Below are 224,924 nucleotides of genomic sequence, written 5' to 3' on the forward strand. Positions count from 1 at the left end.
GAAACAGTATTCTAAAGTGTTACCCATTTTGTTTCTACCAGTAGCGACTCCTGACCGTAAATTTACGGAAACACAGAACAAAGAAAAAACGGCACATAAACCAAATCTGAAGCGGCATAAAACCACGAAAATGTGCATTTACACATAGCTGATTAATGCTTCTCTGAAGCGGCATACATTTACACAGGAATTAAAATCATGGAAAATAATACTTTGAACGTAACAATTTAGGTATTACAGTTTTAAAAAAGTGTTAAAAAATTAAGAGTTTAATTAAACAATAATGAAATAATAGCCTATAAAACTCGAAATAAATAAAAATATGAAATTAATTTCCCGTGGGTGCTATATTGCACGTGTTTGTCATAATTCTGTGGTACTGATAATTATTTTCTATTTCTTAATAAAATTGTTCCAGCTTTATTACACCAGGTACATCACCGCAGGATTAAAACAGTTAGAAAGTTGTTTCAAAGAACTAGAGAATCATTTTGGAGCAGGCACAACAAACAAACTAGTTCCCACCGGGCTGCAGAGCCACAGTTTGGTTGGGGGTATGCATGGCTCCCGTGTTTTCCATGACAGCATATCAGTGTCTCGTTTAGTCTCCCCATGCCCACACCTTGTTGTTACTATTGGGGGTGTCTCAGTACCCTGCTTGATAGATACTGGTTCCATGGTATCGACCATTACAGAGAGCTGTTTTAGGTCAGGGTTCGAACCATGGGACCAGAAACGTTTGCAGTCATGCCACTGGTTGCAGCTCAGAGCAGCCAATGGACTGGCAATCCCTTACATTGGGTACATAGAATTAGACATCGAACTGTGTGGTTGCATGGTATTAGAGTGTGGAATACTGGTGGTTCGTGATCCTCCAGGTGGCAGCTCTAGCATTCCTGGCATTCTGGAAATGAATGTTCCGTGTTTAGTGATAAGACCGTTTTATTCAAGCCCCTTGAGATCGGGTTGCCTGCTGGCTTATTAGCCTCCCTGTCTCTAGTGCGCATGAGTGGTGGCATAGTTTTGGTACCCATCGTTAATGTCAGTGTTCTCGATGCTGTTTTATATCCCACAATGATCCTTGGGAAGCTAAGGGTTTTTTTTTTTTGGATTCACCTGTTGGGCTGACCGAGGTTTCGATGCTGAATGCTCGGTTAGCAGCCTGCGATAGGATTGTTGCGTCAGGGGCAGAGCGTGTAGAAAATGTAGAACTGCAAGGGTTGTCGGACGAGGAGCAGGAACAGGTAAGGGTAATTCCAGAGTGTGTTTTCCTCTGGTGAGAGAGACCTGGGTTATATTAATCTCCTGTCTCATGAAATTCCCTTAATGGATGAGACTCCAGTCTGACAACGCTATAGATGAATTCCTTCATCCGAATATGAGTTGATTAAGACTCATATCAGCCAGCTTTTAGACACACAAGTGATCCGGGAGAGTTGCAGTCCATATGCTTACCCAGTAGTATTAGTTAAGAAGAAGGACGGCATGTGAAGAAGGCATGTGTGTAGACTCCTGTCAGCTCAACTCTAAGACTCAAAAAGACTCGTTCCTGCTGCCTCGCATTGAGGAGACACTGAATTCTTTAACAGGCTTGCTCGTTTACCACATCTGGCCAGTGGGTACAATCAAGTCCATGTTGCTGAATCTGATCATCATAAAATGACTTTTTGTACACCCTTCGGGCTATACAAATGGAACTGTATGCCCTTGGGCCTGTGCAACACACCAGGCACCTTCCAATGCTTGATGAAGCAACTCTTTGGTGACCAGCAACACCAGTCTGTCTTGTTGTATCTTGACAACAATATTGTGTATTCCTCATCCGTGCAACACCATCTGCAGAGGCTGAGGATGATGCTGGGTTGCCTATGAGCCACTGGCCTCAAGGTTAAGTTTTTTGCATTTTTTAGGGAAGAGGTGCGGTACTTGGGACGCGTAATATCGTCCCAGGGGGTAGCTACAGACCCAGGTAAGGTAGAGGCCATAGCTCAGTGGCCATATCCTAAGACTGTGTCCGAGCTGCGGACCTTTCTCGGTTTTGTTAGCTACTATAGGCAATTTAAAGAAGGGTTTGGCCAGATAGCAGCGCCGGTACTGACCGAGGCAGGTAGAGGGAAAGTGAGCAGTCGGAGACAGGAATTGGTGACGTTGTGGTCTGAACAGTGCGAACAAGCATTTCGGACCTTGAAGCAGAAAATTACTACAGTGCCAGTCCTTGCATATGCTGACTTTAAGCTTCCATTTATCTTGGAGATTGATGCCAGCCACGTAGGGCTAGGCGCAGTGCTTTCCCAAGAGGTTGATGGCAAGGTGAGGCCAGTGGCTTACGCTAGCCGAAGTCTTCGGCCAGTGGACCATTATACTGCCACATACAGTTCCATGCGGCTTGAGTTTTTGGCCTTAAAATGGGCCATGGCCGAAAAATTTTGTGAATACCTGTTGGGACATTGCTGCATTGTACACACAGATAATAACCTGCTCACCTGGCCACTGCAAAATTGGGCGCCACAGAAGGGTCTGTCGTTCCGATGGTGGCGAAGAAGTACTGCAGCTGGTGCTGCCTGCTGTGTTACAGCCTGAGGTACTGACCCAATTACACCAGTGCCATGGGCACCAAGGCACCGAACGCACCCTGGAGTTGGTGTGACAACGGTGCTACTGTCCAGGGATGTCGGCTGATGTAGCCCATTGGGTACAGCAATGTGAACGGTGTCAACAGGCAAAAGAGGCTGCACCAGTTGCTCGGAGTTGTAAGGCACACCTACTGGCCTCCCTCCCAAACAAGATAGTGACCCTTGATTTCACAGTCCTGGAGCCCTCCCATGAAAACGTGCTGGTAATGACGTTTTTGATGTTTTGATGTTTTTAGTAAATTTACAGTGGCAATCCCTACTCTGGATCAACAGACGGAGACTGTGGCCCGTGTTTAGGTGGAAGAGTGGTTCTTTAAGCTTGGGGTTCCGGGGCGGATCCATTCCGATCAGGGCCTCAACTTTGAATCCCGTCTCATTCAGCAGCTGTGTAGCCTCTATCTGGTGGGTAAGTCTCGTACTACTCCGTAGCCTCCAGCCGGTATCGGCCAGTGCGAACAGTTTAACCAGACTTTTCACAATTTGCTGCGGACTTTGCCCATCAGGAGAAAGAGGGACTGGGCATCTCAGTCAGGGACTGCGCATTGTTTCAGATGCTATTCTGCTATAACACCACTCCCCACCAGGCCACTGGAGAAACCCCTTACTACTTAATGTTTTGGCAGGAGCCTAGACTGCCTGTGGATTTTTTGCTCTGCCGGGGGCAGGAGCCAGTGGCCGGAAGAGTCCACCATTGGGTGGATGAGCATCAGGCCCGGCTCCAAGTGGCCTTTGAGGGCGCCCGTGAGCGGCTGCAAGCAGCAGCCCAATATCAGAAGGCCAAGCATGACCGGGTAAGGGAGCAGCCTCTGACTGAGGACCAATTGGTTTATCTGTGAAACCATGGATTCCTGGGACGGCATAAGATCCAGGACCTATGGAGCTCGGCGGTATACCAGGTAGTTTGGGCTCCACAAGATGGTGGGTCAGTGTACACAGTGGCACTAGTACATGACCTCGGTAAGGTCTGTCATGTTCACCGCATGTCCTTAAAACCCTGTATTCAAAGTAATCCGGCACTGACAGAGTCCCTTGGGGGTCAGGCTGAGCTGTCAGCACCCCTGGTGATAGTAGGGGTAAGTGGGGGTGATGCAAGCTTACAGCCAGAGTCAGGATCCGTCATTTCACAGAAGAGAAGATATTGTTGAATAAAGTCATTATTTTTGTTTTGTTTTTGCGCACAAAAAGTATGCTCGTTGCTTCATAAAATTAAGGTTGAACCACTGTAGTCACGTCGGCGGACTTGACTTTAGTACCTTTCTGGACCTTGAAAAATGTTGATTATATTGCTGTCTATGGACGAGTCATATACCTCTCGGATTTCATAAAAAATATCTTAATTTGTGTTCTGAAGATGAACGAAGGTCTTACGGTTGTGGAATGCCGTGAGGGTGAGTAATTAATGACAGAATTTTCATTTTTGGGTGAACTAACCCTTTAAGCCAAGAAAGGGCTATGTGCCCAAGATGCTCTCAACACCATTCATAGCCCAAGTTATAACGCTCTCAGCTTTCACCCCAAGCAAGCCCAAGGCCAGGAAAGACCCCCCCCCCCCCCCCCCCCCTCCCCCTCCCCCCCCCCCTCCAGCCACTCTGCCCTGTGCGCGCTTTGCGTATTTATGTAGAGCATACCAGGCAGTTAAGGCTCTCTGAACAGCTCTTCATGTGTTTTGGTGGTTGCACTAAAGGCCTACCAGTATCGAAACAAAGACTATCCCATTGGATTGTGGATGCAATAGCTTTGACTTATTATTTACAGAATGTGTCATGTCCCATTGGTGTGCAAGCCCACTCTACAAAGATTATGGCTTCCTCATGGGCATGGGCATGGGCAAAGGGTATGTCTATCCAGGACATCTACTCAGCAGCAGGATTGACTTCGCAAAACACTTTTGCCAGGTTCTATAACTTGGATGTTTCCAAGCTTTTCGAGTCCTGTCAGTGCAAGAAGGCTAGCTAGGGTAAGCCGGTTTTTAACTGATTTCATTCTTTATTGCACAGCATATGCGTCTTGGCTTTGCTGTGTGCAATGAACCTAGACCTTTCTTCTGGGTGCGGGGTACCGCTAGGTCCGCTAGAGTCTCGCCGCCTACGCACTCAATGCAACGAGCCACAGTGCTGTTAGTTTCTGTCTATGATCCCCACTCAAAACGCAGAACTTCACATTGTAGCGGGGGCCACTGCCCCCTTTACAATAATGTTCACTGCATTGAGTCTATTTTATTAACTGCTGCAGTGTTAAGGATCATTGAATAATGTTCACCAAACACTGGGTTCGTCCCGAGTTCGTCACCTAGCCAATTTCTAACACAACTGATCTCCATGCCTTTGTGTATATCTGATCCCGGAAAGCTCCACAGCTGTTCGTCTAGCTCCAGTGAGAAGTTGTTGTCAGGTATATGCTGCTTATTCTACTTATGGACACTGGCTGTACCATGTATTGAAGTTACCGCTTATGCGACGCTGCACTATTTCTGTCTCTGTATGCAATGTTGAGAGACTATCTCCAAAGGGAACATCTCTGGTTCCTGAGAGCCTGTATAGCCCTATATAGGGTGCATTCCCGCCTCCTCTTCACATGCTTGAGCACCATTGGCCATTGCAAGACAACAGCGTTAAGTGAATCAGGCTTCAGTAGTTTTAGAAGAAAGGTGGTTTCCCATAGCATCAGCAAGCTGAATGCAACGTTTCATTCCCTTCTCAGACAACCGAGGTTTTGTCAGTGACCGGAGACGATTTCCTATTAATTTAATAGAATGTGAGGGAATTCTAGGGAATACCAATATGGTGAAATCTGTAAACTACTTTGTTAAACTGGTTTGGTTCTTTCTTTCTTCTTCGACATTTTCTCTGCAGCAAGCCATTTACATAAGATTACTGTGAGAAAATGTTCAGTGAAATGGACTTTCTCATGTATAGATTTAACCGGGGCTCACTTTATTTGCTCAACTTCCACCAACACTTTTTTCCAAGGGTGATGTTTTCCACTACCCGTGTATTCGGGCTTGTTTTAGCTGAAGGTTGTCAGAGTTATACTCCGTTATTTATCAGTCATTCCAAATGACTTCCACATTTACAAATACGAGAATAGAGGATTTTGGCAATGATGATTATCAAATGACACTAAATCATTCTATTGCTCAGGTGGTTGTGGGGTTTTTTTTCCTTTCCGTTTTTTTTTTCCAGCAGCAGCATAGCAGATCTATTCCGCCAAGACCAAATACATGCCAATCTCTCTGAGAGTTGTCATGACAGAACTGTATTTTTATTAACATTAACAAATATTAATAAATGTTGTAAAAATATATTGTTCACTGTTAGTTCATGTTAGTTAACACATTAACCCCTTAAGTGCCCCGCTGGCGGGATACCCCCCGCAAAAATATTTTTAATCAAATAACTAAGCAACCGCTGACAGGAATAACACAAAATAGGTATGATTTTAAAGCTCAGAAAGCTTTTTAATGCATCCAACCATTTTGTTCAACTCATAATGAGTACTGAGTCATCACTCTAAAATAAAGTGTACCGCCCGCAGGTGCCAAAAAAAAAAAAAAATTATATTTTTCAAAACTCCTGCCTATATCATCACAAAATATGTCTCATTTGAAAGCCTGAACCTTACAATGAATGTAGCCATTTTGAATAACTTGATTAACATTTTGAGTTATTTGCTGAAAAACAATAAAAAAAAAACATTTTATAATTTAGGATTTTTTTTTTTTTTTTTTTTTTTGTACTATGTACTCCAATGTGTCAAAAGCATCATACAGCTCAGATAATCATGTGTTATATGTCATTTGAAAGGTCTCACAGAATAGAATACAACGAGTATAATTGTTTTGGGCTTTGACTAAACTTGAACGAGTTTTTGTACGTGAAGCCCCACAAGACCCATATGTAAATAATAAACCAATGCAGCATATATGTCACGTTTTGGCTCGGAACTTCAAGAAACTTGTAAATTGTGGATTGTGGAAAATGAAACATCATTATTTACAGCAGATACTCTAAATTAAAGTGAGTCCAACATCAGCATAAAATAATGAGCCGATTACGAAATATTGCTCATGTAATTATGACATAAAACCCTACAGGTGCCCAGATGCTAACTAAAACTAAAATGTAGCTATCATTTCCATTATTGGCATTTCCGCTTATAACTTCATGAAACATGCATAGATTGTAGAAAACGGCACAACATTACTTACAGTGGATTCTCCCGATTGAAATGAGTCCAAGACCAACATAATCCAATAAGCCGATCACGAGTTACTCTACATGAAATAACGGTTTTAAAAATGCCCATCAGGGGTGCCAATGGATAAACAAAAAGGCAACCTTGCTTCCAAATGCTGTAACTTTTGATTTCTTTATGGAATCACCACGAAATTTGATCCAGATACAGCTCACATATAGAAGAACATCACCAAAAAAGAAATCCTCCTATCTTATTATTCTCTGAGTTATATTTCATATTTGACATGCAATATGTAAAATTTCCCTTGAGCTTTATTTTTTGTCTTTATCAGCAGTTTCTCAGCATGACAATGTCCAAATTTATTTTTTTTCTAATTAAAAAATGCTATTGAGCCATTTTGCCACACCTAATTCTGAAACCCATATCAGATGTAAATTTTCACTACTTCTGACGCGTGTGCAAAGTTTTATGAGTTTTTAAGCATGTTTAGGCCTTCAAAAATATGATTCATTTCGGAGAAGAAGAAGAATTGACTGAGCAATTACAGTAGGGTCCTCACACCTAAAAATGCCTACCTTTATTCCAAATGCTGTAACTTTTGATTTCTTCATGCGTTCACCAAAAAAATTGAGCCAGATGCAGCTCACATATAGAGGAACATCACCAAAAAAGAATGAACCCGCTACCTTATTTCTTTCATGAGATATTCCGTTTTAAATCAGAAAGATATGTAAATTTTTCTTTTTTTTCCACTTTTTTTTTTTTCCTGTTTATTTGCAGTTTCTCAGCATGAAAATGTCCAAATTAAAAAAATTAAAAAAAAAAAAAATTATTAAAAAATGTTAAAAATTTCCTTTCAAACTATACCAACCTTTTGACTCTCCTTGCTATAGTTTTGAAGTTAAAAGTCTTTACTTTTTTTGTGTCACTCAGAAAAAAAAATCTCTGAAAATACCCTCAGGGCTTAACTTTTGATTTTAAAAATGTATTAGCAAATGTTGAAATTAATATTACCTAAGATTAATAAATGCTGCAGAAGTCTTGTTCATTCTTAATGTTAATTTCAACATTCGCTAATACATTTTTTAAAATCAAGTTGTATTTGTTAACATTAGTCAATTAACTATATATAACTATATATAGTTATATAACTATATAATAACGTTGAACAATATATTTTTACAACATTTATTAATGTTAGTTAATAAAAATACAGTTGCTCATGTTAGTTAACAGGGCATTAACTAATGTTAACAAATGCTAATAAATGTTGTAAAAATATATTGTTCACTCTTAGTTCATGTTAGTTAATACATTAATATTAACAAATACAACTTTTGATTTTAAAAATGATTTTGATTTTAAAAACGTATTAGCAAATATTAAGATTAATAAATGCTGCAGATGCCTTGTTCATTCTTAGTTAATAATAATTTAACAAGGTGAAAATGAATATGAATACTGTTGTGTATTTTGTTAATGCTGTTAGTGTAACTACATTTTCCATAATGCACTGTAACGTGTTTCCGGAAAAAATTTCCAGTGTTACATCTGTGAATACCAATGTAAGTAAAAGAGCAGTCACGCTATGTCTCTGTGTGTGTCGTTCTTACCTGTATGAGCCATTATATTCTTGCCAAAGATACAATAAAGTGGTGACGGGGATTTTGTTATTCTATGTGTGCTGTGTGGATGTAAAAAAAAATGAAGCGGCTTGTCTGTGAAATTTCTGGAGAAGCAAGAAAATAATGAAGAGCTGGCTGCTAATGAGAGCGGCTGAGTCAACTAAGAACCACCTTGATATATTTTCTGATCTATTCCAGTAGGTTTCAATGAGCAACGTGAGGATGACAGACTCAGGCATTGCTTGAAACAGATCAGAGTTGTAGAGGGAAAAGACCCTCTGCCTCCTCCCCACCTTCTCTGCACTTCATGGTAAAGAACTGTTTGTTATATTGAGTGGCAACCAGGCGGGGAGAGGAGAAGGAGCTCCTCATTTTGCCAAAATGGGAAAACTGATATGGTAATTTCTCTGGCTCACACCCATCCAATGGCTGGCCACCTCACAACAGAAAACACTCTTCAGAGGCTCAGGGACCATTTCCATTGGCCAGGAATCAATGCGGAGGTGTGATGGTTCTGCCAGGCCTGTCCTGTGTGTCAAAGAACTGCCCTTCAGAAGCCAGCCCCGGCCCCCCTGGTACCACTTCCTGTTATTGAGGTGCCATTCAGGTGGATCGGGATGGATCTCATAGGGCCACTGACCAAGTCAGCTCAGGGTCATGAGCATATTCTAGTAATTTTCAGCTATGCCACCCGCTACCCATGCAGAGGCCATCCCCAACAGCAGCAGCCATCACCCATGAACTCTTCCAATTGTGTAGCCAGTTGGGGATACCTACAGAGATCCTAACAGACCAAAGGAATCCCTTTGTCTCCTGGATAATGGCCGACCTCTTCAAACTGCTAAAGGTGAAACATATTCAAACCTCAGTCTACCACCCGCAGACTGGCGAGTCATTGGAGCAGTTTAATAGGACTCTAAAGCAGTTGGGTGGTAACTGAGGATGGGCGCACTGGGACCAGATGCTGCCGTATGTGTTTTTTGGAATAAGGGAAGTACCCCAGGCTTCCACTGGTTTCACCCCCTTTGAATTGCTCTTTGGAAGCAAGCCCTGTCATTGAGCATGTCAACATGAGAGAGAGAATCAAAAAAGTAATGCCTCTGGTAAAGGAACATCTGCTTGAGTCCCAGCGTGTCCAGCAATGCCTGTATGACCAGCCTGCTCAACCCTGTGAGTTTCAACCTGGGGCAAGGTCCTTGTTTTGATCCCTGACACTGCCTGCAAGTTCCTTTCCTCCCAGAAAGGTCCCTAGACTTTCATGGAGCAGATTGGCCCTCTGAACTACCATCTGCTCCCGTCCACCCGGGAGACAAAGGCCAGATCAGATTTATCACATTAACCTCTTAAAGCAGAAGATGCTCCAGCTGGGGGTCATAGAACCTTTCAATAGCCTGTGGTCCAGCCCGATTGTGTTAGTCCCAAAACCTAATGGCACCTTCCGTTTCTGTAATGATTTAATGGTAATGCAGATGGTCTGTCCATCCTCTCACTGACAAGATAAAATGCACACCTGTGGCTGAAATTTTCTACTTCAGTCACATGGAAAGTACTCTGGTAATGGCTGCGCAGGTACGCAAGGGCATGTGCAGTGACCCAGTGCTGTCCAGGGTCAATGATATCGTCATGATAGGCAAAGGTGAGTGATGAACTGGAGGTGAAACCGTACCTCTCTCAATGTTATAAACTTTCAGTGTAATCTGGCTGTTTGCTGTGGGGAAGGAGAGTGATTATTCCACTGACTCTTCCACTGGCACTGTGCAATGGTCCGCATGAAAAAGATTGCCAGGAGTTACTTTTAGTGGCCAGGAGATGATGGCCAAATTGAGGAAAAGGCTAGGACATGTATGTCATGCCAGATCATACGCAATGTACCACAACTGGCACCCCTGGCACCATCTCAATTGTTTCTCCTAGACAAAAATGAGGTTACTTTAACATCAAATGGAGACTTTTGCTTGAGTCTCCTGCTTCTCACACTTTTCTCCTGAGACAAAAACTCTAATAATCTCACAATGGTCTCCTTTAAAGTTTTAGAAAAGATCTCAACAACATCACACACTTTGCTCAGACCACACACACCACACACACCAAGCTCCAGCATGTCCCGTTTTAATGATTGGCAGTCCTATTTCCTGAACCTTACTGTCCTGTAGTTCCACACAAGTCCATTCACAACATGGCTGCCATACCAGAATCCTTGGTCAAGATGGCTGCCATTCCAGAGTCTCGTCCCGTCATGGCTGCCTTTCCAGAGTCTCGTCCCATCATGGCCACCACGCCTGTGTCTTCAGACAAGATGGCCATTGCACCAATATTATAGACTACACTACCCATAACCCACTGCCCGGACTGATCAAACATGATCGTATTCAGCTGTTTCTGATTAGCTTTGTTAACCCTGCCTATATAAACCCTGCCTACGCATTAATTCCCTGTGAAGTATTATACATATAACACTGCATTTCTGAGTGTTTCCCTGGTTTCCTTGTATCTTAGTTTTTGGACTCTCAGCCTGCCTCTGGATTACCCGTTTGCCTTGTCCATAGCCTTGTGTGTTTGTTTGTCTGGACTGCCTGCTTGTTTTGACCTCTGCCTGGCTTTTTGACTATGATTGTGGATTACCCTTTTCAATAAACTGCATTTGGATCCTCTACCATTCGTGTCTCGAAGCAGTACGTTACACAAGCACAATACATGCATTCTCGTATTTGAAGTTTTGTGTAGACATTGTTTTGTTGCACAATGATTTAAAAGAAGAAATCATGACCTATATTTATATGCATGCAAAATGGGTTGTACAAGACAAACTTTGCAATGTTAAACGAAGAAAAAAGGTACATCTGCACTGGCATCTTTACCAACACCCAGTTTGCGCTTGTCCAAATTAATTGCTTACTTTTACAAAATGAACCTGCAATAGCAGATATAAACCTTTTTAATTAAAATAAAGGTCCATATTTAATAAAAATATTCATGAAATTAAAAAAAAAAAAAAAATTTCAAAAGAGATTGTTGTTTAATATAGTTTTATACATATGTTCTCATATCCATAGATATCGTTCTAATGTCACAAATAATAAACTCAAGGTTTACTGGATTTTACACGATTCTTTGGTTCTTTTGTAGTGTGAGTTTGTTGAAGTGTATAATAAAAAACAAACATCGTCACATGTGTACCTTACTTCTCACCTCTGCTTCCTGATGGTTTAGAGAACAATTACTCAGAGTCGCTCCCTGTCAGTTCAAAGAATAGTACAAGTGAAGTATAATAGTGCGTCAAGTATAAACGCCTCGTCCGTTTGGGGAGGAGTGCACCGCGGAGCCAGGCGAAAGTATAAACAAGGCTTAACATTACATTGAAGGTCGAAATGGCCAGTGTGCCCTTCTGTGCCTCTGCTGCACTATTGTGCCGTTTTGTGATTTATGCTGCCTTAACGTTCTCTTGGAATTACTGTATCATATATACAAGTTTCCTAGGTAACAACTGCACATGAACACCCTCCTATTTTGAAACTTGAATGCGATGAGCTACTTCAGATTTGCAGAAGATTTGCAGGAGTAACGTCTCGGTTACAAAGGTAACCCTCGTTCCCTGAAGGAGGGAACGGAGACGTACGTCGGACAGACCGACGAATAGGAATCCCTACCAAAGCGCCACAGGGGCTGCCCCCTTCCAGCTCTCTGTTGTAAGCCACCTGAACCCCCTTGCCTACGGACGGTGGGACAGGGCTAACACAGAGAGTGTCGATCACTGCTGTTCCCCAAAACCCATTCAGTGAGACTATTGGATAACGCTGGGAAAGCGTACCCTTCCCCTGGGAAAGGAACGCTGCGGAAGCCACATCCTTCCCGAAGGAGTTAAGTGGAGAAGTACATATAGACTAACCCGTAGGCTGTACTACATATGGAAGGACTGGGGTGACTCCAACTCGATTAGAGGTGGGTTCTCCCAGAGGGAAAGACACAGGCTTCATTTAGGAGCAACCGTGGAACTAGACATATGGGATCCCCGTAGGGTCACACATATGGTACCCAGCCTAAACCCGGTTCTCAAGGATACAACGGAGTATAGGCCTGGCGCCAGACGCTCCGCCACGTCGGCTGCCGAAGGGAGATCGGAGGACTCAACAGGGTCTGCCTTGTAGGAACTCTCTGGAGAAAAAGCGCATGTAAGCGCAGCAAGCCGACACTAAGCCGGGGCCTCTCCGTGCCTCTGACCTGAGGTGAGAACACCGGAGGAGACTTTGGAGGCTTTGAGTTCTGTCTATGTACAGTCGCAAAGCGCGAACTGGACAGAGCGAAGCCAGGGCTGGGTCTGCCTCCTCCGGGGGCAGCGCTTGCAGGCTCACTACCTGGTCCCTGAAGGGAGTGGTAGGAACCTTGGGCACATAGCCAGGCCGGGGTCTCAGTACCACGTGGCCGTCACCCGGCCCGAACTCTAGGCACGATTCGTCAACCGAAAAAGACTGCAGGTCCCCTACCCTCTTGATGGAGGCCAATGCAACCAGCAGCAAAGTCTTCATAGACAGAATCTTTAAGTCTGCTGATTGCAAGGGCTCAAAGGAAGCAATCTGAAGTGCTCTCAGCACCAGAGCAAGGTCCCAAGAGGGTATGGAGGGAGGACGAGGAGGATTCAACCGCCTCGCCCCCCTAAGGAACCTGACGACCAGGTCATGCTGACCAACAGACTTGCCATCTATGTGGTCATGATACGCGGAGATAGCAGTAGTATGGACTTTGAGGGTGGAGGGGGACAGCCTACGCTCCAACCCCTGCTGCAAGAAGGAAAGCACGACACCGATCGAGCATCTTCGGGGGTCCTCTCGACGAGAAGAACACCACTCGACGAACAGGTTCCACTTCAAGGCGTAAGCCCGTCTCGTAGACGGTGCACGTGCCGAAGTGATGGTGTTAAGTACCTCGGGGAGTAAGTCACCTAGAACCTCCGCGTCCCGTCCAGGGACCAGAGATGGAGTTTCCAGAGGTCTGGACGCGGGTGCCAGAGAGTGCCCCGTCTCTGAGACAGAAGGTCCATCCTCAGAGGAATGGGCCAGGGAGGGGCTATCGCGAGGAGTGAGAGTTCTGGGAACCAGGTCCGGTTGGGCCAATAGGGCGCAACTAGCAGGACCTGCTCCTCGCCCTCCCTGACTTTGCACAGGGTCTGTGCAAGTAGGCTCAGTGGGGGAAACGTACATTTCCGAAGGCCCCGGGGCCAGCTGTGTGCCAGTGCGTCTGTTCCGAGTGTTCCCCCGGACAGGGAGTAAAACAACCGGCAATGGGAGGTTTCTGGTGAGGCAAACAGGTCTACCTGAGCCTCTCCGAACTCTCTCCAAATCAGCTGGACCACCTGGGGGTGGAGTCTCCACTCTCCTGGCCGCGCAGCTCGTGATAGCTCGTCGGCCACACGGTTGAGCACACCGGGAATATGAATGGCACAAAGCGACCTCAGATGCTTCTGACTCCAGAGGAGGAGATGGCGGGCGAGTTGCGACATGCGACGGGAGCGTAGACCACCTTGACGGTTGATGTACGCAACGGTCGCAGTGTTGTCCGTACGGACCAGTACATGCTTGCCCCGTAGCAGCCCTTTGAGGCGGCTCAGGGCAAGGCGTACCGCTAGCAACTCGAGGCAGTTGATGTGCCATTGCAGATGGGGGCCCGTCCAACCCCTGACACTGCATGCCCGTTGTACGTGGCACCCCAGCCTGTGGCAGAGGCATCTGTGAATACCACAGCATGCCGGGACACCTGCTCTAGGGGTACTCCAGCCCGAAGAAACAAGGGGTCCTACCACGGGCTGAAGGTTTAGCGGCACTCCTGAGTGATTGCCACCTGGAACGTGCCGCGTTGCCATGCCCATCTTGGGACCCGGCCGTGGAGCCAGTGTTGAAGCGGTCTCATATGAAGCAGACCGAGCGGGGTTACTGCCGCTGCGGCTGCCATATGCCCCAGGAGCCTCTGAAAAAAATTCAGTGGAACCGCTGTCCTGCCGTTGAATGTATTCAGGCAGTTCAACACAGACTGAGCACGTTCCTCTGTGAGGCGTGCTATCTGTTCGACCGAATCCAACTCCATAACGAGAAAAGAGATCCTCTGCACCGGGGCGAGTTTGCTCTTCCCAGTTGACCTGAAGACCCAACTGGCTGAGGTGTCTGAGCACCAAATCCCTGTGTTCGCACAACTGATCCCGGGACTGTGCCAGAAAGAGCCAAATCGTCGAGATAGTTGAGGATGCGAACACCCTGTTCTCTCATGGGAACAAGGGCTCCCTCCACGACCTTCGTGAAGACGCGGGGAGACAGGGCCAGCCCGAAGGGTAAGACTCTGTACTGATATGCTCGACCTTGGAACGCAAAACGCAGGAATGGCCTGTGTTGCGGAAGAATCGAACATGAAAGTACGATCGCTGCAAACCAATCCTGGGGACGGATGCACTCGAAAATGCATTTCTGCGTGAGCATTTTGAACGGTAGCTTGTGAAGGCTCCGATTCAAAACTCGCAAATCCAGGATCGGTCGTAACCCACTGCTTTTCTTGGGTACAATGAAGTAGGGACTGTAGAACCCTGACCTCATATCGGCTGGAGGGACCGGCTCTATCGCGTCCTTCGCCAGTAGGACCGCGATCTCTGCACGCAAGACACGGGCATCGACAGCCTTCACTGCAGTGAGGTGGACACCCCTGAACTTGGGGGGGGACGCCATGCGAACTGAATCACATAGCCGAGCCCGATGGTCGGAATGAGCCAGCGAGACGGACTGGGGAGCGCTAACCAGGCTCACAGAGACCGTACAAGCGGGATCAAAGGGACCGCAGGCGTACCCGCAGTGAGGCAGCGAGGTGGAACACAGGGACGCAGCTCGGGAGGCTCTCTCCCCTGCAGAAGAAAAAAAAAAAAAAAAAAAACTCTGGCCCAGTCTGCTCTACTGTGTCCGCTGCAGGAAGATGACGCCTCCCGTCTCTGTTTAAGTGGTTAGTGAAAAATCACCCCTGAGACGGGTGACCCAGAGATGGAGGAACTGCTCTCTTTTTGAAAATGTGGGTACCGCTGGCTGTTGGACCAGCGGGAGAACAGAAACAAACCCAACCAACAGGATTTACCACTCGGCCCTCCTCCGGCGGGGGGAGAGCAGCCCCACCCATCTCTGGGTCACCCGTCTCAGGGGTGATTTTTCACTAACCACTTAAACAGAGACGGGAGGCGTCATCTTCCTGCAGCGGACACAGTAGAGCAGACTGGGCCAGAGTTTTTTTTTTTTTCTTCTGCAGGGGACGACACCCTTGGCGACGAGCAGACTAAGGGCCCACGAGGAACTCAATGGTTTGTCGGGGGAGGCTCCCCGGTCTGCCACTAACTGAGGAGAACTGCTGGGCTCAGTCCCCAACAGTGTCACCGAAAAGGCCACCTTGTGAGATGGGAGTGTCGAGAAAGCATTTAGCTTGACGACCTCTTGCACCTCAGCAAGGTAAGCCAGGGGGGTGCTTCTGGACCACTGAGGTGGACATCGTCTGGCCGAAAGCCCGCGCTGTGACTTTGATCACGGTTAGTCAACAAGCGCAGCTCAACCCCAGCTCAGAACTACCCTCATGCATAAAGAGTGCCTTGGCCTTACATGCAGGGTGGGTGTGGTCTGTGAACAGCCACCCCACCCATAAGGCTAGTGAGAGAGTAAAAACTTATGCAGATTTTGGCACTTTTGGCATTCCATGCACCAATATAGCGCCATACTGCCAAGTTTTTCATGCACATCCGGAACACCCGGGAAAGCATGGCTGTAAACTCTGAATCTGAGTCAGCATAAGCACACACCATTACAGTGGGCAGCGTCACCCTCATTTCCAGAGCATAACAGCCCTCTCTCCAATGCTGCAATCGACATCTGACCCTCAGCTGGAGCCCTGAATGAAATGCTAGGTTCCCCTATGAAAAGGACCAACAATCCAATCCAGAAGCTGCACAGCATGTAATGCGCTAGAGAGGGAGGGGCCCTAGGGGGTTGGTTCCCCGAAGGAACCCCTCAACCTCAAGACACCCAAGCCATTTCACCAAAGTAGACCTCTTCTGGTGCACCAGAGAGGGCGCTACAATGGAGATTAGGCAAGGAGACCGCGCATCTAGAGCGCCGAGCGAGCGCTGGGTTGCCGTGACAACCCGCGCTGCAGCCAGACAGCTCGACGGCACACGACACGCAGAGGAGCGAGAGGTTTGCTCTCGCTGATCTCCGCGGTCTCCCAGAGTGTCGGGCAGACCCGCGGCTGTGCTTTTACACACAAGCGGCAGCTGGCCAACAACAGAGGGGACTCAAGCTTCCCGGAGAAAGAAGAGTCACGACCGGCGTGTCGACGTGATCATGTTCTCATACGAAAACATGAACCACCCACGAACATCGTTTCAGCATGCGCCCAGACATGTGAAACAGTGATCGTGGCCGTCAGTGAGGACAGGAAACGACCGCATCCAGAAACACACAAATAGAATGTAATCTTTAAAAAGACGCAAGCTCTATTTGTGTAAGCTCTTTTAGGGACTTTACTCTTTTAGAGCGCTGAAGCACGCAGGGGAACGGCCGCCGCAACACAGACAGGGATTGTGTGCAGCCTGTCGTGTGCTCTTTCTCTCTTTGAAGGCGCTCACTCTTACCAGCCGTAAAAACGGCTTTCAGCGCTCGAAGCGCACCGTACCGGCCGTGAGAACAGCCTTCTGACGCTGTCAAAACAGCTATTTGCTCTATAATGGCAAACGAAACAAAAAACAGAAAATAAAGAGAGGACTTCGACCCCGCTGCTGTGCTGTTCGCCCGCACTCGAGAAAAAAAAAAAGAGAAGTTCAACCAAAAAGCTTGACTCGTCTTCTAGCAGACACTTGCTTGCAGAGAACAGGAACAAACATCGTTCGACTCCGAAGCGAAAAGCTGAAGATACAACGCACCTGCTGCTCGTTATATACCCGCGCTGCGAGGCGAGCAGCTGATGCATATGATTGCATGCCAATGTGCATTGGCTCGTTGTAGTGACACTCGAAGTAGATTGGCCTCTCTAGCGAGATTCCTATTCGTCGGTCTGTCCGACGTACGTCGAACGTGACCGACTGAATGGGAACATCATTTTCCCCACCGTGTCTGATTTAAATTATTGCAAAACACTTTGCAAAAGGCTTGGGCAATATTGATAGGCTTCGAGATATGAAATTAAATTCTTCTGTCCAGCTGTTGTTAAATGTACATGTATATTTTGTTTTTTTCGATTGTTAAATTTACATGTGCATTTTGTTTTCTTTTTTTGCTGGAGCACCACGAGCCTTCTCCTCCCATTTCTACCAGTGATGCTTGATTCAACTTCCCGCGTCTACAACCTGTGCAGACATCAACAGCGCAACTGGGTTGTAGGTTGCCAGGTTGAGGTCACAATTGGGTTGAAATTTGTATCATGTGTTGATTGCATGAGTAGAATGCGTTTCATACAAAATCTGGAAACTGGACAACGTTGGAATAATATATTGATGTGATTATTCATATAACAAGGTTTGGGCCATACAAATTACAGGAGTTTCCCAGGAGAAATAGTAAAACGGCAGGGGGCAGATGAAGGGGGTGAAATACGGGAGACTTCCAGGAAAAACAGGAGTGTTGACAGGTATGCTTCTGACCTGTGACTGTTCTTATGTGGCTAAGAATTGTTTTTTTTTTTTTTTTTTTTTTTTTTTTTTTTTTGTTTCTGACCCTCTGGGACTAATGCTTGCTGAGCTTTGCCCTTTTTTCTAATAAATCTTTACTATTCACCTGCATTTAGGTTCTCTGTCTGCAACTGGCACAGACAGTTGTAGGCGTCTATACATTTAGCTGTGTTGTTCTCTTATGTCGATTTGTCTGTTTATGAAATTATATTTGAAATGAAATTATATCTATTTAATGCTTTAATGAATGCAAATACGTTTTTGCAGATGTATGTTTATTCTTTGGGGGTTTAACTGAAATGTTAATATCTTGGACTTTAGATGCGATTGTTTAATATGTAAATAGGCTGTAAATAATGCAATTCCCTGATGTAACTACACAATGAATTGCTGATAGGGGATTAACATGACATTGTCAAATTTTTAATGCCATATTGAATACACAGAGTCTGTTTATTGTCTCCTTACACAGATGACATCCTTGAGTCCTGCTGCTTTTAAATGAAGTGTTAGGCTGTTTTAAAAAAATCTAATCAACCCAGAGAAAAAATTTATTGCTCAGTGGTTGCATTTCCTATGCTCATGAGACATAGTTGTGATTCTTATATATCTCTCATTTCAGTATCAGCAGTGTCTCAGATATGCCTCCTAAAATTCCTTAGGAGATATAGGAGTAGACACAACTGAGAAATGAGAAATATCTGAGAGAAAATGAGTTAAAACTGAGAATGTGGTGGAAGAAATATAGAACATCTCTTTATTGTCTTGCTGCTATCTCTTTCAAGGCTCCATTAGGAATATTTTATTGCTCAGAGGTTGCTCTTTCTAAGCTCGTGAGACTTAGTTGCGATTCTCATTTATCTCTCATTGTAGTATCAACATTGTCTCAGATCCTTCTCCTAAAATTCCTTAGGAGAAATAAAAGTAGACACAACTGAGACATGAGAAAGAATTCCAAAATGAGAAACGAGTGTGCTTTATTGTCTTGCTGTAATTTCTTTCAAGACTCCATTATAAAAGTATAGATTCGGGGTTTGCTTTATTTTTTTTAATTTATTTTTTTATTTTTTTTGATGACATTGGATTTTTTTCACCTTTACTGGACAGGACAGTAGGATGAGAGACAGGAAACAATGGGAGAGGCAAGAAGGGAACAGGAGCAGGAAAGTACCTTTAGCTGGGACTCGAACTTGTGCTGTCTAAGGTGCTGCTGTGCCTTGATGTCGATGTGCTACTCACATGGCTATGATTCTGACAGAGCTTTCTCTAAGCTCAGGATTCCAAGGGCTGATTATTCTCTCATAAATGTCTCATTCAAGTATCAGCTTTGTCTTTTTGTGCCAGTTGCATAAACTTAAGAACTAGTTTGACTAAGTAGCAGTTAAGCAAAGGACAATCAGTCTTACCTTCATTGATATACCTTTTTATGTAACTGACTTAAAAAAGTTATTACCAGGCTTGAAGAGAAAAAAAAGACTAAGTTTTAAGACTAGTTTAAGATGTTTTTGCAACCAGCCCCAGATGTCTTCAATTTTATTTTAGGAGAAACATGTTAAATTTTTACTATTATTGTAAATACTGAAACTATAATTTAAATAGCATTACACATTTCAGAATATGAAGGGTTACTCATTTAAATTTATCTTCAATGACCAGCATTGTATATGCAGCACATATTCCAAACAAGGGATTAGACAAGTGTAAGATGTTTAGTCTAAGATAAATACTTTCTTTTTAACAAATGTAATATTAGTATATCAGCACTTCGTGGTTGTTGCATACCTTTTTTCTTCATTTAACATTGTAAAGTTTGTCTTGTACAACCCATTTTGCATGCATGTAAATGTAGGTCATGATTTCCTCTGTTAAATCGTTGTGCAACAAAACACTGTCTACACTAAACTTCAAATATGAGAATGCATGTATTGTGCTTGATTAAAATGGTGTGCATGGTGTGTGTCTTACTACTCCCAGTGAGCAAGCTAAAAATAATTGTATTTTTATTTTGTATTTTCTGTATACTATAGAAAGAAATAAAGAAAGAATTTGGGCATATGCTATGCTCAGACTTCCTGCAGTGACTGTAGTTAGCCAACAGATGGGGGTGCACTTCTTCCATCCATTTTAATACACTACCTTGAGCTAAAGCAGAGCTTATGGGTCACAATTTCCATTCTCTTTAAAACAGATGTTTATCTTGCTAGATTTTTAGCAGACTGATGGTGAACTGTCCTTCATGCCAGATGACCTAAAAACAGTAAACTCTTCATCCAGATATAGCCTATTCAAAACAGTCAAATAAAGTAAAATTAGCTGAGTGAAAAAGTTCTTCATAAGAAAATTAGATATTTGCTAGATTGTGTTTTTACTGCTGTTAAGACCACTAAGCATATTTAAACCAAAGTACATTTAAACAAAACTAAACATTTAAACAAAAAAGGCATTTATTGTAGTGAAGTTAAACTTTTACTTGTTTTAGTGAAGCAAGTTGAAATTTATAAATGTGATTAAGTATCTAATTATGAATACTATATTCTGACATGCTGTTTATTGTCACTACATTAAACATACAAATAAACAAAAAATTAAATAAAAAATACTTTTGTGCCAAGAGTTCACACTCAATTTTCATAAATACTGAATTACCTAAAAAATCTGGTGATTGTTGAGATTAAATCCCTGCATTAACAATATAACAGTATAGGTTTACTTAAGAATATTTTCAATACAGTACTGTGCAAACTTCTTAGGTATTAGATGATTCACAAATCATTTGATTTAAGATGGCAATTTATATCTGTTGCTTTAGTGTGCCAGCAAAGACATCAATTTCAATCAAATATCTGCTAATAATCCCCACTATACCATCTGTTCATGTTGATATGTGAATCAAATGATAGTTTGATGAACCTAATGTAGAGCTTGAAAAGCAGAAGTGTAATGCAGAACCTCACGGGAACCTCACGGGAACAGAGAGGGCCAGCAGTGGCCACAATATGGTCTCATCCCCTGAAGGCCCTACATGGCCTGTGTCTGTGCAAAGAGAATAATAAGCCTTTGTGCATAGAGCCTCGTAAAATCCTGCATCCCTACAGAGAGAGAGAGAGAGAGCCAGGCACCTGTATACAGAATGCGTGAAAAGAGCTTCAGACCTTTTCACTTGAAGCAACTGCTTAGTAGGGGGTAATTAAAAATAGATAATTACAATGTAAAATAGAAATAGAAATGCAGATGCAAGAAAAACAGAAACAGAAAACAAATTTTCACTATACCAGTTCAAATTTTCTTACTTCTTTGAGTTGGTTATGTCTGTGTAATGTTGGTTTGTTCTGCTGTAACAACACCCCCCCCCGCTGGGTCTCTATTAATAGGAAATGAAGGTCTTACACTAATGAGTCTTGTAAGATAAGTGCAGAAGTGACTTCTTTTTAGAGGAGGTCACTATAGTAATTTGTGTGTTTGCATAGAAGTTGATTTATTGCAGAAAATTACTTAAATTAGTCTCACAATCTTAAAATTCAATACAGCAGTGCATGTTGTTTACCAAGCCTACATCAAATGTCAGCCCTCATGTTTTTATTTGGAGCTGAAGCATCACAAGGGTTGTCTCAAGCCTTCCAACTCTCAAAATAATGTAGTTTAAGCCCTCTTTAATGTCTGTAATCAAGCAGATATGTGAAGTCACTCGTGTTAAAAGTGTGTCATTGTCCCCAGAAGTGTGGGGTAAGCCCTTTTTTCACGCACAAGGTGAGAGATTTCCCCCCAAGAGGTGAGGAGTGATGATTTGTCATCTCTGACACCTCTTCGAAAGACATATCTTTGCTGAAGAGGGTACCAGGAGGGACACTTAGTTTTGTTTGGTCAACATTGTAGTTAGGTTATTTTCAACTACATTTCATTCTCTAATAGAGATATAGCATTCACACTGGGCTTTGAGTCCAGAAAACTAGAAAATGCCATATAGCCTTCTGTATAACCACAAGCCAGAGCCGGAATGGCAGACAATTCAATCCTAGTATAAGACCCTATAATAATGTTATTAAGCCCGGAACGCATCTGTGGTTGTATATAGGGTGTGTTGTAGTAATGACTTTAGGTATTGTGCGACTAATGACCAGGGGAAGAAAAAGAAAGTTTGAGTGATACCACAACCAGCTTGGTGTTGCCATACGCAATGCAATTTGTTTATGAACGAAACATGAAAAGGCAGGGTTTCTCTGCAAGTACTTAGAAATCACCTTGTAATGTCAATTTGTCTTTACGGGACTGTGCAAGACTGTACAGAATATTCGGATGCTCTGGGAATGCAAACAGACAAAATCACAAAACGGTTACCAGAAACTGAGCACACTTTTCATAAGAAAGAATTGTTTTGTTGTTTAGTCCATATTGTATCATTTCTTACTTAAGGGACCAACACACTGACAAAATTTGTAATGATTTTTTTTTTTTAATTTGTGGTGAATTTGTACTATCACGTTAATAAATTTTTTAATGATCTACACGTGCGATTGTGAGGGTAAGTTTTAGGGGTGACGTTTTACCTAGAAATCGCATGTTTTTGTACATCTTATAAATTCATAAGAAATCGACAACTCGTACAATACTTACAAAATTCTTATATATAATATTATATATAATTGTGTAATTATATATAAATGTGTTATTCAGTTGTTATTACAATGTATTAATCAATCATAAATTGACAAATAATTAAGAATATGAATGTTACAAACATTGTGATTATAATGTGATTAGTCACATTTTTTTTTTAAAAACGTGACCATATGACTTGGATTCTTTGATAAGTGTTTGACCAGGAGATGCATTTATTAAGCCTGTTCTCTTATTGCACAATTGCTGACCTGATCCGTGTGCAGTGGCCATTTCTGGTGAGTACTGCTCATGCAAACCTTCCTTCCTTCCCCCACTGCCCTTCCTCCATGCGGTGTAACAACAAATCTCCTTTTCTGCTCCCTGCCTGAAACTATTGAGTCAACAAACGTCACTCCAGCAAGGCTGTGGCTCACAGGAAAGAGGTGGGGTCTCCCTTTAAAAACTGGTGAGGAGCCAAAGGCAGATTTTTTTTTTTTTTTCAGGCAAGAACCACCTGTTAAAATCCAGACAAAAAAAAGAGGGATGTTTAAAAGCTCTAAATGGAGGGTGGAGGAGGAGAAGGGTTAGTGCTAGCTTTCACATGTACATGACTGCACACAAGGGCCATAGTGTTAACTGAGAAGCTTTGAACTTTCTTTTCTCAGTACAGAAAATATTTATCTGCATTTAGAGCATTAGGTCAAATATCAGATGTCATTCAAATTTCTTTCTCACCAAAGCCTCACTTTCTTGTCTCACAGTGGTAAATTTAACAGTATAAATTCAGGATCATGCTTCCTGCTTGTAAGACAAGAATTTGTTCACTTTTTAAGATCTAAGTGTACAGTCCCCAAACCACTGTGTGCCAAAATAAGACCAAACGTGTAAATAAGGGCAAGGCTTCATAGAAGCTGACACAGTGCTTCACCATCTGAGAGAAAAAGAGAGACAGACTGAGAGTTTTTAGTAATTAGACAGAATAGTAAGAAATTTTGGTTTACGTCTTACAATAATTATTTCTCTTTTCCTGTTTCCAATTGGTATACTTTGTGTCATTGAAACAGATTGTGAGTAGAGGTGTTTTCCCTCCCTCTGTGTCTGTTGGAGTGGGCGGACGGTGCAATCCAGTCCAGTGCTTCAGGGCAGCCAGTAAAGCGTGCACTATTGTGTGCGGCTGAAAAAAAAAGAAAGAGAGTAAAAAGGGAGGGGGAAGAAAAGAAACTCAGTCCCTTTGTGTGTAGAGGACCCAGCAGGAAAGCGATTTTGCAATTACTTCAGCTTTCCGGCAAAGCAAGCTTGGTTCCTCTGATCTGCACACACTTGTACACTGGACTGTCTCACTCTGCTCACTGTCTATACAAGCACATACAAGAGTGAGCGTGTGTTTATGGGCTGCGTCTGGACGCGCTTCGAGAACCAACAGCAACACAGGGTTTCTGCCCCTGATGATGAAAGCAGACGTCAGACTAGCCCATGAATATTGATGCGGAGGTAGTCTGTTTCATAGACGGAACAGAAGGAGGCAAGATGGCTGCCCTTTAGGATTTGTTTAAGAGGAGACCTAGACGGTTTGTTGGAATTCTACAAAGTGGAGGGACTTAAAACAAGGTGAGAGAGTTTTTCTGTTCTTGCCTTTTTTCCTCTGTCCCCCAGGGTCTCTTTAATGGCTTCCAGCTCTTGTTTAGCATTGTACTGTCCTCTTTAAATTCCGTGAGCTGACATAATAATGAAAGGATATTAGATAAAGCTTCACCAACATGGCTGACGTTTTCTCTCTTTCTCCCTCCCTCCCTCTCTGTTTTTTTTTTTTTTTTTTGGCTTGTGCAGACAGAGAGTATTCAAAGCATTTCAATCTCATTTGTTTTCATTATTATTTATTTTTTTAACTAAGATGTTGTGTAGAGGACAGCTTTGGGAATGTGCCTGCTTTGAAAAATGGTGATCTTTGTGAGGCTGTTGGCCAATTCTTCTTCAGGCATTATTTGCCAATGAATCTCCTGTGCTGAGAGCAAGACTAAACAGTCATACTACTAACAAAATTATCTTATCTCTTCAGTGTCCACCAGCATTATTGGACATCTGTATGTAGATACAAGAAAGGGGTGTTTTAGGTGGTGAAAAAAATTTTCTTCAATATTTATTCCAAAAACTTTCATGTAAATGTGCCAAAGATTTTTTTTTTTTTTTTTTTAATCTGACAAAGTTATTTTTGCTACATTTCCTTCATTTGTTGTATGCTTTGAATGTGGGAGTTTGGCCAAGAATAGTGGAGCTCCTTGCTTTCATTGCATTCATCAGTGAATGACAAGCAGACACAAAGACTAGCACAGTCCCGAGGTCTTAAAAAAAAAAAAAAAAAAACAGAAGCGTAGTGGTGGAAGCCCACAAGGTCAGAAGCTTTAAAAGAACTGAAACCCAACCCCATAGAACCATTAGCTGAGGGCCACCGGAGAGCGGAATTTTTTTGCATTGACTGACATTAATAGGATTTCCATTGTTAATCTGTACACAAAATCTTTATTATTTTTATGTCTTTAAATTTTAAGCTTACACATGAATTTTTGCTCCCATTTTCAATAGGAGCAAAAATGTTTTAATTATATTTAGAGAACAGTTTAATGTCCATGCTGAATTTTATTTATATTCCTTTAAGATATCATGCACTGCACAGATGGGCTACATTCACCTGGAACATATCTGCATATGTTTGACTTTAAGCTATAGACTACTGAAATTCCAAAGAAAAAGTCAAATGCTTGAATAACTTTGGCCGTTGTATTAATAAAGTCAACATTCAGCTGAAAATATCCAAGTCTTAATGTTTCAGATGCATTTTGATTTCATAGTTGCTTTTGACACGTAAAAATCAAATGTATTAATTGGAATAAAATGTTACAAAAGGCTACAGCATCTGTACTAATGAATTGCAAATGCCACCTTTGCTTAACTGATTTTAACAGCCCTATTAGGATTTGCATCATAATTGGCTGTTGGAATAATACAGATAAAAGTCCTGCCCCCTTATTTTGTGTATTTAGCTTGTGTATTCCAACATTCTGTTTGGATGAGAAGTGTGGAAGTTAGTCCATGCCTGCAAGGGGATGCTTTATGGAGTGTTGTCATTAAACATGATAGAGAGGTGGTGCAAATGCTAATGTAACTACAATGAAGGGATCTGGAGAGAGTCAAGGGCCATCATGTCTTACTGTTACTGTTGAAGCTTCATCTCCAACTTTAAACTTAGAATTGATAATCCTTGGTAATATAGCGGATATATTGTAGTACATCACTCAATAAGCATAATTCTACTTTAATACAATTGTAACTGTTGCATCTCCATTGCATGACATTATATTTAGTGCTGAGAATACACAACACTAACAACAATAGCAGGAACTAAACTGGAAGTACAGTCAGACACTTTTTCCTTGATAAGAATGTTTGGATCAAGATACAGGATACAATCATGTACTTCTTTTTGTGAAATGGTGGATCTTTGCACGATAAGATTTTTTTTTGTGTGGCGTAGACTCAAATAATTCTTTAGAAAAAAAATGTTTATTTGGTTGAATTCATGAGTAAAAACAAAAACATTTGTGTTCTAGAGAATTTGTGATGGTGTTGTTGAAAACTGCAGGATTGACAATTTTTAAAAGAAACAGTAAGGACAATGAGCATTCAGGCAGAAATCGAGATTTATATTGACCCTATCATAAGCATCATTTTTTTTATTTAATATGGCTTGGTGTTTATAAAATCATAATTCAGGACAGTTTCCTTTCAAATGACACTTTATTGCCTCTACTTGCAATGAAAATTTTGATTTTTATATTAGGCAGTATTTTTATTTGTGGGATTTATTAAAAATGGTATATATACTGTATATCAATTACCATAGTCCTTGGTCCAAAACATTTTCTAGCCTGCATAGTAATTTATTAGTTGTCTTAGTCGACAGCTTATAGCTTGTATTGCACTTTATTTAGCAATACTTTAAGCACTTTTGGTGTAAATTTATACAATAGTTCTGATTGCTGCCATTTATATGACACCATTTACACCTTTGTCTTATTCTTCAGTTATTTGATGTTCAATGTGAGCCAGCAAATTGAGGAAAATTTCAGGGTATTAGAATATGTATTGTTGTGAAAGTTTAATCTTGGACTGAATTTGCAAGGGCACGAATTGAAGAGCACACTCCACGTGCGTAAGCGCACATGGTCGCTCTGTTTACAAACACCAACGTACAACCCAGTCACAGGGCTAGGTAGGGAAGTGTACTAGGCCTAGGCCAGCCAAGGAGGTCACTGGAAAGCAGGTCACTGACTATGCCAATTTAGACCCTTTCCAGAACATCTGTATTCAAAAGGCTTTAGCTAAATTAAACTCATGGCACATGGTTTGCATTTTTTCTGCCATCTTCAGTTCTTTGAAAACTACAAATGTCTTGTGGTTAAAGGAGTTGGATGAATATCTTTGTAAAGCTCAGGGAATCCCTAAAAATGTTTTTTCATTTCCTAATCTTTTAAAATAAAGTAATAGAGATTGGTATTGTACTTCTGAGAAAGCCAATTGTTAATTTCCTCTGAGGTGAATGAAGTGATGATGCATTTATAAATGTGTTTCCAGCTGTGCAGATTCAAAGAAAATCTGATTGGTTTCAGAAAACGGTGGTTCATAACAGAAACGCTTGACGGTTTTCCCCCTTCAAAATCAAAGATTTCGAAAAAATGTATGCCATATGCTAATTTCGAAAGACAGTAATGCCATTTCGAGGATGTAGGGGGATTTTGCCTGAAAATTGCTCAGAAATGCACACTAATCACAACCAGGCTGCTCACGAGCCCAGCAGCCACAGTGCAACAAGGCCACTGAGTCAAGAAATCATTCTCATAAAATACTTCACAAGAGTGTTTTCAATACTCGATAAACTGAAAATGAGTAAAAGGGGTTTATCATTGACATGTACAGTCATTGGTTGGCACGCCAAAAGTCATTGACAGCAGATTTAACAAAGAGACAGCTGGATCTCAAAGTCATTCAAGACCATAAACTACCCATAAGCCTTGCATGTCATTATCCCATTTCTAGAGGTTAAAGATGACTAGGGGGTGATCTGAAACTTGTGTGAAATTTGGATCATACAGAGAGTGTAGCCAATGTAGTCAAATACTTTTTATGTGGTGTGTCATGTGTGTTTTTGTCAGAGACCTTGTCTGTGCATTGCATTTCCATCAGTAGAAAATAATGGCATAGCAGTGGTCTCTGAAGTCAGACTGTTTTGTGAATAATAAATGGGAAGATATTCCAAGCGAACATCAAATATAGAGCACATGCTTTTTCGGGAAATTCAAAGTGTTGTGTAAAATGTGTTTCCTAGAAAATTACATAATTATAATAATTTATTTATTTATTAGAGCTTGTGCAGAACATACTGTTGCACATTTACAAAGAATAGTGCCTTGCAACCCCCAAGCCCTGATCAATCAAAAGGTGACAAAGGCAAGATAAAGTAATACTTAAATTTCTAGGTAAGACAAAGGAGGAACATTGGGATGAAACAAGATATACAAATGGCAAAAATGCAATTACTAATTTACTAATTAAACTGATTAAATATTCCAGTTCAGATGATTATGTGAACACATTGACACAAAACACGGAAGTGTGTTTAACTGCAGTATGTTTTATTTTAAATTGTAATTTTAATAGTATTACTATTATACTTTTATTTAGATAAATCTGAGGCCCTATACATTTGATGAAACCAAAACTCCTCTTGTGAATTTTGTTCATTTTGGTACTATCAGAAGATCAGAGCTTTGTAATCTTAATGGACATGAGGGATAATAAGGTGATAAAATATTTCATAGATATTAAGGAGATATATTTAGTGCTTTGTAAACTTTTATATTTAATTAACAATATAGAAACAGTATATATAATTTTAGAATTGACAGAAGAGGTAACCAGTGTAGAAAATAAGGTAAAAGTTTGAAGTTAGTTATAAACTTATAACCTTTCTACAACATGAATAGAGGGAATGTTTCGTAACTTAGTGATATATCTAAGAAGAATGCTGTTCTAGAGACACTGAAATTTAACTTTCAAATGACAAACATGACACGCTCTTAATTGTAGGGCATGACATAACAGTAAAACCGTTTAGACAAACTGTAGTCAAACAACTTTTACAAATGTTTGGTCTAGCAACAATATAAATACAATATAGATGTAATCACTTATATCATTGTTAAATATCGTCATATATAACAATGATATATGATAAAACTTGCTAAAGCACTAAGGCATTATAAACATAACATTATGACTTTCTGTCAAGCTGCTTAGAAACGATGTGTATTGTGAAGCGCTATATAAATATATGACATCAAGCGTATGTGTATTACGTATTCAGTCTATAGTCATGTAGGGCCCTATTTTAACGATCTAAGAGCATGTTCTAAAGCACACGGTGCAAGTGCCATTTTTGCTAGTTTAATGACGGGAAAAATGGTTGGCGTGCCTGGCACATGGTCTAAAAGGGTTGTCCTTATTCTCTTAATGAGTAATGAGTTTATTTTGGGTTTAACGTGCAATAAACCAATCAGCGTCTCATCTCCCATTCCCTTTAAAAGCCAGTTGTGCTCACGCCATGGTGGATTTGCTATTTACATGGCTGAATTTGCAAGCAGAAAAACTGAATGCTTCTCTAGCAAGGAAAAGGATCTGCTCATGCGCGAGGTTAAAGCGCGCGAGCAGACCATCTACGGGACAAGCAGGATTCCACCAAAGCATTGTTATTTTTATGCACACAATAATAATCTTTTACATTGTAATCCTTTTATTTTTAATATTCAGCATGCTTGTGTGCTGCTGCGCGTCCCTGTGTGTGTTATAAGCAGAGTGTATGTGCGTTGTGCACCTGCCTATAGGCGCATATTACTAACGTGCTCTTTAAATAACAAACAAACAAAAAAACTATTGCGCCATTGACTTTCAGTTGGTCAATGCATGGCGCAGTCTATTTCAGTTGCCTCAAAATAGCAACACACCAACAATGCGCCTGAACACACCTCGTTTTCAGACAAGCATGCCCATGGGCGCACAAATGGGCGCAAATGCATTTGCTATTTAAACAAAGTGACACGGGACGTGAAAATGATAACTGCGTCAGGCTGAAACTAGCAAAAAACACTTGCGTTTGGTGTATGATAGGGCCCGTAGTGTTTCTTCATAAAGTGACATCTGCAACTACTGGCCTGACATGCATAATACAGCATTTTTAGTCGTTTTCGCGGATCTGTGTGAACAGAGATCAATATTATAAGTTGCCATCTGTACGCGAAAAACGCAAAGGAAAAACTTTTCTGTTTTTAGTACATTGTTGTTGTGTAAATGTACTCTTAGTTTACTTTCATCAGTGCTCTATTAATTAAGTCCTAGGTACTTTTTCTTTCCAGTGTAGGTAGCAATATCGACAGTAATAGAAAAGGGTGCATCCTAAACTTTTCGCTGACCAATTAGATAGGGCTCCATCATCCTTCCAAATATAAAGAAAGTGAGGTTTTCAGGTTTGGTCCTATAAATATACCGAATAGTCGGGTCGACTCAGTTTATTTGCTGGGTTCGGGCTTCAATTTTATGCCCATGTAGGCTTTCACATTTTAGGTAGAATCCGTTTTTTCTTCATTGACTGAAAGTTTTGGTTCTATTAATGCTGGGAACAGACACAGTTTCAATCTGATTAAGATCCATCAAGGGTATGAAGCATGAGGATTTTTAATATAAACTGAATTAGATGATCAGTTATCTGATCAGTTATCAAAGTGAAGATATGCTGAGTATACTTACCCTCTCCTGAGTGCCTTGGCAGTTTTCTGCAGACTATGGCTGTTGTCTCTTACCTATTTCAGTTAGTAATGAATCAAAGATTTCATTGCTCACACCAAAAAAAGAACAGGTGAAATGATAATCTTCATCTCCGGAAAAGTACGCTGCATCTTGTTCATGAGACTGCAGAAGTCTCTCTTCAGGATCTCCAGTTGAACTCTGATGTCATTGACTCTGCCAAGATGCTCTTGGTGCTCCTCAAGAATGCAAGCACCTGAAAAGAATTGTGACATCCACCTTTTGCCAAAGTTATAAACATTTGGTATTACACTGAGGTTTAAAAAAGATGAAACCCAACTGCAGCTAGCTGAAGTACTCCCATCCACAGGTTACACTTATGTTAAGGTTTAGTTCTGCATACGTGGTTTGGCTCAGGCAATGTGCATATATAAATCAGTGCTAACTAAAATGTATAGGGTAACCTGTGTCAGGATTTACAATGGGACATTTTATTAACTAAATCTTAAATACAAAAAAAAGCAGACTTAAAAAAATGTCATGCACATGGAAAGCTCAAACATCTATAAGATTCAGAAGCTTATTTTTTATTCTTGACCTTGCCACAAGCATGTGACTTTAGCTGTCTCTCATTTCATTTCGTTTCGAAGGCTGCATCCTCCAGAGGACGTATCCTGTGAAGGATGCGGTATACGGAGTGTCCTTAACCAGAATTAAATGAGACATCCTTAGCAGGACACACGGGCAGAAAAGGAAACAGGAAGTATCACGTTGCTATGCCAACACGTTCACAGCAGTGCTCGTTGCGCTCTCACAACAGTTAAATTAATTAAAATTATTCATAAATTTGGCACAGCATTCGAAATGAGACACAGCATTTGTTTTAACATGTTCGCCAACCAATACGCATATATAGGTCGTTTGTTACTTCCCTGAAATACGACCCATAGGAGCATTTACTAAAGTTGCGCCCCTATCGCCAACTGGACACTTTCATTTTAATTACTGAAATACGACCCATAGGAGCGTTTGCTAAAGTTGTGCCCCTATCGACAACAGGACACTTTCATTTTATTGCACTGTTCTCTTTTATCTGCGTCATATTTCGGGTTTCACGTAGCTCAATTGGCAGAGCATTCCAATATCTAACAATATGCAATCACGTGGGTTCGATCCCAGGGAACGCATGTGCTCATAAAGTGTATGTGCACTATAAATCACTAACGGTATGTTTAGGGGTGGTTGTAGTTGTTAATTAAAAAATGAGTTTTGCTAAATGGAAATAGGACAAATAGTGCAAAAAGTCCACACATTGCATTTAAATGAACGCGCATTTTGATTGGTAACGACGGTCAGACGTCATTTCATGACGACAGACGTAACACGACACTGTCATTATTTTTTACGCCAGCTAGAGGGCGCATGACTTTAAAACGTAAATATAGGTTGTAATAAGGTGCTTGAAAAACAACCTATAGGGTCGTTTTTTTTTTTGTTGTTGTTTTTTGTTTGTTTGTTTTTTGGAGAACAGTCTGCTTTGTTTACCTTTGTTTTGTAACTCTGAGCACATTTTCTTCACAGCAATTGAGGACCCCAGTCCAGATATAAGAGTTACATTGAAAGTAAAGAGATGGCTAGGGCTTCTTAGCTTTCATGCCATAGCAGTAAATAAAACTCTGTCACATACCCATAAAAGAGAGCTGATCCCACCATAATCAATGTGCTTAGCACGTGTTCACTCTTTTGCATTTTCTCTATCTCTGTCTCTATATCTGTGTCAGTCAGTCATGCTTGGTTAATGTTTAGAGCAGATGGCCATGCAGCACCAATATAATGATCACCATGGCTACCACACTCTCTGAAAGAAATTTGCTTTGCACTGGGCACAGTTCATCAAATTAGTCAGATATATTGACTGGTGCAGACACAAAGAAATGGGGTGGGTTGGGGTTGTAGAAAGAAACGGAAAGAAGTTGAGAGGAATGTATATTGGAATTATATTTTGGAAGTTGATTTTGGGCAAGGGAGATTGTTGTATGGCATAACGTGCTTAATTACATAATAATTACACTGTAGTAATATGTGGCTGTATTTACTGTCTGAAGCAAAAGGTCAGTCTGCTAAAACTGGAGTTATACAGCATGTTATACAACCTATGCCGAGTTAATTATCATCCACTCTAACATATCAAACACCACCACAGGGAAGGAAAGAGGCAGTGTAGATTTAAATGAACAACTACAGATTGTCAAACTACTACAGAATGATCATTTTATTATCAACCCCTAGTTAGGGATCAGCAGGGATTGAGGATGGAATGTTTTTTTGTTTTGTTTTTTTAAATCAATGCAGTATAACTTTATTCAGTTATGAAGTTTTTCAAAACAATAAACATTGGGATGGAATTTACTGTATTATCTTTTTTTTTTCTTATCTTAAAATGGAAATAAATGTGTTATAGCAACAACCTAAACACAACTGAACAACGTATTGTTTTGACAATTTAATGTTTAGCATGTTAGTGTTTGTTCTCCACTGTAAAAAATGATTTTATGGTGAAGTAAATACTACAGAAAAAACAAATGTAATTTTTACATGAAAGTTAGTTCAGGCAAGAATTAAAAAAAACTAAGTAAATTCTATATTAGTACTCAATTTAAGCATGTAGAAATTAAAGCGTAAATATCAACATTATAAAATTAACTAAAACTACTCAACTTTTCTGATACTGGTGTTCCCATCTGGACCTTGAATAATTAATTAGGTTGATTTTTCACTGTTTTCCAGCTGTTTTTACACTGTTTTATCATTGCTTTTGTGGTTATGTTTAGTAACTTGCCATTTTATGACATTTGGAGTTCATTTTCTACTCAAAATGCCACATTCACACTCAAAAACGAGCCATCGAATGTTACCGTCATTGTGTATTGTGTACCAAGTATTGAGGTCTCTGTGTTCAGGTGCCGCGTTACTTCTATTATGTAGATATGGTGTCTACACAATATCTATTGTATAATTTACTTAGATGTTTCTAAGTAAAGCATACACTTTAAAAAAACATGGTTTAATTCAGTGTTATATTGTTTGAGTAAAATGTATTGCAAAAGAAACTTCAACTAAGTAGAAATTACTCAACCTTTTACTGGCCAAGTTAAAATTACTTATTTTCTTTGTTAATTTTACTTAACTTAGTTAAGTAGAGTTACTTAATTCCATATTTGAAATGTACTTAAAAAATATGCGTGCAAAAACTTGCAAAAGAAAAATTAAGTAAATTTTACTTATTGTGCAGCTGATGGGGTAGAGTACATACGCTAAACTAGAAGCCGCTCCTTCAAACAAAAATCAGATGCTAATTTCTGAGTTTTTTTTAAAAACAATTTTAAAACTCAGAAAGTGACTTATACAATACTGTAGAATCTCTATAACAAAATTATAATGTAACAGGTGATATAATATATAATCTGTAATACAACAGGAAAGTGAAAGACCACATCGTAAGAAATGTTTCCATCATTATAACATATTTGTTTCAGTACAATTTCTGTGTGAACTTGATTATGTGATATAAGTTTATGGGTTTTCAGATTTTCAACTTGAATTTCTTTGCTATAATCAAAGTGGTTGAAACGTGCAATGAACTTATCACTGCAAGTTGTCAATTTGGCACCACTTGGATACACTTAAGTTTTTAAGTTTAATGGGTTTAAATTTTTTTGTCTAACACAACAGAATCATTGGTTGCATCAATGCAGATCATACAAAGATGGTTTGGCATGAACGAGGCACAAAAACTTGATTGCAAATTGTTTCAGCAGAGCCACATCTGCCTTCTATTAGTAACAAAGGACAATGGCAGGTCCAACACAGACCTGACTCTTCAGAGGGGACATAGTTGTGGGTGAAATTACAAACAGAAGAGTATATCTGCCTAGCATTTGAAGTAATCTACCTCTCCTCAAATCCTCTCCCACAAAGAGGATTTAAAATGTCATTGAGGATGAACAATGAGTTCACAGACGAGGAAAAATGAAGCAACTTTAAAGACATACAACTTCTGTTTTATCTGTTTTGTTTACTATTCCATTGTTCAAAAGAAATCTGATTAAAATCAGAATGTGATACACATGATCAATACATTGCAAAACAAATATATCAGAGCTCTCCCAAACAGACTCTGAGGCATGTCTCATACCTTCCCCCGTACACATGCTGACTCTATAAATAACCGTTTATTTCAAAGGGTTTCTTTCCTCTTTGTTTCCATTCTTATGCTTATGTCTTCTGGCTTCTTATAGAAAATGACGAAATGCCATGGATGTTGGTGGAACCATTAAAGCAGGCTGTGGTGTTTAGAGCCCAAGTTTAAAAAAAAAAAAAAAAAGTTTGTTAGGTTTAATGATTTTGTTTCATGACTAATAGTGCTGATGTGTTGAATGGAGTTAGAGTGCAGTTTTTTTTTTTTTTTTCTGGACACACACACACACACACACACACACACACACACTCCAATGGCAGTGTGACACTTGAAAAGGAAAGAAACACTGATCCTGATTATGTTAACTGGCTTACGGTTTCTTTTGTTACTCTTTATAGCAATTTGGAAAATGTTTTCAAGTCAAAGTTGTAAATAAATGCCAACAAAAGTTGACGGTGAAACCTGTCATTCTTGTTGAGCTTGTTTCCTTGTCTGTGTGTCAGGGAAAAATAAGGCATGGTTAACGCTCAGAGGAGAAGAGTGAGAAAGACACTTTTACAACCCTGCATGCGTGACATTTAAAGCACACTTGCACATGAGCTGTATGATCAAATTACAGTGGGAGGAACCAAGGAATGAAGTTTCACTCAAGAGCACTACAGCCAAACAGCCAACAGCAGTATGTTTACTAATGCTCAGATGCACAACATGTTACATGACGTTATCCATTTCAATACTAGAATATCCAAGCAAGTTACATTTTAAAATATAAAAAATGGGTTTTGTTTTCTTTAGCTATTTATCCATTATTATTTGGAACTTCAAAAAAAAAAGTCCTCATTCCTGTCTGAACTGTGCAAGAGCAATTGCCACCTAATGTTTGATTCTTGACCAAAAAAAAAAAAAAAAAAATCCAACTGAATTGTCACTTTATTCTCCAAACTTTATTCAAATACATATTGGTTATGATCTATGAAGGAGACCAATATGGTACATCTTGTAGACCTGCTAAAAAAATGCTATTCATTTATTTGATTAGTTTTCAGTGTGAAACAGCCGATGTAAAAATAAAGTAAGCACCTTGTCAAGCCTCTGACTGTTTATCTGGGACCATGTCTGAAACATGAACAGCACAACTTCTGTCTCTTGTCATAACACAGACACACACTGACACAAAGTAGTGCACCACATATTTTCATAATACTTAACCCTAGCACTAACCCAAATCATAATCTCAAAGTCTCTTGTGCCTCAAAAGAGACTCTTGAATCTCAAATCATATAAAGCATAATAATAATAATAATAATAATAATAATAATAATAATTCACTTGTTTGTCCATATACCACTGTTGAAAGACAGAAACTCACTCCCCACTGACCGTATATTTCAACCACAACCCTTAGGCTAAGGAACTGTTAAATTACTTAATAATAAATACCATTGCTGTTGTACCTCTGTGTATTGTTTTTTTTTTTTTTTTTGCATTGGTTCTGCAACCAAAGCACTGATCAGTTGTATACACTAATTTATTACAGTCAGAGATCAAAACAGTTCGAGCTCTTGTGAGACAAAGAGAGAGAATGAGGATTTGAAAAGAAGGAAACTGAAAAAAAAACAGGATAGACAACAAACTGAATTCAAAGCCACTCCTGTTGTCTAGAGACAACATAAAAAAGGATTTTTGTTCAATTGTTTTTGTGTTTTTATGTTATATAAAAGCATGAGACTCACTGAGGCACTAAGGCACTGGACTGTCCACAGTTCTTATAAAATATATCATTTAAATTTAAGTAAGGTATTATTCTTCCTGTTTTACTTATATGTATGGATACAGCCAATGCAAAACCATTGTCTGAAAGTTTAGTGCATATACAGACAGCTTTCAGCTGGGATCTCGTGCTTTGTCAGTCTTGCTCAGAGAGATTTTTTGTGTTATTTTCAGTGTGGGCTTATCCAACTGTGGCAAGCTGTTTGGGCTGTTCTCAGCTGTTGGGAAACTCTGAAATGGCTCTGGAATGGAGCCATATTCAAGCTTCATTGAGCATGGCAATCACAATCTCCCCCTTTCCAGAGATGATAATAGATACCATTTTAAATCATGTGATCAAACTTTTATTGTTGGACTGCAGCCAGTAATATATCATAGGCCAAGTCACAGAAGAGTATTTTCCATAAACAACAAAAAGCCACTTTCCAGTTGTGATCGGAAATAACAAAGACCAGTTGTCATTCAACAACTCTTCCCTTGAGTTTTTCCAGTAGGGTGGCACAATATTGGAAAAAAACTTTGTGATGTTTTGTTTTTCTTATATATTATTATATATTAGGCTGTCACTTTAAGACCTAATGCACAGAAACAATACAATGAAATGCATCCATGTTCTTTCTCAATTGTTTACATTCACTTAAGACACAAGTGGCTGTGTTTATGAGGATATTCGCCAAGATGGGCATTTTGCATGTATGTGTCCATTCAAGCACAAAAAGACGAGAAAGACAACTGACTTTGCACATGCAAGCTAACGCAATCATCAAACATTCAACAGCATATAATTCTCTATGTTTTGATTATCATTCTGAATCCAGTCCAGATAAAGTCTTTGACAATTTTTTCTAAGCTTTTTGTACAAAATGTTGCTTTTTTTAATGAAACTTACCCACATTCAAGAGTTGATAATAAAAAAAAAATGCATGAAGAGATAATAAAATGCTTTATTTGTTTATTTGTTTGTTTTAAAACAGAGGCTCTGTTCTTTATATATATATATATATATATATGTGTGTGTATGTATATATATATATATATATATATATATATATATATATATATATATATATATATATATATATATACACATATTGTAAATTCAGATTCTGGGGGCCATGAAAGTGATCAAAAATGCTGGCGCTGAAAAAAAAACTATGGTGGGGAAAGAGTTAAATTCTGAATATAAACATTGTAAATAAAACTAATCCAAGTTATATGAATATGTGTGTACAGTTCATGATGAAGTAGTTCGTGATCAACTTTTCTTAAATAAAAAAAACGCTCTACATGCTGACTCCAATTTAAAGGTCCAGCAGACCAGCATTTTTTTTTTTTTTTCACATTCTGGACTCAAACAGATGGAAAACATTCCATGAAGAATCTGTTACATATTAGATATCCTTTAGACCAGTTCTTTCTGTATGGCTCTTAATGTGGTGGTTTTCTAGGATAGTGCATAGTAAAAAATAAATACAAATGTATAGTGAAAATAGATAATGATTTTTGGAAACTAATGCAAGGGTCTCAGGAAATAAAGGCTGGTGCAATATATTAATAATGGCCAGAACATGGGTACAGAGAAAGTTAGGGCAATGTTTATGACTGAAGCTGAGATCCAGGACTTTGTTTTTTAATATATCTTAACAAAATGTTGTCACTGGTATATGCATTACACAGCCCTTTCCTGTAAGCTTCTCAGATTTGAATGTACAAGAAAATGCTAAGCATGCAAGGAATGACATTTCTTTTTTTAAAGACCTTCTCTGGTGGGCATTTCTATTTTGAGATATGGGCTAATATTTCACAACAGTAGAGTTTGACTTGAGAGAGAAAAAACAACATTCAGACTTTTGTTATTTCTTACGGCATTTATTAGCATCTCTCAACTGAATTCCAGCTCCCTGCACACACATATACATTAGCTGCTTTTCCACCGTTGGGTCGAAAGATTCTAAAGGACAGAACGATTATGGTTCCCTTTCAGTCAGTCACATTCGATGTCACATCAGTGACAGACGAATTGGGAAACTCACCAGAGAGACCAATCTACTTTGAGTGTTAACTAAACAAGCCAATGCACATTGGCATGCGATATTTGCATCTGACTGCCACGCCCTGCACCGTGGGTATAAATAGGCAGCAGGTGCAACACATTTTCAGCTTTTCACTTCAGACCTGAGCGGTCCGTTTGTTCTGCTCTTTCTGATCTAAAAGAGTGTAACTAAACAGAGCCAGTTCTTCAGGGAAAAAGCCTCTGTCTCTGTGTTGGCGTGACGGCCCTGCAGCAAAAGAGAGCCTTCAACAAAGAGTGTGTCTTCAATGAGAGGGCATCCAGTTCACCTCAGGGAAGGCTGGCAATGCTCATGTCTTGCGCGCGGTGATCGTAGACCTACTGGCGAAGGACGCGATAGAGCTGGTCTTTCCAGCCGATATGAAGACAGGATTTTACAGCTCCTACTTCATTGTACCCAAGAAAGTTTTCAAGTTTTGAACCGAGCCCTTCACAAGCTAACATTCAAAATGTTAATGCAGAAACACATTTTCGAATGCATCCGTCCCCGAGATTGGTTTGCAGCGATCGACCTGAAGGATGTGCACTTTCATGTCTCGATTCTCCCTCGACACAGGACGTTCCGTGCACTTTATGTTAGAGAGTAGAGCATATCGGTACAAAGTCCTGCCCTTCAGACTGTCTCTGTCTCCCTGCATCTTCACGAAAGTCGTGGAGGCGGCCATTGTTCCCATGAAAGAACACGGCACTCGCATTCTCAACTATCTCGATGACTGGCTCATACTGGCACAGGCACAAGATCAGTTGTGCGAACACAGGGACCTGGTGCTCAGTCACCTCAGCCAGTTGGGACTCACTGGTCAACTGGGAAAAGAGAAAATTCTCCCCCGTGCAGAGGAGCTATTTTCTCGGGATGGAGCTGGACTTGGTCAACCAGACAGCACGCCTCATAGAGAAACTCAGTCAGTGTTGAACTGCTTGAATTTGTTCACAGTCAGGACAGTGGAACTGAAATTATTTCAAAGGCTCCTGGGGCATATGGCAGCCTCAGCGGCAGTAAAACCACTCAGTTTGCTTCATATAAGACTGCTTCAGCACTAGCTTCACGGTGGAGTCCTGAGATGAACGTGGCAACGCGGCACTCACCAAGTGAAAATCACACCAGCCTGTCGCCAAACTTTCAGCCCATGGGCGGGCCCTTAATTGCTTTGGGCAGGAGTGCCCCTAGAACAGGTGTCCAGGCATGCTGTTGCATCCAGAGATGCCTCTGCCACCGGCTGGAGGGCCACGCACAATGGGCATGCAGTATCAGGGGTTTGGATGGGTCCCCAACTGCATTGGCACATCAACTGATACATAGGCTCAGTTTCTAGTCGCCTAATAAGGCTGCTACAGGGCAAACACGTATTGGTCCGTACGGGCAACACTGTGACCAATGCGTACATCAACCAGCAAGGTGGTCTGCGCTCCCGCCGTATGTTGCAACTCGCCCGCCATCTGCTCCTCTGGAGTCTGAAGCATCTGAGGTTGCTTCAAGCCATTCACATCCCCGGTGTGCTCAATCATGCAGCCGACGACCTCTCATGAGCTGCGCTTCTGGGAGAATGGAGACTCCATCCCCAGGCGGTCCAGCTGATTTGGAGACATTTCAGAGCCGCTCAGGTAGACCTGTTTGCCTTTCCAGAAACCTCTCACTGCCAGCTGTTTTACTCCCTGACCGAGGGAACATTTGGCATGGATGCACAGGCACTCAGCTGGCCCCGGGGCCTGCGTAAATATGCGTTCCACCAGTGAGCCTACTTGCACAGACGTTGTGCAAAGTCAGGGAGGACGAGGAAAAGGTCTTGCTAGTTGCGCCCTACTGGCCCAACTGGACCTGGTTCCCAGAAGGTTCCTACCACTCCCTTCAGGGACCAGGTGGTGAACCTGCAAGCACTGCCCCTGAAGGAGGCAGACCCAGCCCTGGCTGTGCTCTGTTCCGTCCCGTCCATGCTCTGTGACTGTACATGAATCAAACACAAAGCTTCAGGACCTCAGAGCAGCTCTTTGTGGTTTGAAGTGTTGTATCCTCCTGGGCGCTGGCACATGGCACCTCGCTGACAGATATTTGTAGAGCTGCGGGCTGGGCGACACCAAACATGTTCATTAGATTCTATAGCCTTCGTGCTGAGCCGGTATCCTCCTGTGCTCTCACCTCAAATGGGTAGAAGCACTGAGAGCCCCTGGCTTAGTGTCGGATTGCTGCGCCATAGTATGTGGCTTCCACAGCGTTCCTTTTCCAGTAGAAAGGGCACGCTTTCCCAGTGTTATCCAAGTCTTATTGGGTGGGTTGTGCAGAAACAGGAATGATCGACCTTCTCTGCGTAAGCCCTGTCCCATCTTCTGCCCTAATAGGTATGGAGGGATCAGGAGGCTTACACAGGGCACTGGAAGGGGCAGCATCAGTGGCACTTTAATAGGGATTCCCAATTCGTTGGTCACCGAAGTGAAGTTGAACATGACCGACTGAAAGGGAATTCCGGGGTGAGAAAGGTTTGTAATCGTGTCGTGGGGAAACAAGCTTAATTGAAAAAATAACATCTCGGAAGGAGGGAACGGAGATATCCCGTCGCCACAGTTGCTGTACCACCACTGAGCGGCCGGGTCACCGGCTCAGCTCCTTAGCGAAAACCTGAATATGTGTTACACCTGCTGCCTATTTATACCCATGCTGCAGGGCGTGGCAGTCAGATGCAAATATCGCATGCCAATGTGCATTGGCTCATTCAGTTAACACTCAAAGTAGATTGGTCTCTCTGGCGAGATTCCTAATTCATTGGTAACCAACGTGACGTCTCTGTTCCCTCCTTCAGGGAAAGAGGGTTACACGAGTAACCGAGGCAATATATTTCCACTTGAGATTGTTTTAGCACGGCATGATTACAAACCGTTCTCGGCCTGGAATTCTCAGCACGGTTAGCTATGCGCTGGTAGAATGCATGTAGCGATGTCACCACTCAGGACTGGTCACTTATCTGTTGCCTGGCTACCAGTTTCTCTCTATCTGGTCAAGAGAAGAAATTTGAGTGAAGTAAACAGATACAAGTTAATAAATTAAAACAAATATCTGATCATCCTCCAAAGCGTTCGCTATTTTCATCTCATACCATCTGTAAACTCTTGCGCTACCAAGGCAACAACTGACGCATTTGTAATACATTCCAAAGAGCTCTTTTGTCAGCCCCACAGTGGAAAATGAAAACTGCTTGGACGAATCAGCACGGAATGGAACGGTAAAGCCAGTTTGGAATGCAAAATTTTCAAATGTGTTTTTTCTATTCGTTATCCTAAAAATTCGTCACAGAGACTGTGCACACTGAGTCCGATGCGTATTAATGAATCTGTTGCGAAAAAAAAAAAAATTGCAAAACAATACAAAATGAAGTCTTCAAGCAGTGAGCATGATTTAGTTGTCTTCTCTCTTCTTAACAAGACAAAAAGAAAGAGGAAATATCGGGTCCATCCAATCCCGAGATTGCGTAGAGAGGAAGGAGAGTTCTCATCAAGGAGCTGCGTGATTACCCAAGCATTTCAAAGTTTACTTCAGGATGTCAGTGGCTCAGTTTGATGCTTTGCTAGCGATACCGGCACAATCTGTCTTTATATTCTGTCTCTTTCTGCACTTTATCATACAATGCTACTGCTTTGTGCTGTAGACGACGTGAATCAACTTGTCAGATGGCATTAGGGATTTTGGCGTTCGCTTGTATGGTAGCTCTGAATTGTCATAACACCTCTCAAAATGCGTGCCACAGATGCGAAAAATGCAGAAAATCGAACCTGATCCGATTTTTTTTTTATGACGGACGAAAGTTTTGGAGGCAGTGTGTAAACGTGATTGACACAACATGAGGTTGTATTTATTTTTTAACGTGTGAAAATTTTGGACGCGAATTTCAGACTCAGTGTGCAAAGACCTTTACACTGTGTCTATACCAGACATGAGCGGCACGATGTGATGCGACAAAAGTGAATAGAACCCATTTTAAACAGTTACATTGCCTACACTGGATGCAGCGCGATGACAAATTTCTATTTTTATTCTATTTCTATTTTCCCCATTCTATTGATGTATTTCAAGTGCACATGCAACTTTTATCACAAAGGACAAATGGAACAGTTGCTTTATCATGTCCAGTGTGGACAGCTTCTAACTGTTGCGGTGCACCGTGACACAACAACGGTCGTGTCCGATGTAGACACTGTGTTGGTAGTTATGAGATCTTGGTAAAATCTAGGCCATTTTTACTTTGGTTAACTTTTTTTCAATTTTTTTAAATCAAATTTTGACAGTCTAGATCATTAGCTAGTACCCCACACTACCCCGGAACATAATAACTAAATTATGTTTTTACAATTATGGTAATTTTCCTTCTCTTCCATGTAGGACGCAGAGAGGGCAGCCTTGTGAATGGACCCAGAGCAGACCAGATGGAAACAGAAAAGACCAGCCATGAGACGGAAAAAAGTCTGATACTTGCACAAATCAGTGCCACTCAGCAGACAGATCCTCTTCTCCCCAAGAGACAGAATGGAGATCAGTCACCTGAAGTCTTGTCTCAGCAATTCAATGGGGACACAAACTGGAGCCATTTCAAGCCCAGCACAGTGGTCTACCCGATGAAACGACAACAGGATAATTGTTCTAGCCTGGCTAACATGCAGGGCATATATGATCAAAACATGTATGAGATGAATGGACAGAGGAAACATGCTCTAAGTGAACAGACATATTTGGACTTTCACCAGCCTAAAAAACTCTGCACTGATTCAGAGGTGAATGGAAATGAGGACCTGAGGCTTTGGGATAAAAAAGAAACAAGAACGGAGAACCGATTAGAAGGATTCCCTAAGCACAGCAAGACAGGAGATTTTGAGATAAAACATAGTAAAAGAAACTGTAACTTTCCCAATGGGGATTTATTCTCACGGTCACAGAACAAGCAGATTCCAATGCCCAATGGTGCTACAACAAGCCCACCTTCAGTAAAGGGTATAACTGGTGACCTTTTAGAGAAAACTTTGTCTCAGTATTACCCAGAGCATGTGTCTATAGCACCTCAAACCAACTCATCTCAAGTAGATCAGGTCACCAGCAACCTGCCTGAGCAGGCAACTTCTTCACCTTCATTTACCTCAGGTTTTCCTATTTCACCCCACACATCTGCCTCCGAGCCACTTGCCAAGGCACCCCCAGAAGTACAAGGCAGCAATGGCTACAACCCTGAATTTACAGTGAATGGATACTCTAGCTTTGCAGCTGAGCAAAAGAAGCCTGCTTATACTCTCTCTGACCTCCCAGAGCTGGGAACACAATCGCTGAGTCAGGAAGCTTCAGAGTCAAATGTGCCATCACAGACAGGCATCAATGGTTGCTCACAGATTCAAAAAGATAGAGAGGGCCTTCTGAGCGACTCTGAGCATTTAAGCATGTTCTCTAAGTCCAACCAGGATTTTAGCCATGAATCTTACAAATTGCCCCCAGTGATGGCAGGTGCCCCATCACAAAACACTCAGACAGGTCAGAACCTACAGATTAAGGTGCCACAGAAACAACCACCTGATGAAAGCCTCCACGACAATAGAGACTTTTCTTTGCCACAGCAACAGAATCTTGAGCCACCAACAATAGACCGCAGGTTGATATCCCAGGCCTGTACACCAACATCTCAGAATCAATACAGTGAGCAAGATAATAAGCCTAACCCAGATCAGGAAAAGACGTCAAAGAGTACAGATCACCCACCTCAGATGGAATGGATAGATTTAAACTCAGCTTCAGCTCTACAGCCATCTACTGACCACTCTCAGATGTGGGATTTTTTCCTTCCACAGACCCAAATGCAGCAACATACAGTCTCGCTGAGTCAAAGTCAATGTACAAATTCCATGCCCTCAAACAACTTTCAGTCTCAGAATTTCAGTAATCCCAGTTTTCCCTCACATGAAAGTCAGGCACAAGACTCCCTACCTCCTACACAATTTCCCCACAATTCTGCCCCTGAATGTCAACAAAGAAATTCCGGTATGCACAATCATACTTGCATGCAATTTGACAAAACCCAACACATGTCCCAGGAATTATGCAAAAATGATCAAGACCAGATACAATCCCAGAGCTTCCTCTCTCAGCCACCACCTCGTCAGCATGCCACCAGCACATTTCCCCATCAGCTCCCTCAGGATAGACAGAATATGCAAGCAGCTCCACAACAAGATGTTTCCCACATCCAGGTAAATGCACCACTCTTGAAAAAGCTTAAAACAGAGGGTTGTCTTCATTCAGAATCCCAGACAATATCTCTAGGTATTGAACCCCCAGCACAACCACTGTCTAGTACAACTATAAGAGAATACTCAACATTTCCAGACTCATCTAAGTCAAATGTACAATCCTTGTCTAAAGAAACAGAAGCTCTAACAGAGAGGAAACTCCAGCAGAACATGCAGTACTCTCAGAACACCAGTAAACAACAACCAAACTACCAGCAACCTCTCCAACGCAGGGTACAAAATCATTTGGAATTCCCCCAGTCTCCAGTGTCTCAATCTCAACTGTCACAAGTTTCTAACGGTCTTCAGGTTCCTGCTCAAACATTTACCAAAGCTGAATTCCAAGAGTTCTTTGCCCAAATCCAGAGAGAGTCTCTCTCAAGCCAAGGTGCTCAAGGAGATTTGCAGAGGCACACAGCCTTGCGAATGCACCTTCTGAAGAGGCAGGAGCGGCAAGGGCCCAACAACATCAGAGCAAGTATGCCAGCCATAAAAAGTGAAAGCTGCTCAGATTTAGAAACCTCAGCTCAACTGCCACCCACGGAAGTGCTACAGCAAGATCAAGACAAAACCAAAGTCATGCCAGTGGTTGTAAAGCAGGAGCATCCTTCTTCATCCTGCGAACAAAGCCAGCAAAGGAGTATTCTAGCTACCATGGAACAGCGGTTAAAACAGTATCAACTATCACCTGTGTTTGAAAGAAAGAAGTCTTTGGTCATCAAGTCACCCAATAAGGTGAAGGTGGAGATGGCTGGGGCTGTGACTGTGCTCTCAACTAGTGCTGAGGGAAATGTCAAAGAACAGTGCAAACCACAAAACTTCACCCCACCTAAAAAGATTGAACCTGGGTTGCAAAGCTTTCTGGAGTCACCCATGAAGATGCTTGATACACCAATAAAAAACTTGCTAGATACACCTATGAAGACACAGTACGATATTCCTTCATGTCACTGTGTTGGTAAGAGATTCTTACAGCTTTTTTTAGTTTGTACACATTTTGTGTTGCTTATACATTAGAACTGCACACTTAACGTTAAAGGGATAGTTCACCCAAAAATGAAAATTTTGTCATCATTTACTCACCCTCAGGTTGTTCCAAACCAAATAAATTTCTTTGATCTGCTGTATACAAAGGAAGATATCTTAAAAGAATATTTGTAACCAAGCAGATCTCACCCCCCATTGACTGCCATAATAGTTTTTTTTTTCCTACTATGGTAGTCAATGGGGGCTGAGATCTTCGTTACATTCTTCCAAATATCTTCCTTTGTGTACAGCAGAACAAAATAAATGTATACAGGCTAGGAACAACTTGAGGAGTAAATGATGACAGAATTTAATAGTTTAATATCTTACTGATATTTTGTGTTATTTTTAATGACATTAATTTATTTTGATATTTTGATTAGTTTTTTTTTTTCTTCTGACAATCTACACTGAAATCCACAGAGCAAATCAGTGAAAGAGACGAAGGCCCATATTATACTCACTTGGGATCAGCACCGACTGTTTCAGGCATCCGCAAAATTATGGAGGAAAGGTATGATACTATGAACTCCACAAAATAAATGAGTGTAACTTACTCTCTCAGTACAGATGTATTTTTTAGCTATTACACTATATTTTCCCTTGACAGATCTGGACTGACTGGAAGCGCCATTAGGATTGAAAAAGTTGTGTATACTGGCAAGGAAGGCAAGAGTGGGCAGGGCTGCCCCATTGCTAAATGGGTAAAGGCAATTTATTTTTGTCTTGTGTGTTTTATGTTTTGTGTAAATATATGGCCTCTCTTTGTCTGTTTCAGTAATTAAATATTAATACACGCTTAGTTTTCTTATCTACAGCGCCCTCTATGGAAACTCAATTGCATGACAGATGTCTCAAACTGCTTCCTGTATATTTTCTGAATATATCTGTACATGTGCACTATGTTGTGTAGGTAATACGGAGGGCAAATGTAGATGAGAAACTCCTGGTCTTGGTACGAGAACGGGCTGGTCACTCATGTGAAACATCCTGTATAGTAGTGGTCATCTTAATTTGGGAAGGCATACCAACAAACCTTGCTGACCGTCTCTACACTGAACTCAGTGACACACTAACAAAACATGGTGCCCTAACCAACCGAAGATGTGCTCTAAATGAGGAGTAAGGACAAATGCTTGTTATTGCTTTTTCACAAATACAGTAAACATTCACTGACCAAAAGACCAAACACGTTATTATCAACTCAGAATGCATCCAAATTGAGTCAGTGGTCTTGGTATTGCTACATATCTAACCACTTTCTACTTAACAGAAAGAGCATAGTATTGTACAGTTATGCTGGTTATGTTGTCTTCCAGACAAGATATTTAATGGCTTCAACAAAATATAAAATTCTAGATATTGTAAGGTATGTTTACAATATGTTATTTGTCTTCAAACTTAACATTCTGTCATTTTCCTTAGGAGAACATGTGCATGTCAGGGTTTGGAACCTGATGCCTGTGGAGCTTCTTTCTCCTTTGGCTGCTCCTGGAGCATGTACTATAATGGCTGCAAATTCGCTAGAAGTAAAATCCCACGAAAGTTCAAACTGCTTGGGGATGATCCCAAGGAGGTGAGATGCTCACACGCAAACACAAAATGGAGTAAACAAAGATCATACAAAATTAGAAATAACAGGAGTATTTTTGATTCCCTTACAGGAAGAGAAACTGGAACAAAATCTCCAGGGTCTTGCAACTTCCGTGGCCCCAGTGTATAAAAAAATGGCACCGGATGCTTACAGCAATCAGGTATACATTTAAGCCCTTTGCTTCAGGTCTCATAATACTATCAAGAAAATATAGCATTTTTCTTAAACCCTTAAAACATTTAGTTTCATGACATCTTTCAAGTGGTATAATAAGCGGCAACAGTAGTGTTGTAATATATAAAAATAAGTAAAGTGACTGCAATAGTGCATGAATTTCATAAGGGGCATATACCAAAGTAGGCAAATTTTAAGTTAAATTTTACATTTCTATGTCTATCGACATTTGACAGGTGGACCATGAACACAGAGCTCCCGATTGCCGTCTGGGCCTAAAAGAAGGACGGCCATTTTCTGGAGTGACAGCCTGTCTAGACTTCTGTGCTCATGCCCACAGAGACCTGCACAACATGCAAGGGGGCAGTACTGTGGTAAGAATTAAAAGTCAGCATGAAATGGATGTTGCGATAGACTTTTCTTCCCTATTGTGACGTATATCCAAGTGAAATGGCTTCTGGAATGAGAAATAAATGTAGGACGGGACTGGATTTGTCCTCGGGAATTGATGGATTGTAGTCGGATTGTAGATGGATTGAGTTTGGGAGTTGCTAACTAAATGGAGGCAGATCAGAATGCCAGTTAGCACAGTCAGTTGTGAAGGATATTTAGTCTCACCCTCCACCGAAACATATGCATTAAGGCATTAAGAGAGCAAATGCAGTTTGAAGGGGAGGGGATGTTAATTTTTTATTATTATTATTAAAGATTACGAGTGCACATGAAGTCTAAAAAAATAAAGATGTGCAAGGAAAAATCATTTATAATAAACCAGGGCTTAAAAACAGAAAAAAAAAAAAAAAAAAAAAAAAAAAAAAAAATGTTCTGTAGGTTCAGAATCAGTATTTTAACGTTTCTGTGTATGTGTTCCTTCTGTAACATTATCGTTCCAAAAACAGTTTGATTAGAATTATATAACAAATAATATAATACTGGATAATAATGTTATTTTTATTTAATTTTTTTGCCTATACTTTATACCACAGCTTGAATTGAACTTTATACTAAGAGCAAGTGACTAAACCTCATAACTCCAGTGGATCCTCAAACTATCTGCAAAACCTCATACAGCAGCTCCACTCAACTCAATCGTGAATAAAGTCCTGCATGCATTTTGGAAACTGTCTCTACTTGTTTGAAATGCAAGGGTAAATAAAAAACTGGTTCTTTTAATAAGTACAATGTTTTCTTTATTCAAAACACAAATACAAAGGCTAATGTTTTATGTATTTGAGGAGCAGAGAAGAGTCTGGTATTTGCCATCTAGTCATAGCCAATATAGCCTGTGCGTAACACTTTGTCTTTTATAACACAAGCTTAAATGACATTAAAAACTGAGGGCCTACATAGCCACAATAACCTATATAACCTTTAAGCTGAAAAAAGTAAAACGTGTAATTACTGCCTCAGATGCGACCATCCTAATGACGGACAAAACACAAATCTCCGACATTTGCTGGTGAAAAATCTTGTAACTTCATTTGAGCTTGATTTTGGGAAAATGTTAATAATGTAATGACGCACGCAAATGTCTGACCATGCATAAAGCAACAATACAAACTTTGGCAACAAGGTGTTTAATCATTTAAAAAAATAAAAATGTTTCTACTATTCCTGAATAGTAGCGGTTTTACACTAACCTGCGATTTTCGCTGGTTTCAAAACACACCACACTGGATATAACCCTGCTGGATAAACTCCTGAGATCCAACAGCTAATGCCAGAACATTGCCTTGTGACAATGGCAACTGAGCACAGGCATTTCACTCACGTTTGATGCGTCATTGTCACATTTTCATAGGCCGAACTATTTGAATTCATGATTGGTTGACTGCCAAATTAAAATCTTAAACAGAACGATAAAATAACGTTATTAACCGATTAATGGTAATTTCAAATAAGCATTTCTGTTCAGGACATTTAAACTTGATTTAGTTTTCATTTTTGTTTATGTTCCTGTTAAAATTTTGTTCGTTTCTGGTTTTTGTTTTCATTCCTTGAACTGGTTCAGAGCCCTGTAACAAACACGGCAACATTCTGTAAAAACAAATAAAAAAATAATAATAATTATCAATTTTGATTTTATGGTGATTTTTAATACTTACAGTACGGTGTACCCTAATAAGACTAATAAAAAGCATTTACCAAAGCCATCAGTTACGCTTATTACACAATACAAGTAATATATATTTTTATACTCTGGAGGTGGAGAACAAAACATGGCTAAAACACAGTAGTGGCTGCAAAATTACAAATTAAACAGGCCAAACCTCCCTCTCTCTACTCCTATTGTAGGTCTGCACACTAACACGAGAGGACAATCGTGATATTGGAAAAATTCCTGAGGATGAGCAGCTGCATGTGCTTCCCTTATATAAGGCCTCATCCACTGACGAGTTTGGCAGTGCTGAGGCTCAGCTGGAGAAGACCAAGACTGGTGCCATTCAGGTGCTCAGTGCCTTTCGTAGACAGGTGCGTATGCTACCAGAGCCTGCCAAGTCTTGTCGACAGAAGAAGCTGGATGCCAAGAGAGCCGCAGCTAACAAACCAAACAACCCCAACACACCTAACTCCAAAATAGACGGCACCCATCAAGCAAAGCAGAAACAGACCGCTTATGAGAACCCAGGCCAGAACACAACTGTAACAGGTACAAAAGCAAGGATAAAACCAATATTCAAGTTTTCTAAATTTATTCAGTTATAAATCTTTTATTTAGGGATGATAAAATAAATGATATAAAAAATGGAACAGATTCCAAATGTTTATCAATGTTTCAACACCAAAAGTTTACTTTTTGGTCTAATCCCATTATTTCTTCTAGGCCCAGGTAACATGAGAACAAATCTGGAATCTGGGCATCTCCCACAAGTCCATGCTGCCCATCAGCCGCAGCAGCACCGGCAGCAAACACAACCTAATCATAATCCCTCTTACACTGTCCCACAGTTCCCTAGATTCTCAAATTCATCAGGAACCTTCTCAAATGTTTCTAAACCAATGACCCCGCATCCTCAAACACCTTCTTCTGCAGGTCCTTATCCCTCTCCTTTACATGCACCCAACTCTTACATTAATATGTCTAATGCACCCACCCCATACCCCAGGTCTCTTACACCCAACCCTCTCTATACTGGTTACCAATGTAACGGGGGGCTTCCCATGGACAACTACCACCCTTACTACTCTTCCAATCTAAAGCATCCAGATATGTATCATCCCCAAAGAAATTCACTGTACTCTGAGCAGCGGTATAGTGCACCTCAACATTATGGGGTCAACTACCCACCACACTATGGAGAGCCTAGCTTGCCAGCCAATGGTTATGGCACCTGTAACATGAAACCTGGCATGCACTCTATGGGACATTACCCAGGTTATGGTCCTAATATGCCACCTGATGCCTTCTCTAGGCCTCCTTCAGCCCATCTACATTTGGACTATGCAGCTATTGGCAAAAGCAGCCAGTTTGAAGCTTACCCCAAGCCTCATATGTCCCAGAATCCTCAGATGTTTCCCCCAAATCTAAATACCTTAAGTATGCAAAGTAATAAAGATTTAGAGATAAACATGCATGGAGCAAATGGCATCCCTCAGGTGTTTCCTCCTTTGGGTAATGAATGCTTCAACCCGAACCAGCATCCAGGCTTGAGGCTTTCCAATGAAAATGCTCTTAACCCTGTAGTCAACCAGACACCACTTACCCAGAGTTCAGAACAAAAAGAAAAGGAGGATGTGTGGTCCGACAGCGAGCACAACTTCCTTGACCCTGAAATTGGAGGGGTGGCAGTGGCACCTAGTCATGGTTCGATCATTATCGAGTGTGCTAAGCGGGAGCTCCATGCGACTACACCAGTCAAGAAGCCTGACCGCAACCATCCCACCCGTATCTCACTGGTGTTTTACCAGCACAAGAACTTGAATGAGGCAAAACATGGACTGGCTCTGTGGGAAGCAAAAATGGCAGAGAAGGCCCGGGAGAAAGAGGAAGATGCTGAGAAGCATGGTGCTGAAAATACAACGAGCAAGAGCAGTGGAAAGAAAGTGAAACGAGAACATTCAGAGCCTTCTGAACCCTCAGAACCGCCATATAAGCAGTTTCTTCTCATGCTTAAAGAACGGTCAATGTCCTGCACTACCAATTCATACGTAAGCACATCTCCCTATGCCTTTACCAAGGTGACCGGGCCTTACAATCATTTCCTGTAAAAAACCTCTGTAGGTTCAGAGCATTCATAAATGCAAGAATAAGAGTGGCATCAGAAAAATGACATGGTGCATGAAATGGTGCTACAATATCCATAAACACAAGAATAAGAGTGACATCAGAAAAAAGACATGGTGCATAAAATGGTGCTACAAATGGTGCAGACCTCAGTGCCACTGGCCATATGACCCATAATTCTTGTTCAGTTTGTGTGAGGTTATTGATAATAGTAAGATTCAGTATCATTACTATACGTAGAGCATCAGTTTTTCACGCTCTTAAAAAGTCGATCTTTACTGTTTGAAATGTTTATTTATTTAATTACTCACGTATGATAACACACTGTTCTTTATCCATGGTGCTTAGAGTCCAACAAATCTGGACATATTACTGGAAAGAAATTCAACTTTGGTGACTTTTGTGGCTAATCACTTTTTTATGGTGCTAGTGAGTGTTTTAAATGCAAATGTGTTTTTAAAAGCCTTTCTTTAACAACATGCAACAAAACACCTTGTATCATTTTAAAGTAATACGCAATTATTTTAAGCAATTAAGAAATTATCTATCTTAAATAGTGTTTTAGGAGCACTTTTTAGTAATAATGAGGGTATTACTTTTTGATGAACTCCATAGTGGATAGCTGAACATCATTTAAAAGACTTTTAAAGATTTTCTCTGGTGCTTTTACAATTTCACAATTTCTTTACACTTACTGTATAGTGAGGCACTGAGGGTCAATTTTGTAACAGTACTGTTCTGATAGAGAAATCAAAAAAAAAAACAAAAAAAAAAAAAAAAGGTAAAATTTCAGAACACTGAATACTGATATTGGAGTCAAGAAAAACAATGGTCAATATTAGGTCCTCAAAGCATTTATCAAGGAAAACATAACAGGGTTACATTTACATCAATGTCACTGTTTCAGAGGCAGCTGGCTTGGCTTGCTGTGGGGGGGTTTACATAATGCAACTTTAGCTGTATAAAAAAAAGTTGAGACATGTACAGTAAATTAATTTTTTTTTTTTTTTTTTTTGAATGTATGCTTAGACAATAGTTTAGTAAAGAAGAGTACTATTTCTTTGGGTTTGAACTGATCTTGTTTCAAATGGTGCTACTTGACCTGCTATAAATATAATGTGAGACTCTCTAAGGGCGTTGAGAAGGCTTATGAATGATGTAGAAAAACTTACTTATCATATACCTCAGAACTAGTTTGGCAATAGAATTATAATACCAAGGTGTTTCTGTTCTTTTACTTCCAAACACTTTGTAGCAAATATAACACAGACCTTAAGGCCATCATTGATGCAAAGTTCATTTCTTACTTTCTTCACACTTGATCTACTAGAAAGTATTACTTGAACTTCAAGTGTCAATGGAATTGCAAAATCAGGGATATATCAGCTCATTTCTGTGCATAAACATCACTTGTATTCATGTTGTCTTCTCTAATTCAGGTTTGAGCCTTTGCTTTTTAAATCCTTATAAATTACCTGTACATACCACACACATATCTAACTTTATCAGAAAATTAAAACAATCTGAATTTGTGTACTATTGAAGCAAAATGCTGATAAACCTTTTAAGAAGTAATCTGAACATTTTAACATGCACTGGTTTAATTAAAGGGAAAGTGTCATGACATATAAAGCAATGCATTTGATCTTTACTGAAGGGTTAGATAAAGTCAGTTAAAATACTATGTGCACATTTAGTTGCATATGTATAGTTTGAGGCTAAATGTATTTACAACCACTAAACATTTGTTAATACCTCTTACACTACTCCTGTCCCAGAAATAAATTATATATTTGACGAGTTATTGGTAATGAATGAAATACAACTCATTCCACTCTGACATAAAAAATTAAGCACTTCAATTTGTTTTTCAAAAGAAAAAAAAAAAAAAAAAAAAAAAAGATGTAAATTCAAAATAGGTAGAATATTGTAAATTTGTTAAAAAAGATTATGCCAAGTTGTATATACCATATAATTGCATTGCAGAAGTCTAAGTCCATTCTTCTTAAGTCCATGTTATGTACGAAGGTTAATTTCCATGTTTGTTTAAAGTACCATCACCCCACACAATAATAATAATCATAGATATTGCTCCAAAAAGTTTTTTTGTTGGTATTCGGATTACCTGAGTTTTTTTTTTTTTTTTTCTGTTTGTTTCTTCGGCATACAACAGAAATGTTTACATTTTTTTTCTATTAGAAATCAATTTGATGTACTGACTAGTTATGGAAGAAGCTTCCAGTTCTGTAGTTTAAATTAGATGTTACATTTCAGTGTACAGGGCCCAGCTTAAGTAGCAGGTTGTGTATGAAGCAAGTGAAATGAGTGGTTAAAATTTAGTGAGTGACAAGAATAGCCATACTTGAAGATGCTTTGGAGTGTTTCTGAGTGGAGTCAACTTTACTTGAATGAATTTCTGACTTCAACTAACGAACTGGGGTGCACAACTTTTACATTAAGCTAGCAGTTTATGTACACGTTGGTATTTTGCCATTAGACACTAAAGTTTTAAATGTGATATTTTCTGCCTTTTGTATTGCTCCTTGTTTGTAATGCTTAAAACATTGAATTAAGAATGGCTTTGAATACTGTAAGTATTGTATTGTACTGAAGAACTGAATGCAGTTTATTTGAAAACTATTTGTTATTATTTGTTATCATTCCTAATATTGCTGAAATGTGGGGTTTTTAATAAAATGTATATTTATTTCAAGCATTTACAGTAAATTGTACACTGTTTAATAATTTTGACTTATTTTGTAATTAGTAAACATATAAAATGATTTATTTATAATTTGCAAATAGTACAAATACAAACAATCCCTAGAAAAGTATTCAACCCTTAGAAGTTTTCATGTTTTATTCCTATAACATTTGGATTTTATAACTATTCATTGCTTTTTATTATTATTTTATATCACTAACAAATCCAAACAAAGTCTAAAGAGGTGAAAACCTGGGGCCTGTACCATGATGGTAGTTGAACAAACTCAGGGTTATAGGATTAGTTTCAAGTTGACAAAACCAAACCACTCCAATCCGGCTTTGTTGGTACCATGATGCTGATCATCAACTTTCTCTGTCAACTCAGGCTTTGATCCTGAGTTTGTGGAGCGCGTGCACATGAATGCGTGACATCAGTGGCAAACAGCCAATCACATGCCTTGCAACAGAAAGAAACTGCGATTTACTTCAAAACTCTTTTGCTGAAGAAAATGAAGAATTTAAACACATTTACACTAAAGAAGAAACTTGTCCATGAAAAAGGACAAATAAAAGAAATTATCTTGCTCTATCAGAGCAAGTGAAAATTGTCAAGTGTTTATATAGTTTAGCAATAGAGCAATAGAGACTCAAACATGTAAGGTTATGTAGTCATTTTTAAAGAGTTATCTGTTGATTCTACAGCTTACATATGATCTGTATATATTAATATTTATTTAAAATAAATGCTTAACTGTTAAACTAAAATTGCTTGTGTGAAATGGATTAATAATAAAGATCATATAATAATTATTTAAATCATATATAAATCATAAAATAATTCTATAAATCATTAAAGCAAGACAATTTCATCGTTAAATATTTGTTTTTACTATATAGTGACCTTTAATTTGGAGGAAGATAAATTGGGGGAGGGACTTTATTGCATTGGATGTGTCAGTGTCACACTGCTCACATCTGATTGGTCCAATTTTGGTTTGAGATCTCTTACCCAGAACATAACCTGCCCCGGAGCAGGTTAGCTGTGGAGCGTAAGTTACTATGGCGATGAACACCGCTAAAAGCCAAGTCACTTTCATGGTACCTAAAACCCAGGATTGGCACAAACTAATCTGAAATTTAACTGTTGTATTTTATAAATATATTTTAATGGGGGGAAAAAAAAGACTAAGACAAACTCTTCTAATTTGAAGTGGTTTCCTAATTTCGGAACACTTTACAATAAGGTTCCTTTTCTTAACATTAGTCAACATGAAATAATAATGAACAATATTTCAGCTGCACCTCATTTTTATACTACATGCACTTGCGTCTACTTACAGTGTAAAGTACTGGGTAATATAATAAGGTAATAACTACATGGGTTAAGGTCAGGTTTAGGGGTAGGTGCAGGTTTAGTACCTAGTTATATCCCAATTATTGTAATACCTATAATAAGTAAGAGACCTTACTGTGAAATGTTACCCAAATTTTATTTCTCTGTTAAAAAAAAGGAAGCTGCTGTGCTCCAACCGTATAGGCTATACTTTTATATGAATTGGCAAAATCCTAGTAAGACAATTATTACCTAAATATAAATCCAATACAATTGTAACAATTGTAAGGGTTTTCTTAAAGTTGGCATGAAATCAAAATTGACCATATTTGCTTTGTTAGCGCACATTACTAGTGTTGAAAACAAATTCAAACAATTCATCAAACAATAAACAATTCATCCAAGTATATCCACAAAAAAAAAAAAAGGGATTTAAAAAAAAAAATTGTCTTTGTAATATTTAATCAAAATCTGAAGATGTACTTTCCCTCTGGAATGGCCTTCCTTCTATGATGACATCAGTTTGATGGCTTGGGTATAACATCGCCTCCAACTGTCATTCTGCTGTGAGCTTTGACAATGAGCTGAATGGACTGCCTGCTTTTCTAGGTCCAACCAATTCCCAGAGGGAAAAAAAAACAAAAAAACAAGCCACGTTTCACTCAGAAAATTTTAGGGGTGTAATGGTCCACATTACTCATGGTTTGGTTTGTATCGCGGTTTTAATTTCATGGTTTTGGAACAGTTTTGTATGTGCTATGTTCAGGAAAAAAGGACTACTGTCAAATAAAAAATAAAGAAAATAAGAAAAAAAATAATCAAACTACAAGAAATAGCACAAATGAATACAATAGAGCAAAAACACAAAATAAAAAACAGTGCTTTTCAGGTTTTTCAGGTAGGTCTAACAGTAGTTTTCAGGTACAGATACTGAATAAAGCAATCAAATGTAAAATAACACTGCATATACTCTTCACTGTATAAATTAAAGATTGATTCTTTATTAAAGTTAAAAAAGTGATTCAGTAAAGAGCAGTGAGTGATTTATTTGCCTTTTGTTGTTTGATTAGCAAAAAGAAGCAAAAGAAGACTTCAAAGCAATTTAGCATTCACACGCTGTCTGAGACATTTGCGCCCATCGGATGAGTGCGCGCACAAAACTTCTCATACAGCGTGCGCGAGTTCTTTTTCTCTTGCGCTTGAATGGTTAAAGTGGCAAGGCTTAAAAACATGCAAATGATAAACTTTTGTGACGATGCAGCACTGGCACAATCGGGACAGTGACAGTTCTGTCAACTGAGCGCCTTTCATGCTACGCTGCCTCAGAAGTGCAAAATCAGTTTCGTGAGGTACCTTCATAAGCAAACCCTGCCTACAAAGTCATTGCCTGATAAGGCAGCGAGGCGACAAGTCAGCTGCCTAAGTTTTCGGATACAGCCTAAGTCATAAAGAGTGGTGCAGGTATGACATAACCCAGAAGACTAATTCGCTGCTGGTTCCTTCGAGTTTTTTCGGGGTTTTTTTGGAAAACCTCTGGTAAACAACCTCTGCTGTTCTGCAATATACAATGCACACACTCACACCCCAAACTGCCTTATCTAGTAACAAAAACATACATTTTCAAAAATGAACATAACGCCTTCAAAATTCACTTTTTCGCTATGGGTGTGTGTAATTTTTATACGTGATGAAGTACGGTACTGTACGATTTTTTTTTTTTTAAACAGAACCATTACACCCCTCGAAAATGTCACAATACTGAAGTTCGCAACTTCCTGTTTACACGGATATTAAACCAGAGGGTTTGTTGCAACCGACACACTAAACACTTACAAAAATAAAATGCTGTCCTTGATAAACATCTGTTCCTAAGTCAGTCCAAGTAAGTAAACAAATTCAAGGGGAAAAAAAAAAAAAAAAAAAAAAATGATAAAATGAGAGTAAAACCTCACGTTGAAGAGATTGTTAACTATTTAACCTTTAAAGTATGAAAGATAACATGAGCTTTGGCACTGAAACACATATATTTTCAAATATGTAAATTAACAATAATTATCAACAGAAACATGTCAAACAATGTTACTGCAAAAAATTACTTGCTCATTTCACCCCATATATGACAAGTAAGTGTTTGTGCCTTGTGCTAATAAATAAAGCCATGTTTTAAAAATAAAACATTAATGAAACATAAAAATCTTTGTACCATGGATATTACTGGACCCATGTAATAGCATCTTCGGCCCTTTTCTACCTTCTTGTGAGATCACTCTGCAAAGTGTGAATGATCTTTTACTTTGCAAAGAAGTGCCATTTGTCCACTGCAAAACAGAAACAATGAGTTAACAGCTATACAATTTGTTTAAAAAAAAAAAAAAAAAAAAAGTTCTAAAATACAATTTTACCTTCAGAAGGTACTGGGAGAGGTTCCCCATATTCTGCAGCCTACAAAAGCAAATGTGCATTTGTCTTGTGTGGTCTCAAGTATGGCAAAAATAAGTAAAAAATTAAAGGACATAAACACTAACAGCTTGAACCACAGCACTGGCCTCTGCATCACTGCATTTGAATGGAGTATCACACAAGGAGGAGTTTTGACTAAAAAGAAAGGTCAAAGTAAACAACAAAATCATAAATACGGTCATCAAAATGACTACAAAATCTTTAACAAAGAGAAACTCTGTTGTCGTTTAATAAATGATATAAAAATCAAATCTCACACTCACCAAACAATTTCATCACCTTTCATCTTTTTCCTCATCACTAAAGCATTCCAGTAGCCATGTGTTGATTTTATGACTTCTATAGCAAAGTCCTAACATTATATTAACAACATCAACATTAGATGATTTATCATTAAATGGATTAACATTTCTCCTTCATCAGCAATCTACCATGATACGCTACCTTATCCTTAAACTGTCCACTGAATGCAAACTGGTTCTCAGGCTTTCCATCTGGCACTTTATATTTTTTAAACCAATCCACCGTAGCCTCAAGATGACCAGGCTTAACCTTTCTCACATCCTCAATACCTGTTAATGATACACAAATTGAGATTACTTGGTCATAAAAGTAGACAATACAATAACTACATAAATGTGTAAAATAAATAAATAAATAAATAAATACTCACTATTAAGGCTCGATGCATCTGGGTCTTTTATATTGATGGCTATTACCTTCCAGTCAGTCTCTCCTTCATCTATCAAAGCCAGAATTCCAAGAACTTTAACCTGAATCACCTGCCCCGTTACACACACCTGTGACACAGAGATTTACAGTGGGTTACAAAGTAATCAGACCCATAACCAATTTGTGGTGGAAAAGAAATATCAACTGTGCTAAATAATAAAACACCGAAATACATGGAACAATGGGTCAAAAATACCACCTACACAGTGTCACAAGCTACAACAATAATAAATGAGTTAAATTGTCAAAGAAGTATACAAAATATTATAATATTAATTGATTGATTGATTGAAAAGTCATTCAAAAACAAAAAAGAAAAAAAAACAGAAATATTGATTTTAAGGTTTCAGTGTTTTGAACTAAAAGCAAAATTTGTGGGTAATCAGAGTGAAAGAGAGTGCTGTTCATTCACTCCTCCCAGCTACATTTCCTGCCGGTAATAAGACTCGAGCCCACAACCTTCAACCTTCCGACTCTCTAACCATTAAGACACAACTGCCCATAGTTATTATTATTAACGATGCAGTTCCACCCACCTTGGAGCCGATCTCACACACGTCTATAGGGTCATTGTCTCCACAGCACATGGTTTCCTTGTCAGTGTGGTTGGGATCTTCCCATGTCTTAATTTATTGGTAAAAGAGGTATTATATTTATATTAAAATTTGATAGAGGATTAGTAATACAAAAATAAAACAACAGTAGAAACAAAGAAACAAAACACTGACTTTTCAAATCAGACTGCAGACAGATCTTTTGGAAATTCATAGCCATAATCAAAACCAGGACATCACCTGTGGAAGTGCACCATAGTTCCAAATGTAACCTTTGTGTGGAAAAATGTTAGCTACATATCGTAGCTTGCCTTTCTTCACATCTTGCTTGATCGGGTTTAATGGTTCCTTTGTTGCTATCTGTGGATAAAGGAAATTATGTAGTGTGTTTTAAAAATTATGTGCTCAAAATAACATACTACTGTATTGCACATAAGCACAATATCAGAACATACAATATTTCAATGATTATTTTTTTTCTACTAATATGTTCAATTAATCTTATTTAAGTAATACATTCAATGCATCTAGTCAATAAATTAAATTAGCTTTCCTATTCTTTTGCCAAATCAGGCAACTGATTAATTTCCAATCAAATTAAGAAATATAGAGATGCTGAAAACAACAACAACACAACACCTTTTTACAGTTTTTAATATTGTAAAATATACTTGCCTCCATCTTGGCATTTGACCAACGAGGAACTTCTACGACCATATTAAACAGGATCTATTAAAGACAAAACAACATTATTATCATCTTTTTTACGACAATAAGATCCCAAAATGCAGATTGATGAATGGTTACCTCATTCGTTTTCATTTTCTTTGGTGGAACACCACATTCCTGATAAGTAAAAAAAACATAATGTCATCAGAAAATAGACTAAGAATTGTGTCAGTTATCTTGATGTCAATTGGGTTATTGGATTAATTCATAATTTATTTATTATCACCTGACCTAATAGCACTGATTTGAAGTAGACATCTACATTATACCAACCTGATCGTCAGCAACATACAGAGGAATGTCATGGAAAGGGGATATGTATTTTCCATCTGAAGTTTCTGCAAAGCAAATGTTACAGTAACTGTATCAGTGATCCAAATTCAAATTATCTCAAGATATCAGACTGTGTTTAAATGAGGTTCTTATATTTCTTTCTCATAATGCTTAATAAAGAGATAGACCATGGGCGTTGCTAGACGAGATGTAGGAAGCATAAAGTGCACAAAAAGGAAATTGAATAGTTTAATAGTTTAGTTTTCAATTCAGTGAGTGTAACCGGGAATGCATGAATGTTACGTCTCTGACTTATGACGTTTTACAGTCTCCCGCCGTTAGCGCGAATACATTCGCAGCGAGGTAAAGTTGTCAGCAACAATCATTTTATTTGAGAGGTGTGAGGGGCTTATAATCCTCATTTTTATGAATGATCTCATTTTAATGGATGAGAAGGGCAAACTTACTTAAATAAATCCTGTAGTCAGTTGAATTAGGTCGTCCTCTCTGCTCTGTTAGGTAATGCACCATTTTTCTCAAATGAATGGAAGCAGCTGAAATGAAAGACTTGCTTTTCCGAGAGGACTGTGAACAGAGAAAGGCAGCAGAAAACTTCGCAGCAGTATAAATAACCGAATGCATAATTTTCGTTGACTTCTATTATATTAGTTCCTGATTGCGTGACAACGTCCCACACGTTTACGCGTCACACAATCTCTTTTAGTTATTTCATACTGCCACCTATCGTCAGATGACCGTAATTTACACAAAGGGGTAGCCAAAGTATTCAAGCAAGTATGGGGAACAGTGCCAATAATAGCTATAAGAGGGAAGTTGACCTGTGTAATTTAGGTTCATTGGTCGTATGTTTTTGTTTAACTTATTGATATTCTTTTCTGATTTTGTAATTAAAATATTAATTTTGTTATAAAAGTGCAAAATAGAAGGCAATGATGTTTTGGTCTTCTGTTGAGGCTGCAGGTGGTGAGAGTTCAGTAGGGGGCGCTCTTCGTATTATAGCTGTTAGAAAATGAATGGTTAAAAACTTGGCTTTAATAACGTGGGTAACTGCATTGCTACGGTTTAACCTTTATTTTATTTTATTTTATTTTATAGTAACCTATATAAGAATCAAAAGAGTAGAATGTTGACTCTTCAATATTTTAAAGTGAGCTGTCAAAAATTGCTAAAAATAAATCATACATTATACCTCAAGAATTCTGCGATCATATTGTGTCAGTAGCAGACTCAAATTAAACTTGTTATTCACTGATAGTGTGTTCCTCAGCTGCACAATCTGATTTGTTCACGTGTCTATTTTAACCCATTCAAATGATGTTTGAGTTTTCAGTAAATAATTAAGTCTTAAAACTCTGAATACCAAATCTCTGCCTGTTTCTTAGCTATCGTGTATCAAGCACAACAGAATTGCAGGAGGTTATGCAACCTCAAATGTAGAGGAAAACAATAAACTGGCAAACAGCTCAAATGGTGCCGGTGTTATCTGGACTGATCTCACTAAAAGCACATTAGTCATGTATTAAACTTTGATACTGACCGAAGATAAGGATCTTTTTTTATGTTTTCATATTTTATCAAATGATTTTTTTTTTTCTCCTTTTTTTTCCCTATTCAATAAAGTCAATTGGGTCCAGTATAGCTGCATAGTGTGTATAAGGACGGGTATTAGAGCATGTGCTGTCTGTAAACAGAAAATTGAATACAAGTGTTTAGATGTAGGTCAAATGACTAGGTGTCAAATATTTTGCAAACCACATTTAATAATTTCATTACATTTGTGAAATTCATGAATGCAAATTTTTCTGTTACTCTTATACCCTTATTAAAATTAAATTTAAATTAAACCAATTTTTACTAGCTCTGGTAAGAATGAAAAATAAAAGGCAAAGTTAAGTGATTTATTTGCGAAATATAATTATCTGTAAAGGTATTTATATATTGAAGATATCTCTTGTTCTTGCACTTGAAGTTGTGTTCCTGTTTTCTGTTCTTCTTCTTTTGGATGTAATGGCGGTTGGCAAACCAGCTTTGGTGCATTTCTGCCACCTACTGGGGTGGAGTGTGAAGCATTGCTGTAGAAGGAAATTCTTAAAGGGAACCCCCTGGTATTAAGACTTGTATGGCTTAATATAACGTAAATGATGTCTCTTATTGAAATATGTAGTAGAAAACCCATGAAAGATTTACGTTATTTAAAAAATCCATGACATATTTGGACCGATTTGGACAATGGGGGGTGCCATTTTGTTTCAGCCTTTTCAATTTGAGCCAGAGAACAGAATTAGTGAGGATGAAAACATCGAAGACGTACAATGTCTCTGTGGCTATTCCAACAACTGTTGTATGATTGACGTGTAAAAATTGTCTAATATGTCACCTGAATGCATTACACACAGTTAAACGTGCTGAGAAGATGCTGTTTTACACTATCACAGATATCCCGAGCATCACAGCACACACAAGCTTTGAGGCAGTCTGGCTCTGAGATGTTATGGGCTGCCCTCGTCAGTTTCCACGACAGGTAACGTTACGGCATTTGGTTAAAGCATACGCTTATATCCATCGGCAAATGTTAGCTCTTTCAGTAGCTCTGGTTTACTAAAAGCCTCAAAGGCATCAGGGCTAAAGTGAAGAGAACAAAGACGCGGTTCTTTAGGAAGTTTTATTCGTCCACATTCTTCACAACTTCCCATTCTTTTCTCCTCTTCTTATCGCTGGTAAAGCAGTAAAGAATTGCATCGCTTCTCTTGTTGCCCTTCGACTGGGAAATACAACCAAAAGCTGCACAATGTGGCATCATATATTATATTCCGAGTTGTGTTGCGGTAAAAATAGCAATAGGACAGTGTCAGTAGCTGACAGAGTGCAACCATTTGACGTCATCGACATAGAGCGCACTGTGCACCTAAACAAAATGGTGCCCCCCATTGTCCAAATCGGTCCAAATATGTCATGGGTTTTTTAAATAACGTAAATCTTTCATGGGGTTTTTACTACATAATTCAGTAAGAGACATCATTTACGTTATATTAAGCCATACAAGTCTTAATACCAGGGGTTCCCTTTAAAATTCTTAATTCTCTAAATTCTTCCATTCAAACATGTTTTCTTGAGATATTCTAATAAAGCTGTGGTCACTTTTGAATTATTGTTCAGTAAGTTCTTTAATATTAACCTTTATTCTTACAGATACAGCCCTAACCTCTTCATTGAGCTAAGATCGTTCTTTATTATATCCAACACAATTTAGAAGTTCGACTGTTTCTTCACATTTGCTGCACAATCCTGTATGTTTACCAATTTTAAAAAAAAGAGATTGATTCAAAGCTGAGTGTCCAATACGGAGTCGTGAAATTCAGAGACGCGATTTCAACTGAGGGGGCCCGGTAAAAAATTTTTTGCAAGGCTGACTTGCTTGATATCGTCCCTTTCCTTCCTGTGTCCACAACTCCTGCCATCTATTCTTAATTATTTTTTTAATTAACCCCTCATGTCAGCTTACCCCAGAGAAACATTAACATTTATTCTTGAATACTTTAAAGCTTTTTTGCCAACTCATCCGCTAAATCATTTCCCAAAATCCCCACGTGAGCAGGAATCACAAAAAAAAACTGAACAGGGTCTGAAGGGTTTCTATGAGAATATCCTGTCTTGAGTCAGATTTTTCCTTTTTTAAGCTTATAAGGCTTGATAAATAATCAGAGCAAATAACTTGAAACAAATGAACCTCTTCCACCCATTGAAGGGCCAACTGAACTGCAATCAATTCTGAGAAGTAAACAGATTAGATTTTCTTTTACATATTTTATAGTCCAGCTGTGGAATGACAACCACTGCAGATAAGATCAGATTCAGGATCTTTTGAGTTATCACTATATTTGAGTAAAATTTGTTTCTCCTGTTTCCTGTGCGATGTTTGTAGTCCTTTGTAGTTTTCCCTGTTGATTAGTCTTGATTGTTCCCAGGTGTGTCTTGTCATTATTCATGCCCTCTATGTATGTGTTTCTTTTTTTCATTGTTGGTTGTTGCCCATGGATGTATGTGTTCAGAGTTAAGTTACGTCAGTTCATCGTGTTCTCTTGTTTTGTTTTTAGCATTGTTTTCATTAAACTATCACTCCTGCATTTAGGGTATGTTTACACGACAACGATGTACTAAAAACTTAAAAGTTTTTCCTTTGCCTTTTTCATGTACAGGTAACAACATTGTCAAAATGATCCCTGTTACATGGAAATTACTAAAAACACTTATGCATGCCAGGCCAGTAGTTAGTGATGTCACAAACTCGACACCAGTCATAGGCATGGCATACTGTGATGTCACAGTAGGGGGAAATCTGGAACAGAGTATTTTCAGACACTGCTTCTGATTTATGGGGATTATAAAAAAAAAAATAGGAGTGGGTGGATTTTTACCATTATAGGCTGGTTGTTTACACACACTGTGGACACCCATCAGTTTTCAAACACCATGTAAAATTGAATTTTTCATAATAGGTTCCATTTAACCCTGCCCTATGTATGTTCTTACATAAACATACAGTAGATCAGACATTGGGCATGTGTTACTTTGTTCCCATAGTTACCCTAGTTAGTTTCTATAGTTACCCTTATTTGTTACCTAAGGCTGGCCACACACTTGAAGATTTTAAGCCCGGTTTTAAGCCCGATTTGCACCCTGAACGTCCGGGGGTGTAAGGCTCCAGCTTGTAATGACTCTCCCAGCCTCTAGTTGGCGCTGACTTGTAATGACTCTCCCAACCACTAGCTGGCACTGACACTTATGCCATGTAATGACTCTCCCAGCCACTAGGTGGCCCCAGCTTTTGTAGAATTCATTGTATTGCTACTCATTAGGACTTGATTTCTCCCACCTGTGGATCATTATCTTGTTTGTGTTTGCCTATTTAAGCACGCCTCTTTCTTTCAGTTGTGTTCAGTCTTGAGCCTACTATGCATGTGTATCCTTGCCAAGAAAGCTAAGTCTGTTGAGTTTTTGGATTTGTCTTTTATTCATCTTTTGTTTCTTGTATTTTTTCTGCGGAAGCACGGCTTCCTTTTTGTTGTACTATTGAACTTGGACTCTTCAGTAAAACACTTTTTGTTCAGTCATCTAAGCCTGCATGTTATTCTTCTGCCCTTGGGTCCATCTGTTATTTGTCATCCACCATAGTTCAGTGGTAAAGAGGCAGTTCAGTTGACTAGAAGACCCAAGTTCGATTCTAGCCTCAGACACCCATCACAGCAAGACTGAACCATGGAAGTGGGCCCAGTAGAAGATCCCACACCTGCCTCCAATGTTGATCGTATCCTAGCTGCTCTGTCTGGCCAAGCTTCCACCATTCACAGACATGAGCAGATCCTAACTGATATCCTACAACGCTTAAGTGAGCAGACTATGTCTCAAGCCTCTCCAGGTTTAACCACCTCATCTGTTCCAGCTGAAAGGTCCACACCTCCATTTCCTGGGCTTTTACCTGAGCCAAGACTGCCTGCACCAGAGAGGTATGATGGGAATCCTGAGAGATGTCGAGGCTTTATCACTCAGTGTACTCTGGTATTTGGATTACAACCTAACAGCTTTCCAACAGAGAACAGCAAGGTTGCATACATCATCACTCTGCTCACTGGAAAAGCGCTGGACTGGGCTACGGCTTTGTGGGAACAACACTCCCCACTTACTGACAGTTGTGACCTATTTGTTGCAGAGATGAGGAGGGTCTTTCATCACCCTACCAGTGGGGGAGAAGTTGACCACAGACTGCTTCAGATTTCTCAAGGGACAAGGAGTGTGGCAGAGTTCGCAATTGAATTCCGCACTTTAGCCTCAGAGAGCGGTTGGGACCAGCGAGCCCTGAGAGCGACATTTCACCGTGCCCTGTCCCCTGAACTCAAAGATGAACTGGCCTTCCGAGATCCGGCTCCGGACCTAGAGTCCCTTATTGATATTGCCATCAGGGTGGACAACCGCATTCGAGAGCGCAGACGGGAACGCCGTGGGGAGGTCCGGCTGCCTGAGCCCCAAGCTTCTAGCAGTGCCCTTGATTCACCTCCACTTCCCATGAATTTCGAGGAACCCATGCAGTTGGGAAGGGCCAGACTGTCTCAAGCTGAGAGGGAACGACGCATGAGGGAGAAATGCTGCTTGTACTGTGGTAAGCCAGACCACTTCAGATCCAACTGTCCAGAGTTGATGGGAAAAGACAACTCTCGTCCAAGAAGAGGGGGGCTGGGACGAGAGTAATCACCTTCCCCCAACCTGCAGCTTCTGGGGTTTCACTCAATGTATCACTGGATTGGGGTAACCAACATCACAAGCTTCTGGCCTTCATAGATTCAGGGGCTGCTGGAAATTTTATGGACTTTACGTTGGCCAGACACCTGAGAATTCAGCCCATCTCTCTTCAAGAACCCCTGACCATTACTGCATTGGATGGGAGACCCCTGGGCTCTGGTCAGGTAAGACAGTGCACTACACCCCTCCATCTCCAAATTGGTTGTCATAGGGAGAAGATACAGTTTTTCTTGATCCATTCACCAGAGTTCCCTTTAATTTTTGGTTTCCCATGGTTATCCCTTCACAATCCACATATAGATTGGTCAGCTAGGGTAGTGATTGGTTGGGGTACTAATTGTGGTATTTCGGCTCTCTCTCTCTGTTATTTTTCCGAGTTGCTGGTGACATCTCCTGACTCACGACCAACCACTTCCAAGCTGCTGCCCATTCCTCTCAAGCCACCAGCCCAATCCACAGAGATGTTAACTATCCCCAAGCTTAAACCTGTATCCTCTGGGGTCCCAGTGCTTTCTCCTGAGCTGTCTCGAGTCCCCTCAGAATATGCTGACCTCTGTGAAGTTTTCAGCAAGACACGCGCAGCCTCTCTGCCACCCCACAGACCATATGACTGTGCAACTGATCTTCTACCGGGTACTTGCCCTCCTCGAGGGAGGCTTTATTCCCTCTCTGCCCCAGAAAGAGCTGCCATGGAGGAATATATCAATGACGCTCTTAACAGTGGGTTCATCCGCCCATCTACATCACCAGCAGGGGCTGGCTTCTTCTTTGTGGGGAAGAAGGATGGCGGTCTTCGGCCGTGCATCGACTACCGGGGCCTTAATTGCATCACGGTAAAGAACCGCTACCCACTTCCTCTAATGACCACGGCCTTCGAACTCCTTCAAGGGGCAACCATTTTCACAAAATTAGACCTTCGGAACACCTACCACCTTGTTAGGATACGAGAAGGAGATGAGTGAAAGACGGCTTTTAACACTCCTAAGGGACACTATGAGTATCAGGTAATGCCCTTTGGGCTAGTCAATGCTCCAGCCATTTTTCAGGCACTTATTAATGATGTGCTACGAGATATGCTAGACAAGTTTGTATATGTATATCTTGATGATATTCTCATCTTCTCTCGTTGCTATCAAGAGCATGTCCAACATGTCCGAATCGTCCTATCTCAACTGCTGAGAAATGGACTCTTTGTCAAACTGGAGAAAAGCGAATTTCATGTCCCCACTGTCTCTTTTCTTGGATTCATTGTCTCTAGTGGCAACGTCCAGATGGATCCCAGCAAGATTCAGGCGGTTCTAAATTGGCCCCAACCATGCTCTGTCAAAGAGGTTCAACGCTTTCTGGGATTTGCCAACTTTTATCGGAGGTTCATCAGGAACTTCAGTGCTATAGCAGAACTCCTGACCGCTCTTACTAAGAAGGCATCAAGCCCATTTAAGTGGACTGAGAGGGCTAATCAAGCTTTCGACCGACTCAAGCAGCTCTTCACTCCGCACCCATTCTGACTCTTCCAGATCCCGAGTTGCCTTTTGTAGTCGAGGTGGATGCTTCGGACGTTGGGGTAGGAGCAGTCTTGTCGCAGAGAGCAAGAGGTGACCACAAACTTCATCCTTGTGCTTACTTCTCACGTCGACTTTCCCCAGCCGAGAAGAATTATGACATTGGTAACCGGGAGCTGTTGGCAGTGAAGTTGGCACTTGAGGAGTGGAGACAGTGGCTGGAAGGTGCCAAACATCCATTCCTTATCTGGACAGACCACAGGAACCTCACCTACATCCGTGAGGCCAAGAGATTGAACTCACGTCAGGCTCGTTGGGCCCTCTTCTTTAACCGCTTTGACTTTACCCTCTCATATCATCCAGGTTCTAAGAATTCAAAGCCTGACGCCCTCTCAAGGCAGTTTGATCCACCAGAAGTGGAGGGCAAACCCGAACCAATCCTACCCAGCTCCAGAGTGGTGGCATCAATCCAGTGGGGAATTGAAACAGCGGTGAAGAGGGCCCAGCAGCAACATCCCGACCCAGGTAACTGCCCTCCGGGTCGCCTTTTTGTGCCTAACTCCATGCGTTCTGATGTGTTACAGTGGGGCCATGGTTCCCTTTCTTCGGGCCATCCTGGGAGCACAAGAACCTTGAAACTCATCCAGAGAAGGTTTTGGTGGCCCAAAATGCAACGAGACGTCCGGGCTTTTGTTGCTGCCTGTGCTGTGTGTGCCCAGAACAAGGAACCCAGAACCCACCCTCACGGTCTACTGCATTCACTACCCATCCCTGCACGCCCCTGGTCCCACATATCATTGGACTTCGTAACAGGTCTACCAAGATCCCAAGGTAACACTGTAATTCTGGTGGTGGTAGACCGATTTTCTAAAGCTTGTCATCTTATACCATTACCCAAGATTCCCACAGCAGGTCAGACAGCGGACTTGTTGATGCAACATGTCTTCAGAATCCATGGCTTCCCCCAAGATATGGTGTCCGACCAGGGATCACAGTTCACCTCCCGGTTCTGGAAGTCTTTCGGACGCCTAATTGGGGCATCCATTAGCCTGTCCTCTGGATTTCACCCCCAATCAAATGGACAGATGGAGAGAGTCAACCAGGAGATTGAAAAGACTCTCAGATGCCTGGTCTCTAACAATCAGACTGCTTGGAGCTCTCAGTTGATCTGGGCTGAATTTGCACACAACACTTTACACCACTCTTCTTTAGGCATGTCCCCCTTTGAATGCCAGTTTGGTTTTCCTCCCCCTCTGTTTCCTGAACAGGATCCCGAGGTCCGTGTACCAGCTGCTGCTCAACTTGTCCAGAGGTGTCGACGGGCCTGGCGGAGAGCACAAGTAGCCCTATTAAGAGCCACTCAACATCAGCAGAGGCATGCAAACCAACACCGTAGAGTTGGACCATCACTTAGACCAGGGCAGAGAGTGTGGTTGTCTACTAGGGATCTCCCTCTGCACGTTGAGTCACGGAAACTAGCACCTCGCTTCATCGGGCCCTTCAAGGTCCTCAGAAGGATTAACCCAGTGTCCTACTGACTACTTCTACCCAGGTCCATGCGCATTCATCCCACCTTTCACATCTCCCGTTTGAAACCTGTTGTCTATTCTCCTTTATCCCCAGCCAGGAAACCCCCTCCAGTTCCTCGCATCATTGGCGGTCAGCCAGCCTACACCGTGCGCCGACTGCTGGACTCTCGCCAGGTCCGTGGGAGAACTCAGTATCTTGTGGATTGGGAGGGTTATGGCCCAGAGGAGCGGTCTTGGGTGCCCGCTCGAGATATTCTAGACCCAGATCTCATCAGGGAGTTCCACCGCCGTGGACAACAACACAGCTAGGGGAACGTCAGGAGCCGTTCCTGGAGGAGGGGCTCCTGTAAGGCTCCAGCTTGTAATGACTCTCCCAGCCTCTAGTTGGCGCTGACTTGTAATGACTCTCCCAACCACTAGCTGGCACTGACACTTATGCCATGTAATGACTCTCCCAGCCACTAGGTGGCCCCAGCTTTTGTAGAATTCATTGTATTGCTACTCATTAGGACTTGATTTCTCCCACCTGTGGATCATTATCTTGTTTGTGTTTGCCTATTTAAGCATGCCTCTTTCTTTCAGTTGTGTTCAGTCTTGAGCCTACTATGCATGTGTATCCTTGCCAAGAAAGCTAAGTCTGTTGAGTTTTTGGATTTGTCTTTTATTCATCTTTTGTTTCTTGTATTTTTTCTGCGGAAGCACGGCTTCCTTTTTGTTGTACTATTGAACTTGGACTCTTCAGTAAAACACTTTTTGTTCAGTCATCTAAGCCTGCATGTTATTCTTCTGCCCTTGGGTCCATCTGTTATTTGTCATCCACCATAGTTCAGTGGTAAAGAGGCAGTTCAGTTGACTAGAAGACCCAAGTTCGATTTTAGCCTCAGACACCCATCACAGGGGGTCGCAAACATGGCAAAGGGACGCAGCGTTTCATTCCCTATTCTCAGGAAACCATGGTTACATGCGTAACCTGAGACATTTCCTTTCGAAAGGGAACTTCCCTAGGGGTTGCTATGGGGAACAGAATACCCACGCTGCATGCTGAAGGGATGAATGCCTTATTGGCTGAGCTAAGTCAGAGACTCAAAGAGTCTTCATCCCTAGGTGCACCAGTGAAAACCATAGGCCGGAGCTTCTCAAGAACAAAGGTTTCAAGGAAGACTCTAAGAGAGGAAGCCTAGTTATGTTTATACTCAGACCAGCTTCCAAAAAGGCTCACAGAAAGCCTAGAATACTAAAAATGTCTAAAAGCAGCCCTGGAGGCCTTAAAAGACTCTAACCCAAGGGCAGTTCCAGGTTGAGTCCAGCTGGTCCACGAAGCTCCGCAGAGTGGAGGCCTAATTCATACTGACCAGATTGAGAGGGGGCCTAACACACTTGAACTGAGGTAAGCAGCCAAGGAGGCTCAAAGAGAGCCTAACTACCAAGCACACTATCCTACTGCCTAGCCGAGCTCCAGGAGCGGAGCCCTCAGCTTAATGACTCTCTCATTGAGAGGAGGCCTAACAACGTTCCACACTCAGGACATTTCACGAGGAGACTCAAAGAGAGCCTGCAACCCATCCAGGGGAGCTCTAGAGAGTGGAGGCCTCAGAGAGGGCAACTCTCTAAAATGAGAGGAGGCTTAACAATGCTCATATTAGTCAAGGAGGCTCACAGAGACTTATTTGACAATAGCCAAGCTCTAGGAGTGGAGGCCTCAGCATAACGACTCTCCTATCGAGAGGAGGCCTAACAATGCTCCACACTCAGGAAAAGCTTGCAAGGAGGCTCAAAGAGAGCCTGCAACCTGCAACTGATATCCAGGTGGAGCTCTAGAGAGCAGGGGCCTCAAACAAAATGTTAACTCTCAAACGAGAGGAAGCCTGATGACGCTCATATTAGCCAAGGAGATTCACAAAAAGCCTGAAAACTTAGCTAATTATAGCCAAGCTCTTGGATCGGAGGCCTCAGCATAACGACTCTCCTATCGAGAGGAGGCCTAACAACATTCCACACACAAGATATCCTACGAGGAGGCTCACAGAGAGCCTACAGCTCATAATTGTTAACCTGGCAGAGCTCAGAGAGCGGAGGCCTCAATCAATAATAACTCTCTTAAACGAAGGGAGGCCTACCAACGCTCATATTAGCCAAGGAGGCTCACAGAGACTTAGTTGACAATAGCCAAGCTCTAGGAGCGGAGGCCTCAGCATAACAACTCTCCTATTGAGAGGAGGCCTAACAATGCTCCACACTCAGGAAAAGCTTGCAAGGAGGCTCAAAGAGAGCCTGCAACCTGCAACTGATATCCAGGTGGAGCTCTAGAGAGCAGAGGCCTCAATAAAGGTGTCTCGCAAAAACAAAAGGGGAGGCCTGACAACTCTCATATTAGCTAAGGAGGCTCAAAGAGAGCCTGACGGCTTAGCAAATAATAGACTTAGCAATAAAAGCTGAGCGGAGTCCTCATCATAACGACTCTCTTATCAAGAGGAGGTCTTAACAATGTTCCACACTCAAGATATCCCACAAGGAGGCTCACAGAGAGCCTGTGACCCGCAAATGCTAACCTGGTGGAGCTCTAGAGAGTGGAGGCCTCGATAAAAAAATTTTCTCAAAGGAGAGGAGGCCTGACGACGCTCACGTTAGCCAAGGAGGCTCACAAGAGCCTGACGACTTAGCCAAAAAATAACCAAGCTCTAGGAGCTGAGGCCTCAGGATAATGACTCTCCTATCGAGAAGAGGCCTAGCAATGCTAAAAAAAATAAAAACACTGCTATCATTACAGCATGATGCTGCTGTTAGCAGATTCTATAAATGCAGTAGCCAAGGAGGCTCAAAGAGAGCCTAACGACTTGACAACACTGCTAGAAAAAACAGAGGCCTTATAGGCATAATGTGCTTCTTATAATAATGGCTAAGGAGGCTAAAAAGCCTAACAACTCAGCATCGCCAGTAGGTGGAGCTCTACAGACGGAGGCCTCGAATATTGGCCTAGCAACGTCCAAAACATAGAAAGCTTAGTAAAACACACCCTGTTAAAACAAAGTAGTCACCAATGGGCCTCACAGAGAGCCTACTACTCAGTAAACTATCTGCCGTCAGATAGCGCATTCACAGCTAGCTGAACCATCAGTAACACAGATGTAAAAGTAAAAACAAACTGCCAAAAACAACATAGGTCCAGTTTCAGGACCAGATGTAAAAACATGTGAGACCCCCTTCTGGCATAGCCAGGTCCTTCAGCAGATCAGCCTGGTAGGCTTGCAACACTGCCAAAGTGTGCATCGCTGCGCCAGCCTGACCTGCTGCCACATATGCTCTGCCATTAAGACATGAGATGACGTGCAAAGGTCTAGTAGGCAGAGACAGAGCCTTCAATGCGGATGCCACGCCCATCGCGAAATAGTTGGCCAGTGTTTCTTTGATCGGAGACATCAACACATTCTCATGCTCCTGCATCCCCTCAACAATAGCATAAATAACCTGAATGCGATGGATGTGGGCAGAATATGCACCTCAGTGTGAAGATCTGGGAGAAAAGGAAGGCACGAACGAGATGGACAGTTATGTCCCGGCAGGAAACATTCATCGAGGCGACTGCAAAGGGGCTCGAGTTTCTCGCTTTTCCACGGCATATCTAATCTCGCCGTTCATCCGTGAGATCCACCTGTGAACCCCACAGGGATGCAGCACAAGTTCCCTTTAGAAAGGAAACTCTCTTTTCTGGTACCTTATTCATGGATGTTGAGTCAGGCAGAATGTTTTTGGAAAGGATAAATTTACTCATGAATTTGTGAAAAGTTTCATGAATGAAGCCATTGTTCCCTGTTGTTTTTGGTTCAAGTCAGCATATGTGTTACCATTGGTCATGAATAACTGAATCTGATTGGCTGGAATATATATTTTACATATACACTGAACATTGTAAAGTGTTACCGAAAGCTTTTACGAGCAATGGCAAACTGAGGGCAGAGTTTTGTTTATCATAGGGGCGAGTACTGGTAAAGTGGGACACTTTCTGATAATTTACATCCTGCATGTTTTTTTATTATGATCAAAATGTCTTAGACCCTCATATGATACTATCCTAAATAGCTTAAGAGCTCTACTATCCTATTCAGAATAAAAAAGAAAGAAACATTAAACACAGGATGGATGACTCTTCCTCAAACACACATTGACCCCAAATCACATTTTTACAGGCGCTACTGTCAAACTGGGACATTTCAAACACATTCATTTGTTATTAAAGGGCACCTATTATGCCCCTTTTTACAAGATTGTAATATTGGTTTTGGGTGTCCCCAAAATGTGAAGTTTCAGCTCAAAATACCCAACAGATCATTTATTATAACATGTGGAAAATGTAATTTTTTGGGTGTGTCTAAAAAAGATCTGTTTTGATGTTTATCACTTTAAATTAAAACGAGCTGCCGTCTTCAGAAGAGGGCATAGCGCATACATCTCTGCTTTGCATATATTGCAATAAACAGTCAATAGAAGCAACATGACTGAGAGTGAGAGAACTGGTGTTCAGCCGTGTGGTTATACAGTATATAAACAAGGTTTAAAATAGACGACAGTCATCTGGTCTCTAAGACAATAATAGCTTTATTCTCATTTGTTGTGGAACTGGCTAACAGGCACATCAGCTGAAATGGTGTTTTGCTCAAAAATCATAAAAAATAAACAGTGAGACACTTACTTCTTCTGGAGGTGAAGCTGGATCACAAACAGTTGGTGCAGATCCATTCTTGAGTAACAACTTTTTAGCAACTTTTTGTGTTCCCCCTTGTTCACAAAGCAGTCTGGAGTGAAATTATTTGCGCAGACATAAGTATATTTTGGGCCGTATTATCTTCAAAAGTAAAACGAATCCACTGAAACACTTCTGATTGGCCATTGTGTTCATGCGCTCAACAGATATGTCTATGATGCGTTGGGGGTAACGTTATAAAGCCACTCTGCTTTTAGTCTCTTGGCTTTAAAAATGACCTAAAGGGGTCGTAGTCCCCTGCACCTGTTGTCGTCTCCCCATTTTTGCCTGACATGACCTCGTAACAGGCACTCTTCACCTCTAAAATCACAGTGGCTGACAGAAAATGGTCCTGCACTCCTGTCTCATCGCAATTCCAGATGTGGGAAGGAACATCCTTGATTCCCAGCTCAATAAGGAGATCTTGATACTGCTGGAACCATTTCTCAGTTGCTGTGGGGTTAATCCCTGCTGTTCTTGCTTCCGGTTTCCTTTAGCTGAGTTCAGGATTTTGGCGCATAACATCTTTGAACCAGTACTGCTCAGCCCTCTTTTTTTTTTTTTTTTTTTTTCTGAAAATCCAGGAAAGTTGTTTGCCTGTGTGTACTGCTAGGCAAGCGACTGTATCTCCTTTCAGCTTAGCCAACTCTGCCTCACTCTCTTTAGGCAAGACTGGTTTGCGACCCGAAGTATGCTTGTAGCCTTGACCCTCTGCTGGAGGGTGCTTTTTGGCACGTTCCATGCACATGCAATCATGCGAAGTTGAGGAGCCTGTCCTGCTTCCACCTGCTCCCTATACTCCATTATCGCACCCATCATACTCACTCCATTGGTTCAGCTTTTGCCCTGGCTTCTGGCCTGGCCTATTCTTCTTTGCTTTCCTTATTTCATGCCCTATTTCAGAATCCAATGGCAGAAAAGAGGACAAAGAAGGAAGGAGATAAGGAAGGAGTCCTTATCTCCTTCCTTCTTGTCTTCTTTTCTGCCACTGGATACTGAAATAGGGCCTACATGATTATTATCATCATTAATATTATTCTGTCAATCTGAAGTTGGTAAATTAATTAACAGTGTTCGAATTGGGCCAGTAAGTGCCAGTACACAGTACCAGCACTTCTCTAACCGGGCAGAAACACCATTAACTGTAGGGGAATTTTACAGTTAAAGACCCAAAAGACCAGATATGTTGAATAAAGACCCATAGTCAGAGTTTAAAAAAATAATAAATTGAAGAAAATTTTACTGAAGAATAGTTTGCAGTTTCATCAGCAGAAGCCAGCTTCAAGTCTCACACGGAGTTCGTAGGCCGCCCCAGAAATTACGGACAATCACCTCATGGTCTCAGTCGGCTCTTGAAAGTTCATTCCCATCAGCTCTTTATCAATAATCTTCTTTTCCTCAGGGTCTTGTCCCCTGGCATAGTTGCATCAAGTTGTGGACTTGTCACAATGAAAAACAAGCCATCCTAGGAATGTGGTTTCTGGTGAGTGGTATGGAGGAACATTTTTACTTTGACACATTTAACAAATTGCCCTCTTCATGGCAATCATTTCTTTAACATCTCTGTGTTTATTATTTTCAACTGAAACACTGTGCGTCACTAGAAATAGCTTGTTATCACTTATGGCACAGGCTCAGATAGCAGCATTTAGCTGACTTTGAATGAGAGAGAGAGACTCTTGAGGCATTCAGGACTGGTACCCTGCATTTTTATAAACTTTTAACATCAGACTTTATCTACTATCTTTTGACTCTGGCCCAACTTAAGACTTTGCCAGAATTGACATGCATTTTTGAATAAACATAATTTTTATATTTGTCTTTTACCCACATATCATAAAATTTTAGAAATTACAAACTTCCTCTCAAGTCGAGTCTCTATTACTGGAGGTTTCAGCAACAGCACATCAAGTAATTGTGGGGGCCAGTTTCAGATAACTGAATTGTTTTATTACAGCCAAGTACTTTTGAAAACAAAACATCAGCTTCTAGGATTTTCAAAATATCCACACCAATTGTCATACATTTTTGTCATTTAAACCCTCTATATACCTAACAATACATGAATGAAAGGGCGAGGATCAGTGTTATCACAAGAACCGGAGGCCGCTGACCCCTAATCCTCACCTGACAGAGTAGAAGACTTGGAAGACTCATTTTTGTTTCCCTTGTTCCCTTTCTTTCCCTGATTTTTCTGCTTATTACGACAGAATCTTTTTATATGGCCAGTTCTATCACACTGTCTACACCTTTTAGGTGGGCATTTAGAATTACGGGCGAGATGGCCCTGCTGACCACAATTAAAACTCTTTGACATCTTTATCACATTGGGTAATCAAATTGAACCATCCCTCAGTTACTTCTGGGATTTTTCCATCAGGGGTTAATGGCACTCCGCCCATTTTACAAATCCATGAATAAGCACAAACAGCTAAAAATTTGAATTTTTCTGGTTCTTTCTTTGTTTGTATCCAGTCAAGTTGTTGTTTAACTTTCCAATCAGAATCAAAACCCTGACTAACCATTTTCTTATTTAGTTCAACAAATGTCTTTGAAGTGAGGGCTTCAGAACAGAGCTGCTTACAGCGTTTGCTCTCTTTTGTCTCAATATCTGTATCAGGACTGATCAAGTTACTGATCAAGTTACTCAATTTGTCAGCCATAATCTTAATCACGGTTAATACTTACCTGAAATAGATGGAGGCGGCAATCTTTGAAAAACACAGCTTTGGCTTCTGCGTGATGAAACTGCAAAGTACACTCTAAACTCACAGTTACATATACTGGTCCAATCCAATTAGGGTCACAAAATTTTACTTTTCTCGGAATCGTTCTAGATGCATTCCAGGCAAACAAGAAACCATATATCTATTTATTTTCTTGTAATTAACTAATAGCTTAATCCCTAACTGTCTGAATCACTAAGTTTGGGGTACCCCTATCTGATGTGGAAGAGACAGAGTCAGGTTCACGGTGTCACCGGATCTACTTTATCCAGTGCTTTACACTCCCTTTAGGGGTATCTCTGTATAGATACACCACTCCGTGTCCTAGTCACTTTTGTGTCCCTGTATTGGAGTGCGTTCGATGCGCTGCCTGCCGTTTAGTGGCTTCAGCGACTTCTTATACTATCAAAAACTTAAATGATCATCAATATCATAAAGCTAGTATAATTAATGTACCTCCTTGGCCTCAGAATCCAGTTCGACGGTACTCCTCACTCACGTCTGAGTGAAGTTATCCGCTCTCCTTCCCCAATCTCTCCCACTCAGACAGCCCGAACAAAATAATAAAACAGCTTCCTACCTTGTATGTTGTTTAGCCAGGGATGTCACCGAGGAATGACTGCCCGCATTCTCCACCATTAACTGTAGGTGAATTTTACAGTTAAAGACCCAAAAGACCAGATATGTTGAATAAAGACCCAGAGTCAGAGTTTAAAAAAAATAATAAATTGAAGAAAATTTTACTGAAGAATAGTTCGCAGTTTCAGCAGCAGAAGCCAGCTTCAAGTCTCACACGGAGTTCGTAGGCCGCTCTGCGTACATTCACATTTCCACAACAATTATACTCTAACAGAGTCAACTAACTACGTCATTACTTCAGGTTGAATGAAGTGCCAGTTGTCCACCAGTACAAAGGACCTGCGCAGAGCACTTAGCACATATACATAGATGCACATGATTCACAGCTTCTTCAAGGTTGAAATTGATCTGAGCTCTGCTCTGAGCAGGAAACTTTCCCAAAACATACTGATAACATGTTCTTTTTTCTCAGTGAGCGGTACAGACAATATTCAAAATTATTTTCTAGTGTTTGAAAAGGAAAATAAATGCTTTAACATACGTTGAAGAAGTCATTTAAATAATTTAACAGAAAGATAAATGTTGATTAATAACTTAAAGATATATATTGAAGCGGCAGTGGTTTCCAGAATCCACCCCCCTTCAACCTTTATCATAAATGTAAAAACATTATGTTGCATATACAGAAGCCCACCGTGCCCTCCTTTCTCAAGGAATACGTTTTGAACCGAGCATCAGGAGTACCAGCACTTTTATTTTTCCTCTTCAAGCACTAGCTAACTAGCTTTTTTATTTTTATTTTTTAATGCTAACTAGCTAGCTAGTGATTAGCATCGCGATTAGCATTAGCACTGCAAGCTAGCTCAATATAGACAGTTTTCAACAAAGTTTTTACAAAAGTAAATCTTTGTTGAAAACTCTAGCTACATTTTTGAGGGACATAAACAGAGAACTCAATTCACCCATTTGAATGACTTGAATGGCTGTCCCAGTTTGCCAGTAATACTCTGTCCCAGTTTAACAATACGCTATTGACAGTGTCAAAATCGCATAAAAAAACAAGAAGATTAATATGAATGTGATTTTTAAAAATTCTGATTTACCATTACATCCTAAAACAATATATATAACAATTACTAACGATCCATGATTTTTTTTATTACCTTAACATTATTCATCTCAGAATGCTATGTCATTTTACTTATCATCACGGTTCACTGCAAGGTTGTTGAATAAGGTGTGCCATACCCTCAGAAGTGATGCCATAGCCGCAGAACTTATATTTTTTTTATCAGATACTTGCTTATGATGAGCTTTTTATGATGAGATTTTTAGTAATGGAAGCATATACATGTAAATATAGAAATTATGAAGCTTAACTGTCCCACTTTACCCGTTGTCCCACTTTACCAGTATTCACCCCTATATCTGAGTCATTTTTGTTTGTTAGACATGTTACTTTTTTTATTTTTTGAATCTTTATTTGTAAATCATCTAATATTATTTGTGAATTAATTTTAGATTTCTGAATCTTCTTCCATTATTTGTAAATATGATCCACACCTATGATATAATGTATTTTAATCTCAAATAATGGTAGGCAATAAACACGAGAAAGACTTGCAATTGCTTAAAGATTAAAGGCAACCAATCTGTGCAAATATAGTATGTCAATTTAAGCCTCTATAAAGCTGGGTCCTGAAAAAAAAAGAGGTCCTGTCACTGTCAGACTACAGGTAGAACCAGGGAAAATGTGATCATTAGCTGTAACCAGCTCCAGTGATGCAGTAATGTAGAAAGATAACATACCTCACAACATGTTTCAATATAAAAAGAATCCTAAAGACTCAATTGTGTTCATCCTTATATTGAAACTGCTATGTTTAAACATAGCCAAAATATAAACAACCCAATGGCAGCATGGATTTCCAAATAGCACCAATACATATTCAATGCATGATTTATTACATAGGCACACTCTCTGGGAATAGAATATGTCCCCCATGTTAACATGAATTTGTTAATCATAATCATACAACTTTAGACAGATTTGTTACCAAGTACTCACTGTAGCTATGAAAGAGTTTTGCTTTATCTCTTTTTCAAGTTCAGCTGTAGCACAAATTGTAAGAAGACCCTTGACTTTTGTAATTTGTTCTAGTAAAACATATAAAACATACTGGGCATAATGAAGTAAGAAAGAAGTTCATTATAATGAAATGAAGACACATGGTGAGTGAGTCATATTGACAGGAAAGAAACAAAAAACATAAAAGTGTATACAAGTAAAAAAGGAAGGAGAAAGAGGCCAGAAGTATGGCACATAATGCATATAATCTTTACTAATACAAGGAAGTTCAAACAAATGAAATCAAATCATATTAACAGTAACAGGAGAGTTCAGTTACCACAAATGACAGGAAAAAGCAAAGTTTATAACTTCTCCAATATTCTGTGAAATAAAGATTTATCTTTATTTATCGTGTCATCAGTACAAAAAAAGTCAATTTTCCTTCAGAAAAAAATAAAATTAGTGGTTAATAGTGCCTTTAGACTCAAAGACTCAACAACAAATAAATAATAAAAAAAAATAGTTTAATTAACTTCTTACAAAAACCTCATTAAACAATGCTGCTTTAACTTGTCTACTCTCAGGACTCAGATTCAAATCTTGTCCTAAAATATTTTTTTAATAATAAAAAAAAATAAGTTTTGGCTTAAGCAACTAAAGAGTGAGTATATGGTGACAGAATTTTTTGTTTAAAGAAAATGCACTGTGGAAAACATGATTTGATTGAACTGACCAAATTTAGACATTTATGCCATAGCATTTTAGTTTTTCTTTAGTGTAGAACCCTGTATGACTTGAATGAGAGAGCTGTGCAAAATCATTTCACCTATCAGTCACCCACAGCCCTTGAAAATGTAAAGCTCTGCAGAAAAGTTTCCACCATAACAAAAACTCATTAATTTCCAACACAGGCTTCTTTTCTTATGAGTGAATGTTCTAAAATGCAAATTGTACCTTTAGAGGTACGTTGTACTACTATGAACCTCTAAGGGTAAATAAGGTTCAAAGTTGTCCCTTTAAGGGTAATGCCCTGTAGTGACTGCCACTAATTTTTGCACAATTTTTCTGAGAGTGCAAATTTTTACATCTTTCTTTCATTGTTGGAGACTGTGAGACCCTTGCAGAAAGAACTGCTAATTCAATAATGCTTTCAAGGATTTTCAACCTGATGTTTATGAGTTATAAGTTAATTTCCCTGACATTTGTTTGCTTTTCTACACAAGCCATGACCACAGGTTATGGAGGAAATATCACACAATTTTGATAATTACATTTTCTCCCACCCTTATGGTTCTTAAACCAGGATTGACTAGTTTCTAATTTCAAACCATTTGATGAGTCAGGTTCAGTCTGCCTCAATCGCAAATATTGTTCTCTATCTATCTATCTATCTATCTATCTATCTATCTATCTATCTATCTATCTATCTATCTATCTATCTATCTATCTATCTATCTATCTATCTATCTATCTATCTATCTATCTATCTATCTATCTATCTATCTATCTATCTATCTATCTATCTATCTATCTATCTATCTATCTATCTATCTATCTATCTATCTATCTATCTATCTATCTATCTATCTATCTATCTATCTATCTATCTATCTATCTATCTATCTATCTATCTATCTATCTATCTATCTATCTATCTATCTATCTATCTATCTATCTATCTATCTATCTATCTATCTATCTATCTATCTATCTATCTATCTATCTATCTATCTATCTATCTATCTATCTATCTATCTATCTATCTATCTATCTATCTATCTATCTATCTATCTATCTATCTATCTATCTATCTATCTATCTATCTATCTATCTATCTATCTATCTATCTATCTAATCTATCTATCTATCTATCTATCTATCTATCTACCCTCTTATTTGGATGTACAGTAAATGATTTCCTCATTATGTATATGGTGGAAAAGTCATTTCCATCACTAGCACTAGCATATACCAGATGCCCACCTTTTTTTCTGAGGATTTAAGTATTTGTTTAAAAATAATTTGGTTCATCCATACCAGTAGTCTACCCAACAAAACTGTTCAGTTGTACAAAATAATCTCATTATGATCCTATTTCTCTCTGTAATGGGCAGATAAATACATCCACTCATTCTTTATCTACACCAGAAACACATTGTCATGTAGCTCATATAGTTCCAGATTAACCAGATTTCACCTGAATGAAGGGTAAATTATACATTCACATCCCTGTATATGGGAAACTTTTGACTATTTCTACACAAATACACAGCTGACCCCGAATGTAGTCATTCATGTTAGTCAGAGTTAAAATGACTTGACAATCATCTCTGATTAAGGAACATTTGAGTTTTGAGAGCATAATCTGTTCAAATCTAAGAAAAGGCTGATCTATTAAAATAATATTCTGAATAAAACAAAAGTCTTATTTAAAAGCCCACAGATTCTCTGTCACGTGACATGTCATGGGGTTTACGCATTTGGTCTTAATGTTGATATATAAACCAGCACTGTCGTAATGCTTTGTAAATGTTGACACAAATCGAAAACTTTACAGGCTTGTTTGATATGTCGACCTTTGTCATGCCCTTTAAAGTTAAGTCATCAGACCCTCCTTCTTGTTTAATATTAACTCTATCTGCACCCATCCGAAACAATATTTCCAATAGTCTAAATGGATTGTTAAGCTTCTCACATACTTCTGACATGCAAAAAATTTTTTTAAAGGTATGCTTATTAACTATATTTAAAAATTGCATAGATTTTGTAAATTGTGTAAAGAGATAGATACTTATTAGACTTATTGCTTGTGTCTTGGATTGCTGCCGGTCTGCTGCTCTCGTTATTTTTCATAATCCACATGTCCAACAGGTATGCAAATGCTGTCTTGCAAATTCAAGTCACTCTGCAAGATATTACACTGTGTGAAACACATTTTATGCCATCTATCGTCGCTTTAAGGGAGACCAGACTCCAAAAAGACCAGAATCCTTCATCTCTAGCTTCATGTTGGTCTTTTTTGTAAAGAGAGAAGTGAAGGAGGTGTGGCTACAGCTCTCCTGAGGCAGGTATGGCGGAAACAGTAGAGGGGGAGGGTTTACCTGCATGGAGTTAGTGTACACAGCAATAGAAGCAACACTGCACCTGTTCCTCTTCCCAGACTCTCCCCTTCTCTCTCTGTCTCTCTCTTTCACCTCTACTCCAGACAGCCAAACAAGAGGGAGCAGAAAGGGGTCAACATGGATCCCAACCAGGCCAGTGGGAATGACAGAGAGAATGAAAAGGTGGAGAGAAAAGAGAAGGACAAAGGAATTAAAAGGAGAAATAGACTTTTCACAAGATACCTGGAAAGGAGGAAGACAGATACTATTGTGGATGATGACGCTTCCAAAGGTGACATCAGCATCGCAACCTTGGTGAGAAGGAGCTATTCTGACAAGACAGAGTATAATGCTAAACTTAAAGGTAATTTTTCCTCACAAACTGGATAGAATTCTTCAGCTAATTTGTGAAGTTGTGTTTTTATAGTGGTTAAACATCAGATAATTCTGTAGTAAAGCCTTGATAACCTCAGAAGGACCTTTGTTTTGCTAACAGAAACACGTTTTTAACTTGTCACCAATTTTTTTCTGACATCCTGCAGAGCAGCAGGTTAGCACAGACTTAATTTTATACCAATTATACTCTTTTTAAGCCTCCCATCTCAAATTCCATTAGATCTTTGTATGGAGTGAAGTAAAAAAAAAAAAAAAAAATACAAAAAATAAAAAGAGGGCATGTGAGTGCTGATGCTTAGCACCTGTTGCGTTGTTACATTACAGAGAGGGATCTATTCCCACTGGACTGATGTCACATATGCAAACTGAACCTCGGCCACAATGCTGAACATGGTTGTGGAACAGTCGTAAACAAGCTCAGCCACAGTGCCTACGCTGTTTACTTTATCAGGAAGTTGCTATCTACTAATATTTAACTGGTTTATTCCGCATTGCACTCTTTTTGCATTATTAGAGCATTTAACTCAATAAGTAGGAAATATTATAAGAAATATTAAGTTATTCATTCATTCATTCATTCATTTTCTTGTGAATGCCATGTCACATTCTGGTCGTGATGATATGTCAATGTCATCAGAATCATAACATGAGAATGACATCAGCTGAGAGAAAAACTAGTTTAACAGCCTCCACTGAACAGGGAATGAAGCTTTTCAGGGCTGCCAAGTCATGATGAGGACATCTCAGCTATGAGGACAGTCTTGTCATACGAGCTTCTTAGTTTTCAGACAATAGCCCTTATATATACAAAATGTGTTGTCATATATTCAAATCATGTCAAGGAGAATTCTGAGACTTCACAATTAATCTTTAAAAAGCAAACAAACCATTTTATCTTTTGAATTTCACTTAACAAACAGCATGTGTCTGAAACGCTGACAACAAGGAATATGTCAGCAGTTTTAGTTGCTTACTGTATGTGTAGAAGCATTAGCAATGAGATTTTAAAATCATTGTCAAAACCTTTCAATTCTAGACAAATTAGCTGTTAAATGAACTTCTTTTAGTTATTAATATACCTGGTTCCAACATAGTGATGTAGTCCATTTTTATAATTTGATTCTTAATTTTGAGACATTTAATGTATGCCATTGATGGCCAGCTGTATGTCATATGGCTCATTTGAAGTCAAATATGATGACATCATTGAGGAAATGTTGATCCCTGAACAGGAAATGCTCATAAAACTGAGTGTTCTGGATCACTTGGACATCATGCTGTATAATGAAACAACAGATTGACTAAAACAAGAATAGTGTGTTAGCAAGTTAGTATGACTGTATAAATGTGTTTGAAATAAGATATTTTCATGTCTTTCCCAAAAGAAAAAAAAAAAAGTCCAAAGCAAACACTTGATCATATGAGATACATGCTCTTAATGGGCACTTGCAGGGCAGGTTCCACTTGTGTGTGTATAAACTATGTGTTTGGATTCTGTATGTTTACTTTGTGTTACTGAGTCAAACCAACAGAGAAGGTAGTATGGGAGTCTTGCTTAGGCTTTCAAATTTGAAAATAATTTAAAGGAAATAGGCAAATAATTATTGATGCAATACAAAGGTTCTGGAGCTAAATCAACATTCACACTGAGCTCAAGGCACATCTCCAAGCTTGAGTTCAGTCAGGTTACATTTTCCTGTAGAAATGTGATCTGTTCAGTGTGGCACAGGTTTCCATTAGCCGGCCTTCAGTGAAAAGTCTTGTGAAAGGCTTTGTGTTTTCTTTTCATGAGAACCTTTTGCCAGTCTAAATTGCTCAGCCAGTCAAAATGCAGGTTCACTAGAGAATACTGATGAAACATTTGCTATGAGGAATCTTGAATTCACTGTATTATCTTAAGATTGGTGACATGTTTCAATTTATTCTGCATCAAGATGTACAGTACATGTTTTGGTGATTTATAGGGCAGAGATTTGTCATAAGATTCTGTGAGAGTGGAATGAGTGAAACACAACTCCTCTATTGTCATAACAGAACTCTTTGTCTAAGGCTTGCTCCTCTAATAATATCTGTGCACTGCATATTTTGTTTCACACATAATAAGCTACAGTTTTGTTTCCTGGGTAATTAAAGCTGCTGAATTTATAAACGTGAAGTGTATGATTAGATCATTTTAGACATGTTATTATGGGAATTCCTCACATTATTGTAGTAATTTCCTTATTTACATCTAAAAATATAAAAATGTGGTCTAATTATTAGTCTGTTCAAACACCAAATCTGTATGTTTGAGATGTGCAGGCACTAAAAAAAAAAAAAAGGCCTAGACAGGTTTATTCAGCATTGCATCACTGTGCCAAAAAGTAATATGACACCTGGCCCCACCTTTGCCTGTAGCGTCTCTCTGTCTCTTTCTGTAAGGAGGAAGTGTCATATGGAGGTGATCAGGAAACAAAGAATCATCTCACTTCCCATGAGTACATACTTGCTTTGTTTAACTTTCATATTGCTAGCAGCAATACCTAATTTTTAATCTTATTTAGATAGCTAATATATTCTAATTTGATGATTCATAAGTCAATATAAGAATTACACTGCTGAAAAGACTTAATTGCATGTAATTATTCAATTATAATTAACAATAATAATTCAATTATTGTTATAGAATAACAGTCTGGGTCAGTTTTGTTTTTTCAAATCCTGGATAGAGCAAAATATGAGAAATAGTTTGAGGGCTTAATTATGTGTTTGCATATTTTTTATTTTAATAACAATCTACTGCACTGTTAAAAAGAACAAAAAACTATAAAAATGTGACAGTAAAAACTATTAATCAGTTAACAGTTATATACCCTTCCATATACGGTGAAAAATTGCAAATTGTTTGTAATTTTACTCTAAAATAATAAAATAATGTAAAATTTATGTTTTTTGGAAAACAGTAAAATGACATATAGTTGTATATTTGATAGTTTGATAAAAATATGCAGGCAACAATACGCTATTCCATAATACGCAAAACAATGTCACTGTGTTTTTTACAGTGACTTTCCGGCAACCACAGATGCTTTTTTTTTTTTTTTTTACTGAAAATTTAACAGGACATTTTTTTTTACAATGTATGTAAAATCTGAACTCCATAAAATCTGAACTCCATTCTTCTCCTCCCCCCCCCCCACCCCCACCCCCCCCCCCCTCCCCTTTTTTTTTTTTTTTTTTTTTTTTTTGTCCTCGCATCAGAGAAAATGTCCCCACATGATCTCTCTTCACCCACATCCCCAGCCATGGATCCAGAAGAGATCCGCCACAGGAAGATGATAAAAAGGTCAAAGGTCATTGAGGAGCTGGTTAGGACAGAGGCAGATTATCAGAAGGACTTGGAGCTCTGCATAAGTGAGGTTCTGCTTCCTCTGAGAGCTGGCCAGGCATGTTCACAGTTACAGATATATTCTCTCAAATCTGTACATGAAAATTCTGTCTTTATTAAACATTATATCAAGTGCAACCTAAAGCACAAGTCGGCTGGGCCATTACAAACACACTATCTTTTAAATGCAGAAGTAGAACACTTTTAGATTTGTAATCTCATCACATAATCACCATAGAGGTATACATACAGAAGTTTTATGTTATCACTAAATACTACAAAAACAAATAACTTGATATACTTATTTTAATGCTTATTTTCCCATTATGATGTGTAGTGCATTTCTGTTAAGTATCTACTAAACTTGCTATTTCTATATTAATGTTTTGTTTGATGCATTGATTTTGGGGTCTGATGGGTTTGTTATAGGTGGTGGATGTGGATCGACTGTTCACCAACATTGAGTCTGTGTGTGATCTCTCTGCTGATCTGCTCCAAAGGCTACAAGATGCCATAGCTGACCCTGACCCTGAAACACAACTCATAGGTAATTTTGAAATATATTTAAAATAGGCATATTCGACATGCAAGCATTAAATTAACAAACACCAATGTTGGCTATAATTAAGTGTTATGGAACAACTGACATTACAAATTAGGATTAATTTATTAGTGTTTATTGTTAAACTAATTATTAATGAACTTAATAAACCCAATAAAAATAATGTTAATATGCAGTTTTAAAATAAAAGACAAAGTTAAATTATTATTAAAGTATTTTAAAGTATATGAAGATTTTTCAAACTTTTCCATGAATGTAAAAAATTATTCCATATATTGTGACTTCATTACACTTTATAGATTTCTTCACTTTATAGATCGCTTTGTCTTTTTTTAGGTGAAGTGTTTATCCAAGCCAAGGCTGTCATAGAGGAGGTATACAAAATTTACTGCTATCATCACGACGAGGCTAATGCTTCACTGAAGTCTTATGAAGCACAAGAGGACATTCAGCAGCATTTTAGAAGATGTATATCAGCACTCAAGTAAAGACGTTAACTGCATTTATCTCTTAGATATAAGCCCTTTGGCTCTGAAGTGTACAATAATGATTTGTTGTCTCTTCTCTCACAGGAAAATATATGACCAGGAGTGAGTATGCAATTTCTGATTTAAACATTATTATAAATATTATAGAGTAGTGAAAATTCAGGCATTTTATAATTATAAACATGAATGTTAGGTTACACTTTATTTTACAGTGCCGTAGTCATATTGTAATTACTCAAATAAGTACTGAGTACTATTAATTAACTACATGTACTTACTATAGAGTTACAGTTAGGGTTAAGGTTTGGTTTAAGGTTAGTTACTTGTAATTATGCATAATTTACTGTTATTACTATAGTACATGTAGTAATGTGTAACTACGGCACTGTAAAATACTGAATGTTACTGAATGTTACTTTATAGACATGTTAGTTCTCAATGCAAATTATAGTGTATTCAATCTATGCGTTAATCGAACCTGTGACTTAGTTAGCTAGCAACTATGTTCTACCAGTTTAGCTACAGAAACATCATAAAAGTATTTTACACAGACTGTATATAGTGAACAAAGTGGAGTGCACCAAATCTGAATAGCTGTTCTTTATTCAATGTTATTTTTTAGAGGGAAGCCCAATTTACTTGACATGGGCTCTCTGCTCATTAAACCAGTGCAGCGTGTGATGAAATACCCGCTGCTATTGGCTGAACTGTGGAGTGCCACACCCACGGACCACCCTGACAACAGGCCCTTACAGGAAGCTCTGACCACTGTGAAGATCATTAACATTAACATTAATGAGTTTAAGAGGAGGAAAGATATAGGTGAGACATACACAGGACCTTGTAATAACTATGTCAAATACACATTTTCAGGTTGCAAGTTGTCCAATAGTGTAAACATACAGTAGTTCAGAAAGTATTTTGGGTTAAAGCAACCATGCATGTCTATAAAACTCACCTATAAAACTCACCTATTTTGCTTTGGAAGTTTTCAAGTATGCAAATATATGACACTTGTGTTGTTTTAGTGCTGAAGTACAAGAGGAGTGACGATGAAACCTCATTGAGGGTTAAACTCAACAAGTTCAACATTCATTCCATCAGAAAGAAATCTGACCGCCTAACAAGCTATTTTAAGATTCTTACTGGCGTTGAGCCACAGGTACTTTAACAAAAGATGCAAAAAATAACCATGTTTTTACTTAGGCCTCTGTAAAGGCAGTGTGTATATTGTTGTGGCTTTTCTCTTCTCCACAGGTGAGAGATGAAGCATTTGACAAGGAAGAAAAACTTTTTCGTAGCCTTGAGAAAGCTGTGAGACAGCTAGTGAAAAACATCAGCTGCTACTTGCTTTATACTCAGGTATATAGAGACATGACATATTTTTATGTATACAAAAATAGACGCAATTAAGGAAAGACACTATAGGCAATACATTTAAAGGCTTTTTTATTATTATTTATTTATGAGTTTTTTCTCATGCACTGAGCCAGAAATCTCCTCTTCAGTAGCCCTTACATATATCCAAAACCTCCACTGTAAAAACCTTTAACTCTATGGCCAACAAAATGAAACCAGAATTTTGAACCTGGCTTCATCCAATGTTCAGATTAATTCTTCTAAAAATGTATGCAAATTAGTGCATATTTAATTTAAAAGATAATGCCTAATTTGAATTTTTAAACATAACATTTTAAGAAAACTTGTAATACCATCTTAACGTACTGTGATTAATCAGCTGGAGAAATATGGAGATTTTTTAGCCTATTCACCTGGGGTGTCTTGCCTTAAACATCTTTTATAACATTTCAAGTATTGTTGTATTATTTTGCTTTTAGAACAGTTCAGTGCACATTTGGAATGTCACTGATAGTACAGACATATTTCACAAATGAATATCCATTGTGATTGGAGCGGTCAGTGTCAGCACATCCTTCACAAATATGTTTCCTTTAATTTATAGAAAAATCTGTTGCACTAGGTATTGTCCATCTTCCTCCTGTGCCAAACTAACATTTTGGGTAGTGTTTTTTTGTTTGTTTTGTTGTTTTGCCTCTGTAGGTCTTTTATAGGGGGCATTTTGTACCTCAAATACTATCCTTGCATTTATTCATCAGTTCCTAAAAACTGTTGATTTAATCGCCTTGACAAAAAAAAAAAAAAAAAGTACTGAGATAGTACTGAGTTAGCCAGTGAGGGTTTATTTAGTGTTTTGGGAGGGGAAAAAAAACATCCAAAAGGCCTAGCCCCATTCTACTGTAAAATTAGTTGCATTTCTATTCATTGAAAGCACTTTAACTTTTAAATAATGTGTTCTACATATTTTATATTTATATTTCTAAATATTTCCTTGCTCAAGGGCACCTCAGTCATTTACTGCCGGTATTGAGACTTGAAACTGCAACCTTTGGGTTACCCGTCTGACTCTCTAACCATTAGGGCAAGACCTGAATTATCCTGAATTATATAAATGTCGAACAGTACTATGCCCTGTTTTCATATTTCTTTTTATACTGTAGGAGATGATATCAATTGCTGTTCAAAATGCACAAGACCTAGAAACTATAATGAAGGATCCAGACAAAATTGACACAAATGGCTTTCAGCAAAAGAGGAATGGCAATGACCCATACAAACAATTTGTAAGTGTTTCCCCTCTTGCATGTGTACTTGCATAAGCTATGGAGTAATATTTCACCTCAGTTCTTGTCAACAACTGCACTGTGAAACATTCGCAAACAGTCATGGATGATAATTTTTATCTTCAGCTAAGTTCTTTATCTAAGCAACTGGAAGTACAGTAATGCACAATATGAGCATCTGCAAATAGCAGCTTTCCCACCTTACATCCTGTTTAAAAATTTGTTCTTTGGTTTGTGTTCCTCAGAAAGATCATATGGAGCATTTGGTTCTGGCTCCTCTCTCTACCCTGCTGGGAATGTTCGCATCACCACAGAAGCTGATACAGAAGCGCTACGATAAACTGTTGGACTACTGCAGCCAGTTGGATTCCCGATCCTCCAAAGAGGAACAGGGCCAGGCCAAACGAGATTACCAGGCCCTCAATGCCCAGCTGCTTGATGAGCTGCAATGCTTCAACCGAGCTGTCAGGACAATCCTTACCAACTGCTTGATTTGTATAGTGAAATTAATTAGAAAGCTGATGGATGCAGCCCAACCGCCTGTCCACCAGCTACCGGTGAGTTAAAGAAGGTAGAAAAAAAATGATGCCAAAAATATTCTTTTATGTAGAAATGAGGGAAAGTGACAGAGCCCTTTTTTAACTTTGGAAAACCCAGTTTTAAGTGTCTTGCTTAAGGGCAAAATGGTGATTTTACAACTTATCAGGTTACTTCTGTGGTCCATGCTTGGATTCAAACCTACAACCTTTGTGTTATCCAAAACCATTAGCCTATTATATTGTAAGCATAAAGGATCTTTAGGCATACAAGTTTAGCTTCCCACAGAACATGAAATGTAAAAATTCATGTTCAGTAGGCTACATGATAATACAGATACTCTCTGTAAAACAGTAATAATGCAGATAAATTTAAAGCATATTCAAAAGACTATATGTAGTATAACATTTTAACCATTGCAGTTGTTGTTTAATCTACAACGTTGGTTCTCAAATTCTTTGACTCCAAGATAATATTCAAAGGCTCACATATCTGATATGTACCTCTGGGACTTCTGTTTTAATGATAAAAAATGATGTCAGTTTGTGTTATTTAGCATTTTAATTAGGATTATGTTAATATAACTACATTTATTTGACTTATTGGGGCCCCCTGGTTAAGAATCACTGATCTACAGTATGTCCAAAATTCTGTTATTTATCTGTATATTAAAATGTGACATTTTAACCATTGAATTGTTCATTCCATCCAGGTTCCTTTGTCGAACTTTAGTGAAGTCCAAAATTCTATCATGGAGGAGCTGAGCAACCTTGGATTCTTCAAAGAAAATTCCCAAAAGTTGATGGAGCGCAAAGTGAGCTTTGAGAAACGGGACAAGAAAATGGTATGATTACAAATGATAAATATGGGTAAACCCACATTGCCATTAAGGTCTCAGCTGACTGTAAAATTTTCTTCAGGCCCCAGAGATCACCAGACAGACCGAGGAGCACAGGGCCTGGCTCCTGGAAGAGTATGCAGTGGATCGGCTCTATCAGCTCAAGCGTAACTGCAATGCCTGTCAGGAAAAAGACATCAGCCTGCTGGAGGGGGAGCTGGTGGCCCTGCTGGAAGACAAAGACCCAATGGGCAGCAGCAGCCGCTGGCTAGTACACACGGGGAGTAAGTCTGTTTACGTGTGTTCACATACCCTTTCATTTATTTTAAGAAGAAAAATATATATAATAATGGCCAGTGTATAAGAGGAAGTTTTAAATATTTATAGTCTGGATGTACACTGTTGTGCTCGCAAAAAGCTGCGTTTATTTGATCAGATATGTAAAATGTGTAATATTGTGAAAATATGATTTAAAAAATCTGTTATCTATTTTAATATATTTTAAATTTTAATTTATTCCTGTGATGGTTAAGCTGAATTTTCAGCAGCCATTAGCAGTAACACAATCCTTCAGAAATCATTCTAATATGCTGATTTGGTGCTCAAGAAACATTTTTTATTATTATCACAGTTGAGCTATACTTGATATTTTTGTGAAAATCATTTTTTCCCAGGTTCTTTAAGAAAGAGAATGTTTGAAACAACAATATTTATCTGAATAGAAATCTTTTGTAACATCATAAATGTCTTTACTGTCACTTTTTAAATTAACATTAACTAATGTATTATGGAAGAATATGAATTAACAATAAGCAATATTATATTTATAAATAATAACATTAACCTAGATTAATAAATGTTGTAACAAACTCTTGTTCATTATTTAATGAAATCTAATGCATTAACAAACGTTAACAAACTGAAATTTATTATAGTGTTAGTTTTTTTTTGTTTTGTTTTTTTCTTTCCACATGAGAGTTTATCATGTAAACAAAATGATATTTACAGTAGACACCATTAACTAAAGCATTAATAAGGCTGGTGGAAATTTTGTATGCATCCTATCTGCTGTAGAGCTTCATAACTTTACGGCAGAGAGTAATGAAATCCCGTAAGGATTTTCTTTCGTCACGTCTATAAACTAGCCTCTCATTAACTCCACAGAGACTGTTGCTTCACAACAGGACCAGTGTTCTGGTTGTTATGTCAGGTGACTTTATGTCTGTTATCAACTATTGTAAGTAGTTTCTGGTCAGTGGGGGATAAAATGACTGAAGTAGAAAAAAGAGTTTAGCCAATAAAGCCCTTGAAATCTTTACTTGAAATACTCACAATATGGAGAAAAAAAAAATGTTATCATCAACACTCTACCTTTATCATGAAAGTGATATTTTAATTGTATCATTTAAGACAAATGTGAAAAGTGGAATCCATGATCCTTCAGACAATTAGTTTGAGGCCTGAAACTGATCACATTCTGAGATCACATTCACTCTGATGGTCTTACAAAGCTGCCATTCTTTTGCTCCTATTAGGTTAGCCAGACTCCTGCTGTTGATAATGACATTTCTTTTTGTGTGTGTGTGTGTTTAGGTACGCAGGGATACGTGTACTCCTCATTCCTGAAATCCTACAACCCCCAGAGGGAGGTGACTGAGAGGCCAGATGACTTTGACAATCTGAGTCTGTTTGTCTCGGGCAGCAGGAGCAGTAGTATGCGGAGCTTCAGTCCAAACAGCACTTCAGACAGTATGTCCCCTCAGTCTGCACCACAGGACGAGGCGGACCACTCTGAGGACCAATATGTAAGACGCATGGAAAGTGTGTGTGTGTGTAGCCTCAAAGGATATGTAGTCAATTTCACACAAGCAAGAGTGCTGTTTTTCCAAATATCAGCACTAGTGATGCACTGAAATTTTGCTAACTGAAAATATTCACCCGAAACAGCAAAAAATAAATAAATAAGCAAGCAAGCTGTTTTGGCCAAAATTATTTTGGAGGGCCAAAATCATTGACCAAAACATTGATGTCTGACCTGTTAAATGTCACTCCCATTTTTTAGCATATCTGAACTCAGATGGTTGTAATTAATGAATACTTTGGAATACAAACCTAAGGTTGCACTTTTTGTAAAGAAGACAAATTATTGCAGAAGTGAAAGCATCTTCAAAAAATTAAAGTGTAAAAAAGTTATAATAGCTTAAGTTTACTGCAAAGCAAATGTACTAAACTATTTTTATTTTATTCAAACTATATATTTTACAATATAATTTGAACTCTAAAATTGCTAGAAAATCAAAGCCATATATCTAACCAAGTTGTTGATGTTTATATCATACAAACTGAGCCTGCTAAAAGGTTTTAAGTACATGTTTCCGTGGTAACACAATGTCTTTGAGTGTTTCAACTTTCAGATGATACCTAATTTATGATGATTACTAAAATATGTGATAGGAAAAAAAGGCAATTAAAAAAGTGTGGCAAATGTCCTGCAACCGGGACATTGACAGTTAACATGCTATTTAGTGATTCTCTGATGACACGTTTTCATGTGTCTATTTCAAGCACACAACGTGGATAAACTACAACAGTTAAACATGTCAGCAGTGTGGACACACTTTACCGTGACAAAAAATTAAGATAGTCACAATAAGTAATTTGTTTGGCTGAAATAGTGACAGGCACCTTGTTGCCTGGCTTAATGTATCACCTAAGAACACAACGCCTTGAAACAGCATAAAGAGTTCAATTACCCAAATTTAATTACTTTAATTTTACTTTTGGTTTTAAAATTGAATTTTGATTTCCACACTTTGGTCAATCGGATCACAAGTGGACGACGCTAAATACAGGTGTAAACGAGGTCTAAAACGTTTTGAGATTGACCACTTTCAACCACATCCAGAGGTAGTCGAAAACATGTTCGACTGGATTGCTTACTTATAGACTCTCATGTTGTTAAATGTGTTCAAACAGCCACAAAAGACTATCTAATCTCCGCCTACTGACTTCATGCATAAACATTATGGGAAGAGCGCTAACCAGATGGGATTTAAAGGATTAGTTCACTTTAAAAGCGAAGCCATGCATTTGTGTACGAAAAATATCCATATTTAACAAGTTATGAAGTAAAATATCTAGCTTCTGCCAGACCGCCTTCTGTATTCAGCTTACAAAGAAAGTGTAAAACTCTCAGACTTCAAAATGCTTATGCTACGTCCTACGCCTTCAGTATTCAAATTACGGAAAAAGCATAACTGACGCAACGTCAGTTATGATTTTTTTGTAAGTTGAATACGGAAGGATATTTATTAATATAACTCCAATTGTGTTCATCAGAATGAAGAAAGTCATATACACTTAGGATCGCTTGAGTGTGAGTAAAGCCTGGGGTAATTTTCAATTTAAAGTGAACTAATCCTTTAAGCTTTGTCAGCTGGAGACCCAAGTTTGGTTTGAAGACGAAAAACATACCAAGCACAATGTTCTCCCACCATTCCTGATTTGCTAACACATATTCAGCATGTTTGGTGTGGTTTTGTGGCTATCAGAGCAGAAATCAAAGCTGCTGCTGCTCTCCATGTGTTTTTCCGTTGTTTCCGGGTGCGTTCATATGTAAATTGTGTGAGCTTATTTTGTCAAACCATGCATTTACCCGCCCATAGACACTCCCCTCGAAGAAATCAGGACAGAAGTGGTTGAAAGTGGACAAAAGAGATGGATTAAAACACCTGGGACCATATTCATGAAAAATGTTACTGCAAAGAGTTGCTTCTAGTGACAAAATTCTAAGAAAATTCTTAGAAAGGTGGGCGTTTCCTCTTAAAAGTAAAGAAAAGATCCTAGTAAAGAAAACAGTAATTCAGAAAGCATCTTAACCCTTAAAAGAGGTCTTAAGGTCCAAAATTGTTAGGAGTACAGACAAGGACTTTTAAGAGGTTTAAGAGTTTCTTTAGTAGCGGAGAAAATGGACAAAACGCAAAGAGGGAGAAGAAATGTGTTGCACACAATGTATGACCGTGAATTAATAAGATGATACACATTAGATCGTGCAGGGATCATGTTTGTGACCGATCTTATTAGAGACACGCGAACATCTCAGACACAGCGCAGAAATGCCAGAGCACCAGAAATGGAAGTAATCACTACATTAACATATTTGGCAACTAGAAAAATCCAACTATGCAGCAGTGATGATTTGGGTCTGTCACAACCTTCTATAAGCAAAGTGGTCACACAATCACAGCACTTTCAGAACCTCTTATTGTGTCACTGTTCATTTCCTATCAAATACATTAAGTACGACATTAACAGCATGGTAAATAAAAAATAAAGAATATATATACATATATCTAATATGTGTGTGTGTGTGAGTACGGTAAAACAGGAAAAAATACGCCTGTAATTTCAAAGTGAAGGCTTATAATAAACCCTACTTAAAAGTACTAAAAACAGTCTTCAAAAGACTGTGATATATATATTATTAATGCTACCTGAAAGACTTCAATGGATTTTGCTTTATGTTAAGCATTAAAAAACAACATGAAATGGCATTCCGACTACTTTACTGTAATTTATGTTAAGTGTAAAAGAATATTTATCACCTAAATAATGTATACATGAGGATTTGAATTGTGATGGGGTGAAGTATGTTAGGCTATGATACTACTTAATCATCACTTAATATCATACTAATATTTTGTTTGCCAACATGACCTTGGCTACATTAGAAGAAAAAAAAATTGTTTCAGAGGCAGAAAAGTTAGTCATTTCGATTAAAGATTATGAAAACATTTTTTCTTTAGAATATGATATATATAGAGGACTCAAAGAGTGAATGGGGTCAATTGAGTTTAAAATGTTGTATTGTGAATAGACAGCGCCATCTATTGGTGTAAAGTGCTTTTTGCGGTTTAAAACTAAAATGACATCTAATCTTTAAAGTTCAGTTTTTCTGATTTGTGTTGTTGTCAAGTTGAATGATTTCAAGAGAATAACAGTAAGACACTAATTTTACTTCTTTTTTTTTCACAGTTCTATGCAGTTTATGCATTCCAGGCGCGCTGTGAACAAGAGCTCACGCTTCAGGAGTACCAGCATGTTCGTATCCTTCAGTTTTCAGACCTCGGTGGTAACAAAGACTGGTGGCTCGCTGAATCTAATGGACAACGAGGCTATGTTCCAGCAAACTACCTTGGAAAGATGTCATATGCCTAAAACTATTTTTTTAATGTCTCTAATAATATTTTTATTTAAAGGAAGAAAAATATGAATTATAAATTAATTGCTTAATGAAGGCCAATCCTGCACAAATATTTTTGCACTACATGATGCTACCAACAGTGTTTTCTTGAACTATATAAAAAATTTATGGACAACATGTTGCTAATTACAAAAAAATGTATTTTAACTAATTGTATATAGTAATATTAATATATAAAATCTTATGTGATTAATAAAATATTTATAATCATGCAAATTACCTTGTCTGTTTGTGGGGTGTCATTCATTGATCTTCTACAAGTATTCACATAATTTAAAAAAAAAAAAAAAAAAAAGGTTAAAAATGGCAAGAATCAAATTTGCTTTAAAAAAAAAAAGAAAAAAAAAAAGTGTTATTTATTGAACACATTAAAATGAGCAGCTTGATTTCAATAATGTGGCTGGTTTAGAAAGAATAAGTCACATCTTTAAACCAAACCGCTTCAGAAAGACCAGTAACATTCAAGTATATGATTTGAAAAACTGGATTTAACTTGCTCTTTAACATAATAGTCTGTCTTCTTCCTACTCATTTCTTCAGTTTCTTCTGTGCTGCTTTCTTTTTCACCATCTGCAGGCGTTTCATAGCATTGAGCTGAGACTCCTGGGAAGTGGGTGTCTTGCCATCAGCTGAGGCTTTTGCTCCATTGCTGTTGTTGTTGTTGTTGCTGCTGCTACTGCCACCACTATTGCCCCCGTTGCCCCCTCCATTGCCTCCAGACCCACCGCTGCCTCCCAGGCTGCTAGAGGGTGCCGCCCCAGGTGACAAAGATCCAGTCACAGTCATTTTTCCCAAGCTATCTCCACTGGCTGAGCGGCTCAACACTTGCTTGCCAAGTGTAAGTGGAGGGGGTGGTTTCATAGGTACCGTGCTGGAGCCATTGTTTCCATTACCACTTCCACCATTGCTGCCTCCTGAAGGTTTATTAGCCAGACCTGGCTTAACATTGGCCAGCGCAGAGAGTCCCACAGGTTTAGAGCCTGAGGGAGGTGGGGTTGATTTACTGCTACCTGGCTGACTGGTGCTCAACTTGGTACTGGAAGGTCCTACATTTGAGGTCTTAGTAAAGGCAGCCCATCCTGTAAGGCCTTGAGGCAAAGATGAGCTACTGCTAGAGGAGTTTCCTGATGCCGCAGACGCCTGGACATAAGAAAAACAAAACAAACAAACAAACCAAAAAAAAAAAGAATTAAATTAAATTATTTAAAATATTTATTTAAATGAGGAATATTGTGATGTTTATGTTCCCATAAGGAAACTGAAGACTACAATCGAGGAGTTCAGAAACAGTGCTTACTGATATAGACAATAACTCCCTTTGTAATGACTTTGTGCTTTGTAACTTTGGAGACCTTTTTCATGCTCAAACAGAAACATTACACACCAAAGGAAGTTTAAAAAACAAAAAAAAAAACACACACACACACACACACACACACACACACACACACACACACACACACACACACAGTGAACACACCCAGAGTAGTGGGTAGCCATTTTTGCTGTGGCACCTGGGGAGCGACTGGGGGTTCGGTGCCTTGCTTCATTTACTCCCCCTACCTACATTTCCTGCCGGTACCGAGACTCGAACCCACAACCTTCAGGTTACAAGTCCGACTCTCTAACCATTATGCCAAAACTGATAAATGTTTTCACACAGAAAATTCCAAAAAGAAAAAGTGTGCATCAAAAACCCTAATGATAAACTTAATTAACCAAGAAAAAAACTAATATAAAAGCATTTAAAGCGATCAAGTCTCTTTAGAAAATTTGGACCAAGCAGCTCGATTTATATGGATTAGTTTTATGTGAACTTTTTGAAGCAACAAATTGGTAGTTGTGTGGTCTGTCAATGGAGGGACAGAAATCTCTCAGATTTTATTTAAAATATCTTTATTTGTGTTTTGAAGATGAACGAAAGTCTTACAGGTTGGAATGACATGAGGGTGATTAACTGATGAGATTTTCTTCATTTTTGGGTGAACTAACCCTTTAACTTTTCAATTGACGCAAGTACTTTGAATTTGAGACCCCTGGTCTATCATTTCTACTGGTGTGAATACACTCACCTTCACCTCTGTTCTCTTAAAGGCCTGGAATGAACCAGTTGTTTCAGGTTTAGGCTTTAGTTCAGCTTTCTTCACTAGTGGATCTTTCAACATGGGTACAGCTGTTGCCAAAGCAGGAGCTGGTTTCTGTGGAGGTTTCTGAGTCTTCTGGGCCTGAGACATAAAAAAAAAAAAAAAACATCACACTGAGTGTTGCTACTACATGGTAAAAAAAAATATATTTTTCAAAGTTGTACATAAAACAAATATTATTGGAGCACGTTTTACAAGAAAATACTACAATCTTTCTACTAACGCTAATTCAATGTTACTTGCTGTTTCTTTGTGAAATTTACTAGCAATTTCTTTTTCAGTGTATTATATCAAATTTATGAAGTGATATGCATCTAACTTATTGTCATAAAATTCTTACCATTCGTTTCATTTGCCTGGTGCATCGAGCACAGTACCACACTAGCCGTGGGTCATTGACATCCTTGTCAGTAACTTGAGGTTTGTGACACTCCTGATGATACAGATTATGACATTCTTGACACTCCACTAGTTGATTGCCAGAAGTGACAGTCATTTGCCTGAGAGAAAAGAAAGCTGGATTAATTTTCACACATACATGGCTCATCAACAGTGACACGAGACAAATACGGTTCTTAAAAAAAGTTGATCAAATATACTAACAAACCAATGTCAAAACCATAATAATAATAATAATAATTATAATATTAGGACTGCACGATTAATCAAAATGAAACCGCACGCCACGCGATTTTTTATGCGCAGCTTCTCACTGAAGCACGGCTCTGTGATCAGTAGTAAATGCTGCTCCATCATGTTAATTGCGATTTATTGTGCAGCCCTAAATAATATTTATATACTTTTCTATAAATTATATTTTATATACTATTCTAGTATTTAATAATATTTTGAATTAGCTTTTATTTTTATATTTAGTTTAAGTTTTAGTCATGTTGTACAATTATTATTTTTTTTCATTTATATGTCTAGCTTTGATTTATTTTTAATTTCAGTTTTAGCTCATTTTTTGTACTTATTTTGTAATGCATTTATTTAGGGTGAGAAAGAATGTTAAGTGGCAATTTAACAGTTTTTATCCTAAATGAATCAAAGTTTAAATGTAACAATGGTGATAAATCATAGTCATTGTGGGATCCAAACCAGTAAAGTTCTGGTTACCAGGCCTTAGTTTAGGCCGGTGTGATATGGTACATCACTCACCGACAAACCACACAAGCAAGACCCATTTCCATGGCAAAGTCATCAGCGTTGGTTTCATCAATGTCTGTGAAATCTGGGATGGGAATGTCCTTGGTTTGAAAAGCAATCGGAGAGGGATGACTGTCCTGCTTTTCCACACGAGGCTTTTTAGGTGGCTCCGCTCCTTCACCAGGATCAACCCTAATCTACACATCATATGATCTTTTATTAGTGGTTTAGGTTGAGCTTTTCAAGTTATATCATATTTACAATAATAAATAATACATTTTTTTTTTACAATAATAAATAAAAAAAACCTTTTCCAAAGATCTTTTCTCTGCCTCTTTCTTGGTCTTCTCTGAGCTACTTGATTTACTGCTGCTGCTGCTGGTGATGGATGATGATGATGATGAACTGGAGGAGGATTTGGAGTCTTGTTTGGTCATTTTTGGTAATGACACTTTGCTCACTTCGGCTTCCTAATGAATGGAAAATAAGATACACATTAAAACATCTAACAATTAAATTCCAAACATAAAAATACCTTTGTGATTTGATCACCTTCAGTGATGTCCTAAAGATGGAGTCACTGCCCCTGGCTAAAGACTCATCCAGCAGGGCCTTGAGTTTCTCTGCTGAGTCTTTGCTCTTGGAGTGAAGGTACCCCAGTCCCTTCAGAAAGATGGGGTCCAGTTCTAGACTTACTGTTCCAGCCATTGCTTAACAGTTATTATATGACTTTACATAAGACAACGAATCAGCCCTCTTCCTATGGAGTTTAATGTGTTGTATACACGAATAACACTAGATAACCCGCATTTCTGTCTCGTACAAGCTCTAGTATTTTAAAGATAACTAAGCAACCTGAACCGATTGACTCGAGATAAACGTCTTCAAGCTTTTGTGTAAAACAAGTTTTAGAAACAGCAGAAAACCACAATATTATCCTTAGCACTTACTACCTAAGTTAACAGTAAGTATTTTGCTGCTTGAAATGGTCTGACTGACTACTTAATAGAAATAGAGCGAGTAGAAAGCGCATGATTTTACTGAAATGGGAGGGGCTTAGCAGCAAGGCTATTGTCTCTAATTGGTCAGATGGATCGATCTTCTGTTTTTCAATTCTTCTATCTTCCAATAAATATATTTTATCTGTTTTTTAATTCGAAGACAATATTTACAAAATTATAATTGACAAAATTATTGTCCACATAAATGCTGAAGCAACGCGGTCAGGGTTTTGTCACGTGATAGTTGTTACTTTTCTAACTGCTGGTCAGAATGGATCAATCACGGTCGTTTCTGATTACTAGATTGGGATTATTTTAAAAAGAGAAGTACGTGGGCAGAACTCATTAGTGAGTTAGACAATATCCCTTGGAATAAATTTAGTTAAATTATTATATTTTAGTGTACAAATTTCTCTAATAAGACAAACAACGCCCTAAGATTTGAATGTGTCTCACTGGAATATCCTGCTTTTTGAGCCGTCAAGTGCCCCCTATAGGACGCCACATTTTGTAGTGATATTTGCCGTCTAGTCTCTTATTTCTCTCTGATGACGCTTTGTGTTTCTTTTAAATCATACCGATATAAGCGATGCGTTTCAGCTATCATATTCAGCCACAACACCCCACACAAGAGATATTACCTTCCAAATGATTTATTCATAGCACTGTATATACAGTTATTAAGAAATAAAAACAACAGCAAAAATAGGAGCGTGTCAGCGAATTTAAAAATCAAATGAGTCGGACAATAATAATTGTAACACAAGGAAATGCTACGTAGTGCGTAAAATTGTAATATCCTCGATGAAATGGGTCAGTAAAGGCTGTGTGGTGAACTCTTAAAACCCTGTTCTCATATAGCTATCTAAGACTATTTATTTCGCGAATTTAACAGCAAATCTTGTCGATTCTAGTGTTGTTGACAGGGGTCGGAGGAATGCGTTGTAGGAACGTCATAATTGTGTTGTCGAGTGTAAGAAGCTGATTGGCTGTTGCCAGTGTGACGGGGGTTCTTGTCCCAGATCGCAGGGGTTAGACAATAAGGATCCAAACAGCAACATTTCCATTAATAACACAGCATAGATGGGATTTTTCTCTCTGTAATTTCAAGCAGCTGGCGCTAATACACATACAACTGTTATAATTATATGAGACGACTTAATAATTATTCTTATTTATTTAATAACTTAGATCAAATCAAATAAATCCCAGAAAAAAGGTAAGTGTCTCAAATATATAAATCCTAAAGCATTTCAGTTCATTTCGACCTGCTTCATTTCTCTCTGGGCTAACAGAATTCGATCAGATGTCAAATATATATATTTTATTATTGCGCATAGATAATGTTGATTGTGACGTTACTGACAGATATCAGAGAGTAAAGTTGAAAGATTTCTGTCTTCTTTTTTTTTTTAATGAATTTCATACAGCCCTCATGTAAGCACCATTATAATAAATTACATGAAGATATATTTAAAGCGTTCTTGGAACGTTAATGATAATACAAATAATATATATATATATATATATATATATATATATATATATATATATATATATATATATATATAAAAAATAAAAAAAAAAATAATGTTTTTAGGGTTTTATTTTTTTCTTTATTGTTATTATTATTCGTTTTTTTTTTGTATCTATTGTCTTATTTTTTATTTTTTTTTGATGATGATTGATGATGATGATTATCATTAACAATATTTTTCCCCCTTTAGATTCTGACTTTTTTAGCAAAGAAATGGTGATGGAGAAGCCCAGTCCCCTGCTGGTAGGGCGGGAGTTTGTGAGACAGTATTACACACTTCTCAACAAAGCGCCAGACTTTCTGCACAGGTATGCTCCATAAATTCATGATTTCATCACATTATATTTCATGGCATTTTCATTTGAAAAATAAAAATTGTTCAAAACTTGCATAATTCAGATTTTATGGACGAAACTCATCCTATGTCCATGGTGGACTGGATTCGAATGGAAAGCTTTCAGAAGCAGTCTATGGGCAAGCTGTAAGTCTTGTTAGTCATTTGTTCATGTATAATCTGTGATAATATTGGAATTATAAAGATATTCAGCAGCATCTTTTTTCCTCATCTATAGGAGATACATAAGAAGGTAATGTCCCTGCAATTCAGTGAGTGCCACACAAAAATCCGGCATGTGGATGCCCATGCCACTCTGAGTGATGGTGTGGTTGTCCAGGTCATGGGAGAACTTTCCAATAATGGACAGCCCATGAGGAAGTTCCTACAGACATTTGTGCTGGCCCCAGAGGTGTGTATAATAATAACATGCCATATGTAGTCATCGTTCAGCCAAATGCATTATACAATACCTATAAAAGGTATTGACCGCCTTAAAAGATTTGCAGCGTTAAAGCCCATAGAATTTATTTAGGATTTTTTTAAATTGATTGCTGCGAATAAATTTCTACAGATTTGTCAAAATGTATTGCTGTAAACACCAAATAAACATTTGTATAGGTATTCATCCCCAAGTTAATATTTTGTAGGTGTGCAATTATAGCATTTGTGTAGATAGATGCAGATTTGCACATCTGGCCACTGGAATTTTTCTTCACAGAACTGCTAAAGCTCAATCAGGTTGATTGGAGATCATGAGTGGAATAGCCTTTATTCAAATACACCCATATATTCTCAATTGGATTGAGATCTGGAGATCTGACTTGGCCACACCAGGATATTAAATGTGCAGTAAGCGATTTCTGAGAAACATTGTGACATGTTGTTTCTTTGGCTTTCCACTTTGGTGGGCTCATTGTCTTCCTTGAAAACAAATCTTGAAAAAGTCTAAGGTGGTGGTAAATACATTTTTTAAAGGTATTCTATGCCTTATAGCCGCCTGTAACAAATACAATATGGAAAGCACTTTTGTAAGATAATTGTGTTTGAAAATTTACTCAAGTTTGCTAATGTAAAGAAAAGTGGTCACATATTCAATTAGTTAAGAAGCACAATATTTATACACACCACCACATTTATACATTGTTATTTATGAGAGACCCTGAATTTGTTATAAAATGGCAAGTAAGTTTGTTTACACTGATAAGTTACAGACACCGGATTCAATCTGTTTACATTTATTTAAAGATGTCATGAAACGGACGTTGTGATTGTCTTTTCTTCCCTATTGTGATGTATATCTGAGTGAAACAGCTTCTCGAATGATACAAAATGTAGGGCGGAACTTGATTTTGTCTATCTGGAATTGATTGGATCGTTGTCATTTGCTACTGTCTTGATGTCATGTGAGTGACAGGTTGTCAGAGGGGAGAGGTTATTGTCCTGCCCTCAATCCAGTTCACATGTCATCAGAGAAGAGAAAAGATGTTGCAAAGGGGAGGGAATGTGAATTACAAAAAAAAGATGTGCATGCAGAATAAATCATTTATAATATATACTGTATGCTATAAAATATATACTGCAATATATAAAATAATGCCATAAAAAATATGGATTGTCAGTTTTTCATGGTGATTTAATGGAAATGACAAATATAAGCTTGATATAATAATGTGAAAACAACATGTGTTAAAAAGGAACAAGAACCCTTCAGTATATCATATGACATTAAACTAATAGACATATAATGTGACATATAAAAGTGACAAATAGTGGATTTGCCAAGAAAAAAACACAAGCTTCAAATCATATACTTTTCATCAATGTTTATTGTTAAGTATCTACTGTTAATTTTACCCCATGATGCTAAGAACAAACTTGTCCTTCTGTTTGCTAGTATGTTCAGAATATTTGACATTAATTATATTTACTTCACCTGTATAGCCAGTAGGTGAGCTAATCTGAAAGTTTTTTTTGTTTTTTTTTTTAATTGGTGTCTAGGGTTCTGTGGCAAATAAGTTTTATGTTCACAACGACATCTTCCGATATGAAGATGAGGTCTTTGGGGACTCGGAGGCTGAGCTTGATGAAGGTTAGTTGAGAACAAAAGATTGGTACATGTGTACCATTCATACATTACAGAATCTATAAAAAGACTATCGCCCCTCATATCTGAAAGTATTAGCGGTACATGTCGTGACATTGGTATTTCTGCCCAGTTGTTTTTGGCTAAGCTGCTCTAGCTTTGTTATGCTTGGAGTCGTTTTCTCCACTTTTACAATCAGCTTGGACCCCAATGATTTCCATTTGCAGCTACATTTATTATTCTATGAACTTTTTATGCATTTAGTGAAAATTCATCTTACTGTGTGTGCATAAATGATCTGTGGTTATTAATATTTTGTGTAGTTTTGAGATGGATGTGATATGCAGTTGCCTAGCAACTAGCGATTAAATTTGCAATATTCCAAACATCAGCCCTGCTACCCTATTTGAGCTAGAAACTTAAAATTTTAAATGAAAATCTCCACATCAGGAACAAATTAGCTTAAATTTAGCTCAAATAAGTACCCATAAGACCACACTTGAAAATGTTTTCATTATTTTATGAATTATACACACATTTTAGGTCAAACCTTTACAAATCTTTTGATGAATCTGAGATATTTTTTGTCTGTCTGGACATGATTTTTATGTGTTTTGCAAAACCACAATACTTTTGTTAGATACGCTTTAAAGTTTTTTTTGTCCCCATGAGGAAAACCACTTACAAATCATATTAAATGATGATTTTTGAAAATGTGAAACTGCAGAAAGTTTTCTGTGATAGGTAGGGTTAGGGGATAGAATAAATGGTTTATCCAGTATAAAATTCATTATGGCTATGGAAAGCCCCCATAAAACATGGAAACCCAGTGTGTGTGTGTGTGTTTCAAAAGTTGACTCTTAATTATTTAAAACTGACATTTATTACAAGCCATAGCAATGCAAAAATTGTTGCAGCATTTTTCACTGCCCTCATGCACAAAACGTCAGTTTAAACAGATTAGACAAATTACACTACATCTAAAAAAGCCACTTTAACAAGGATATTCCTTAACTCATCTCAAATTGTTTTTAACTATATACCATTTGGGATAGAGCTTTGTTTTTTGAAAGGATGCCAAGGATATACTGTAAACAGTCAAGCTCATTATAAACAAAAGTCAACCACACAAAACACTTGAGTTCTGTCGGGCATAAAAGACTCAATCACTATTGCAGAAGTCACCTATGAGCATTTCATTGGTAAATTCCTATCTCTTGCAGCTATATTTTATGAATTGGCTTTAGAGCTAGAGTAATTAAGATGTTGTAAAGCAAGGGGATGGTACTTGCTCATTCAGTTCTTTTTTCAATGATTTACCTTTTTTAAACATACATTTTGCTGCGACAGAGTCAGAAGAAGAGACAGATGAGCCAGAAGACAGGCAGCCATCACCCGAACCCCTCCAGGACAGCCCCAGTAATGCAAACTGTTATGAACCCCATCCTGTGAGGTAACCCACATTTCACTTTGAGCTCAAAAAATAAGCCTCCTTGGACTATAACTAGAGAATTCTTAGTTCAGTATGCTACTGCAGAGTAAATATCTTAAATTGTGAATCGCAGCTCTGTTTGAATTTTAAGAGTTGTCTAATGGTCTTTATCCTTCTCTTTTCACCTCTTTTAGCTGTAACAATGGTGTAGAAGAAGCTCATGAAGAAGCAGTTCTGGAGCTAGAATCGGAAGTTGCCCCAGAACCCAAGATTGAGGAGCCAAAGCTCAAGGCAGAAGAGAAGGTTGTAGAGGAGTTTGAGGAGAAGGCGCCGTCTCCTGTTCCTATGGAATCACCACCTAACATACAAGAACCACCTAAAGTAAATTTTGATGTTTAGTACCATTTCTAAAATGTAGGTCATTTAGGTTAAAAGGGTACTTTGATAATTTGATAAATAAATAACTTTAAGTATGCACTTATTTCAGTAAAAAAAATCTTGTAGTATTTTTTTTTTTTATTATTATTCCTGATAAGTTATTCTGGGGCACAATGCTCATGTCTCTGGCAGACTTCTTCTTGGGCCTCTGTGACCAGCAAAAATTTGCCTCTCAGTGGGACTGTTCCATCCTCTGGAGGTCAACCACATGTTGTTAAAGCATCAAACTCACAGGTAAACTACTTATGAATGCATTAATATCTTTTTTTTTTTTTTTTTTTCCTCATTTTAATATAATGCTGTTGACCCAGTAATACTTGAACCTTGTTTCATTTGCATGCTTTCTTGATTTTTACTGTTGTCAGCCCAGAGTTGAGACCAAGCCAGAGGTGTCATCCGCTACAATCCGTCCACGTGACCAGCGCATCCGTGACAGACCTTCAGTAACCTCAAGAGGGCCTAGATCTGGTATGATTTTTTTTGGTCTGGACCAAAAGAACCAGGAGTACTGAATTACAAGTGTGAACCCACCCTCATTAGTCACACTAATTACACAATTTTGATTGTTTTTTTTATTATGTATCATTAGATGGAATCTCATCTTCCGAATCTCAAACTGGGAAACCACATTTCAGCTTTGTAAATAAAGGTAAATATGCCTTTCTATTGTGAATATATTGTAGCTGTTTTGTTTGGGCAATGCTGCTGTTAATAGATAAAGAAAGATTGGGGTTGTTGGTGCCTGCATAGTCATAGCAGATGAAATCTTGGATGTTGCTTAGGAAGGGGTGATGAGTCAAGTGAAATGGACAGCAGAAGGGTTGTCAGGTATCCAGACAGTCATCAGCTGTTTGTTGGAAATCTCCCTCATGACATTGATGAGAGTGAACTTAAAGACTTCTTCATGAGTAAGTTGTTTTTGTTTGTTGTTTAAATAATCATGGTAACCATTGCATTGATCCTTGTTCTCTCATATTTATTAATCAATCATCTTCACATTTGATTGTTATTTGTCTCTCCCAACAAGCATTTGGAAATGTTGTTGAGTTACGGATCAACACCAAAAGCACTGGAGGAAAGATTCCCAACTTTGGCTTTGTTGTCTTTGATGATTCTGAGCCGGTGCAAAGAATTTTAGGAGTCAAAGTAAGAAAAGCCATTTTTGTTTTGGTAAATGTAGTTTTAAAAGTTTTTTTTTTGGGTGGGATGCATTGAATTTACATTTCTGGCCGTCACAACAAGACACATTTTATAATAATAAGACATCACAATTGTGTTTTGCCTGGTGACCTATAAAAGGTCAATATTTAAAAAAAATAAAATACTAAAAACTAAAATAAATAATTTTAAATGTTAGTGAATATAGACAATGATATCCAAGATTAAAATGCACAGTATAAGATATTTTTAATGATTTTAAGTGGATTTTAAGTGAGTAAATAGGATAAATGAGCTGGTATAAATGTATGTCCGGTCTGTCCTCTGCAGTCAAGGAGGATATTATCAAAATCGTTCAATCTTGTCAATTGAATTCTTGCAAAACACTGTGAGACAGGTACTGTCCAGAATGTACACTGGTCAAAGAAGACTAGTGAGCGTTTTGACATGAGGTTGAACATCACCTCAATATGACTGTTTCAAAATAACTTCCAAAGTCTTGGATGATACGTACACTTGTAAGGAACCTCCAGTTTCATTTTGCACTGCAAGGCGAGTATGGAGGATCTGTCTGGATATTGTCTGTCTGGTTTCCAAACAGCACACGCAACAAAAGCTTGCAGCAAAGGCATTACTTAACAGTTAAATTGAAGTATAACTTAAAAAAAACTCTCAAAAATTACACATGACACATTGTGCAAAACTTATTGAGCAATGCCCAGACTGGCTGCTGTAAAAAAAAAAAAAAAAGCAGAAGATATTTTAGTCGACATCAGGGTTATTATTGTTAACGAAAACATACTTGAAATGAAATAAATGTTAACTAAAATAAAATTAATATATATACATACTTATTTTATTTCAGCTAGTTTCCAAGGCAACATTTCTTATTTTCATTTAGTTTTTGTAGTAAAATAAATAAAAAAAAATATATATATATATATATATATATATATATATATATATATATAAATATATGACATTTAAAAAAAATACAAAAAACAACACAATTACTAAAACCTTTAACTAAAATTAAAATGAAAGCTATAATATAAAAATCAAATTCAAAATATTAACAAAAACAATAATAGTATGTCAATGATAACAAATAACACTGGTCAATGTATGCTTTATTTCCTGTGAGCTTTTAGTTTTTCTGTGCATTTTTTTTTTTTTTTTTTTTGCATGGTAAAATAAAAAATGTTCCATGATAAGCCGTAATTTGCCTTTTTTGCCAAATAATTTTGTCAGTTAAATACCTTAAACAAGTTTAGTGTTTTCTTCTCCACATATATTCATGGTTTAATCAAACTTGTAGGGTCATTAAAAGCAAATATTGTGCAAATATCCCTTCTGGACATCACTTTTGGCCACTACTGTGTATATATATCCATGATCAGTTCATTTGTTAAATGAAAAAAAAAAATGCTGAATGGTACTGATATATCGTGCATCCCTACTTTTCTTTGTAATACATTTCTTCAGGTGTAAAGATGTGTTATTGAGAGAATATTTTATAACTGTCTCCACATGTCATTTTGTGGTTAGCCGATCATGTTCCGTGGTGAGGTACGTCTGAACGTGGAGGAGAAAAAGACGAGGGCAATGCGTGAGCGGGAAACCCGTAGTGGAGGTGGAGAAGATCGTCGGGATGCAAGACGTAGTGATCGTGGTCCAGGAGGGCCGCGTGGCATTGCTGGAAGCAGCATGATGCGAGACCGTGATGGCAGAGGCCCACCTTCACGTGTTGCTACCATACCTAAACCAAGCGTCGCTTCTGGGAGGGGCATGGCTTCAAGTGAGGGCCGTTTTACTGCTCAGAGGCGTTGAGAGGATCTCCCCTTGTAGTTCGGAAGTAGTACAATGTTCATTTATTATGATATTGAGAAGTCTATGTAAAAACATATACATACTTCAGTTTTTGTTTTTTATTTCCTTACTCCTTATGTTGTACACTTGCATTTTTGCCTTCGGAATGTCAGCTGTTTCATGTGAAACAGATCAACAACTTGAACAACCTAATGACTCAAAACACACGATTCACTTTAAATTGGAATTGTGCTGCAGATCCTCTGGTTTGTCATTTATAAATGGTAACAATTACAAACTTTCTGGGGAAACAAGTCAGGTGTTTTCAGTGCCACTAGTATTTCTGACATTTCGTACTAGATTACCTTCCAGTTGCTAATGGTGTAAAATTTGCAGATTGAAAGATGGCCTATTCAATTTTTTTCAGGCTACATATTATTTAGGAAATTACACTAATCAGCTCATTGATAAGATAAAGGCTACCTGTAGGCGTAATTGCGAATTAACAGTATTTCATTTAACTGTATTGAACTGTCATGAAAGAAGAAAAAGAAAGGCTTTAATTCTGTGATCTGAAAGACAGTGAGAGTGGAGACAAGATTGTGTCCTCTCCTGTTCTGTTTATGTTTATGTATTTTTTTTTTTTAATGTACAGATTTGACAGCATTTTATGTTCTGGTTTTGCCTGAATAAGTGAATGGAGCAGCAATAGAAGAAATTGTAAAGTGGAAAGGTACCAGGATTTTTGTGTAAATGTGTTTTGGATTTATGCTGAATGTTTTTCTTAAGGCAGAGTCACTTTATCAAATTTCATTTTTCCCCCAGTTTTCATAACTTTAATCAAATTTTGTGACACGAGTTTCAGTTTACATCCTAGCCATTGTTCTTTTTTAAAATTAAAACATGACAGTATTTATACAGGGTACAGAGAAACCTTGCTGGTGTATTTCTGACTTTCCCAAACTGACTAGTTTTGCATTCATTTTTTAAATTGAAATATAATTATTAATAGCATTTTAAATAGCACTGATTAGAAAAATAGTTTGTCAAAATGCTTATTGTAAATCTGTTTTTCCAAACACACATGAGTTGTAAGAGACTTCATTAATGTACATTTTGTACTTTTTTTATGCCTTTTTGGGGGGAAGCATTTTCTGCTGTGGGTTTTTTTTATATATATATATAGATCTATTTGATTGATATCCATACCCATTTTCGCCTTGGTCATAATGAGGAACATGTGAATCCCATTCTTCATGAATTGGAGGAACCATAAGTACAGTAGGCACTGTTTTCATTTTGCAGTGTTACTCAGTCTAAAATTTGCACTGATTTTGTAAGTACAGTTTGATGTAGCGCTATTTTTGATGTTTAACGTCTTCCGTGTCAGGTAGATTGCACTATTTGCAGTATTTCTAGGACAATCCTCATCAGGGACATTGCATTACTTCTTTTTTTTCTTTCTTTTTTCTCTTCCATTTTTTTGGGGACGACTTGGTTCTCTATAAAAAGAGATTTTGGTTGCAGATTCATTTACTTTTGGAAGATTTTGGAAGAAAGTATGCCAATAAGTCCTGCCTAGAGCCTTCTTTGCCCATCCGCTCTACCTAGTTCTTACGTGTTCTGAGTTTGGGACCTGGAACGTTTTAATTACTGTGTAAATAAATGCCACAATGGCCTTTCTATTTAGACTTCAAGCACTTCGATCAGCCAAATACTTTGAACGTTTGGATTACAAGAGAGAAAAAGAAGACATTACACCATAGGGCTTGGTCAAATAACTGTGCTTTTCAACCCAAAATATGCATCAGACTTTGATTTGTTTCATTTGTTCATATCATTTAATCAGGTTCTTTTAACCGTCTAATCTTAATGTGAAATATTTTCTTTGGCTTCTTGCAGTTATTGTGACATTTATAGATGCTCTGTTTATAGATGTAGTTTATTTTGGTGGAACAAGAACATGGTTTTGTATTAGCAGGTGGTTGCCAAATTATTTTCTTTGGACTGCATATTTGTATGAGTAAAACATGTTGCAACTGGGTGTTTATTTATTACTGTTTTTTTTTTTTTTTTTTTTTTTTTTATATTTTTATTTCATTTTCATTAAATTTCATTGTGTTAGACTTGACATACAATAAACAGAAATCTGTGCTGTTCAGTGCAAGATCTTGCAACCCTTGCAGTCTGTTTATATACTCATAAAAGAAAGATGAATAAGCATGGTGTTTTTAATGCTTTTTGCAACAAATAGCAGATTTGGCAAATTTAGAAACATTAAGACAATAAAATATTCTAAGTGGGTTACAATACATGAAATTCTGAAATGAATTAAAGTGTATTATATTAATTTTGAAGTAGGTATTACACCATGGCATTATACAAGCCATTTTTAGTTTTTTTTTTTTTAAGTAGTTCAAATATATATCAACAGCTTTCTTGATAATAATATAATAATGTGTTTTCTTTGAAAAATTAAATTTATGAATGCAAAATTGTGCAAGGAGTAGTAATAATAAAATAATTATAAATGTAATAATTTAAATTGGTCTATTTTCAAAGGGTCACCAAAGTTTTTTTTTTTTGTTTTTTTTTTTTGGGGCTAATACAGAAGTTTGAGGCGAAATGTGTTTTTTCCCTCTTTTTCTATTTTACAAGATTAGAAGTCAATCCAAAACACTTTGTGATGAATACAATTCCAAAATAAGAGGATAATTGTTTCTTCAATGTGATAACAAAAGGAGCAATTGGATGAAATACTATCTTTAAACTTTGCACTTTTATAATTTTATGGGTAACAAATATGAGTAAAGAAACTTTAACGACTTTGTTGAGCAGAAATTTTGTAGAGAAGCCACTCTATCACTAAATGTATTATTCTTAAAACTTATACAGTCAGGTAAAGCGAGCTGTGTTCAGAACTTTCAGTAGTCCTTTTTTATTATTTGAAAAACTACTACACATGAAAGAATAGATTAATCAGAATAGTGTTTATGTGTAACTGTCCCTTTAAGAGGCCGTCATTGACGCTGTGGTCAGCCACGTATCGCCACGTCTCTACGCATGCGCGTCCGTGTCAGTTCCGGGCTGGGTGCTGGTGTGTTGAGAGATCAACATCAGGCAGCTGCTGCTTTTAATGACATTTACTCTGCCTTTCCTGGGGAATGTCTTTAGTTTAACCGACATTTAATCTGTCAGGACATCAACGTTTAAAATATTACTAAAGCGGACACATAGAAAGATGAATTTCCTCAGGGGAGTAATGGGGGGGCAACCAACAGGCCCACAGCCGACTGGAGCAGAAACAGTGAGTTTATTTACTGCATAAACAAATCAATATATTTGTGAAGAAATAAAATGAATACGGTTCATAAACAGCTGAAAACAACTGCTTATCAAGTCAATGACAAACATTAGATTATGCTTACAGATCAGTAGTTGATATACTGCACATAGAAATATGAATATAAATAGATATATATATGAACCAGGTAGTGTTTCGAAACATTTCTAAATGACACTTCCATATCAGACAGTGTTTATGATTGAACCCTGATGTAAAATGAGACTAGGTTAAATGGCATATGCTCAGTTACACTGTATGATGTTTGGTTTGTTACCAATGTAGTCTTTGAATAGTGTTATTTTCACCATAGTGATGTTTCCAACAAATGTTTCTGTAGGGCTAATTTAACTTAGCTTTGACTAGGCATTTACCAACCATTCTTGTGTGTCTTTCTGTTCAGATTCAGAAGTTGTGTGACCGTGTGGCTTCATCTACCCTGTTGGAGGATCGAAGAGATGCTGTCCGTGCCCTCAAATCTCTGTCCAAGGTGACCGGCTATTAATACTTGTCATGTTGATGTTTGTAATTGAGGTGTTGTGGATGTTGTAATTATACACTGCCATTTAAAAGTTTGGGGTCAGTAAGTTAATGCTTTTATTTAGCAAGGATACATAATAATGACATTAAAAGATTTCTATGTCAAATAAATTATGCTCTGCTGAACTTTCTATTCATCAAAGAATCATGACTTTTAAAAAAAAAACCCACGTTTAATAATAAGAAATGTTACTTGAGCATCAAATCAGAATGATTTCTGAAGGATCATGTGACACAGTAATGGCTGCTAAAAATTTAGCTTTGCCATCACAGGAATAAATTACTTTTTAAACCATATTCAAATAGAAAACAGTTATTTTAAATTATAATAATATTTCATAATATTGCTGTTTTTACTGTACAGTATCTCACAGAAGTGAGTACACCCCTCACATTTTTGTAAATATTTTATTATATCTTTTCATGTGACAGCACTGAAGAAATGACACTTTGCTACAATTAAAAGTAGTGAGTGTACAGCTTGTATAACAGTGTACATTTGCTGTCCCCTCAAAATAACTCAACATACAGCCATTAATGTCTAAACTGCTGGCCACAAAAGTGAGTACACCCCTAAGTGAAAATGTCCAAATTGGGCCCAAAGTGTCAATATTTTTTGTGGCCACCATTGTTTTCCAGCACTGCCTTAACCCTCTTGGGCATGGAGTTCACCAGAGCTTCACAGGTTGCCAATGGAGTCCTCTTCCACTCCTCCATGACAACATCACGGAGCTGGTGGGTGTTAGAGACCTTGCGCTCCTCCACCTTCTGTTTGAGGATGCCCCACAGATGCTCAATAGGGTTTAGGTCTGGAGACATGCTTGGCCAGTCCTTCACTTTTACCCTCAGCTTCTTTAGCAACGCAGTGTTCGTCGTGGAGGTGTGTTTGGGGTCGTTATCATGTTAGAATACTGTCCTGCGGCCCAGTCTCCGAAGGGAGGGGATCGTGCTCTGCTCATTCACGGTTCCCTCAATGAACTGTAGTTCCCCAGTGCCGGCAGTGCTCATGCAGCCCCAGACCATGACACTCCCACCACCATGCTTGACTGTAGGCAAGACACACTTGTCTTTGTATTCCTCACCTGGTTGCCGCCACACAGGCTTGACACCATCTGAACCAATTAAGTTTATCTTTGTCTCATCAGACAACAGGACATGGTTCCAGTAATCCATGTCCTTAGTCTGCTTGTCTTCAGCAAACTGTTTGCAGGCTTTCTTGTGCATCTTCTTTAGAAGAGGCTTCCTTCTGGGACAAAAGCCATGCAGACCAATTTGATGCAGTGTGCAGCATATGGTCTGAGCACTGACAGGCTGACCCCCCCCCCATCCCTTCAACCTCTGCAGCAATGCTGGCAGCACTCATATGTCTATTTCCCAAACACAACCTCTGGATGTGACGCTGAGCACGTGCACTCAACTTCTTTGGTCGACCATGGCGAGGCCTGTTCTGAGTGGAACCTCTGTTAAACCGCTGTATGGTCTTGGCCACCGTGCTGCAGCTCAGTTTCAGGGTCTTGGCAATCTTCTTATAGCCTACGCCATCATTATGTAGAGCAACAATTCTTTTTTTCAGATCCTCAGATAGTTCTTTGCCATGAGGTGCCATGTTGAACTTCCAGTGACCAGTATTAAAGAGTGAGAGTGATAACACCAAATTTAACACAACTGCTCCCCATTCACACCTGAGACCTTGTAACACTAACGAGTCACATGACACCAGGGAGAGAAAATGGCTAATTGGGCCCAATTTGGACATTTTCACTTGGGGATGTACTCACTTTTGTGGCCAGCGGTTTAGACATTAATGGCTGTGTGTTGAGTTATTTTGAGGGGACAGCAAATTTACACTGTAATACAAGCTGTACACTCACTACAGTGTAAAGCAGTGAAAGTGTAATTTCTTCAGTGTTGTCACATGAAAAGATATAAGAAAATATTTACAAAAATGTGAGGGGTGTACTCACTTCTGTGAGATGCTTTATTTAAAAATGCAGCCTTGGTGAGCATAAGAAACCTCTTTTGCAATCATTCTTACAGACTCCATATTTTTGAATGACAGTATATATGCTCAATAATATTGAAGCTTGGTGTAATTGAGCAATAAGGTACAAGAGGTCATGCTATATAGTGATTAGAACCACAGTTAAAGGCCATTGTTTGCCACGATGCACAACAACCTCTTTATCCATGCCTATATTCAGTATAGTACATGTGTTGAGCATCTTACTGCTTTTAATATGTTTGTACACAGTTTTTTTTTTTAAGCAAATGCATGGTGAAATGATGAAGTGGTGTCATTCTGCTAGAAGATATAGTCCCTATAGAATGTTGCTATGCAACTAAAATAACAATCCACTATGGGAGTTGCACAGTGATATGGTGAACAGGTGTTATTTTGTGGATTATTGCATGTTTTATAATAAGCCTGTACACATTGGGCACTGCTCATAATGCATAGGTGATATTAGAGTAAATAGAATATCAAAAAAGATGGAATACAGTCCATGCTGTGTTTGTTTCACTGTTAAAAACATGCCTTAAAGGTGATGTGAGTAGTTTTGGTGAAAATACTTCCCGATAAGCCATCATTAGCTGATTTGAAATAACAAATTGGAGAGAGTGTTCGGAAACAAAATATTTCACATCTGTCCCAGAAGGTAAATTTAAGAGAAATTTCATATATTTTTTTTTTGTATGTTTTGACAAAGTATATACATTACTCATTTGTTTGTGGAACATGTGTCAAGTAGATTTTTAATTACAGAAATATCGTATGGAGGTTGGAACAATGGCGATGGACCATTTGGTTCGTATACTGCAGACTGACCGGTACGTTACAAATTTTGGTCAAAAAAAAAATATGGCATTAATAGTAAAGATCTTGTTGTGTTTTGTTGATATGATGTGAAAGGGCTTTGGGTCATTTACCACATATTGTGACTTGTCTTTGGTGATTTTTTTTTTTTTTTTTTTTTTTTGAAACAGGTCAGACACTGAAATCCTTGGTTATGCTTTGGACACTTTGTACAATATTGTTTGCAATGATGAAGAGGAAGAACCAGGTATGTTTATATTCTTAATTTAGTCTGGTTCAGATATTATCACGTTGGGACTTTATTTGAATTGTTTCAATGTCCATGAGTGTCTTGGGCTAATTCAGGTCTTATTCTTTGACTCCAAATGAGTAGTTTTCTTTAAATTGTTCTTACAGTCTGTAAACTTTATTTCAGCCTTTTCCTAGTCTCCCTCTTGCAGTTTATGTTTGATGAGCTGGGAAATATTGTATATCTGATCCTCCTCCTTTTTCTTTCCATGTTTAATCCACCAGATGAATCTGAAGGTAAAGCACTTTTTTGTGCATGATGCTGTCTAACCTTTAGCCCACCCATGCTTTGAAATCCCCATTGAATACATCCACTGCATTTGACACAGCAACTGACACAGAGAATTACACAGTGATCTGAACCTAAATCATTTTGCTAATTTCATAAAGCAGCAAATTTTAAATGCCTATATTACAGCGTAATGACACTAGCAGTTTTGTTCTTCTAACAGGAGTTCAGTTAAATTGAGAAGTCTGTTTTTGAACAATCTCAAGTGTTAAAATCTTGTTTAGATGTCCAAATGAAAAGATTGAGTTCAGTGTATAACAACTCCAGATGTTGTATGCTGATTGTGCTGCTGGTCAGTAGATAAGAAATTATCTCCCCCCCCCCCCAATGATCAATTTGATCAATGCCTAATTTAGATTTGTTAAATTAGTTGCTTCAGATCTGGTAACAGACTGTTGATCATTATGTTTGCATGGTAGGTCAATCAACGTTTGAGCGACTGCATATTTTGCATATGTGCTACTGCATATTTTAGTTGTTGTTCATGGACTTCCAAGTTAATGGTAATATTAATTTTCATGTACAAGAATTAATAATGTCTACTAATAAACAATAATAATTTAACAGTGATTAACAATTATTTAAAAAATAATTGGATTTAGTGTATGTTTTAGTTTCTTTTTTAAGTTAATAGTTTTTTTTAGGTAATGTTTGAGTTATTTATTTTTTAAAAAAGCCCCATGAAATAAAAATAAAATTTCACTTTTAAACACAGGAAAGAAACTGCCCTCATCAAACTATTTTTTTTTTTTTTTTTTTTTTTTTTGTGTCTGTTAAGGCTTAATATGAAGTTTTGTCAAGAATTGTCCTAATATTAATAACATTTAGTGTAAAAAAAAAAAAAAGAAAAAAAAAAAGTTTGCTCTGTGTGGGGGAGGTTAAGCTATAACTGGTTTTGTGGTTTCTTATTTTGCTTTATGTATTTATTTGTATGTATTTTTTGCTTTTCACCCTTTCCACTGTCCAATTTCCAAACCTATGGGTTGATGTGCTTTTTTCTGTCCCTCTTTGTATTAATACAGTTCTTGTCAGCAGACACATTCCACTGCTCTTCTGTCTGGAGGCTTAATAACATATGTACTGAAAATAGTTCATTTTCTGGCTCTTTGCAATTTTAGTGTAATACGATTTGGCACAAAGTATCTCCTCCTTCCTAGTATTAGTTTCCATATCTTTCTATCTATCTCCCTGTTTTCCCTGCATTATCTGTGTTAAAAAAATCAAATAGAAGTAAAGACAACAAAAAATATCTTTCTCTGCATCTCATTTTCTCTTTCAGAGGAGAACCAGCAAAAGCAGGAGGATGATTTGGGAGCTTTGTTCACTGACAAGTTTGTCCAGGAACCAGAAAATGTCACTCTGCTCCTCACACTGTTGGAGGTAAGCTTGAACTGTCAACTATACTGATAGATTTTTTTGTCATCTTGTTGCTTTCCATATTTCCTTAACATATTCCTGATGTTGTGTGACTGTTTTCCATGTTGTAGGAGTTTGACTTCCATGTCCGCTGGCCAGGTGTTAAGCTCCTAACTGCTCTTTTGAAAAACCAGTGTGCTCAGGTCCAAGGCATCATCCTGGTCAGCCCAATGGGTGAGTCAAAAAAATCTCTTTTTCTCTTGTAATTATCTGATTGTTTAGAACTACACAGACAGTACAGACTATTTGGTAGTCTGATTTTTTTTTTTTTTTTTTTTTTTTCTTCTACCTTGTTATATATCATCATATTTTACACATCAGTGTGCTTTTTAGTTTTCAATATGAAATTAAAGACCAGCTGAGATATCTAAAAAAAAATAAAAATAAAATAAGACTCATTTCTGTTTCTGTTAACTCATATGAGACAAATGTGAACAAGTGGACTAATACAATTAAGAATGATGACCTACACATTCTCCTTAAATTTACACTGGTCTCAGTTATAAATAGAAATACTGAAACAAAAAGCACCATATTTTAGGGCACCACATAAATTCACTTATCTTCAAGTTAGGGATAGCTCACTTAAAAATTATAATTCTGTGATCATTTACTCGCCCTCACAGTATTCTAAACCTATATGACTTTCTTTATTTTGTTAAACACATAAGTGTGAGAATTTTCATTTTTGAGTGAACTATCACTTTAAAAGGTGATCTCCTGATAAAGAAGTTTTAGAACCAAAGAATTTTACATTTACATTTAGCATACACTTTTATCTAAAGCGATTTACAAATGAGAACAATAGAAGCAATCAAACCAACAATAGGGCAACAAAGTAAATAAATAAATAAATAAGTAGTCCCAGTTTGTCCAGCACATTACACGTAGCAAGTTTTTTTATATATATATATATAATATAATATAAATTATTATATGAATAGAATAGAATAGTAAGTGTTGACAATTGAAAGTGAGTAGCATAACAAAACTCCAGCACGCTTTTAGTTAATATGTGGCTTGCAGGGTAGGTTTTTTTTTTTTTCCATTTGCACTGATTGGAGTATGTCCAGAGTGACAGCCGTGTCATATGAGTGCTATACTTGTATAGTGGGTATAGAAAAGAATCACCCCCCTTTAAAATAATCACATTTTGTTGCTTTGCAGCCTGAAATGAAGACGGACACAGTTTTTGTTTTATCCAGCTGTATTTACTCAGTGCAACTTATAACATCCAAGTAAAAGCTATAACACCAACATGTCAGAAAAAATTAAAAATATTAAAAAACAGAATCACCAAGTTGGAAAAAGGATCCCCCCCCCCCCCCCCCCCCCTTCTAAAAATGACTTGTAAACTCAATCAGGTGCAGCTAATCACCTTCTCAATGGCACACAAAGCCATTTGACTTTCAGCTATGATCAGCTGTGGTCATTTTGATTAGCTCAGCATGAAAAGAGCTTTCCTGCATGGAGCATTTCAGTCCTTGGTAGTACAGCTGATGCAAACAATCAACTATGGGTGGCAACGCACTGTCAAAAGATCTTCGGGATAAAGTTGTGGACAGGCACAAGTCAAGAGATGGATACAAAAAAATTTCAAAGGTTTTATCAATGCCTAGAAGCACAGTAAAGTCTATCATAAAGAAGTGGAAGGTATTTGGTACAACACAGACCCTCCCTGGATCAGGACGTCACTCCAAACTGGATGAAAGAGCCAGGAGGAAACTGGTCAGAGAGGCTACCAAGAGGCCTACAGCAACTCTGAAGCAGTTGCAGGAATTTGACAAAGAGTGGTCATTGTGTGCATGTGACAACAATATCACAAATTTTCCACAAATGTGGCTTGTATGGGAGGGTTGCAAGAAAAAAGCCACTCCTCAAGAAAGGCCACATGCACTCACATCTGAGCTTTGCCAAAATGCACCTTGAAGATTCTGAGGCCACGTGGAAAAAGGTGTTATGGTCAGATGAGACTAAAATTGAATTATTTGGCCTCAACTCCAAATGGTATGTCTGGCGGAAATCCAATACAGCTCACCATCCAAATAACACCATTCCTACAGTAAAGCACGGAGGTGGTAATGTCCTGTTATGGGGGTGATTCTTTGCAGCAGGGACTGGAGCACTTGTCAGGATAAAAGGAAAAATGGATGGGGCAAAATACCGTCAAATTCTTGAGGAAAATCTGCTGCCCTCTTCCAGAAAGTTGTCAATGGGAAGAAGGTTTACCTTCCAAAAAACAATGACCCAAAGCACACAGCAAAACTGACCACACAGTGTTTGAAGGACAAAAAGTTGAATGTCCTTGCATGGCCTAGTCAGAGCCCAAACTTAAACCCCATTGAAAATCTGTGGAATGACTGCAGTCCACAAACAGTCACCATCAAATTTAACTGAACTTGAGCAGTTCTGCAAAGAAGAGTGGGCAAATATTGCAAAGTCTAGATGTGCAAAGTTAGTAGAGACATATCCCAACAGACTAAAGGCTGTAATTAAAGCAAAAGATGGTTCAACAAAATACTGACACAAGGGGGTGATCCTTTTTCCAACTCAGTGATTCTGTTTTTTTTTATTTTTTCTGACATGTTGGTGTTATATCTTTTACTTGGATGTTATAAGTTGCACTGAGTAAATACAGCTGGATAAAACAAAAACTGTGTCCGTCTTCATTTCAGGCTGCAAAGCAACAAAATGTGATTATTTTAAAGGGGGGTGATTCTTTTCTATACCCACTGTATATTCTGGATTCTTTGTGGAGCAGATTCAGCAAGTTTCTGGAAACATTCCTCAGAGATTTTGGTCCATATTGATAGCAGCACGCAGTTGCTGCAGATTTATCGGCTGCACATCCATGATGCGAATCTCCTGTTCCACTACATCCCAAAAGTGCTCTATTGGATTGAGATCTGGTGACTGTGGAGGCCATTTGAGTATAGTGAACTCATTGTCATTTTTAAGATGATTTGAATTTTGCACGTTATCCTGCTGAAAGTAGTTTGATGTGGTCATAAAGGGCAGGCAGGCTATTGTGTTTAAACAATGCTCAATTGGTACTACAGAGCCAAAAGTGTGCCAAGAAAATATTCCCCACACCATTACACCACCAGCAGAAGCCTAAACCGTTGATACAAGGTAGGATTGATCCATGCTTTCATGTTCTGAGACTACCATCTGAATGTTGCAGCCGAAATCGAGACTCATCTGATCAGACAACATCTTTCCAATCTTCTCTTGTCCAATTTTGGGTGAGCCCATGCAAATTGTAGCCTCAGTTTCCTGGTTGTATCTGACAGGAGTGACCGATGTGATTTTCTGCTGCTGTAGCCCATCTGCTTCAAGTTTGATGTGCTGTGCATTCAGAGATGCTCTTCTGTATACCTCGGTTGTAATGAGTGGTTATTTGAGTTACTGTTGCCTTTCTATCAGCTCGAACCAGTCTTGCCATTCTCTTCTGACCTCTTGCATCAACAAGGCATTTTCGTGCACAGAAGTGCCACCAACTGGATTTTTTTTCTCTTTTCCGGGCCATTCTTTGAAAATCCCAGTAGGTCAGCAGTTTCTCAGAACATCCATGCCATGTTCAAAAAACAACATTCTGATGCTCAGTTTGAACTTCAGCAGATCTTCTTGACCAACAATTTCCACAAAATATTAAGCAGAACAATTGTTTTAACATTGATAATAAGAAGAAATGTTTCTTGACCACCATATCAGCATATTAGAATGGTTTCTGAAGGATCATATGACACTGAGTAATGACTGCTGAAAATTCTGTTTTGCCATTACAGGAATAAATTACATTTTAAAACATTTTAGAAAACCGTTCTTTTAAATAGTTAACCTGTTAGCGTTCCACTGGTACGCATACCTTTCAAAAGAGACCTTAGGAATGCTAAGGAGTTAAAGTGTTATGAGAACTTACTGTATTTCTATTCCTTACTCCCTTTTTTCATTTGTGTCAAATTAAATATGGTGTCTACTGTCACTTAGGTCAAAATCTGTGCTGCCTGGTGACTTCAGCTCCACGTTCAGAGCTATCATTCTTTAAAGCTGTTAAATATCTAGTTTCTAATATTGATATGTTTTCTCACTCGGCAGGAGTGTCTAGGTTAATGGATCTCCTTGCTGACTCCAGAGAAGTTATTCGTAATGATGTAAGTGTTATTGCTCTACATTAACGTGAGTGCTCATACAGGAAGTCTCTGTTGAAATTAAATTAATCCATTTTACTTTTTTCCATTAAGGGTCTCCTACTACTGCAGCAGCTAACCAAAGGCAACGCAGCAATTCAGAAAATTGTGGCTTTTGAAAATGCATTTGAGAGACTTCTTGACATCATCACAGAGGAGGGTTCTAGTGATGGAGGTATGCAGTTAATAAACCCATTTTAATTTTTAATGTACAAAAGGACACCCTTGAATTTCCAAAGATGGAAGGATTGTGCATTAACCTCCCTATTCACCTCACAGGTATTGTGGTAGAGGACTGTCTCCTATTGTTGCTCAACCTCCTAAAGAACAATAGCTCCAACCAGAATTTCTTTAAAGAAGGCTCCTATATACAAAAAATGAAGCCGTGGTTTGAGGTTGGGGATGACAACTCTGGCTGGTCAGCACAGAAGGTCACCAACCTCCATCTAATGCTGCAGGTCTGATATGAATAATCCATTTAATGTTTTGCTTAGTGTCACAATACACACAAAAACATCAGTAAGATTGGAATGAAAACATTTACAGTAAATTGTATGTTATACAGATAAAATGAATAGTTTTAGTTCATTATTATTATTATTATTATTATTATTATTATTATTATTATTGGTAAGACTTTACAATAAGATTTATTTATTAACATTATTTATTTATTACCTATATTAGTTTACATGAACTAACAATGAACAATACTTCTACAGCATTTATTAATCTTAGTCAATGGTAATTTCACCATTTACACTATTAAAATCCAAAGTTGTATTTGTTAACATTTGTTAATGCACAATGAACTAACATGAACAAACAATGAAAAATAGATTTTTACTAACTAAAATTAAAAAAAGATTAATAAATGCTTAAAAAAAAATCACTCATTCTTAGTTCATTTTAACTAATATTAATAAATGAGGCCTTCCTATAACAATCTTCTTCTTGTTCTTGTTCTTCTTCTTGTTCTTCTTCTTGTTCTTCTTCTTCTTCTTGTTCTTGTTCTTCTTCTTCTTCTTGTTCTTCTTGTTCTTCTTCTTCTTCTTGTTCTTCTTCTTCTTCTTCTTCTTCTTCTTCTTGTTCTTCTTCTTCTTCTTGTTCTTCTTGTTCTTGTTCTTCTTCTTCTTCTTCTTGTTCTTCTTCTTCTTCTTCTTCTTCTTCTTCTTCTTCTTGTTGTTCTTCTTCTTCTTGTTCTTCTTCTTCTTCTTCTTCTTCTTCTTCTTCTTCTTCTTCAGCTGGTGCGAGTGATGGTTTGTCCAGTGAACTCTCCAGGGGCTACAGCCAGCTGTCAAAAGGCCATGTTCCAGTGTGGTCTCCTGCAGCAGTTGTGCACCATCCTCATGGCCACAGGTGTTCCTGCAGACATCCTCACAGAGGTCAGATTACTCTCAGAATCTTATTCTCATTGACCTTGTTGGCTTGTTCACACTAAAGGCCTGTGTTCCGCTCCATATAGCACACAGTTGAGCACACAAGCCATTCAAAGTATATTACACTGACCATGAGCACAGATGGGTGCGTGTGATGATGGACTTTGTTTCTGAGCACTCAAATCACCTGCTAATGCGCACAAGTTTAGGCTAACACAAAAATCCATCAGCGGACTGTGTTAATGAGGAAAATTACATCACACGGACTGTCCAAGAGACAAATCGCGTCACATGCATCAGAAACACTTTTATTTTGAAAGCACTGAGAACAGCAGCGTCTGAGCTCCCATTCTCCGTCTTCATTAGCTTACTGTCTCTGTTTAACAGTTCTGTCTAATAAATTATCAGATAGAGCTGTTAAACAATGAAAGTAAAAGGTATACAAAAAAATATTAAAGCATTTGCTTTTCTAATATTATTAGTAAGGCAAACGCTATAATACTTTCTCATCTACCGTCAGCATGCAGCAAATATGCTCGCCAAGATGGATATTTTGAAATAATTGTGTATATCTGAGCGTTCAAGAGCATTATGCTGCTAAAGAGAACTGAATTCAGGATCGCATGCTGTCTTAGAGAGGTGGCTTTCTGTGCGTGAGCTTCAGGTGTGTCTGTCGGAGTAATGCATTGAGATCTTTTCCGTGGCTTATTGTGCTTAATAACTCTGTTTAAAATCAAGAACGTCCCGCACTTTATTTTCTCATTCATGCATGTTTTTTTTGTGAAAACCGAAACATCAGACACAAATGCTTTGCTTATGAAGGACATATGCAACATTTTTATTAATATAGCCTATAATAAGAGTACTTTGTTTACAAATAAAACAGTATATTTTGTGTATGATAGGCCTATTTTAAAAAAAATCGATTCTGTTGTTTTTATGCATCGATGCTGAATCATTCACATCAGTATCGCAATGCACATAAAATTGATTATATTCCACAGCTCTATATAATTGACAAGAACAGAGGCAAAATTTCCAGTTTTCTCTCTACTGTTATCATTCTTGCTGCTCTCAATTGTTCAAGCCACTTGACACGATGCCTGTGTCATTACTATAGCAACCAGTGTAGATCACTAAATATCGAGACCACTGCTCAAAGAAGTGGATCCCTATCGAGCCATTGCAAAGTGGTCATTCACACAGAACACGTTTTTGCATTGAAAAAGGTAAGACACGAGCAGTGGAATGGAAAAATTGCTAGGTTAACTTGAATGTGTGTTTTTAGAATGCCGTGTCATGGACACAATAGTTAAAGAACACCATCTAGCGCCTATACTGGTGCATCATTCAGTTGATAAATTTCGCGGAATTGCATCATGTACGCAAACCTGATGATTCTTTACTTATGCATAGCAATGATGTACCACTGAAATGTTTAAATTTTTTCCTATTTGTCTTTCTTGTACAGACCATCAATACTGTGTCAGAGGTCATACGTGGATCTGAAGTGAATCAGGACTACTTCGCATCTGTTAACGCACCTTCCAATCCACCAAGGTCTGGTTTGTCCTTTGTACTGTTTTTGAAACAATAATCAAAAAATTATTTTCTGGTAAAGAGTTGAAAATATAAACATGTTGGCTGTTTTCTCCAGGCCTGCAATTGTAGTTCTTCTCATGTCAATGGTGAACGAGAGACAGCCATTTGTTCTCCGCTGTGCTGTACTTTACTGCTTCCAATGCTTCCTGTACAAGAACCATAAAGGACAAGGGGAGATTGTAGCCACACTGCTGCCCTCCACTATAGATGGTAAGGATTTCCCCGACTAGTCGCTTAGTTCTGCCATTAGTTGATGCCGACTATTCATGGCTTATATGACTGCAGTTGCACTTATTTTATATATGGCGACAGCAAGAGCACAATTTTTCTGTCCAAAAATTGTGTCCCAATGTAGCTGTGTCATTTTCTTTGTATAGTCACCTGTAATAACCAAATATATTTAGAATTGCATGAAAAATAAAACTAAAACACTTTGTTACCTTTTTTTGTATTGTTATATTTTAAAATATTTGTGGCCATATATTTACGCGCAAGCACTGTGGACATCTGAGATGGTTATTTTGCTATTTTTGTTTGAATTCACTTTCATTCAACTTAAATGTTGTTGTTTTGTTTTGTTTGTTTGTTTGTTTGTTTTTTGTCCTTTTGTCATTTGGGTACATTGCAAAACCCTGTCTCTCTGTCCCTCAGCTAACTCTATCTCAGCGGGACAGCTGTTATGTGGAGGTCTGTTCTCAGCAGACTCTCTGTCAAACTGGTGTGCCGCTGTGGCTCTAGCTCATGCGCTACAGGATAACCTCACCCAGAAAGAGCAGCTACTGCGAGTCCAGTTGGCCACCAGTCTGGGCAAGCCACCCGTTTCCCTTCTGCAGCAGTGCACCAACATACTGTCCCAGGTACCCTTTCTCAAACTTATAATGTGTGTTTAGTCAACATTTTGGGTTTAAGACTCTGGGCTCATTGACATTAGTCAGGGGTATTGAACCTTTTGGGGTTTTTAATGTTTTGCCTCAGTAATTCTACCGTATCTGCCTTTTTTGCACACTGTCTGTTGAAAAGACAAGAATATGTTGCGTTTTGGTTGCTGGTAGGGGTGTGCGATAGGTATGATATAGTTAAGCAATATCATGCAAGCAAGATTACTATTTTTCCCGAACATCAGCATAATTGCATGTTTATTAAAATTTTGTATGAAATCATTATCACAATATGTTTAAATTATAAGCTACGTTTTAGACACCACATTGTCAATATTTTCTGTTTTTGCTCTGTTTTTTGCAAAATGTTTTTTTTTTTTTCCCAAATCGGATAAACGAATGACTTAATATTAATATATATTATATTTAAAAAAAAAAAAAATAATAATAATAATTATTTATATATATATATATATATAATATAATTTAAAGTTTCTTTTAATTAAAAAGAAATAATATTTCAATATTCAAAATATTATTTAAAAAATTTCAAGAAAGTAATGAGGAAAGTTAGTTATTTTAAAAGAAATAAAAGCATAATAACCATAAGTGGACACAAATTGATACAAGACATTAATCTCAAAGCATTATTTATGTAGTTGTATTTGCGGTGTAAAGCATCTAAATGCTACTTTTGATGCAGCTTCTGTGCCAAATATTGTATAACTTTCATTATCAACAAAATGGCAGAAAATGTTGAGAATGAGGTGTGTGTGTGTGTATATATATATATATATATATATAATATAATATTATTTTTTTTTTTTTATTTTTTTTTTTTTGGTCAATATCGCACACTCCTAGTTGCTGATCTACTGCATGGGTGTTGATTTGCTAGTTTGTTCTCAGGCTAAACATCAAGACCACCTTTTTCAACCAGCAGCATGGCTATCCACCATTTAGACCAGCACCAAACCAGCATAAACCAGCCTTGACCATCATAAAAGTTCATGCTGGTCTAAGATGTTTTTTTGGCAGTTCTGGGCTAGGTTTCCCCAGATTTGGGGACATTCTGAACTCGTATGGGAATGGTAGCTTGTGGTTGTCACTGAATTTCAAAGTGAACTGTGCTGTGGTTTTTGCAGGGTGATAAGCTCAACCGGAGGGTGAGTATCTGAGTGTGGGCAGTTTAATGCGATGGTGTGGCTTGGCCTCATTTCCACAATGGGGGTTCATTAGGTGTTTTGTGTTCCTTCTGTTTGCTGTTTCTGCCCTGTTTGTTGTGTTCCCTTACTGACCCTGGCAGCCCTGGCTTTGACCGTTTGGTTTTCAGCTGCTGGCCGCATGCTCTGGTCTTTCGGGCTTATTCAGTAAGATACAGATGTATAGGACTCTGAAATCTGTACTGTTATTCACCACTTTCAGGTGGCTGCTAAGTCCAATAAGTTTGACTAAATATTCACTTAAAACTAGGGATGCACCGATAAGAATTTTATTTTTTTTTGGCCGGCCCGGTGACAATTTTAACGAACAACTATTAGCCAATTCTGAAACCGATATTTGTCACTTGCTCTCTTATTTGAACTTGTCATTAAAATAGATTAGTGTTTTGATCATGTTTTAAATGAGCAAAGTTAAAAAAAAAAAAAAATGCATGCATTAAGGTATACTAGCTAGTTTATTGCTGCATAAAATAATTTCTATTGAACATGGATTGGATCCATTTAACATTTAAACAGGCCAACATAAATAAATACAACAGACCAAAGATGCATATGAAATAAACAGTGCTTTTCAGGGACAGAAATAAAGTAATCACATTTATAATTTATAATATATAAATTAAATGCATACATTGTATAAATTAAATACATTATTCCTTATTAAAGTTACAAAATTTAGTCTAGAGTACTGAGTGAATTATTATTTTTTTTTTTCTTCTTTTTTTTCTTTTGTTGTTTGATTAACATTAACTCTTTCTCCACCATTGACGGAATGTTCTGTTATTTATGAGACGATGCTTCCCCGCCAGTGATAGAATTGTCCGTCTTTATATGTTTTCACTGTTACATGGTGAGGGGCTCTATTATGCAACTTATGAAAGAGGAGAGAATCTCCAGATCAAAACACAGGCAAAAAAGGAGCAGAAACAAGCGATAAAAGCATAGTTTATGCACGTTGTAGTCTTTGAAAAAAACTTGATTTTCTTTCTTCAAAATGTTGCTTTTTTATGAAACTTACACACATTCAAGTGTTGCTAAAAAAAAAAAAAAAAGAATGCATGGAGCTAGATAAAAAAAAAAAAAAAAACTTTTTAAAGGTGAAAAAAAAGTAGAGGTCGTTCTAACAACAAAACTTATAAATATTCTGGGGCCATGGAAGTTTTGTGAAAATTATCAAAAATGCTGGCGTGGCCAGTGCTTATTTTAAGACAGAGAGAGTGTGCGCACACGAGGGAGGAACTCTTTGCTCGTTCTCTCCGTCAGTTAACATGCGACTTAACACAATCACTATAACTGATCAAATAAGGCTCTGGCGGGACAAAAAGTTTGTTTTGGCAGCCGCCAAAAATTTTCAATGTAAGAAAAACCCTGACAACTCAGTGCCTTCACACAGTTAATTAATCAACCATAGGTTTGTTGTATCGGCCTTTTTCGTTCTATTCATAGTTTTCAGTCATGTGATGCCACAGAGACCTGGAGGGCAAAACATGCACAGAACTGAATTACAGACCTGTCAATTTTCAAAAACATGTGAACAAAATGCAAGTTTTGGGCGCTTGTGATCCATATCCAGCACCTGCTGCAGTATTTCAATCACTAAAACAGTGGGACATAATATTAAAAGATCTAATTGAGTATAAACCTTATTGAATATGCATATTAATATATAGGTAAGCCCAGAATATGAACACAACATGCTAAATGGTTAAGCGTTTTCTTTATAATAGTTTTCTTTGGGAAAACCCTTAATGAGAAACTGCGTGTTATTTATATTCTGGGTTCATCTGCTTGCGTGTACATAGTATGCATCATCAATAAGGTGTATACTGAACTTGGTCTTTTAATATCACTCTTACTACATTAGTACTTAGCACAAACCTAGTAAAAATGACAGGTGGGCAATGGAGGGAAGACTTGTTTTGCCCTCCTGGTGGTCATACCTATAAGGGTATGACGTCACTTGAAAACTCTGAATAGCCGATATGCTGATGGTTTTAAAATTGAACAAAAATCGGCCGATATACCGGTGCATCTCTACTCAAAACTACTATTCCTGACTGCTTTTTCTGCTGCTCATTGCTTTCCTGTTTTGCTTTTTGCAAATTGTTTTTATGAACATCTTAGTTATCTTATTTTTTTTATAACTAAAAAAGTTAAAATTACTTTAAATTTCAGTTTCAGTTATGCCTTTTTTTTTTTTTCTTTTTTTTTTATCCCCTAAAACTAACAGTTCATATAAGCTAGCCCTTACAGATGCTGTTGCTTTGACATTGTTGGAAGTTAGGTGTTTTGAATAGTAAAACCCTCTTAATATTGTTTGAATGTAAACTTTCATGGTCCCTTTTAAACACCATATTATTGCCATTTTGTAATACACATTAATACTTTCATTAGACATGGATGCATTAAATTGATCAACAATGGCAGTAAAGACATTTTTAATGTTACAGAAGATTTCTGTCAAATAAATGTTGTTCTTTAAAAAAAATGCATCATGGTTCAGACAAAAATATTAAGCAAAACAGCTGTTTTCAACATTGATGATAATAATAAATGTTTCTTGAGCACTAAATCAGCATATTAGAATGATTTCTGAAGGATCATGGGACTGGAGACTGAAGTAATTCAAAATTCAGCTTAGCCATCACAGGAATAAATTCCATATTAAAATAAAAAATAACAAAAAAAACAGTTCTTTTAAATTGTAATATTTTACAATATTACTGTTTTTACTGTATTTTTGATCAAATAAATGCAGCCTTGGTGAGTATAAGACTTCATACAACCTTTTGAAGGTAGTGTAAGTAACGCAAGTGTTCACACTGAAAAACAGTGACATGTAGTGTGCTACGTGTACTTGGATATTGTAGTTCTTCAAAAATACAAAGTGCAGAATTTTAAACACTCTATGCGCTCAGTGGTCACAACTTTCTTTAAGAAGTGGAGAGGCCAGTACAGTACTAATAGCAACACATCACGTGCATTTGAAATTTTTTTAGATTGAAAAATGGTGAATGCTTCTGTGTAGTAAAAATGTTAAATGTTCCATTTGACATGACACTACTCTTTTAAAATTCATACATTACCATTTGGGATGCAACTCTTGTCATCCTTTTAAGGTTTGCATTTAGAACACATTTTTCATTGAGAGGCTTCAGATTTTGTGTTCGTGTTGTGATTATCCTTGATGCCATTTTATCCTCAAAAGCTAATTAACATAAAGAGTGTGTTTGTTTGTGTGTGTGTCAGCATATACTGCATATACAGCTACTCACTAACAGATTCTTTTTATCCAGTTTACTAATTGCAGGTATGCCGTGATAGAATTTGGATTAAGGTCTTCGTAGTTGTCTATTTTTTAGGCCGCTCGAGATTTGAAATTGAACCACACTTTGTAGCACACTATTTGTGCCTGTTTTTCTTTAGCTCATAGATATTGAATAGAATTTGCCAACAAACATTTTTGAAATTTATTGTTTTCATTATTTTTATTATCTGTAGACTAATTAGTGGAAAATCCTTGCCAAAAACATCAGGCTTTGACATTAACACCCACCAACCCGGCCAAATGAGGGTGGATTTCAGCTGTGGCGGGTTGAATTTTATATATAATACATTTTTCATGTAAACAGTCAGTTATGTTTTAAGTGAACGTAAACAGTTGAGAAAGAAAACGTGTAACAGTATAATGGATCTGTGCATCAGGTCTTAAAATGACAGCATATAATATACCTGCTGCCAAATTATGAGATAATATTAAAAATATCTATATGGCAGTTTTTCCCCATGGTATCGATGTCAAAATTGTGGCCAGTGAAAATGCTTAGTGGCTAGTAACCACTAAAAAACACTAGTCACAGTGGCTGGTGAGCAAAAAAGTTAATGTCAAGCCCTGATCTTATGTAGGATCAAATTGTAATTGCAATCAAAACAGGTCAAAGACAAGTTCTGACTCAAAAAAGCAACTATCTGCAATCTTGCTATTTATTGTATTTCTGCAGAAATTAGCAAATATGATTTGGAAAACCTTGGAAATTCTGTCTAAAATGACTTAAAATTAAAATTACAATTTTAAAACATTTAAGTGGCTGTTTCTTGCAGTAGTTTCTTTATCAATTAATTTGCTCATTTCTTAGATGTTAAAGTTGTACATTAGCTCAATATAACTGCGTATGGCTGTATGAGTGTGTGATTAAGACTGTATAATTGTGTTTTTTTTTCTGTGTACAGGGCAGTAGGGTGCAGACGAAGGTCGGTCTCCTCATGTTGCTCTGCACCTGGATTAGCAACTGTCCAATCGCTGTCATGCACTTCCTGCACAATCAAGACAACGTTCCCTTTGTATCCTTTTATCCAGAGACACGCACTCACACATCTGATTTATTTATTTGATATACATAGAAACAATGTATAACTAATCTTGTTGTACTTTTACAGTGATGATAAAAAGTTTGAATCTTAGTTAATAATTCATAGAGCGACTTTATTTTTTTACTGTGTTAAACTCTGTATGGAAGGCTAGTTCTGATCACAGCGTGGTATGCATTACATTACATCACAGCAACCACATTCAATTTTCAATCTTTTCAGATTAGAGTACAGCAAGTGTAAACTTGTCTGTGATTTTGATGGCTCATGTCATTTTGAGTACAGTTACCTTTTTGTCAGGTACTCTGTGTGTTGTGTTTCCTTAAATTATGTGTTCAGCTGACAGGTCAAATTTCAGAAAACCTGGGTGAGGATGAGCGACTGGTTCAGGGTCTGTGTGCTCTGTTGTTGGGGATTTGTATCTACTATAATGACAACAGCTTAGAGAATTACACTAAGTAGGTTCTTACTTTATCCATTCATGCTTTCTTTTGTTCATATTTCTTTGTCTTATAACTAAATCTGTCAGCTGATTTAAATTATCCAACTTTTTTGGTAATTAAAGTGCAGATAAATACATTTTATTCAATAGATTAACACATTACATGTGTAAGTGTTGGTTTTGACAAATTGTGAATAGAACCGAACAGAATAGAATGGAATAGAATGGGCTATATAGTACTGTGACTTTGAGTATTGAACCTGGACACTGTGTTGGTGCTTTTTCTGAAGTTTCTGAGTTTTTAGAAAGCAGATAGAAAACAAAAATTATATCTATAATGTGTTTTATACATAAATCAGATCTAATAGGTAACTGGGCAAGTTGTGATTAAATATACACTACCATTCAAATAAATTAATACATTTATTCAGCAAGTGATGCATTAAATAGATCAAAAGTGACCAATAAAAGCTGTTCCTGTGAACTTTCTATTAATCAAGGAATCCTGAAAAATAATTTCACTGTTTCCACAAAAATATTACTAAGCATAACAATTTTGTTTTTTCAACATTCATGATAATAATAATAAATGTTACTTGAACATCAAATCAGCATATTATAGAATGATTTCTGAAGGATCATGTGGCACTGACTGACTGGCATATTGGCTGCTGAAAATTCAGCTCTGCCATCACAGGAATAAATAAAAATGTTAAATATAAAATTTTAAATTCCAATACTATTTCGCTGTATTACTGTTTTACTATATTTTTATCAAATAAATGCAACCTTGGTGAACATACAAGACTTCTTTTAAAAACATTGCAAAATCTTACAGACCCTAAACTTTTGAATGGTACTGTATCTAATTCATCTCATAAATTAACATGTTACAATTGACAACCCACTTTATAACATTTTCCCCAGTGCCGTCATTAAAATTTGAGCCTCCTTCACTATCACTCACTGTTACACAAAATATATTTTCCTCTTCACAGAGAAAAGCTGAAGCAGTTGATTGAGAAGCGCATAGGGAAGGAAAACTTTGTGGAGAAGTTGGGCTTTATAACTAAACACGAACTGTATTCCCGTGCTGCTCAGAAACCTCAGCCAGCCTTTTCCACCCCAGAACACATGCTGTTTGATCATGAGTTCACCAAACTTGTCAAAGAGTTAGAAGGTCAGTCTTGGAGTCCTGAACACAAACTAAGACCTCTTTTCCCTTGTTATTAACATCTGCCGGTGATCCGATCACAATTGCACAGTCTTAAATTCAGGTGTAAATGGGATGCAGACCTATTGAAATTTAGTCTCTCAAACCACCAGGGGTGCATATATCCATGCTAATGCATCCCGTCCAACATCAAAGGACCACCTACCATAATATAATGTCATATAATCTTTATGCCAAAACAAACTTTACTGGCAAGGCACGGCTTTAAAAGAAAGCAATCGTCAAAATGTTTTAGATCAGAAGTCACTGGAAACGGATCACTGAAGACGAATGTTAATAACTGTATCCTTAATTCTGTGTTTGATATTAAAGGGACCGTATCACACAATACCTATTGTTATATATTTTTTCCTTCTTTGAGATCTACTGTTCATACTTTGCACCAAAAATATTTGTTCAGGAATAATTATTATCCTCCATGCTCTTTCTGTTCTTTAGAATTAAACGGTCCATGTTGCTGTGCTTTAAAGAAATGCCATGTGAAATTTTGATATGAACCATTTAGTATCAGGTTCTGTATTTGTTCATAGGTATGATAACAAAAGCAGTGCTTAAGTCGAGCGAGGAAGAGAAAAAGGAAGAAGAGGTGAAGAAAACACTAGAACAGCATGACAGCATTGTCACCCAGTACAAAGAGTTGATCAGAGAGCAGGTAAAAATACATCAAACTATATCCCATTCTCTTATTTGTCACAGTGCAATGTTTCAAACTAATCCTAGTGATATTTTAGGGTATATTTTATGTATAAGAGTATTCATTTGACCTGGGTTTTTCATGAGGCAACAACAGTTTGCACACTTCAGTCTATTTTATATGAAAATCCTAAGCTCTGTTAAAAAAGAAGATATAAAAATCCCAGCTGAAAACAAAAAAACAAACAATTTTAAGTTCTTTTAAAGAATCTTGTATAAAGTAGTCATGTTGTACAGAGATGTTTGACTTTTTTATAAGATACATTTTTATTTAATATTTGATTATTTGTACCTGTACCATGGCAATAAACTTCAAATACAAAAAAAAAAAAAAAAAAAATTATTAATGTTATTATGTCGTGGCCCAGCCAACGCACCTTAAGCGAGTTAATTTTTTTGTGAAAGGACCCTTACAAGCTTGGTATGAAAAAAGTGACCCAAAAAATCTGACCAAGAAGAATGTTCTAACAGATACCTGTTATTTAGAGCTGTAATTGCTAGGTAGAACTACTGGATCTTAATCCAGAGAAGTAAATCCTTATGTATTTTGGTTTGAAATATGGGCTATAATTGTCATATGGATAATATATTCAATTTATGACCAAAGACAAGTGGGTTATCCCTTCCTTTTTCCTCCGTAGGCTTTCAGGAGGAGGAATCATTTAAAAATAGGCATATGTTTAAATTATAAATTAATTTTTTCTTTATCCTATATTTTATCCCCTTTTAATTACAGGATTCTCAAATAAAAGAGCTGAAGGAGCAAGTGACATTGCTGACATCCCAGAATGAAAAGATGCAGAGCACCATAACACAGCAGCTCTCTCAGATCCTGCAGCACAAAGACCAGTACAACATCCTCAAACTCAAACTAGGTACTGAGCAAATATCAGATAAATATCAGTTGTTTGAGAAGTATTTGCAGTATTTTAGTAGAAAATAAATAAATTAGACAAATAAATAAAATAAATAAATAGACAAATAAATCCCTAATAAATTACTTTTCCTGAACTACTGTTTTTACCTTTTAATTAGGGCTGGGCGATTAATCGAAAAGTAATCAAAACCGAAATTCAGAACCTCTAACCGACGTAATTTTCCCATGTTGCTTATTTCGTTTTTTTAATCCTGTTAATACTTTCCCTTTAAAAACATACTAGCGTGTGTGTAGTCACATGACTCTGCCCCATCTAGTCAGCGGCATGGAAGCAACATGGAGGTGAACTCAAACGCAGAGTCAACACACACAATATGTGTGAGCCCTGAAGCCACATCACTTTAACTTGCATCTTCACTAAACTTGTATGTGTTTTAAGGCTTGCCAGTTTGGACATTCAAGCGATTTTTAGACCATCGGATGTGTATCATTATGTTGAGCTACTTGCACTGATGCATTGTGGCACACGAACACTCATACAGACAGTAGCTCGCACATCACGTAAAGATCTCGCGCACAGAGAGGAACACAGAAACTCGTTGTCAACACTGTCCTGTGATTTATCACTAAAGTAGCTTAGAAACTCAAAAGTTCAAGCGTATATTTTTCTACTTTTGAAGTAACTACTTACAACCCACAGCTTCACAATTAATAGAGAGGCGGTATGACTAATTCACACATGCAATTGCTCTCTCATTAATGCATTCAAATAAATGTACTGGTACTGTGCTAATTTATCTGTATCTGATTTACAACGAGCAGAAATCTGTAAGAAATGTTACGAACCATAGATGAAATAACTGCTGAAAGTGAGCTGTTATGACAGATCACTCTTTCATTAGGAAAAAATATCCCAGCTTTAATAGTCAAGCATATTTACAATACAAACCTTGTCAGTGAACTTTGAGGGTTAAAAAAACAAACAAAGCCAAAACAAAATAATCGTTCATTAATCATAATTGAGGTAAAATGCTTAATTAATCAAGATTTTGATTTTAAGTCATATCATCCAGCCCTACTTTTAATTACTTTTACAATTGGTCCACTCTTCCTTCACACTCTGTAGGTAAAGATAATCAGCAGACAGGTAATCAGGCAGAGGCGGCCCATGTGAACGGACTGCAGCCAGAAGAGCTGAGCCAGCTCAGAGAACAACTTGAGGAACTGCAAAGACAAAACCAGCTGCTGCAGACACAGCTGGCTGAAAAGGACTCTCTAATAACCAGCATGGTATGTGTGTGTTCAGTTCTTCCAACCTCCCAAAATGTATTTTATATTAGTTTTTTGACTGGGTTGAGAATATCGATTTCTTGATTTTAGTCGGTTCTGATGAACCAATATCAATTCTTAAATCCCAAGAATCGATCTTTTAGTCTATGATGATGTTTAAACTTTATTTGTAGCACTAGTCCCATCAAATAAATCGTTATAAGCTTTGTGCTTTGTTACTGTTGATACGAAACAACTGATTCTGTCAAATTTATTTTGATATTCAGTCTAGAGAAGACCATTTTGCTAATTATATACACTATCAAGTCAAGTCACCTTTTATTTATAAAGTGCTTTGTACAATACAGATTATTATAATTATTATTACAATTTAAAAGAACCTTTTATATTTTAATACATTTTAAAATGTAATTTATTCTTATGGCAAAGTTAAATTTTCAGCAGCCATTACTCCAGTTTTCAGTGTCACATGATTTTTAAGAAATCCTTCTAATATGCTGATTTGATGCCCAAGACAAATGTCTTATTATTATACATTTTGACAGTTGCTGCTTAATATAACATTAAATGCAACACTATAAATGTATTCACTGTCACTTTGGTCTGTGCCCAACAGAAAGCTGAGGGCGTCCCATCAGCAGAGGGCTCAACTTCAGAGGTCACAGAGTTACAAAGGGTAAAGTTCAAACCTTTCTTTTCATTGTATTCATTGGAAATTTCATCACATAACATTATGTACTATTTTGCACCTGCTAAACCAAACATTTTGAACACTGTTTGGTTGCAGGAGGTGGAGTTGCTGAAAGCTCAGCTGCAGAGCCAAACTGCAGAGATCACACAATTACAGAGTGAAAGACAGGAGCTTCTCAGAGGATCTGAGACCACAGTAAGTGTGTTCCACTCATTGATCATTGCACAGACACTACAGTCAAGTGCACTGTTGTCTCAGCCTTAGATGGCATCTGCACAGACCACCTATGAACCGTCTGTTGCATAATTCAATCTCAAAATCACAAGCTCCACAGTGATAGTCAGTCAGGACGGTTTTTTTTTTTTTTTAATCAATCCACTAGGGGAGTGAGAGACAAAATGTAATTTTATCTTTTAATGATTCAACTCTGTTGTCAAATTTTGACATTTTGACTATTTGACAAAATTGATTTCCTAAATGTTAGTTAATAATGTAATGTTAACAGAATGGAAAAGGCGGAGGTCAACTGTGAGAGAAGTGCAGTGCCCAGACAGTTTAGAAAGCGCACACCTCAGTATGTGAGCAGCAGTCGAGTACATAAAGGTGTGCAATATGTATCGTCTACAATAATATCATCATTTTTGTTTTAACAATGTGTCAGTCACTTTGCAGAATCCACAAAAAAAAAAAAAAAAAAACAAGCCTTGAGAGTGCATAGTTTCTGCATGATGTAGAATGCAGTTGGAATGCCAATGAAAATAGTTCCAAACAAAGCCACAGCAAAACCATTGTGTATTTACAAGCAACTCATGACAGAGTTTTGTTACTGAATGAGTCTGCATTTTTGAGCTAATCGTTTGTGTATAATTCAGTCACATTCATAAAGACAGTTCATTTGAATGAATGATTCAATGACTCACTTATTAAGAGAGGGATATGTTGCCACCTACTGTTTTTAGTTTCATATTTAAAGTATTATTTCATATTTCAGTATTAAAAAAACATTAATCTCATAGCATTATCAAACAGTCTGTGTAATTGCTCCTAAGTGCCACTTCAGATGCAGCCTCTGTGCTACATCTGCAGTGTCACATCAGATGCAGTCATCCACAAATGAAAGACACAGAACAAAAACCTCAAGAAATTTTATTTTTGTACCAAGTATTTACTATATTAAATTGAATTTTTTTTTTTCTGAGTTATGTTATGTTCTCATATTAACATTTTTAGATTTACCCACTCCTAAATGTTGCATAGACAAAATTGTGTTAAGTAACTTGATGTCACTCAGACAGCCAGGAAAAGCTACAATTTGGATCAGGTTGTATGCCAGTAGTCTAATGTCTGGCTGGTAATAAGTTCACTTTTTATGTACACTTCAAACTATTCAAAGGTTTGTGATTGGTAAGATTTTTTTTTTTTTTTTTTTTTTTTAAGTCTCTAATGCTTAGGTTATACTCAGACTGCATTTAGTTTATTGAAAATATAGTAAAAGCAGAAGTATTGTGAAATATTATTACAACTTAAAATAACTGTTTTCTGTATTAATATATTTTAAAATGTAATTCATTCCTGTGATGGCAAAGCTGAATTTTCAGCATCATTACTTCAGTGTTCAGTGATCCATCAGGAATCATTATAATATGCTGATTTGGTGCTCAAGAAACATTTCTTATGATTATCAGTTGAAAACTGATAATAAAGTTCAGGAGAAAGTTCATTGTTGTCTTTCTTTCAGGCTGCAGTTCCAGGAGAAAATAGTCTCTACACAGAGAAAATTGCAGAGTTAGAGAGCAGGCTCTCTGCTCAGACAGCAGAGACACAAAAGCTTAAGGTGACTAACTCTAGACAAACTTTTAATTGTTTACTGATTTGGTGTGCTTTTACATTTTACACATTTTACATAATTGGCGGTTTAACCCAATTCTTGCTCTTTTTTTCACTGTCTTTCAGGGGGAAGTTAAAACTCTTCTGCAGAGTCGAGAATCGATGGAGAAAGACCTTGCTTCAGCCACGAGCACAGCTGCCATCATGCAGGCAGAGAAGAACAAGTTGCAGCAGGAAGTTCAGGAGTCCAAGAAGGAGCAGGACGATCTTCTCATGCTACTCGCTGACCAGGACCAGAAGATTCTGAGCCTGAAACAGAAACTCAAGGACTTGGGAGAGACGGTACATTCCTTACGGCACTCCAGAACATAGTTTCACTGTCTTTATATTCATCAAATGTAGTTTTGTGGTGTATTTTGAAGCTATTCTTTGGGCCGGTTCACACAGAGCGCTTTGTTTTTTGTTTTTTTTTACTTGACGCATGTCAGTGGAACAGGAAAAAAAGCGCAAGGTCTTGAGATGCATTTTTTTAGAAAGTTGAACTTTTAACTTGTGCGCCATGTTTTTAGGCCCCATTTACACTAGTGCGTTTTCGTTTTAAAATGAAAATGATCCTCATCTACACGTTTCCGCAGCGTTTCAGAAACGATCTCCGTCTACACTACATGACCGAAAATGCATGTCACATGACCGTTCATGCACACTGGGCATGCACGTACAACTGTAAACGATTGCCTCTTGCACATGTAGATAGCTGCGAGTTTAACTGCACAGTGGCTGCTAAAAATGACAACAAAGCCAGTAAAGATTGCAGATCAGTCTCCATGTCTCCAGTCTCCGTTTTGGTATGTTTACACTGAATTGTAATTCCAGCGTTTTCAAACTAGAATGGACTCTGCAGCGTTTTCGAAAGTCTCAGTTTTCGAGGGTCGAAAACGTCGGAGTAGTGTAAACGACAGGCATTACCGTAGCAAAAGTTATGCATTTTAAAACTAAATCGCACTAGTGTAAACAGGGCCTTAGAATGTCGTGTCATGCGAAAGACGTGAGACTCGAGCACAATGGTTAAAGACGCCTGTCTAGTGCATTTACATTGAAAAACAATGGAAAAGTAGCACAGTGGAATAAAAAAACACATTCTGTGTGAACGAACCCTTACATTTTTTTCTTATCCTTGGTTTTGATTTGACTTTTTTTTTTTTTTTTTTCTTCTTTTTTCCAACTACAGATTGAAGATGAGGATGACCTGGATTCAAAGGACCAGTTTGATGATGATGAGGAGGAGGAGGAGGAGGAAGAAGAGTGTGATGAATAAAAAAAAAAAAAAGTATTGACTTAATAGTGGAAGTGAAAGACTGCTAACATTAACCTGTCACTTACGCTTATAGAAAGATATTGAAGGCCTTGGACAGTAGAGCTGATCTTCTGATTTTTAGAAGAATCATGTATTTCTTTACTTTCTTCAGACCTGCATTTTAATATTTAGAATTTATTTGACTGTGGGAAAATAATACAAGGATTACATTTTCCCAGCTAATTGAACCAGACTCATTTCATTAAAAAACTTCAAATTTATTCAGATTATAAACACAGGTGAATACTTTGTCTTTGATCAACATTCCCAATGCTTATGTCATGGTCGCACACCATAGAAGATTCTGAAGAGCTTTTTGCACTAATGATGGAGAGGAGAAAATAAAGAAAATATTTGCTCCTCCTTTGTTGTGCATAGTGCAAAACCATGGAGATGTTCAGTCTGCATTTCCATGAGGGTTTGAGGGCTTGTGAGAGTGTCTATGATGGATGGATATGTTCTGTAAGACATGCCTTCTCTGCTCAGGTGCATAGTGAACTCTGTTTAACATCTCATTCAAATTTTGTCCATTTCCTATTTTGCATTAGATTGCTTCCTGGTCAGATGGCTAAGTTGTTGTTGTTGTTGTTGTTCTTGTTTTGTTTTGTTTTCTTTTTGATCTGTTCATGCATGTCAACAGTTTTCAGAATTGTTCAGTCATCCACTCATATTTACAAATGATCAAAACACCAGCCCATATTGCATTACATTGCTCATTCTAGCCACATTGTTTCCAATGTGGTGTTGTTCATAAAAACACTGCTGAAGTCCCACTACATGTTGGGATGTACACTTTCAGGTTCCTCTAGAACTGGAGAGCTATTTTGCAAAATTTGGTTTAGCCTTTGGTTAATTTATGGATAAACAAGCCTCATTAGAATAAACTATATAAATACATGTCTGTGATGTTTTGGTTTTAAACTTAAAAAGTTTTTAATTCAAATTCTTGATAGGTGTGTTACATATATTTTAGGATATATTTAGGATATATTTTCACAAGTACTTTTCTACTGCTAATACCCATAAATGTAATTCTGCCATGAATTGACTTCATGGTCATGCTTGATTTAATTTTAACAATTAATTAGAAATTCTAAATGACTGCTTTTAATTATATTACAATTCATAATAGTTATTTTTATCCAAAGCAGCTTTACCAACAACAATGCCTTAATATCTCCTGTGGCAAAAAAAAAAAAAATAGAAAACAGGCAAAGAAATAATGAGAGCAGAAGCAAAAGAACTAAGACTGCATGTTTGCACACTGAACATTAGCATTTTCATTTAACTCGGTAGCCATTCAAAGACAATTGTGGGCCAGTGGGGAATAATACTATAATATAATTAAATATATTCTATTTGTACATTACAATTCAAAAATTTGGAATCAGATAATTTTATGTTTTGGAAATAAATGTATTTTTCTGTTTAAGGTAGCATTCAAATCTAAAAGTTAAAACTGTAATAATGTAAAAATTTTATTATTTAAAATAACATCTATTTTTATATTTTAAAAATATTACCTGTGATGGCGAAGCCCTATGTTCAGCAACCAGGCCCGTGAGAGAAGTGGGCGACCCTGATGCACAACAACAAGACAAGTATATCAAGTCTCTCATTTGAGAAACAGACCTGTTGTTCAAATTTGTGTGCCACAAGACAACATTTTATGAATGGGTCCCCTTTCCCCTCTGAATAGACTACTATAGAGACCCTTAGTCAGTTTGTCATAAGTCTGTGGCAATATTCCTAGCTCTGCTGAACATCTAAAGAACAGCGTTAATTTGAAATAGAAATATTAGTTTATATCTTTATACATGTCTATTGTAATTTTTGATCAATTTAATGCACCCTCAGTGAATAAATCAATTTAAAAAATGTCATAGTGATCCCAAACTTATGAACAGTGCTGTATGTTGAATAGAATAGAATAGAATAGACAGCTTTTAATAGCTTTCTTTTCTTTTTTCTTTTCTTTTCTTTTCTTTTTTCTGACCAGACAAATCCTGAGCCTTACGTTAAAACATGTACCATGTGATTGACCAATAGAAGGAAACTAGCCACGCACTCATTGTCATATTGTGGGAGGAAATACGTAAATAAATTAAAAAGAAAGAAATACGTGTAAGAATTATAAATGCACTTTTAAAAGAATTGAAATTATTTTAGGCCTTATTGCAGGTGTTACCTGAAACTTAAATACATTTGCTCTAATGGATCATTAATTCATATATTTATTATGTTGTTATTATAGGCTATTTGAACATTTATCCCGCACATTTCTTCATTTATTTATTTGTTGTCCAACATATATTTGGTCCTCATGAATCACTGTGGGATGGGGGAGGGGACATTGTTCTAAGACACAGGTTATGGGTTATATCATCTCTCATCATCTCTCCACCCTTTCACTTCACCGCAGCGCCGCCCCACACCCATAGACTTCGAAAAAACAGGACGAGAGCTGAAAGGAATTAAAACTGTTTGAAAATAGGCGGGGCTTAGTGCGAGGAAGTTATTTCTAATTGGACAAGGTCCAATAGACATATTGTTTTTAAATCTTAACCATATATTTAAACTAAATGGCTATCAAAGTTTGTCAGAAATATTCTTAATTAGGGAAAATTATTGTCCAGACAAATGTTGGAGTAACTAAATAGTATTTGCTCATAGTCAGCGGTGTCACGTGGTATATGATACTTTACACTCCGCAGTACAGCTGGACCAATCCTAGTCGTTCTCGATTAATTTTTATTTAATACATTTATTGAGATTCCTAACATATATTTCCATTTGTTCCTCGGATAACAGTTATGTGAATGTATAAATTTAAATGATTAGACATTGTAGTGTATAAATACATCCATTAAAACAAACAGCGTCTTGGGATTTGAATGAACCTCAATGATGCGTTAGCCTGTCTGAGCGCCCAAGCGCCTCTTTAGGAGGACACGGTTGTGTCACATAGTGAACAGTAACAGATGCCAGCTGATGCTCACACCTCACCTCAAACACTGCGGCATCGATGTGCCGCTCATCCTATAATCCCTCACTCTCTCTCTCTCTCTGACACATTTCTGCGAGCGAGTGTTTAAAAAGACGCGGATCTAGTAGCCGTGGGTTGCACTTACTGCATGACCATCACAAAGGTAAGAAAAGTCATATTTGTACTTAGATAGTTTTCTCTAGATTTTATGTTATTTTTCATTTTATGTGATTTTATTTTGTTTGACGGTAATAGTTAGAGAGACTTTAAGAGTGCTTAATAGGCTACCTAATGATTTTGGTAAATATTATTACAAAAATTTTCTTCACTTGATAATTCTATCAAGTTACCGTAGAACGCTGTTGTATTTGACAGTGTTTTCTTGTAACCTTTATCTCATCCCAGTGTCGACTGCGTTTATTTTGGGAACACTTTTATTTAGGCTAACACAATTCTATAGTTAACTAACAATGAGCAATACGTTTTTTATAGTATTTATTAATCTTTGTTAACGTTAGTTAATAAAAATACAACTGTTCATTGTTAATATCTCGGGTCCATTAAATAATATTAACAAATACAACATTTGATTTTAATAATTAGTAAATGTTAAAATTAACGTTAACTAAGATTAATAAATGCTTCAGAATTATTTTGATTGTTAGTTAACTAATGTAGTTATCTAATGTCACCTATGTCTGATGTTATCCTAATGACCTAATGTCTGATGTTAACTTTATTTTATTGTGTTTATTAGGCTATGTGTTTAGACTTTTCCACGATCTTTTCTGAACTCCTTTAGGCTAGACCTTTATCACAGCGGAATTGCTTTGAATGCACATAAAAATAAAAAATAAAAAAATAAAAAGTTCACCCCAAAATGAAAATTCACTCATCATTTACTGACCCTTTTGTTGTTCCAAACTTGTATGACTCTTGTTCTTCTGCAGAACACAAAAGAAGATATTATGAAGAATGTTCGTAACCAAACAGTTTTGATTACCATTTACATCCATTGTATGCACAATAAAACATAAGACATTTCTTAAAATATGTTCTTTTATGTACCACAAAATAAAACAAAGTAATGAGTAAACAATGGTACAAAGTAACATTTTTGACAATTATAACCACAACCACAGTTTTGACATCCAGTTTGTACTTTTCTTCAAAGAAGCAACCTGCAATTGTATTCTGTATATTCTTCAAAAAACTACTAATATGAAAAAAAATATATAAAACACATGTCTGTCACACAACCAATGTTTAGTTGAACTGGCTTGAAGACTTTCATTCATGTGTTTGATAACAAAATGGAGTAAATAGAATGGCTGGAGTGCTGAGTGAGACAGACAGACACTCAGGGGAGGCCAGGTAAAGAAAGACAGTTCATGTGGGTTGCCAGGTGTCAAAGTCCTGAGGGTGAGACGTGTCAAAGGGAGGTGTGGTCGTGTTCAGACATGCCTCTGAGCCATGAGTGCTGCAGTCTGGGTCTTTACCTGGACACAGTATCACTTCAGCTCCTCTGTCCATGTAGGATTTATTCTCACTCATTCATGTATTTCTTTAATGGGTTTTTTTTTTTTTTTTTTTTCTCATTACATTTCCAACAGTTCAGTGATAATTCACAGCATAGACTGAAAAGCTAGATTTCCAGAATTGTTGAGAATATTATGCTGGTTGATAAAAATAAACTGAAGCATATTTTATTAGTATTTGTATAGGGTATTTGTGTAGGAATTTCTTTTGTCTGTTGAGCACAAAAGTAGATATTTTGAAGAATGTTGGTCATCAAACAGTTGATGATAGCCATTGGCTTCCATAGTAGGAAAAAAAATAATATGGAAGTCAGTGGCTACAGTCAACTGTGTGGTTACCAACATTCTTTAAAATATCTTCTTTTGTGTTCAACAGAAGAAAGAAATTCCTACAGGTGTGGAACAACTTAAAGGGTTAGTTCACCCAAAAATGAAAATAATGTCATTTATTACTCACCCTCATGCCGTTCCACACCCGTCTTCGGAACACAAATTAAGATAGTTTGGTTGAAATCCGATTGCTCAGTGAGGCCTGCATAGCCAGCAATGACATTTCCTCTCTCAAGATCAAGATCTGAATCATGATTCGACATGCTGATTCATAACGCTCTTCATGAAGCAGCGTTTTGAAATCGGCCATCACTATATAAGTCGTTATTTTGGGGTTTTTTTGGCGCACCAAAAATATTCTGGTCACTTTATAATATTAATATTGAACCGCTGTACTCACATGAACTGATTTAAATTAGTTTTTAGTACATTAATGGATCTTGAGAGAGGAAATGTCGTTGCTGGCTATGCAGGCCACACTGAGCCATCGGATTTCAACAAAAATATCTTAATATCTTTTGCGTTCCGAAGATTGACGAAGGTCTTACGGGTGTGGAACGACATGAGAGTGAGTAATAAATTACATTATTTTCATTTTTGGGTGAACTAACCCTTTAAGGATGAGTAAATGATGCCAGAATTTTCATTTTTGGGTGAACTATTCCTTTAACTCTCACACACATGGATGAGGTATTTTTGGAGGCCAACCTGAAGTTAGAATCAACCTGGTTTCCTTGACAAAAACCCAATAGGATTTTTCAATTTTTCAAAGATTATTGCAGAAATTATTCATAATTAAACACTACTAAAATTTGAAGCCTATACCACTGGCAAAAGTAGAATCTAAATGGCTATCAATGAACTAGGCCTACACCACAGTTGCATCTGCATGACTTCAACGTCATGATATATTCAACGATCTTGGATTATTTTAATTTTGCCCTTCTATTTCTTGACCTTAAGTTGATTCCCTTAGTGATAGGCCAAGGACATGGTCAACTAATCCAGTTGTTACCAACCATGGTCCTGGAGGACTGCCAACACTGCATTTTTTATGTCTCTATGTGACACACCCACCTGAGGATTTGGAGTCTTTACTAATGAGTTGATGAGTTGAATCAGGTGTGTTTGATTAGGGAGACATCTTTGAGGGTGTTTATACGACACAATTTTCAACTAAAAAGGAAAACTATTTATTCCTTTGGCCATTCACTTACTTACATAAGGGCCTGAAAACACAAAACTTTTGAAAATGGGTTTCAAAATGCATGTTGTTAAAATCTATATCATTATCATCTTTGTTTAAACTACAAAAAAATTGTGAAAACAGTGAATTCATGCGTAGTGTTTCTTTACAAAGTGACATTGCCAACTACTGGCCTGGCATGCATAATACAGCATTTTTATTTGTTCTTGTGCATCTGTGTGAACGGGGATTGTTTTGACAATGTTGTCATCTGTACGCAAAAAACGCAATAGCAAAACTTTTCCGTTTTTAGTACATCGTTTCAGTGTAAACGTACCCTAAAATGTGCAGTGCTGGGGGTACTCCAGGACCAGGGTTGGGGACCACTGAATCGACTAGTTGGTTATTGTTGTATAGTCGAGTAATTATATTAAGTATATGGTTTTGAAATATATTTATTTTTTAGTTTTACATTTTTTTGAAGTGATGCTTTAAATAAATATAAAACATATTTGTGTTTGCTTTTTCTAGGGTACTCTTGGATACTAATTAAAACTGTTTACATTCTCAAACAGGTTGCACACTTGCACACTTCTCTGCCCTATGCATTATACAGACAGTGAGAAACTAACATTACAGTACTGTCATAACATTATATGTGTGTAATACTTTGTGTGATACAGACGTGCTTGTATTATCCAAAATCAGAGTTCTTTTGAGCTCATTTGTTTTCTTATTTCTGCACATCATAATAGTTTGACTCACAAATGTAAAATCTGTTTAAACAGAGTTTGATTTTAGTCAATATTATATTGTGCAAGAAATATCACCCCATATTAAGGCACATTATAAGCACAACATAGCCAACCAACAACCAAGACAATGACAGTCTGACCCCAAACCTTCAGTGCAAGACCCAAAGTTCACTTCATTTATTTTACATCATTATCCTTTATAATAATATCCCAATCATTTCCCTTATTGCATTTTCATTTTTATGTACATAAAAAGTATTTAATATTCAAAATAGTTCAGTATATAAAACTTCACTGTAATGTAAGATTGAAGTCTGTGTTTAAGGGTTAAATACAAACTCTGCTGATATACCACATTAGCTCTGTCTTGACCTGACAGGGAATCCTCAGGGACTACACATCTTTCTTTCTTTCTTTTTTTTTTTTTTTTTTGCTTTTGGTAAAATTAGAAGCTTTCCGATGGAAACGCACACCCATCTATTGATTATTTTTTCATAATGGCAGTTCATCACACAGTTGTTATGAAAAGAAACAAGGCAACATATGTGCATCAGAAATGTTAGGTTCATAACAATTGTAGTAATACTACATTCTTTGTTAAATTTGAATTGATCATTTGATAAATACAAAACATCTCATTTATCCAGTAAGTTAATGTCAGAAAAAGTAAAAAATTCTTGTTGAACAACTTATCCATTAGCAATACAAGAAATCTTTTTGTGTCTTTATTTGATTGATATACACAGTTGAAAGAAGTGATCTTAGCCTGTGAAGAGAATATTATGTGCTGTAGTAAAATATAGACACATGGTGCTCAACATTTAACACACAAACCTCAATTACAGTCAACAAACATAATAAAGAAAAACAGCAACATAAATCAAGTCAGCAAACAACAAAACAGTAATCCAAAAGTTTATTCATCCTGCATTGCATGCTGGGAGCTTACAAACCCTTAACAAATAAGCAACATTGCTCAATATGAAACAACTCTTAGGCTAGTTATGACTAGATTAGAAGTAGCCTAACATTTTATGCACAATAAAAGTAAATTATGCCGATAAAATGCATGCTGGATAATATGTGTGGAATCACTTTTATCGTCTTGCAAAACTCTGCCTAGTTTCTTTTATTATTAGTTTCACACTGCAGTTAGCCTACTGTACCCACTCTGAAAACCATCAAGGGCATTTTCTCAACATCCTCTCTAAGTGGGTTATTGAATGGCATGGAATCTTCCTGACTTCACATCCCCCTGTAATGCTCAAGTCATTATACAGTTTGTGTGTGCAGCACTTCCCTTCTTTGTATTAGTCAATAAACATATTGATTCAGTTTCAGGTTTCATGAGCTCTTCTGAATGTCATAGTGTTTAGATGAGCAGATGACTGTATTGTTTGCAATATTAGGCTATAGTTTCCCTCATTTAGGCAGGTGAACAGGTCATGAATGGACATTTATATAAACAAATTTTATGTGGATCCATTTAGTGTCCACTGTCTATCATTTAATATATGGTACCATAATAATATAATACACAACAATAATCACATAATAATAATATCCAGAAATTTCAGAGTACAGACACACAGTTCAGTTTCAGTTCAGCCATAACCTACTTCCCCTTTCATCATCGGTTTGGGGGATAAATAACAATTTTGTTCACTTTGTTTTAGTTTGACTTGGGTATAAGAATCAGCAGTTGTAACACAAAAATAGCTAGGTACAGGCAAACTGTAAACTGTAAAGTTACTGACCATTGAGCCATTGAGACAGAGTTTTCTGTCAGAGTCAAGACAGAGTTATTTGAAAGAGACACTTCCTTCACGTTATGCTCTTTGTTTGTTTGAATCAATAATGTGTCTGCTAAGAGTAAAGCCACGTGGCACATACAGTATATTCACTCTCCACCCATATTGCAAACGTCATAGAGTTAGATTTAGTTTGTGAGCCTCAAGACTTGCATTTGATGAACAATTTTGATTTAACAAGCAAGTATAATTCATGTTGTGTAAAATAGCCAAATAAATCATCTTTTGCTTCTCTGGGGGCTCTATCAGGACCCGCTTGGTGAGCCTCAGCAGCTAGATTTTTTTCTCTTCAAATGAAATTCAAATGTAAGCTTTGAAAGTCAAATAGAGCATTTCCACTTTTCGGAAAAATAGTGCTGGTGAAAATGAGCCACGTCCTTCAGCTTTAGTACATTGGTAATGCATTTACATTTTTCCTTACTTAACACATGGATTGACAAACTGCTGCTCACCTAAATGATTTCACCAAATTAACCAATGATTTCACAAATACAAAGGTAGATCACCTCCTACTAGTGCTAAATAGAGATTGAGTATTTGCTAAGCAAACCACATAAAGACAGAGTGTATGGGGTGGGCATATGCAAAACATATACAAATTTGTTCTAACCTGGAAATTTTGTTTATTTTTTTTTCTCTTTCTCAATTTTGTTGTTTGTTGTTAACTTATTACTTAGCTCAAAGACAGTGTTGGTGGCAACCTAGGCTCATTAGGAAAAAATTCATCTCGTCTACGTTTTTACAAATCTCCAAAAATGTTCCTAAACCTACAGTTCGCTGCAGTTTCCAGTTGAAATGACCCCCGTGGCAGTAAAACACCAACAACTTTTATTCCTTTTCAAACAAATAATGATAATGGGCAGATTATTGATTAATAAAGACTTATTTTCGCATGGTTCCTTGCACAATACTGTGACCTCAAAACACATATACCATAGTGCATGATTTATAAACAAGTACATTTTGATGTTTGCATCACATAATCTGCTCCATATATATGCCATTTCTGAATTTGCATGGTAGCTCACCTGGTACAGCATTTCACTTGCAATACAGAGAGCTTGTGTATGAGTCCTGTAAATTACATTGTTGCTTCAGCAACTGCGATTTCATGTTTCATAAATGTTGTTTTTCCACTGAGCCTGGGTTGGTTAATTTAGCATCTCATTCTTAATACATTTGTAAGCATTCACTAATTGCTAGTAAAAAAAAGTCTAATAAATACTATTTCATAAATCTTACATTAAATCATAATATTTGATCCACATTGTATTTAATAATCATATTACCTCTAAATGTTGTTATTACATTTATACTGCTGAGAACACGAATCAATCAAGCTTTCATTGCTATCTACAATTGTTTTCACATCTCTAGCTTATTTTTGGATTTTAAGTTATCATTTATCAGTCAGTTATCAAATCTGTTACTAACTAACAAATACTGATCTTGTGTTGGTGCAATAAAGCAATAAAGCTGTTCGTTTTATTATGGTTTATTCAGGACATACTCTCATGTCTTTATTCCAGATCAAACCTCACCCAAAGATCTTCTTTGCAAGAGTAAAGACAGGATAAACGCACTTGACCTGACCCTCTTGAAAATCCCAGACATTTATCATATCTAAACAGTCTTTTTTCAACATTTTAGGGGTCATTAACATAACAACAGTCAATGACCTGGATACTCCCAGACAATACTAAAGTCAGTGCCTCATCCACACAGTTAGGATTTAGTGAGGTCTTAATGGCCCAGAAACTGAAACCAGGTGTCGTATTGTCAAAATGCAGATCTCCCCATTCAAGTTCAAATACCTTTTCCCCATTGAAAGATCTGCACCCATAGAGCTTTTCCTGTGCTGTAGCTGGTCATCAGCATAATGTCTGTAATCTCTGGACATTAGTCAGCTCTTGAAGCTGCATGTCAAGCTGCTCTCTAATTGCTTGGATAACAGAGCCTGAACTCATCGCTAATGGTAGTGTGAACACTTCTTTTTTGTGTGATCGACATTTGCCTGCAGCAAGTCAGCAAAACGACGCAGTTAGCAGGTTTTTCAATGATTTCTATCATCCTATGCCTTGTAGGTGTTCAGTTCCACCTCCATCACTGTGCTAACTAACCTTCCAGGTGAAACTTGAACTCATTTGATAGAAGTGATACTGCTACAACTTCCGTCTGCTCTTTCAGACTAAACCTGACCTGTGGACTGGACTCTGTCCCCGCGCGTGTGTTTACACTCCTCGTATTGAGTTGCGTCCAGTAATTCTACCACTTTTACAACTCCAGTCCTCATTTCCCGAGAATGTTTTACCTTACTTGTTATTTACAAAGCATAAACATATTTATATCATGCCTCTGTTTGATGTACTCAGATAACACACGACAATGAACTGAGTTTTCCTTGTTGTACAATCACACAGAATAGCTTTTGCTTCTGCTCAGTTGAAATGTGTCACACAACAGACAGATTCAGACTTAAATACCACAAAGAATGGGTGATATGTCAAATATTCACAATGGCCTATATTCAGCAGGAAATAAATAAATAAAACATAAGCTTGAGCATACCAAAGAATAAAGAAACTAATTATAGGTTCTTGAGCAAGAATAGAAAGGTAAATGTAGAAAAAAATCATCACACTACAGCTCCATGGAATAAATAACTAATTAAAATATCACCAAATTGAGCAAAATTGTGAATATTGCAGTGATTTTATCTTCTCTAGCTGTCTCACAATTGACAAGTATGAGAGAGTGTTAAGAAAATGGTTTAATGGCTTCTTTGATTTAAACTAAAGCAAGAAAATGGCACTATTGTTTGTTTGATTCATTTTCCTGAATCACTTTCTGTTTCACTTTTTTCACTTATTTCAACTCATAACTCTCAATTTGTATTTTGCATATTTTGTGTCATCACCCAGATGTCCATTTTTCATGTTCAGTAAATGTTTAATTGAAAATAATAAATACATTTAGCTTTTTATTAGTAGATTTTTTATATTGGTATGTAAATTAAGATTAAAACAATGAATAAATCTGAATTTAAAAAAAACACTAATTTCAAAGAAAATACATAATAAAACAACATAATTAATATACTTATTTATCACCTAGGGATTAATGTACAGGAAATGAGTGTGGTGAATTTGTCCCGTCTTTCCTTCACACCTCCCCGTCCCTATGCTTTCTGCTGTGAGGCTCCACCCATTTAGGGAGTGTGCACACATGATCTCTTACCTGTTTGCTCACAAACCCTGGACGTGCTGCTGGCTTTCTGTCCACATTTACTACGGCTGCAGGGCAGAAGTCTGACAACTGTGTTTCTCTCTTTTTCTCACTGTGTTATGTTGATTTTCTTCCTTCTTTGTCATCTTTTCTTTTTCTGCGATGCTTTACAAGAGATCTGAAATGGAACTATAACTCCTCTGGTGGAAGTGGCAAACAGGGATATTTTCTCCACTTTTATTTCTGCATCTTTTCTCTCAGGTCTTCGTGTGCTCAGCACAGACAGGGTGAGTAGTTGAAAATGAAAGGCATTTTTTTTTAACTGTTAAAATGTGATTTAGATATTGTCTTCACTTCAATGACCCATTAAGACTATATTAGTACATTTTAGGCATGCAATTGTTGCTATGATATTGATATACTCACTACTGTTATTTATTTGCACTTCTAAGCGTTTTTATTGGTATGATGATATAGTAATTGACTAAAAGACACCCTGAGTTTCTTTTTCTCACTTAATGTGGCAATTGGCAAAAGCTACAAGCAAAAGAAAAGAATGCTTTCAAACTTTTAGTCTGGAACGATGAATTAAATGCCACGTTCCACCTTCTGTCTGGATGACGTCTACCCTTAATTTTTAGTTATTTTATTAATTATGCTTCAAATATATTGCCATGATTTTTATATCTGTTACCTACCACCACACCCACACTGGCTAATCCATCACTCCGTTAATCATTACACCAACCTTTGTAAGCTGAACAACTCAAACATATACAAATCCTGCCACAAAAGGATTTGCTCATATATTTAAGAGTGTTGCAATGTTTTATGTTCTCAACTTGATTTCAATATGTTTTTGTATGGTTGTGTTTATATTGACAGTACAATTCAGTGGATTCATTTTCTCAAATCTCAGGTGTGTGTGAATATGTGTGCGTGTGTTTTGGTGTACGTCAGTTGATTGTGGAATCACCTGGACATTTTTAGCTGTTGCTAGTCAGGCAGACATCACCCAACTCAGATATGTAAATCCAGTTGTTGAAACACCAGATTTTCTTCTGAATAGAGTAGAGTTTGATCTTGCTTTTCTGTCTAGTATGGGAGAACTTTATCCTTCATCAGCAAAACCTGTCATATTGTTTTCACAATGTGTTTATCTACAGAGTCATCAGGGTTGTTGCTAACGTGTCTGATAGGCATTTGGTTTTGGGAAATTGTTTCTGGCAGAAGAACTTGGCTAGTGGGGGCTTTCTTCATTGTTTCCCACAGAGGTGAATGACAAATAGGCCCACATGGGAATCTTTATGGGTAGCTGAGAGTATTATCAAAATTAGCTAGAAAAGGTAATAATCATACATGTAAGGGACAGATATGTGTAGACATTTTTGAATATTCTGTGGAAATCTGTGCAGCTCTCACATTTCTTTGAGTAATTATATATATATATTTAAAAAAAAAAAAAAAAATATATATATATATATATATATATATCAGTAAGATTTTTTTAATTAAAAAACAAAAAATAATAATAAAAAAATTTGGGTGGGGATTAAGACTTTTATTCAGCAAAGACACATTCAATTGACCAAAAGCGAAAGTAAAACATTTGTAATGTTGCAAAAGATTTTTATATTTCGAATAAATGCTGTTCTTTTGGGCTTTTTGTTCATCAATAAATCCTGAAAAAAATGTACCGTGGTTTCCACCAAAATATTAAAGGGTTAGTTCACCCAAAAATGAAAAATGAAAATTCTGTCATTAATTACTCAACCTCATGTTGTTTCACACCCGTAAGACCTTCGTTCATCTTCGGAAAACAAATTAAGCTGTTTTTTTGATGAAATCCAATAGCTGAATCCTTAATAGACAGCAATCTTCCAGGTTCTACATCTGAACACCGGCTCAGTATTGGCCGAAGCTGACCACATGAGCAGCACGACGCATGCGTGTGATGCTGACGCAGAAGTCGGCCAATAATGAGCCGCCGTTCTGACTTAGAACCTGGAAGCGCTGGACGTAAACAGCGTAGCAGAATGACACAGAACAGTATATATTGTTGAATAAAGTCGTTATTTTTGTTTTGTTTTTGTGCACAAAAAGTATTCTCCTCTCTTCATAAAATTAAGGTTGAACCACTGCAGTCATGTCAACCATTTTAACAATGTCTTTAGTACCTTTCTGGACCTTGAAAGCAGTTGTTAAATTGTTGTCCATTGGGGAGTCATACAGCTATACAGATAGGTCTTACGGGTGTGAAACGACATGAGGGTGATTTCATTTTTGGGTGAACTAACCCTTTAAGTACGACAAAATAATAAATGTTTCTTGAGAACTAAAGCATCAAAGTAGAATTTCTCCATCACAGGAATAAATTGCATTTTAAAATATATGAAAATAGAAAACAGTTCATTTAAATTGTAATAATATTTCACAATATTACTGTTGTACTGTATTTTTAATAGGTTGAGGTTAAAACATTTTTATTTCCTGTATTTAATTGAAATAAAACATATTCCACATCTTGCCCAGTGTGTTCTTTTAGACAATGTGGAAATGTAAGGCTATAAAACATATGTGAATGGATGAATGTATACTAGTGTGTGTTTTACAGTTTTAAAATAGTAGGAGTAAGAAAATTTTATTTATTACAACTGTCATATTTATTTTATAATATGATGAAAGATTTATTGTTGCATTTTGCCATCATACAGCATCTGCCAGGAGAGTCTAATTAGGTGATGCTAACCATCCTGTTCCTGATATACAGATTAGAATATTGCAGTAAAATATATATTATGAACTGATGAGAAATGCTCCCAAGCACATTAAACAGCACAAGTAATTTGTCAAAGCAGCTGACACAGGATCTTAACCACTGAAAACTGACATACATTATTTTTGTCAAAGTTGACGCACATCACAGTATTTCATGAGCTGTTATTTCACGTTCTCTGTTATGCATTTATGGTTCCAATCTTTACTGAATATTAGACTTACACTGAAAAATTGACCTTTCTGAACTTTCAGCCTTCATGGGAGCCTCTTCTAGATGTTTTTAAGGTTAAGAGTTATGATAAAGTGTTTTTTCTTCCCATTTATGTCTTTTTCAAACCTTGTGGCATTGACAGCAATGTCAAATGTTTATCCATTTCAGTAATTCTTCTGTTTCACTCTAGATGACATGGCGTCCTCAGTACCGTAGTTCCAAGTATCGCCACGTGTTTGGGAAGCCGGCCACAAAAGAGAATTGCTATGATGGTGTCCCCATCACCCGGAGTGTTCACGACAACCATCTCTGTGCCGTCAACCCTCGCTTTATCGCAGTTATCACCGAATGTGCGGGTGGCGGGTCATTCCTGGTACTGTCCATCCATCATGTGAGTGAAACATGTTCAAATCTGTGACTAGCACTCTTAATACTCTTTAAACTACTGTAACATTGTTTTAAGGAATATCTGGTAAGTTACACAAGTTAGTGTCTTCGCTCTTTCTTCAAGGCAACCGAAGACATTTTTACCTGCATATTTATTTGCTTCTAATATTTTACATCCTAACATTCAGAATTAACTTCTCATACTCTTTATTTCTGTCTTCACACACACACATTCGGTTTTCAAGTTTAACCCTGATCCTAATCACAACCCTCACAGAAAATTTTCTGGATTTTTTACATTTTCAAAAAAGATCACTTAGTATGATTATAAACTGTTTTCCACATGGGGACCAAAAAATATCCCTAAAAGTACAAGGATTTCTAATATTGCCATCTTTGTGGGGAAATTTTGTCCCCATTACGTAGGGTTTACCACACACACATACATACATACACACACACGCACACACACTCCTGCACGCTTACGTGTTCTGACACACTTTAGACTTCTGTCATTTTATTGGTCTGTTGACTGTCTCATGTTTAGTCAGGTATTATCTCATGTCTCAGGAATGGCACAGGTTACATGAAAGCCTACAGGCATCTTTCTGTATTGTCTGTCTCTTCTCCTTCCACCCAACACCATAGAGTGACTAAAAAGTAGTATTCATTTAATGTTAATTTAAGTAATGAAATGTGCTTTAGTACCAAACAACTTATAAAATGGTCTGACCACACATTTCAAGTTAATGCATGTTTCAACATTTCCACATTTTAGCGTCTTTGCCCAGAAACAACATACAGTTGCCAGTTTAGATATGAATAATGATGAAGTTACTCGTCACTTGTTAACTGAATCATTTGTGTTACGTAATTGTTTTTTTGGCTACTAAAGGATTTTCTCCTTGTTGAGACTTGTATCTTTTGCAACACATTTCTGTGCTGTGATTCTTGGTCAAACTTGTAATGACTTATTTTTTTGTACTACGCTGAAAACAAAACCTATTCTAGCATCGGTATCTTGTTTTCCAGTAACATATCTAAATATTCATAAAAAAAAATTATTTAAAAGCAACATTGCATATATAGATTTGGTTTTTGGAGAATGTTGAATGTATAATTGAATATGTGTTAACAAATTTTGTGAGATTTATGCTTAAAACCAGCGAGACAAGACATAATACACTTGTTATATTCAAGATACACTAATAAGTTTGAGGTCAGTATGAATTTTTGTGCTCACCAAGGCTGCATTTATTTGATCAAAAATACAGTAAAAATAGTAATATTGTGAAGTATTATTACAATTTAAAGGGGACGTATCATGAATATCTGACTTTTCCATGTTTAAGTGCTATAATCGGGTCCCTGGTGCATCTACCAACCCACACTGTAAAAAATGATGTGTTGGATTTACTTAAAATACATATGCACCATTTTTGCATCACACTTTTTAAGTAAATCCAACTTGAAGCAAATTTATGTAAAACTAACAAGAAATCCTTTGTTATAGGTACTTAAATATATTTGTTTACTCAACATTCTTACTTAAAAACACAAGTTGAATTGACCAAGTAATAGCAAGTTGTGTTAACTTAACATTTAAGCTAATTTACATTAAAAAAAGACAGTCAATTGAGTTGAACAAACTTAAAATTTTAATTAATTTTAACCTTGAGCTATTGAATAAAACTTACTGTACTTCTCTAGAACATTGAATGTCTTAAAATAAGTGCAAAACATACAACAAACACAAAACAGCATTTTACTTCATTTTTGGACAGCATTTCAACAAAAGGTTTTCACACAATTAGTACAATTAGTAAAATCAGTACAAAAATAAAGCATTTTAGGTTTTCTGGCAGAGATTGCAATACTACTCTGGAAACAGCAACTTAAATAGTCTAAAACCAAAAATCATGACTGTAGTTCTTCTGAAAAAAGTGACAATTTGACCAAAAGAAAGTTACAGTCTCTAAAGGATCGTCCATGAAGCCACCTTTGTGATAATCCTCAGTGTGTGTGCTGTTCCAGTTCCTTTAGGTCACCATGGCTATCCTAATGAAAAGCATAGCAAATATGTATTTACTTACAACATTACGTGGTAGTTTCAGATTGTTTTACAGTGGGAAAAATATAATGTATTTATATAACACAAAATGAGATAGAATGTTTTGAAATAACCAGAAATCACATTTATATTTAATAAATAAAATAAATGTTAGTTTATCGTTTCATTTCGGTTTTATTTTATTTTACTCTAAACAACTGTCAGGGGTGGTTGCAGGCAAACAGACGAAGATGAAGAAGAAGGTGCCAACACAAAGCTTTAATAACAATAATCCAAATGACAGGCGAACAGGATGCAACACACTTAACTTAGGGGCTGTTTACACAACACCGTTTCCAACAAAAAATGGAAAACTTTTTTAGCCGTTATGGCCGTTTATTTACACAACAGCGTTTTGGTGGCCTGAAAACACAAACTTTTGAAAATGGGTTTCAAAAAGTTTTTGAAAACGATACAATTGTCATCTCCGTATAAACTGCAAAAACACGAATCTGTGAAAACAGTGATAGCACGCACATGCGTATTATGTGTTTAGTCTATCCACCTTATTTTTCAATGCAAAGGTAAGGTGTTTTCTGCGAGTGCTCTGTAAAAGAATGCGTATCAGATCTGATGATCTGAATCAGGGGTGTTAAATAAGGGAGACATGCAAAAATGTGCAGAGCAGAGGGTCCCCAAGACCAGGTTTAAATACTGCCTTATGTATAGCGTTCGATGTATTCCAGACACTCACCTGGTAATGCCTGATGAGATTATCAGCATTGTCAGAGATGTACACCATTAAACACTGAATCAACTTCTCTGTGTATTTCCGCAGACAGCATTGGACTGAAAAGTACATGAAACAAAAAAGTTGATTTTCATGGTCCTTACACAAGCTTTTATACTGTATCTTAACTGACTGAAATATGATGACCCAAAATGCAGAAAATATGCCAGGTTCACCTTTTATTTTGGCAAAGCCAATTTGTCAAAAACAATTCATAGTCAAGTGTGAAATTAACAAAATTGTATACCTCCAAAAACAGGATGCACCATATCCTTCTATTGTTGCACCACAAATGTTCGCACTGGAAAGACAGATAGAGAAAAACAACAGTATTAAACAACATAAAAAATGATTAGGCTAGATTTTTCAATTTTTATTATGTATTATTTTTGGAGCTGTGTGAAAACTCAATGCATTGATGTATATGCATTAGTGCAAACTCGATACTTTTACCTTAAGCAGTCTTCGTGAATACAAACACTGCATAAGCACTCAATATGTTCGAATGAAGCACGCACATTTATAAATATATATATAACGTTATATAACTCGATATAGAAATAGTTGCAAAGTATTCATAAGTAACATGTTTCTGATTGTTGAATAATTCATATCAATTAAAAATACAAGTTTAACAAATCCCCAGTGACTAAAATGCAATAAACGAGTGGACATTAAACGACGCGCTTATATTTTATTTCGTTAATAAAAAGCTAAGCTTTAGCTTACCTCCTTTCACCATCGTCACCACATTGCGCTTCAGAAAACGTTGAGTTGTGCTTCCAGTTTACAAATACACCCCACTAACACAATAAATGAGTGTCAAAATCTAAAAAAAGTCAAAATCTAATGTTTTACTTTGTTAATATAAAGCTAAGCTTTAGCTTACCTCTTATCTCCGTCTTCACCACATCGAACTTCAGAAAATGTTGTGTTGCGCTTCTGGTTAAGGAATACAGCCCACTAACACAATAAACGAGTGTTTATGAATGTTTAAATAATCAAACTCTAATATTTTATTTGGTTTTCTTTAAAGACAGCTTACCTGACAGAGTACTCGCTGTCTTCACCACATCACGCTTCAAAATGGCTCCAGCTTCACTTATTGGCTGGATAGAATATTTGCATATCACGCAGCTCACAAATACGTAAAATTTTATGTTAGGTTTACTTAATTTTAACCAAGTTTTAATGCTAGTTGATGTTACTTACGTTTTTTCATTTACTTTACGAATACACTTATGTTCACCTTTTAATTTACATTTTTGTGTTGCATACACTAGAAAATGTTAAGTAGAGCTTGAAATGTTATGAATATATATATTTTTGAGTTTATTCTATTTATCTTGATAAGTAATAGATGTTGAGCCAACGAATCACTTTTTACAGTGCAGAAAACGTGAAAAAGGACAACCCAGTAACTTTTTACAAGTCTTTCTCTGCAAGCATGTGAAAAAACGAGCCGCTCAGATTTTGCTCCCCTTGTGACGTGGGAAGGGGATCTTATTATAATATTACCGCCACTTAATCTGCACATTTCCTCCCACGGCACCCGTCATTTTGTTTTCGCAAGAGAAAACAGTGTACCAGTTCTAAGGCCATGGCAAAAGTTCAAGCAAAGCAGGCTAATTGTTCTGTCGTTGGCTGCACAGATGAGCACAGAACACTATTTAGAGTCTCGTTAGCTTGAATAGCCTGCAAGTTGACCCTGGCAAGCTTGACTACTAAAAAAGGAGCGTTTCTCTCCGAGCGATATTTTGGATCTGACCATTCACAGCATTTGATAGCATTCATAAACGTTAGCCTGGTGTGTATGGCAAACAGGTACGCTATGTATAGTGGGCATCCATACAGGTTTTGCACAACAGATTAACATCATGGCACATGCTAGTCGATGAGTTGAATCAACTCCACAGCAACTACATAAATTTATCCACTAACCATTCAGAAACATCCAGTTGCATTCTAAAAGTTGTAACTTCTTCCTGAGTCTCTTCATCAGTGTCCGACTCCGGTTTGAACAATGTGAGGCTGAACACCTTTACTGAAAATCGTCATTTTGGCTGCATGTGATTCTCCAGCTTTGTTGTTGTTGAGCAACCGAAGAGTGAGCTGTTAAAGCTCCGCCCTCTTTTGGAAAGCAGACAGGGAGCAGCAGCTCATTTGCATTTAAAGGGACACACACAAAAACGTAATGTTTTTGCTCACACCCACATTTGACAAGCTTTAATAAATGGTCTGTGGGGTATTTTTAGCTGAAACTTCACAGACGCATTCTGGGGACACCAGAGACTTATATTACATCTTGTGAAAAAGGGGAAAATAGGTCCCCTTTAAAATAACTGTTTTCTATTTTAATATATTTTAAAGTGTGATTTATTCCTGTGATGGCAAAGCTGAATTTTAAACAGTCACTCCTCAGTGTCACTCAACTCCACTCTTCAGTGTCACATGATCCTTCAGAAATCATTCTAATATGTTGAGTAGTTAGTGCTCAAGAAACATTTCTCATTATTATGAATGTTGAAAAAGTTTTATTGTTTAGTGGCATGTAGTGGCTGTATTGATATGCACAACGAAGGAGATAGAGAACAAAAACAGTCTTTATTTAATCCACAAACTAAAACTCAGGAGATCGCAGGAGAATAATGAACATAACCACATTTAACTAAAAAACTAAAGAAAGACAAGGCTTAAATACATGGAGAGGGTAATCAAATTGAACAGAAACAGGTGTGAGTGACTAATTAACAATCAAGTAAACTTACTAGGAACTCAGGCAGGCAAAACAGAAACACAGTGAAACAAAACTAAAACTGAACATACCATTACACTTAGTATAATTGTGAAATAGTGATAGACTTTCAGGATTCTTTGACAAATTAAAAGATCAAACAGCATGTATATGAAATAAAAAAAACTTTAGTAACATTAACATTGTCTTTATCATTTTTGGATCAATTTAATGTCTCCTTGCTGAATAAATTAAAAAAAAATAAAATCTTACTATCCCCAAAATTTTTGAACAGTACAGTGTATATGCTAAACATGGCTTGACCCCATGGTTGTCCTCTATAATGGTATATACATAAATAATGATGTACCTTTGTGTCTTCTCAGACTGGCAAGGTTGACCCTCACCATCCAAAGATTTCTGGTCACAGAGGCAATGTACTTGACATCAAATGGAACCCATTTAATGACTTCTGTATAGCATCTTGTTCAGAGGATGCCACAGTAAGTGTGAACATACAGTGTGCATACACTCACCTCAGATTCAGACTGGTGCATGTTCACGTTTTACTCACAAAAACGGATATCATGTTCTACCTTCAGTCCAGTAGCTTAATATTCTTGATATATTTTAACTTTGTTTTCACATTTTTACAGCTTATCATATGTGTACGTTTGTTGTTCAGGTAAAGATTTGGGATATTCCTGAACATGGTGTTCTGAAGAACATCACAGTGCCTCGGAAGGAGCTGCAGGGTCATTCACGACGTGTCGGCCTCATTGAGTGGCATCCCACTGCCAGCAACATCATTTTCAGTACCGGCTATGACTACCAGGTAATTTAACTATACATACATTTTGTCATGGAATAAAGAGAGACAAGATTTCAGTGAATTTGCCACCAGGAAGTCATTTAAAATATTCACAGTGATAGGAAGCTCTTAGCACACGTCACCACACATGTTATCATGTGTTGCCATATGTGTTGATCGCAAGCAGTTTCCCCATCTTTTAATCTTAAACCCTTCCCCTCCAGTGCGAAGGCCAAAATATTTTTGTTCTTTGAGTGTGTGAATGAAATAAAATATTTTAATTCTTTTTATAGATAAAATAGTGTAGATATTTACTTGAATATGTTTTAAAAAGTAAGGAAAAGAAAAAAGAATTGTAAAATATATTTCCATAAGTGCAACTATCCAACAGAGAAATACATAAACCAAACAAAAATAGGGAGATAACACTGTATTTTTAGGTAAAAGTTGCAATTTGTGTACTTCAGAAATATCAGGGTCTTATTGTGTTTATATTCCATTTGATGTATTGTATAAATTAAACTAAGTGTTAATTGTAAACCAGCAGCTGAGTTTTTAGTATATATATTTTATAACCTGAAAGAGACCCAAAAGTCTGCAGTGACCTAGTTAACATTGAAAGAGTGTGAGGGATCTCCTAAATAAATAATAATACAGCAATTAGTTGGACAAGCAGTGCTCCAAAAATGATGATATATATTATAGCAGCAGTGACTCTTATTTAAACTATTTTACAGTTAAATCACTGTAGTGAAATCCAAACTTTCTAAGAACTTTAAAAATATATATCCCTAATTTTTTTGCATAAAAAGCCTAAACTCAGCATCTTAATTCAACATAACTGTATCAGCATATGATTGTGCTTCATAGTATGCAATGTATGAGTCACATCTTCTCTACTAAAAATTGTTTGGCCAAAAAAAAAAAAAAAAATAGCAACACAGCCTTCTATTTTTCTTGCTATGAAGATGCATATAATTTATATTTACATTTAGTTGCATATTGTTTATATTGAACACTGAGCACTGATATTACTCTTTATGTAGTGCATTCAAGTTTGTCTTTGGGGATTACTGATTTAGCATCTTGCCATGTATGTGATATTGTTGCCCCTAATAATCAGAATAACCAAAAGTTTTTCCAACCTGTAGACAAATATTGAAAATGTTAATTGATTCCTTTTTGATCAAGAAATTGTTGAGAATCTAAAAGCCTAAAACTGCCTTTGTGTCTGGATTCTTTTTATCCCTTATTGCATTTCTTGGATGCTCATAGCCTGTCTGATACATTGTTTCTGATTGTGATTTCCTAATACATTGTTTCTGATTGGTATTCCTGTACAAAGTACATTAACATTAACTCTGTGCATTTGCGAGTTCCCCACTCCATTTGAACCTGTTTCCCTCCATCCCAACCCCCCATGAACAAAAGTGGTTTTAAGCATCTCTTTCCCAATCTTCTTTTTCATGGTCCTCTGCCCTGTCCTCATTTTTTCTGTTTTGGTTGTTTTTGAGCTGTCCCGAGGCAGTGAAGGTGGGTGTAGAGCAACAATCTTCACATAGGCTCACACACGCTACCTCACATTCCTTGCAACGTTTCCTTAAGTTTGCACGATCCGTAACTGTAGACAGTGTGTAGTGTGATTAAAATTGGTTCCCACAAACTGAAATGTTCTCCCCCAGTCTTAATCAGATTTTAATGAATGACATCTAAAAAAAAAAAAAATTGTGTGTGGAGGAATTATTTACAAATGTGATATGGTGTTACACTACCATTCAAAAGTTTGGGGTCAGTAGAATTTGAAATGCTTTTGTTTCTTATGTTCACCAAGGCTGCATTTATTTGATCAAAAATACAGTAAAACAATTTCTTATTATTGTCAATGTTGAAAACAGTTGTGCTGCTTAATATTTTTGTGGAAACCATGCTTATAAAGGATCCTTTGATGAATAGAAAGCTCAAAAGGACAGCTTTTATTTGAAGTAGAAATCTTTTGTAACAATGTAAAAGTCTTTTCTGTCACTTTTTATCAATTTAATTAATCCTTGATGAATAAAATTATTCCTTGCTTTCAAAAAATCGTACTGACCTTTGAACGGTAGTGTATTAAATGTCAGTAAGAGTAACTTAAGTGTTTGTTTTGTGTGTTCATGTGTAGATTATGGTGTGGAAGCTTGACGTTCCTGAACAGGTGATCAAGAACCCTGTGCGGTCCATCAGTGTCCATTCAGATGTGGTTCTGTCCATGTCCTTCAACACAGACGGCAGCAGACTCGCCACCTCTTGCAAGGATAAGAAGATCCGATTGATCAACCCACGTACTGGCACCCTTTTGCAGGTGTGTGTGGCCTTGAGTCTGATGTTCCTCTCTATCTGTCATGAACATGCGGATGTTTTTGAAGCTCATATTATTAGGTGAAACCAATCATGAGTTTTGACTTCATTTATTTCCATAACTTTCGCCCATTCCATCGCTAATTCCTTCACTTAATTTGAATTATGAACTGGGACACAGACAGCATACAGTTTGTGCACTTGCACAGAAATGCACTTCTCCTTGTCTGCCTCTCTGGCACCACACATCCAAATCTAACACCTTTAAAAAACCATTGCAGCCTGGCTGATCTGTTACCCAGAGGTCAGCATCAGCCCAGAGTCTTACATTCACACTGTCATGTCTCTTCACGTGACTCGGATGAACACAAGACTTCAATTCAAAATATATTTCCTTTTACAGGATAGATTTAATTGATTTTTGTGATGATTAAAATGTGTATTTTTTGAAAAAGAAAGATAAAGGGGATGTGCATTTATTTTTAAATCTCATTGTAAGTGTAATGTGTGATTTTAGGAGACTAACTGCAAGTCACACAAAGCCAATAAAGTGCTATTTCTTGGAAACCTGAAAATGCTTATCTCTACGGGCAGTTCACGCTGGAACCATCGTCAGATTGTACTTTGGGAACAGGTAAGGCCTGCTAAAAATAGACTCCTTCATTTTTCCTATTTTCATATTTGTATAAAAACACACAGAATGTCTTCTTTTTATGATACATTTTCATTTGTTAATTGAAAGAAATTCTCAATCTGAGCAATTATTGTTTCAATGGTACCTATAAAATCAAATACAAAAAAAGCTTAAAATAATGCACACCAATGCTATACACATTGCAAAGTTGAACAGAATTGTTATTACTAAAAAAATCTTCTGAAATTATAATCAAATGATTTATTGATAACTGATAACTATAATGTCCATTTAAAAATCATAGCACAACTAATTATTTGTTTTTAATTACTTTCTAAAACAAATAACAGTAACACTTTACAATAAGGTTCATTAGTTAACATTAGTTAACTACATTAGTTAACATGAACTAATAATGAACTTCACTTCTACAGCATTTATTAATCTTTGTTAATGTTCATTTCAACATTTACTAATACATTATTAAAATCCTGTTAACATTAGTTAATGCACTGTGAACTAACATGAACAAACAATGAACTGTATTTTTAATTAACGGAGATTAGTACATACAGTATGTATTGCTCATGTTCATGTTAGTTAATACATTAACTAATGTTTAACTAATGAACCTTATTGTAAAGTGTTACCCAAATAACAAGTGTGACACCCAGTACATTGATAGAGATAAACTGATATTTACATAAACAATCTATATTCACAAAAATAGGAAAATATTTATTAAATAGAATTTAATAGAATTTATAAGAACTGAAAGAGTCTCTGTTCCAGTGAAAAACAAATGCAACCAAATATCAATCATTACTGATATACATCTACTTACATCTGCCTACCTCTTGTAGCCACTTAAGGCAACATCAGCTTAATATTTTTGTGGAATCCATGACAATTGTTTTCAATTTTAATGCATCCTTGCTGAATAAATGGGTTAAATTATTTTTTAGTGGCACTGGAGTATTTGAGATACACTTACTTTTCATTCAAAAACAGAGAAATTCACTATGGGGCAATTACCTGCCTTCACATTCTGGTTGGAATGGGCCTATCGTCTATATCGTCTTGCCCCAGTTTGACAGCAAGTCCTGATTTTGCCGAGTTAAACATGTTCCTGGGTCAACATATTTTGTATATCCCTACCCCATATCTCTACCTCTAAACCTAATCAAACCCATAAGTTAGCCCTAAAATCAGAGGGAAATGTGAATAACGCTGACATAGAAGCACCAAACCCTGATTGTAAGCCTAAACTTGACATAAACTGTAAACTTGTCCCTCAAATCTGATTGGTTGAATGGAGTGTTGTTCCAGGGTCAATAAAAATGTTGACCCAGTAACATGTTTTACTTGGGAAATCAGGTTCTGTAGTTTGACAGGTTCATCTTCAACAGGTCCATGACTCGCTTTAGTCACTTTAGTCCCCCTAGTGTCACAATCATGACATAGCAGATATTTTAGATGACCATTACTATGCTTTTCTGTCTACCTTCTTATGGGATGAGTCAAATATGGATCTAAAGCAGATGCTGTTCTAATTTTTGTATTTGTAATAACTTTATATGGGTATTTTTGATTCAGGGCTTTGGTTTAAAGAAATTAGTATGGTTTAGATTAGAAGTGTTGAGTCCCAAACTTATATATACACACGTGTGTTCTGCAGGAGGACCTCTCTCAGCCGTCTTATTCAGAGGACTTGGATGGCTCCTCCGGTGTTCTCTTTCCTTTTTATGACCCTGACACTCACATGCTTTACATAGCTGGAAAAGTGAGTACATATAACCTGGACTTCCAGATTGGCAACTAGTGTTTTAGTATTGTGTTTGATGATACAGGTTATTCATGGATAACAAAATCCTCCTTCAATCTTTTAGGGTGATGGAAATATCAGATACTATGAAATCAGCCCTGAGAAGCCATATGTACACTATTTGACTGAATACCGGTCTCTTCTACCACAGAAGGGAATGTGTGAGTACCATACATTAAAAGCCTACATGTGCACACACAGACTTACTCATAACAACAATTCCTTGTAAATCTGTCTCTTGCACAAGTAGTCAAAACAGCAGTAACATAATTTGAATAGCCTAGATTTTTCAAAAGCTGGTTCATCCTTGCTGCTTAAGAAGTTTTTTGCCATTTCTGTCACTAATCAGGTTATGTGAGTAAATACTTTAAATGCTTTAGGTGTCAGAGAAGCACTGAACATACTGTAGCACGTAAATATAGATTTGGTTAAAGAATGTTCACCTTCATCTGTATTACATGAACAGAGTTTATCATTTAACATGTTTACAGAGACCCCCCAAAAAATGTATGTGAACACCTAAAATGTATGAATATTTTCTGCATTAGAAAAGAAAATATTAAATTAAAGAGAGAAGGCATACGCACATTTTTGAAGCAAGCTATTTTGCAAAAAGTGAAAAAGAATTTATTTAAGGTTTGTTTGAATTATAAAGGAATAGAAATGCAGTGTAAAATAAAAAATAAAATAAATAAATCAAAGTAGCCTACACATTCTAGTTTAGTTGTTGACTTTCTGGTCAAATGTTTGTTGGAACACAGTTAATGTACTGACCTGCGCCTGTGATTTAGACTACTCTGCTTACGTTGAACTTGATAGAAAATATATTCATCTACTGATATTTGTTTGGTTAAAAGTGTTCATTCTGATAAGTTCACATCTAAAAGATTTTGATTATTCATCATTACCAATGTGTATTTACAAATATATTTAATTAAATACATGACATAAACATTTCAACAGAAATGACATTAAAATATATTTTAGTTCACCATAAATATTTGTCAGTACATTCATGTCATGGCTGTACAAACAATCAAGAGGAGAAGAGAATCTAATTGCTAGTGATCTCCGATTTCTGAATGAATCGCTCTTTTGAACCGTTTCTCAGAAAGTAACTGGTCGGGCCGGTTCACAACATCAAACTGAATCGAACTTTAGTTCCTGGTTGATGACGTAAGACACACAGACAAAATAGTACGTCCGAAAGAACCGAATGAGCCGGTTCAACCAACTGTAGAAGTTTGCAGAGGATTACTGAGGAGTCTGATTAGTGAGTTGACAATACTATGCAAGCCTGAGACATGTACTGGAAATATTCTTATTATGACTACTATTATCAAATAACATTTTAATAAAACCTGCAAAAACCTTTCTGTCAAGAGATGTAAATAAATTTTACTATAGTTTATTGTGCATGCATATTATCTTTTAAGTTGTTAAGCTAAATCAAGGAGTTTATAAGACTGGTTTATTCTTTAGACATGTAGAACATATCTTTGTGCGTCAATGTCTGTAATACTGTAGGTGCAAAACATTTAAGAAACATATCCAAGATGTATCTACTCAAAATTGGTCAGTCATATCCGACATGAAGAATCAGCGAATGAAACTGTGATCACAAACACCATTAACTTAAGTAAATGAAAGGCAATTACCAGCAATTTTGTGTCCACACAAATAACTTAAACAAGTAAAGTTTGAACTGTCAAATGAACTGTCTGAAAAAACCGGTTTGCTAAATGAATCGGACTTCCATCACTACTAATTGCAGTGCTTTTAATATATAGATAAACCAAAAACAAAGGACATAATCCACTCTGGAAACAACAAAGAATAAACAGAGAAAATGAATGGCAGCATAAACAACACAAGACAAAGAACAGAACAAACGGATGGCTTTAAATACTTAAGATAATGAGAACTGACAAGAAACAGGTGGCGAACATAATCAGTAAAACAAATGAGAACTTGGGGCCTGTTCAAATACCTACACTTGCAGACTTTCCACTTGACCACTTGTCTACTTACATGATGTATTTCCTGTATTTAACCAAAGTGTTCAAGTAGGGCTTGAAGTCCGCAAGTGTGTGTAGAACTTTTGATTACCGATGTGACACACTTATAATGTTGTAAAAATGCAAGTATTTTTATTTTCAATACTTTGCATTTTAAAATAAACTTCTAAATGTCTGTTCAGTAGTCCATATGTAACAGCTGACACAATTTAGTGGTGCTTTTAATTAAGTGATTAAAAAGGAGTTGCAAATGTTGTACAAAATATACTCATCTTTGCACCAATAAAATGTGCAACACTTTGTTTCACTACCAAATTATATGCAATATCTAATTAATTTAACTTACAGTTTTCCTCGACACCTTGATTTCAGGGCACTTGAGTTCCTGAACATGATGCATGAAGGGAAACTTTTAGCCTCGAATACCGCTTTGGACAGTCTGGCGCATGTCCTGATGCATGCACACACTCTCAAGTGGCCAAATACCCATATTTGTGGTACTTGAGTGCGTGTGCATGCAACAGGAAGTAAGTGTGGAAGACTGTCCCAAGTCTGAAAAAATGCCAAAGCGTAGTACACTTAAGACACAATAAACCCACTCTATTTTGAATACCACTTCGGAGTGGTCTTTGAGCCTAAGCGTATCCTGTCTCTCATTACGTTAAGGAACTTGCGTGCCACAATTTCACGTCATGTCTAGGAAAACTTTCCAGTGTAAGTTAGATGTTACATATAATTTGTTTGTAAAACATGTTTTGTACATTTTATTGGTGCAGAAATTATGTGTAGATTATAAAATGCATAAAAATGAAGCACCTCAATCATGCAATGATTAAGTGTGCCCTGTTGAGTAAGCAAAAATGTTAAAACACTTGCGGTCTTCACGGCCACTTGAACACTTTGGCCAAACTCCGGAAATACATCATGTAAGTATAGGCAAGTGGTCAAGTGCAAAAACTGCAAGTGTGGGTATTTGGACATGCACGATATTTGGACAAGCCCATACTTAGAAACCATGACAACTAAGGAAACAAGAACTAAACAGGAAAAGGGAAACCATGGAAAAAACAGAACAAAATCATTATATATAGCAGTACATTTCAAATATGTTTCAAAGGCAATAGAAGCAATTATGCAATTACACATAAAGATGTACTTAGGTGGGTCAAAAAAGCACTCTAAAGTTCTGCTGATTGTCTTTAATATAAATTTAAACTATAATACATTTTAATTAAAAAAAAAAAAAATTTTGCGATTACATGCAATTAAGTGTCAGAAAACATTACATTTAGTTTCGTACAAGTATATGTTTAAATTATTAAAATGTGCTAAAGTGTACTTCTTTTTCACAAGGCTGATTTCCTACTCAGAACATGTCTTTGCATTCTCTTTCAGGTGTTATGCCAAAGAGAGGGCTTGATGTGTCTTCCTGTGAAGTATTCAGATTCTACAAGCTAGTGACAATCAAAAGTCTCATAGAACCTCTATCAATGATTGTTCCACGAAGGGTATAATCCTGTTCACACATCCATTCAAATACATATAACAAAAAGTAGAGCTAGTTCTCTTGTTGTCTCTGTGTTGTCCTTGATTATACGATCCCCTGGCAAGTGACTACAAGAGATGTTTTCGTTCTTTTCTGCAGTCAGAGAGCTATCAAGAGGACATTTACCCAATGACAGCTGGGAACAGGCCTGCCATGACAGCAGATGAGTGGATTAGTGGTCTAGACAAAGGTCAGAAAGTCTTTTAAAGGAAATTTCTGTCATCCTTTACTCATCATCAAACCAGTATGACCTTCTTTCTTCCATGGAACAAAAAAAGTAAAAGTTTTGTGGAATGTTTGAGCTGCTGTTTTCCATACCATTCAAGTAGATGTTGATTTAAGAGCTTTAATAAATGAACCATAAAAGCAACATAAAAAGCATAAAAGTGGCCCAACTTGCTAAGTGGCTATTTTAGCCTCTTGCCCTTTGAGAGACTAAAATAGCCACTTAGCAAGTTGGGCCACTTTTATGCTGGGAACAAGGGTAAATGGATAGTATATAAGACAGAGCACCAAAAAATACACTAGCATTCAAACGTGTGGGTTCAGTAAGATTTTTTAATGTTTTTTTTTTTTAAATGTTTTGTCTCTTATGCTCACCAATGCTGGACTTATTTAAAAATAGAAAAAAATACATATAATGTTATAGAAATAAATCATAAAACAGCTGAGTTTTTGGGTGATTCAGAGAATAAATCTGAGACTATGCCTTAATTGTACTTTCTTTTGCTCTGCAGGTCCCTTGATGATGTCTCTGAGGCCTGGAAGTAAACTGGACTCATATGAGGAGTTGGGCTTGGGGAAAGGCCCAACAGACTCGACAGAGACGCGCCATTCTCGCAGTCAACCAGGGCTATCGCAGCTGATTCAGCAGAACGAGCGCAAAGAATCCCACCTTACCTTGCTGCTTCCCTCCACAGATAAAAACAGCAGCTCGACAACCTTTGTCAGCAACGGACAACTAGATTCCACGCACTGCTCGCCACCAAAAACAGAAAATGAGGTATGCTACATATAGCTTTGCAGTGACCTGTCATCCACCTTAAAGGGATAGTTCACCCAAAAATGAAAATTCTGTCATCATTTACTCACCTTCAAGTTGTTCCAAACCTGTATAAATTTCTTTGTTCTGTTGAACACAAAGGAAGATATTTTGAAGAAAGTTTGTAACCAGGTCGCTTTGGGGCACCATTGACTTCCATAGCAGAAAAAAAAAATACTATGGAAGTCAATGGCACCCCAAAACTGTTCAGTTTTCCACATTCTTCAAAATATCTTCCTTTGTGTTCAACAGAACAAAGAAATTTGTACAGGTTTGGAACAACCTGAGGGTGAGTAAATGATGACAGAATTTTCATTTTTGGGTGAATTATCCCTTTAAGTGTTTTCATACTTTCCTCTAATGTGTGTTTATATATGTGTTTCTGCATATAGCTACGACAAATGTTTTATAAGCAGCAGGAAGAGATCCGAAGGTTGAGGGAGCTTCTTAACCAGAAGGATGTGCGGATAAAACAGTTGGAATTGGAGATCAAAAATGTGAGAAACTCACAAGCCACTCTTTGAGAGAAACTGCCAAAAGCCTTGTCTTCTTCACTAACATTCACATAAGAACTTTCTGCCTCATGAATTATGCTGTAAAGGTGTGGTCACATTTACCATTGCTCAGCAAAATTTCGCAGGCGAAATCTAGTAATTTCAGTAGGAATTCATGCAAACTGGAGTTTTGTTTGTGTTCTAGTTGGTCACGCCAGTTTGTGACATTGACCAACAGAGCTGCTTTTTTGAAAGTGACTGTGTGTGAGCGAGACTTCATGCATCGCTTTACTATTGACAATAGACAATGGAGCTTTTTTGCCCCCGAAATTTTGCTAATGTGACTGCACCTTAAGAAAACACATGGGCTACATTCTCATAATTAACATCTCTTTATGGAAAGTCATTCCGTGTATGCACATTTTGTGCACATAAATACTGTACAACCTCCATGGTAGTTTTTTTTACACTTTAGCACTATGCAAACATTTTTTAGATTGCGATCATACTTGTTTAAATGATTTTTATTATTATTATTATTATTTTCAAAAAGCTTAAATGAGCATATGTGTGTTTCATTTTATAAATTGGGTTATTTGTGATTATTCGTGAATATGATTGTAACAGGAGAATTTTGTTTTTTCTGATTAGTTTTATATTTAAATTTCTGTGCAAATGAATGAGTGATGTGGCAAGAAAGTTTAATAATGGAAATCTGAATTTTTAGAACAAAGGGACGTAAATTTGAACATATAAATTCTTATGTACGTTATCATCTTATGTTTAAGTTAAAGTTAGGTTTTTTTTTTGTGTATATGTTTAAATGCTGTTAAAAGAGTTTACTAAATCCCAGCATGCACTGATGAGGCACCATTGTGGGAAGTGGCTGGGGTTAACACAGTATCTAAGGAAAGTCAAGTTTATTTTCAATAATTCCTTCAAGCTCATTCACGTTTGCTGTGAACTGCCAAAATGCATGTACATACCATGATATTTTAATGGTTTACCATGTGTTTCACTTAAAACCAACCAGTTTGTTATGTAAATTAAAAACAGTCACCCATTAGGAGCCCCTGATACAACACTTAGTATCACAAATTTGGAAAAGCCATAATGTTTTTTTATTTTTATTTAATAATGTTTTGTTTATATATGGATCTGAACATGCACACATCAGATATAATAGAATAAGAGGTTAAAGATGCTATTTTAAGTGTTGTTGCTCAAATATTTCTTCAAATTATTTACTAAATGTTATCCAAACAGCCTTGATTGCAGTCTCTTCTTTTTTTAATCCTAACATAAATAAGTTAGATCATTTTTGTCATCAGGTAAAATAAGCCAGATAAAGGCATTTTATCATTTCCAATAAGGCATTTACTGCAAATAAACATTTGCCACAACTGTTTTTGTTGGCTGAGTTTGGTAAGGCGAACAGATCAGTTTCTTAGGAGAGAGAGAAAATTTTTTTACAATAAGGACTCATTTGTTAGCTTTAGTTAACTTGACTAACAGTTAACAGTATTTCTAATGTATTTATTAATATTAGTTCATGTTAATTTCAGTCTTTAATAATACATTTTTTTTTAAATCAAATGTTGTATCTGTTAAAATAAGTTAATGCACTGCGAGCAACACACACACACACATGCACACACGCACACACAGCTCTCAGATGCATGATCCACCTCTCTATTACTTACTGTGAAAAAACCACTGGATTGTATTGGCCTCTGTTCAACCTGCCACTCACATTTAAAATGAACTGTGGCTTAGCTAGTATCCTTTTCCAAGCAGTTTGAGTGACATTCATGCCTGTCTCTCAAGCACACACAGCTTTGACAGACTGGTCAAAATGAGTTGAATGGAGTAGCAATTATTAAATGCATATTATTTCCATTCAAGAATATACCTTTTAGCTGCTAATTCATGTTATTGTGACACCACAGACACACAGACATATTTAATACATCTGATTTCCTGTAATGCCATATTCAACAAAAATAAAGGTATGAAAGTGTTGACTTGGTGGAGGTAATATGATATTTTTAGCTTAAAATCAAAGTGCGAAAAATTTGGGTTGGGGTCTATGCACTTTGGGGTCTATGCATTTTGTAACTTATATGTATACACTCTGTTAAGTGTGGAATAATTTAGATTTTTTGTATACTTTTAAAAGAGGTGTCTTATGCTCACCATGCTGCATTTATTTAACAAAAATACAAATCAGTAAAATGCTGAAATATTATTACAATTTAAAATAACTGTTTTCTATTTTAATATACTTTAAAATGTCTTTTTTTTTTTTTTTTCCTGTGATGGCAAAGCTGAATTTTCAGCATCACCCCCTTGGAAATTTACTGAGCCCTTTGGTTGAGAATCTAGAGGTTTAATTTATAGCTCTCCCAGTTTGTCCATGTTTGCAAAAATACTAGTCTACTAGTCATGATTCTTAGAATTACAGTTATAGTAGTCTACTGAAAATGGTAATAAAATAGTAATAAATAAGTGTTGCACAAACCATAAAAACAATCTATATTTTACAATGGGTATATTACAAATTCAGAAAGCAATCCTATTCCTGTAGACTGTTAGGAAATCTGACAGGACAAGAATGTGGACAGCAGTAGGACTGTATACTGACCTGTAGGATGCTTGTTCTGTCCTCTAGGGGACCTGCATGATCCCTGTTTATAGAACTACATTTTTTTTGTAACCAAGACATAAAACAAAAGATGTGGTGTCCTCATGTGGCTGTGAAAGGAAATGCAACCATTTCCCAGTAGGTAAAGGCAATTTGGAATTAATTTTGAATAAAATTAAATTTTAAAGCTCCAAAAACCTGTAACTGTTGCACAAGTTCTCATGCTGTCTTTATCTCACCTCAAAAGGATTATGAGACAAAAGTATGAAATGAAGAGAATTGTCAATTGCTCCCAACTAATATCAAAAACAGTGAACAAAAGATCACACTGGAATACAGCGTGAAAGGGTCATCTATATAACGAAGGTCAATTTTAACCCAATGCTTGAACTGTGATTTAAAGACAAGCATATTTTTAATAAATGTCAGGTCAGGGCAAACTCTCAAAGTTGTATTGTTCATATATGGGCTTTATATGTGTAAATTCATACAATTTAAACACAAAGTTCTCTTAGCCAGTACAATGGTTTTATATTTTTTGCTACAATTTATGTCTGATAATTAATGGAACCGTTTTGCTGATCAAATTTAGCTGACAAGCCTGTAATGGGCTATTTAATGGGCAAAAAAACAAAAGCAAAAAAACATTGAAACTATTCTTTTTTTTGGGGGGGGGGGGGGGGGGGGGGGGGGGGAGTAAATCTATCTTGGGAATGAGTCACTGGACTATTACTGGCTTGTTACAAGCCTCAATAATAAGATCCAGGAATGCAGGAAAATTTCTTAATACGCTTGTGGATCATAATTCAGTGTCATTTTCCTTGAAAGTAAATGCAAATGAGTCCATATTCATAAAATACACATTTGTATGAATGTTGTGACTACAATAAGCTAGTCACAACAAATTATGTGTGATAGGGTCACATGTATGGCTCCATGTTAGAGTTCATCATAAATTGATAATGACTTCTAACAAAATCTCAAGACTTTATAAAGTAAAAATATCAGTGCAGTTCCTCACTTAATTTTATCCGATTCCTGATGGGATTTGATCAACATTAATATAGCTTTACCAACATGCATCTTCTGAGAACACTTGTGAAGGGCCTCTGACTTACTATATTTGTCACTGCATGTTGATTATGTTACAGGTTATTAGTCATAACCATTTGATCCCAATAAGTAAAACTGGCAAAAAGTTAAAAGTCATGGTGATTCAGCAGTGAACTTGAATGGAATGATCTCTTCTCGCTTGGTTTCATATGCACAAAATTATTACATAGAAATGGAAAATAAGCCACAGCATCATGAATTGTGCATCCGACAAAAATGATCAATCTTTCCAGCCGCCCTGCAGCTTTACAGTATCGGGAAATGATAAATAAAACACACACCTCAACTTTAAACCTCTCATTGTCAGTCATCAAATAAACGTTTAGACAAAGTACAGAGAAATAGGAGAGCAAGCAAAGCACAAAATGTTATTTTATTTACAAAGTTTTTGTCTTACAGAAAGTAAAAATGTAGCTACAACCTTGATTTGTGCCACAGGCTGCCACGCTAAAATTATGGCCCGCTTGTCACACAGTTGCTATAGCAATCTTATTGGGAAATTTGGAACAAAAACTAAAGGGGTAGGAAATGTCAACAAAAACAAAACAAAAAACAAACAAACAAAAAAAAAAAAAAGAAAGAGAAAAACTTTCAACAAAATATTAAAAGCACAGACCAAAACTAAATACCAGTCCCCAAAGTCCCCAAAGGTTTTCGAACACAAACGGGCAGGGGATTGACAGTGGACTTGTGGAATGCTGAGTAAGCCACCGACCCAGAAGGCTTTCATTCAGCTCGTAGGCTCCATATGAACAGCTCCACCCGTCCGGTACAGTCTTGCCCCCACAGGGAGCTTAGCGCTTGGGTAAGGGGGGAGGATAGGTTGATGGGATAGCCAAGTTGTTGAAAAGGAAGGAGAGGGAAGGGTTGGTAACAGAGTTGTTCATTGGCTTTTAATCATCCTCTTCTTCGTCATCATCATCCTCATCTTCTGCTTCTCGTTTTCTCTTCTCACCCTTTCCTCCTTGCTCTTCTTCTGAGCGAGAGAAAACAATCTTACTAACAATCACTTGGACACTAACGGAACCAAAATTAGCTTTAAAATCAGAAAAAGGTTCATTTCAAATGTAACTCACCGTCATCATCATCGTCATCATCATCATCATCTTCATCATCCTCTACTTCTCCATCCTGACCAAAGTCTTCCTCCTGAAACCAACAAGCAATGTAATTAAACAGGTTTTCTGTGTTCTTAGTCTCCATAAGCAACACATAATAAACTCATACCTCATCCTCTCCACTGCCATCCTCATCATCCTCCTCGCCTTCAACCTCATCTTCATCGTCATCCTCATCTTCCTCTTCATCAAAATCCTCTCCATCCTCATCCTCCTCCTCTTCTCCTTCTGTGATTAAAGCGACATAAATGAACATTGGTAACCCAAAAAAAAAAAAAAAAAAAAAAAAAAAAAAGGAACAGCTGTTTAAACACTGAAACTGAAAGCTGGCCACACTAACCCTCATCATCGTCATCATCGACTCCATCACCATCAGCTTCTCCATCAGAGTCCGACGCCTCGCGGTCATCCATATCGTAGCCGTCCAGATATGTGAGCTGCGGAAGGAGTTTGAAAACGCTTTCCCGGTAGTCATTCAAGTTTGTGACTTCGCAATTGAAAAGGTCAAGACTTTTCAAATGGTCGAGTTTTTTCTGCCAAAGTGAACAGATCAAATCACAAAACTGTACAACTCCATTTTTTGTTTTATTTTCATTACAATTTTTGTTCAGCACATTTATCACCCCTTATGTCATTCCAAAAAATGTTCTTAGGTGTAATACAAAAAGATTTTTTTTTTTTTTTTTTAAATGTCTTTTTTTGTCCATACAATGGAAGTCTATGTAACTATAACAAGTATGGTTAACCAAAATTCTTCAAAATATCATCTTTTGTGTTCCACAGAAGAAACTATGTCTTACAGGTTTGGAACAACATGAGAATCATTTTCATTTTTGGGCCACTTTAACCCTGTAAAACCTGACATGTGAAATAAAAGTCTGAACAATCTGATTTTTTTTTTTTTTTTATATAAATAAAAAGTTTATTTAACCTTAAGACAAAATACTAAAAACCTAAAAAAAAAAAAAATTGTTTCCATGTGTCTAGTATCATTCGATACATCAAACATCTATGGTTAATATAGTATAATACAGAAGAATATTGAGATCATATGCAAAAAAGGAAAAAAACACCAATTTTATTTAGAGGCTCAAACGGTGCAAAAATATCCAATTTGGTGCAGTTAATTATATTTATATGGCCAAATAGTAAGATGAAATTCTGACAGATTGTAATGTAAATCAAGAGATTTTTGTAACGTATAGCAGACTACTTGCCTAGAATGCATATAAATATCAGTTGTCACTTTAAATCTCCAAATATTATGACATTTAAATGCTTAGTTTTATGATCGAAGCTCTGTAGATTGAGAGATGTACAAATAAATTGGCCTGATGTATATTTGACACTCCCATTTTAACATGATTTTTAAGTAAGTGTTCGATAAGTGTTCATCTTGAAATACTACAAAAAGACACTATCAGAAGGCATGTAGAAGATTGTGTACAGCAGGATTTTCATCGTTTTGATCATGTTGATAATTTAGAGGTCTTATAAATGTGTGCATCAAATATGATACAGTAGGCTTAATAGGGTTAAGCTGCAGAATCTTTAATGTGTAAAATATGCAAGTTCATGAGAGGAAGTTTGTACAAACCAAGGGTTCCAATGTGCTGATGTCTTTTAGTTTGTTGCCACTTAGGTTTAGATGTGTGAGATTGGGTAGTTTTTCCGCTAAAACATCAAGGCCACCAGAAATTCTGTTGTCACTGAGTTCCAACTGAAAATTAAAATACATACATATCAGAACACAAGTAAGATATTGCACATGCTTAACAGAAATCAGTAAACAATGTGTGAGATTACCTTTTTAAGTTTTCCGAGTTTAGGAAGGTTGGAAACTGAGAGTAGACCAACATTTATCAAACTTAGAAATTCAAGATTAACAAATTCTGCTGTGAGGCCTTCAATTTTCCCTTCATTTGATCTGCAGTTGTCAAGGACAAGTTCTCGTACCTAGAAAGAACCAACATAAGAGCAACATGTAAATACTGTAACTAACATGTTAATAATAAGGTTCAACAACAATAATATGAAAGTGCAGCAAATTTTAGCAATCAGGGGTGTTGGACACGCTGGCCAACATGGACATGCTCAATGGAGGCGACAAACTATGCTGGTTAAAAAAAAAAGTTGTTTCTCAACTGGAAAAAAACAAAATATGGGTTTTTTCAAATAAACTTGTTTTTAAAGTTTGTTGAGGATTTGGACGCTATGAGTTGCCTCATATGTTCATATAGATTTTAGGCAAGAAACTAACGTATAAACCATTAAACACTGTTTGTTAATCGGTTGCTGCTGTTGTTGTATGGCCCTATGGCTCAGACTGTCGCAGCGAGTCACCAATGAGAAAACAGCAGATTACACGCCGACAGCCAGACAACATGGACATATCCGAAAGACACCACCGTCTTTTGTGAAATTTTGTGTGACAAACTGCAAATGGAGTGTATTTAAGCGCTTGTGTAAGATGGAAGCGATATGTCGATGGCGTATTCCTGCTGCGAAAGACGAAGACAGAGCGGAAATTAGTGAGACAAAAATGGAGAGTTTCTTTCTCTCATGACAACATGGCGCCTCCTCAGATAGACTATATTGACAGAAAAACTCTACACATTAAACAAAACTCAAATGCTGTGCTTTAAAACCTGACTCTGTGCAGTTACTTAGCTTACAGGACAATATTTTACGCGATGTTTAGTTGATTTTATAACTGAATTTAAACATTTCCGCTGGGTTGTTCAACCAAACTAGCACATGTAGCTTCTTTTTACTCAGACGCTCTTTCCGCTTTTGCACACGTTATACTACTTACTACCTTTAAAATGTTTGAAAATCACCAGCGCGAGTATTTTTTGCGTATAAACGTTAGTTTAATCGGTAGTGGCGCGTGGGGAGTAATGGCGGGAATCAGTGTCTCGCAGCTGCGAGTAACAATATAACGAATAAAATTCAACACGATCACATTAAAAACAAATACATGTGTTAAATATTACATGGTTAAAGATTACTTTTAAACATCTCTTTGCAGTTTAATAAAAAACTTTTTAAAAAAAAAATATATATATATATCAGTTATTCATATAATCGATAAGCCTCGGTGCCCTAAAGAAGAAAAAAAAAATCATAATGCGACTGTATGTTCGTCAAATTACATATTTAATTTACTTTTAGAACCGGTGGTCTTATTATTACTCTTCCTGAACACCGTAGCAAAGGAAGAGGTATGCTGTAGTGTGATGGGAGACCAAAATGTGACCGTATTTAAGAAAATGTGTTGGGGTATGGTTATCTTCAGATATATCTGGTTTATTACTTTGGCTTTTAAGTGGATGTAATAAAGGGCGCCTCATGTTAGCAACAAACATGGCCACCACGGTGAAATAAACCATCCCATCCATGTCGTACCACGCCGATGTTAAAACGAGCAAATATTAAGCATAAAAGCATGCTAGATCATGAATACACACATCCAGCATGGGGGGCTTAAAATGCTGCAATAATGCCTTCAGCTTTCCAAACTACTCAGTATGGCTTAGACAGTCAGGATCCTTTCATATCAAAACAAGACGAATGAACATTAATGCTGTAAATATACACGAAGTACTTTCTCTGTGCCAGGGGTATTACACCCATGTGCTTACCATTAAACTACTACACACAGGTCAGTTGAAGTAGAAAGTAGCACAGCTAGCATGGCTGAGCACAAAACTAAAGGTTTGGCTCAAAATTACTCACATCAGATGGTGTCCTGTTCCTCAGCTCCAAATGAATCCTCTTTTTCATGTCCATATCGCCCTCAAAAGTTGGACTCTTCCCTCTTGGGTTCTGGAGGAATTTCTGTTCAGCCCAAAAGGTAGAAAGATGCCTTAATGGAGGGAGAATATGGGACTGTATAATGATCTGAGCCCAGCGCCAAGTTACTCTGGGAGAGCAGAAACCATGGAGGGAAACGGCACTGAAACAAATATATACTCAATAGCGCCATCTCCGGCCAACGACGCGCACTGCAGCACACAAACACAAGACCAACGACAGTGCTGCATTACAGTATGTGACATTAAAAGTTTGTCGAAATTTTGTAATTACGGTGAAATTGGTTGGAATGGTTCCATATATATATATGTTTAATGTAATTTAATGTTGTATCAATAAAGAATGTTTATTATGACTTTTATATACACATTAATGCATCATCTTAGGACCTTAAAAACATCGTTTGGCTGGGATAAAATGGCCTTATTTGATGGCATATCTGCGTTAAAACGTGTAAACATCAACATTTTATTTCCATCAAGTTAATTATTCTAGCTCAGATAGCCAATTTGATGGTTATTGTATTATTCAAATAATATGTGTAAAAAGAATAGAAATCGAGATCTTAAATCCTAAACCTTTAACTAAAGAAATAATACATACTCATTTTATCCAGATATTTATCTCATCAACTATATTTGTATCCAAAATGTATAGTGTATACCTGATTTTCCCTATTATGCATACTTTGTTGTATAGGCCTATCCTTTCCAAAACAAAGTCTAGTCCTAGGTATTATATTTATTTCATTAGGTTAACACTGTGTCTGCGAAGCAAACAACTTTATACACTAGACTATATACACCAACTATTAAATTATTCAAAATGAATGAAGTTTTTTTTCTCATGTTCTTGCTATTACAGAGAAATAAGCTGTGTGTGTGTGTGTGTGTGTGTGTGTGTATATATATATATATATATATATATATATATATGCGTGTGTGTGTGTGCGTTATATTTTTTTCTATTTGCTTGCTGTTCAACAAGTTAACTTGCTGTATAGGAACTTGCCAGGAGAGGGCATCCTTTTACTTCTACGTTTTGACAAAAAAAAAAAAAAAAAAAAAAAAATTAGAGACAAAAATTAAGGGTAATAATAAATAACAAATACAAAAGCATACGCAAATGGTCATATTACTTTAAATAAAAACCAGTGCTATGTATGCATATAAGCAAACGCAACACAAGGCAGCCAGGACAAAAGGGACTGCAGAGTCTACTGCAACTGCATTTTTCACAACTGTGCTAACTGTTTAGAAAATAATGACTTCATTGCCAGACAAGAACAAACTGTACTGACAAAGAAGAACAGTGGTCAGAGCTCATCTACAGCACTACAGACAGTTCCGCTGCAGGATAGTTGGTAAATAAAAGTACTGAATTATGAGAACCCCTGACCCAGTTTTAAAAAGCAATGCATGTACATGGTGGGAGATTTGTAATTGTAGGGTCAGCCATCTTACTGGTATCATTAAGTCCAATGATTGCTCTGTACAGTTACATGATGGCCAAAAAATAAGAGGCTGTTTTGTACACGGTGCATGTGATGCAAACACTTTTCTCTTATGCTATTCCACTGCTCCAGGGTGACAACCCAAAATAAAATGCAAAACAAGACCATTTTCAGCACAGTGGAGTCAAACGCTTTCCATGGCCTCTCTGACATGGACATCTTTGAACATTTATTTCATCCTACAAAGAACTGGAGGCTTTTCTTCATGAAGAATAATGCAATATCCCACATACAGGCATCAACTGTTCTGAAGGCGTCTTCGTATTAAAATACTGTTTGCTGTTATTTTGTTATTATGTTGGAGGTAACCACATTATAGCAGTGGGAGAGAAGAAAACAAAGTATTTAATTTTAATGACATGCAACAAAGTGCTAGGGGAAAGTAATTTGTTGCAAAAAGTGTAATGAATATATAAATAAACGTTAAATCATTTTAATATAAGATAAATGATGAATGTCTATGATCATTTTTAATTCATTAACCTCAAAGCTGTTCAAGAAGAAGTCATGCGCACAGTATCTAAATGGCGGGACAGCAGACCTCAATATGTTTTGACCTGATTGTGAACACGCCCAGAAAGTGAGCAGCAGAGATAAAATGGTTATGTATGAGTGGCCAAAGGGCTTTTTACTACTTTTTTGAGTATTCAAATAACATGGAAATACAGAATGGAGAAACGCCTTTAATGTTAGCTTGTTTGTTTTCTCTTTCAAAAGGAATAGTTTATCATGTGGTGTGTCGTTAAACTACAATACCAAAAATTAGATTAAGTGTGTGTGGATTCATTCGTTTATAGACCACAGGCTACCTTTATATAATTTTTTAAATAATTCAATTATTTTAATTTCCCTGTTTTATGAGATCCACGTTTACTGAACAATAAATAAAGGAATAGAAGACATAAATCTGATTATTGACGTGTAGGAGAGCTTTTGGAGAACATTAATAGAATGTGTACAGAAACATTTTCTGACCAGCCAACAGAGAACATTGGGATGTCTATTTGGTGAACGTTCCCAAAACGTTTTGGAAACCAAAAATTGTTAGCTGCAAATGGGATACAGTGTCTGAAGCACTTTAGTGAAGAATCTTGCTCAACTCCTGTGATATAAAGTTACTTATAGCTCTTCACAATCACAAATAAATCTTAAAGATTTGTTTTACTGTACTATGCTTTGTTTAGCTCAATCTACTGTAGACCAATTTAAACTTATATGTAGTAGTTTATATTTTTTTTATTGATCATTCAGCTAGATGTTTGTCTATGACCCTTGACCAAGTCAAGAATAGCGGTCATCTCTCGTGACGACAAGCAAACAGTCACATATACACAGGCAGCCAGCATCATGACCTCCTTTTTTTTTTTTTTTTTTACTTTCTTCTGTGAGTATTGTGCCAAGTCCTCCACCTTTGCAAATAAGATAAGAGCACAACTGCAAGAACTCTCCCAGCACTACGGTAATGTTTAACCAGATAATTATTCTCTTAGCGGCAGGAAAAGTAAATGGGCGCAATTTTTTTCAGACCTGTCATTTCAATACTTCATATTCATGTGACAGGACAACAAAATGGAAGAGACGTTGGAGAAAGAGATTCCGCTGTCTGAAGTAAAAGATTCTGACGAAGGTATGACTTTTGAATCAAAACTTCAAAATGAATCACTTTTATGATCAGTTTGATGACCTGAATTTGTTCATTATCAAGTTATTAAGATTATCTATTAGGTTTTCAAAAACTAAAATGGTTTAGATGAAACATTTACTTCAGATAAAGAACAGAAAAACGTTTGAGTAGTTCTTAGTAGTAGTCTTTCCCCCTTGCAGTTTATAAGATATTTAAGTACTAATAGTTTATTTTTGTGTTGCAACAATATATTTGAAATGCTCTGGTTAACTCAAGCTGGAACCATTATAACTGGTGTGATTTTGATCATTTATGTCAAACCATCATTTAGAGTTTGAAACATGCATTGAGCGGCTCTTTTATACATTCATGACCTGAATTCTGAATACTTTTGGTTGGTGCTCCTGCAGCAAAACCTGCAGCAGGCAAAACAGCAAAGGACTGAGTGATTTGTTTGTTTGGTAGGTGGAATTCGGCTGCGATTGAGAGACAGAGACCTGTTGAAGAAACGAAAAGCAGAAGCAGAGGAAAAGGCAACCAACCAGTGGGTTTATGGGTAAAGATAGTGTTGAATGAGGCCAATAAAAGCACTGGGAAAGGCTATTGTACACTGATTATTTATTTTTCAATTCAACTCATTGTGATACTGTGATGCAGATCCACAAATTTGGAAATTTCGTTCAAATAATGTCTCCTAACGTTGACTGCAGGGCACAAAGCCTTAAAAGAGCGAAAAAGAAGACCAGCAGTACCCCAGGAAGGAAAGGTCGACCAAGAAAAGAACAGCCCATAGTTATTCCAGAAGATCTTGGTCTGGCTCAGGAAACAGATCCTTCTCCAGTCACACTTCCTATCACAGTACCTGTATTACCCACGACAGCAGAGACAGTGCCTGTTCTACCAGCCGAGCCACAGCCAGAGCTGGTGCCTGTGGAAGCTGTAAGTGAAAAACCTCTTGAGGGGTTTCTGATTGAGGATCTGGGGCCAGATGAGGAGGAAGACATGCCTCAAAAAAGCCTCGTCATTGATACAGGTATTTAGAGAAATGGCCCTACATTTTTCAGTAGTGGTCTCCATTAATTCAGTTATTCATTTGTAAAATTAAGCATTTTATTTATTGATTTGTCAAAGCAAATGAATGTATGTTGGTTTTTAGGTGATGATGAGCAGCCATGTGCTGATGTGCCTGAACAAAGTCAAGTCTTAACGGCTGCATTTTCTCCACCACCTGATCCTTCTCAATCAGACAGCCTAAACCTACCTGAGAATTTACTTATCTGAGTATCTATTTTTTACAGCAAAAACGCATTGTAACTCATTTAGTATTTTTACTTTATCTCAAAGGATTTCAAAACCTGAAACAAAAAAATTGTATATTTATTAAAATTGTTCATGTTTCTGTGTATATAGTCCACTCATCAGTATACTCTTTGCAAAACAGCAACCCAAAACATTGTTAATAAAATAAAAAATATGAAATTGTGTTACAGTATAGTACTTTTGTGCCCCCTGGTGATTGTAAAATAACTAGAACTTTTAAATAGCAAATAACTGGCAAAAAAAGGTATTTTACTTTTAACCTCTATGACAAATAATCCTGTTTGTTTGTACAACTGACTTATTTTAAAATAAATGGGTTTTATATTTTGTTTTTGTCTACAGTAATTTTTTCTAAAATCATCTTCCTCTTATGAGAATCAATTTTATTTGCAACACTATAAAGAGTACTTCACCGGACACATATTCAACATTCTAAAATGCAAAAAATATATATGATTAAAATACAAATTATATTATGTTGTTAAACTATAAAATCCTTGTAATAAAGTTTCTAACCATTTTTACTGAGTGCAGTATGTTAACCTATAGAAAGTAGACAATCTATGCTTCGAACCATAACAATATCTTCAGATGTTTTACAACATATATGACATTATTTCTTATGTGGAACATATTTTGAAGAATGTTTGTAACCAAACAGTTTTGGTGAACACTGACTTTCACATATGGACAAAAAACACTGTATGGACATTTCTCAAAATAGGTGAGTAAATGATGACAGAATTTTCACTTTTGGGAGAACTATCCTTTAATTCATTTTTATTGAAAGTGTAGGAATCCGACATAAACCTCAAACATTTGTGATTTCTGAACTCTGCACAGGTTTGACTCTCACAACCTCAGCAAAATTATCTCCAAACCAGCAGGTGATGTCAGCTGTGTCCAGGGTAAAGAAGAACAGGCGGTCTTGACAACGTGTGCGACGATATACTGATCTGGGGTCAGCTGACAGAATGCCGTGGATTGCTGCCACTGCTTCTTCTGGTCCTTTCAAGAACTGGAACTTTGGTCTTGTGCTGTCTATTAAATCAGAAGTCAATTAGAAAAATGACAATTGCCTTCATTAGAAAAACACTCAGGTATCAGAATCAAATAATACCTGTACTGTCACAGGGAACAAACTCCTTGAGCTCTTTTTCAGCATTTGCAGTAAATCGCACATCTAGGTTACTGACAGGAGGAGCCCTGACCCAGGCAGCAATTGTACTGTAGTCCTCATGGCCAAATTTGAGACTGGATGAACTTAAAGGGTTTGTACCCACTGAACTGCCTTCAGGAGCATCCGTGTTTTTGTCTCCATCTGTATTCTCTGTGAAAAGCTGTCGCTGTTTCAGATAGTTTTTAACGTCTGCAAGTACATGAGTCACTTCACTGGATCCAGACATTTCTGAGCAAGAGAAATCTGAAGCAGTGGCTGGACAAACACTGAGCTCTGAGGAAGGTTCAGATGATGCCTCTAAGGTGTCCGGTTCTTCATCTAGATCCATAGTGTCTGTGAATAACGATGTTTGTTTATATTCACTGTTGGTGTCATCTGTCCTTGTTTTAGGAGAATCATAGTCTGGAATATATGGCTTGATGTCCAGGACAGGTGTTCCAGCAATAATATCAATCCCTGACAAGTGAAGTGTATTCCCTGGAAAATCAAATTATAAATGATTACTATACTAAATGCTATATACAGCATGTTAAATGATCTTATGAATGTAAAGAAAACATTTTCATATTGTAAACAGGCTATCATATGGACTATGATAAAGTTGATGTTACACTAGTTGTCCCATTAAGATGAAAGTCATTGTCCGTTTTCATTACAGCTTGTGATTAAAGTTGATGGCCTACAGTAAAAATAAAAAATCTGTTTTCACTGTGAAACTGTTTCCTCTGAATTTTTTTTTTTTACAATGCAGTACATCTCTGCACAATATATTGATTCTATCCATGTTAATTTAATAATAATAATAATAATAATAATAATAAATAACAACACAACAACCTGATCTGATTAACAGTTGTTTTCAACTGAAAACTATTAAACATAATTTTCATCAATTGAGATTAAGCTGAAATAAAAATATAAACATAAGATAAACTTAATTAGAAATGTCACCTTGCCAACTGAAATAAAATTTAAATATAAAATAAAAGTACTAAAATTACTACAAGTGAAATAAAGATAAATCTACAAAGAAATAAGGCAAAAACAAATACATTTGAATTCAAAATATTAATAAATACTATAATAGTATATAAATGATACTAAAATAACACTGCAAACAATGCTTGACAATCATTTATTAGAGCAGTGGTTCTCAACCTTTTCAACTCCACAACATTATTTAAAGGCCCCATGAATTTTCCTGTTGTTCATGATTTACTGGATAAGGATTAAAGATAAGAATTAAAAAAACAAAACAAAAAAAAACTTTTTTTTTACTCAAATTCTTTTGACTCAAAATAATTTTTTACTTTTGATAGCTAAGCATAACTAGATTTCTCCCAAAATGCTCATGGAGTTTTTACAGAATTTATTAAATTACACTTTTAAAAAAGTGCCTTGGCTCATATATCTAGACATTGGAAACCCTGGCTCTTCAAATAAATAAACACAGTTGTTAAGAGGTAAATTTGAAATAATAAATATTTATTATAATATAATAAATTATTGATATTTGGTTGTTTCGTATCTCTTCAATGCTTATTTTGTCTTACTTTTAATAATCAAGTCATTTTGATGCCCCCTTGGAAGTTTGCTGGATTGAGAACTGCTGTCCTAGAGTTCATAAAGTCCAGTAAAGTTGTGGTACCTGTGATTCTTTCTAGCTTTGCCAAAGTCAGTCCCAAAGCATTGGGCCTGTGGGGGCTACGGGTGGAGTATACCCCCACCCTCTGGCCATTCAGACGGGGCGGCTTTACTTTGGCTTTATAGCTCATTTTCCCATTCTTATGGAAAAGGAAAATGATCCTGAGAATGTGAAAGAAAAGACAAAAGAGTTCACACAAATGTGTACTTAACTTTCAATTGTCATTAATTAGGTCTGGCCACTTGTCAGGCTTGTCTAGAAACATTAGCAGGCAACCATCAAAAATACTTCTTATAATGGCTAAACCCATTCGCTTTTGATTTTGCATGATCACCATTATCTCTTACACCACACTGCTATTTAGAAAGTGCAGCTCAGTTAAACTATTGTTTCTATTGTCTTAACGCTCCAACTAAGCTCTGAGGACAGTGGTGAACGTTATGCTTTTGCTACTAGGCTTGCAATGGTATGAGATTTTCATGGAATGGCAACTGTCTCAGAAAATATCATAGTTTCATGGTATACAGTATTACACAATTATTATTTTTTCAGCTACATACATAAAAAGTAACATTTACCGTTTTTCTTTACATTTTTGTGAGCAAAATCCAGCCATTTCAATAGGAATACACGTGTACAGGAATTTTGTGTGAGGATGAAAGATTTCGCAATGGGTTGAAGTTGGTCAAGCGGATTTGCCACATTGACAAACAGAAAGCTGCTTAGTTTATAAGTGACTGACTTCTGTCTGTCATTTTATTTGTCAATATCCTAGGTAAGAAATTTTTTAATACCTTGGTATACCATGAAACCGTTATACCACTGCAAATCTATTTTCTACACACCAGATATGGGAGTATTGTTCCAATCCAACTAAAGAATGATCAGGGTTATTGAAGACTGATGGTTCTATCTTTAAGCTGGCCTGTGAAGAACTGCATACTGTGGGTTGTCGTGGAGTGCCAGTTTTTACTGCAAAACATGAGCTGATGTATCCAATAGGTACCGTCTGAATACGCCCTGGGATGATAAAGACAGACACATTTGGTTTAGACATACTTCATAACATATGACATGAAAACAAGATAGGTTAGTAAACATGGCAACGACAACATCTGGACCCATAAAGGGACTCTTTCTCCATTGACAACCATTCAAAGTTTATTCATCCAAAGACTATTCTGACAAAGTTCAGCAACAGACAACAAGGTACACAGCAGTTTTCATTTACATCACACTTACACATACTGTCTACCCAAGGTCGACTGCTGTATCAAAAGTTAAAGTGTCAATCAATGTGTGACATTAAATACATTTTTACCTTGTTCTAATAATTGATTCATTCCACTGGGGCTCTGAGACGGACTTTTGCTTACTAGTTGTAATCTGTCATCGTGTTTCATACAGTCTGTCAGCATGGACTGAAGAGATGACATCTGCTTCCTATGTGCTCGTATGGATCCATCCATCTGCTGTCTGTTTGATCAACAAACCATTACATTAATGGAGGAAGTTACTTTTCATAGTGATCATATGTCATATACGATAATCATGCTGATTTGAGAACCTACCTGAGATTTTTTATCTCTCTTCTCATTACTGATGCCTGCTGTGTCAGTTTTCTGACTTGTTCGGCACAACTACACACTGGTAGCGACATTTTACCGATAGTAACTGTATAACTGAAAGCCTTATACACTTCAGAAATTATTTTATGTGATGACAAACTCGTTTGTTTGTTCCATCAGTTTCACTGCTTCACTGACTGCAATACGAACACGTGTTTCGCCATTGGGCGGAAAATGTTGGACGACCAACTACTTTCAAGGAATGTAACTCTACTGGTGTATTATACCGCCACCTACTGTTTACTGTGCAATCAACACGCGCCATCTATCTAAGTTTTAATTTCCTTATACTGACCTCCACTGACAAGAAAAATATCTGCTAAAGCATCTCACGTGTTTCTTGGATATAAATGTCAAATTTGGAAAGCGAGGAAAATAATTTGTTTATGTCAATGACACGATGGCATTTTTTTTGGTCCGGATTTATCTTTCTGACTTTTTTTTTAATGTTTTTGAAAGATGACCTTTTACCTATACTGCATTTATTTGATTACAAATACAGCAAAACAGTAATATTGTGACAATATTACAATTTAAAATAACTGTTTTCTTTTTTTTAGTATATTTTAAAATGTAATTAATTCATGTTATGGCAAAGCTGAATTTTTAGCATCATTACTCAATTCGCAGCTCTAATATGCTAATTTGGTTCTCACGAAATATTTCATATGATTTTTCAGTTGTGCTAGTATGGTGGGGCATAAATTCAAAACTGCTACGCTGTGTGCTCTCAGATCGAAAAAAATGATTGGAATTCTTGAAAAAAAAAAAAAAACTATTTACTTCACATAATTTAACAAGTCTTTTTTTTTTTTTTGTAGAAAATGTCTAACTGATGTACAAAAATGAAAAATGTTTCCTATGAGACACACGGATGTTAACCTCCAGGGGGCGGTTGGGGTACTGTAAAACGGTTAAATAAAATCCATAATCACAAACGTGATAGCAGTCTACAGAACGCAATCTGGGTTTTGAAAAATAATGTTCTATGATCTTAATGGTTTTTCGTAAAAAAAAAAATAAAATAAAAAATTGAAGAAAGAATGCAGTAAGGAAAAAAAGGAAAAAATATTTAACAACAGTCCAGTAGGTGGCACTGTGCATTAGCCATGCGCATAGCCAATAAACCAAAGAAGAAATGCGTTTCCGTATGTTACGCGGTGGTTTTACCCAATGAGGTGGTTGTGCGTTTTATTTTGAACGTCGTAGTGGCGGTTAAGTCGATAACCTTGTTTTTTTTAGTACTCAAGTCAGACTCAGAATCAAAATAAACAGTAACGTTAATAGAGCGCTTATGAGACGCAAAGGTAAGAATTGAAGAAGGAACATACTTAATTACGAGTGTAATCATTAATAATATTTTGTGTTAGTCGATGTCGTTTGTCCAATTTGCTTTATTATTCTGTAAAATAAAGACTGTTTCGGAACTTAACCGAGTTACCTACCTAAACAGTATTTAATCAGCATTTGATATGCACCTTTGACAGTCTGCTGGCTATGCGTTGAGACAGCCAAGGTTGACATTTCTTGAGCAAGCATCCTGCAAGCAGTGAAGTTTGTGTCTTAATGATCTTGTATATTTATGAAGATATGAACCCGTAAAACTACTTAACGTACTTTCTGTGGAAAAAGGAACCTCATTTCAACAATTTGTACGCAGATGTGAGAAATGGGTATAATATTGTATATTTAACTTAAATGTAATGTAGTTATCTCCGCTAGTAGTGAATCTAAACAAGATTTATGCAAATCGTTTATAAAACGTTTATAGATGTTCCTTAAATATTTACTTGCTATTACTTTTGTTGTTTACGGATGATAGGCTCTATTTACATATTTATCAGACTCTTGTCAAAATGAAATCAACATGAATGTTGAAAATTGCTGATTTATGCTGTTTGCTTGTCGATGATGATGTAAAATCATAATGTTTATTATTTTTTCGTGTTCTTTGAGAAGTTTGCTTGTTGAATCATCTTGTATTAATACATCTGTTTAACTCTTGTGTGATTGCAGAAATTAATCTAAAAACATGTCATCTGTCAGTGGCTTGTCAAACGTGAGTACTCCATGCCCATGCTTATTAGATCTATAAAAAAGAAATGTATTGTTCCTAATATCAGTATGACTAAGTTTATGTTCTGTATTTCAGCCCAAATCAGAGAGAGTCCCGCTCAGAGATGTACAGAATGAACTGCTGAATTTGCAGGACTCTCCAACTCTGATGCTTAAACATGTGTCAAAGCATGAGAGGGACTCTAAAATGAAGGTATGAAGTCATTCATTCAGTGCTTTTAGTTCACTTGCTTTATCTTTCAACCTTCTGTGATGTCTAGTTCATAGGAATAAAAATAAGGAATTTTACTATTATTACGATATTTTGTTTTCCAGCAGCATGAAGTTGTCCCTGATGAAAATCTAAGCTTAACTATCACAACAGAGGTCCATAATGATGATGTTGGTGCCACTGATGAACATCAAGATGTTATATTAAAATCCTTTGTGTGTCTTCAAGGAGAAGTCGTAGTTGAGGATGAATCTTTAAAGTCAGATGAGTCTGTTCTCATCAGTCGTCTGGCACTGAAGGATAATGACCCTCTTCAAAGTGACCCAAATGAAACTGCTGAAGCCGAGGGCACGGAGGATAATCAGACCAGTCAAGAGCATGTTGATCATCCATACTATTATAGGAGTAGATCTACTGGTTCAGATGCTTCATCTATACTGTATCAGGGGGAAGAGGTTTCCACCTGTGAGCTGGGAAATGTCACATTCAAATCCCTCATGTGCTTAGGTGGAGAGATTCAGGTTTCAGATTGCTCCGCCATCTCTGATGAATCGATTCTCATAAAGGATCTAACATCAGGAAATCACTCACAATGTAAAAATACTCCTGTTTCTGAAGTGGACACAGAGGCTGTATCAGTAAACCCTCAACCTTTGGGCCATTCTTACTGTATTTGGAAAAACCATTTGTCTTTATGTGAAGATAGTAGCACCATCAGTACAGTCAATGCTGAAGATGCTTCTCTTTCAACTTTCGGAGACATTGGAGGTACTCAATGCAAGACTAAAAATCTAAACAATCACAAGCACACTGAGCTCGCTGAAGGATATCATGACGTGTCATGCAGAAAAGAAGAGATCACATTTAAAAGCTTGTGTTGTTCTGGGGTTGAAATAGAAATTGCTGATTTATCCAAGGTGTCAGAAATGTCTGTGCTCATAGAAAATCTTGCTGAAGAACAAAGTCTGCTTTGTTTAAATGACATCAGTGAAAATGACGGTCAAAGCTTTGCTGCTTTGGCACCTGGAAGCAAGCATGTTGACCATATGTACTGCCATACTAAAGAAGAGTCACAGGTCCTAAATATGTCGAGCGCTGAAAATGAGGTCTCTTCCAAGTCACAGCTTTCCTCAGCAAGTCTTTTGGAAAAATCTGGAAATACAATTGGTAATACAACATCAACTACTGGAAACATAGAGAAAATGTATGAATCAGTCACATGCCGTGAAATGGAACCATCAAAGATGGTTGCTAGCAAGGAGTCAAGCCAAAACTTGTCAGCACTGAATAGTGAAAATAAAATGGAAAGTACAGATGCTGTACCATTAAATGATAACGATGACATACTTAAGGTGCCCAAGGTTTACTCTTCTATCATGTCCGAAAAGAATGTGGAGGAGCATCTTGATCAGCAGTTTCTGCCAGAAAGGGACATGGCAGTTTCACATTCTGAGGAAATCCTTTGTCCTCAAGGTGCTTCTTTTGAAAATGTTGCCCATACAGTCAGCATTCTCAAAGATAAGACACTGGATTTCAAGGATGAGGAGATCCACTCAGAGATTGAAGTTATGCGGTTGTGTGATAGATCTGGTGAAGCTGCATCAGTTCATCAAGATCTTCCTAGTGCTCTTGTTCTAACAGGTTCCTGCACTCCAAAGACACCCACCCTACGCAGGAGTGTTTTGAATGACCACACAGCCGATAACTTAATGAGCCATCTGTGGCCTGAGCTCCCGGAGAGTCCCATGCCTCCTCCACTCTTGAACTCCACATCCCTGGCCAATGCTTTGAGCTACACACCTGTTCCTCCAGACCCACCCAAGAAAACGGCTGTGGAACCTAAATTGGCTTCTGCAGACCATCAGAAGCTGTTCAGTGCACCTCCAATTGTGGGCAATGGGCCTCTACAGGAACAGCTCAGACAGATGGCTGAACTGTTAATGGTTGCATCAGGAAAGGTGGTTGTTCCTGCTTCAGCACCAGTGAATTACCACAATGCTTTAGTGGGCACTTCTCCAATAGCGATGCGTAGCGCATGTGTGGGGAGCACCCCGGTTCAGCGGATGGAGCGGAGCGTTAATACTTCAGGAGCCATGGAGTTTTTAAAGGAAGTTTATGTTTCTGATGCCAGCACTTCAACAGACTCTCTGCTTTGGAAGTAAGTAAAGATAAGCCAATAAGCATTAATTATTGACTCTCTGTTGATGATCCTAATTGTCTCTGTGTGACTTCTTCTTTGAAGCCTTACTCCTGGAAATCTGGAGCATTTGTCTAGATCAGAGTTGGAGCAGAGACTGACTTCAACACTCATCATGGTGGAGGTTCTTTCCCAGCAGCTCACTTCTGCACGGGCTCATAATCCGAACAAAGACACTTCTCCATCTGATCTCAGAGATAAACTCATCCAGACGGACCACACTGAGCTCAAACAGGTAACCCATAGCCTAACATGTGTTGTATCCAGGTATGATGCCAAGTTTCCAGCATTTCCAGCAGGGCGATAAAACTGTGTGTGTGTGTGTATATATATATATATATATATATATATATATATATATATATATATCACACACACACACACACTCTCACAATACTCAGCGTAAATGAGTACACCCCCACAAGTAACATTTCAAACAATATCTCAATGAACACAAAAACAATTTCCAAAATGTTGACAAGACTAAATTTAACATAACATCTGTTTAACTTATAACATGAAAGTAAGGTTAATAATATAACTTAGATTACAGATTTTTCAATTTTACTCAGATTAGGGTGATGCGAAAATGAGTACACCCCACAACAAAAACTACTACATCTAGTACTTTGTATGGCCTCCATGATTTTTAATGACAGCACCAAGTCTTCTAGGCATGGAATGAACAAGTTGGCGACATTTTGCAACATCTATCTCTTTCCAAGCTTCAAGAATGACCTCTTTTAGAGACTGAATGCTGGATGGAGAGTGATGCTCAACTTGTCTCTTCAGAATTCCCCATAGTTTGTTCAAATGGGTTCCGATCAAGAGGCACTGAATCACTTTCATCCTGTTCTTCTTCAGAAATCCAACAGTGGCCTTAGATGTGTGTTTAGGATCATTGTCTTGTTGGAAAAGTGCACGACAACCAAGGGCACGGAGTGAATCAATAAGATCGCGTGAATGTTTGAATCAAGATTACGATCTTTTAACGATTAATCGTGCAGCTCTGTTACATTTTAAAAGATTAAGTTGTTAATGTTTTATGGACTTGTTTCATTAGACATGATTTTTGATGATGCATTTGTTTAAAATAAAACACAGAATAGTCATGTTTACACTTATTCTTGAGATCTAACAAACATGTGGAATTCATTTCTTTCCCCATTAATTGTATGAAATGAATATTGTGACAGATATCGTTATCTAATGATATCGAAAAAAGGCTGTGATAATATTTTTGGCCGTATTGCCCTAATTACCAGTTGTTTTTTTTTCTGACCACGCTGAAAGTTTAGTGCTGTACTAAGCTGCTTATTAGAACATTGGTTATCAAATTGACTATGTGGATGGGATTTTGGACCAATGAGATTACTTAATTACTTAGCCAGAGGAATAATCAAAGCTCCACAGAAACCTTTCTGTTAAAAAAAAAACAAAAAACAAACAAAAAAAACACTCTGAATATGTCTGGTTTTAATTTGTCTTTATCTTGTCTTTATTTGCCAGAATGGGACTTACAGAGATTTGTATGAGACTGCCCTGGAGAGAATTCAGAGTCTTGAGCATGATCATGAGGTTCTTCAAACTTTACATAATGGCATTCAATCAATGCGAGTTGGGATGGTGAGACATTTTATAATCTTAAGTTTTCAAAGTTACACTTTCATCTCAAAATTTAAAATGCTTAAAATGTTATAATTCTTCTACAGAATTCATTTAAGTCAATCACAGAGGATGCCATCTTTAAGATGAAACAGATTGGAAAAACTGTTAGTGTTGATCAGGAAACTTTATCTAGACAGGTAAGTCAAAGACCTTCATAGAAGATCTTTGCCAAGAAACATAATCATAATAATAAGTCTGTATTATGTAGGCCAGTCAGATGAAGTCTCTTTATGGGAGGTACAAGGAAGCGCTCCATAGAATGGAGCAGAAGATGAAAGACATGAAACATCGCATGGATGAGTCTCTAAAGGAGAAAGAAGCGGTGAGATGACATTTTATTGGTTTTGCTGAGGCTTAAGAACACAAGCTGTGATCTTAGCCTGTCCTCTTATCCTGTTCATATGTCTTTGTGTGTAGGCCTTCAGTGTAACACAGCAGTTGAGGGATTACCATACTGCTCAGGTGGCAGAACTAGAGCACACTGTTGGGTCTCACCAGGAACTGATGTCAGCCCTCAAACTGGCCTACCCACCACTGGTCTGCTCATATTGCTTGCATCTCTACCTCAATTTATATGAAAATATAATATCCCCTTTAGCTTAACTCTTTCCCTGCCAGTTTTTTTTTTTTTTTTTTTTTGCCAGCGCCAGCATCAATTTCACAAAACTTTCATGGCCCCCAGAATATTTTGTTGTATGAATATCTGAACATACATTATATCAAAAGAAAGAACAGAGCCTCTGCTTTAAAAAAAAAAAAAAAAAAAACTTTTTTTTTTATCAACTTGAATGTGGGTAAGTTTCATAAAAACAACATTTTGAACAAAAAGCTAAGAAAATTGCATTTTTGTCAAATACTTAATCCTGATTGGATGCAAATCAGATGGAGTAGATCGAGTTCAACAACACTCTAAACAATTGTTTCATTGGTTCGACATTTCATTCTGTAACATGAGTAGGGCTGTATGATTAACAAAAATCATACTTGTCAATTATTCCCTTGAAATTATAATTGCAATTATTAATTACGATTATCACAATTTACTTTGAATAATGTTTTGAATAGCTTAATGCCATTAAAGTGTAATAACAAGCTGAAAACACTCTTCCTGAAAAACTTTTATTGCTTTTCTATAGCATTAAGCCTCAAATGTCAAATAGACATTGGTTTGGTTTCTTATTTAAATAAAAAAAAAAAAAAAAAATGCATGTTATTATAATGTTATACTAAAACTAAAATTAAAACAATGGGAAAAAAAACCTTAAGATAACCTGTAGAGGGAAAAAAAAAAAATCTTAAGCACACAGAATAATGTAAGTGGCCTTTTTTTTGTAATTGCGCCTTTGAATGATTACATAATTGTGGCATCCGTAATTGTAATCACGATTACAAATTCGATAAATTGTGCAGCCCTAAATATGAGGCAGTTTTGATTTATATGCTGTTGAAGGTTTAATGACCACGTTAGCTTACATGTGCATAAGCAATTTTCTGTCACTTGTTTCTGCTTCTTTGCTTGTTTTTGGTTCTGGATGGGAGATTCTGTACTATTTCAGAAGATCCCTAGCGTATAACAGTGATGGCATTGAAAAACTTGCGGGAAGTGTTGTCATAAATGACGAAAAATCTCATCACTGGTGGTGAAAGAGTTAATAGTGACTACAGACAGTCTTGGCATGAATGTTTTCCATAATGCATGCTTGAATTTGTGTGTCATTTCCTTGTATTCTGAATGTAAATTGTGTAAACCTAGGTTGAACTGAGCAAGTCATACATGGAATCCATCAATGCAGCGAGTGTCCTTTTGAGAAGGAAGCATGAAGATCACATGAGCTTGTTAGCAGAGGTAAGACTTCACATGAAAATTAAAGTCACATGCAAAGTGTTGCTAACTCAGACTTTAAGTAGAAAGTAACAAAATTTGCCTTCTTTCCTCCATGGGAAGCTGAGAAAGGCTCAAGAGCTGGTTCATAGGATAAACCCAGTGCTTCACCAGCTCCATCAGAGGACTACAACCGCCGTGGAGCACAGCGAGCAGCATCTGGCAATGAGAGACAGAGCCATGGAAGAAAGAAACCTGGTTAGACATTTACCACTGAAATGAAATGAAAATTCTGTCAGTATTTATTCATCCCCAGTTCCATGTCTGTTAAATCTTAAAAAAGGAACCCAAAAAACACTAAGAAACAATCTATATGATAGCTTTGTGCGAAGAACAGACCGAAATTTGTGAGGAACCGATCCAATGACGTTATATTTGATTTTATAATAAGACCATCATTTTGACCAGCTACTGCATGTTAAGGTGCAGTCACATTTACCGTTGTTTGGCAAGCAGGTGAAATCCAGTTATTTAGGAATCCACGCTATCTGGAATTTCGTGTGAAGGCAAAGGTTCTCCCCATGCAGATTTCACAACTGGATCAAGGTGGTCACACGAATTCGCCACGTTGGCCATGAGAAATCTGCTTGGTTTGAACGTGACTTGATTTGTGAGTCGTGATTCATAGATTGCTACACTATTGACAGTAGAAAACAGAAAAATTTGTAGAAATGTCACTGATGTGACTGCACCTTTAGTTGCAGATTCTTCGCTTCCCACTGGCATTAACTGCTGTTTGCTGACTCATAATTCATATAACATGCTGTGCAGACATACCAAAAGACAATTGAGCTTCCAGTCTTTTCTATGCATCTCCATAGACTTTACAGATCAATGCTTTAAAATCGTGTCTCTGACAATATGCATATATATAAGGGTTAGTTCAACCAAAAATAAATATTGTCATTAATTACTCACCCTCATGTCGTTCCAAACCCATAACACCTTCGTTCATCTTCAGAACACAAATTAAGATATTTTTGATGAAATCTGAGAGCTCTCTGACTCCTCAATAGACAGCAATTTAATTTCCACTGTCAAGGCCTAGAAAGGTATTAAAGACATCATTAAAATAGTCCATGTGACTACAGTGGTTCAACCTTAATTTTATGAAGCGACGAGAATCCTTTTTGTGCACAAAAACAAAACAAAAATAACGACTTTATTCAACAATCTCTTCTCTTCCCTGTCAGTCTCCTACCCAGTTGACGTGGTAAGCACAGTGCAGCGCTTCCATGTTTATGTACTAATGCTGGCTCAGTATTGGCCAAAGCTGTACACAAGAGCAGCACGACTCATGCGTGTGATGCTGACGCAGGAGCCGGCCAGTAATGAGTCGGCATTCTGACGTAGAATATGGAAGCGCTGCACTGTGCTTACTACATCAAATGAGTAGTAGACTGATAGGGAAGAGAAGAGATTGTTGAATAAAGTCGTTATTTTAGTTTCGTTTTTGCGTCAGAGTCGGAGAGCTCTGGGATTTCATCAAAAATATCTTAATTTGTGTTCTGAAGATAAACGAAGGTCTTACAGGTTTGGAACGACATGAGGGTGAGTAATTAATGACAGAATTTTCATTTTTGGGTGAACCACAGTAAATCTTTTTTTTCAATGTATTATGAAATGTATGTCATACAGCCCTGCAGAACATGATCAATCCAATTAGTTTTTCTTTAGGACAGACTGTCCATACTGTCATTTCTTTCATTCAAATGATGAAATCAGATCAGTTTGTTCAGACAGTCTGGTCAATATCTGGTTCATTTGTTACCGTAGTAACAACTTCAGCTTCAGCACAGTGCCAAAAGACAATTTGAAAAGGAAAAAAAAAAACCAACTGTCATTGTGGAAAGATTCTAAATTTCATCTCGCTGCAGTAACAAACTTATGATATTCTCTGTCAGAAACCTTGTGTAAGAGGCAGGGTCAATAAATTGGTAGGTCAAAGCTTTGTGTTGGAAATGATAGAATATATCTACATCGTTCATAGAACTATTTCATCAAAGATCCCAAGAACCTCCATCCTAAGAACAGTAAGCATTTATTTTAAATGCAGTCTCTCTTTTTTAAATGCTGTTTCTGTAAATCCCCAGATGGAAAATGAACTAGAGCATGTGAGGTCAAGCTTGCAAGATGCCAGTCAACAGATTTCAGACTTAAAGATGCAACAGACCATCATGACTTCAGGTGTGACAGTGACTTACTTTGAATTGGCTTATTCTCTATGTAGTCAAAGGCGAGCTTTTGCTTGATTCTGCTGTGTGTGTTTGTTTAGAGATGTCAGTGCTGAGGGAGCAGCTGAATCAGGCAGAGGAGGAGCGTTTTCAGCTGCAGAGGAGAAGCACTGAGCTCTCAGCCACTGTTACGTCCACACTGGCCTCTTATGCCTTCCTAGAACAGACCCTCGCCTCTGAGACCAGCAAGTATGTTAAAAGAAAATGCACTTCTGGAATTTGCCTTTTGGAATTTAAACTGGTGGAGAAACTCACCTAAATGAATGGATGTAATTCAGATTTTTTACATATAACAACTGTGATTTTTATGTTTATACTGGAATCTAGAGCAGTGGTTCTCAATCAGGGGGCCAGGGGCCAAGTAGGAGGACTCAAGACAACTTAAATTGATTTAAAATAAGCCAAAATATGCATTAAAATAATCCAAAACAACTAAAAATCAAGATATTTCTTAATTAATCCTGAATCATCAATTCATGATTCTAGTGTCATCTAAGTCATATAAATGAATAAAATCTTATAACTACCATGCATTTTTGTAATGAATATACATTTTTCTAGTTATGCCAGCTCTAAAATACTGTACTGTGTAGAAATGTGAGTAAGCATTTTTTTTTTTTAAATCCCTATCCAGTAAATCACGAAAAAACTGTGAAAGTCATGGGGACTTTGAATATCGTTGTGGACAATGGGGGGGACAATTGGTGAAAACCACTTATCTAGAGTATGGAATCTTTGCTTTAAGTGTTATCATCAGACATCAAAAAATTGTAGTGTACAGTATACAAGATAGATAATTGTTTAGTACATTTCAAACCAGGAACAGAAATGGAGATCTGATCAAAAATACTAATCATATATTCATGAGAATGCCTGCACAAAACAGGCTACAAAATGTATATTAATGTAACGTCTAATTTTACATGTTCAGGTGTATTCATCATGGATGCAGTTTCTTGTTGCTGCTTTTTCTAAAAAGAAAAAAAAGTGTTTTTCTTTGCTCACCACTATGTGGGTCATCAGATAAAAAAAAAAACAACAAAAAAAAAACATTATGGACATTTCACACTGCACTTTCAAACTCTGCTTTTAACCCAATGTAAAGAAACACTTTTGATTCAGAAGCAGGGTTAGCATCTTTTTTAGAATGACCCAGGGTTGACTTTGTTGAGTGTGAAATCCCTAATATGTCAAATATTTATAATACATTTTGGCAAAATAAACCTTGTTAATCCTTTCACACTTGAAAAATGGGTTAAAACATATACAACTATTTTGTATGTTGATATGATTTTTCAGAACGGAAAATATAAACACCTAAATTATTAGGTTTTGAGCAACGTGATTGTGTAAATATAGTGTGAACTTCTACATTTACATTTAATTATTTAGCAGACGCTTTTATCCAAAGTGACTTACAAATTAGGAGAACAATAGAAGCAATCAAACCAACAATAGGACAACAATATGTAAATGCTGTCATAAGTCTCAGTTAGTTTAGCACAGTACATGTAGCAAGATGATTTTTTTTTTTTTTAAATAGATATAGAATAGCAAGTGTTAGTATTAATGGGTCAAGTGTTGACACAAATTATTTTATTTTTCTACTTTAGGTTGCAACAGTCAATGTGTGATGCACAGCAAGCTACTGAGAGAGCAAACTGGTATAGCTTCACAATTTAATTCCTCTTCTTTTGCTTATTGTTGTAAATAAATGTACAACAATGGACTTTTTAAATAAACAAATGCTTTTGGCAGTCTTGAAGAAGCGCTAGAAACATCCAGGAAACAGCTAGAGGAATATGAGGATGCTCTGTCGCAGAGAGAAACCCTGATTAAAGAACTCCACACTGAAGCTGAGATTTATCGCCGTCAGCTCGGTCAACTGGCTCAGCTGCAGACTGAACTCTCCAGTGCAAAAGAAATGAGTGAAGTGAGGAGTTATTTGACCTTTCACCATAAAACATTGTTAGTACATGTTCACAATACTTTTGCCATGCCAGTTCCTCTCACAATATTGGATATTTGTTTCGTTCTATCAGTTCCTGCAGGCAGAACATGAACTGGCACGGGAACAGATGGAGGAAAGTGAGAGGTTGCTGCGGTGTCACTTACAGGGCCTCAGAGAGAGAAACCTGGAGTGTGAAGACCTCAGACTAGCACTTCAACAACTGCGGTACGGCATATTCTTCTGTACCTACTGTCACTTTTTAGAACAAATATGTTAGAATAAATGTCTTTTTTCTGATGCTGTCTGTCCTCCACTAAGGCTTGAGAAAGAATCTCTTCAGGAAGAGCTGGACAGCACACGAGACAAAGCTCGCAGTATGTTGCTGGAACAAGGAGAACAGATGGCTCAGGCGTCTAATGATGTCCTGCTCCTAAACCACAGAGTTTCCTGTCTCACGAGTATCTTAAAGGAATCCCTAACCTCCAAGGTCCCTATGCTTCAAACTCCACTTGTCATAATATACATGCTTTGAATTACTCAAGATTAGACTTTTAAAGGTGCAATATGTAGAACTTTCTGTCCGCTAGAGGCCTATTCAAAACAAAAGGTGTAGCTTGATGACGCCAAGTTTGAGCGTAGAATCTTAGGACATGTGGTCTTCACCTCACAGCCGGTGGAAATAAATTGGGATAGGACTCGGGAAGAAATAATTTTCATGGATGCGATTATTAACATTACTGTAGTATGAAGCAGAGCAGGACCGAGTGTTGTGGGAGCTGAACGAGGCCGCTGGAGCGATTGCAACACACGCTGCAAGCAGCGGAACTTTTATTATGCCAGTCGCTGGCGCCGCTTCCGCTTTTCCAGTCATGAGTATGAGGTAACGCAGCTCTGTTTATCATATAAGATACATTTATGTGTGTTGAAAATGTTATAACGTTACTCTGTGCGTTCGCTCGGTGGCTGCTGTGAGACACTGTTGCACACTGCAGTAAGCTAGATCGATATTAGAATATCATATTAAATGCTGGATGGCTTGTGTTGATAAATGGCATGCAATTAATTTTAAAACGTATTGTATGATGCAGAAAATTCTGTATTACTGTTACTAAAAATAAAGCTGCATCTGATTATGCTATGTTAGTTACTTAACAAAATAGTGTTTTTCTCTGAGGCATGGTAAAGCATGGTACTCGCAAAAAATCAAGAAAATTAGATTTAAACAATAAGACTAAATGTGTTGAGCTATATAACAATAATTAGTTTTCTGTCTATAATTATATCAAAACAGTTGTTCCCTTGTCTGTTAAAACATGTAATATATTAAAGCGTCTTTGGTGTTTCCATGGTTTCTACAAAATAAAACTGGAAACCGAGGCAGACTGAGGGTTAACGCGGGTATGACGCAATTGACAGGCAACTCCTTACACATCCCGGAGCCTTGGTTAAAATTGCAATTTTCTCACGATTTACAAATAGTTGGAAACATTTGGGATATTGTAAGTACTCAAGTGAACAAAATACATAACACTGGCCTAGTGGTTTTTGGATATTTTTAATGCAAAATGCTTACATATTGCACCTTTAAAGGAATATTCCAGGTTAATAAAAAGAATCTTGGCTCCATCCATGTTAACAATTACCACAGACAATAAGTCTGATTCCATTCTCAATTCTGTAAAAGAAAAAAGTTTGCAGCAAGGTTATTTTAGTATTATTTATATACTATTACTACACTTTTTTTTTTTTTTTTTTTTTTTTTATAAATTTTGTTATGTGCATTTGTCATTTTTATTATTAATATTTTTTTTAATATTTCTATTTACCTTACTAATTTATCTAATTAATTTTAATTCAACTTATTTTATTCTAATTAGTTGTCATGGCAACATTTCTAGTTGTCATTCAACATTAACATGTAATGGCATGTTTTTTTTTTTTTTTAAGTTTTAAATTTATTTTTTATTTCATTTTCAATTAAAGGTGTGTGTGTGTAATATATATATGTTATTAACATTAACAACACTGGTTTGCAAGTTTGCACTTAATATGGAAGTTTATTGGTCTGAAATGACCTAATGGGTATTCTTTATTACAAATTCAGAATATATCCAAAATCCATAATAAATTCCATTAATATTATAGTCATATAATGTGCTCACATAAAATGTGCTTACACAACATTACAATATTATTATTTTTTTTTTTCTGAATAAATAACGTTGTTTTGCTGTCTTGCTCAGGAGTCAGAGTGCTCTGATAAGGCATTGCAGTCTCATCGACATCCCTCCAGCTCTTTTGTGGATTCTGTTATGGTGGCCATGATGAAGATGCAGGAACCTGAGACAGAGTCTCCTGAGGTTTCAGGTGCATTAATGTTTGGTGCTTGTTTTGCCTTATCAAGAATCAGTTCTAATGATGCATTGAGGGCAATCTTCTATTGTGTGTAATAGGTTTCTGAATACAAAACTTGTAAATAATCACACTCTGTGTGTGTGTGTGTGTGTGTGTGTGTGTGTGAATGTATTGGTGAATCAAAAGGCCTTAGAAGTATTCTGTAGGCCTATGGATGTGTACATTTAGGAATATGGCATAGAGACCCACACAAAACTATATTGATGTCAATTCTATTCTAATTTGTTCATTATATATTAGTCACTTTTACATCAATGGAAAATAGATCTGAGATTTATTTGTCATAATTGTGCAGCCCTCTTTTGTTGTCTAATGTTTTGCAGAGGAGAGGGAAGTGCAACTAGTTGGCATTGGCAGTGAAACCAGTGCTTTTACCCGAATACCCCCAACTACTCACACTGAAGTGAAAGGTATGTTCTTTACTGGATTATAACAGCCATATATCAGTACTCAGGTTAGATCTAAACTAGGGCTATCAAATTAAAATTTGAATTTTGAATATTTGTTGAATTTAAAATAAAAATCCACATTTGAATGCAACAACAGTGCATTCAAATTTTCAAAAATTTGATTTGAAATGCAAAGATGTCATTGTTGTTATAATGTTTTTGTTAGCCTTATCCAATTGAACCCACTAGATGTGGTGCTAGAAACAAAACAATAAAGAAATAAAATATTTTGCAGAAATAAAGCTCAATACATAGAAGATCTTGGTTATGTCAAAACCGTAACCAAGCCGCTCACACACACACACACACACACAACACATTTTCTGTGCTGCTTTTCCATTGTTTTCTATGTAAACATGCGCTAGACTGACATCATGGACAGTTGCACTCGCGTCTCACACAATAGAGCCGCATGTTTAGAAAGCCATGTAAAGTTAAAAGAAGTGCAACTTCTCAACGTCTCAACACTTTGTGCCCCCCCACCCCTCCTTAAAATGCAAAAAAAGTACTCTGTGTGATCAGCGCTTTGGCTCTTTGTATTAAACTATGCTTAAAAATACATGATGCTGTTATGTTCATAATTGTTTATGCAGTTTACCAAAATTATATTTAATTCATAAACTTGAGTTCAAAAGTTATGCACTTTTTTACAGTCATGTTATTTCATTGTTTTGAATAAACAATTATCAATACAATGCGGTGTATTAATAATTTTGCTCATTACGCCCTCTTGTGGCCTCAGAAAACAAGCCAAAAGCTTTTTTTCCTTGAACTGTAGTTTAGTTTTTCAGCCATTTTAACAGCCTTCATCTAAACAAGTGTTCATTTGCACTGATCAGGTAGCACTTACAGCTAACTACTTTTTTTATTTTTATTTTTTTATTTTTTTTTTTATTAAAATGTAGAAAGTTTTGGGTAGGTTTAGGGTTAGGGGCTAGAAAATACATACATTGATAATTATGTCTATTCTCATGTGTTCTCAGAGGAGAGACGGAGCCACGTGTTGGAGCTGTTGTCTGATTTTGGTGAGACCATCTCAGATCTTCAGCTAACCATAGACCAACTGAGAGTCCAGAAAGACACAGAACAGCAGACTTTGAAGCAGACCATGTGAGTTGACCACAAACAGACTCTGCGTTTTATATTTGAGTTAAACATCAAATCTATAAATCATACCTGAACAGATACTTAAACATCAAAGTACTGAATCTCTTTTTGTGTGTGTGTGTGTGTGTGTGTGTGTGTGTGTGTGTGTGTGTGTGTGTGTGTGTGTGTGTGTATCATACTAAGTGATTGTTTTTTGAAAATGTAAAAATTTAGACATTTTTCTGTGATGGGTAGGCTTCGGGTTATGGGATAGAAGAATATACAATTTGTACAGTACAAAAATCATGATGTCTATGAAATGTCCCCTTAAAACATAACTCAATATTTGTTCTTAACTGTCAAGTAATAAAAAATCTGTTTCTATGACAAAAAAACAAAAACAAAACACACATTTGACAGTGCTTATGCTGTAGGATGTGGTTGAGAGGGTTTTTTCGCTAGGACATAGCTACTTGCATTTTATTATGTACTAACGATTTTTGCATTTCCATTTTGAAAAATATCTCGAACCAACAGCAAGTGAGCAATTAAATGTTGCTGTTGTGATTTAAAATTGAAATGCTTCAGCCTTTCTCACATTCATTGTTGGACACCATATTTAGGTTTTAAATGAATCATTATTAATTTAAGTCAGTTGTCACTCAACTATGTTTTTATATGTATAGCAGAGCAGCATTACTGAAAAAGTCACAGTATTTACATAGTCATCTATGAGGGATTGCCTGCTGTTTCAGATATGGCCTGCAGGAGGCGCTGCAGGAAGAGTCTCAGAGATGCACACTGGAGGTCTCAGAGCTGAGGCAGAATGTGGACCGATTGCAGGCACAGGTGGAGAAGGATGCTTTGGTCCTGCAGCAGAAAGCTCAGGTAAACATTCATCTCGCTGATTTCAAAACAAATTTCATTGAATTTCCTAGGTCAGATTTCCAGGAGCAAAATTTTTTAATTCAGCTCTCAAGATTATGAAGCATAAAAGGTTTGAATGTGTGATTACCAGTACATAAGTCATATGTCTGTCTGTGCTCTTTAGGATGAAAGAAACCTGAGAAAGCTCTGCAATGAGATGGAGGAAAATCTGGAAGCGGCACACAAATACAGAGCAGAGAATAGTGTATGTATCCGCTGACTATATACTTTTTAGATTGATGGATCATTGATAGATAAAATCCTGTGGTCGTCAGTGCTGTTGTTAGATTGTTGTATAGTAACTAGCCTTTGCTCTGGTTGTGTGTGAAACAGGAGTTGCGTCGAGAAGTTGCTGATTTGCGTCGGCTGGAACAGCAGGCACAGGTGGAGGCTCAGGTCTTGAGGGAGGAGCTCAATCGAACAGGTGTCCAATCAGCAGCCAGCACCAATGCATTAGATGAAAGAATCAAACTGCTCAGAGAGGTATGGTAGTTCATCCAGTTTTTTCCTCTGTGACTAGCATAAAACATTAATCAATACTAAATATAAGTTTCACTTCATAGACGGTTTCATCGGACGTGAATGCGTTGCCTCTGGTTATGCGCCTGGCCTGAAGTTAACTTCCGGTGTGGGTTTGTAACTTTGTCGCATTTAAGTTCGGCCAAGTAACGGTTCTTTTCTTCTTCTGGTAACCCAAAATAATACTGGCTAGACATAGTCTTACCTTGCTAGCTAATGTAATCTACTTATTTTGCTTGTTATCAGAGATAATCTACTCTAGAGGGACTCTCTGATTCTTTGCGGAAGTCTAAAGGAAGTTAAGTATGGGCCAGTAACATTTGTTTATGTTGTTGCCGTTGAAACCGTCTATACCCCTCCAGCTGTCCAAAACCTAGTCTGGCTCGCATGCAAAAATAGGTTTCATTTAATGTCACTATGAAATAAAAAACAGAAAAAATAGTAAATTCATTAGTTTTAAGCAGTTCCCATTTAGACGTGTCTCGGAATCAGGATTTTGGAAATTAAAAAAAGAGCGAAAGAAAAGAAAAAAATCACCAAAAACACCACACATACACATTCTGTTCTTAGGTTGAGAAGCTTAAGGCAAATTTAATGGAAGCTGAGGAAAATCGTGCTAAGGTCTTGGAGAGGGCAAAACGACATGTAAGTCTTACCTGCTTTATTATTATTATTATTATTATTATTATTATTGCTATATTACATTAAATTAGTTTTTCCTATAGCAATATTAGAAATATTAAATGTATGTAAATGAAAATGCATAAATGTATGCATTTTCTCAGTAATGCTGATCAAATAAATGCTTTTTTGAGCATTTGATCAGAAAAGAGTTGATCAGAAAAAAATAGGCAAGTATGTTTAATGTCAATGTGTTCTTTTGATGTCATTTTTATTCTGTAATAAATGAATGTGGTTTTGTAGCAAAGGGTCCATGCCATGAACCAGAGTAAACTGGAGAGAGAACTACATATGCTTGATGATATGATTGAAACAGTGAGAAAGGTGAGGGGACACTTTAAAAAAAAAAACTACATTTACAGAAAACTACATTTATAATATTGTATGCATTGGAAATGTATTAACAAATGTACTCATGTACTTTTTTTTTCTCCAGACATTGTCCTCTATACCTGATCTTGTCAAGAGCTGTCCAGAACTACAAAAGCTTGTAGAATTTCTTGGATGAGTTAATTAAAATTCAAAAATGTCAGTTTAATTTTTAAATGCATAATTGTTGAATAAACTGGTTTCATGTTTTGTTTTTTTTTTTTCTCTCTCTATATGTTTCTATTTAAACTAAAGAAAAATCTTCAGACTACGTTTAGGGAAGTGTAGGTCAGTCAGTTCATTGTGTAAGATTCATTTTCCTCAATTTTGTTAGTGATAAAATGTATGGACACATTCTGTTTAATAAATGTTATTGTATTAATTTAAAGGTCTGTGTATGTGTATTAATCTATTAGAGTTATCAGGACGTCACTAACATTTGTGCTTTTTTAGCATTTTAAATTTCTTGTATTAAAGATTGGGTTTAAACAAACTTATGATTGAATGCTTTCTTTTAGTTGTTTACTCATAGTCTGAATCATATACATAAAGGCTGATTGATGAGCAGATAGTCCAGTAATTAATCATAGTTATTATCGTGCCAGTGCTTGTGAAAACCTGGTGAACGTTGTGATGTTTTAATCCACCCATTCAAGCACAATGTGTTACTCTGCTTCACTGATACTCAATACCTTGGTCTCTACTTTGGCCTGCCATATAAAACCTACGTAGTTGAGTGCTAAACTTTCCCTACTCACCATATTAAGACTTTTAGCTTTCCTCTATGCCTTTGTTGGATAAGTACAGATTTGTCGAATTTGTGACTAATACACCAGGACATGTACAATATGTTGAAAAATTCCATGTTAATCCTAGCGCAAACACTGCCGACTTCACAAGCTTGTCAAAAATGGCAGCATTACGCTCTACCCTGATCTTTGATTTATATAAGGATTTTTTTTTTTTTAAGGCTCAGGATGTTTTCAGTTTAATTGTTGGGTATTGGTCCCTTTTGTTTGGGTGCTGTTTATCATGTTTATTGCTGTATGTTTTATGCATTGCTTTTGATTTACAACTGGGTGTTTTTAAAGAGTTTGAAGGAGCTCTATTTATTTTTTTATTTTTTTTAACGTTAGTTGGTCTTTACCTACACAAAACTATTCTGCATCAATGACCTCGCTAGTATTTTCTATTTTGTCACAGCATGCATCTGCTATACTTTTATTGGTATATTTGTCTTTTAAGATTACCCCTTTTTAAAAACTTGAATGCATGTTTAAAAAAAGGAGAGTGATAGGACAGACATAAGTCTTCAGTGCTGTCAGATCACAACCTACTTTGTGCAGCTGGATGACTTAAATTCTAATAAAGCTCACCTAATTTAAGAGGCAAAAACAGTCCTGCACTCTTAAAAATGAAGGCACTTTATTGGCATCTATGGATCCATGGAGACTCTTTAACATCCATGGAAACTTTCCATTGCACTAAAGGTAATGGATTTTTTTTAAAGGTAGATTTTTTTTATTATTATTATTATTTTTTTTTTTTAGATGTTCTTCACCCTAAGAATTTTTTTATCTTTTAAGAACTGTTCACTGAAAGTGTTCTTTGGGGAACCCAAAATGATTCTTTATAATTTAGATGGCATCACAGCATGGCATCGCTGTGAAACTCCCCTTTTTGGAACCTATTTTAATTATTTTACCTCACCCTGTTTTTGCACTTATTCTGACCATTTTGTTGTCAATTAAATATGTGCATTGTAACCAACATTAAAAACCTGTTAAAACCAGCTGTTAATTTGCGTTCAACTGCATGCTATAATATTGTTTTAAATATTTGGCTGAAAGCTTAAAGGGTTAGTTCACCCCAAAATAATGTCATTTATTACTCACCCTTATGCCGTTCCACACCCGTAAGACCTTCGTTAATCTTCGGAACACAAATTAAGATATTTTTGTTGAAATCCGATGGCTCAGTGAGGCCTGCATAGCCAGCAATGACATTTCCTCTCTCAAGGTCCATTAATGTACTAAAAACATATTTAAATCAGTTCATGTGAGTACAGTGGTTCAATATTAATATTATAAAGCGACGAAAATATTTTTGGTGCGCCAAAAAAACTAAATAACGATTGTATAGTGATGGCCGATTTCAAAACACTGCTTCATGAAGCTTCGGAACATTATGAATTATTTGTATGGAATCATGATTCGGATCACGTGTCAAACCACCAAACTTGAAATCACGTGACCAAACCACTGATTCGACACAACAGATTCATAACGCTTCGAAGCTTCCTGAAGCAGTGTTTTGAAATAGGCCATCACTATCGTTATTTTGGTTTTTTTTGGTGCACAAAAAATATTCTTATCACTTTATAATATTAATATTGAACCACTGTACTCACGTGAACTGATTTAAATATGTTTTTAGTACATTTATGGATCTTGAGAGAAGAAATATTGCTGACTGAGCCATCAGATTTCAACAAAAATATCTTAATTTGTGTTCCGAAGTCTTACGGGTGTGGAATGGCATGAGGGTGAGTAATAAATGACATTATTTTCATTTTTGGGTGAACTAACCCTTTAAAAGAATATACACAATTCCTTAACTAATATACATTTTAAAAATTATTTTAGTGCTATATGAATGAACTGATTGATTGTTCTTTCAAATGATATAATATTATGCTGTATTATTTTTTTAATAATATAAAACCAGGAAAAAAGTATAATTTGGCATGATCTGTTTTAGAAATACGTTTAAAAGAGAAATAAGTGAAATAAATTAAAATTTATGTAAATTTAGAGTTCCGCTTAAGTATGTATTTTTAGTACGTTTTTTAAGATTTTCTTTGTTTAAAGCCTAGTGTTGTGCATATATTCAATATAAAAAGAAAAAAATTAAATATGATTTCTCCAAAATCCTCATCCTCTGAAAGATCCAGCAACACAGCCTCTTGTAGAAACATTTTTATATCACTGACTTGAGTAACTTAATTCAATGAATAATAAATGGAAGCTTTTATACTTTTACCACAGATGGCAATTATAAGAAAGGCATATACAAAGCATATGAACACATTTCACTCAAATAATTAAAAAACACCTTGCTTTAAAAAAAAGTTTGACCTTTGTAAACATCTGTTTTTAACTTGAGCACTTTGTGCTTTTTTACAGTGTTGTAATAGGAAAGGTCTGTACATGTGTAAATTGAGATCATTGACATTTCAATTGACTATTGAGGGAATCACAATAAAACAACAACAACATTATTTTAAATATCACAGTTGTTTTTCACAATGTTTTTCATGTTCACTAAAATGGTCTCTCCAAATGTTCCTTTGTGCCAGCGGTTCTCACTATGGGAAAAGATCCCCAATCTTTGTTAGGTGGCAGACACAAACCTGTCCATATTACCTGAGTAAGCTGGATGCCTGATATAGGCTCCTGAGCTTCCTACTGGACCAGAGTTATTGTACTGAACAAAAGAGCCCAGCTGTGCAGGGGAGGTTCTACCATACGGGTCTCCGACAGCATCACCAGCAATGGGAGACAAACTGGAGATGGCCACCCTCCCTGTTGGCCCGTATGCCTGGGTGCTGCCTTGTGGATATGATACCTGAGTTTGTCCATGTCCCGGGCTGGAGTAGGCAAATGCCATGTTGTTTGAAGAGCTAGAACAGCACGACAGCACTGTCTCCCCGTTGCAGGACTGATGCTGGAAACCTGGTCCACCCAAACTGCAGGAGCCACTCTCAGGACTGAAACTGCGGCAAGACTGCTGAGGCATCATCTCTGCGCTTTGGCCCATTCTGCTAGGCGACCCAATGAGAGAGTTGATTCTGAAGACCCTCGACTGACCTGCGCCAAAGCTTGGTGTGGAGGACTGGTAGTAGGCGGAAGGCAGCTGTTGTGCGTATGGCGGGCTCACAGCCATGTTGGAGTAGACCGAGTTGGCGTAGGCTGAGCGTGCAATCTGGACTGGTGAGAAGACGGGAGACTCATGGACATACGATGAATATGTAGTGAAGTCGCTGCGTTTAAATCGCTTTCGGCGTCTTAGAAAGCTTCCGCTCTCAAACATGTCTTCAGCATTTGGATCCAGTGCCCAATAGTTGCCTTTTCCAGGTCTACCTGGCTCTCGGGGGATCTTGATAAAACAGTCGTTGAGTGTCAGGTTATGGCGGATGGAATTCTGCCATTTCTTGGAGTTGTCTCGATAGAAAGGAAACCTCTCTGTGATGAACTTGTAGATCCCTCCCAGAGTGAGTTTGCGGTCAGGCGAGTTGGCAATGGCCATCGAGATCAGAGCGATGTAGCTGTATGGTGGTTTGCCTCGCTGAAGGGGCCTCTTCCTCCGGCGCCCTCTTTGCGGCTCTGCTCTCTGACTGTCATTCACTGGAAGAGTGGTTTCAGAGGGAGAATCACTCTCCACTTTAACCACAGGCATGACTGTAGTAAGAATGAATCCCAATGGTACCACAGTTTGGAAATCACGATAGTCTGACTGTCACAGTTTTGGTTCGCTTGGTTCTTTGTCAGGAGTAACAAATGGGCTTAGCTTGCTGAATATATTCTGGTGAAAAAATACCAGTCATAATGTAGACCTTAAATTCCCCAACCAGAAATATCAGTTCCTTTGCACTTCATCTGTAACATCAGGTGTGTCCTTATGCAGTGATGCCCTTAAAACTGAGCAATTCTTGCAAGACTAAGTTTAAAAAAATGGAAGCACTCACATAAACAGCCTTATTTGATGGTGGTCTTCGTAACGTAGAAGAGAGAAGTGAGCAGTCAATATCTGGCTGTGTAACCCAAGGAACGCACTACCTGAAGAGTTATTAGCCACACCTCCTCAAGCAGGTTATCTGTCACGTGGCTGAAAGCACATGCCTCTGCAGATTTGTATACCTACAAGTGCTCTCTCAATTGTTAACATTTATTTACTTCAACTTTTGTGGAAACAAGTACACTGTAGCCAACAAATAAAAATGTTGAAATCTGTTGAATCAGTGTGTTATAAATTCTTCCATCTCAGACAATGCTTTCTGTTTATGATTATGTTCTCAAGACTCTCAGGTAGTTACTGTACTCATTATTGCCACTTTTTTCCCCCCCAGAGAAAAAAAAAAAAAAAAAAAAAAGATTTATTGGTATCAACTATTTGAGTACTCATCCTATTTTTGTTTGTTATAGATTAGTGGCTCCTATCATCTTACTTTTTCCCTACATGCAGCTCATTCTCTTTCGAGATCCTAATTTTCTAGCTCTCCGAAAGCTAATGGAAAACAAGTCAGTTTATTTTTGTAGCAAGCAAAACAGATTGGGATTCATTTTGGCTAAAGTGGGGCATTATTGAGCTCTAATAGCCCTGTTTAGTGGCAACACAAACTCCATTGCCTCCGCAGAATTTTTTTTTTTTTTCTTTAGTGCCGTGTCAGGCGGTTTCATCTGTGTGAGAAGATGTAAATATGTTATTATAAGCCACAGCGTGTGCCTCCCTCTGTTTTAACAGCATGCAAATCTGGGTCACATTTTGGTGTGTGGGTATAGACAGGCTGATACCAAGGCCTGGTATCCTGTTTCCATGTTAGGGAGATGTTTAATAAAGGGAATACAAAAAATGCAATTGCTGGAATTGTTACCAAGATTGTTGTGGTTTTTAAATGGAAAGTAGCCCTGTTTAAATACTGATTCTCATTGAGGAGTTTTCTTGATTTAGGCGAATTATAAAATTTTGTCCTTAAACAACCTCTCTGACCTGATCAGGTGGGCCTCATGCATTACATGCAGTGGTTTGCTTCAAGCTAGTACTTAGCAAATACTTAGGCAAAACCTCTTATTGGAGAATCTGCACTTGAGGCCAAATGAGGGGTCTTGAGCCTGGAGAGTTTGAGAGGTTATGCTGAGATGAGTTGTTCCTCGGACAGACGCCAAGACAACGAGCCTCTCTGTAAAGGTTAAACATTGCTTGGGCTTACAAAGAGATTCCTCACCTGTCATCTGAGGGTAATCTCTTGTGCTCGACGGATTTATAGAGGATAATTCCTGAGGGCTGCCCACCCTTGTGCAGTTGGCAGAAAATGCTCTAGGGTTGAGTCATAAAATGTTGCTCTTTATCACATAGAGGATTTTACATTTAAGAGAAGAAGTTTACCTTAATACCCTATGTTTTGTTCATGCCATCATTGACGTCATCAGAGTTAAAAAACAAACAAACAAAAAAACACGAATAACTATATGGCCCGCCCACCCAAAGGACATCAAAACAATTAGTCTACATACACCAAACACATTACAGCGTTAAATTTATTAAATGCCACAGCTCTGGCTATACAATTAATAATGGTAAAGACATAATTAAATTAATACATGCTGACAATCCATTTCTCTTTATCTTTGTCAAGACCTTTTCTTGAAATTTGTGTCACGTAATCTAAATGGTAATGCATGAGTACATTGCCACAAATCTGAATGATGCACTTTGTTAAAATGAATATATGCAGCTGTTATCATTTATTTGGTAACACTTTACGGTAACACTTTACATTAAGGTTCATTAGTTAACATTAGTTAACTACTTAGTTAACATGAACTAACTGCACTTCTACAGCATTTATTAATCTTTATTAATGTTAATTGCAACATTAACTAATACATTATTAAAATCAAGAGTTGTATTTGTTAACATTAGTTAATGCACTGTGAACTAACATGAGCAAACAATGAACTGCTGTATTTTCATTAACTAACGTTAACAAAGATGAACAAATACAGTAACAAATGTGTTGCTCACAGTTAGTTCATGTCAGTTAATACATTAACTAATGTTACCAACTTTACAATAATGATTCTGCATAAAATTTTAATTCTATGTTTGAAAGAGCATTTTCTGTACTTTTATCTATGTAGCCTACTACATTTGTCAAAATGTGTGACACAGCAGACATGGAATACTGCATCTGAAATTGCAACGCTCTTAACTTGACCTGTAATTTCCAGTATAAAGAATGAACCAGAATAACCAGAATAATGGCATCAGTGAACCTCTCTTGTCTTATTATTTTATCACACCATGTCAGCATTTCATAAACTATTTTAAAATAATAATAATAATAAAAAAAGAGGCAGTGTATTCTTTATGCAATAAGCAGTACATTAGTATTCCATTTATGGTATTTGAAATGTGGCAGTTATGCCAGAATGACAGGAATTTTAATTCTGTAGAAATCACCAGCGCTTTCCTTGGAGTTTTGTGCATGGGCACAGATTCAAAAAGCTTGAATGACAAAGCAAACAAACAAAAAAATTTGTTTTTTGTTTTGTTTTTTGACTTCTTGTGTGTGTAATATGTGTATTGTTTGGTGTTGATTGTTCTCCTGAAATTCCCTAACCTAATAATAATAATAATAATAATAATAATAATAATAATAAATGAAATAAATATAATATTTTGCATTTCTTTTACATATAGACTAACCTTTATCTATAATATGCTTGAAGTTACTATACTATACTATATGTCTGCTGCCTGCATCAAATAGCCAAAAGAGTTGTATTATCTGTCCAAACCTAATCTCTTTTTTCAAAGTGGCCGCTAAAAGCATATACAGTAGATAGCATTTTTTTTTAAAAATCACGTAAAACATTGTTAGAATTATTTTACTAGAAAAATGTTTTGCACAAGTGTATGTATTCCATTGCGAACAGAACTATGTTTTTCCAAATGGTTCAAGAGGCCATCTATTGATGAATTATGTAAATCAGAGTTTTGTCATTACAAGCCATGCAAAAGCCTCTGACACCCCCTCTCTCTTCAGGTGAAAAATGTTAACATCCCAAAAAAACAAAACAAAACTTTATTTATTTAAAAAGTCACTTTAGACTATTTGTGTCATATGTAAAAGAATTCACAAACTCTATTCCTTGTTGTTTATATGTGTTATAAATTAGATAACTAATTATTATTTCATTTGAAAAAACATCTGCTATTGATGATTTGGTCATATCCACTGTTCATTACTTTTTTCGTTATTTTTTTATTTTTTAGCAATATCATTATTATTTTATAATGATCCCAACTGTAATTTGATTAGGAAAAAAAGCTAGTGAGAGGACAGACAAATCTAGTGTGTTATTCTGAGTGTTAGCATAGCTGACGACTCTCTAAATAACCCTCTGATGCTGGTGACAGTTTATTTGTGTTGGGTTGCTCTTAGTGTTCCTCATGCTTGCTGGTTTAGAATAATAGACATGACTAATTGCTCAGGCGTTCAGTGTATAACATGGCCACTTATTTGCTACTGCCATGGTTCATGTGTATCTCAGTGCGTGTTCAGCACTTTACAAGCTGGTAAATTCAGCCAATTCTGGAGATCTTACACATATTTATGTGCTTTTGTTATTACTTGATCTTGAAGTATTAATGATCATTAGGATCAAAGGATTTAAAATAGCTTTCACTTAAGAATTTAATCACTGACAGCTTTTTAGCCGATTACAATTACAGGTCAATTATTTTTAAAGCCGGCTGTGGGTGGTGTGGACATAACTGCATGGCAAAAGGAGGTGTCAGACATTTGATATGTGATAGAACTGAATGTCACTGCTTTTAGAAGTGTAGAGCCTATTGTAACGGTATAGTGTAGTGGTGGTAGTCTAGTCTCGTTCGCAGAGAGGTTGTGCTTAAGAACTAGAGAGCCAAGCTTATCTGCCCTTGCTTAACTGTCCTCTCAAATATAATATAGGCATCATAGAAACATTACAAGTCCCCTGTAGATTTCTTGTCATCTCCTCAAGAAATGATTTCTCTCTCTTTTTTAATATTTATGCAGTAACCTTCAAACAAATATTTTCTTTGTACTGTTTTTATTTTTTCGTATTATAAAACATAAAAATATTGTATTTAAATCAATCACTTCAACAATTCTTATTTTTTAATGTTTTTGAATGAAGTGCTCCGAAAGACCATTTATTACTTAAAAAAAAAAACAGTAAAAAGTTTAAAACCGTTTAAAAGAACTGTTTTCTATTTTAATATATTTTAAAATGTAATTTATTCCTATTTCATTTTCATATTATTTGGTGCTCAATTATTATCAGTTTTTAATTGTGATCAATTATTAATAAAGGTTTTTATTATCAATGTTGAAAATGCTGCTTAATATTTTTGTGGGAATTTATTTACACTATTGACATTCCAACTGTATATGACATTTACAGTTCCAGAGTTTCAAACACAGTTAATTACATGAACAGATGATGTTTCTCCTTTTATATGAGCAATCGAATATTATGAAATTGATTATCTGACCCATTATGTTCTTCCCGTATGTTAAAGAATTGAACATTACCTGGTTTCCTGGTTATTTACACAGATAGTGTACATTACATTACATTATTTATTTATTTATTTATTCATTCATTGCGTGTTGTGCATTAGTTATGATCATGTGTATTTGTGTGTACATCAACATGTATACTGTTTGCATTTAGCCCAAGCTTTGTCAGTGGCAATGCAAACTCCTAGTGCCGGTTGACTGGTTCTCAGGCCCGGCCAGTTTACATAACTGAAGCAGAATGCTGCCTCTCTCGGCTAACGTTCACTCTTTATGATCCTCCACAAGGCAGCCACCTGTCTGTATTGACACGGCCAATCAGCACTGCTCTGTGTACTGTACATTCGCATTAGAATTACTCAGTAAAAAATATAAATTGAACAACCAGTCTGAAAAGATTTTCAGATGAAAGTTTTTCAAAAGATAAAGTCGACCCAAAGAAGGAAGCATTTTACCATGCATTTCCATTACAAACTTTTCAGTGAATTTTGTTATTCCACATCACACATATAGGCTAAGTTCAGACTGCAGGTAAATATGGCCCAAATATGATTTTTTTTTTTTTTTTGCTCATACAGTCAAACCAAAATTTATTCACTATAGTTTAAAAAATGGTAATAAAATATGACAAGGTCTCAGAGTTAAACTGTGTCAGAAAAAATAATCTTAATTATGTCAGATAACGCTTAAGCAAAACATGGTCACGTCAAAGTGTCTGAATAATTTTTGGTTCCAAATTTTACTGGTAGTCCACTGTATGAAGAATTTTTGGGTATAATATGTCACAGATTACTTTATTTTGCAATCCTCACTTACATAAGTAAACTTTAGTGTCCTGTACACACTAGTAAATATATATGAAAAATTATCAAAAATGTCTGAATAATTTTTGGTTTGACTGTATATGACTCAGATCTGTTTTTGTCATGACAGTGTGAACAGTACAAACCACATGGAATCTGATCTTTTAGATTCTGATTTGGGCCACTTTCATATGTGGTCCTAAATCCGATACAATGTTACATAGGCCTACCCTTTACTCTGCACATGTGTGCAAGAACATATTGGATTCATCCTCCTTAAAATAGTGATTTGTGAGTGTACAACTGCACAAATTAATAAGGCTAAACCTTTTTTTTTTTTTTTTTTTGCATTCTTGTCTTTGTTTTTAATATTGCCGGCACATAAATTCGCTGGGTTTCAGGCAGATCACCCAATAAATAAACACGTAATTTCTTACTTTAATGTCCTCTGTATTTGCTTCCGTATGACAGCGTGCTGCATGGTGCTCATGCAGGTCAGTTCAGGTCCATGATCTGTTCACACTGGAATCTGATATTGGCCACATTTAAAACAACAACAATGTGAACAGCTATACAAAAAAATCAGATCTGAGCAATAAATCAGAATTGAGCACTAAGGCTCGCAGTGTGAACATAGCCATATACTCTGTATTTGGGACTCTATTTGGGACTGTTTTAAGTCATCTCTGGAAGTATGTCTTCCGTTGAAGGTATTTTTATTTTTTCTGTTCTTCAACATTGAACAAATTTCAACTGAATAATTACTGTTCAACTTAATAATTACTGAATTCTGTTTGCATCGTTGAATCATTATTTTCCTGTATATCACTGTAAAGCCTCTTCAAAACAATCTATTTTGTATACGCTATGTAAATAAAGGTGGCTTGGCTTAACGTACAGGATATTTACTCTAAGTGTTAAAAGATAGTAATTAAATAGCCTGAAAGCATCAAAAACACACCTCTGCAGTGTGCAACAATGCATATCACTTTCATGGCTTTGAGTTGGCTCCATGTGTCTGAGAGTATACAGTGAGATGTTGGCCACCAAAGTACTTTTCCAACATTTCTGCAGACACATATAGACTTCTTTTGGCTCAAAAGCTCATTCTCTTTCCCCCTGCCTGCTTCTGAATGGGTTGCTCAATCCAGTTGTATTGTGAGTGTGAAGGTTCAATGTTCTCCAAGGAATGTTCTCTCTCATTAGCAAAACTGGTTATCTAGTAGGACAGATGTGACCACACCTCGCTGGGACTTGACGATGAAATGAAGTTCCACAGTTGTCGACTTTGAGGTTTATTTCTTTTGTTTATTTGCCATTCATGTATATTGTTTCAAATGACAGAGTGGTGATTGAAATTAACTTGTTCAACTGTTGGAAATCATAGCACTGATTTTTAAAATGTAATCCAGATATGTGTATTTGTGTACATCCCTTGCTTTATGAGTTCATGCATGATGTCTAGTCTTCTGAACACCCAAAGCTATATGTCTCTGATGAATGTCATTCAACGTCTAATCTTTCAGCTCCAGCAGATTTAGTTAAGTGTTGGCAGGATTTTGGCTGTTTAACATGTTGAACCTTTTAATTTAACAAACATTGTTTTGAAATCTTATTTCATCTTGAGCTTAACAAATAAAATATTAAGGAAGAGAACATGAAGAACTCTTCTTCAACTGAAGAATCCCAAATCTCACTGCTGAAAATCTGATAGATCGATCGACCTATCTATCGACCTATCTATCAACCTATCTATCTATCTATCTATCTATCTATCTATCTATGAATTCTTTCAAAGTGAAAGAGAGAGAGAGAGCTGGAGGATGGTTGGCATTTGGGGATGCCTGACAAAGACAAAGGGAAAAAAATTGCATGGTATGCAGTTTTTTTTCCAGTGCCACCTGCATGTCTGTTACTGCAGGATTTGTATCTCCTCAATCACTGACACTACTGGATTACCTGTTCTTAAAGCAAAGAGCCAACGCAAGCCACATCTTGTGCACAAGTATTCAAGCTCTCACACACTTGATTTTCTTTGCTTTGTGCGATGGATTTTCCCTATTATTACTGGCAGTAGTCTGATTATGATTTCATGATACACTAATTTCCTGCTCTTTAAAAGCTGATTAACCACTATCAAATGCTTAGCGTTAATTTTTCTGTTATTTAAAACTAAAACCTTGCTCTCCAGAAACCAGTTCTAGAAAGTAGTCACAGCAGCAAACAATAAAAGAACAAAAAAGCTTTTTCTCTGTGGATCAGACCCAACTATGATTCGCAACATTGGTCAGATTTTGGTTCAATGGTCGGGTGAAAAGGTGCGTTATTGTCCTAGAGAGACGGGCTCACCCTGGATAGGGAAGCACTTCGACAATCAGACTAATCTCTATCAATAAACAACTCCCATCGCCTTGGGTTACACTACAACAGGTGCATTCTGGGTTTAGACTTGCATGCATGATCTGTCTATTGGACTTTCTTGGAACACAGTTTTATTGAGTTATTTGCCAGTTTTTAGCAGACTACTCTTTATTTTCTATTCCCTTTTTGATTATTTTGCTTTAAAATCATCATATAAAGGTAAATACCCATTAGCATTACCAAGCCATGTCATGTCATTCCCATTCCTTCTCTTAGGTTTACAGAAATAATAGAAAACTTGAACACATATCATTTTTGTTTGGTTGTGAAAAGTACCCTTGTTCATGTTTTTACCTGTAAATAAAGCAGTAAATCGGTCAATCTTTTTTTTTTTTTTTAATGCTTATTTGTGGCTGCCCCACACCATGTCAAAGTATATGTGTGTGTGGCTTCATTTGCATAGACTAGTATATTTGCACAACAAATGGTGCCCTCACTGAGCTGTTTTGCATGGTGTGTGCCTGCTTCTTTAGCTGACACTGAGGGTGAACGGCTGCTTTGTTTTTTCTGAAGCTGCACCCAAATATGTGTCCACCTGTCACTCATCTCCCCACTGTATTTCTGTCAATCACATTCTGTGTTATGTTGTGTATTAAAAGTAAAATTAAGTTAAAGTGGTTTAGCACCCAATGCCTGGAGATTATTTTCAAGAGCATTAAAGCAATAAAGAATACATTTTCTTTGGTATAAATTGCGTTCAAAAGTTTGGGGTCAGTAAGATATTTTTTTGGTTGAAAGAAATTAATAGTTTTATTCAGCATGTGTTAAAAAGTGACAACAAAGACTTTTACATTGTTACAAATTATTTCAAATAAATGCTGTTCTTTTGGTGTTTATAAAATAACCCTAAAAACAGTATCCACAAAAATATTAACCAGCAGAACTGTTTTAACTGTAACATTAATAAAACAAATTCTTGAGCATCAAATCAGCATATTAAAAATTATATTTATACATTATTGTGGTGGAATATTATTCAGCCCACTGTTTGCTATCAGGTCCCTTATCTAAATTCCTGCACAAATCCTGATTGACTGGAGACATGTCACAGAATTGGACATTAGGTCATAAAATAGGCTCCAGGCCCACTTTGAGAGCACTGGAGCAGACAGGTACACTTTACCAGAGACAATATTCAGCGAGGTTTCTCCGTCTTACACCCACACACATTCCTACTGCCACTTCTGGCCTTCACCCTCATCTCACCCTTTTTTCTTCTAATTTAACTCTTACCTGGCACTGGTTTTCTGATGAACATCTTTAGATTATTTATTCTATAACTAGAGGAAATTTTCTGTCTTTTTGTTGTAAAGAACAGTTTTACTACAACAGAAATACGTCTCTCTTGCTTCCTACGTTTATATTATACTCCTCTCTCCGTATGACAGTCAAAGCAAGGCTGTTTAAAATATTATTAGGCTAAATGAAATAATAAAAAAAGTGATTAAGTCATCAGTATTAAAAGATTTATTTAGAAAGATTGTTTCTAACAAACTTTAGTCTAATCTTTCATTGAATAGGAGCATTGGTGCATTGATACTTTAACAGTCATGTTAGCACACCTGAGCTTGTTGCAGTCTGACCTGTCTTACCGCCTCATTTGTCATCTCCAATCACGAGCTCTTTTGAGGGGAGCTGAAAGACAAGGAATTATCAACCCTTGCTTGGCGATGAGAGCTCAGACTGCTGTTCAAAAGAGAAAGTATGTGAGAACACCAGCAAGTTGAACATGTAAGAACACAGGCAAACACACTCTTCACTGCCAGTCCCCTGCATCGTCCAAAGAGTGACTCATGCTGCTTGCATCAAATATTTCTGACATTTAGGCAATGATTAGCGATACAATGTGATGACCTATTTTTAAGTCACGACACTGATTGGATGTCTTCGGCCATGTCCAGGAGAAATTTAAGATCATGAAAATGCAGGATTGTTATTACTGGAATAAGATAATACAGTAAAACCAAAATTTATTCAGACACCTTGAACATTTCATTCATTAATACAGTTTATTCACTATACTTTAAAAAAATGGTAATAAAATATGACAAGATCTCAGAGTTAAACTGTGTCAGAAAAAAATAATCTTAATTATGTCAGATAACACTTAAGCAAAACATGGTTAGGTCAAAGTGTCTGAATAATTTTTGGTTCCAAATTGTTATCAGTTTTATTGGTAGTCCACTGTATGAAGAATTTTTGGGTATAATATGTCACAATTTACTTTATTTTGCTATCCTCACTTACATAAATTAACTATAGTGTCCTGCACCAACTAGTAAAAATATAGCAAAAATATAAAAAATGTCTGAATAATTTTTGGTTTGAATGTATATACTCTTTGAGATCAGGTGAAATCTTTTGTGATTACAGCCTTTTGCGATTTTATAAGCACACTGTCATATTGCAATTTCAATTTTAGTTCAATGGACAGATGCTTTGCCAAAGCAATGGTGCAAAACTCAACATTACAGATAAGTATAAAGGGTAACACTTTAGTATAGGGAACACATATAAACTACTAACTATGACTTTTCATTCATTCATTCATTTCATCATTTATTTGTATACATTATTAAAAACAAAAGTTGTATGTGTTAATATATTTAATGGACCTGAGCTAACATGATTTAACAATGAATTGTTGTATTTTTTAACTAACAATGATTAAACAATATTGTAACAAATATATTGCTCATTGTTAGTTAAATGTTAGTTAACACATTATCTAATGTTCACTAATAGGATCTTATTGTAAAGTGTTACCTAAATATTTTTGGTTCATTATGAAACTGTGGCCTAATAGTCTAGTTAACTACTGGAAAACACTGATTCATATTAACATGGATTTCTTATAACTTAAATAATGTATATGATATATTGTATACAGGAATATAAATATACATGGCATATTTATGTATTTAGAATTCATATTAATGATCATTGTCCCAGGCAACATTGAATAAAAGACCTCTTGTCAGAAAATCTGGTAACACTTTAGAATAAGGTTCATTAGTTAAACATTAGCTAATGTATTAACTAACATGAACTAACCATGAGCAATACATTTGTTACTGTATTTACTAATGTTCGTTACATTTGTTACTGTATTTACTAATCTTTGTGATAACACTTTATTTTAGGGTCTTTTAACTAGTTGCTTATTAGCATGCATATTACTAGAATATTGGCTGTTTATTAGTAATTATTAAGCACATATAAATGCCTTATTCTACATGACCTTATTCTACATTCTTAATCCTACCCAATACCTAAACTTAACAACTACCTTACTAACTATTAATAAGCAGTAAATTAGGAGTTTATTGAGGGAAAAGTTGTAGTTAATAGTGAATACATGTTCCCTATACTAAAGTGTTACCATCTTCGTTAACGTTAGTTGAAAAATACAGTTGTTCATTGTTTGTTCATGTTAGTTCACAGTGCATT

General features: G+C 37.0%; 12 protein-coding genes and 1 long non-coding RNA gene across 29 annotated transcripts; 7 read left to right on the plus strand and 6 right to left on the minus strand.

Moving 5' to 3' along the window:
* Nucleotides 1–23,946: 23,946 nt before the first annotated feature.
* tet2 (tet methylcytosine dioxygenase 2) lies at nt 23,947–54,601 on the plus strand. 2 transcript variants are annotated; one of them, XM_051888927.1, is made up of 10 exons: nt 23,951–24,332; nt 42,981–45,824; nt 46,316–46,406; nt 46,503–46,596; nt 46,806–47,014; nt 47,318–47,468; nt 47,557–47,646; nt 47,897–48,034; nt 49,956–50,310; nt 50,485–54,601. In XM_051888927.1, exons 2-10 carry the CDS (start codon nt 43,025–43,027, stop codon nt 51,867–51,869), a joined length of 5,313 nt encoding a protein of 1,770 aa, XP_051744887.1. In that variant the 5' UTR covers nt 23,951–24,332; nt 42,981–43,024; the 3' UTR covers nt 51,870–54,601. The 2 variants fall into 2 exon arrangements, with proteins under 2 accessions (XP_051744898.1, XP_051744887.1); XM_051888938.1 differs by lacking the exons at nt 49,956–50,310; nt 50,485–54,601 and having other exon boundaries at nt 23,947–24,332; nt 47,897–49,734.
* A 1,461-nt stretch (nt 54,602–56,062) lies between these two features.
* Nucleotides 56,063–61,411, minus strand: ppa2 (inorganic pyrophosphatase 2). 2 transcript variants are annotated; one of them, XR_007929372.1, is made up of 13 exons: nt 61,140–61,411; nt 60,673–60,737; nt 60,478–60,516; nt 60,346–60,399; nt 59,911–60,030; nt 59,653–59,739; nt 59,058–59,184; nt 58,829–58,956; nt 58,648–58,736; nt 58,450–58,519; nt 58,327–58,366; nt 58,128–58,242; nt 56,063–56,529 (listed from the first exon to the last, which is right to left on the minus strand). XR_007929372.1 is itself a non-coding variant. In XM_051888967.1 (12 exons), the coding sequence occupies exons 1-12, from the start codon at nt 61,312–61,314 to the stop codon at nt 58,214–58,216; spliced, it is 1,023 nt and encodes a 340-aa protein (XP_051744927.1). In that variant the 5' UTR covers nt 61,315–61,411; the 3' UTR covers nt 56,063–58,213. The 2 variants fall into 2 exon arrangements, 1 of the variants encoding a protein (XP_051744927.1); XM_051888967.1 differs by having other exon boundaries at nt 56,063–58,242.
* A 21,321-nt stretch (nt 61,412–82,732) lies between these two features.
* arhgef38 (Rho guanine nucleotide exchange factor (GEF) 38) lies at nt 82,733–97,545 on the plus strand. Of its 5 annotated transcripts, none has more exons than XM_051898451.1 (16): nt 82,772–82,859; nt 83,004–83,200; nt 83,293–83,597; nt 86,870–87,054; nt 87,426–87,543; nt 87,895–88,042; nt 88,131–88,148; nt 88,669–88,868; nt 89,075–89,208; nt 89,304–89,408; nt 90,566–90,688; nt 90,934–91,245; nt 91,938–92,069; nt 92,146–92,347; nt 93,657–93,868; nt 97,098–97,545. In XM_051898451.1, the coding sequence occupies exons 3-16, from the start codon at nt 83,372–83,374 to the stop codon at nt 97,278–97,280; spliced, it is 2,298 nt and encodes a 765-aa protein (XP_051754411.1). In that variant the 5' UTR covers nt 82,772–82,859; nt 83,004–83,200; nt 83,293–83,371; the 3' UTR covers nt 97,281–97,545. The 5 variants fall into 5 exon arrangements, with proteins under 5 accessions (XP_051754421.1, XP_051754411.1, XP_051754400.1 ...); XM_051898440.1 differs by having other exon boundaries at nt 83,338–83,597; XM_051898461.1 differs by having other exon boundaries at nt 82,733–83,200.
* A 109-nt stretch (nt 97,546–97,654) lies between these two features.
* ints12 (integrator complex subunit 12) lies at nt 97,655–101,647 on the minus strand. Its single transcript, XM_051898526.1, has 6 exons — nt 101,172–101,647; nt 100,928–101,089; nt 100,632–100,816; nt 99,811–99,970; nt 99,399–99,551; nt 97,655–98,466 (listed from the first exon to the last, which is right to left on the minus strand). Exons 1-6 carry the CDS (start codon nt 101,325–101,327, stop codon nt 97,855–97,857), a joined length of 1,428 nt encoding a protein of 475 aa, XP_051754486.1. The 5' UTR covers nt 101,328–101,647; the 3' UTR covers nt 97,655–97,854.
* Nucleotides 101,648–102,397: 750 nt separating this feature from the next.
* On the plus strand, nt 102,398–112,581 carry g3bp2a (G3BP stress granule assembly factor 2a). Of its 2 annotated transcripts, none has more exons than XM_051898508.1 (13): nt 102,398–102,433; nt 103,348–103,465; nt 103,557–103,638; nt 103,730–103,903; nt 105,493–105,583; nt 106,928–107,030; nt 107,204–107,390; nt 107,580–107,681; nt 107,813–107,915; nt 108,037–108,096; nt 108,230–108,355; nt 108,475–108,593; nt 110,154–112,581. In XM_051898508.1, the coding sequence occupies exons 1-13, from the start codon at nt 102,430–102,432 to the stop codon at nt 110,433–110,435; spliced, it is 1,551 nt and encodes a 516-aa protein (XP_051754468.1). In that variant the 5' UTR covers nt 102,398–102,429; the 3' UTR covers nt 110,436–112,581. The 2 variants fall into 2 exon arrangements, with proteins under 2 accessions (XP_051754468.1, XP_051754477.1); XM_051898517.1 differs by lacking the exon at nt 102,398–102,433 and adding an exon at nt 102,440–102,839.
* An 883-nt stretch (nt 112,582–113,464) lies between these two features.
* uso1 (USO1 vesicle transport factor) lies at nt 113,465–142,050 on the plus strand. Of its 4 annotated transcripts, XM_051898384.1 has the most exons (26): nt 113,465–113,721; nt 114,161–114,247; nt 117,062–117,126; nt 117,283–117,359; nt 117,626–117,637; nt 118,969–119,069; nt 119,177–119,279; nt 123,204–123,259; nt 123,350–123,470; nt 123,575–123,753; nt 124,540–124,680; nt 126,146–126,234; nt 126,332–126,486; nt 126,928–127,133; nt 128,300–128,320; nt 132,608–132,718; nt 133,085–133,203; nt 134,186–134,367; nt 134,952–135,073; nt 135,851–135,989; nt 137,118–137,281; nt 137,898–137,957; nt 138,069–138,167; nt 139,711–139,806; nt 139,926–140,141; nt 141,028–142,050. In XM_051898384.1, the coding sequence occupies exons 1-26, from the start codon at nt 113,656–113,658 to the stop codon at nt 141,112–141,114; spliced, it is 2,874 nt and encodes a 957-aa protein (XP_051754344.1). In that variant the 5' UTR covers nt 113,465–113,655; the 3' UTR covers nt 141,115–142,050. The 4 variants fall into 4 exon arrangements, with proteins under 4 accessions (XP_051754344.1, XP_051754363.1, XP_051754353.1 ...); XM_051898403.1 differs by lacking the exon at nt 128,300–128,320; XM_051898393.1 differs by lacking the exon at nt 117,626–117,637.
* Nucleotides 142,051–144,104: 2,054 nt separating this feature from the next.
* coro2aa (coronin 2Aa) lies at nt 144,105–174,660 on the plus strand. 3 transcript variants are annotated; one of them, XM_051898495.1, is made up of 13 exons: nt 144,105–144,302; nt 153,159–153,271; nt 156,164–156,364; nt 162,321–162,437; nt 162,620–162,769; nt 164,904–165,083; nt 165,597–165,713; nt 167,392–167,496; nt 167,603–167,699; nt 170,952–171,064; nt 171,202–171,292; nt 171,840–172,105; nt 172,537–174,660. In XM_051898495.1, exons 3-13 carry the CDS (start codon nt 156,164–156,166, stop codon nt 172,666–172,668), a joined length of 1,569 nt encoding a protein of 522 aa, XP_051754455.1. In that variant the 5' UTR covers nt 144,105–144,302; nt 153,159–153,271; the 3' UTR covers nt 172,669–174,660. The 3 variants fall into 3 exon arrangements, with proteins under 3 accessions (XP_051754455.1, XP_051754438.1, XP_051754447.1); XM_051898478.1 differs by lacking the exon at nt 153,159–153,271; XM_051898487.1 differs by lacking the exon at nt 144,105–144,302 and having other exon boundaries at nt 153,011–153,271.
* On the minus strand, nt 157,587–162,311 carry LOC127515221 (uncharacterized). Its single transcript, XR_007930791.1, has 6 exons — nt 160,246–162,311; nt 160,090–160,163; nt 159,930–160,003; nt 159,448–159,501; nt 159,165–159,259; nt 157,587–158,418 (listed from the first exon to the last, which is right to left on the minus strand). It is a non-coding gene; the product is annotated as an uncharacterized LOC127515221 (long non-coding RNA).
* A 2,089-nt stretch (nt 174,661–176,749) lies between the features above and the next one.
* Nucleotides 176,750–181,501, minus strand: anp32b (acidic (leucine-rich) nuclear phosphoprotein 32 family, member B). Of its 2 annotated transcripts, none has more exons than XM_051898608.1 (7): nt 181,252–181,501; nt 179,320–179,469; nt 179,111–179,233; nt 177,854–178,046; nt 177,623–177,741; nt 177,472–177,544; nt 176,750–177,368 (listed from the first exon to the last, which is right to left on the minus strand). In XM_051898608.1, exons 1-7 carry the CDS (start codon nt 181,303–181,305, stop codon nt 177,289–177,291), a joined length of 792 nt encoding a protein of 263 aa, XP_051754568.1. In that variant the 5' UTR covers nt 181,306–181,501; the 3' UTR covers nt 176,750–177,288. The 2 variants fall into 2 exon arrangements, with proteins under 2 accessions (XP_051754568.1, XP_051754558.1); XM_051898598.1 differs by having other exon boundaries at nt 176,750–177,371.
* A 2,636-nt stretch (nt 181,502–184,137) lies between these two features.
* hemgn (hemogen) lies at nt 184,138–186,115 on the plus strand. Of its 2 annotated transcripts, none has more exons than XM_051898621.1 (5): nt 184,138–184,301; nt 184,403–184,469; nt 184,932–185,022; nt 185,177–185,499; nt 185,623–186,115. In XM_051898621.1, exons 2-5 carry the CDS (start codon nt 184,412–184,414, stop codon nt 185,745–185,747), a joined length of 597 nt encoding a protein of 198 aa, XP_051754581.1. In that variant the 5' UTR covers nt 184,138–184,301; nt 184,403–184,411; the 3' UTR covers nt 185,748–186,115. The 2 variants fall into 2 exon arrangements, with proteins under 2 accessions (XP_051754581.1, XP_051754589.1); XM_051898629.1 differs by having other exon boundaries at nt 184,932–185,010.
* Nucleotides 186,116–186,530: 415 nt separating this feature from the next.
* trmo (tRNA methyltransferase O) lies at nt 186,531–190,443 on the minus strand. 2 transcript variants are annotated; one of them, XM_051898537.1, is made up of 6 exons: nt 190,183–190,443; nt 189,933–190,087; nt 189,457–189,631; nt 188,615–188,772; nt 186,907–187,443; nt 186,531–186,827 (listed from the first exon to the last, which is right to left on the minus strand). In XM_051898537.1, exons 1-6 carry the CDS (start codon nt 190,269–190,271, stop codon nt 186,598–186,600), a joined length of 1,344 nt encoding a protein of 447 aa, XP_051754497.1. In that variant the 5' UTR covers nt 190,272–190,443; the 3' UTR covers nt 186,531–186,597. The 2 variants fall into 2 exon arrangements, with proteins under 2 accessions (XP_051754497.1, XP_051754507.1); XM_051898547.1 differs by lacking the exon at nt 190,183–190,443 and having other exon boundaries at nt 189,988–190,087.
* Nucleotides 190,444–191,359: 916 nt separating this feature from the next.
* On the plus strand, nt 191,360–209,292 carry spag5 (sperm associated antigen 5). 2 transcript variants are annotated; one of them, XM_051898371.1, is made up of 26 exons: nt 191,360–191,546; nt 192,256–192,298; nt 192,392–192,508; nt 192,634–194,684; nt 194,769–194,958; nt 196,233–196,349; nt 196,436–196,528; nt 196,600–196,713; nt 196,809–196,928; nt 198,145–198,237; nt 198,337–198,471; nt 200,367–200,460; nt 200,549–200,696; nt 202,121–202,171; nt 202,266–202,440; nt 202,550–202,683; nt 202,777–202,945; nt 204,702–204,825; nt 205,197–205,283; nt 206,306–206,432; nt 207,164–207,296; nt 207,460–207,540; nt 207,669–207,818; nt 208,425–208,499; nt 208,779–208,859; nt 208,972–209,292. In XM_051898371.1, the coding sequence occupies exons 2-26, from the start codon at nt 192,272–192,274 to the stop codon at nt 209,041–209,043; spliced, it is 4,758 nt and encodes a 1,585-aa protein (XP_051754331.1). In that variant the 5' UTR covers nt 191,360–191,546; nt 192,256–192,271; the 3' UTR covers nt 209,044–209,292. The 2 variants fall into 2 exon arrangements, with proteins under 2 accessions (XP_051754331.1, XP_051754325.1); XM_051898365.1 differs by having other exon boundaries at nt 191,361–191,546; nt 192,631–194,684.
* A 2,575-nt stretch (nt 209,293–211,867) lies between these two features.
* On the minus strand, nt 211,868–214,581 carry foxe1 (forkhead box E1). The gene has a single exon (XM_051898562.1). The coding sequence runs from the start codon at nt 213,360–213,362 to the stop codon at nt 212,298–212,300; it is 1,065 nt and encodes a 354-aa protein (XP_051754522.1). The 5' UTR covers nt 213,363–214,581; the 3' UTR covers nt 211,868–212,297.
* Nucleotides 214,582–224,924: the final 10,343 nt, after the last annotated feature.

Source organism: Ctenopharyngodon idella, chromosome 1 (genome assembly GCF_019924925.1).
Source record: "Ctenopharyngodon idella isolate HZGC_01 chromosome 1, HZGC01, whole genome shotgun sequence".
NCBI lineage: Eukaryota > Metazoa > Chordata > Actinopteri > Cypriniformes > Xenocyprididae > Ctenopharyngodon > Ctenopharyngodon idella.

Bases quoted from the DNA above. Each gene is read 5' to 3' on its own strand.
- tet2 (XM_051888927.1), top strand. From the start codon at position 43,025: ATGGAAACAGAAAAGACCAGCCATGAGACGGAAAAAAGTCTGATACTT. The intron at 46,407-46,502 runs GTATGATACTAT...TTCCCTTGACAG, and splicing joins CGCAAAATTATGGAGGAAAG to ATCTGGACTGACTGGAAGCG. The intron at 47,469-47,556 runs GTGAGATGCTCA...ATTCCCTTACAG, and splicing joins TTGGGGATGATCCCAAGGAG to GAAGAGAAACTGGAACAAAA.
- ppa2 (XM_051888967.1), bottom strand. From the start codon at position 61,314: ATGCATTCGGTTATTTATACTGCTGCGAAGTTTTCTGCTGCCTTTCTC. The intron at 59,740-59,910 runs GTGATGTCCTGG...CAATAAATTAAG, and splicing joins ACTATGGTGCACTTCCACAG to ACATGGGAAGATCCCAACCA. The intron at 58,957-59,057 runs GTGAGTATTTAT...TATCATTAACAG, and splicing joins AGATGCATCGAGCCTTAATA to GTATTGAGGATGTGAGAAAG.
- arhgef38 (XM_051898461.1), top strand. From the start codon at position 83,372: ATGGATCCCAACCAGGCCAGTGGGAATGACAGAGAGAATGAAAAGGTG. The intron at 87,544-87,894 runs GTAATTTTGAAA...GTCTTTTTTTAG, and splicing joins CCCTGAAACACAACTCATAG to GTGAAGTGTTTATCCAAGCC. The intron at 93,869-97,097 runs GTAAGACGCATG...TTTTTTTCACAG, and splicing joins ACCACTCTGAGGACCAATAT to TTCTATGCAGTTTATGCATT.
- ints12 (XM_051898526.1), bottom strand. From the start codon at position 101,327: ATGGCTGGAACAGTAAGTCTAGAACTGGACCCCATCTTTCTGAAGGGA. The intron at 99,971-100,631 runs GTGAGTGATGTA...CTTTTCTCTCAG, and splicing joins CTTGCTTGTGTGGTTTGTCG to GCAAATGACTGTCACTTCTG. The intron at 98,467-99,398 runs GTGAGTGTATTC...TCTTATGTCCAG, and splicing joins TTAAGAGAACAGAGGTGAAG to GCGTCTGCGGCATCAGGAAA.
- g3bp2a (XM_051898508.1), top strand. The intron at 103,904-105,492 runs GTGTGTATAATA...ATTGGTGTCTAG, and splicing joins CATTTGTGCTGGCCCCAGAG to GGTTCTGTGGCAAATAAGTT. The intron at 108,097-108,229 runs GTAAATATGCCT...GATGTTGCTTAG, and splicing joins TTTCAGCTTTGTAAATAAAG to GAAGGGGTGATGAGTCAAGT.
- uso1 (XM_051898384.1), top strand. From the start codon at position 113,656: ATGAATTTCCTCAGGGGAGTAATGGGGGGGCAACCAACAGGCCCACAG. The intron at 123,754-124,539 runs GTCTGATATGAA...CTTCTTCTTCAG, and splicing joins ACCTCCATCTAATGCTGCAG to CTGGTGCGAGTGATGGTTTG. The intron at 126,235-126,331 runs GTCTGGTTTGTC...TGTTTTCTCCAG, and splicing joins GCACCTTCCAATCCACCAAG to GCCTGCAATTGTAGTTCTTC.
- coro2aa (XM_051898478.1), top strand. The intron at 165,714-167,391 runs GTAAGGCCTGCT...TGTGTTCTGCAG, and splicing joins AGATTGTACTTTGGGAACAG to GAGGACCTCTCTCAGCCGTC. The intron at 172,106-172,536 runs GTATGCTACATA...TTCTGCATATAG, and splicing joins CACCAAAAACAGAAAATGAG to CTACGACAAATGTTTTATAA.
- anp32b (XM_051898598.1), bottom strand. From the start codon at position 181,305: ATGGACATGAAAAAGAGGATTCATTTGGAGCTGAGGAACAGGACACCA. The intron at 179,470-181,251 runs GTGAGTAATTTT...GGTTCTTTCTAG, and splicing joins GGAACAGGACACCATCTGAT to GTACGAGAACTTGTCCTTGA. The intron at 177,545-177,622 runs GTATGAGTTTAT...TGTTGGTTTCAG, and splicing joins ATGGCAGTGGAGAGGATGAG to GAGGAAGACTTTGGTCAGGA.
- hemgn (XM_051898621.1), top strand. From the start codon at position 184,412: ATGGAAGAGACGTTGGAGAAAGAGATTCCGCTGTCTGAAGTAAAAGAT. The intron at 184,470-184,931 runs GTATGACTTTTG...TTTGTTTGGTAG, and splicing joins AGTAAAAGATTCTGACGAAG to GTGGAATTCGGCTGCGATTG. The intron at 185,023-185,176 runs GTAAAGATAGTG...CGTTGACTGCAG, and splicing joins ACCAACCAGTGGGTTTATGG to GGCACAAAGCCTTAAAAGAG.
- trmo (XM_051898537.1), bottom strand. From the start codon at position 190,271: ATGTCGCTACCAGTGTGTAGTTGTGCCGAACAAGTCAGAAAACTGACA. The intron at 188,773-189,456 runs GTGTGTAGAAAA...TCACATTCTCAG, and splicing joins GAACAATACTCCCATATCTG to GATCATTTTCCTTTTCCATA. The intron at 187,444-188,614 runs GTACCACAACTT...TTGATTTTCCAG, and splicing joins AAAGCTAGAAAGAATCACAG to GGAATACACTTCACTTGTCA.
- spag5 (XM_051898365.1), top strand. From the start codon at position 192,272: ATGTCATCTGTCAGTGGCTTGTCAAAC. The intron at 204,826-205,196 runs GTGCATTAATGT...AATGTTTTGCAG, and splicing joins AGAGTCTCCTGAGGTTTCAG to AGGAGAGGGAAGTGCAACTA. The intron at 208,860-208,971 runs GTGAGGGGACAC...TTTTTTCTCCAG, and splicing joins TGATTGAAACAGTGAGAAAG to ACATTGTCCTCTATACCTGA.
- foxe1 (XM_051898562.1), bottom strand. From the start codon at position 213,362: ATGCCTGTGGTTAAAGTGGAGAGTGATTCTCCCTCTGAAACCACTCTT.